General features: G+C 40.1%; 4 protein-coding genes and 3 long non-coding RNA genes across 11 annotated transcripts in view; 3 read left to right on the plus strand and 4 right to left on the minus strand.

The window, feature by feature from the left end:
• Positions 1-1,058, minus strand: part of LOC127534379 (uncharacterized) — a 1,423-nt gene extending 365 nt beyond the window's left edge. Inside the window, exons 1-2 of the long non-coding RNA XR_007942483.1 lie at positions 943-1,058; positions 101-209 (exon numbers count right to left, since the gene is read on the minus strand). This is a non-coding gene — a long non-coding RNA (uncharacterized LOC127534379). The remainder of the gene's footprint in view (positions 1-100; positions 210-942) is intronic.
• A 66,181-nt stretch (positions 1,059-67,239) lies between these two features.
• Positions 67,240-68,459, plus strand: LOC127534373 (uncharacterized). The gene is made up of 2 exons (XR_007942473.1): positions 67,240-67,620; positions 68,349-68,459. It is a non-coding gene; the product is annotated as an uncharacterized LOC127534373 (long non-coding RNA).
• Positions 68,460-78,285: 9,826 nt separating this feature from the next.
• LOC110971370 (paired box protein Pax-7-like) lies at positions 78,286-197,817 on the minus strand. Its single transcript, XM_051949375.1, is given in 10 exon segments — positions 78,286-82,687; positions 105,287-105,551; positions 139,988-140,187; positions 141,948-141,968; positions 141,971-142,112; positions 150,297-150,496; positions 196,024-196,152; positions 196,373-196,517; positions 196,638-196,873; positions 197,438-197,817. Coding segments are annotated over 10 exon segments (1,539 nt in total). The 5' UTR covers positions 197,523-197,817; the 3' UTR covers positions 78,286-82,571.
• LOC127534382 (uncharacterized) lies at positions 131,773-137,836 on the plus strand. The gene is made up of 2 exons (XR_007942493.1): positions 131,773-133,909; positions 136,783-137,836. It is a non-coding gene; the product is annotated as an uncharacterized LOC127534382 (long non-coding RNA).
• A 46,466-nt stretch (positions 197,818-244,283) lies between the features above and the next one.
• Positions 244,284-250,317, plus strand: LOC110970453 (G2/M phase-specific E3 ubiquitin-protein ligase-like). Of its 2 annotated transcripts, XM_051949404.1 has the most exons (12): positions 244,284-245,062; positions 245,148-245,198; positions 245,552-245,768; positions 245,900-245,975; positions 246,390-246,689; positions 246,820-247,097; positions 247,242-247,439; positions 247,512-247,598; positions 247,926-248,179; positions 248,287-248,415; positions 248,862-249,002; positions 249,648-250,317. In XM_051949404.1, exons 6-12 carry the CDS (start codon positions 247,019-247,021, stop codon positions 249,816-249,818), a joined length of 1,059 nt encoding a protein of 352 aa, XP_051805364.1. In that variant the 5' UTR covers positions 244,284-245,062; positions 245,148-245,198; positions 245,552-245,768; positions 245,900-245,975; positions 246,390-246,689; positions 246,820-247,018; the 3' UTR covers positions 249,819-250,317. The 2 variants fall into 2 exon arrangements, with proteins under 2 accessions (XP_051805364.1, XP_051805365.1); XM_051949405.1 differs by lacking the exons at positions 244,284-245,062; positions 245,148-245,198; positions 245,552-245,768; positions 245,900-245,975 and having other exon boundaries at positions 246,237-246,689.
• On the minus strand, positions 250,208-254,420 carry LOC127534365 (uncharacterized). 3 transcript variants are annotated; one of them, XM_051949373.1, is made up of 7 exons: positions 254,256-254,420; positions 252,075-252,748; positions 251,837-251,881; positions 251,654-251,745; positions 251,314-251,424; positions 250,749-251,025; positions 250,208-250,625 (listed from the first exon to the last, which is right to left on the minus strand). In XM_051949373.1, exons 1-6 carry the CDS (start codon positions 254,346-254,348, stop codon positions 250,994-250,996), a joined length of 1,047 nt encoding a protein of 348 aa, XP_051805333.1. In that variant the 5' UTR covers positions 254,349-254,420; the 3' UTR covers positions 250,208-250,625; positions 250,749-250,993. The 3 variants fall into 3 exon arrangements, with proteins under 3 accessions (XP_051805333.1, XP_051805331.1, XP_051805332.1); XM_051949371.1 differs by having other exon boundaries at positions 251,654-251,881; positions 254,256-254,408; XM_051949372.1 differs by lacking the exons at positions 251,654-251,745; positions 251,837-251,881 and having other exon boundaries at positions 254,256-254,408.
• A 12,250-nt stretch (positions 254,421-266,670) lies between these two features.
• mfn2 (mitofusin 2) overlaps positions 266,671-288,358 on the minus strand; it is a 42,137-nt gene continuing 20,449 nt past the window's right edge. For both annotated transcript variants that reach the window (XM_051949360.1, XM_051949359.1), the window contains 12 exons: positions 288,194-288,301; positions 279,107-279,260; positions 278,464-278,531; positions 277,672-277,793; positions 277,211-277,337; positions 274,241-274,345; positions 273,031-273,133; positions 272,502-272,722; positions 271,767-271,922; positions 268,401-268,597; positions 268,088-268,222; positions 266,671-267,100 (listed from right to left, as the gene is read on the minus strand). In XM_051949360.1, coding sequence (XP_051805320.1) covers positions 267,031-267,100; positions 268,088-268,222; positions 268,401-268,597; positions 271,767-271,922; positions 272,502-272,722; positions 273,031-273,133; positions 274,241-274,345; positions 277,211-277,337; positions 277,672-277,793; positions 278,464-278,531; positions 279,107-279,260; positions 288,194-288,301 — 1,566 coding nt within the window. In that variant the 3' untranslated portion in view covers positions 266,671-267,030. The remainder of the gene's footprint in view (positions 267,101-268,087; positions 268,223-268,400; positions 268,598-271,766; positions 271,923-272,501; positions 272,723-273,030; positions 273,134-274,240; positions 274,346-277,210; positions 277,338-277,671; positions 277,794-278,463; positions 278,532-279,106; positions 279,261-288,193; positions 288,302-288,358) is intronic.

The following is a 288,358-nucleotide window of genomic DNA, read 5'->3' on the forward strand; positions in this document are numbered from 1 at the left end:
CAGTTAACTTAAAGTAAATGTTCTATTTTGTGATTTTAGGATGGGTCAAAAGATAACATACTGATCATGTTGATGTCTGCATAGTCTAAACAGATCTTACTTGATTTGGTCTGTAGAGAGGAGGACAGCGTGGAGGAGCTGCAGGACGGAACCAGTAAGCTGCGGACTCGTGCTCCTGGTAAGTGGACCTCATCATCCAAGGCCGACAACTAAATAAAATGAACAAGACATGCTGTTGATAGCATCTGTAATACATATGATTTTATCCATTAACTGATTTATTGCTTTGTCCATACAATGTTAGAAAGTGTTACAAATAATACCTGTAATAATTTCCAACAGTGATAAATGCCTTGTTTTATTTTACAACAAAAAACACCAAAAGCATCTGTGTATAAGAAATCAGTGGCATTGGATTTCCACATCTGCAAAGCTCGAAAATCACACATCAGAATTTTACCTTGAAATTATGAAAATAGCTGCAGATTACCAGTACTCTTTACTTCATTGTGTTAACTTGATCATTTGAATCAGTTTTTTTAGACTTGTATTACTGATACGAAACATAATCAACACATAAATTAAAATGTGTTCGCAAAGAGTTCACTGGTTCTTCAAGGGAAATTTCAATGATAACCATATAGTTCAGTAATATGAATAATGGGTCATTGTGTAACAGCGTGGGAGGTTCTGAATACAGGTCTTGGACTGAAATATTGCTGCTGCTTTCCTCCGGTTTTATAAGGAGTTGTTTTATTAGCTTGTTAGCTTACCAGCGGCTAACTGGCTGGCCAAACAATAGTTTCAAAGCCAACCTCTAATCAGTGATCCGGTGTCCGGACCGCGTTAGCTGGCGGAACGTTCATAATACTGATGTGGGACTGTTGTAGCGAGCGTATTCATAGTAGGATAACAGCAGGATGTTGGAGAAATAAAACTTACCATTATCAGGATCGCTGGTCTGCATGGCAGACTCTTAGCGCATCGCACTGCTTGAATGTCTGTGTATTTCAGGCCGATTTCAAAATAAAACTCAATAAAATTCTCGTCCGGGTCAGTGTCCTTCATTGTCGCTTCGCCATACCGGACATGTCCCTTCCGGGGCTCGGTCGGAAAAAAAGATTTGATATATATATAATGAAAGTTGATATATATATAATGAAAGTCGATTATATATATATAATGAAAGTTGATATATATATAATGAAAGTCGAATATATATATAATGAAAGTTGATATATATATAATGAAAGTTTGATATATATATATATATATATATATATCAATGAAAGTTGATATATATATATATATATCAACTTTCATTATATATATATCAACTTTCATTATATATATATCGACTTCATTATATATATATCAACTTTCATTATATATATATCTAGTTTCATTATATATATATCAACTTTCATTATATATTATATATAATATATATCGACTTTCATTATATATATAATTTCCTAAACAGGCATGCCATATATATATATATATATAATATATAATATATGGCATGCCGTTTAGGAAATTATATATATAATGAAAGTCGATATATATATAATGAAACTTGATATAATATAATGAAAGTCGATATATATATAATGAAACTTGATATATATATAATGAAATTTGATATATATATAATGAAAGTCGATATATATATAATGAACTTGATATATAAATAATGAAAGTCGATATATATAATGAACTTGATATATATATAATGAAAGTCGAATATATATATAATGAAAACTTGATATATATATAATATGAACTTGATATATATATAATGAAAGTCGTATATATATAATGAAACTTGATATATATATATAATGAAAGTTGATATATATATAATGAAAGTTGATATATATATAATGAAACTTGATATATATATATAATGAAAGTCGATATATATATAATGAAGTTGATATATATATATAATGAAAGTTGATATATATATAATGAAAGTCGGAATATAGAATGTTCAGATTTTCATTCCAATCTATTCAAAGTTTCATTCCATATATTCAGACTTTTTCCTACTGAGCCCTGAAGGAACATGGCAAACAAAAACAGGAACCTTATTGGACATTTGCTCTTCAGATGAGCTCTCTGTGATTATCTATCTGTCTTCATGGTTGTCACAAGGGAACGGCGACTACGTTTGAGAAACAGGTAATTTTTAGAGATGTTTTGATTCTGAACACTGAACGTGTTAGCATTAGCTTAGCTACTTAGCTTCGACTACATTTGCATCCCTACATAGCTTAAAGGTTAAACACATGCACCATATGTTTGATGATAATGATAATATCTATGTTTATCTTTTATAGCTGGTCTTAAGGCTAATTACGAGGCAGAGGTCAGCTGCTGCCTGGACACATCCATGATCACGCCACTGGTAGGGACACAATTGCACTGGATTTCAGCTGAAGGCTGCTGTTCTGTCCAAACTGAGACATTTTTATTGTGACATACCCCTCCACTGTTGTTAGCTTTGATTCAATAAATTTTTTTGAGATGAGGAAAATCACTATTTGCATGTTTCTAGTTAAATACCCTACTTTATGATATCTCACTACAGCATGCACTTTTTATATTTTACCATCAATTTCATCCAAAAGTTGAATAACTATTTGTGAGCAGTGTATGTAGACACATAATAGAAGCACATTTCAAGTAATATACCTGCATGCAGTAGTGCACAGTTTATCTTACCTAGATTGGTGTGAACAGGTAAAAAAAACATTGCTACTGATGTTTCTGACTAAAATCTGCTTGAAAAAGCACAACTGCTTATCTGTCAAAATGTGTGGTAACAAAAGTGTGCACTGAACACTGAATAAGAGTCTCTGTAGATTACAGACAAAATTTGCATCTCATCACAATTTCTGTTTATTCACCCAAAGTGCATGGTAAAATACAAAACAGGTGAGTACTAAAAAAGATTTATTTTCTAGAAAAGCATAGTCAACAATGCAGTTAATTCTGGGACAGTTGCTCCAGCACCGACACCATGCGTCCCATCAGTGCAACCAAGGTTTTCACATTCATCTTCTGGATGTTCTGGAGCATGGCAGAGTCACGTCTGGTGTCTCTCGATCTGGTTCCAAGAACCGTTCCTCGACCTCTCCAGATACTGCAGAGGGATCCAAGCAGCTTCCTGGTTCCCTTTTCCTGCATAAAGCACCAAAAAGTACTAGTTGTCAGTAATTATTTTCTATTTCATAAAACACAGTTAACTTAAAGTAAATGTTCTATTTTGTGATTTTAGGATGGGTCAAAAAGATAACATACTGATCATGTTGATGTCTGCATAGTCTAAAACAGATCTTACTTGATTTGGTCTGTTAGAGAGGAGGACGGCGTGGAGGAGCTGCAGGACGGAACCAGTTAAAGCTGCGGACTCGTGCTCCTGGTAACTGGACCCTCATCATCCAAGGCCGACAACTAAATAAAATGAACAAGACATGCTGTTGATAGCATCTGTAATACATATGATTTTATCCATTAACTGATTTATTGCTTTGTCCATACAATGTTAGAAAGTGTTACAAATAATACCTGTAATAATTTCCAACAGTGATAAATGCCTTGTTTTATTTTACAACAAAAAACACCAAAAGCATCTGTGTATAAGAAATCAGTGCATTGGATTTCCACATCTGCAAAGCTAGAAAATCACACATCAGAATTTTACCTTGAAATTAATGAAAATAGCTGCAGATTACCAGGTACTCTTTACTTCATTGTGTTAACTTGATCATTTGAATCAGTTTTTTAGACTTGTATTACTGATACGAAACATAATCAACACATAAATTAAAATGTGTTCGCAAAGAGTTCACTGGTTCTTCAAGGGAAATTTCAATGATAACCATATAGTTCAGTAATATGAATTAATGGGTCATTGTGTAACAGCGTTGGGAGGTTCTGAATACAGGTCTTGGACTGAAATATTGCTGCTGCTTTCCTCCGGTTTTATAAGGAGTGTTTTATAGCTTGTTAGCTTACCAGCGGCTAACTGGCTGCCAAACAATAGTTCAAAGCCAACCTCTAATCAGTGATCCGGTGTCCGGACCGCGTTAGCTGGCGGAACGTTCATAATACTGATGTGGGACTGTTGTAGCGAGCGTATTCCATAGTAGGATAACAGCAGGATGTTGGAGAAATAAAACTTACCATTATCAGGATCGCTGGTCTGCATGGCAGGACTCTTTAGCGCATCGCACTGCTTGAATGTCTGTGTATTTCAGGCCGATTTCAAAATAAAACTCAATAAAATTCTCGTCCGGGTCAGTGTCCTTCATTGTCGCTTCGCCATACGGACATGTCCCTTCCGGGGCTCGGTCGGAAAAAAGATTGATATATATATAATGAAATTGATATATATATAATGGAAAGTCGATATATATATAATGAAGTGATATTATATAATGAAGTCGTTATATATAAGTGATATATATATAATGAAAGTCGATAATATATATTATAATGAAAGTTGATATATATATAATGAAAGTCGATATATATATATATATATATATATATATATATATATATCAAGTTTATATATATATATCAAGTTTCATTATATATATATCAAGTTTCATATATATATATCGACTTTCATTATATATATATATCAAGTTTCATTATATATATATCAAGTTTCATTATATATATATCGACTTTCATTATATATATATCAAGTTTCATTATATATATATCAAGTTTCGTTATATATATATCGACTTTCATTATATATATATCAAGTTTCATTATATATATATCAAGTTTCATTATATATATAATTTCCTAAACGGCATGCCATATATATATATATATATATATATATATATATATATATATAATGTATGTAGATAGAGACAGAGAGAGAGAGAGAGAGAATAGATAGATAGATAGATAGATAGATAGATAGATAGATAGATAGATAGATAGATAGATAGATAGATAGATACAGTGGGTACAGAAAGTATTCAGACCCTTTAAAAATTTTCACTGTCTGTCATTGCAGCCATTTGCCAAAATCAAAAAAGTTCATTTTATTTCTCATTAATGTACACTCAGCACCCCATCTTGACAGAAAAAAAGAAACGTAGAAATTTGCACAAATTTATTAAAAAAGAAAAACTGAAATATCACATGGTCATAAGTATTCAGACCCTTTACAGCGACATTCATATTTAACTCACATGTTCTCCATTTCTTCTGATCCTCCTGGAGATGGTTCTGCTTCTTTATTGGAGTCCAGCTGTGTTTAATTAAACTGATTGGACTTGATTAGGAAAGGCAAACACCTGTCTATATAAGACCTTACAGCTCACAGTGCATGTCAGAGCAAATGAGAATCATGAGGTGGAAAGGAACTGCCCAAGGAGCTCAGTGACAGAATGGTGGCAAGGCACAGATCTGGCCAAGGTTACAAAAGAATTTCTGCAGCACTCAAGGTTCCTAAGAGCGCAGTGGCCTCCATAATCCTCAAATGGAAGAAGTTTGGGACGACCACAACTCTTCCTAGACCTGACCGTCCAGCCAAACTGAGCAATCGTGGGAGAAGAGCCTTGGTGAGAGAGGTAAAGAAGAAGCCAAAGATCACTGTGGCTGAGCTCCAGAGATGCAGTCGGGAGATAGGAGAAAGTTCCACAAAGTCATCAATCACTGCAGCCCTCCACCAGTCGGGGCTTTATGGCAGAGTGGCCCAACGGAAGCCTCTCCTCAGTGCAAGACACATGAAAGCCCGCACAGAGTTTGCCAAAAACACATGAATGACTCCCAGACTATGAGGAATAAGATTCTCTGGTCTGATGAGACCAAGATTGATTTTTTTGGTGTTAATTCTAAGCAGTATGTGTAGAGAAAAACCAGGCACTGCTCATCACCTGCCCAATACAATCCCTACAGCGAAACATGGTGGTGGGAGCATCATGTTGTGGGGGTGTTTTTCAGCTGCAGGGACAGGACGACTGGTTGCAATTGAAGGAAGGATGAATGCGGCCAATACAGAGATATCCTGGAGGAAAACCTCTTCCAGAGTGCTCAGGACCTCAGACTGGGCCGAAGATTCACCTTTCAACAGGACAATGACCCTAAGCACACAGCTAAAATAACAAAGGAGTGGCTTCAGAACAACACTGTGACCGTTCTTGACTGGCCCAGCCGAGCCCTGACCTAAACCCAATTGAGCATCTCTGGAGAGACCTCAAAATGGCTGTCCACCAACGTTCACCATCCAACCTGACAGAACTGGAGAGGATCTGCAAGGAAGAATGGCAGAGGATCCCCAAATCCAGGTGTGAAAAAACTTGTTGCGTCATTCCCAAGAAGACTCATGGCTTGTACTAGCTGAAAAAGGGTGCTTCTACTCAATACTGAGCACAGGGTCTGAATACTTATGACTATGTGATATTTCATCCATCCATCCATCCTCTATACACCGCTGTATCCTCATTAGGGTCGCGGGGGGTGCTGGAGCCCATCCCAGCTGACTCGGGCGAAGGCAGGGACACCCAGGACAGGCCGCCAGTCTGTCACAGGGCTACATACACAGATGAACAATCACACTCACATACACACCTACGGGCAATTTAGAGCACTCAATTAACCTCAGCATGTTTTGGACTGTGGGAGGAAGCCGGAGTGCCCGGAGAAAACCCACGCATGCTCAGGGAGAACATGCAAACTCCATGCAGAAAGATCCCAGGCCCACCCCAGGATTCGAACCAGGGATCTTCTTGCTGCAAGGCGAAAGTGCTAACTACTACGCCACTGAGCAGCCCTGTGATATTTCAGTTTTCTTTTTTAATAAATTTGCAAAAAGTTCTACATTTCTGTTTTTTCTGTCAAGATGGGGTGCTGAGTGTACATTAATGAGAAATAAAATGAACTTTTTGATTTTGCCAAATGGCTGCAATGACAAAAAGAGTGAAAAATTTTAAGGGTTCTGAATACTTTCCGTACCCACTGTATATTAATATTGACATATTAAGACAAAAATAATTAGGTTGACAGTGTTAACCTGGCTTACTTCTGCCTGAAATATAGTATGTCCAGTGCAGCTGTAGTCATTATCTTGCATTTAGGTTGGTTTGATAAGACAGCATCAAAACTTGAAATAATACTTTATAGCTGTAGAATTGATGATTTATAAATTCCATTCTGATCTAAAAAAAAAAAAAAAGTATGTTTTTTTTCATCTTCTTTTTTTTTTATTTTTTTTACTAACTTAACCTATGGTTAGAATATTATTATTTGCATGTGTGGGGTTAGTAAAAAGCAGTGTACATGTCAGCACAGCTTCTTTTGCTCCATTGTGAGGAGTTGTAAAGGCACTACATGGTGCAAACAGTTGACCATGGACAATGCAGTAGGGTAAAACATCTTTTGAAGCTTGCAAATCATAAACAGTTGGGCCTCTTGTGACCTCAATCTGCCAAAGTAGCTGGAGAACATAGGAAACACTGGCATAGAAATGAGAACATTGATAATAGCTCAGTACAGATGATTTGCATACTGAGGAGAGCATAAATTTGCTTGGTGATGTTCATGGTCTTTCTGTCTTAATGCTCATATGCTCACATGTAAATGCTACACTTACCTAATCCAAGGCAGGACACTCTCAGCCCTGATTTCCCCAGATTCTGTTGGCAGAATAAACATGAAAAATAAATTGCAGACCAGTAAGAAAAGGCATTCTATTATGGAGTCACAGGAATGCCAAATCAAAATATAAATAAATAAATAAATAAATGTGGAAATATAAAGAGAAATAAATAAATAAAAAGGAAACATTTGTCTTTGCTTTTACCTTTTCTGTTTTTTCCTTTTATTTATTTATTTATTTCTCTTATATTTCCACATTTATTTATTTACTTATTTATTTCTCTTTATATTTCCACATTTATTTATTTATTTATTTATCTATCTTTATATTTCCTCAGTCCACCAAGAAAAGGAAAAATGCAAATCAGTTTGCTGTGGGCGGGGATTCTGAACACAGGATTCCTGCCTGACACCAGCTCCGAGCACAGCTGAAGTGAAGCCATGTCACTGTTGAGCTTCGGCTTATTCTGCCACTGATAAGAAAATAAACATTAATTTACCGAATTAGCAGCGTCCTTTAAGTGTCTGATGGCAGAATCAGCCGAAGCTCCACGGTGACACGGCTTCACTTCAGCCATGCTCGGAGCTGGCGTCAGGCAAGAAGCCTGTGTGCAGGTACGACTCCCCACCCTGGAAAGGAAGCCCCGCCCAGAGCAAACTGATTTGCATTTTTCCTTTCTTGGTGTCAGTCCACCAAGAAATAAAATAGACCAAGAAATAAAATGGAAATCAGTTTGCTTTCACTTGGTGGACTGAACTGTCAATCAAATGACTCTTGGCGGGGCTTCCTGTCCAGGGTAGATAGTCTTTCCTGATCACAAGCATAGATATGAAGAGTAGATACGACACGCCCCTCTGAGCGGCGTGCCTACGGAGACACTAAGCTAGTGGGGAAAAGTTTCAGTGTTTCCATTGATGTGTACGGTACTAAATTAAAACAAGAAGAATGCCGGCTCATTGTGCGGCATACAGTTGCACACTACGTCGGACGATCAAGACAAGGAAACTTGGAATAACTTTCCACAGGTAAGAATAGTTTTGGCTCGTTTTTCATTATTAAATCTTGTTGAGGGTCTATGAGACCTAACTAGTTAACCATTAGCAAAACACTAACACGAGCTAACAGCTGGACAACCAAACACCAGACGATTAATAGTAGCTGTAGTATAGTTGTACAAGCAGTAGTAGTAATACGAAAAGTACAAGCAGCAGTAGTAGTATAAGTAGCTGTTAGAGTCGTTGACGTAGCATCAGCATGTGTAATAGTATTACAATTCTTTAGGACTGCTTTCAAATAATTGAAATGTTACCAAACAATGTTATACTTATCAAATTAAATAGCTTTGGTCTCCAGCATATTGGCTAAATCAGTTCTTTGTACTTAATTTATTAGCACGATTTCTTTATAAATATGTTGTTGTGTACATACTTATTTACTTCTCTGTCTACTTTTTTCTTTACTCCATGTAGGTTTCCCAAAGACTATGGGTTGAGGAAGAAGTGGGAAACAGCTCTGAGGAGAGAGGGGTTTGCTGCAACTATATAACAGCCTGGAGCGAGAGATGAATAAATAATATTGAATATTAATAATTCTGTTGTTTATTGTAATTGTGGTTGTCTTTACGTTTCTTTTTTCTTTGTTGCATTTATTGAGATAATTTGTCCTTGTTCCTTATTACTGTAGCATTGCTGTAACTACCTATAATTATAAATTTCTATTCATATTTTCACTGTGACTTTTATAGATGGCGAATCGTGATCCATGCAGGAGTGGATGGATTTAGCAGGCTCATATAGGAGCAGCTAAAAACAACAAATCCACCACTGTTCTGGTCAGCTGTTGCTCAGTATGGCTTACCATCTCGTATGAGATCTGATAAGGTAAAGTGAAATATTGCATTAACAACAATACTCCCTCCTGCATTCGATTCAATTCAGTTTTATTTATATAGCGTCAATTACAGTCAAATTGTCTCAAGACGCTTTACAGAACCCATATGCCTGACCCCCAGAGCAAGCCCAAAGGCGACAGTGGCAAGGAAAACACCCTTTTAACAGGGGAAAAAACCTCGAGCAGAACCCGGCTCTATATAGGGGGACCCATCTACCTGCTGGCCAGGCGGGTTGAGAGGGACAGAGGAGGGCATTGAAACAACAAAAGTACTAAAGAACAGAACTTTTGAAAATAGTGTTCCTTTTTTCTTTTGCCTGTTTATATATTAACTTCCTGAAGGGTGGGGAAATGTTGCTGTGGCCCATTACATGGTGAGCCAGAGAGGAACAGGCTGACATTCCCACATCACTGGACGCAGCGTACATAATCAAAGGTGATACATTTTTCCTTTTCTTGGTGGACTGAGGAAATATAAAGAGAAATAAATAAATAAACAAATAAATAAAAGGAAAAACAGAAAAGGTAAAAGCAAAGACAAAATTTTCCTTATTTATTTATTTCTCTTTATATTTCCACATTTATTTATTTATTTATTTCTCTTTATATTTCCACATTTATTTATTTATTTATTTCTCTTTATTTTCCACACTTATTTATTTATTTATATTTTGATTTGGCACTCCTGTGACTCCATATTCTATATCACAATATTAGTATATTTAATTTGGTACATCAACAAAGTGCAATCATTTCATCTTTTGGTTTTCTCAGTAATTGTCTCCGTAGTACTTTGTACTGTCTACTTCCAACCAGCACAATCAAATGCATTTGCAAGTCACTAAGCATATACATTTTTGTACCAATGTCCCATTGCATGCAATATAAGGCTCTGTTCTTTTTACTTTTAAGTTTTGATTTACAATAGCAATTTTTATCCAATTTCACTTTGTTATTAATGTAATCACTTTCAACAATCAAAATAGGATAATGTCAACAATCAGAAACAGGAAAACTAGAAGGGCATGGTCTTTGAGTAATTGTTTTTTAATTTCCTGTTTTATTTGACATTCCCTGTCCTAGTGTCCCTTGCCTTGCCTTGCCTTGCCTTGCCTTGCCTTGCCTGTAGGACAATTTGAAAATGACCATGCAAGCCCATACCGCCACTGATACTGCCGTCGAGTCTCCTTTCTAGCCAACTTGACCTTGCCATGATGTCAGCCCCCAAAGTACGCAAGGTCCCTGACAATGTAGAGACTCTCAGTCACTCTCAATCGCCATATCATCTGGCTGTCTTTCAAGTCTCCTGTCAGTTCTAGGTCCAGAGTTTTCCTGCCACCTGCCTGCTACTTTCCTGCCAGCCCCAAAGCCTCTGTATTGTAAAGTTCCAGTCAATTTTCCAGTGGGTCCACACTATAGCAGTCAGTTTTGTGCCTTGTCCTGCCCCCTAAGATTTCCTGGATCTACCACATAGAAACTCCTCCAGAAGGAAATGAGCCACCCCACTGACTGCAGGCCTGACCACTTCCCAGCTTCTACATCTCAACATTTCACAGTCCTGTTGCTTCATCTGTTTCTGTTCCTCTGAGAGAGCCACCATCCTCATGTTTGGAGTGGGGAAAATGTGACTCAAACTCCAAATTAAAAATTTCAGCTAAAAAGCCTATCCTTCAGGCAAACACACTTTTTCATACACAAAATGTGAGGTTGTCATGTGCTATATCTAACTTACTGAATAGAGCGTCTGCTTCTAGCCCTATATTTTGTTGGTAAGAGGCTCTGAGTTGAAATTCAGGCATAGGCAAAAGACTTGCAACTTCTACAACATTTTATGTCTCACACAGAGATAGATTGTTTGCACTTAATGCGCACCAACACAAAGTTGGCTTCTTACTGATTTCCATTCTGAGTATTATTTCTCACAACCTTAAAATAATTGTACGTTATCTGCATTTCCAAATTTCATGATTGCCAATCAGTAGGTTATATCTTACATGTAGACAAATGCCGTTTTTTATTTGATCAACTTGACAGTTTATTTTGTGTCACTAAAACAGTGGAATAGACCCAACAGATATAATATTGACGCCCAAAATAGTGGTCATCCAGTACCTTCTCTTGGTATTTCAACCACACGAAGACTGGAGAACGCAAAACACGATAAAACATGTTGAGTATCTCTCTGTCATCCAGCCCTGAAGCAGTGAGCCTAATTGCAGAGATTGGAGACACCTGCGGGGATCGGCTCACCAGTGAACAATCACCTTGTTCCTACATAAACTTTCCATTCCATTTCATTCCACCTATGCCAGACCATAGACACTGAAACCCCGTATCCCTGTTGGTAACCAGTCTGTCTCCTGCTTGTGTCTGCACCTGGTTCCCAGAACCCCCAAGCCATCCTCTAATCCAGCGGTTCTCAAATGGAGGTACGAGTACCCCTGGGGGTACTTGAAGGTATGCCAGGGGGTATGTGAGATTAAAAAAAAAAAAAACATTTAAAACTTAGCAACAATTCAAAAATATTTTATAAAATATATTTATTCAATAATTCTTCAACAAAATGCGAATGAAAGTTCATAAACTGAATTTCATATCAAGTAGGCCATTCCATTATTACCATAAACCCAGTTTATGGAAGAGTTTAGACGAAAGAGTTTATTTTTTAACATTCTGTTGAACAACGGTTCAAAAGCAATGTCTGGTTTTCACTGGTTAATTTTCATAGAATTTATTTATTTTTTACTTTTGTCAGATTCAAACTACTTCTGTGACCACTGTGGGTTTTTCTTTCATTAACCGAGGGGTACCAATAATTTTGCCCGCATGTGTAAGAGGACACTTTACGTTTATGATTATTTCTGTGTAGAAATCTTTATTTACGGTTGAATCAATTATTTAGTTTTCAACAAGTTTTTAGTTCTTTTTCTCCAAGTAGTTGAAGAAACACCACTACAAATTAGCATTTTTTTTTGCATTGATATAAAATTTAATATATCAGAAACTGATGACGTAGTGCTGTATTTTATGTCTGTCTCTGTTTCTCAGCCAAAAATGCTTTGCCTTGGTTGGGGGGTACTTGAATGAAAAAAATAAGGGTACGTTACAGAAAAAAGGTTGAGAATCAATGTACTAATCATATGGTTGTAGGTTCAATACCAGGTTCAGCCTTTCTGTATGTAGCAACCACAAGCAAGTTGCACCAGCTTTTAAAAACACAGTACAATTTCTCTAGGAATTGCACATTCTTGTTTGCATCATTGCATCTTGTTGCCATTACTCAGTTATGTTGACGATCGGCGTACGTTTGTCCGTCTGTTTGTCTGTAAGCAACATTACACAAAAATGGACAAACGGGTTTGGATTAAATTTTCAAAGAGGGTCAGAAATGATGCAAGAGCCAAATGATTAGATTCTGGCAGTGATGCAGCTTACAGTCTGGATTCACGGATTTGTTAAGGATTTCTGTATCATTGTGAGATAGCAGCACGGCATCACTGATTGTGACTACAAGTGAACACTACATCAGCTGCCTGCTGACGATCACATGATTGTGATCCTACTATAAGTTGACCGCTGTGGAGTCATCAGGACTTATCCATCAGAAATGATACAAGGAACAATTGTTTAAATTTTTGGGGTGTTTCCGAGTCCCATCAATTTAGTATTCGTACATAATGCATAACACGCCTGTGCTTATCGCAAGGCCATTTTGTTTGTGGGTACATCTATATTAAATGGCCACATTTTATGGTGATGTGATTTCTGCCTTGAATTTTTTCAAGATTTCAGCTGTTGGAAATGATACAACGACTAAGCAGCCCTGGTGGAGTACTGCGCTCTCAGACTGCTTTTCTTGTTTGTTTGTTTGTTTGATTGTTTTTACTGTAAATGCTTCATCACAATCATAGTAGCCTTTGTAGGGTGCAGAGGTTCTGATTTAATTCCCATCTGGGTAACATTGTTTGGATACAGCTTGCACCTTTACACATTTAGCCCAGTGTCACCATACCAACTGTACACTTTATTTTGTGTTTTTATATTCTGTTTGGCATGTTGTTAGTTGACTATTTTGCTGTTTTGAAATTGTGCACATTACTTTTTGGTTAATGTATCCACCAAATTTTCACTATCGCAAAAACTGCCACTTCTAAACTCAGGCCTTCAGTGAATAGTTGTCTTTCACAAAACCAGACAGGTTACAAGAAATCATTCAACCTTAATTTATTTTTTTAAATGTAATGTCCACTGGTTCACTAATTATCTTTAATTGGTTGCTTCTTGATTAAGTGCATCCTACCTGTAAATCATGCCAGTTGAATAAGACGTGCTGTCCCTGAGTGAAACATGGTTCATCCTGAGGAAATCCTCCAGATTTTTGAGCTGAGCAGCTGCTCGAACCTCTCTCAAGCGCTGAAACTCTGCTAACTGTCGATTGCGCTGGTGCCTTTCTTCCTGCTCCAGTGCTTGCTCTGACAAGAAACAGCTTAGGCCACTGTGCACACTCTCACTCATGGATGACAGAGACAGTATCTTGCCTCCAGACCCGCCACTTCCGCTGCTGATACTACTGCTTCGATAAATCCCACTGCCATCTCGACCTCCTGGTGGCACTCCTCCACTGCTCCCAGGTTTAGGCATCTAGAAGTTGATGACAAAATCCTTTTTGGTGTTATAATCACACAGGAGAATGATAGACCTACGATTGTAAATACCAGCTATTCATCTGACATTCTGAATGGGTCAGTCAATCACCGGGGCAATTATAACACTCCCAGTACCAAGTGGATACTAACTTATTTAACAATTGTGATTAACAGTCTCTGCTCTGGGGCTGCACAGTGGATAGTGGTTAGCACTTTCGCCTTGCAGCAAGAAAATCCCCGGTTCAAATCCCGGCGTGGGCTTGGGATCTTTCTGCATGGAGTTTGCATGTTCTCCCTGTGCATGCATGGGTTTTCTCTGGGTATTCCGGCTTCCTCCCACAGTCCAAAAACATGTTGACTCTAAATTGTCCGTAGGTGTGAATGTGAGTGTGATTGTTTGTCTGTATATGTAGCTCTGCGACAGACTGGCGACCTGTCCAGGGTGTCCCCTGCCTTCACCCGAGTCAGCTGGGATAGGCTCCAGCACCCCCTGCGACCCTAGTGAGGATAAAGCGGTGTATAGAGAATGGATGGATGAATGGAGTCTCTGCTCTGTCGTTGCTGTCTGCATTATTGACCTACAAACACTAAATAATTTGTGAGTGAAGCATTTCATCTGAAATACTAATGTGCTTTGCTATTTGTATGAAAAATGCGCTACGTGCACACACATCAGCACCAAGTCTTTACCTTCAAATGCCTCAGGATGGTACAGCAGAATTTGCCACTGACACTAGGATCCTAACGGATGAATTCATGGTGCACATCTCTGTGAAGCCAGCATGGTGATCCTTAAGCCTAATGTAACTCAGTGTAATTGTCAGGTCTCCGCTAACAGTAAGCACAGGTTGAATACAGAGCTACAAAATACTCGTCTCCTTTATATTTTTGGTCTGAATTAATACAAACTATGATTATCCTTGCAATTTTCATGCTTGACTTCAGTGTTTCTGTGTGGTTGCTATGGCTACTTAGACATACAGTATGGTAGTGCTTAACTCTGCCGCTGTTGCATTGTAAATAAAACAACTATTAAATCAGTGTAAATTGTAAATGTAAATTACATATCATTAATTGAAAGCATGCAGTATGCAGTATGATACTATTTCATAGATTTTCTTTCACGCAGCACCTACGACTAACTGACTTCTAGTATCAATGACAATGACATAAAAACCTTTCAACAACAATTTCAATGAAATCCAATCTTCATCAGCCCTTACACATGAAAATAAATTGAGAGCACCATCTATGCTCTCTCTATTTTCCTAACCTACTGTTTTGCCTTTATCCTAAATTCCCCAGTCACTCAATAATTTAAGATTTTCTTTCCACATGTGATGATGATGATAGAACATCATCTGGCTCCTTTCACCGAGACTGAACAGAAGAACAGTGGAGGAGTAAGAAAGAGAAGAAGTAGGTAAAGACATTAGAGAACCTGAGGTCTAACTGTGTAGGGCCACCCTGATCTTGTCATTTTCCCTACATTTCAAAATGTTTCATATTTGAGATATTCTCAACATCTCCATGCAACCTAAATTCTTTTTTATCTCATTATTAATCCATCCTAAACACTATTCGCTACTCACCCGATTGGTTGGAGTTCGGCCGATGTAGGGGTTCTGGACTACACTGCTCATGACTGAGCTTGCTGATGGTAAAGCAATATCTGTATTACTCAGCCTAACGCTAAGCAGAACGGTTTCTGGGTTACTTTAGAAGCAGTTGGTAGAGGAGTAAATATGGCTTTCTGTTCCCTCCTACTTGGTCACAAGGCACACAAAGAGCCCTATCAGCAACACTGTCTGCTCTGCAGAGGGCAAAAAATAATCTCACAAGTAAATTATTTATTGGCACTAAAACTAGCATCTGCACTAAAAGCCTGTGATTGTCTGTAAAAGCAGAGTGCATATGCTAAAGCCACAACATCTTGCTTGTTCTGGTATGTGTTTTTTGTTCTTGTTGTTGTTTTGTTTTTGTTGGTTTTTTTTGAGACAGAAATATCAATAATTTCATCACTGAACATAACTGTCATTCTTGATTTCTGCCTAGCTCTCCTCAAGCATAGCATATTACAAAATGAGATGTAAGGAGTATGGGGTAGTTGGGAGTCAACAGTTGTGCAGCAGGAAGAATGACGAGCCATGAGTCTCAGGGAAATTTCACTATCGAACACTCAGGTATATAAAATCTGTCTCTACGAGAGGCCACTGACAGAATTAGGTTTTCTTTCATTCTCTGCAATTAAATTTTCAGAAAAAAATGGAAAACTGCAAACTTTCACCAACCTCCTGTCTTGTATTAGACTCTTACCCAAAATTCATTGGCTCATGGAAGTATACCAATGGATAAAATTTGGGTGCACAAGTCACAGTAAGGTTTTTTTAATTTATCATTTTGGCCTTTATTATAGAGGACAGTGGAGGGAGAGAGGAAAAATGGGCAGAGGAGCAGGTAAAGGACATGCAGCAAATGGCCATGGGTTGGACTCGAGCCCATAGCTGCTACATCAGAGACTAAAGTCCCTGTTTATGGGTTGCCTGCTCAACCAGTTGAGCTACCCACAATATGGTGTGACAGCAAATGCACAGCAAATGGAGCACTGGCTTCATGATGATGGTGCAGAGAACCACATTGCGAAAACACACTATCAAACATGTTGCCCTTTTAATATGTGATAACTGGAATTACAGTTTGAAATAAATTCAAAGATATGTTTGAGGCTGTTTATCCAATCAATAAATAGCCCAGCAATCCTAACATTTATTCCGTCTTAATTTTATTCTCTTGTGCCAAAAATGGTGTCATCCCAGTCCATCAGTATTTGGGTTATACATGCATTTTAATATGACACACATAGGCCATTCCATCTTAAATAATCCAGGAGATCTGCTTGACCCTATCTGGTTTGCTTTATACTTAAAAAAAAACAAACAGTAAGGTATGGTTATTTAAAATGGTATCTGTAAAATTTTAGCTTGATGTATCAAATATTTTCTGGGATGAAGCTGGAGAACCTGGTGAAAACCCATGCATGTACAGGGAGAACATGCAAACTTCACATAGAAAGACCCTCGTAAACCTAGGACCTTGTACCTGTGAGGTGACACTGTTAGCCACCATGACACCATGCCTCTCCCAAACAAAACATCCATCCATCCATTATCTATGCACTGTGCAATTCCAGTCCCCCTCATTAGGGTTGAGGGGGACTGGAGTCTATCCCAGCTGACTTGGGGGGAGGCAGGAGACACCCTGGACAGGTCACCAGTCTATTTTCTATTCTTTTCATTTTTAAAATTCTTTAATTTACCAGGTAAGATCAGTTGAGAACAATTTCTCATTTACAATGATGACCTGGCAAGACGCCTCAGCAGGAAGGAAGATAAAAAATAAACAATACATATACAAAAAAGACACACAAGTGTTTTAACAGAGATTAACACTAGCAAACCTAAGAGTGGATCAGTTGATACATATCACTATTGAACCCAGAGAAGAGCCACTTGGCATTAATCCCTGGTTTACAGACGCTTTTCTTATGACAAGGAGGCACTAATGTGTGCATTACCACTTGAATCTGGGATTTCAAGTGTTGATCACCAGCCATTATCAGGGACAATGCTCACATTCCTCAGAAATGGTCCTTATTTCAAAATGAATAGACAGTAGCCAGAGCCATCTGGCACAGTTCTGGGAGTAAATAAAAAAAGGCAAAACCTGGGTTTTCTAGTGTTAAAGAGATAAAAGTAGATTAATGCTAGTCATTCAGTGAAAACAGTCAGCATGTGCAACAGTCAGATAGGGTCTGCTGCAGGGCTATCACAGGGGTACACGTAGAGGCAAACAGTCACTCTCATATTCACACCTACAGACAATTTAGAATCACCAATTAACCTCAGTATGCTTTTGGACTGTTGGAGGAAGCCAGAGAACCAGGAGAAAAGTGGAACAGAGGATCTTCTAGGTACAAGGCAATGGCAGAGTCTTTTGTTTTTTTAGATATGTTGTGAATTGGCAACATAAAAAAATTGAATTTTACTACAGTTAGCTTTCTGCATATAGTGGAGTCTGTGTTTAGAACCTCATTGTACTTAGATTAGGCCATTTACCCATACTTTTCTTTTTGTGGTAAACTTGTCATACCAGCTCAATCAGTTTTAAGGGTTCAATACAAATAACTTATATTTTTATTCTTATGGTCAAGTATTTCACACACACACACACACACACACACACACACACACACACACACACACACACACACACACACACACACACACACACACAGAGAGAGAGAGAGAGAGAGAGAGAGAGAGAGAGAGAGAGAGAGAGAGAGAGAGAGAGAGAGAGAGAGAGAGAGAATACACAGGCAGAGAACTATTCTGTTTTTTATACAGACGGACAGATAGATAAAACCCAAACAGAATGAAAAACTTTATTTTTTGCAGATGATAAAATATGGAGTTGAAGGTGCTGATCGATTCTGAAAATTACCATTGCTTAAACTGAGGATTCAAAAAGATTGGACATTTAGAAGTTCTGCTTTTAACAGAGGTATACTAAGAAAGGAAAACACTGTGTAGAGGGGCTGAGAGGTGTAAGAAAAGAGAATTGGAAGTTCTTTTGTGAAAAAATATGAAAAAAAAGATTAATAACACTTCTCTTGTAACCATGCCAATTGCCAGATAGCAGCACAGTTCATTTCACCGACATGCAAAGGAAAATGAGTTAAAAGTTTGTATATTAGTAATTTTAAGACAAACATGGAAAACTTTTATTTGTAATTTCATTAATTACCACGTGGTGGTGCTGCATCCCTTGTATACAGTTGAAGAGTTCAGGGCTTCAGAATTCAAGAGCCGAAGAGTAACAGTTATCAAATGACAAACAGCTAAAAGAGTGAGGCAGGACAACAAATATCAGTTGTGAAAGCAGAACATGTAGACTGCAAAAACATGAAAACATTTGACGATATAAATCTGAACTATTTATACAGAGGGCAGTTTGTCCTGATCACATAAACAATTCGAATTTTGAAGTCAAAAATCTTTCCACTAGAAATTCAGACTTGTTTAACATTTTAAAACTAGAAAAGCACTCAGAGAGTGCAGCCCTCCGCCAAGGATAGAGAGGAAAAAAGGAAACCCATGCAGTAAAGGATCATGAGCTGGAATCAAACCTGCACCTCTGACACAGTTCTGTTTACGAATCACCTTCTTAACCAGTTGAGCTATCTGGACACCTTGTTCCTATTTGTTGGAGGACATACTAACCTATGATGTTTTTGTCATATTTTGGACCACATACTAAAACATACTAAAAAGTTCAAAGTGATCCAGAATCCAGGATCCTTTCTGGATTGCCACCAAAATTAAATCAGCTCTTCCTCTTACCATAGTCTACATCCCCTCAAAATTTCATCTGAATCTGCCCTGGTGTTTTTGAGTTATCTTGCTAACAGACAGACAGACAGACAGACAGACACACAAACGCCGGGTGTCACACAACCTCCTTGGCGGAGGTAATTAGAAACATATTTTTAGGCTTTAGAGAATTTAAAAAAAAAAACCCCGTCTAAACAAATAGGGATGTTTTCACCATCAAATCATGACTATATTGCAAGTATGTAAAAGTTTCATGTATGATTGTAAAATGCTTTGTAGAGACAGTTATAGTCAAAGCAGGCCAACCAAACATGACCACAACCATTATAAAGTGCAAGTCACTGCAGCACAGAAATGAAGCTTCATCAGATACAGAATTTGCAAAATAAAACCACAAGTACTGTCAAACAAACGTTGTCTATTAATAGGCTCAGGAGGGGAACCAAAACCAAATGCTTTGGGATGGTTAAAACTTTCTAGCATTTCATAGTCATTGTTTTTAGCTCTTTAATCTACGTTAAAAATATATGGCAGGAATGGAGATGGAGAGACATGAAATATACCTGCTATGTTTAATTCAAGTGGAGAGCCTAAATGTAAATACACAAGGCTGGCAAATTAAAAGAAATAACTTTAATATAAGTAACTGAATGGTATAGCAAAGACTGGCAGGGCAACAAAAAGGGTTTGTAAATCCTGGAATTATTCAGGCAAAGCCCATGAATGAGGAAAAGAAGTCCAAGGAAATATAACGCAATAAACACAAGAACAGAAGGAGGTGAACAGAAACACAGGTGGCCAACAGGAAGGTAAACAGGCTAACTGACAAGTCATATGGGAGGATGCAGGAACTTACTGTATATATGCAAAGAACTAGTTAGTACACAGGTTAAAAATGAAACTACTGAGGGTGAAGCAAGAAATCCAAAAGGCTGGGAAAATGCAAAATGGGAAAAGATAAAACATTTGATATATACAAGGTAAGCAAGTTCAAAATTAACAAACAGAGGGAAACAAAGACATTGAAGCCCTGACATCAACTATAATAACTTAGAACTGTGAACTAAATGATCTATAAACTCTAATATTACATGCTATCTTCACTTTGCGCTAGTTACAATCATTATAGGGTTAGAGATGTCTGTCAGATTGGAACTCTCTCACTGTTGCTAAAGTTAGGCTTTAATAGTCTTAGAAAAGCTGTAGGAAATATAATTTCTCCTACAGTCACCGTGGTTCCTTCTTTTCTTGATCCATGTCTGTCATGCAGTTTCTGATTTTGTCTTTTTTTGTCTTTTTTTTTTAAACAAACTAAAGAGCCAGCAACTGCACACATTAATCTGTAATGGTTAATAGGGTTCTCACCACTGCACAGTCCATACCATATTTAAATAAGTAACAATGTGCTGAAGTCTGGACACTTGAAAAAGTCTTTCTCAACATGCAAACATTGTGTGGGCATAATGTGCTTAACATAAAAGAGTAATAATGTCTCCTGGATTGGCACCAACCCTAACCTGTATCTGCGTGATACCAGACAAGATGATCTTCTGGATTATGTAGGTTCACATTTTGCATTTTATCCATCACTGCTGATGCTGCCCTTCTTCACAGAGACAGAGTCTACAACATCACGAGTCATCCCTACTGCAATTGATGTTTTCAACAAACTACAGTAAGTACCAAGTACACTAGCTACCCAGTATCAGATTTGGGGGTTAAGACAGGGACAGCAGTATTGTTGACCTCGCTTTGTGATCGTAACTCGTGTTAGATAGGGGTGCTACTCGCTGTACATTTCTGTTTGTTCACAGCAGTATAGTTAGGTTTTGGTTTTGAAGATATTGTTGTTGATTTTAATTTACATCTAGTGTGCATAAACTTCCAGTAAAAGTCCTCCTTCGGTTATATATATTTTATATAAGTAGGACCCTCTGCTCTTCCTTTTGTTCTGGTCAATATTATGTGAAATACCAGTTTTTCAATAAAGCAAACAATGATCACTCTTGTTCAAAAAGCATCTAGCAGCTGTTTTGTTGGCGATACCACATTGTGTGGGTGCACATCGAATGTTGTTTCCAATCGTCAGTAACACTAGGTTTATGAAATAAGAAAGAATCTTTGCAATGGGTATTTTTGATGCATGTCATTAGCAAGGAAATTAACAAGACCTGCATAAAGTAGCCTACACATACTTCACAAAGTATTTAATAAAGTTATAATTAGTGTACATTCACAATACATTCAGCAGTATTTCCTTAAGGCAAAGCTGCAATAAAAAGAAATATGGAAAAGAAAAAAAAAACAAAAACAAAAAAACACTGTCCCATGGTCCAATCAGATTCATTCTGGCTGCCAATTTTTGCAAGTGGCAACCAGTAGTAAAAATCCCCAATGTCTCAAAGAGCATAACAGACATTTATTTAATGTACCCATCAACAAGAATGGTTGGGTTTTATTTTTTCTCTTATAAATTTTTGATCCACAGAGATAACATATTTGTAAAGTGAACAGCAAGATGAGTCTTATTTTAGTCAGGTCATCACAACGTAATGTCTTAGGGCTGAGTGCCTGCAGGGAAATTTGCAATACCTGGAACCTAGGAGCTTGAAATATTTTTGGCTCATATGCCACGGGTCCCATTGTTATTCAAGTCACAAGTTTGGTGTCTATCATTTTTGCTCAGAATTTGCACACACTGTGTGAGAACTTTAATTACTGTTTTGCATGCAGGTTTCTTGTTTTGTACACAAATGTTCATTTCACATAGAACTGTTCAAAGTATTAAGAAACAAAACTAACAGGTTTATCTTTGGGCCTTTTCTAGGAATGAGGAGGTAATAAAAGATGTATAGAATGAACAGCATATTCAACTTCTAAATAATTAAATACATTTAAGTGTTTGGTAACATTGTGGACACTTGCAGTATTAAAAAGCACTGAAATTAAGAAAGATGCAACCAGTTTTCTAATGTGAAAACAGATGTTGAGAGAGAGAGAGAGGGAGAGGGAGAGAGAGAGAGAGAGAGAGAGAGAGAGAGAGAGAGAGAGAGAGAGAGAGAGAGAGAGAGAGAGAGAGCACAGCTGCTGTTCCACTCTCATCATGCTGCTGATGGGAAGCAAAACATCATTGCCCCCCCCCCAACCAATTTTCTCACTACACAATTCACCCAAATTGGCACAACATCACATACATCAACACACACAGTATATATACACACATACAGCTGACTGTGGGAGCACTGAGTGGGTATGGGTGTGGGGTATCTCAGCTGTTGGGCTTGTCAAAAGCCTGGGAAAGTGGTCGTTCCTCACAGGAGCTTTGCCGCCTACCCCCATCCCCTTCTCAATCCGTCCAACATGGATGTTCCCTGTTTCTATTCAGCTGTGACTCAAGTCTATGTGAAACCTGAAGCTCTAATTCTGATCATTTTCAAGAGATGAGTGTGAGCTGGGACAGCAAAGCTGCACTGAAAGATTTACACACGTGGACAAAATTGTTGGTACCCCTCAGTTAAAGAAGGAAAAACCCACAATTCTCACTGAAATCACTTGAAACTCACAAAAGTAACAATAAATAAAAATTTATTGAAAATTAAATAATCAAAATCAGCCATCACTTTTGAATTGTTGATTAACATAATTATTTAAAAAAACAAACTAATGAAATAGGGCTGGACAAAAATGATGGTACCCATAACTTAATATTTTGTTGCACAACGTTTTGAGGTAATCACTGCAATTAAACGATTTCTGTATTTGTCAATGAGCGTTCTGCAGCTGTCAACAGGTATTTTGGCCCACTCCTCATGAGCAAACAGCTCCAGTTGTCTCAGGTTTGATGGGTGTCTTCTCCAAATGGCATGTTTCAGCTCCTTCCACATATGTTCAATGGGATTCAGATCTGGGCTCATAGAAGGCCACTTTAGAATAGTCCAACGCTTTTCTCTCAGCCATTCTTGGGTGTTTTTGGCTGTGTGTTTTGGATCGTTGTCCTGTTGGAAGACCCATGACCTGCGACTGAGACCAACCTTTCTGACACTAGGCAGCACATTTCTCTCCAGAATGCCTTGATAGTCTTCAGATTTCATCGTACCTTGCACACTTTCAAGACACCCTGTGCCAGATGCAGCAAAGCAGCCCCAAAACATTACTGAGCCTCCTCCATGTTTCACCGTAGGGACAGTGTTCTTTTCTTCGTATGCTTGGTTTTTGAGTCTATGAACATAGAGTTGATGTGCCTTACCAAAAAGCTCCAGTTTGGTCTCATCTGTCCAAAGGACATTCTCCCAGAAGCTTTGTGGCTTGTCAACATGCATTTTTGCAAATTCCAGTCTGGCTTTTTTATGAGTTTTTTTCAGCAGTGGTGTCCTCCTTGGTCGTAATAGTTTTCAATCTTTTATAGAGGTACCATCATTTTTGTCCAGGCCTGTTTCATTAGTTTGTTTTTTTAAATAATTATGTTAATCAACAATTCAAAAGTAATGGCTGTTTTTGATTATTTAATTTTCAATAAATTTTTATTTATTGTTACTTTTGTGAGTTTCAAGTGATTTCAGTGAGAATTGTGGGTTTTTCCTTCTTTAACTGAGGGGTACCAACAATTTTGTCCACGTGTGTAAACAATTATTTGGACATAGGAACTAGAATTTCAATTTGCCAGTGATTCATGGCACATGGCTAAACTTCTCTAAAAGTACAATTTATTTGCTGGAATTGTCAAGTAAACAAGAATTTCACACTGTTTTAAATTTACTGCACTGTTTTCATTTTGATTCTAAAAATTGTAATTATAATATAAATTCTGTAAATACAAGCCCCTCCAATCATAATGTGAGGAGCCAAGACCTTGGTCTACCTATAGTGTCTACCTATCTGGGTACACCCCTACCTCTTTCTCATGGTTGCTGCTCAGCCCACAACAACTTCAAACAGCAGAACACGATTGTCTCAGTCAGATTTATTTAATTTTGTTTATCTTCTAAGCATCTCGAAGCTATAGCTGTCACATAATACTGCTTTCTCTTTAAAGCTGCTGTCCGGAGTTTCTGTTTGTTTTCAATTTATGTATCATTTTTTAACAAAGCTTAAATGTGTTAGTCTAGTTCGATACTATAATATAAAGTTAGTATAACGCGATATGAAAATTTATTCCTGAGCTCCGCCTTCCTCTCATAGACCCCCATGTTATTCCAAAAAGCGCCGGTTGCTGCCGACCAATCAAGTTCGAGCTTCAGCTTTGTCATGCTGTCAATCAACGGTTACGCGCACAGCAAGCAAGCCCATGCAGAGCGGGTTGCTACGCACTACGCAACCGCGCACACATTTGTTTTGCTTGTGGAGGAGAGAGCATCAGGGCTCAGCAACTTCCAGAAAAGTTACCAATCCCACGGCTTGTCAGGCCAAGAGACTGCAGGACGTTTTTTGGCTCGGGGTGCTCGCGTCGCTCCCCGACCACGGCCTCCATAGCCCGCCTGACGGCTTCGTTTAGATGCCGTGGTCGGGGTGCTCGCCTCGCTCCCCGACCACGGCCTCCATAGCCCGCCTGACGGCTTCGTTTAGATGCCCGACCTCTGGAGGAAGATGTTGGGGCGTCTGGGACATACTCTTCGTCAGAGGAGTCATGCAATTCTGAACTCCAGATAGAAATAAATAAACAATGTAACACATATACACGCGTAAATGCACTAAGTTTGATAAACAACGTCATCGAGAGGGATACACGAGTGTAATCACATATTGAAACTTTACTAGTTCGTCCTAGCAGATTCATGTTATTTTGGTATTAGGACAAGTTAGACTCAATACAGCATTCTAACGTAATTCCTTTATTATTTACTAAATGTACTAAATGTAGAAGAGGGGAAAACAGCAAAACAGGCAAGATGCTGCAGCACTACGGCACCTCTCTCATGTACTGCGCGCGTGCATAAATAAAGGGGCGAAATCAGAGGGAGGGAGGGTGGGACCACCAGTGTTTTGGGAGACGCTGCGATTCAAACTCCAGACAGCAGCTTTAAGGTTCCTACTTGGGCAGATATCAAAGGATTATCTGCAACTGGAGGTTTGGCTGCTTCCACCTTCTCTTTTTTGGCTTTTTTAGCTGGAGTGTGTGATGTTTCGTGGGATGTGTGCTTTTTCTGACACTTTTCTGTAGAACGTGTTCCTACCATCCTTGCTACCTTCTCCCAGTAACCTGCCACGTGCTTTGGATAGTAGGACGCAGACTCTTGTAGCTTCAGAAGCTCTTCCTCGGTCCACTCATCTTCATCTTGCTCTTGCGGAATAACTCTGCTGCCTTTGATTGCCTTGTGTTTTCTGTCAGATTGTGCAAGCCGAGGCTTTGTGGGTGGCGATGGTTTGGTGTATTTGCTCGGTTTATGTTTTGTTTGTGCCTCAGCGTATTTTTTTTGTTACTCTGGTCATCTTCTTCCTTCCTCTCTCCTCAGAAGACGCCGATGAACTCTTTGACGAAGACACGCGGTTTGGCGGTGACTTCTTCTGAACATTACTGCATTTCTTACTGTACACTCCTTTCCCCTGGGTCCGTCTCACAACGGAAAACTCATCATCAGATGGCATAATCGAGGGAGACTCTGGGGAATTTATGACAGACGGTTTTCTTCCTGATACTCGTACTGAAGGCCTGTCGGTGTTGTGTTTTTGTTTTTTGGACCTCTGTGTTGAACACTTTTCAAGTTCACACTGATTTTGTGGGAAAGTGTCCACATTTAGGTCTCTTCCTTTAGCTGGACCCCTCTGGCTGGACCTTGTTCTACCATGCCACTCTTCAGTACTTATAAGTTTCTCTGCAACAGGCTCAGGTGAAATGGAAGGCTTCTGGTCAGGCTTAATCTTGGCTCTGGTATGATTTGGAAGTTTGACCCTCCTCTGTAGCACTGGTTCACTCTCCTTGTTTCGCTATTAGGTGTGTTTTTCAGAATACAACATATTTGCTTCGTACATGAGCTTATATGGCCCAGAGCCAGCAAACGGTGGTGCTGTAATGAAAGATAAAAAGAAATCCTTGTTTACTAGTAGTTTCTTTAAATGGCCCCAAAAAAATCAGTGCTTGCAAGTTTATATTACATTGATTTTGGTGGAAAGATACTTGTATTTAAATCAAATCTATTTAGATAGGTAAATAATATTGAATCATTCACTTCATTTGTGGACCACGACTTTCTCCTACAGTTCAAAAACAGGCTAAGATTACTCTAAATTGTCCATAGGTGTGAATGTGAGTGTGATTGTCTCTTTTTATCTCTATGTGAAAAAGTGGTGACCTGTCCAGGGTGTACCATGCCTTCACCCCAAGTTAGCTGGGATAATCTGCAGCCCACTCGCATACCTAATGAATATTAAGCGATGAGTACATAATGGATGGATGGACTTTATTTGTGGTCTCCTACAGCCATCTGATGGTTCTGAAAACTTTGGAGAGCGCTCTGTCCTTAGGATCAGGTCAGGTCCTTGGCTTGGGTCTCTGTGGCTTCAGGTCTGAATTATGCGTGGCTATTTTGCTCTTTTATAATTGTTTGCAAATCTAGTGTAGTTTAAACTGTGTTGTTTCCCTCTCAGATATATAGCATGGTGGTTCAACTACTATAATGCACTGTTCACATGTTGTCCACAAAGTGTCCCAAGATAACTCACTCTAATTCACATATTATTAACATTGATAATGACTCTATTTAAATCTAAATGATAATGGCTGACCAAATTGACTCTGACTAGCTTGATCACCTTCTGTTTACAACCTGGTACAAGGAGAAGATGGCAAATGCTCTACACGTATATAGTGCCTCTCTACTCAAGTAGTACTCAAAGCACTTCACACTGTGTTTCCCATTCACATGACAGAACTTCTATGCATAGTGCCTGCCTGCCTGCCATTGGGGCTGGGGATTGAAGTGCTAACCCTACGATCAATGGACAACCCACTCTACCACCCTTCGCCTTTGATTGTTGTAGGCTGACTGTTTCATACCATAAGCTTCAGTCAATTTTCGCCTGAAATTTCTACTGAAGATGTACGGAAAGTAAATTGAATGCTGTTCTTGAACTGTTTGGAGTACATGCATGGTTGTGGTCTCCTTTGAAAGCTGACAACCTGAATTTTCACCCAGTACAGTCAGAATTACTGTAGGTGCTACTGGCACAGAGTATTTTATATTGGAACACACTGAATTAGGATGGATTTTATTTTCGCATAAATTTTTTCCCTAATAAAACACCTGAAAATAAGTGTGGCAGCACTGTGAGAGCTCGAAAACACAAAAAACACAAAAAGGCAACAGCCTAGGGTCTTACATAGTTCAGGTCAAAATTTCAGAGCAATACTACAAGAAATGACTGTTTCACACATGTATTTGTACTGCTATGGCCAGGCGCTGTCAATTTTGGACACCCTCTGTACACCCTCTGCGCACCTTGGGCACAATGGTATATGTCCGTTTTTCAGCCCGTTTTCACGTTATTTTCACTCCAAAAACTCATAAAGAATTCAAAAAATCACTTCAGATAAGCTTCAGTGTGGATCAGTATCACAGACAGAGAGGGACAGAGAGAGGCTGCAGCTGCAGCAGCCCGGAGCGGAGGTGTAAAAAGTCACAGAACCCTGCTCGCAGAGGCTCTATTTATATCCTGCTATTCAGCAGGCTCATTGGCTACAAGCCCTGCCAGTCAAAAGTTTCCTCCGACATGATTTGCTCAGAATTTACTGACGAAATGAGGTCAGTCCAGATCTGTCAGTCTCGGCTACGGTTGGCTGTTTAGGCCTGGGAGGCAGGCCAGAGTCACTTGATTGGCTGAAATGCGGTGTAAACCAAAAGGTTAGAGTACCATATCTAACCCCTAACCCTAACCCTAACCTTAACCTTCACCAAAACAATGCGTAACCCTAAAGAAATGTTTTTGCACTTTTACATTTTTTAGTAACAACAACATGGCCAAGAAAACGCTGTTGCCACCCGAGGGGCCCTCATTTTAGGTCCCCACCGTGAGACGAGTCTCCACCTATATAGCAATAGTCAGGTTGAAGTCCCCACCGAGTCCCCACCGGTAAAGATAAACACGTACACACACACACACACACCCACACACAGACACATGTCTGGTTCTTATATCCCCATGGGGACTTACCATTGACTCCCGTTCATACCTAACCCCTAACCCTTACCCTAACCTTAACCCAGACCAAAACAATGCCTAACCCTAAAGAAACTTTTTTGCTCTTTTACTTTTTTCGATAACAACAACATGGCCTAGAAAACACTGTGTCCCCTGTGGGGACCTCATTTTTGGTCCCCACCGTGACACGAGTCCCCACCTATATAACACATAGTCAGGTTGAAGTCCCCACCGGTATAGATAAACACGTACACACACACACACACACACACACACAAAGAGAGAAACACGACAAGATTAAGAAGTCATTACTGTCTACTATTATTGTCTGTTTACCCGAGGCTTCTCTGCATTCTGAGAGTAAAGCTGTAGGCTTGACACATGAGTCGTCTTATTGGGGTTGTAGAAAATTTAGTTGTGGTGAAAGTATCATATAAATATCCTACTCTTGGTCCCACTGTTGTCATAGTCTGGTTTTGACTGTACTCTAATTATCTAACCGTATGTACAAAATCCTGGTGCATGAGCTTTGCCCTTTCTCCTCAAACATTCACTCTGCATTTCTGAACATTGTTAACCTTTGTTATACCTGAAAAAAAAAAAACACAAATGTGGTTGCATCTTGATGGCTTTATTAATGTACATCCAAATTTCCACAACACTTTGCAATATCAACTGTGCCTTCTACACATGGATGATCCCGAAAGCCACAGCAGGAGGAGGCATTTCTGTCTGTTTCTCTTGTTTGCAACTGCACAGAATGTGACTTTCAAATGAAGTAGTATGACTTCTGTACAGCACAGTGCTATATATATATATATATATATACAATGTATTTTTGCATTTGTTTTGCATTTTCTATAATTTTGTGATCAATTATATTTGTATAAAAAGCGAAAGCATCCTGACAGTCACAGAAGTGACACAAAGCAAGCTGTAACACAAGAGTTTATTTTTATGCCTTCATCTTCCCCTTCTTTCCTCCAACCAACTCACTCCACCCCCACTCCACTCTCTAATCCCCTGACATGATGAACCATGGCAGTGTGCATTAAAAATATAACTTCCAGCACAACCATCACATTCCTTCCAACTCCACCCCCTGGTGTGACTATTATAGGCATAAATCAGCAACATTCAGACACAAAGAAATTAGATTATAATGCTAATCTACTCAATTGCCCATGATTATGGGTCCAGAGATAGCCAAGAATGTACACAAAATATACGCATATCAATGAAGTGACCAAAGAAAGTATGTCACAGTACCAGTTGTATTTTTGTTAGAGTTTGTATTTTAGTTGCATGGTTTGGAGTGGTTATTTTAATTGTTTAGTTTTTATTTTATAGTTGCATGGTTTTGTTTGTAGTGGTTATTTTGTTATGTTTCTATTTTGTAGTTGCATGGGTTTATTTTGGGTGTGCATGTTTACTGGGTGGAGTGATCTTTTTTTTTGTGAGTTGTAATTAGTGAAGACAGCTGGCACTGATTTAGCGGAGACTGCGATTGATTGGACAGAGCTACCTGAGCTGATGAAGAAAAGAGGGACACATGTGCAACAAGGGAGGACTAACAGAGCGCACAAGGGGGAAACCAAGCAGAGGAGTAACAGGGCAGCCGTGAGTAGAACTGGGGACAGACGGGGAACAAAGTGGAGCGACACAAGAGTGGACCGAGCCAAAGAAACTCCACGCTACATGCAGTAAGCAGCGCTGGTTCGAGGGGAGAGGACGGAGGCGGACTGAGTCGGGTCGTGGCTGCACGGAGGCAGGAACGGAGGGCTGAAGTGAGCGACGGATGCCGAGGAGGATTGATACAACGCGGATTCCCAGATAAGTGAAGGGACGCGAACCATCCTACCCAGCAGTGTGTGTGTGGTTGGTTGTTTTTATGGTGTGCCGAAAACTGAGTGACGCTCCCTCTTCCACAGCGCTGCATCACGTCGGACCAGCCGTGAGGAGGACTCGGAGGTACGGAGGCCAAGGAGGAAGTGTGCGGCTCGTCACTCATCGCCCTGCGTCGCCTGTTCCCCAGAGAATATTCCCTTTGAAGGACTATTACACCGGCCAAGATAAGCATAGCCTCAAAAAGACCAGTGTGCTCTGTCTTATTGATCTGATGCCCCAACGGGACTGTTTTTTTTTATAGATTTTAGTAGGATTTTAGTCTATTTTTTTAAGAGATTGTTTTTACCTTGTGTTGTTGGTTTTAAATTGAGGAAATAAATGTCCTTCGTTGCTCATTGCATTTGTGCACATTTTTTAACAGTGGAAAATCAAGTCTTTTGACTGCTGGTAAAAAAGTATCTGAATCTGTGCAGTCCATGTGACAAGTACATAGATATATGTATGATATTCTAAACAAAGTTACCAAGAAATACATGGAAATAAATATGAGCCACTATTATTTATAACAAAGCATTCATTTTCTAGGTGAGAATTGATTAACAAAGAACATTATGTTTTATGCATAATGTAATCTTGCTACTGGAATTTTAGTAACAGTTTTGATAAGAAGAGAGCTGTTCCCTTGCCGTCATTACATGTACTGGCAGCTAACAGGCATACATGAGTTTTAGTTAGCTTGAAAGAGGAGGTTTCATGAAGGAATAATAGACACCATGAAGTCAGGATGGTTCTCTCACTAATATTGAACAATATCTGCTGACCGCTGGTCACTACATGTTAAAATGTACCAATGATATTGTTGGGACAATACACACGTGGACAAAATTGTTGGTACCCCTCAGTTAAAGAAGGAAAAACCCACAATTCTCACTGAAATCACTTGAAACTCACAAAAGTAACAATAAATAAAAATTTATTGAAAATTAAATAATCAAAATCAGCCATCACTTTTGAATTGTTGATTAACATAATTATTTAAAAAAACAAACTAATGAAATAGGGCTGGACAAAAATGATGGTACCCATAACTTAATATTTTGTTGCACAACCTTTTGAGGCAATCACTGCAATTAAACGATTTCTGTATTTGTCAATGAGCGTTCTGCAGCTGTCAACAGGTATTTTGGCCCACTCCTCATGAGCAAACAGCTCCAGTTGTCTCAGGTTTGATGGGTGTCTTCTCCAAATGGCATGTTTCAGCTCCTTCCACATATGTTCAATGGGATTCAGATCTGGGCTCATAGAAGGCCACTTTAGAATAGTCCAACGCTTTTCTCTCAGCCATTCTTGGGTGTTTTTGGCTGTGTGTTTTGGATCGTTGTCCTGTTGGAAGACCCATGACCTGCGACTGAGACCAAGCTTTCTGACACTCGGCAGCACATTTCTCTCCAGAATGCCTTGATAGTCTTCAGATTTCATCGTACCTTGCACACTTTCAAGACACCCTGTGCCAGATGCAGCAAAGCAGCCCCAAAACATTACTGAGCCTCCTCCATGTTTCACCGTAGGGACAGTGTTCTTTTCTTCGTATGCTTGGTTTTTGAGTCTATGAACATAGAGTTGATGTGCCTTACCAAAAAGCTCTAGTTTGGTCTCATCTGTCCAAAGGACATTCTCCCAGAAGCTTTGTGGCTTGTCAACATGCATTTTTGCAAATTCCAGTCTGGCTTTTTTATGAGTTTTTTTCAGCAGTGGTGTCCTCCTTGGTCGTCTCCCATGAAGTCCACTTTGGCTCAAACAACGACGAATGGTGCGATCTGACACTGATGTACCTTGGCCTTGGAGTTCACCTTTAATTTCTTTGGAGGTTGCTCTGGGCTCTTTGGATACAATTCCAACGATCCGTCTCTTCAATTTGTCATCAATTTTCCTCTTGCGGCCACGTCCAGGGAGGTTGGCTACTGTCCCGTGGGTCTTGAACTTCTGAATAATATGAGCCACTGTTGTCACAGGAACTTCAAGCTGTTTAGAGATGGTCTTATAGCCTTTACCTTTAAGATGTTTGTCTATAATTTTTTTCCGGATGTCCTGGGACAATTCTCTCCTTCGCTTTCTGTGGTCCATGTTCAGTGTGGTACACACCTTTTCACCAAACAGCAGGGTGACTACTTGTCTCCCTTTAAATAGGCAGACTGACTGATTATGAGTTTGGAAACACCTGTGATGTCAATTAAATGACACACCTGAGTTAATCATGTCACTCTGGTCAAATAGTTTTCAATCTTTTATAGAGGTACAATCATTTTTGTCCAGGCCTGTTTCATTCGTTTGTTTTTTTAAATAATTATGTTAATCAACAATTCAAAAGTAATGGCTGTTTTTGATTATTTAATTTTCAATAATTTTTTATTTATTGTTACTTTTGTGAGTTTCAAGTGATTTCAGTGAGAATTGTGGGTTTTTCCTTCTTTAACTGAGGGGTACCAACAATTTTGTCCACGTGTGTAGCTGCAGTATGAATCAGCTCTTCATTTTATTTGTTGTCATTTAATGATGGAATTTGGATTTCTAGATGACAGGATTCTGTTTGGAAGCGGCACACTGGTGCATTGGCCAGGGCCAATCGATACTCTGACCTGGGCAAGTTTATACCAGGGTATAAACTGGGCTAACGGGGGGCTGAAATAGCCTAGCCCAGAATATACCCTGCCAGGCCGAAATACATCTAATCTAATATGAGATTACATCAATCAAATAAGTTGTATCTGAATTTAAGCACAGATAAATGAAATTACATGAAACATTTTAGGCAAAAATATTATGAGATATTATGCTGATGTACTGGTTTATTTATGAAGCGCAAATCAATCTTAATTTAAACACAATACAAAGGTAATATAAATAGATATTATACTGAAGTCACAATCAAAATGAACTGATGTTATTATGTTGTAATATTGATCTTCTTTGATAATGATTTGCTTACAGCATAAATTTTGTCTTAGTATTCAATTCAGTTTTTTCTTTGATTTGAACTTTTTTCCATTTCAGTTTGCTTAAGACTATTCAAGTTATATTCTTTCATAATGATTTGCTTGCTGAGAATACCTTTTTGTAAAAAACAAAAACCCTAAATAACTTAACATTTAACAGTTCAACATGCTTAATCTTTATGTGTCACCAGGTATGAATCGGCCTAGACCAGAGTATATCCTAGGGCATATTCTGGTCCAGGCCAGTTTATAGCCGCATATACTTTGGTCAGGGGTTGAATCTGGCACACTGTGTTCTCCGGCCTTCTCCCACAGTCCAAAAACATGCTGAAGTTAACTGGTGATTCTAAATTGTCCATAACTGTGAATGTGATGTGCATGGTTGTCTGTCTCTCTGTGGCTCTGTGATGGACCGGTGACCTGTCCAACTTAGACTCCACACAACCTTATCGAGGACAAAACGGTGCATATATAATAGATGTATGGAAAGGATTATATTTGCCCATACAGAGACAAATGTTTGCATTAAGCCTCAGTTATAAAATTAAATAGAACAGAGATATTGATGTTGTGTTTAGTTTTTGGGCCAAATATCAAGCAAAGGAGCTAATTTTCCAAGTGAGTGTTGAATGGCACAGACTTCCCATGCATTGGTGCATGCAACTGCATGTAAGGAAAAAAGAAAGATTGGAGACAATTTTTTGCAAATTGCTTGACTTTAATGCTGGCTTTAGAGATCTAGTTTCATGATTATGCTGGGAAGATTTTTTGAAATTTGGCAGTATCAGAGCAGTAATAATAGGATCCTGCTTACTAAGCAATTTGAAAAAAAGTGCTTGGTGCCTAACAGAAACAAATGTCATTGTTTTTCTCGCTACAGTATGCACATACATTCGTCTATTCACACACATGTAGTATGTGCTTATCTTTTGACCACACAATCCTGGCAATGAAAAGTAAATCCATTATGTTGTGTTTATTTTTCATACAGTAATGGGATGTAATTTCATGTTGGAAACAATACAGACCACTGTTTTGTTCCATAAAGAAACAACCATTAGGCAAGATTATTTGTATAGCACAATTCAACACAAGATAATTCAAAGTGCTTTACAAAAACATTAAAAACAACAAGATAGTAATAAAATTTTTAAAAGATAAATAAAAACATAAAATACTATAAAATACAAAACAATTAAAAATGTATAAAATCAATTTTTGAAAGAATAAAAAATATATGAAAAGTAAAAGCTACAAAGAACAACATTTGACAGTATCAGTGGAGTGGAGTATAGCAGGTAGGTAGTATTTTAATCTACAAGTATGCTCCAGTGAACAATAGTGTTTTCAACTCTGATTTAAAGGCACTGGCAATTTGAGCAGACCTCAGATCTACAGGAAGTTTGTTCCACAAGTGAGGAGCATAATAACTGAATGCTGCCTCACCTTGCTTGGTTCTTGTTCTTGGGACAAACAACAAAGCAGTTCCAGATGACCTAAAGGGTCTGGATGCTTCATAAGGAACTAGTAGATCAAGCATATATTGTGGTCCAAGACCATTCAGTGCTTTAAAGACCAGCAGTAAGATTTTAAATTCTATCTTTGCCTCACAGGTAGCCAGTGTAGCGTTTTAATGACTGTTGTAATATGGTACAGTTTCCTCGAGTTTGTAAGGACTCTGGCGGCAGCATTCTGGATCAGCTGCAGCTGTCTGATTGATATTTTGGTAAGACCTGTAAAGATGCCATTACAATAATCTAACCTACTGAAAATGAATGCATGAATAGGTTTTTCCATGTCTTGTTTAGACAGAAACCCCTTAATTCTAGCAATGTTTTTCAGATGGTAATAAGCAGAGTTAGCGATAAACTTTAGACGGTTATTGAAGTTCAGGTCTGAGTCAATAATTACACCAAGATTTCTGGCTTGATTTGTAGCTGTCAATGACATTGTCACGCCCTCCTGCTCCAGTGAGCCGGCTCATCAGTTCAATGATGAATTTCCAATCAGCACGGCATATAAGCCCGACTCCCCTCACAACTTACCGTCGGTTCATTGTTCCATCATCCATGCTCCATGCTCCATCATCCACACCATGACGCACTCAGCTAAACCCTGCACACTGTTTCTCATCTCCTGCACGCCGCTTTCTGGACTCAATCTCCCCTTTGGACATATTACCTGTTTCCCTGCCCTCGCCACCTCTTTCCGTCTGCTCCAGCTGTTCCGCCCGCTTCCTCCTTCCCAACCCAGGACTTCCGTGAGTGTCCCTACCCCGTAGTTTGGTTATTGTTTTATGTTTAGTTCTACTCGGCCTTCGGGTCTGCCCTTAGTTTAGTTTTGTTCAGTTTACCTCTCCTCCCGCAGTTTCCCCCCGGCTTCCTTTATTCAGTGTTTTCTGTTCGTATTCATTCTTATTTTTTCATTAAATCTTTATTAATCTCACCCACTTGTCTGTGCCTGCTGCTTGGGTTCACATGTCTGATCATGACAGAATGAACCGGCCAACCCCAGAACCCAGCAGGCTCTAGACTCTTTTCCCTCCTTCCTTTTTTTTCTCTGTTTCCTGAATTCCCCACCGTCTATTTGTATGGCCGATAACCCGAGAGAATCCCCCTTCTGGAGAACTCGATGGGCTGTCAGCTCCACCCCCTTAGGGCGTCGAGGCCACCAAACCAGAGAGGGCTTGCAGCTGTCAGTGGGTGACAATCCCTCAGTACCCGAGATCATGGAGGCGGCTTCCGCCATGACTAGGAGGCTGACGGCAGCCCTACCTCGCCTTATGGAGGGCGAGGCCGCAGTCATACTCCTGGAGATTCTGAAACTAGTTACCTCTGGCATGGAGACGCTCAGGGCAGCCAGTACAACCTACGGGGGGCCACTGGCTGCCACCAGAGATCCTGAGGTGCCCGGAGTCGCCACTTCATGTTTAAAGATCTTAGAAATGGCTGCAGTTTTCCTGGAAGGGTTGGACGTTTCCCCTCCCCAGGTTCAGGGGGAGCCATTGGCTCCCTTCTCCTGTGACTCCCCTGGCTGCCAACCAGTTCCGGACTCCCCATCATCCATAGCGCCCCCTGTGCTGAAACCTGGTCGCCACAGGCGCGGCATCAGAAGACGCCGTAGCTTAGGGTGACCATATTCTGTTTCTCTGAAAAGAGGACACACTTCCAGCTCGCACGCGAAAAATTTTCAGTCCCCCCCCCCCCCCCCATTTTTAGGGGTTTTCCGTGGGTCAGGGGGCTTTCTGTGCTTCAAACTCAGTTAAACAGATATTCTGAATTCCCCAGAAAATAACACATAACTTCTCTCTCAGAGTTTCTCCTAAACAATAGAATCAGTCACATACAAATATTAGGGTGACCATACGTCCTCTTTTGCCCGGACCTGTCCTCTTTTGAGAGGCTGTCCGGCCTGTCCGGCCGGCGTTTATAAAGTCCTTCAAATGTCCGGGTTTTTGATCCTCTAAATTCCACATAACGCGAAATCGCCGCGCCGCGCTCTTGAATTGTACTGCGCAACCCATTCTCTTCTATCAGACAATTTCCACTGCACACGCTGCGGAGCGCCAGCGCCGCGTCTCTGAAGTGCCGGCGCGCCACGGCGCTGGAGATTCGCTTCCTCGCAGGCTGACAGGCAGGTAGGCACACTGCGTATGTGACTGATTATATTGTTTAGGAGAAACTCTGAGAGAGAAGTTATGTGTTATTTTCTGGGGAATTCAGAATATCTGTTTAACTGAGTTTGAAGCACAGAAAGCCCCCTGACCCACGGAAAACCCCTAAAAATGGGGGGGGGACTGAAAATTTTTCGCGTGCGAGCTGGAAGTGTGTCCTCTTTTCAGAGAAACAGAATATGGTCACCCTACAAATATGGCATGCTCTAGTCTTTAATAGTTATTGACTCAAGTTGTGTAGGAACACATGTATTCAGATGTTTAACAAAATAAGAAATAATCATCTCTCTTAAGTCTGACACTTACACCTTAGTTAGGAAAAGTGAGGTAGAGTACCATTCTTCAAAATAACCTCCCAATTATCAATTATGTAAAAATAGAAATAATGCCTAAAATATTAAACAAAAAGAAAAAAGAGAGGTAGCCTATTTTTCAATGTTCAGTTAGGCCATTCTTCAAAATAATGTGTCTAATGGCAAATGAAAAAATATAGAAATAATGCCTCAAGTCAACAGTCCTTTTTCCTTCTTTTTCCTTCTCTTATTAGCTACAGAGACATAAGTTCCAGCTTTGCAGACTGTACATTCTGCCTCCCATTTGACACGACCCGAACGAAAACAGAGGTACTTTTTTCGCATTTCATCAGTGAAATGACATTTGTGTTTCGGCATTTTCTTTCAGTTCGAGTGTTCTCTCGCAGTGTGCCTACCTGCCTGTCAGCCTGCGAGGAAGCGAATCTCCAGCACCGTGGCGCGCGCCGGCGCTTCAGAGACGCGGCGCTGGCGCTCCGCAGCGTGTGCAGTAGCTCTTCTGATAGAAGAGAATGGGTTGCGCAGTACGATTCAAGAGCGCGGCGCGGCGCGGTGCGGCGCAGCAGTTTCACGTTATGTGGAATTTAGGGGATCAAAAACCCGGACATTTGAAGGACTTTATAAACGCCGGCCGGACAGGCCGGACAGCCTCTCAAAAGAGGACATGTCTGGGCAAAAGAGGACGTATGGTCACCCTACCGTAGCTCCCCTATTCTTGCCCTGGAGGAGCCCTGTGTCACCTCCTCTGCTGTGCTGGAGGGGCCCTGTGCCACCTCGCTGGCAGTGTTAGAGGGGCCTTGTGCTGCCTCAGATTCTGAGCGGGTCAACGCCGCCACTATCTCCGAGTGGGTCGACGCTGTCTCAGTCCCGCTGAGGAGAGGCCCCGTGCCGCCTCACTCCCAGCCAAGGAGAGGCCCCGTGCCTTATTTTTTCATTAAATCTTTATTAATCTCACCCACTTGTCTGTGCCTGCTGCTTGGGTTCACATGCCTGATCATGACAGACATAGAGTCAAGGTGAGTGCTGATCTTTGCCCTTTCATTTTTGGGGCCACAAATGATCACCTCTGTCTTTTCAGCGTTTAGCTGGAGAAAAACTTCAAAGATTAATATGGTGTGAATGTGGTTTAAATGCATTTTTGGCAAAAATCACAATATAATCTGCTGAGAAAATATGATGCAGTGTGTGGTGTATAATGGCTGCATACATGCATCTTTCACAGTAATGAAAATAATGTACAGTACGGAGTTAAAGGATACTGACATTTATTGTAACTACCCAGCCTTCGGTAGCTATCAGTAAAACTAAAAAGAAAATGAAAATGAGTTGCTATTCTGCAATAAGCATTTTTAGAAAGGTCAATGTTTGGAGTGTATTTTCAATGGTAAAATTGAATTAATTAACAATTTTGTTTGTGGCTATGGTATTAGCATGTGTGTTTTCTGTGGTTATCATTGCAGCTAGTGAACCATTAGCAACAGCAGAAGGATCAGATGAATTTAGTAAAAATCTTAAATAATCTTAGCATTCTGCCAGTTATGCTGTCATGGTATTCAGAATCTATCTCAACAAGGACTTTTTTGATACTGTTTCCATTTCAGCAAGCAAAACTTTAGAATTCACAACCAAAACTTTTGAACTTACAAACAAAACTTTTGAACTTGCAAGCAAAAAATATTAGTTTTGATTGAAGTTACGTCAATATGTTCTCAAATTATTATATTTTCATTTGCAACCTGTTCTGTTTTGATCTCAAAAATTTTTTGGGGGGGTTGCCACTTAATTTTTTTTGGTCTCAGATCTATTCTATTTGATTGATCTGTCAGGATTCCCTCCTCACCCTCTTCCTCCCCTCCTGACATTCAAGAACCCTCACCCCATCTGTTTTCCCTCTGTTTCTCTTCCTCTCGTGTTCCTTTTTTCCTTCTCCCTCTCTCTCCCATCTCCCCAGCGATGCACTGAGTGAAGCGCGGCCACACGGCTGCCTTCACTCAGGCAATCAGCCAGCACCCTGGAGTCCGGACAGCTGGAGCTCATCACCAATCACAGCCACTGCAATAAGAAAACCGGTTCATTCCTCCACTCTACGCCAGATTGTTAAACTCGACACCCTCGTCAGTTTCTCTCTAGCCACATTAGTGCTTTGATGCTTTGTAAAAGAATCTGCTAACGTTTTTCCTCTGCTCTCCTTTACTCAGAGGAATCAGCTATCCGGACCTCCGTCTTCTGTGCCTCTCTGGAATCTCTCCTCGGATCGTGTCCCCTCTGGAATTCCTCCTGGCTCCCTCCCTCTCCTGGTGTCCCCCGGATTCATCTCCTGCTGCCCAGCATGGCTCGAGGTCCATATCGTCCCGATTCTCCAGTACTCCGACGTTCCCCTCCTTCCTGGCTCCTCGTCCTTCGTCTGCATCAGCCGCCAGGGATCCCCCCTACCATCCGCCGCCACACACTGTTCCTCATCCCGGAACCTACGACGGCCGCCGATCCCCGGCTCAAGCGTTCCACCCGGACCCACTCCACTTCTCCACCAGAACGCATCCCGGCTCTGCTCTCACCACCTCCATCTTCCACCCCCGTAAATAAAGAAACATTCTTACTTCCACCTTGGCCTCGGTAGCGTGGTTCTCTGCTCGAATCCTCTATTAAAACCGTGACGTGATCTTTTATTTTTTGATTGCAACTTTGTTTTTTGGTCTCAACTCTCTTTTTTTGGTTGCAAAACCTTTTTTGATTGATTGAATAATAAAGAAACAAAATTCTCTCCATAGCTTTGATGCCACAGCAGAAGATTTTTTGAAACAGCTCTCAGTAACTTTGAGGTAAGCTTGAGTACATTTATAATTGAGTATATTGTTGCAGTGATGGCTATAACATCATCTCAGTCCATGTTGAAACTCAGTGTATGAAAGTTGATGATTTCTTATGCATAAGATAATTTTTATGTTCAAATTGCATTCTCATTTAAATGCAACTGCATATTGAAACTGTTCAAATACCTCTGCAGTTTGAGGGCTAGGGATTCACTTATGTTATCTACTCTTGTCTTTATTATAGCAAAGCATGAATGGAAATTCCCTTTCAGCTTGTTTGTCCTCTAAAATTTTTCAACTGATATTTGATTTTCATGCAAAACTTTTATTTTTTGACATAGCTGAGAACAGTGTGCATTGTCAGAATATAGACACAAACTTTCTAAACCACCAGCACTAAAATATTCAACATATCTCAGGATCTGCATAAGAAATTAATTCCCCTGACTGTCTTTTTGAATTGTCTTGAGAATAGTGAATATCTTAACTCCAACTAACCTGCCTTTGACGATGAAGACAATTACAGAGGGATTTCATGTAAACCACATCAGGATTACAAAAGCTTTGTATCAGAGATGGTGTGACACCAACCTCCATTGCACTTGCAATGTGGGTATCCAGCCCGATCTCACGAGGATTCGTGAAACTGTCACGTAAGTTTTAGTTTCGGTTTCGTGCGCACCAACACGATTTCGTCATGTTTTTCGTGCCGCTCACCACGAAATGCGCACCAATGTATTTTAAACGGCGGACTTTTCGTGCCACTCAGAACGTATTTCAAAAGAATGTGTATATTATATTTTTAATGTAAAACCGTGGCGAATCCAACGCTATATTTTGCACGACATCGTCCCTAAACATAACCCTAACCATAACCCTAACCATAACCTAACCATAACCTAACCATAAGCCGGTGGTACACTTACTAATTTGCATAGGAATTTCAAGAATGTCCGGCGGCCGGCGGCCGCAAACACGATCACACAAGCAGTATACGCCGATGGACAGCTTAGATCGTCATGAATCCGCCGGTATAAACCACTTTCAGATGTGATTACCACAGCGAAAAACATTTCGTGGTGAGCGGCACGAAAAACATGACGAAATCGTGTTGGTGCGCACGAAACCGAAACTAAAACTTACGTGACAGTTTCACGAATCCCCGTGAGACCGGGTTGGGGTATCACAAACTGGGACCTGCAAGGTGGATTTAATTTTTGGAGATCACAGGCCCGCATGGTAATCACTCCCATTGCAGCAGCTGACTCTGAGAGATTTTTAAGAGACATGATTGCAGGGTTTGGCAACTCAATTTTAAAAAGAGGAATGTTTCATTTTGGGGTTACAATTAGGGCCCGACAGATATGAATTTTTTGAGGCTGACCCTGATTCCAGTATTTGGCAGAAAAAAATTCTGACAACTGATTAATCGGCAAATTAATTTGAAAAATATACAATGAATAAAAAACTTCTTTTTGGTCCCTTAACGTTTACAACAACAAAGATATGAATTACAGGTAGAACATTTTACTGTTTTACAGTATCTTTTCTATGCATGCATGAATATACCAGATTTACTGATGAATTTATCTTTAGATTTAGGCCATAGGTGTATGCTGTATAGAACCAACATAATAAGTAAAATTACTGGCAAAACATTATTTCTGCACCTTCTGATGCCCTTTAACATTAAATCACATTTTCTCTACTCCATTATTTTCTTTGTCCTAAAGTCAGGACTCAAATAAAAACCAAAACAAAACCAGAAATAACCAAAATAAAAAACAGACGGCTTTCTCAGATGTCAAAACATGTCATCTTTGACAGAGTTGTATTTTAAATCATACTTTTTTATTTTTCTATTAATTTAATCAATCAGGGACCAGGCAATTATCACTGGACACATAGAACTGATGCATTACATATAGAGTGTGTAGCATAGAGCTAATTGTAAAAGTGGTCAAAGGAGCCACAACACAAATAAAAACATCACAGACAACATTAAAAACCTATAACCCCCACTCTCCTACCCATGTGCACAAACACACACAATGTGTAACAAACCGCACACAGAGGGTCAGAATGGGAAAAAAACACCTCCTCCACCCTTATTATTAACACCGGTGCCCCTCAAGGGTGTGTTCTGAGCCCTCTGCTCTACACCCTATACACCCATGACTGCTTTGCCTCCTCAGCGACCAATCTCATCGCCAAGTTTGCCGATGACACTACAGTGCTCGGACTCATCTCCAACGACGATGAGACTAACTACAGGAGAGAGGTGCAACATCTGGAGTCATGGTGTCTCAATAATAATCTGGCTCTAAACACCAAAAAGACCAAGGAGATGGTGGTGGACTTCCGTAGGAAAAGACGCATCAACCACCAACCGCTCTTTATAGGCAACGATGTGGTGGAGAGGGTGAGAAGTTTCAAATTCCTGGGAGTAATACTAACTGAGGACCTGTGCTGGAGTGACCACGTTGCCACAGCGGTGGGCAAGGCACAGCAACGCCTCTATTACCTGAGGAAGCTGAGGAGCACTCGCATCCCCAGACCTTCGATGGTGAACTTTTACAACTGTGCCATCAATAGTGTTCTGACATATGGGTTCTTAGTGTGGTTCTCCAGCTGCACTAAGGCTGACCAACAGGCTCTCCAGCGGGTGGTCAATGCTGCGGAGAGAATCATTGGAACTACTCTCCCTGAGATCAACACCATCTTCTCCGCCCGCTGCTTGAGGAGAGTGCGCAACATCATGCGAGACCAGCACCACCCTGCTCACCACCTTTTCCACCTGCTGCCTTCAGGGAGGAGGTACAGGTCCATACAGGCCAAAACTGCAAGACTGGCCAACAGTCTGTATCCACAGGCTGTGAGGCTACTCAATTCTGCCCCTCTCCCCTCTCTGCTCCCCCATTCTCACGGAAAATAACCATATCCACCAATTATAAATCTGATCTGGTTTGCATAGTTGCAGATTGTCACTATTCACCACCCCCCTCTCTCGTGATCCTTCTTCCCCAACGGTTATGTCTTTGTTGCACTGGGTGATTTACGGTATTTAGTATTTATTATTGTGAGTACTGGACTATTTATGATATTTATTACTGTGAGGTCTTTTTTTTTTGCACTTATCAACTGTGTTGTATGGATGCTCTGAGTGTAATTTCGTTGTCCTTGTGACAATGACAATAAATATTCTGATTCTGATTCTGAATGACACAATCACAGACAGTCAGACCTTATAAATTTCATAGGTGGGTACATACATAGAATGTCACAGACAGTCCGATAATGTTATTCCACAGCAACACACACAATGAGTTGTGTTACAGCGTGTGCCACGTTATAGTATTTTCTGACAACATAAATCTAAGAGTGACCTGACATCATGACGGTTGCTGAAGACAGACAGTAATGTTTATCATTTTAATTTTTCGGGCCTGCACTGAATAAATCCCCTCATCCTCTCCATGCATATTGTTCCTCCGTAAATGCACCTCAACACGCAGCTGACGGAGTGATGAACGGTCATTCTCTACTCTCAAGTATTTTGTACAGTTTTGTTATTTCTGCAGTTACTTACTTTTAAGCTGTTAGCTAACGCTATGTTAGGTTGGCATAACTACAGCAATGCTATTGTTAACATCAACAGACAGGGAGTAACTTCAGCTAAGTTAGCACAAGTCTAACAATACAACATAAATGAAAAGTATGACCAATGCCACGAAGCATGTGTCACTCGTCATGACACATGGCAAAGAGAGTTAAACTAAAACAGGGGACATGTTAGTTTCATTGTTAATTTCACAACATTGTAAGAAACTTATTGGCAAGCTCTGCTCAGTCCACTCCTGTAATGCTGCCTGGCTATAGCTTACTCCTGTACGTTACTGAGAAGACAGTGGTGAGAACAGAGGACTGAGCAGAGTCAGAGCTCCATGTATTGGACAAACAGTGCAAGTACATCATTCTGCGCAACTCTGACACTCAACAGCATTTACTGTTTTATGAGAAATTTACATTATATTGGTGTTTAATCAGCAAAATCCCGTCGATTATGATTATTTTGAAAACTGCTACAATCGGGTGATGTAATCAGCCAGCAGACATACAGCGTACTGGAAACTTATATATTTCTATTGCCAATATTTTTCAACGAAAACTTTCCTTCATTGCTGAAACCAGAGAGCCAAATTCTTGAATACTGACATGAATACACTGACTCTACATTATTACATCAGCACACAATGAACAATACTAGCAGTACCTGTTCATACTTCTGTGGTAAAGTATAGTTGGTTAAACACACACATCAGGTATGCAAATTGTAGACAAACCAATCAGGTTTGAGCACTATAAAACCACTGTCATGCCAATATGGGTCCTGACAACACAGGTCACATTCTCGCATTTTTGGACCGATCGCACAACCTTGTCACAGTAATTATCCAAATGCACCAGATGCAACACATTGTCATTTGGGACCAGGCCCGGACTGGCAATCGGGAGAGGCGGGACTTTTCCCGGTGGCCTGCCTCCTTATTGGCCTGCCTGGACAGGCCAGCCACGGACTGGCAGGCCAAAGAAAAAAAAAAGTTAATCAGCTTTATGGCAGACAGGCCAGAGACAGCAGCGCTAGAAGGCTTACAGAGTACACGCCCACCCTCCTGTCACTCAAAGCAATTGCTCTGAGCTCTAAATCAGAAGGATAGGGATTGGTCAAAGTGACATTTTTTTAGAAGAAACATGCCATGATTGGTTAGTTGCTTTATGGCCCGCCCCTTCATAGCGACAACGGGGAAGCATGCACTGCAGAGCGGTGATATGAGAGTGAGACGAGAGAGTGGAAGGAGCGAAGATTATGGAGCACCCTTACTTCAAGTAAGTTTACAAACGGTCGGTTCTTCTCACAAATGCATCATCAGACTTCAAAGGCCAAAATATAATAAGAAATGTCTGGCCCAAATAAGCTCCACAGGTGTCATGTGGGTTGCAGGAAGCCTGAAAACGTTTGAGACCCCCTCTTCAGGTAGGATAGGCAGTTGACTTACAATTTTCATTTATAAAATGAACATTGGTGTTTGCATATACTATTAGCTATGACCAGCTGACATCCAAATCATTTGCTGACAAAATAATATATATATATATTTTAATTCCACATGTTATATAAATAATAGGAAAAGGAAAACATTGGAAAAATTGGTGAGGGTAGTGAAGAGATTACAGAAGAGAAAAGTACTGGACTGTATGGAGCTGTCGTTATGGTTGTGTTTAATAGACTTACTGTCTGTTTAGTAGTGTTGTAATTGCTATAACATAACCGTAAAAGGCATATTTTTAGAAGGAAAAAAACAAAATTTTGGTGCATTATCCCACGTGACACTACCCTTGCGGTGGCGGAAGTGGCCTGACTGATTGGAAATCTCCCGGCCTGAATTTCTTTCCCAGTCCGGCCCTGTCTGGGACAATGGTTCATTCACAGCTCTGCTCTGGTCCTGCACTGGTTTCAACACCATTAACAGTTTAGTACTGTACCTTCCACCATATTCTCCATTTCTGAACCCCATCGAAGAGTTTTTCTCTGCTTGGCAGTGGAAGGTTTATGATCTCTGAGTTTTACTTGCAAGGGGAGACAGACCAGTACGCATAGCTGTTATCGCCTTCCTTCTCCGGCCAGTCTGTTTCGTTCCAAGCGTTTTATTAGTTCAGAAAGTTACACAGTATAGACAGTGTGATATTTCACAAATACAGGTTGACATTATATAAAAAAGGAAAAACCAAAACTACTAGAGTAGGAGAGAACTCTCAGTGGAAATGTACTAGTAGATAAACAGACGTGAGACCTTGTCTTTATTTTACCTCACAGGACAGCTTGTTTTGTCTGCTCTGTTCTCCCACACTAAAACAAGGTTCCACTAGCATGCAGACAAAACCGACATTATGCAGAGAGGCAATTCTTAGAACGTTGTTATTTGCTTTGTTTGCAGTCCCTTTTTTTCCTGTTAGCTTTTCATTTGAGTCCCTGTTTTGTGGAGTTTCTATCTGGATTGTTTTTTTTATTCTACTGCTTTTTTTTTTTTTGGATTATTTGCTTAATTGTGGGTTTTGGTTTGGGATTAGTTTTCTTATGTTGTGAATAATTTGTGTTAATTCTAATATTGATTAATTGTTTGTTTTTGTTGTTTTTTTTATTTTTGGGGTTGTTGTGCTTATTATTTGTGGTGTGAGGGCTGCCCTTTGCATGTTTTAATTGTGTGTGTGTTTTTTTTCCCTGTTGACTGTGCTGAGGGCCCCGGAGCGGCAGCGGTCCCCTGGTGGTGGTCCTTTTATCACTTATGTTGCTGTGTCACGAGTGCTGTGTAGTGTGGATTTCCCCTCCCTCTTTTTTGTTACCGCTGTCATGGTAAGCCTCAGCCCTGTAACTAGTTATTTCTTTTGGCAGCTCCCATACCACATCTTATTTAGTCTGCTTGTTTTAATCTAATTTGTTTAATAAAGTGTTTTAACTTTGCTGTGAAATCACGTCCTCTAGTCTGTGGATTTAATTTCCATCTGTGTGCCTACCCCTATTGTGAGTTGTCTAAATATATCTTGGGGTGCAAGTCCCCAGGTGGCCTTGTCCCTCTATTCTCTCCTAGCCACTTTGCCACATTCACTTAATGATAACTTTAATAAGCACAGATGAATGTAAACATATAATAAGCTTTAATAAGCAGAGATGAATGTAGACCTATAATAATATTTCCAACAGTAAACTACCACCGGTGTTGAACTGGAACTGAAATACACATCGAAGTGTTGCAGGGTGAGCAACATGACCAGTGTCTCCTTCTCAATAGTGGAGCAGTTCAGTTGGTGGTGCTTGAACTTGGCTGAAAAGTAACTCACTGGATGGCACACATCTCCATCACCGTCTTGTAGCAGCACAGCACTGGCTCCAGTGGCACTGGCATCCACTTCTAGTTTGAAAGGCTGGGAAAAGTTAGGAGCATCGAGCACAGGGGCACTGCACAGAAGAGATTTTGCAGCCTGAAAGGCATGTTGACACTCATCATTCCAATGGAACGGCACAACAGGACTGCAAACCTGGTCAGGGGTGCAACAACCACTGAGAAGTTTTTGCAGAAACAACGGTAATACCCCATCATGCCCAGAAAACGTCTCAGTTCACGCCTGGTAGTGGGGACTGGGTAGGACAACACTGCTGCAACTTTTGCATCCACTGGACGGACCTGTCCATGTCCCGCCTGCTTTTCTAAGTAGGTTACTATAGCCTAGTGCTGCACAATTAATCGAATTTTGATCACGATCACGATTTTGGCTGCCACAATTAAATTAACCTGATCGTTGGCGATATTTACATTTAAAATGCGGGCTCTGGTGCATATCTTATCAAGCGCCTTGTCAACCAGTAGTCACCCAACCACCAGGAGGTGAACACATGGTTAAGGCTTCAATAAGCTACCTAAATAACAAGCGAGCACACCCTGCAGTGGCAGCCTCAAATCACTCAGTGGACTGGGCTGATGAGAGCAAGTCATGTCGAGAGAAGAAAGTACAGCAGCAATTGGAGATGAGGAGCATCATGGTGAGGAGCTAGTGCCTCAAAACGGATCAGCATCCATCGTCTGGACTTGTTTCAGATTCAGGGCATGTGACGTTAAACAAGAACAAGTCATATGTAAAGAGTGTAGCAGAGTTGTGTCTGCCCCGCACAGTAACACAACTAATCTGTTTAACCATCTGAAAAAACATCTCAAACGCACATACGAGGAACGCATGAAGGCTAAAGCTAATGTTGATTCACAAAATCCCCGTCCGTGTCCAGCGGCAACCCAGACAACCATTACAGCGACCCTGCATCGGGCAACACCGTATCCAGCTACCTCCCAAATACATACAGAGATAACGGATGCAATATCGTTTTATTTGGCCAAAGACATGTGTCAAATAAATACAGTGAGCAACTAGGGCTTCAGAAAAATAGTCAAAACACAGGAAAATAAATATGTGAACCCCTCGCGCAATTATTTCTCCAAAGTGTAATTGTTTCCATTGAGTTGCACTTTGTGATTGCACTCTGAATAGCACTTTTTTTTTTCAGTTAGCACTTGGTAAATTTTAAATTCTTGGGCAAATTTTATTTTACTATTATTTATCATTTATTCTTATTTAAAGTTTCATTTTGCACTGAAAATGCTTCATATATTGTTCGCTTAAAAGTACGCAATAAAAATACAGATATTTTCTGTAACATGATGAACAACCGTGATTAATAATCGTGATTACAATATTGATCAAAATAATCATGATTATCATTTTGGCCATAATCGTGCAGCCCTACCATAGCTTTACCAAATTCACACTTTGCAAGGTTGAGCGTTAGCGAGGCATCAGGAGGTCGCTGAAACACCACCTTCAGACTAGACACGGCTGGCCCATTCATTCAAGTACCCCACCACATCATCTAGATACACTTTACAGTTTGGCACATCCCCCAACAAAAATCTGCATTAACCATTGGAATGTTGTAGGTGTATGAAAGCAAATCAGACCCATCAGATTCTAAATTTTAAAAGCTGCTGAATTTCTTACTTTGAATTTTTTTTTGCATCAGAATTATGTACAGTATATGAATTTTTTATGCAAGAGTCAGATTTACGATTGTAAGAACTGAAAAAAGCATCTTATTTCACTATTCATCCAACAGCATGCAACTACTGATAATGCTTCATATCCCATCAGCATTCCTCTTTCAATTACACTCACACAGTCAGGTGATTATCAAACCTTTGAGCTCTGGCGTTGGTCTTCCTTCACTTATCACCTTCTGTTTGGACTGGAAATCAAGTTTTGAGAAATGTCTAAATCTTGAAAAACAACCCTCCATAATGCGACGGATCAGGCAGAGCATAAAATAGCCGCTGTTCTTGACCTACTGGCTTTAGCTTGGCGCCGACTTTGGATTGCGATTACATACGCCCCCTTGAGTTGAGGCAGAGTACTGCCTGCCTCACCTAATGACTTTTCTCTGCACTTTATTGTGCGATCAGCAGGAATAGTTCTCTCACACATACATAAAAGACATTACACAGAGTGCAGAAAGTCATGGTGTATAACGAATATTTCTGTAAAGTTCATATTGGCGATATGCTGAGGAACAGAAACAGGCACGCGTCATGCACCCCAGTTTGTATTGGATCATGCAGTCAGATGTGAGGCACAGGTCGCCCCTGCCTCACCCGGGGTTTCTGCCCTGGATTTAATCGGAAAAACTCAAATTCGGCAATTTTTACTCAATAAAATGTCAGAAATGTGTAGTCATACTGCAAATGCATTTTTAACACAGATCATTGGAAAATATTAATATTTATTTATGTACACTTTCTTTTTTTTTTGTCATGACGACAGGTGAGGCCTGCCTCCCCTGACCGCACGTCACTGGATGTTACCCTGTTAACAGTGTTGTTTCTAAATATCCTTTAAATGTTGACCCCCTTTGCACTTTCTTTCATTGTAATGAAGAATCAATTATTCATCTTTTTTGGGAATGTACCTATACACAAATTTTTTGGAAGTATATAAATCTGTTTGTGTTAAGGTTTTGCAAAGGAGCTCAAGTGCAGGAAATAACAGACGGAAGGTAAGATGTTTAAAGGAGATTTCTTCTCAACTCAAAACTGCAAATCCCATGTGGGGAACTACATTCACTATTCGAAGAGGTCTCAAGAAGAAATGCTTCAAAACAAAACAGCACAGACTAGCGGATCGAAGGTCAAATAACTAGTGATGTTACGCTCGAGCCAGTCTGCTCGACACAGTGCCGAGCTTTTGAAGCCAAAGTGTTCCGAGACGGTGTTTCGATCCCTGCTTCAGCACGCCCACAATCACGTGACTATCGAGAACGAGGCCTCGTTACGTCACATCGTGTGTCACGGTGCTTCGCGCGAACTTTGAAGGGGTTGGACATTTCAATCTGTCCAGGTCTTAAAAGGCAAAGGGGTCTGATTCACTCCTCAAATTGTGGGTTTTTGAGAGGAGGAGATCACGCTAGTGCATTTGCCATTTGTCATTTTGAGAGAAGTTAGGGAGAGTATACATTTAGTTAGAATTTAGTTTAGATATATCTAGTTGCATTTCATACATTAAATAACACACAGATACATACGCATAGATTCACTCATACACAACACACATTCATTCATAGAAACACACTACACATATATGCACACAAACATACATATATAACGTTTTAAACCATTTATTGCAAGTACAAAGCAGTGTGAGAGAAGCAGTCCTGAGGCTTTTTTATTTTTTTCCGCAGTTCTGACACAGGACCAGCAGATGTCACTCTTCTGGTTGTGTCAAATGCTTCGAAGCAATGTGTCATTCTGAAACAGATGTGTCAAAGTGGTTCATTGCTTCATGAAGCTTCAATTTCACCATCACTACAAATAACCAGTATGGCTAATTACAAACTCCAAGGTACTCAAAACGGTTCTGATTCTTACGAAGGTCCAAAAAGTCAAACTCTAATTAATCAAACAACAATCTTAGCTTTCAACAACGAACGAATAATTCTAGGTGTCAAAACTCGGATGCTCGGACTGGGTTCCTGCGGTGGAGAGCAGCTCGGCGGCCAAATGGTTGGAACGGCTGGAGAATGCAGCCAAAGGTAAGTTGTACTGATGCCGGCTTCAGGAGCAACACAGTTGAGTATCCTCTAGTTGAAGACAGACAGAGTAGTTTGGTAGTGATCCTCGACGATAAGCAGTTAGAGGCAGCTGGTCCGGGAACTGAGATAGAAGAGCAGAAAATGGAGTTAGTTAAAGCATTACTTTGACGGAGGTGAGAATGGCTGGCTGAGTGTCTTTACAGAGTGGGTTACAATCCAGCACTGAGGAGTGGGAGGAAACTGCTTAAAAGGCCGAGCAGTTCAAATCTGATTGGACGTCACCAGCTGCTTCAGCATCACTTGATCACATTGATGAGATGAGGAACACCTGTTGCCATTCCAGCCTGTCAAGCCAATCCTAGAAAGGAGAAAGATAGAGGGAGAGAAGCACAGAGCAACACTAACACTAACGAGGACCAGCTGTAGCTGGCCTGACAGTAGAGAAGTCTTATTCCGTGCACATGTAGTGCATGCCGCAACGTACTCCTTTGTGTCGGTCTCCATTGTAGGCCACCAAAACTTAGAGCGGAGAACCTCTATCGTTCGGTGGGTACCAGGGTGGCAAGTGACACGCGAGGTGTGTGCCCACTGCAGGACCTGCGAACGAACAGCAGAAGGTACAAACAATCTCCCCGGAGGGCCGTTACCTGGGTCCGGTTCTTGCCCTTGAGCCTGTAGAACCGCCTGTTCCACAGGCCAGGTTAGTGCAGCCACTAGACAAGCTTTAGGCAAGATGGGTTCGGGCTCCTCAGTTTCCTCAATGGCGGAAAACTGGCAAGAAAGGGCATCAGGTTTTATGTTTCTAGACCCAGGGCGATAGGAAAGGGAGAAATTAAAACGTTCAAAAAACAAAGTCCAACGAGCTTGGCGAGAATTCAGCCTTTTGGCCGATTTCACATATTCTAAATTCTTATGATCTGTCCATACAATAAAAGGCTGTTCAGATCCTTCCAACCAGTGTCTCCATTCCTCCAAGGCCAATTTTACGGCCAGCAGTTCTCTGTTCCCAATGTCATAATTCTTTTCTGCCGTCGTGAGACGTCTGGAAAAGAAGGCACAAGGGTGAAGCTTCTGATCCGTTGGAGAGCACTGTGAAAGGACAGCCCCCACCCCCATATCAGAAGCGTCCACCTCCACAATAAATTGGAGAGAAGGATCTGGCTGAGTGAGAACCGGTGCTGTGGTGAAGCGACGCTTCAGCTCTTGAAAAGCCTGTTCGGCTTCAGAGGACCATTGAAACCTCCGGAGGGTGGAAGTTAGGGCTGTAAGTGGGGCTGCAACTTTACTATAATTTCGGATGAAACGTCAGTAAAAATTTGCAAACCCCAGGAAACATTGGAGCTGTTTCCGAGACTCCGGAACAGGCCACTCCTGAACCGCTGACAGCTTCCCCGGTTCCATCTGAATCTGGCCTGGTGAAATAACATAACCTAGAAAGGTAACAGATGTGGCATGAAACTCGCACTTCTCGGCCTTAACATAAAGTCTGTTCTGAAGGAGCCTTTCCAACACCTTGCGTACGTGGATGACATGATCTTCCAGATTCTGAGAGTAAATCAGAATATCGTCTAAGTACACAAAGACAAACCGATTGAGCATATCCCTGAGAATATCATTAATAAGATTTTGGAAAACAGTGGGTGCATTGGTAAGGCCGAACGGCATCACAAGGTACTCAAAGTGTCCAAGCAGGGTGTTAAAAGCAGTTTTCCACTCATCCCCCTCTCTGATTCGAACCAAATGATACGCATTGCGTAAGTCCAACTTAGTAAAAACATTAGCTCCTTGAAAAGGAGTAAAAGCAGAGTCCATAAGGGGAAGTGGGTAAGAGTTCTTTATCGTGATGCTGTTTAACCCCCGAAAATCAATACAGGGCCGAGGGGAGTCATCTTTTTTCTCAACAAAGAAAAAGCCTGCACCTACTGTGGAAGAGAATGGCCTGATTATACCAGCAGCTAAAGAGTCTCTAATATAGGTCTCCATGGCCACTTGTTCTGGTTTGGATAAGCTATATAACCCTGCTTGTGGGTAATGTAGCTCCCTGTAACAGTTCTATTGTGCAATCATATGGCCGATGTGGTGGAAGCGATAAAGCCTTTTCTTTACTAAAGACTGCAGCAAGATCATGATACTGGGAGGGCACGAGTTCTAAATTTATTGGTTCTGGGGGAGATGGAGTGGCTGCGTTAAGTGGTGAAAGAGCTGAAAAAAGACAGCTTTGGTGGCAAGCCAGACTCCAGATGGTAATCTCCCCCTGTCGTCAGTCTATCTGAGGATTGTGAGTGGTAAGCCAAGGGTAACCTAAGACCATGGGAGGTTTAGAATGCGCAAGTACACAGAAGGCTAATTTCTCTCTATGATTACCAGCTATAAGGATTTCAACAGGTACAGTCTTTCGACAAACATTCGCTAAATTTAATCCATTCAAAGAACGAGCAACCAAGGGTCGATTCAGTGGAACAGTTGGATTATTCAATTTGTCTTACCAGATTCTCGTCCAAAAAACATTCCTCAGCCCCTGAGTCGACAAGCGCAAAAACCGGTAAGGACACAGATTCCCAGGAAAGTGTGGTTTTAAGCTGCAGACGGTGAAGGGGAGAGCTGTTAGCTTGGCCCACCAGTAGCTCCCTTTCTACTGATGAGCCTTGTCTTTTGCTGCTAGCCGGGGGCAGGTAGCAAGGAAGTGATCGGGCTCCCAGCAGTACAAGCACAGCTTAGCCGCTCTCCAACGCTCCTTTTCCTTGGCTGTCAGCTTGGCGTGGCCCAACTGCATTGGCTACGACTCCTCAGCCTGCACCTCCGAGGAGCTTGTCTTGCTGGTGGAAGTGTGCTGAACAGCGCCCCTGGAAAAATTGACCCTTCTTCTCACGTCTTCTCTCTCTCCAACGGTTGTCTAGCTTTATGGCTAAAGTGATCCAAGCTTCCAGGGCTACTGGTTCGTCACGGCAAGTCAGTTCATCCTTCATATCCTCATTTAACCCTGTGTAGAAGGTGTGTCTCAAGGCCGACTCATTCCAGTCAACTTCTGCGGCCAAGGTCCGGAATTGACGGGTGTATTCAGCTACACTTTGTTTTCCCTGCTGAATGGCTCCCAGCCGGGTTGCTGCATCTAGGCCGCTCACAGGATGGTCGAAATTTCTTCTCATCTCAGCTACAAAAGCGGAGTAGGAGTCACACAGAGGCCCCTTACACTTCCAAACTGCCGTCCCCCAGTCACGAGCATCACCAGACAAAAGCCCGATCAAATAAGCTACTTTAGCCCTATCAGAGGCATATGACTGAGGTTGTAATTCAAACACTAGGGAAACCTGTGTAAGAAAAGCCTGACAACTTCCAAATTCTCCACTGTAACGTTCTGGGATTGGGGCGTTTGGTTCCTTTGTGGCTACGGAACTTACTGCTGATGCCGCCTGATTGAAGAGATTCATCTTCTGAGTAAGAGCAGAAATCTGTTCAAACATAGCCGCATTACTAGAGGACAGTGAACGCAACGTTTCATCGTGCTTTACTAAAGCCGCGTCAAATCCGGCCAGAGTATTCTGAAGGGATATCTCCGGGTTAGCTTCAACATCTGCAATATCTCCTGCTGAGCTCATGTTGTGGCCGGATTGTACTGTTAAGGTTTTGCAAAGGAGCTCAAGTGCAGGAAATAACAGACGGAAGGTAAGATGTTTAAAGGAAATTTATTCTCAACTCAAAACTCCAAATTCCATGTGGGGAACTACATTCGCTATTCGAAGAGGTCTCAAGAAGAAATGCTTCAAAACAAAACAGCACAGACTAGCGGATCGAAGGTCAAATAACCAGTATGGCTAATTACAAACTCCAAGGTACTCAAAACAGTTCTGATACTTACGAAGGTCCAAAAAGTCAAACTCTAATTAATCAAACAACAGTCTTAGCTTTCAACAACGAACGAATAATTCTAGACATTACATTAGTGCATTACACTTTTTTGCTTTTCAGTACTTTAAAATGGGATACAAGTATTAGTAGTCATTCCAATTGTAGTATTATGTATGTTTTGTTCTTTTTGAAATGTTAGTTGTTAAAGGTGACTACCCTCAAAAAGTGTAATGACATGTTGACACCCATTTGCAATGCATACATGTAATGCATACATGTAATTATAACATACACATACAAATTACATGTACTAACTTGAATTCAGGGAGCTCTGTAGTAGTTTATGGTTGATTAATTTAAAAATAACATCTGGTGAAACCACACGGAATGACCCACTTGACACACCTGTCAGTCCCTCTCTAGCCGCACAGTGTCTCTTTATTGTGTGAAACGTTTGTAACTTGTCTTCTCCTCTGCCTTCACCCAGAACCCGCTGTCCAGACTCCTGCCTGCAGTGCTCCATCTGCTTTCCCCATTGGACCCTCCAGACACCGCGAAACCCTCCGGATCCCCTCCTGGCTTCCTCCCTCCTGGTGCCTTCCTGGATACACTTGGCTCCGCTCAGCCCGACTCGTTCCTCATCCCCGCCCGGATTGTCTGCGTCGCCTTCCCTTCCCCTTCGACGCCAGCCCTCCTGGATTCCCGTCCACAACTGAGCTCTGCCGCCGCCAGGGATCCTCCTACCATCTGCCGCCACACTCGACTCCCCTCACGGAACCGACGACGGCCGCCGATCCCCGGCTCACCTCCTCCGGAACCGGACCAAACCCTCCACCTCCTTCTGAATACACCCCGGACCCACTTCCCCCGCCAATAACACATTTTATCACCAAACCTTCTTCTATCTCCATCTCTGCCTTGGTAGCGTGGTTCCTCTGCTCGAGTCCAGCCTAAATACGTCACACCAAATCCAGAAAGACTTTGAACGGTGGTCTCTGCTTAATTTGTCTTTGATTGCATGTGTCAACTCTGTCAAAATGAATATACTCCGAGACTCTCATACTTGTTTCAGTGTATACCACTCTTCCTTTCTGGGTCTTTTTTCCGTAAACAAGATGGTCTAATATCTGAATTTGTTTGGAATTAGAAGGTTCCTAGGCTGCGCAAACAGTATTTGCAAAGACCAAAGTCACTTGGTGGACTGGCCCTGCCAAATTTCAGATTCTATTATTGGGCCACCAATATTAGAATTCTTAAATACTGTCTCCAATATGAGAGGATTGATCCTCCTCCTTCATGGCTGGTTATGGAGGCAGGTTCAGTTCATCCAGTCTCCCTGAAAGCCTTAGTGCACTCCCCTATCCACTCCTCCACATCTCCTTATTACCTCCCTGCAAACGAAACATCGTTTTCCGGAAGGTATTGTTTTGAGCTGCATGGTCTTGGGTGGTTGGTTGGTTGCTTGTTTGTCTGTAACAATTTGGTTTCCGTGCGATAACTCGATAAAATATTGATGTAGCCTCACCATATTTGGTACACAGGTGTACCATAATAAGACACAGGTCAAGTTCGCATTTGGTGACCTTGGTCTCATTTTCAAGGTCACAGGGGTCATCTTTGTCGCCGGGCGGTTCAAGTTTGGTAAAACTTCTTGTATTAAAAATGTGATTAAGTCCACACTTCGAATCTGGGTTCAGTTTAATCGCTACTTTGGCCTACAGACATTTTCAATTTAGGCACCATTTACAGCTAACCATGCTTTTGCCCCTTTCCTCATAGACAGTGTTTTCTTAAGGTGGACAAAGTTTGATATTTGTAACTCTAAAGATTTATATGTTGATAACATCTTTGCCTCTTTCCAGCAACTTTCAGATAAATTCTCGCTCCCAAAGCATCATTTCTTTAGATATTTACAGGTCCGCAGCTTTGTTCATAATACATTTCCTAGTTTTCCAAGACTTCCCCTCAACTCAGACCTGGACAGCTTCCTGACTCCAATCCCTACTCTTAAAGGCTCTATTTCTTATATTTATAAACAAATTAATCTTTTATGCCCAGAGCCCCTAGGCTTAATAAAATCACTTTGGGATGAGGACTTGGATGTGGCACTGTCTGACAAAGTCTGGGCCTAGATTTTAAGACGGGTACATAAGTCTTCTAGTTGCGCAAGACATTGTCTTATTCAGTTAAAAATTGTACACCGTATATATTATACTAAGGAGCGCTTAGCTAAGATTTATGATGGTGTATCTCCAACCTGTGATAAGTGTCAACAGTCTTCTGCAAACTTAATTCACATGCTCTGGCATTGTCCTTCTTTGTTCATTCTTTAATACTCTGTCAGAGGTAGTTGGAGAAAAAATAAAGCCAAATGCCCTGTGCGCTCTGTTTGGAGTCTCTCCGCCTTACCTCTCTAAGTCCAAAGGGGATGTACTTGACTTTGCTACTTTATTAGCTAGAAGATTAATTCTAATTAACTGGAAATCAACAATACCTCCCCATCACACCCATTGGATTAGAGATACTCTTTATTTTCTTAAACTGGAAAAAATTTGACTCTCTTTAATTGGCTGCTCCTGTAAATTTGGGAAACTATGGGACCCATTTCTTTGACTGGTCAAGAGGACAGATCTTTCACTCACCCCTGACTGACACAGGGGTTGTCTTTGTCTAGGCTACTCCTAGTGTGAGTAGAATTATATGCCACTGCTTGGACTTGCGATGTGCTGTCTATAATTTGCTAATACTTGACTGATGTGATGATGATGTTTTGTTATTGCTTTATTTCTTGCTGTTTTCAGTTGTTGATCCTGTCCTATTGCTACTTTTGTTTATTTATTTAGACATGTTTATTTATTTTATTTCATTTATTGTTACTACAGTTCGAGTATTATAAGAGTTGTTTGGGTTTACATTAATGCTTTGGTAATCACACTCCTTGCAATTTTTCTGATACATTTGTATACTTCTGCAAAATCCAATAAAAAAAGTGGGAAAAAAAGCTCCTCGCGTATATTATAAATCTTGTTCTTTGGAAACATGTCATGTATTACAGGTTACTGACTTTCACAAAAACAAACCACATAGAGGACACATAAAGGATTAAGACACTAACAGAAGCGCCGTCGTTCACACCGGTAGCCATGGTTACCCCGTTCTTGTGAGGTCAACCGTCCGTGTCACATGACCAGAGGGGTGTCACTTGATTGGCTGGGCGTTTGTTCGATTTTGGCCAGGATCGATTGTTTATGTCTAATTCCCCTGGATGTTTAACAGCAAATTTTTTGATGGCGAATTTTGAACACTGAATTTTTTGACAGTGAATTTTGAACACTGAATTTTTTGACGGCGAATTTTGAACACATTGAATTTTTTTGATGGCGAATTTAAAGACATTAAATTTTTAACTGGTTTTTAGAATTTTGATGACCTAAATTCAGGCATAAAAAAATTCACATACATAATTTTGATGCAAAAACAATTCAAAGTAAAAAATTCAGCAGCTTTTAAAATTCAGAATCTGATTTGCTTCCATACTGGTGCATTCCTCATCCCAAATGACATCACTGTATACTGTATGAAGTGGTCAGGTGTAACAAAAGCAGAGATCTCAGAAGCTCTGGGGGTTAGTGGAACCTGCCAATAATCTTTCAGTAGATCTAACTTTGTGATGAATGTCACCAGACCAATGCTATCAATGCAATCTTCCATGCGAGGCAAAGGGAATGAATCAGGCATTGTAACCGCATTAACTTTCCTGAAATCAGAACTACTGGATTTTGATGTCAGTACTGTGAGTAGACCCAAGACCCAAGAGCACAAAATTGCTGGATCTCAAACTCAAAAGGACACGGAATAATTATTTTTTTGTCTGCATTTATTCTCATTGTTTAACTCCACGGAAGGAGTGTCAACACTTTATGAGATTAATGCATATTTTAGTCTTGCAGCCAAATATTTTATTATTTAGTGCATGGGTGTGACCATAACCAGCCTTCCCTGAAAGCTAAGCTGACACTATTTATTACAATTCCCTGTTAAGAGCCAGGGAGGGCAGTGCTACACCTCAGTGGTGACGTGAAGGAAAACAAAGGGTGGACAGGACGAAACAGGACGGACAGGGACAGGGACTAGCAAGCGGTGCTATTGCATCTGCAGAATATGAGGTGCTGTGTTATTCCCGACTATTAATTACCCATCAATAAGGCAAACAAACACACACACACAAAAAAACAGAAAAACCAAACAAACAAAAAAAATAAATAAATGAATAAATAACCAGACAGTACTGAACACCATAGTTGTGGGTGTCATGTCAGTATAGAGTGGAATAGGCCAGAAGAAGATACTAGAGAAAAGGAGAGTGGGTTTAGTGTGAGATTAGACTCTGGAGAGAGTCTCAGCACATTCTGGCGGGTCCCATCACTGCTCAACAGCGGAACTTGACAGGAGCTGGTTGGGACCTGAACAAACATGCACATGCAAGTGTGAAAGACCCCGAAGCCCGGAACAGCCATCACGGCAATGCAGGGCCAAGCCGACAGGGTGCCCCCCCCTCCCCCCCCCCCCCCCTCCCCCCCAGGCCGCAGGAGCCACAAGGCAGCACCCCCAGAGAGCAACCGGGGCCACAGTGTACCACATGGACCTCGAGGACAAGAGGGAGCAGCTACCGACACCCCCAGCATGCCAGAACCGACCCAGGCAGCCCGGGGCAAGAGGACCCAACCCGCCACCCAAGCCCCAACCCCGCCCGCGCCAGCCCCCACCAGAACCCCGCACCCCACCACCCCACCCACCCACACCCCACGGGGGTGGACACGGAATAATTTAATCCCGACATGGCCCAGCAACCCTCTCTCTGAACTTCACAATCTGTATTTTTACTTAACATTTAAAAAATAATACATAAATAAAATAAAACTTACTTCACTTACAAGTGAAAATGGTTTTGAGATGGATTCTCTTCATCACTGGCAAATGTATTTTTACTTCTGTGTTGGAAAATAACTGGAACAATTTACAGACTAGGGGCCTATTTCACGAAGCAGGTTTAGTGAAAACTCTGAGTTTGTTAACCCTGAAATGAGGGAAACTCAGAGTTTTCCGTTTCAGGAAGCGAGGTACCTCTAACCAGGGAATGCAAGGTAACTCGAGCCTGTTTCACAAAGAGGGATAACTTCAACTCTTGGTCCGTTACCGCAGTAACAGACTCTATGACTCTAACCTGCTCGCCAGCAGGTTTATCTGAGAAAACCTCGAGTTTCTCTCCGTCTCCGCCCTCTTTCAGCCACACACGCTGTTTCATTTCCTCATTCATTCAGTCAATAAGCGACCGAGTTTTGGCGTAGAACAGCTTTTATTAACGATCCAGTGGATAAAGGAGCAGCGTTACTGCACAGATAATTAAATATTCGTCGGTAGATTGTTATCAGACCGAGCATAAATATTCTCGCATTTCCGGACAATTATCTGTTTGAGCGGTACCGTTTCGTAATCATTTCAAGTCCATAATCTACATAAACAACCTAATCCGTCCTTACATTTACATTACCAGCCGCAGTCATGCTCTCACATCCAGCAGATATTGTGTGTTGCGCTGCGGTTCTTTTCAAATGAAAGTTTTTATATGATGTCGGAGATGCAGAGCACGACAGTAAGACAACTGTATGCAGGACAGTCAGAAAAGTTTTCTGTGTGATTGGCTGCATAGATGCACATACTTCCCCATCACAGCTCCCTCACATCTTGAATAGGAAGTCCATTCACAGCATAATTGTGCAGGTAGGCTACAGGTAGACTGACTACTGTTTCTAAATGTTGAAGACTGCATCATAGTTCAACATCTGTCATTCTCTGCACTGTCCAGATCATATGTGATGCTGCACACATCATTTCTAATGTGGAGGCCAAGTGGCCTGGGTCTGTTCATGACTCCAGGATTTATGGAGAGTCTAACCTGAGCAACAGACTGCAGCGTGGTCAGCAGCCTAAAGATTTTCACAATAGAATTCTCTTGTCTCCCTCCTTTAATATACTCTGATGTATCCACTATACATTACAGGAGAGTTTGATGGCCTTCTGCTGGGTGACAGGGGTTACCATGCCAACCCAGGCTGATGACCTCATACCCTGACCCTGAACCAGGCCCCCAACAGAACTTTAATCGGGCTCACTGCAGGACCAGAGCCCGGGTGGAGATGACCATAGGCCTGCTGAAAGCCCGTTTCCAGCGCCTACGTCTCCTCAGGGTGACCCCTGAGAGGGCCTGTGATATTACTGTCGCATGTGTTGTTCTTCATAATATTACCACTATTAGAGGAGAGCAACACCCTGCCCTACAAACTGAAGACCCAGATGATGAGCCCATCCACCTGCAGCTATCCAGGACAGCAGAGCAGTCAGAGACACCGTATGCAATAATCACTTTAGAGTTTAAGTCACCATCATCACCACCACAGCAAATAAAGACATGATACACATTTCATTTGCTCTTTTTTATTTCCTACAAATAAAAGAGATAGTTCAGTTCATGTTCCAATAGTTAACATAATTCACCTGTGACCATCACCAACCTCTAACTTGTGCTCCAGTATTTCAATTTCCAGATCTGCCCTCCTAATCTGTTTTTTTTTATTTTTCTCAGCAAATGCAGTTTGTAAATCTGTTATACTGATAACTGGGAATACATAAAGGACATTCAGTTATACAGTTGCACATGAATTCCACAGAATGAACCTCTGGTGTTTCCTGAACATCCATGTCACTGTGTCAGTCTGTGCAGTGGAAGATGAGGGACCATCCTGCTGCTGTCCAGCCATGCTCAGTTAAAAAGGATGAGAATGTGCAACACTTCAGTGTAGGCTAAATGTCACACTCTATATTCCACCCAAAATGTGAATGGGAAGAGAACAATCAGTAACATACCTCTGTATGCCTTTCTGGATCCCCCTCTGTAAAGGCAGCAGACACAGTTTCATCCTCTTCATCCTAGATCAGTGACATGTTTCAGTAAACTTAAACTACCATTTGGATAAATCTTTGGAGTGTTGCCTACTTACAATTACAAGGTGTGTGTGTATATATATATATATATATATATATATATATATGCATCCATGACATTTTATACCACCGTTTTACAGGCATCTGCTTTCTTTCTGTTGGCTGAGCAGAAGTCTATGTTAGTTTAAATAGGCTCAATTATTTAGCAGGACATTATATGGATGCAGACATTTAGGCTATGTGTGGATAAAACAACTGCACAGTCAAACAGCCACTTAATATTTAGGATACTTTACAATGTAAAACATGATCAACATGAAGTACCTCCATGAAATAATGCCGAGGTCTGACCTGTTTGAACAGTGTTTTTATATTTCATCTTAAGCTGCTGCCCCGTCGGGATTTCACCTAAATGAAATAACTTACTAGGCTGCCATTCAGACAGTTATTCCCTGCAATATTATTACGATTACAAAGGACTACATTTAAACTTACGCATTGATCCGGGCAGCAGTGTTCTCTACGCCGTCTCTCTCTCTTTTGCAGCTGCAGCAGTGTTGCACTTCTTTCTAAAAACGTGTTCAAACTCGCCATATGAGCGCGTTAAAAACTTCCAGTTCAAAAACGCAGCCTTTCGCTTCCCCGTTTCCATGGTGACTCGTGGAATCGGGGTTCCATTGATGCTGTCTTTTCAGACTTGCGGTGCACGCGCGTAACTCCGGGTCAAACTACTCCGAGTTGATTAACCCAACTCATATCAGCCGTTGTGAAACCGAAAACTCAGAGTTTTCTATCTCAGAGTAGATCAACTCAGAGTTGTAGAAGAAACTCAGAGTTTGTAAAACCTGCTTCGTGAAATAGGCCCTAGAACTGCAGTCTGTACTGTTAGGTTGAGCCATTTTTTTCATCACGTGGAATTTTATTTAAATAGAAAACAACATGAGATGACATGGGGATGTGATCTAACACATTTTTTTACCATAACAGCCGTGGTACACAAAATTATTTTGAATATGAGCAATGGAGTGACTATGACTATCAAAGAACATTCTGTTGTGTATTGACAGTCCCAACAGCCTAAATCATGCTTGGGTGAAAACAAAAAATAAACAGGATAGTGGAGTCTGTGTCTGCAGTCATGACAAAATGCTCCAGAATATTTTCTCAAGTACTCTTGCATGTCTGTTGATCGCTAGCTTTTTTTCTTTTTCTTTCGAGTTTTGAACAACATTAATAAATGTTTCTTTAACTATTAGTTTTTTCAAGAGCATTTCCGATAACTTGTGCAGAACTTTTCTTCAGTTTCAAGGTGAATATTAATTTTAAACTACATAATGTGATAAAATGTGATGGGCTGTTATCTCAGAGGTTCCACCTTGGTATTTATCTATGCCAGTATTTCTATGCTGGTTAGATTATTGCTACTATTTAAAACCAAACAAAAACTAAGAGCACTAGTGTTTAATAAGTTATGTATTAGGTTGCGTCCTATATTTCAATATTCAATCATAACAGTCACTCACAACATGCTCTGATATTAATCACTTTTGATTTTTCCGCATGATTTTGCTTTGTGGCACTAGCTTGGCATCAGTGACTCATGTTACCTTGGAAAGCCTAGGTTTTTAGAGCTGCTGTCAGCTTAGACATGCTAAAGTTGTTTTCCACAATGAGGCAGATTGAGGGCACGGTGTTGAAGCAGAGAGGTTAGTAAGACACCCGGCTTCCTCCCATCTTAATTTCAAAGTGCTACTGGAGTGAGGAGATTAAAATGGGTGGGGGTCTGCGAATGAGGGGGCAGGGTGCAAGAGCAGGGTGCCGAACAGCGGAGGTTACAGCAGAGCTAAGTAATCATACATAAAATGAACTGCTGCGATAAGACATTAAAGGAATCAGACTTATGAAAAAACCTGACACTAAATATAAAACGAGAAAGGTGATAGCAGCCGTAGCACTTGGGCACGCTGGGGATAAAAGGGTTAAAAAAAGACACCATGTCCTACTTTCTATTGTTGTTCAAGGAAATTAAATCTAAAATGGAATGGTGAGAACAGCAGTGAACAACAATGGTTGGGAGGAGGGATCTAGCAATTTATTTTGCATTTCTTCTTCTGTCTGTTTCACACTGCTTAAGCGCAGTACTTACAAGCTGATATTATTAGCCAATCGTTACAATCTGTCTCCAGTAAGCTGATTGTAAAAGGTGCAATCCCCTTACTGTGGTGATCATACAGCTGGAGTCCAGGTACATAATGTATCCTACAATAATTAGAGGATTTAGGAAGATGTAAGGCTTTGTAAGTGCTCTCATTGTGACAGTACTGTGTGCTTGACGGAGCAGTACTCCTAGTGCACAGTGCTCCAGGGCCTGCTTCAGTGGGGCTGAACTTCTACAGACATGTCCGTTAATCACTGCATGGCAGTTTGTAGTCTCAGAGTGATAATACTAAGGCTGAGCACAAAAAATCATTACTGTCAAAATCTTGCAGCTTTTGTGATCTTTTTACTGAGAACAACTGCTTATATTTTTCAAAAATAATTTTTCACTACTTGAATTGATTTTATTTTAACTAAAGATAAGACTTCTTCCTTGGTTAAATGTCTTTAGGAGTCCTCTTTTTTAGAGGTCACCTTTAAAAATGTATTCTTGTTTTGCTTTATTTTATAAAGACTCATTGCACATAACTTTCTGTATGCTACTTCAGTGGGATTTTTCAGAGTGACAACTGCATTAGACAGATGTGAACCACAAAATTACACAATTTTACAACTTGACACAGTTCACTATTTTTATGTTTACATGTGTGATAATTTGGCTGAGCTACATGTTCTCCCCAACTGTCAGTTTGGTTACCCAGGTTTACGCTGCTGAGCAGCCCCAATTTTACCACATTATCTATATGAATCTTACACTGCTCACAATAAGTTAGGCATATTGTTATTTACATGAGTGCTTTTCCTATTTGGTCTGAATTTGAATGAAATGAGTAATAGTTCCCTTTAATATTACTATTAACGAATGAGAAGAAGCACCATTTTCATTAGTGCAATATTTATCACTAGTGGCGGCTGGTGAATTTTTCTCTTGGGGGACGCACTTAATTTACCAAACCAAATAGCAGAGTCGGCAACACCGGAATACAAGAATTGATGTAAATTATGTTCACAGCCATTTGATGTGCTATTACTATGCACCACTACGAGGGTACACCAAAGCACTACTGCTGAGTCAAATAGAGCTACCAGCTAGTGAATTTGAATTTATCTCCCCAGTGTTTGATAAGATTTGCTCCAGATAAGGTGTAATTGGTACACACAAACCCTTTAAATCTCCTTTTCTATAATTAAACAAATTAAGAATGTATAAATATGCAAATCTATTTTTTTACTTCAAAGTAAAAAAAGAAACAATTCATTTTTCCAGCTTCAAAGAGTGCCAAGTGCTTCTTCTCTCCAGCAAAATCTTTGGAACAACATATTTATATTTATATACTCAAATAAACAAAAACAAATCCATACCTGTGAAACCAACAAACATTGGACATTTTGTTAAAAAAAAAAAAGCCGAACTATAAGGCTTAAAGCAGACAGTGCTTCTGTGAGCTAACTTTTACATTAACAACCTTACATGACAATGAGAAAACAGCAAATCTGCATATTTAAGATCAAAGCAATAACAATTTGTCACTTTGCCTGAAAAAAAAATACTGAAACCATGAGGCATTATACTATGTATAACTGTGCATGTGACAAATAAAACCTATCTTATCTTAGGCTTTGAGCCCAAAGTGCTTCCGTCAACTAACATTAAATATTTAAAATGAAAATAAAGAAAAACAGTAATTCCTCAGATTTCAGAACATATGAAAATCAACAGGCTTTCAGTCTAAGGTGCCACTCGTGTCAACTAGCATTTCTATTTACATTATTAAATGACACAGAAATTAAATCCTCACATTTTAGAGATTAAAGCCAGCACCTCTACATCTGTGTTATTTTTTTGTATGCAAGTTTTGCTCTTCTGTCTTTGAGACACGCAAATTTCTCAATGACTCTATGGTTAAAATCTGGGTTCTCCCTGACAAGTTTCTTTTCCATAGAGAGCATGGCCAGTGCATTAAGACGATCCTGTGACATCGCGTTCCTGAGGAAGGTCTTGATTCTTTTTAGTGTTGAGAAGCACCTCTCAGATTCAGCTGTCGTCATTGGAGTCGTGATGAGGATCTTCAGGAGAGACACAGTCTCTGAGAAGGTGTCCTGAAGATTGTTGCTCATGAAGAGCTGGTACAGAGCCACAGCAGCATTGCAACTCCTGAACTCTGTGTTGCTGAAGATGAGCGACAGTTCAGTTTTCAGCTTGCCCTTGTTCAGCATTGGATAGGCCTCCATAGTGGTCTTGAGCGCTGCTTCAGGGAACTGGCTGTTGTACTCCTGGAATCTGTCTCCTTGCAGTAGTGTAGCATTGATTAGGTGTTTGGTGAAGGCAAACCTCTCTTTTGCATGGCCCAGGATTGTGTCACAAACCTATAAAGAAAGACACACATTATATCACACAGAACCTACATAAAAGTGTTTTGTCCAGTTGTTCACATAACAGCTTACTATGAATATAACACTGTAAAAGACCATACAACACACTCAGGTTATGTCCATATTGTTGAATCTTATTTGGAAAATGTTTACCTACAACAGAATAGCATATACTTTATTGGAAAAATTGGAGATTTGGAAATATGGTTGTGGACACCCTCATGTCCCTCTTTAATTTACCAAGTTTCAAACATGTTACTTTACAGAGGAAAATAACAGACTTCAGCCTTGAATACCAGTGTTAATTCAACACAGATAATCAATTATTGTTGCTGACATATGTGTATGCACTAGCAGCTGTTGTGCAGTTGAATTCTGTGTTTCATAAACGCCCTGCTATCTACATGTGGCAGTTTGTCCAACAGGTTTATCAGCGCTACATGGAGCCATGTTGTTCAGATTGCTAAGGCCAGGAGGAACCGCTGCCAGTTAATATTAGATTTATTTATGAAGCTGTGTGACCTGATGAGTGGTGAGAAAAGTTTTGATTGTTCAGGGGCCTGTTTCACGAAGCAGGTTCAAGAAACTCTGAGTTTCTCTCACAACTCTGAGCTGATCCACTCTGAGATAGAAAACTCTGAGTTTTCGGTTTCACAACGGCTGGTTTGAGTTGGTTTAATTAACTCGGAGTAATTTGACCCGGAGTCAAGCGCGTGCACCGTAACTCTGAAAAGACAGCATCAATAGAACCCCGATTTGACGAGTCACCATGGAAATGGGGATGCGAAAGGCTGCGTTTTTGAACTGGAAGTTTTTAACGCGCTCATATGGCGAGTTTGAACACGTTTTTAGAAAGAACTGCAACACCGCTGCAGCTGCAAAAAAGAGGGAGACGGCGTGGAGAACATTGTTGCCCGGGTCAATGCGGAAGTTTAAATGGAGTCCTTTGTAATCGTAATAATATTGCAGGGAATAACTGTCTGAATGGCAGCCGAGTAAGTTATTTCATTTAGGTGAAATCTCGCCTTCTTTCATTATATATATATCAAATCTTTTTTTCCTACCGAGCCCCGGAAGGGACATGTCCATATGGCGAAGCGACAATGAAGGACACTCACCCGGACGAGAATTTTATTGAGTTTTATTTTGAAATCGGCCTGAAATACACAGACATTCAAGCAGTGCGATGCGCTAAGAGTCTGCCATGCAGACCAGCGATCCTGATAATGGTAAGTTTTATTTCTCCAACATCCTGCTGTTATCCTACTATGAATACGCTAGCTACAACAGTCCCACATCAGTATTATGAACGTTCCGCCAGCTAGCGCGGTCCGGACACCGGATCACTGATTAGAGGTTGGCTTTGAACTATTGTTTGGCAGCCAGTTAGCCGCTGGTAAGCTAACAAGCTATGAAACAACTCCTTATAAAACCGGAGGAAAGCAGCAGCAAAATTTCAGTCCAAGACCTGTATTCAGAACCTCCCACGCTGTTACACAATGATCCATTAATCATATTACTGAACTATATGGTTATCATTGAAATTTTCCTTGAAGAACCAGTGAACTCTTTGCGAACACATTTTAATTTATGTGTTGATTATGTTTCGTATCAGTAATACAAGTCTAAAAAACCGATTCAAATGATCAAGTTAACACAATGAAGTAAAGAGTACTGGTAATCTGCAGCTATTTTCATAATTTCAAGGTAAAATTCTGATGTGTGATTTTCTAGCTTTGCAGATGTGGAAATCCAATGCACTGATTTCTTATACACAGATGCTTTTGGTGTTTTTTGTTGTAAAATAAAACAAGGCATTTGTCACTGTTGGAAATGATTACAGGTATTATTTGTAACACTTTCTAACATTGTATGGACAAAGCAATAAATCAGTTAATGGATAAAATCATTTGTATTACAGATGCTATCAACAGCATGTCTTGTTCATTTTATTTAGTTGTCAGCCTTGGATGATGAGGTCCAGTTACCAGGAGCACTAGTCTGCAGCTTACTGGTTCCGTCCTGCAGCTCCTCCACGCTGTCCTCCTCTCTACAGACCAAATCAAGATCTGTTTAGACTATGCAGACATCAACATGATCAGTATGTTATCTTTTGACCCATCCTAAAATCACAAAATAGAACATTTACTTTAAGTTAACTGTGTTTATGAAAATAGAAAATAATTACTGACAACTAGTACTTTTTGGTGCTTTTATGCAGGAAAAGGGAACCAGGAAGCTGCTGTGGATCCTCTGCAGTATCTGGAGAGGTCAGAGGAACGGTTCTTGGAACAGATCGGAAGACACCAAGACGTGACCTCTGCCATTCTCCAGAACATCCAGAAGATGAATGAAAACCTTGGTTGCACTGATGGGACGCATGGTGTCGGTGCTGGAGCAACTGTCCCAGAATTAAACTGCATTGTTGACTATTGGCTTTTCTAGAAAATAAATCTTTTTTAGTACTTCACCTGTTTTGTATTTTACCCATGCACTTTGGGTGAATAAACAGAAATTTGTGATGAGAGATGCAAATTTTGTCTATAATGTACAGAGACTTTATTCAGTGTTCAGTGCACGCTTTTGTTACACACATTTTGACAGATAAGCAGTTGTGCTTTTCAAGCAGATTTTAGTCAGAAACATCAGTAGCATATGTTTTTTTTTTACTGTTACACCAATCTAGGTAGATAAACTGCACTACTGCAGCAGATATATTATTGAAATGTGCTTCTATTATGTGTCTACATACACTGCTCACAAATAGTTATTCAACTTTTGGGTGAAATTGATGGAAAATATAAAAAGTGCATGCTGTAGTGATATATCATAAAAGTAGGGTATTTAACTAGAAACATGCAATAGTGATTTCCTCATCTCAAAAAAATTTATTGAATCAAAAGCTAACAACAGTGGAGGGTATGTCACAATAAAAATGTCTCAGTTTGGACAGAACAGCAGCCTTCAGCTGAAATCCAGTACAATTGTGTCCCACCAGTGGCGTGATCATGGATGTGTCCAGGCAGCAGCTGACCTCTGCCTCGTAATTTGCCTTAAGACCAGCTATAAAGATAAACATAGATATTATCATTATCATCAACATATGGTGCATGTGTTTAACCTTTAAGCTATGTAGGGATGCAAATGTAGTCGAAGCTAAGTAGCTAAGCTAATGCTAACACGTTCAGTGTTCAGAATCAAAACATCTCTAAAAATTACCTGTTTTCTCAAACGTAGTCGCCGTTCCCTGTGACAACCATGAAGACAGATAGATAATCACAGAAGAGCTCATCTGAAGAGCAAATGTCCAATAAGGTTCCTGTTTTTGTTTGCCATGTCCTTCCAGGGCACAGTAGGAAAAAGTCTGAATATATGGAATGAAACTTTGAATAGATGGAATGAAAATCTGAACATTCTATATTCCGACTTTCATTATATATATATATCGACTTTCATTATATATATATCAACTTTCATTATATATATATATCAAGTTTCATTATATATATATATATCAAGTTTCATTATATATATATATCGACTTTCATTATATATATATCAAGTTTCATTATATATATATCAAGTTTCATTATATATATATATCAACTTTCATTATATATATATCAACTTTCATTATATATATATCAAGTTTCATTATATATATATCGACTTTCATTATATATATATATCAAGTTTCATTATATATATATCGACTTTCATTATATATATATCAAGTTTCATTATATATATATCAAGTTTCATTATATATATATCGACTTTCATTATATATATATCAAGTTTCATTATATATATATCGACTTTCATTATATATATAATTTCCTAAACGGCATGCCATATATATATATATATATATATATATATATATATATATATATATATGATTATTTAGTTGTCTTTTGTGTCTTTTTTTGTCTTTTGGCCCCTTCACACCACAACAGACCTTGTAACTGTAAGTAGGCAACACTCCAAAGATTTATCCAAATGGAAGTTTAAGTTTACTGAAACATGTCACTGATCTAGGATGAAGAGGATGAAACTGTGTCTGCTGCCTTTACAGAGGGGGATCCAGAAAGGCATACAGAGGTATGTTACTGATTGTTCTCTTCCCATTCACATTTTGGGTGGAATATAGAGTGTGACATTTAGCCTACACTGAAGTATTGCACATTCTCATCCTTTTTAACAGAGCATGGCTGGACAGCAGCAGGATGGTCCCTCAACTTCCACTGCACAGACTGTCACAGTGAGATGGATGTTCAGGAAACACCAGAGGTTCATTCTGTGGAATTCATGTGCAACTGTATAATTTAATGTCCTCTATGTATTCCCAGTTATCAGTATAACAGATTTACAAACTGCATTTGCTGAGAAAAATCCAAAGAACAGATTAGGAGGGCAGATCTGGAAATTGAAATACTGGAGCACAAGTTAGAGGTTGGTGATGGTCACAGGTGAATAATGTTAACTACTGGAACATGAACTGAACTATCTCTTTTATTTGTAGGAAATAAAGAAGACCAAATGAAATGTGTATCATGTCTTTATTTGCTGTGGTGGTGATGATGGCGACTTAAACTCTAAAGTGATTATTGCATACGGTGTCTCTGACTGCTCTGCTGTCCTGGATAACTGCAGGTGGATGGAGTCATCATCTGGGTCTTCAGTTTGTAGGGCAGGGTGTTGCTCTCCTCTAATAGTGGTAATATTATGAAGAATAACATATGCCACAGTAATATCACAGGCCCTCTCAGGGGTCACCCTGAGGAGACGTAGGCGCTGGAAACGGGCTTTCAGCAGGCCTATGGCCATCTCCACCTGGGCGCTGGTCCTGCAGTGAGCCTGGTTGAAGTTCTGTTGGGGGCCTGGTTCAGGGTCAGGGTATGAGGTCATCAGCCTGGGTTGGCATGGTAACCCCTGTCACCCAGCAGAAGGCCATCAAACTCTCCTGTAAAGTATAGTGGATACATCAGAGTATATTAAAGGAGAGAGACAAGAGAATTCTATTGTGAAAATCTTTAGGCTGCTGACCATGCTGCAGTCTGTTGCTCAGGTTAGACTCTCCATAAATCCTGGAGTCATGAACAGACCCAGGTAACGTGGCCTCCACATTAGAAATGATGTGTGCAGCATCACATATGATCTGGACAGTGCAGAGAATGACAGATGTTGAACTATGATGCAGTCTTTAACATTTAGAAACAGTAGTCAGTCTACCTGTAGCCTATCTGCACATTTATGCTGTGAATGGACTTCCTATTCAAGATGTGAGGGAGCTGTAATGGGGATGTGTGTGCATCTATGCATCCAATCACACTGGGAAATCCTAAAAGAAATTAAAATGACTAATCCCAGTCTGAGGTTGCAGCACGATGTCATTAACAGAATATGATTTAAAATGAATTTAACAGATCTCTACATCATTCACCTGCAATCCTATGGAACTCCTCCTTGATGCTCTGACAGATTTATGTCCAGGGAATACCACAATGATGGTAAAAGTTGTTTCAGGGCCAGGAACACTTTTCTGAATGTCCTCCATATAGTTGCCTTACTCTGCATCTCTGACATTATATAAAAACTTCCATTTGCAAAGAACCGCAGCGCAACACACAATATCTGCTGGATGTGAGAGCATGACTTCGGCTGGTAATGTAAATGTAAGGACGGATTAGGTTGTTTATGTAGATTATGGACTTGAAACGATTACGAAACGGTACCGCTCAAACCGATAATTGTCCGGAAATGCAAGAATATTTATGCTCGGTCTGATAACAATCTACCGACGAATATTTAATTATCTGTGCAGTACTGCTGCTCCTTTATCCACTGGATCGTTAATAAAAGCTGTTCTACACCAAAACTCGGTTGCTTACTGACTGAATGAATGAGAAAATGAAACCACGTGTGTGGCTGAAAGAGGGCGGAGACAGAGAGAAACTCGAGGTTTTCTCAGATAAACCTGCTGGCGACCAGGTTCAACTCATAGAGTCTGTTACTGCGGTAACTGACCGAGAGTTGAAGTTACCCCTCTTTGTGAAACAGGCTCGAGTTACTAACCTGGCAATAGCCAGATTAATAATTGTGTAGTACTTGATAGTACTCCACAATATCAATCTGGGATTGCTCCATGTAAATCCGTTCGGAGGAAAGAGGCACGGATTTGACAATGCAACAGTATGTCCCGCCTCTGACAGGTTTGTTTTTAGCCAATCGCGGGATCTTCACAACGAGCGGAGCCAATTGGTAGATTAAACTCTTACCAAAACCCGTAGGTAAAAAAGCACAAACATCTTTACCATCCAGAAATGCGCAAAGCACCTCTCATTGTTCTTCCTTTAAAGAAGCGATAGGAGATTCAGCTAAAACTGACTTAATAGCAGCATCTACACGATCGTTGTCCTCCGTTGCCATGTTTGTTTTGATCTACTGGCGCTTGGTGTCGTCTTCACACCCGAATATCCCGCTCCACACACGAATACTGCTGCGTGATTGGCCCGTGCCAACTTGGCTCTGTACAAACAGTGAATGCGGGAGCGGTGCAAGATGGTTTCTTGAGAGATTTGTGAACTCACAAATATCGCAAGAAATCAACTCAACGCAAGGTTATCGAGTTACCCCTGTCTCAGGGTTAAGTTACCTCGCTTCGTGAAACGGAAAACTGAGTTTCCCTCATTTCTGGATTAAGAAACTCAGAGTTTTCAGTGAACCTGCTTCGTGAAACAGGCCCCAGGTCACCAGAGAGACGACGTCCACATATATATATAGAAAGGAATAACAACAGGAAGGACAACAGTCACAGACATATCGTCGGATACTAAGTTACCAGAGCCTCAGCTTTGATCTCACCTCTGTAGCTATCCTCTGTAGTTCATCTGGTCCCAGTGTGCGGCGCTTCTTGGCCAGCTGCTGCTGAGGCACACAGCTGTGATGTTCTTCACTGACAGTAGGGAGGGAGTCTCTGACCAGCCCCTGAAGAGAAAAAAATTAAACTTTAGTTGCCAGGAAACAGAACGAAATTAAGTACATTAACTATCATAAATAATGACTTATTATGGTTAACATTAATCAGAAGTTTTTTTTATTACAGTCATGTGATGCGCACATGACTGAGTGTGAGTTTTTCATTTCACACAAATTATCCACCAATAAATAATGATGGAAACAAAATCATTGTCAAAATCAATCATTGTTACTCATCACTAATACATCCAAGACTGCATTAGTTTTGAATATTTCCTTTAGCATTAAGTGTTTGGGTAAAACTCAGTATATTTTATTTTTTCACAATAAGCAATAGTGATATAATGTAAATGAACTGGGAATTAAAGGTAATAAAGAAAATGTTAATATTCTGAAAATGATCAGTTCAATCAAAACTTTTATTATCTGGACTGATGGTTTAAAAATCTAACTATGTAGGAGGAAAATTATATTATTATATAATAATTTTATTACAGTTTTTTGACTTGGACATTTTTGTCCCATAGTACTGCGTATGACACTTTTTGTGAGAGGATGCATAAGGGTTTAATATGGTTACATACAAATGTATTTACCTGATCATCTGCACGTTGTCAGTGAAATGCTGCGTCACTCTGTGGACAAAGACCGAATCGATTGACCTCTTCTGGAGTTGGCTGTAGAGCATGTCCACATGAGGCATGATGCGGTGGAAAAGCTCCAGGAAGAAGCAGAAGGTAGCATCCTCCAGGAGTCTCACAAAACCTCCAGCTTCACGGACAGTGGTAGGATCAAAGTCACCTGAGTCCCTGATGGTTTCGAAGCACTGAAGGAGGTCGTGTTTGTGCTCAAAGAAAGTGTTGACAGCACGGCTGTGGAAGTTCCACCTTACTGTGCTTGCTCTAGGAAGCCTGTGTCCCACCACTCTGTCAAGTACACTGGTTCTCTTGGGGGATCTTGGAAAAAAATCCTGAGAATCCAGCTAGGTCAGAGAAGAACTGACCAACTTTTGGGATACTGGATGTCAACTGCTGCATGATAATGTTGAGTTGGTGAGCATAGCAGTAGACATAGTGTGCATTCGCATACACATCGCTTACTTTCTTCTGTACACCACCTGTGGCTCCTCTCATGACACTCGCACCATCATAGGCCTGGGAGATGAGCTTGCTCTTCTGGTCATCAGGGAGAATGAGGCTCAGCCTCTCCAAAAGAGCTGTGGCACTGGACTCAGCTGTGGCAGATCGCAGAGGTATAAACTCAAAAAAATCTCTCCTGCACTTCATTCATTTTGTCGATGTAGCGGATCACAAGAACAAGCTGACACTGGGTGGAGATGTCCATTGTTTCATCAGCCTGGATGGATATGAAGTCTACACACTGAATTTCCTCAATAATGGACTCTCTCAAACCTGCCAGCATGCAGTCAAGGAGTTCATTCTGCACTGTTTTGGATATCCCTTTAAACACAGTGGCAGTCTGAAGGTGCTCATGGACAGCTGCATCTTGCTACAAAATCCATCAGCCCTCTGAAAACACCTGGATTTTCTGAGCTTTCACTCTCATCATGGCCTCTCAGGGCGAGCTCAAAGGCACCACAGAACTTAATGCAGTCTATTATTTTAGACAGCACATGCCTATTTTTGTCGACCTATGTTTACGGATGCCTATCCTGTAGCCATCATCAAGCTGAGCTGCTATGTTAGCTCTCCCAAACATGCCCAGACGCTTAGCATTTTCCATGTGGCTCCTAGCTTGCTAATGCCTTCTTACTTTCTCAGAAAAATGCTTTAAATCCACCATACCTGCTCCTTCACTCTCAGTTTCTCCTGCAGTGTTCTCCTCTCGAACGGCATTGTTTTCAGTGACTTCACTGAATTTTCTCTCTCCATGAGTGCGCCCCGGACCACTATTAGTAACTGTAGACAACGTCGGACGTTTCTAATCTGACTTTTTATTACAAATTATACATTTTAGTAACTCTCTACAGGCTCTATTATCCATTTTGCTTGTTAAAAACATTGGATATACATGTAAATGTAATTTTAAAAACGTTTTATTAAAGGAAGGGCTGTAACTCTACATGATGTGAGACAGAGGGGGCGGTGCCCTAGCGCCCTCTATTGACCAGCCGCCCCTGTTTATTACCCCAACAATTTAGACAATAACAAAGATAGCCCCAAATAATCAAAACTGACAAAGTCAGTAGCGGGTGATTCCACAATTTGCCGCAATGACAGCTTTAGCCTTGAGCTAAATCTGGCATATTTACATCGTTGTATGTTCATTAATATGCACTGTCCCATTCAAATAAAATAATAAATGAAATGAATGAAATGAGCTTGACAGCGACATCTCATGCTCCTCATGAGCCTCATGATGTTGTTCTGAGGCAATGCACTCCACTCCTCCACAAGCGCTACACGCAGTTCTGCCAGGTCACGTGGGCGTGGGGTACGAGCAGTGGCGGCTGGTGTGTATACAGACAGACAGTACTCTTCTGTTGAAGATTACTTTGCATGAATATGAAACAGGCCTGGACAAAAATGATGGTACCCTTAACTTAATATTTTGTTGTACAACCTTTTAAACCAGTCACCTCAGTCTGGTGATTTCTGCAACTCTCAGTGAGATTTCTGCACATGTCGACTCCTGGTGAGCAAACTGCTCCAGCTGTCTCAGGTGTGAAGGCTGTCCTTCTCCAGACTGCATGTTTCAGCTGCTTCCACAGATGTTCAGTAGAATTCAGATCAATAGAGGGTGCTCGGGCACCGCCCGAGCACCTGAAGTGGAGGCCACTTCAGAAAAGTTCAGTGCATAACTGTGTGTCACTCTTCATCTGTTACGTGCCCTCCTACTCTCGTGTTTCTTTATTTTCTCGGATAAATGTTTCATATCTCTTACTCCTAAAAGAGTCCATGCCGTGTCTGTCCCAGCCGTTTTATAGAGCAAACACGGGAAGCAATATAAAGCATTTGCATGACTAGATCCGGCTAGCCAAGCCTTCCTCTTGTCACTGTGCCTGTGTCACAGTTATCCACCGCACTCACGCATGCTCACTTGGCTTGGGCAAAATCGATTTTGCCCCTCTGGGCATCAGATTTGATGCTGCTGATTGGATAATTTTCTGTTGCTATGTCGAATCTCTTGTCGGTAATTGGTTGCTCTGCCGCACTTGAGGGGCGATTTCTCTGGCGCCCCAGCAGCTCAGCAGAGATGAGCAGGAAACTATTTTCCCAAAAATTCTATTTAATATTTTGTACATGACATGTAATTGTGAATTTAAACATGTATGGTGCTAAAAATAACTGATTATTGTTTATTTTAAAAAATATTTATTTCAAAAATAAAAAATCAAAAACACCGGGGGGGCGGCGCCCGAGTACCCTCTATTGGCCAGCCGCCACTGGGTACGAGCATCCAGTCGCTGCTTCAGCTGGTCCCAGACATGTTCTGTGGGGTTTAGTCAGGGGACATTGCTGACCATACCATATGAGGCACTCCGACTTTCTGAAGTCGAGCTGTGACAATTCTGGCACCATGTGCTGGAGCATTATCATCCATGAACAGAAAGTTGGGTGTGTGCTGGGGGAATTGGGGGATGATGATGGGTTCTATGATGTCTCTAAGGTAAGAACATGCAGTGACTGAGCTATCTACAATCACCAAATCTGTTTTGCGCTGACTGGTGATGCCTGCCCAGACTGTTGCACCTCCTTCACCAAAGCCAACCCTGGGGACCATGTTGACCTCGGTGTATCGCTAACCTTGCTGTCTGGTGACCATCATTTCTGTACAAGGTGACCCGACACTCATCAGTGAACAGGACGGTAGACCACGGTTGCATTGTCCAGGTCACATGGTCTTGTGTCCACTGCAAACGGTCTCGGCGATGTCTTGGTGTCAGTGGAGTCACCTGGAACGGTCATCTGGCATTCAAGCCAAAGTGGTGGAGTTGGTTGAAAATGGTTTGTCTGGAAACCCTAGTACCCCTCAGTTCTCGTAAACGGACCTGCAACTGTGTGACAGTTGCTTAACGTTGTCTGAGTGCATAGGTCATTATTGCAGTCCATCACTCGTGGGGCTCCACTCCTGGGTCTGTCATCAACACTGCCAGTAGTTCTGTGTCTTGCTGCAAGTCTGCTGCTGACATTTTAAAACACATCAAGTTCACGAGCAACATCTGAGCCACCTTTTGCTGAAACATGATGTTCAGGCGTGCTGATCGTCTGTTAAGTGTGGTTTTGTGTTCATGGCTGCTTGAATGATGAACTGGGAATAACTTACTGACAATAATAGCTTTTTATACCCCCAGAACGTTGAAATTTATGCCACATTGATAAAGGTTGTCTTTTTGTATTTTTTTTGTATTGGTCCCAGTATGTAAGGCACACTGTGAGACCATTACACGGAATACACAAAAGGAGGTGTGTCGAGCACCCTAATACAATTGCCTCCCTATCCACAAAATCACTGAAATCCACTGAAGAAATGCTATTTTTGCATTTTTTGGAGAATGTGGCAGGTCAAAGTAAGTGAGATCTTCTAATGTCAGCCACTACTGTTTACATGACTTTGGCTTACTTAACATCTCCACATCTGGATATTTGTTTGGATAAATGATCACACGTCAATTTAAATCATTTTACACTTGAACAGTTAACAAAACAGCAGAATGAATATTTTCTGTTACAGGTGAATTGTCTTTTTACTAATGTTTGCCTGTTATTGGTAAAGGATGGTGATGATATCCATCCATCCTCAGTACATCCTTCCAATCTGTCAGCCTGAATAAGATGAATTTAATTGTCTCCTGGGGACAAATACAGTTTTCTGAATCTGAATCTATAAACCTTCCTTTTCCATTTCATGGCTTACAAACAACAAAAAATTCAGTCAACACAACCCTGTGGTCTCGGTCCACTTGTAGAGTTTTAATGAACAAACAGATACGCCAGTGTTACACACACCAAGAGGCTGAGGGGAGTAAATGCCATAATAAATTTGTCACCAGTCTAATACTTCATACGGCAGAATAAATTATACTATGATGAGATAAATACATGCCAAACTCAAAACTTAACAAAACAAGCAGAGAAAGGACCAAGAAGTAAACAGGAGGGGTATGAATAAAACATTATCTGTACATTTAATACTGAATGTTCTTGGTTGAGCTTGGTTTGCTATCAGTGAAAAAATATATTTACACAAGATAGAAGGTTAAAACAATTAGTGTCCAATGGGGTTTTCATGGCTCTTGTAGCAGTGCAGATGGGGAAAAATGATGATTGCCATATGAATACATGGGCACCAATATCCAGTGGAATGCAAAGGAACTAATCAAATTCAGACTTCTTAGTTCTGTTTCATGGCATCATCTTAAAATTCACAATAGAATGATTAAACACTGTATGTCTCTCTGGAATGCCATCAAAAGCAGAAAAAATGTAAAAGATAAAATGTAAAACTCTATTTTATTAAAGCGGATGTATTTTAATTGATCGAGGCTTGTTAATGAATGGAATGATTCTGTTGAGTCTCTGTTTGTCCTCCAGCCCATTTGCAAATAAGTGGTTTCCACAAAGAAGCAGTACACAAAGCTCAATATAGTGGCATCCTTTTAGCATAGTTGTTCCGCTCCTGAGCAGTGCAGTAGTTCCTGTGGAGGGCATGAGGCAGTGGAATGATGTGGAGCATAGCCCATGGTTAGTACAGGTAGATTTAAATTCTCTAGCAAACCTCCCTCTTTTTTTCTTCACATTCCAAAAGGAATCCCTGAGGAAACTGGTTTATTTTGAAGTTTGTACTTGTATGACCAATTGCTTTATCATTTTTGAGGTTGTTATTACAGAAATCTGTAATTTCTCAATGGCAAAATGCTAATTCATGTTGATGTAAATGAATACTTTCTTAATGCCAAATTGTTTCAAATCCACATTATGAGTTTTGATTAAGTGGCACAAATTTTTATACCAAATGCTAAACGGAAGCCGTTTTTTTCAAATAACGGTTTCGTAAAAACACTGAGCATTTCTATTCTATTATTATTTAGATAAATACCATTTTCACTCAGTAATTATTTTCTGTAATGGAACTGCACAATAATAATAAAGACTTTTTGCAGATATTTCTAGATGTATAAGAATGACATTAAGCGCCTTACTGTAAGGTTTTAATTTTAAACATGTATGCAAAAAATTTAATTTCATTGATGTAGTGTAATACTGTTAAAATGAACACCAAAAAAGAGAAACATTTACTGGATGTACTGCAGAAATGCACAAGGGGCAACACAGGAGCTTATCAGAATTAAGGATGGATTCTTAAACTACAACCTGATATCGTATACTCAAGAGGAAATTATAGTTCTGTAAAGGTATGTCTGTCCAATATAAGACAATAGTGAGGGCCTAGTTCCTCCTGTAGTTGAGGTTCATAAAATCCATTATTTCAGCATTTATCTTCATTAATTGATACAGTCAACAAGTTATAATAAACTCCGGTTTAACTCTCAACTCACTTTTTTTGCAAATCAGTTGTGAAATGTATTGTGGAATACATTTTAAGATTCCAACATAGACTTGTGAACATTTGTTTGGTTTTTAGTTAACAAGTGTTGTTAACTAGTTCAAATGTAACTGCATATATGACTCAACAAGACCCATTGCAAATCTACCACCTAGTGACTGTGTTTTATAGATAACTGCAAGGAGTAGACATTAAATGAACTAGAATTAAAAGAAATGCAAATGAAGAACAGAGCGCCTGGAGAAATGTTTGGATCCAGCCCGATCTCACGAGGATTCGTGAAACTGTCACGTAAATTTTTGTTTCGGTTTCGTGCGCACCAACACAATTTCGTCATGTTTTTCGTGCCGCTCACCACGAAATGCGCACCAATGTATTTTAAATGGCGGACTTTTCGTGCCACTCAGAACGTATTTCAAACGAATGGGTATATTATATTTTTAATGTAAAACCGTGGCGAATCCAACGCTATATTTTGCATGACATCGTCCCTAACGATAACCCTAACCATAATCTAACCATAACCTAACCATAACCCGGTGGTACACTTACCTTTTTGCATAGGAATTTAAAGAATGTCTGACGGCCGCAAACGCGATCACACAAGCAGTATACGCCGATGGACAGCTTAGATCGTCATGAATCCGCCGGTATAAACCGCTTTCAGATGTGATTACCACAGCGGGTTTCGTTGTGAGCAACACGAAAAACATTTCGTGGTGAGCGGCACGAAAAACATGACGAAATCGTGTTGGTGCGCACGAAACCGAAACAAAAACTTACGTGACAGTTTCACGAATCCCCGTGAGACCGGGTTGTTGGATCCAACCAAGTGGGGAGTGAACATCACACTGAATGTCAACTGCTTTATCAAGAGTTTCATCTACAGCCAAGCTCTTCAGGAGGTCTCATTGTTGGTGGAAGGGACTAAATAACAGAGTAATTTCTTCAGGAATGGCTGAATTAATCCATGTCGCTATGGTACAGAGGTGTTATTCTCTCTTGACATACTGACACACGTGTACTTTGGTCGACCCGTGTTCGCTGCCAGTATTTTGTGCTGATATTTAGCTGACTAGCTAAGTTTAAAAAAAATAAAAAAACTTGGAACAATAAAGTAAGCCAAGACCAATCTGTCTAGCTGAGCTAGTTACTTCATGACAGCAGCTTAGAACATTGTTTTTGCTGAATCCAGTGTTTAAAATTCTGACCACCCATCTATCTGTATGTGGTCAGAAATACAACACATAGATATGAGGTAGCATTCATGATTCAAAACTTGTCTGACAACACAATCAGAAAAGTATGCTAATGAATTATGGAGACTAGGAAGTGACTTGTGTTTGCTTAAGCAAATTCTTAAGCTTAATTTCAGGGAAATGTTTGGTCTGAACAACTGCATTTAATGTCAATTTGCTGAAACAATGGATGCAAACAGGTTTCATTCTGAGTACTATCAATGAAGAAAATGAAATGCATTCATGTCCCTTCCAAAATGTTTCAACTTTGCCCTAAAATGCATTCTGTCATCAGCCACACATATATGTGTGTGTGTGTGTATATATATATATGTATATATATATATATATATATGTATATATATATATATATATATATATATATATATATATATATATATGACAGTGTTATTGTTACTATTGTTCCATTGTGGACATTCTTGCAATGTCAAAGCACTCAGGAGCAGATGATAGATATTTTTACTTAATAATAAACATCTTTTTTGGGTTCTGTGAAATTAATTTTAAGTATAATGTCACAAGTTACACTCAAATTGATTGGCTTAGTAATTGTTGCCTGGCAGTCGTTTATATTACTCATGAATAGCTGTCCAGTAAAGTTAAACACTGTGATGCTGCATATTCAAAAAAAAAAAATCTTTTAAAAGAGATGCTAAAAAACACAGTTTTATTTCTAACACTTGAAATTGTTCTCGTGTTTTTGGTTGGTCCCATGGGGTATGCTTCAAGCTTGGACAGCAACATTTTTCAAACTTTAAACCCTGAATAACCACAAACATAAAATACTAGGGGTGTAATGAAATTTCGTGCCACGAAATTTTGCCAAAAAAAAAAAGACAAAATAAAATTAAAAGACGCACGAAATAAAAGCACGAAATAAAAAACGCAAAGTGACGCTGCGCACCACTGAGACCATAGCAAAACACTCGCTTCAAAATGGAGGAGGACGAGGTTGAGGAATTAGCTGATGCTCCTTCGTCAAATAAATCGGTTGTGTGGACCTATTTTGGCTTCCTATGTAAACAACTAGAGAACGGTGAGAAGATTGCAGATAAAACAAAAACCGTGTGCAAAATATGCCGTTACAGTTCGCCGTATACTGGGACGAGTACAACTCCCATGATGAAAATAAGATTTTTGCATAACTTCCTACTGTTGGAGATTTTCTGTAATCTTTATTTCATATTGTGAGTATTTCGTATCGTGAGCCCTGTTTCGTGTTTCGTGAGTTGACCATTTCGTTACACCCCTATAAAATACAGTTTAAAGAAGCTAAATTTCAGCCCAACATATTGTCAATCTGTGCCAGACACTTACACTATTGCATGCTGTCTGGAAGACCAGCATTGTAGGAAAGATGGGGGTTGTGCTGGTGACCCATTGTCATGCTGCTTAATTATGTTAGGCGAGTGCTAGTAGGCCTGGCCAGTCTCGACTTGCAACAGTCCCAGTACAGCTGAGTGGTCAGCCAGCTTCATCCTGCGCTGACTGGAAAGGCTGACGTTCTTTGCCAGGTAATCCACAGCAGCTGGAGGAGATGGAAGACATGACAGAGAGTTAAAGATGATTTGCTAGAATCCTCTCTCAAAACTGCCAAGGCACTCAACTGTTTGTGTCTACTGTCACAACATATAGCAAATTTTGAAGTTAGCCTGGTTAAAATCAATAATATTTCAAATAAAATTGCATTTAGTCTTCTCATTTTGTGTTCTAACCATTTTCTGTGTATTTCATTTATATAGTGGAACTACATTTTTTTATTAATAAAAGAAAGGGAAAAAGTCTCGGAGAAATATCAGTAATGTTCATCTCAGGCAGCCGGAGGCTTGAGTCCCTGTCTGTCTTTGACAGCAGCCAGCAGGCTATCAGAGTGCTGGTAGGGAGTAGAGACAAAGTTAAGGAATTTGTGCTTTACATTGTTGTCAGAGAGGAGCTCAGCCACCCCAGGAGGTTCCATGACTATGCCCTGATGTGATTCAGGGCATAGATTCAGTTCAGGAAAGATATTTTTCTTGGTCATACTTTTCACTTTGTTCTTCTTTAAAAACTCTTGTGATTCTGTCACTGTGCTTTGGATTGTCATGCTGAAATATTCCTTTTCTGCCAAGCTTCTGACGACTGGGCATCACATTGTCAGACATCCTTGGTGCCTATAAATATAAATCTATAAATGTCATTTCTGCAGCCCTTTTTGTACTCATGCAGCCCCATATCATCACACTCCAACCTACTGCTGGACTCTGATAGTCCTGATTGGGTTCTTGCTACACATGCTGAACCCCACCAGAGTTGAATGCATGTATCTTTTTTCTTTTTTTTTTACCAAAGAACAAGCTTCCAATATTCATCTAGTTTCTTTTCATGTTCTTCTGCAAAATTTCATCTTTCAGTTTTGTGCCTAAGAACATGCAAGGCTTTATTTCTTGGATGCTTTTCATGTAGGCTGGCATTATGCAATGTCTTTCGCACTGTCTGAGCTGTCCCACAAACTCTAATTTACACTGACAACCAGAAATCAAAAGCATCTGCCCCTCTTTGTTTCAGACCTACATTGTGCAAGGTGGCACACTATGCATGGTGTCATTTTAGAGGGATAGCTCTGATTAGTGGTGCTGTAGCTCATTGCATATCTTCTGAGTACTACTACAGCCATGTTTTGCTTCATTTTTTGATGGGCATTGATCTTTCTTTTCCATCCTTGTGAAGTCTGACAATCAGATTTTTGAATTCTTCTGACAGTTGTTTTCCATGTGGAGCCATTATGCAGACATGCAGGTAGACAGAGATCAAGGGTTCAAAACTGAGAAAGTTCCAGTGTTCACAGCTTTTATGATGATGTTCATGTAGTTCAGTGCAAAGAACTGTATTCAAATTAAAATTCTAAATGTGTGCCACAAAGAAAAGTAACAGTAGAACTGCTAATGGAGAAAACAAACAAAGTGGTGCTTGTTGTACTTGTATTATTTTCACTGAACTTGGTGTATAAGTAGTATATTAATATTCAGGCAATTTTTTGTGTTTATAATAAATGAAAAGTGAAAATTGAAGTTGTTAAAATTGTAAATAATTGAATATGCATGGAATCAGTGTAGCCTTTCTAATTCTGTGTCCATGGAAATGACAATGTTGTCATAGAGGTATGTTTCCTTATGCAAAAAGTGCAATGCAGTCTATTTCCTTTCTGATAATTGCATTACTGTATAGCACATAAGTTAAGGCAAACTTAATATTTAGGTATTTGTGATGCTATGTCAATATGCAATTCAAAGATAGTGCTGATGTTTTTTTTGTTTTTCTTTTAAGCTAGTTTGGTGGCTGATTTTTGGATTTGCTACATTTACAATGCACTTGCTGCAGTTTTGCAGGCTGTGGCATAAAGGTACAGAACAGTGACCTTCTTCTATTGCTTCATAGTCCAGTTCTGACACCCATGTGCCCGTTGGCTTAGCTTTGTCAGTGGACACATGGGCTGGATATAAAAGATGGACATAGCTACCATGGCATCACCCATTGGTTTAGGGATTTCTGTTCTGAAGAATCAAGTTTGTTGCAAATTATCTGGCTAGCCGTTAGAAAGAGTGCAGTCTGCACTGTCTTCACTTTTCAGACTTGGAGGCTATTTTTTATATACCATTTACGGATGGACAAGGGTTTGCATGGGCAGTCAGACCAGTCTGCGTATCCTTATACATAGTAAACTGCATTGCAAAGTGTTTTCATCATGCTTTCCATCATGGTAGCATTAAGGGGTTCATTAATTCTTTCCTTGGATTGCTGTGTGTGTGTGTGTGTGTGTGTGTGTGTGTGTGTGTGTGTGTGTGTGTGTGTGTGTGTGTGTGTGTGTGTGTGTGTGTGTCTGTGTCTGTGTCTGTGTGTCTGTGTCTCTGTGTCTCTGTGTGTGTGGTGTGTCCAAAGTTATGAGTGAACACATCCCTCAGTACAACAGCATAGTTTAATGACGTCTTATTAACAGTAACTGTACAACAGTTGAGCTTTCTAGCACACAGGAATGAGACATAACAGGCTTTTATAATGCAAATTGTATGGTGGATATTGTCATGATTGATTACTGATTGGTTACATGACTTATAAAAACATATAGAATCCTACTTTTAAGTTACTTTTGATCCTTTTGAGGTCCTGTGTGTAGAATTTAGGCAGGGCAATTTCCAGAATGAAATATAATAGGCTTTTAAATTAAATTATCTTTATTAGTGTACAATCAATTGCAACTGTAAATTGTTTCTTGTGTTTTTGTTAGCTTAGATTGAGCCCTATATGCCAACATAGAGAGTGGATCTTTCCGCAGGGTCTGCCATGGGTCCTACCCAGGTTCTACAGCAGTTTAAAAATACTGCCTTCATAGAGCTCATTTAATGTTTTTATGTGAAAGTGGCCACCCTAGATTCTCCTACACAACTGGTAAGGGAGGGGTATTCATTTGGTTGTAATCTGCTACCTCATCACCAAATGCCACTTATACCTACACACTGGTTCTTTAGCATGTATTGTATTGTTGCAATTTGTTGTACATCCAATCACACAGACTGACATGAGGACACTGTGTTTGACAGACAGACAAAAGCAGCCAACAGCTTATACAGAAAGAAAGACAGAGAGGCAGGTAGTCACTAATTCTAGTGACTACTGGGGTTCTTGGAAAACTGACGTTAATGCTCAGCATATTTTCTCTCAGAGTTGTGGATGTTGTCCCTCCTTGGTTCAGCTGATGATAACTTCTCTTTTATAAAGGGGAGGGCTGACAGATGTGATGTGACATGATGTGTGTGGGTGTACATGTGTGAGTGTTCTGGCTATTGGGAGGAGATAAGTAAGGCATGTCAGTTAAGAAGCTAGTGTGCATAGAAAGGAAGCTGTCACTCTTGTGCTGAGAAATGAGAGAAAGAAGAGCACCTATGGGTGGGCTGGTCTGTCTGCCAAGATGCCAGTCACCTAGACAACTAGTGGGGGAGCAGTATGTGTGTGTCTGCATGTGTGTGTGCTTGTGTTTCAGAAAGGCTTAGTGAGACCCTCTAAAAGAAGATGTTTTTTTCCTGTCAACCAGGTTTATACCTTAAATCCCTGTTGAGCTGTCACACTTAGAGTTCTCTGCCTCTGAGATAGAGCCTATCTGATAACACATATGCACAAACACAAGTACACACGCATGCACGCATACACACAAACACACGCGCACACACACACACACACACAAACACACGCGCACACACACACACACACACACACACACACACACACACACACACACACACACACACACACACACACACACACACACACACACCAGGCTTTTTTGAGTATGTACTTTAATCTTTCAGGAGCTTCCTGAATTAGAACAAGAGAAGAGTCAAGTGTCTGAAGTAAACTGTTAAATCTGTCTGCAGAAGGTAGAGGTGGGGGTGGCGGGCCTTAGTCAAACCACAATTATCATATCAGACAGTGATCACAAAGAATTTAAAAGGGAAAAAACTACTCAGTAATTACTGCAGTACAATGTTAGCAAAACTGCTAAAAACGATAAACAAAACTAAAACCCCAAATTGCTAACAGAATCACAATCATAAAAACTTTATTAATCCCCATTGAAATTGATTTAGTTGCTCAAGATTGTGGAAGTTGTGAAGTTATTCAAGAATTTAAGGCACAATACAACACAAAAAATACTAGCATTTAGGTGGAGTCTTGCAGAAACTGAATGGATGATGTCACATAAAGTTGCTAGCATAGCACTGAGAGGTGCATTTGGGATTGGGAGTAAACAGCAATCAAGCTGGCATGTGAAAAGCCCCTGGATAAGGAGTATAAATGTAGCCCCACAGCTGGGCTGTAAAAACCTCCCATTGCAATATGACCCGGGTGGCACCATCTGTTAATAAATGCAACAGGTTCTCCACCTTCTTCCTTGCCACTCTTGGATTTATTCCTGTCTGCCTGAACTGTCTGAAACCTGTTGTGAATTAATCTATTAATGTCCTGAAGGATGTGTGGTAGAATCCATGGAATTAGGTCCAGGCTAGTCAATTCTGTACCTTGTGATTTGCAGAACATCCAATGCCAACATTAAGTGGAAAAGCAGGAAAACAAAAACACAAAGTTGGGTTGTGGGGGTTGTGGTGGTTGATGGATTTATTAACCATATTCCACTATGTTTTCCTAACATGACCCATATTGCAGCTCTAATGTGATGAGCTATTGAAGAAAGTGAGAATCTGAGAAATATTGGCATTAGACACTGAATGGCTTGTCATAGACAGTAGTTTGTAAGATGATTCCATATAGATTTATATTAAACATTACCTATCTGGAAGCATTAATGCAGAGATAGGATTTGGTCTGGGTGTGTAGCATGTGTGACTTTTACGTTGGAGGCTGCAATTATGGCAGGCTGTGTTAGGACCAATATTATTTACTTTGTACATTCTATTTAACATACATACTTTGTAATTCTTTTTGTTTAAATTCAGCTAAAACTGAGGTTATTGTATTTGGCCCATAGCACCACAGAAACATACTATCTAACCAGATAGTTATTCTGGATGGCACTGCCTTAGTCTCTAGTTCTACTGTAAAGAACCTTGGAGATATTTTTAGAGGACAGATTTCTTTCATCTGCATAATATTGTAAAAATCAGGAACATCCTGTCTCACAGTGATGCTGAAGAACTAGTCTATGCATTTGTAACTTCTAAGCTAAGCTGTTGTAATGCCTTGTTATTGGCATGTCTCAATAAATCTCTTAACTCCTTGATGCCTGAATTTATTTACAATTAAATTTTTAACAAAGTGTTTTTGCTTTCCAGCTGATGCTGAAGTAAGTGGAGATTGCTAATTTATCTATTAGACATAGAACGGATATAACAGATATATAACAATTAGGTCCCACTCTGACTGGTCCTATGAGAAACCAGTGCTTGCAAAAGGTTCCATGGTACGCATTGAGTATGCACAAGCTGGCATAGGGGGAATGTATATGTCATCTCGGCTGCAGTCTGAACAAAAGTCGTATGTTGCAAATTTGCGGCAATAGGCGTCAAGGGGTTAAAAATCTCCAGCTGATGCAAAATGCAGCAGCCAGAGCTCTAACAGGAACCAGTAAGAAAGATCTTATTTCTCCTTTATTAGTTTCTCTTCTATGGTTCCCTGTAAAATCCAGGATGGAACTTAAAATCCCGCTTCTCCCATATAAAACTCTTAATTACCAATTTATCAACTTAATGTCCAACTTATCTAAATGACCTTACTGTATCACATCATCCCAACAGAGCCCTTAACTCTCAAACTGCAGGTTTACTTGTGGTTCTCAGAGTATCCAGGAGCAGAATGAGAGGAAGAGCTTTCAATTATCAGCCTCTCTGTTGCGAAATCAGCTCCCAGTTTGGGTTCAGGCAACCCAGTCTCACATCAAATTGTGACCTAATCACATTGGTCCACAATGCAAAACGTTACAATCTCACAATTTGGGCCTGAAAACTGTGAGATGCTCACGTTTTTTCCCCCAATTATTTGATTTTGATGACATTTTTAGCGAGAAATATATATAACACTTTCACATTATCCATTCAGTTATTGGAAATGATCTGTGGTTTGGTTTGTTTTTATGCTGAATTTCACGTCACGGCATTAAATTGTGACAGTGTCACATTTTCTACCGTTATGCTGCCACAGATGAAACCAAGTGGTGTGTTTATTTTTGTATTGCTGCATTGTGTAATTTTTTGAATCGTTAAATCATTTATGTAACTCTTGATGATTACTGCTAGTTACTGAGATGTCTTCCCCGGCCGTTCATTAGTTGACGCGCTTCGCTCCCTTGTTTCCTGCTGTCCGCTTCCTGACCGTGGTCGGGAAAACACAGGGGAGAACTGATACGTTTAACTGCTTCTATTTAAATAAAATGTGCGGAGACGGTTGTTCAATCTTTCTTATTTACTGAAGAACGGTGCATTAAATTATTCCACTTATCACAGTTTCTTCTGGCACGGCCTTTACCGAGTAACACAACAACATAACAACGTGCAGCACTTCTGGCACCTTTCTTCTTCGGTGGTGTCTGTGTAAAACAATGTCCAACATGCAAACAGCACACCTAGCGCCATGAAGCACAAAATGCAGGTGTAAATCAATGACATCTTACAATTACAATGTCCTGTCTTTTAACTAATAAAGACACATTGCCCACATATAAAGAACTTCACATCAGTGCATCGGTGTTCATTGTTTGTTTTGTTCACTGACATAGTGCAATAAAGTTTTATTTTTTAAAACCATCCAGTACGGTAATGAATATTGAATGAATATGGCATCTCGTTTACATCACTTATTAAGGAGCGAGAAAATTACTGACGTTGTTTATGATTCAAGACAAACAGAGGACACACTGTGTGCCCCTTTAATGTCCAAAAGGCCAATTAAGGTCAAAATCTCACAGATTCTTTGACCAATTTGAACCAACCTGCACATGCTTGATATTGGGTCCTAAAGCAATACTGGTGTACATTTTCAGACCACCAGGACCTACAATGGCAGAATAGGAGCAAAAAAGACACTGGAACAGGGGCCTTTTAAGATGGAAATGTAAAATGAATGAGAAACAGTGTGAGAACATCAATCAAAGTGCACTAAAGTGCATAAAGTCATAGAACAGGGTGTGCTGAATGCTCTGGGAGCAAGTCTGCAGTGAAAACACCTTTGAAGGGGTCAAGGGTCTCAAAAATGACCGAGCAGGAATTTTTTTTACATGTTTGAAGGCCTCAGGCTTCATCACTACTCGTAGGCCTCACTGCTGAAAAAAGCGGGTTCCCATGGGGCTAGACCCTTGAAAACAGATACAGTGCTTCATGTGACTGCTCTGAATAGTCCCACACAATAACAGACTTGAATTTCACTGGGAATGACTTTTACGATACTTGATATGCTGCAAAAATGTCTCCTTCAATCGAAGTCTTCAGATTTAGTGACCCTTGACCCCTTCAAAGGTGTTTTCACTGCAGACTTGCTCCCAGAGCATTCAGCACACCCTGTTCTATGACTTTATGCACTTTGATTGATGTTCTCACACTGTTTCTCATTCATTTTACATTTCCATCTTAAAAAGGCCCCTGTTCCAGTGTCTTTTTTGCTCCTATTCTGCCATTGTAGGTCCTGGTGGTCTGAAAACGTACACCAGTATTGCTTTAGGACCCAATATCAAGCATGTGCAGGTTGGTTCAAATTGGTCAAAGAATCTGTGAGATTTTGACCTTAATTGGCCTTTTGGACATTAAAGGGGCACACAGTGTGTCCTCTGTTTGTCTTGAATCATAAACAACGTCAGTAATTTTCTCGCTCCTTAATAAGTGATGTAAACGAGATGCCATATTCATTCAATATTCATTACGGTACTGGATGGTTTTAAAAAATAAAACTTTATTGCACTATGTCAGTGAACAAAACAAACAATGAACACCGATGCACTGATGTGAAGTTCTTTATATGTGGGCAATGTGTCTTTATTAGTTAAAAGACAGGACATTGTAATTGTAAGATGTCATTGATTTACACCTGCATTTTGTGCTTCATGGCACTAGGTGTGCTGTTTGCATGTTGGACATTGTTTTACACAGACACCACCGAAGAAGAAAGGTGCCAGAAGTGCTGCACGTTGTTATGTTGTTGTGTTACTCGGTAAAGGCCGTGCCAGAAGAAACTGTGATAAGTGGAATAATTTAATGCACCGTTCTTCAGTAAATAAGAAAGACTGAACAACCGTCTCCGCACATTTTATTTAAATAGAAGCAGTTAAACGTATCAGTTCTCCCCTGTGTTTTCCCGACCACGGTCAGGAAGCGGACAGCAGGAAAGGTTAACAATAGATATCGTCAGTAACTACACAAATATGTTAAGAGCTCAGATAATGACACAATGTAACGAATAAATACAATAACATATACGCCATTTGGTTTAGCCCTTGGACGCTTCCTTAGCAACCACCACAGCAACGGTAGAAAACGTAACAATGTAAAAATTCCATTCCGAGACGTGAAAGATTCATCGTCATAACAAACCAAAGATCATACACAAGAACTGAACGAATATTGTGAAATTAAAATGTATATATTTTTTGGTGTCGCTGTAATGCCTGAGGCTCAGGTAGAAAGACAGGGGGATCTTGTTGTGGTGCTCCGAACCTGGAAGGGAAGAAAGCTTTTAGGTCGCTGTGCGTTGACTGGTGTATGGACGAGCTCAACAAATGATTGCGGTAAAAACACGTTCATGGAAATAAATACGGTTGTTTGCATTGACAACGAGCGACTTGTGGATCATTGAAATGCAACTTGTTAACAAGGGAGCGAAGCGCGTCAACTAATGAAACGCCGGGGAAGACATCTCAGTAACTAGCAGTAATCATCAAGAGTTACATAAATGATTTAACAACCCAAAAAATGACACAATGCAACAATACAAAAATAAACACACCACTTGGTTTCATCTGTGGCAGCGTCCTAATCAACCACCATAACAGTAGAAAATGTGACACTCACAATTTAATGCCGTGACGTGAAATTCAGCATAAAAACAAACCAAACCACAGATCATTTCCAATAACTGAATGGATAATGTGAAAGTGTTTTATATATTTCTCGCTAAAAATGTCATCAAAATGTTTTTTTCTGTCCAAACTATCTTAAAATAATGCATTTTCCACGGAAAATAAAAGGAATAGCCACCATGTTTTTATTTTGAGAAGCCTGCAGCAAGCAGTCACGTGACCCTTCGTCAGACCAATAGAAAAGAATTGGGGGGAAAAACGTGAGCATCTCACAATTTTCAGGCCCAAATTGTGAGATTGTAACGTTTTGCATTGTGGACCGTGATTATGTCACAATTTGATGTGAGACTGGGTTGGTTCATGAGACAGACACCCTCTTTACTTTAAGATTAGGATTAAAACTTACCCTTCCATATAGTCCATGGGCCAGACCAGATATTGGTACCACCTCAGGTGACCAAACCAAAGTGGTTCTAAAATGTACATTGGGTTAATATAAGTACATTAAGATGTGATAGCCTTTCCACACTGGCACCTTAGTCACTTTTTTGTGAAACGGTCACATTTACCATAACTGCTGTATTGCAATCCATTTAAGCCTATGAGACCCACAGCTGCAACATTACAACATTTTTTTAAGGCTGTCCAGCTGTACCTATTTCTGCCTGAATGTAGACAAACACTACATATCCCAGCACCCCACAGTCTGAACTGCAAAATTGCAACATTTTTGGAATGTATTTTAGGAAAATCTTAATACTGTGAGACATAACACATTCCAAGTTCAAACAACATGTCTTTCACTGATACCCCAGCTCTCTCTTTAGGAACAATTTCAATAATTTTCCAAGCAAGTATTTGATCTGTAATTTTTTTTTCTACATATAGAAATACAGATACAGATTTTTAGTGATAAACAGCTCAAAATATTTTTTAAAAAGTATAATACAGTTTATGACAAAATTATTAGCCACGCCATGAAATTTAAGTTTTTTGAAAAAAAAACCCAAGTGCTGTTAAACACATCAAGGAATTTATATCTCAGCTTTCCCAAACATCCTAGTTTTATTTTCGAAACTTACTTTATTTTATTTTGCACACAGAAACAAAATTATTCAACAAAAACCAAAAAACTACCAGCGTCAAAATTATTGGCCCCCTTAAGAATTTACCTTTTTATTGAGTCAAACCACAAACCGCTGTTGTGCAATCATGTGTTTTAACTTTGTAATGCTCACAGCTTGTAATCAGTCAATCAATCAATCAATCAATCAATCAATCAATCAAGTTAAAACTGGGGTTGTCCTACACTTTACACACAGTATAAAAACTTAAGGATTTGAGCTATTACTTGAGAAAGCATCATGCCAAAAACAAAAAGAGAAAAAGAATTATTGATGCTTACAAAGCAGAAGAAGGGTCTACAAAGTTATCACAGCGTTTCCAAGTGTCCAGCAGTGGAGTGAGAAGTCTCAACAAGAAATTCAGAGAGCCACACAGCACAGAACAAGTCTGGCAGAGGGAGGAAAACAAAGATTTCAAAGACTCTGGAAAGAAAACGTGTGAGAGATGTGTCTACAGATGCTAGAACAACCACCAAAACACTGGTTAATGACTTAGAGAAGTCAGGAATTGTAGCGTCAAAGAAGACGGTCACTAGAGCCCTACACAGAAATGGACTAAACCCGAACCCTCCACTTCCACAGAAGAGAAACCTTCAAGCCAGACTGAAGTGTGCTAAGGACAACCTGGAGAAAGATTATGAAGACTGGAAGCGTGTCCTTCAGATGAGACCAAACTAGAGGTCTTTGGTCGTAGAGACGTTGCTTCTGTTTGGAGAAACATGGGAGAGGCGTAGAACCCGAAGAACTCTGCCCCCACAGTTAAACACGGCGGTGGCAGTATCATGATGTTAGATGCTTCAGTGCGTCTGGAACTGGGAATCTGGTCAAGGTTTAAGGAATCATGAAGAAAGAAGGATATATGAAGATTTAGAAAGAAAACCTCCAGCAGTCAGCTGCTAAACTGGGTCTGGGTCTTCCAACATGACAACAACCCAAAACTTACATTGCTCCTGGTGAAGACCTACCTCCAGAAGACCAAAGTGAACATTATTGACTGACCTGCACAAAGCCCTGACTGGGATCCCACTGAAAATCTGTGGGGTCAACTGAAGGCCAAGGTCCATGCCAGAAGACCATCAAATCTGGAGGAGCTGAGAGGTTTGTCAAAGAAGAACAGGTTGGGATTCCTCAGGAGATGTCAGAGACTCGTTACAAACAGCAATAAATGACTGGAAGCTGTTATCCAGCAAAAAGGAAACACAACTGACTATTAGCATCTAGGGGACTAATAATGACCCTGGTAGTTTTTGGTTTTAGTTAAATAATCTTGTTTCTGTGTCCAAAATAAAATATTGTAAGCTCCAAAATAAAACTAGTAGCATAGCTCAGTGGATAGAGTGACTGTCTTGCAACCGAAGAGTTGCCGGTTCGATTCCCCGGCCTGTCGTGCTCATGTCGAGGTGTCCCTGAGCAAGACACCGAATCCCTAATTGCTCCTGGTGGGTTGTGGTTAGCACCTTGCATGACAGCTTCCGCCATCAGTGTGTGAATGGGTGAATGTGATGTATATTGTAAAGTGCTTTGGGTACCTTGCAGGTATAGTAAAGCTCTATATAAATACAGACCATTTAACTAGGACCATCAACTAGCTGTGTATAACAGCGCTTGAGGTTTTTTTTGAAAAAACAACAACAAACCAAATCTTAAATTTCATAGTGGGCCTAATAATTTTGTCTTCAACTCTACTTGTGATTTTCAGGGATTTCTTTCAATGGTGCAAAAATGCAACACTGGGCTTTAATGGATGCTGCTTGTTTATACCGACGGCCCTATACCCTGGGTCAGGAGTAAATTAATCAATTGTACCATTTATATAATATACAGTATCTGTACTGTATACTATAGCCTATGGGGTTAAGCTTAAAAGTTTACCCAATGAATTTAATATAGGATTAACAGTATATTAGCAGGTACACACATCAACTGCAGTATGGTGCTCGTTTGTGCTTCATAGTTCAAAAAAACTGCTGCCTTCAGTTTCACATGTAAGGAGACACAAAGGAGAATGAAATCCACCAGTTAAGAGTCCTCAGACACCAGAAATCATTATCATGTTCAAGCAATTCCTATATGTAAATATAAACTAATAGTGGAGGACTGATTTAATACAATTCCACTTTTGCAAGTTCAAAAAATAAAATAAAGTTGTAATAAGATAATTTTCTTACAGATTTTCTGTTGTGTGGCGGTGTATTCTAACAGGGATTGCAATTAGAGTTTTGACTTGTTAAATTAGTTTGCATTTTATTGTGCCATATTCAACAATTTCATATCAATACAATTCATTTCAAGATACATATTTTGATACTATTGAATTATCAATGCCGAATCATCTGTGGATTTTGTTAAAAATTAAGTTGGAATATTTGCATGCATTTAGTGTGGCTATTGCAATTTTATAACGTTTTCACAAAATCCTGAAAAATTGAAACAATGATAAAGTCTCATTATTTTCTTGATTAGAGGCTAAAAACAGTTTAAAAAGAAAAAATGACATTAATATCATCAATGGGTTTCAGCGGGTTAAATCTTGCAGTATGCAAAGATCACATTTAACATAACTCAATAATCAAATAAAACTGTGAGAAATATATTGTACATATAATATATTATAATAATTAAACATCAGACCCAAATGAATGCATCTTTTTCTGCTTATTTGATAGTGTATTTGCCTTCACGTGTTTTTTCCTATAGGAGTTATTGTGGGTAGGTGTATGTTTGTTTTCAGGTCCTTTGAAGAAGCTGCTGAGATGTCTAGTTATGCAAGTTGCCTTTTACAGTTCTAATTAAGGTTAATTAAGCTGAATTAAATCAATTAACTGTGGTAATATCCTTTCCTTTTTTAGGATTAACTTTGAATTAACTTGAATGACTGCCTTTATTTTATATGATATTGGTACGTGTAAGAAATGACTCCTACCTCCTACCTTATAACTCTGTACTGTTCTCAGAGAATTACCGCACAGCACAACAGGATGAAAATTCATTCATTTGAAAATTTAGCTTCGTAATGGAAATAGTCTTTGCAATAGTGTTTTGACATATGATGAATTCTGGTAGCAGTCTGTTATAATTGGGTTACATTTGAACTTGTCATCACAATTTTGACAGTTTTGATACCATTTAAAAGGTATTTTGTATGTTTAACTGGAAATTATAGTCTGCTGTCTCACACTGACCACAAATCACAAGACATGGTTTGTCTTATTTTTAAAAAATATTCAATAGAATTTAACTTTGAAATTGTTTATCAAATTTTCACTATTTTATTGTCCCGTCCTGCTTACAGAAAATCTTGTTACCATAGCAACGAAATCTTTCTCAGTCTCATGTTTGTTATAGTATTGTTCTGAGCTGTAAAGTTATTATGCAGGTCATGTATAGCATGTGGTGTTTCATATTTTTTTTCGCAATGAAGAAAAATCCCATCAAATTGTCCTGTCATGTTGATAGGACTTTTGGCTCAGACTCCATGCATTTCATTGTGGGTCATGTCCATTAAACGAGTGATAACATATATTTAGCTGTGAGTATGCAAGGGCTATCATATCAAAATGCAAACTAGAGACATATAGCAAGTTAAAAATACCAAAAAGAATTGGTCACCTCGGGTGGTACTGGTATCTGAAATTTTGGGTCCTGGCCCAAGGACTAATAAAGTTTAAAGTTAGAGCTGCTCAGGATCACCTGAGCTGTCCCTTAGTTTTGCTGCTACAGGTTCAGACTGCTGCTGGACTCCCATGATGCACGGGGCTCTTCTTCTCTTGTCTCTTATTTTTCATACAGTAATAAATCGCCCCTACATATCACTAACTCTGTTTTTCCCTGAGGCTCTGTGTTTGTTCTCCCTGCAGTTGTCTCTGGATCTGGAACTATACGTCTCTGATCTGCAATTTCTGCCCTCATCAACCTCCAAAATGTTTATTGTTCTGTTTGTATTGTCTGTTCTCCATCTACTATTCTGCTATCCCCACCCCAATCATCCCCACTCTCACCCCAACCAAGCAAGGCAGATGGCCACCTTCCCTGAGCCTGGTTCTGTCAGAGGTTTTTTTCCCCCTCTCAGTATTTAGGAAGGGTTGGTTTTTGGCTTCTCTCCACTATAGCCAACCACGTGCTCAGAGGTAATCCAAAGGCAACTTTGTACTGTTGGGTTCTCTGATCTCAATTTAAAAATTGTGAAGTTTGTACCTTAAGATATTAAGCACTGTGAGATGACATATGTTGTGAATTTGTTCTATATATATATAATTGAATTGAATTGAATTACCATTTTACAACAGTTTTACCCAATCCTTGTTATTGTATTTGAGATTCCATGTTGAATAGTTCTTATGTAAATTATGCTCTTTTACAATCTGGATTTTATTGTGGTAGCTTTAGGCAATACAACACTACTGTCATCTTTAAACCTATTTTGAGTTTTGTGTACTATAAAGTCCAGTCTGGGTTTGACCGGCTAACTTGGCATTAGTATATATTTTATATTGCTTCTCTCAATGACACTGTAAGTCAATTATGTAAGGTGTCCTGAGATTATTGTGTTATGATTCAGGGCTAGATACGTAAAATATAAACTGTGTTAATAACTTGTGACTATACAAATAGCAACTGCATAAATAAACAAAAGCCGTACATCCTCAGTTTAAACATCTGCATGACTTTTGCATTTTGTTTCACATGTTACTCCAGGTCTGGACCCCCAGTTAAAAAACAAAACAAAACAGTGATGTTCATACAACACAGTTAGCACCTACATTCAGTTAAGCAATACAAATTGTAACAGCTATGTCCTGTACTTAGCACTATTGGTTATGGATGGTGGCTGTATGAGAGTTTTGACGTGCACTCAACTAAAAATAAACAAACAGATTCTTCATAAGAGTCGGAATAATCCCAGTTCTTTATTTTTGTTTTTTACTCGTTACTTAAACTTGGTCATAAAGAAAATAGTAAAACGCAAATAACACCGAGCACAATCGAAAACTGTGTGCCTCCGCCTGTTTCTATTCAACAACACCTGAACCCAATCATATAATCAGCTAAATACCTTCAGATGACCCCAGGCCGTCAAGCTCCAGGAAAAGAATTAAACCTTCCTTGGATCTGGGGTGGGAAATTACAAAACCAAGAACAAAATGAAATATGGCTCCTACACAAATCATACTGTTCACAACCACACTTTAATTTATTGATCTTCAGATATGTATTGTCACCACATAGTGACAGAATCATATCTCACTCATCACACCTGATGTTGTTGTTATGTTATATTGTTAACCCTGTGTTCTTCAAGTAAGTGGTTTTGACGGTTGGGCCTCTAATATCTCTCTGTGGATTTCTATCAAGATTTTGTGGAGTACTGTTACGGCCACCAGTGTTGGTGTGCCATCTGGTTTCTGGGGGTGATGTCCTGTTGGGCCTTTGTATGGGGGAGAATTACACGTGTGGGTTCAGCTGTGGTTGTTTCAGAGTCTCTGGAACCCCAGCTGCCAGCCATTCCAGCTGATGACACCAGAGCTGAGTCTGCATTGCAGACTGCACTGCAATCCGGTTCTCCCCACCCTCCAACCTTCCTGATTGGGCCACCCTCCAGCTCCCCTCCACCTCTGACCAACCAGATGCAGCCAGCACCACACCTGCAGGCTATATACCTGCCACCGTGTCATTAGTCTGGGTGGCTGGTAGCTGTGACCAGTCCACCTTGGTACCTCTTTCTGTGTGAAAATTTGTTTGTATTTTCGATGTGTTTCGGTCTGTAGGTACTTGTGGTGGGTTGGTGGGTTACACAGACACTTCGGTCGGCAGATACTCGTGGTGGGTTCTGCCGACACTTTGGGTTTCTGTTGGCGGCTGCTACCTTGGTGTGAAGCCTACTGTCTCAAGTGGAGACTGAGGCTCCAATTAGCAGCCTGCCACCTTAGTGAAGAAGCCACTCTGTGTTTAGAGTCTTTGTGAACTGTGTAATCAGTGAGTGTGAGGCACCAGTTTTGTTGAGTTCATTTTGTGCACACTTTGTATTAGTTTTTGTTCCTGGTGGTGGGTGTTGCTGTTGTATTTAAGTTTGGCTTAGGAGTTTAGTTGTTTTGGGTTTAGATAATTTGGGAACTCTGTTAGACTTTGTTTTGTTTTATTCCTTTCTTTGATTTGGCAACACTCACCAGTCTTGTGTTTATTGTCACTTTTATGTTCCCCTTTTGCCAATAAGCAATAAATCCCTTTACCTAAATCAACAACACCTGGTTATTCTGTTGCGTCCAGCCAACCCCTAGAGGTTGGATTGTAACAAGTACATATCCAATCATATTGATCTTTTTATGGAAACTAATCAAACCCCTGAGACAAGTAAAAGCTGTCTATGGGAAACACTAAAAGACTCTCTGAGGGGGATGATAATATCTTATACTGCTAGTGCTAACAAAGAGCGTGCAAAACGTCTCTCAGAAACAGAGGCCAGGATGCATACAATTGATCAGGAATATTCATCAACACCCTCTGAAAATCTCTACAGGGAAAGAACCTCACTACAAACTGAATATGACATAATGACTGACCATGCTGAAGATTTGTGTCGTAAGTTAACCCATTATGAATCTGGAGAACACTCTAGCAAACTCTTGAGTCATCAGCTTAGACAGTCTGCTGCAACAAGCTTCATTACTGAAATTGAATTGGGTAATGGTAGTAGCACCACAGAGCAAAAGAGTATAAATAAACAATTTCAAGAATTTTACCAAAATGTATATAAATCAGAGGCAGGTGATGACACTCTAATCACAGAGTTTTTCAATAATTTAAAGATACCATCCCTGGGCCAGGACAATGTCAGTACACTAGAGAAACCTTTAACACTGGCTGAAATTAAAAAAACCATAAAACCATCTAAATCTGGGAAGTCGCCTGGTCCAGATGGCTACTCCATTGAATTTTATAAAGCCTTTTCTGCAAAATTGGTGCCACTTTTACGTGAAGTATATGAAGAAGCCTTACAGAAGGAAACTCTGCCAATGACACAGGCAACTATATCTGTGCTTCTCAAGAAGGATAAAGATCCGCTAAAATGTGACTCTTACAGACCGATCAGTTTGCTTTGCTGCGATTATAAAATTTTAACAAAGACCCTTGCCGCGAGACTTGAACCAATTATACACAAAATAATCCACAGAGATCAGACAGGCTTTATGACTGGCAGGCGACTCACTGACAATTTATGTCGTGTGCTTAACATATTATATACACCAAACCCCATTCACATAGAGGAGGTATTGATATCGTTAGATGCTCATAAAGCCTTTGACAGGGTGGAGTACAATTATTTACTTGCAGCTTTCATACAGTTTGGTTTTTGTCACGGACTAGGTGGTGTGAACCCATGAAAGCAGGCAAAACAGGCAGGCGGGTGAATTAAAAAGGAAGGTTTTTAATATAAATAACAGAAAATAACCACTCGGGAGGCACAGGGAAAAGGAACTAAACAGGAGCTAAACTAAACTAAGAGCGACGGACCTGATGGCCGTGGTGGGGGACTTTAACTAAACTAAACAGAGGAGAGATGACTCACAAATGTCCAGGGTATCAGAAGACGAGGTGGGGGACAGAGCTGAGGGAGCCGGCGGCGGAGACGTGGAGAGGACCGAGGAGCAGACAAATCAGGAGCAGGCGAAGGGAGGTGCAGAGCGGGGCAGGGGTGACGAGCAGATGAGGTAATGCTTAGATCCAGAGAACGGTGTGCTCGCGGCGGAGTGCGGCGTGTAGCATGAGGCAATGATCCAGCATGGAGCTGAGGGAAGAGCCAGGCTTTATACAGAGCTGATTGCTCATTGCGCTCAGCTGCGCTCTTCCACAGCCGCTCCTAATTAGATGAACCAGAGCACAGGAGCAGGAGGGGGCGTGACAGTACCCCCCCTCGAGGTGCGCCTCCTGGTGCACACTGGACCAGTCGGGGTGCCGGCGGAATGTTCTCGGGACCCACAGCGTCCAGCCGGAGGGACTGCTCCGGGGGGCAGCCCAAGGGACGGACGGACGGGCTGGGCTGGAGGCCGGACTGGGGACTGGCGGCAGCAGGCCCCTTCTGGGGGCCGGATCGGTGGCCGGACTGGGGACCTGCAGCGGCGGAACCCCTCCGGGGGCCGGATCGGTGGCCGGACTGGGGACCGGCGGCGGCGGGACCTCCCTGGGGGCCGCACTGGATCCGGGGCCGGGAAGCTCCCTGGAAGCGGGACTGGAGCTGGGGCTGAGGACCTCACAGGGGACAGGGCAGGAGCTGGGGATTCCTCCAAGGGCATCACTGAAGCCAGGGGCTCCTCCGGGGTCTGAACTGGGCCCGGGGCCGGGGTTCCTTCCGTGGGAGGAGCCGGAGCTGAGGGTTCCTCCGGGGGCTGTGTCAGAGCCGGGGACCCCCTCGGAGGCAGAGCTGAAGCCGGTGGATCCCCCGGGGGCAGAGCCGGAACCGGTGGGTCCTCCGGGGGCAGAGCCGGAGCCGGTGGATCCCCTGGGGAAAGAACGGGATCTGGGCACCCCTCTGGGGGCAGAACAGCATCCGAGGCCAGGGGCCCCTCCGGGGGCTGAACTGGTTCCAGGGGCCCCTCCAGGGCAGAACAGGATCCGGGGACCCCTCTAGGGGTAGAACAAGACCCGGGGCCAAGGGAGCTGGAGCCAGGACAGGGGACCTCTCTGGGGATGAAACTGAGGCCCGGACTGGGGACCCCTCCGGAGGTGAAACTGGAGCCAGGACAGGGGACCCCTCGGGGGGATGGACTAGCGGCAGGACTGGACTTGGAACTGGGCACCCCTCGGGGGGCAGAGCTGGCCGTGGTGGGGGACTTTAACTAAACTAAACAGAGGAGAGATGACTCAAATGTCCGGGGTATCAGAAGGTGAGGTGGGGGACAGAGCTGAGGGGACCAAGGAGCAGACAGATCAGGAGCAGGCGAAGGGAGGTCCAGAGCGGGGCAGGGGTGATGAGCAGACGAGGTAATCCATAAAGTCCAGGGAAAGGTGTGCTCATGACGGAGTGCAGAATGCAGAGTGCAGCAGAGGCAATGATCCAGCATGGAGCTAAGGGAAGAGCCAGGCTTTATACAGAGCTGATTGCTCAGCTGCGCTCTTCCACATCTGCTCCTAATTAGACAGGACAGGCCAGGGCTGGACAGGCTGGAGCCGGACAGGCTGAAGGAACTGCTCCGGAGGACGGCCCGGGGGCTGGACATGCCGGGCCCGGACAGGCTGAAGGGACCGCCGAGGCAGGACAGGGGGCGTGACAATTTTGGACAGAAATTTTGTAATTGGGTGAGTCTATTGTACTCTAATCCACAGGCGTCTGCACACACTAATAGTCTTATATCAGAATATTTTCCTATTTTCAGGGGCACAAGACAGGGATGCCCCTTGTCACCCCTGTTATTCAATATTGCCGCTGAACCTCTTGCTGTGTCCTTGAGGAAAAATTCTGGCTTATTGGGCATAAACCGTTGTGGCTTCAGCCATAAACTCTCATTATACTGTGATGATCTGCTTTTGTACCTTTCTCAGCCAGACACATCCATACCTGTCGCATTAGATCTGATCACTAAATTTGGGGTAATTACCGGTTACAAACTCAACTTCTCGAAAAGCCTGCTTTTCCCCATAAGTACATCTGCAAAGAAGAGGTCTTATGACATGTTCCCTTTTAAGGTTACACACTACACTTTTAAATACCTAGGAGTCCATGTCACTAAGAGATTTAAGAACATATTTAAAAATAATTTCAGGTTGGCACTGGAGAGATCTAAACAGGATTTGACGAGATGGTCGTCCCTTCCACTATCTTTAGCAGGAAGAATTAATTCCATTAAAATGACTATATTGCCAAGATTCTTGTTTCTTTTTCAGACAATCCCTACATTCATTCCTAAAGCATAGTTTACAGAACTTAACAAATACCTATCCAATTTTATATGGAACATAACTGTACCATGAATCAGGAAGGCATTTTTAGAGAGGCCGAGAGAGAACGGAGGTTTAGCGTTACCAAATCTGATGCATTATTACTGGGCAGCTAACCTTCACGCCCTTGCATATTGGACATCTGACATCCCGGAATATGAGGCACCAGTGTGGTTACTCATGGAACAACATTTAAGCTCACCTAACTCACTTGCTGCTTTGGCATGTGCTCCAATGCCGATAAGTAAACGATATCATACAAATAATCCAGTAGTTGGGAACTCTCTCAGAATTTGGTCACAACTTAGAGTACATTTTGGACACAAGAAACCAATTTTATCAAGTCCTATTCAAGCTAATCCCTTCTTTCCTCCCTCTCTCATAGACCCAGCGTTTAAACTGTGGTAAAGTAGAGGTCTCAGATGTGTAAAGGATTTGTTTAAAGATGGCCTTTTCATTTCATTTGACTTTCTTAAGATGCAGTATAACATTCCAAACACTCACCTTTTCAGGTATCTGCAGAATCGAAATTATATTAAGACATGCTTTTCACCTTCTTTAGTAGCCATAGAGGAAGACTGGATTCATGACTGCATTAAGAGAGATCCACAAACAAAAGGCTTTGTTTCATTTGTTTATGACACAATTCAAACTGTAGCTTGTCCTTCTCTTCAACATATAAAGATCAAATGGGAAAGGGATCACAACTTGCAAATGTCAGATGTGACCCTGCAATTAGCAGTGAGTAGAGTGAACACTTCCTCCATTTGTATCCGACATAATCTAGTTTAGTTAAAGGTATTACACAGACTTCACCTTTCCTGGAGCAGACCAGCTAAACCATATCCAAATATTGATGCAAAATGTGAAAGATGTCACCAGACTAAGGCCACCCTCAGCCACATGTTTTGGTCATGCTCAAGGTTGAGCTCCTTCTGGCTATCCATCTTTGACACTATTTCCTATGTTTGTAAGAAAAGGTCAGCCCTAACCCAATTATGGCAATATTTGGTACCTCACCTGAAGGGTTTATACTTTCAACAAAACAAGCAAATCTGGTTGCTTTTGTCACACTCCTTGCCAGGAGATTAATTCTTGTTAACTGGAGGAGCCCTAAGGCTCCATCACATAGATGCTGGCTTGAGAAAGTACTGTCACATTTAAAGCTAGAGAAATTGAGGTACTCAATTCAAGGCTGTACTAAAATATTCTATAGTACTTGGCAGCCATTTATGGACTATTTCAACAAGGATCCTTCTATGCTTGCACAAGATAACCTTGACTCTCCAAATCCTTGGATCCGGAATATAATCTGCATCACTGTCAAAATCTAATGCATCTAATTCATCCAAATCCATTATTCCACTTTTGAGTGATGTTGTGCACAGACAGACAGATTCACCAATTAACAGACAAATGTACACCAATCGTCACAGAACTTTGCCACATTCCTTGGCGGAGTTAAAAGAAAAAAATAACATACTGCCTACCACAGCTTCATCCAGTGAAACAAAAAAAAATATGGTGTGGTTCCAAAAGACATCAACTGACAGATTTATTCATGATAGTATTAAAATAGTATTTAATATTGTACGCATGTATGCTGAAATTTTTCATTTAAAAATATATGAGTTCAACACACTTTTACTATTACAGCCCTCTGATGGTGTCAGCACATGTGGACGACAAGTGAAGGAAACTTCATGGATGCAATTAAGCAGTGGAATTTCTATGAGATCACTAAGGTTAAAAAAAAGAGCATAATGAACTTATAGTATCATTAGCTTGGCCCTGTTCCTGTTGCTTTTTTTTGTTTGTTTTTTCTGTTTCTGAAATTCCCTTTTTTTTGTTTGTCTCCATTTGTCTTTTCTATGTTTGTGAGTGTATGTCTGTGCCTGGGCATGGCCACTATTCCCCTCTGTGGAAAATTGTCTGACTTCTGTTAGACTCACCCCCTGCTGCAATACTTAAACCCTGGCTTGTCACACCACTCCTTGTCAAATTGTTCTGTCTGCTCCCGTGGTAGTATTGTTAGCCAACTCTCTTAGTAGTACCTGCTTATTTGTCTTATTGGTTGTCCAACCAGCAACCGCTTTGAGCCTCAAGTCCTAGTCTCCTCTGGTTGTCTACTCAACAGTGGACTCCTCTTGCCAAACCTCTGCTTGCAAATGACCATGTTGAGCATCTTGAATAGCTCATTTGTCTCCAGAAATGGTTAATCAGCTACTTACCAAGCACTTTTATTCTATACTTCAAGTCATCAACCTTCAGATGACGCACACAAGATTAATGTCCCAGTCATTTACCAGCAACAGCTCCTCATCTCTGGATTCCCCCTTACACTGTGCATTGTATTTGCATTCTACACTGGCTTCAGTAAACTCTTAACACTCTTGAGAATCTATTCTAAACTTTCAATCTATAAATGATGTAATTGTGCTATATGGGTTAGTTGCAGTAAATAGTAAAACAGATGATATGTTGGTATCAAAATAACTTGTTAGTCTGAAAAATTAGGACTCACTCTGGCCATACTGACTGTACTGGTAACCGGCAGCTGCCACAGCTGGGTCCATGCTGTAGCTGGTAGTGCTGTATGTGGAGGGGCAGTAAGACTGGGATGAGGGAATGCTGTCCACTGTTTTAATAGAAGTCTCAGTTGAACGCTGAGTGCAGTTGGCTGAGATACTGTTGGATGAAGAGTCCAACGTGCTGTGGAGTGGTGAGATGGAGAAGTCGTGTTGTGGCTGTGATGAAACACTGCTGGGGTTACTCAGGATGCTCATAACCTGCAAACAAAGTGGAGAGGATGCTTTAGAATTTTCAACATGTCTCTACTTCATACCACTTTGGTATAGCAAAAACAAAAAAAAATCAAATAGAAAGAAAATCACATACAACAAAAGCTTTAATTTTTGAAGAAAACATACTTTTTCCAGCACAGTGGATAGGACATCTGCCATTAAGACTCCCTTTAAGGATGTGTAACCCAGTAGATAATTTGATCGCACTATGTTATTGTATTTCTGTATTATTATCTGTACATGACAGTGAGAATGCCTGTTGCATTCAGCTCTTCTGGGCTACCTTAAGGAATGCAGACATGTGATTGGCTAGAGGAGGATAAGTCCCGTGTCCTTCACGGAAGAGTTCGGTGGACCGAGCCGAGTGTGTGCTGCGGTGCAGAAATTAGAGATTCCAGAATCAATTGTTGTTGTTTTTTTTTATTAGTCCTGAGTTAACTTGAACAAACCATGAACTGAGTGAACGACGTGATTCACAGACCCGTGCGCCAGGAGTTTGTTATTTTTGGCGGAGTCTTGGCTAGGTTTCTTAAATCTTTGGAAACCTTAGATTTTGGAATTGGATTCTCTTTCACGAAGGAGATGGCGAGCCCCAGTCAGTGAGATACTTTCTTAATCCAAGGAGAGGATCAAGATTTTAATTTTATTTAGCCTTTATTTAAACAGGTAGTCTCATTGAGACACTAAGTTTCATTCCCAAGAGAGACCTGTCCTCTTAATTTTCATCATTGACATGCTGTGTGGTAGAATCACCCACATTTGACCACATCTGACTATTCGACTTCAGACAGATTTACTGAACCTAAGAGCACCTTGAAACTACACTAAACTGAACAAACCTGGAACTTAAAGGAACAATTACAAGAACATGTGAAGGAACATTGAAAGAGGATACCAACTTAGATTGAAACTTTTATTTTATTTTCAACTAATTATTTGGGGTTGACTTTTATGTTTTGTGTCAAAAAAAAACTGAACATTGTGACCAAGCAATTTATGCACAAATGTACATTCATTTATTATTTTTTTCATATAAAACCCTATGGAGCTCAAGTCTAACCATCTTGTGACTCCATTTATTCATTGTGCTGAATTTTCCTTTCTTGTAAACCCTTTTCACCCAGAACCTAGTTCTGGTCCTTGTCATTTACCCTCGTGGGTTACAGATGCAAGATAATCTGAGTCCAAGACCCATCTTTCATCTTTGACAAGACTGTGGCTTTTAAAGGAGTGTGGTCTTTGTGCTTACTGAGTGCCCAAACAGTGGGTGCTTTCTAATATCCATACTATCATGCTATAAAAGATTTAGTATGTTCAAATAAATAGTATATCAATTTAAATAAGCTTGGATGTGCTACCAATTCCTGCCTCATTTTTCAGTATGCCAGCTAGCATGCCTTACTCGCCCTTCTGACCCACAATTCTCCTTGCAGTGGAATATGTCACATACATCACGGGTGTTTCGCTTGAGCACACAAACAGGTGACTACACAGTCAAATTTTAATGTGCAATATTATGACATGCTAGTTTGTTGTAATTGTTGTCATCCTTCATGCTATTGTATATACCCTATAAGTGCAGCAGTGACATATACTGAAAGGGTGAATGAAGCATATTTGGAATAAATGCAGAAAATAAATGCATTCCCTAATACAGAGAATAAATGCATTCCCTGTATTAGTGCAGATGTTTTCTGTCTTTCTAAATTTAACAATTGTCTACCTTGTTACCAGGATTGTACAAGTCAATGATGTTGTTTATTTCATTGACTTGTTATCTGTGTCCCTACAGCAGTGGACTAGACTTTAAATTAAAGCACAGAAATGACATGAACAATAATGAGGAAGAGAATTATGAGGAGGAAGAAGAGGAGGCAGAGGAGGACACAGCTGGTCGGGACAAGGGAACCAATCGGAGGGCAGAAATGTAGGACGGGCGTGAACATTGACCAGTCGCAGTGCCTTTTTTTGGCTGCCTGTAGAGCCAGTCAGGTCTTTCTTTCTCTTGATTCCCAAAGGAATAAAACCAGCCATCCGTTCAGAATTCCAGTTAGGAAAATCGGGATATCATGCTTGGAAGATGGGGATGCTATTCCAAACACTGTGGGGTTGGAACAGATCAGCTTACACTGTGGAAAAGGACACGACTTGCGGGGCAAAAAGGGGATATATTCTGTATATTTTTTTCTCCTCTATTAAATTTTAATTTTACTTTTTGGTCTCATTGAGGGCTGCACAGTGGCATAGTGGTTAGCACTTTTGCCTTGCAGTGAGAAGATCACTGGTTCACATCCCGGGTTTCCCAGAATCTTTCTGCCTGGAGTTTGCATGTTCTCCCTGTGCGTGTGTGAGTTTTCTCCAGCTTCCTCAGTTCAAAAATATGCTGAGGTTAATTGATTATTCTAAATAGCCCGTAGGTGTGAATGCGAGTGTGATTATTTGTCTGTATATGTAGCCTTGCGACAGACTGGCGACCTGTCCAAGGTGTCCCCTGCCTTCGCCCAGGTCACCTGAGATAGGCTCGAGCCCCTCCGCGACCCTAATGAGGATAAATCGGTATATAGAGAATGGCTGGATGGTCTCATTGGGCATAATTTCTGTACTAATCTTTCAGCATGCTCTAATTAAAGAGGTCCGACAGGCTTTATAATATGTAGCTCATTTGCGATCTTTGTGCACCATCCATCTGTAACTCAATTAACCACAAGAAAGTCCATAAGGAACAAGCAAAACATGATGAAAGATGACAAATATCTAGTGGTGGCTGTGGTTCAACCTATTTACAGAGATGAGAGTTTCATCACAAGCTCATCCTATCTACGTGCCAAAGTGTCCAAGCTACTACAACTGCAAAACCTTTCAGCAATCGCACACTGCAGTCTCTCCAGGTATTACACATTTTCGTTATCCTCTCTCTTTGTTTGTATTTTTGTCTTCCATATGTTTTCTAGGGCACTACTAGTTCTACACATTTAGTGACTTCAAACCGTTTCACCTTTAAAATTTTGTTCTCTGATATACATCAGCCATAAACTCAATTAAAGCTTTAGATAGTTAACACGTGTCATCGATTGAGCTTTCAATGTATTTTTCTGCATTCTGAAACCCTTATTTATTGCCATAGAAAAACTTCTTAAACTTGCAATGGAGACAAAATCTTTAGTTGAAGTTCAGGAGCAGGACCACACTTTAATCTCTCCTTTCTTGTTGTACGTCTACACATACCACTCTACCCTTCCCACTTGTTCGTTTTCACTTTTCGTGTATAGAGCAACACATCCCATTGCTCAGCCCTGTTGCCAATCTGAAAGTTTTTGAAAAATCTAATTTACCACTAACCACTAATCTATCAGCTCCACGAGGAAAAATTCATCCCGACTCCAGATCTCCTCAACGCTTATCAGCCTATTCCACAATGAGGCCCATGAGACAAGGGGATAGGTGTTGCTCCAGAAACGCCATCAAACAAGTTTGCCCTTCCCAAAGAGACCACTCCATTCAGAATTCTTCTCTCCATTCTCCAGGTGCATCAGACACTTTTCATCCAATCACTCACCCTCACTGAGCAGCTACAACGAAGGAGGCTCTTCTTACGGAACACCAAAATGTAATTTCTTCTTCCTCAGTGCTGCTCCAGCATTAATGCCCAAAGCAAGTCTTCAGAAAGCACTAAGAGAAAGGCTTTACCTGCCACCACTCTGACAACAAAGTGAAACTGTTTCAACTTCTGACAAACTCCTGCAGCTTAGATCCCATGATAAACCACAACAATCCTCCATCCAGCAGACACAGCATCGCCCAGTGAAAAAAAATAAAACCAAAATCAAAAAATCCGCGTTGATGTCTGAAGCAGACAAGCCTCCAGGAAAGCTGACTCTTTCTCTCTATGCACCCAGAAGCACTCATTGCACTCCCCTATTCCAGACAATGCTAATGACAATGTCCCTACACATATAACCTCCTAATCAGATTTCTGTGGGTCTTCAGAGAGCTGAAGGGAAAGTCCTCACCTGCCACTTCGCTGACAGCAAAGTTGAACTATATCAACTTCTGACAAACTTTCAAAGCTTTCAACCGTAATAAACCACAACAGTACTCTCCCCGGCAGACACCTTGCTCTCCGTAGCTTCGCCTGGGTTTCTGGGTGTGATTGATCCTATCCAGGTTGTCAGCGCCTCTTCTCCATCCCCCATTACCAACAACAACTCACCTTTTCACTGACTACTGGTCTGCCAGCACAAAGGTTCGACAACAACGTGACTCAAGCTCTCAATATAGCAATCCATCTTGGAGACACAGGCATCCATCATTCTTACTGTGAGCTTGCCTGTAAACACAGCAGCTCACCTTCAACAATTCATTTAAGACTCCCACTTGGAGTGCCACTACTGGGAGCTTCACTGTTGCACCTTTTCAGAACATTCATCTTTAACATATCACAAACGTGGATCATTGAGTTACCCAGCAACCACATGTACTGTCCACAATTCATTGTCTTACGTCTCAGTCGCCAACAAGCACCTTTGCAGTACCACAGGGAGAGAGTTTCCATTTTCGTTCAGAGATGGCACTTTTTTATTGACATATATAAATGCACAGATTTTAGGTTGAACACTGTTGCAGCATTATATATTTGGTTGGAATAGAATAGTACACATAGTGCACTACGGACGCTTCTGTGCACACATTCAGTACCGGGACACAATTATTTGTCATTTTTTGTTGTATATAATCTGAAGAAACACTCTCTGCTATGCAAATAGCCGAGAGTATGTATGTGTATATATATATATATATATATATATATAAAATTCTTGTCATTGTTTTATATATATATTTTATATAGTTCCTTTACATTTTTCAATTTTGATATTGTAATTGCTGCACAGTGTGTGCCTTTCCACCAGTTATGCCTTTGTGTTTTAATAGGTGTGTGTTCTGAATATCTTTCTTGTTGAGCTTTATCTCATAGGTCAGGAGTGTCAAACTCAGTTCCTGGAGGGCCACTATCCTGCATGTTTTAGATGTTTCCCTCTTTCCAACACACCTGATTCAAATAATCAGCTTATCATCAAGCTCAGCAGAAGCCCTCGATAACGAGCCTGATCATTTTGAATCAGCTGTGTTGGAAGAGGGAAACATCTAAAACATGCAGGATAGTGGCCCTCCAGGAACGGATCTTGACACCCCTGTCATAGGTGCATTTTAAGTTTTTTTTTTTTTTTTTTTTTTTTTTTAATGTTCTGGAGCTATGCACGGTGCTCCGTGGTAACTGTTTTTTTTTTCTCTTAGGGGCCGTTTATACGAGGACCATCCTAACAGAAAACGCAAAAGTGGCGTCTTGTCATTTCACGTTTAGACGAGCGGTTTTGAAGGAAATCTGCGTATATACGGTGACTCTATAGTGTGTGGAATTCGATTGGATATGCATGCCAGGCAGCTGGGTGGCGCTGTGATAAAACTCTGCCATGTCTACGCGCATGCTTACTATCTCCCTTTTCGGATCTCCGCCGCGGTAAATGTTCATGAATGGAATCTGTACAGATTCTGTACGTTTGTTGGTAAGACTCCTGTAGTGTACATAGAGCTGCCAGAGTTGCTTGAAGGTAGGAAGGATGGAAATAATCACACATCTTTGTTTACGTCCTTGTACCGGCCGGCAAACCAAAGCACGTATGTGACGTAATCGCGTACGCGACGTGGTCAGATCTCCGCAAAGTTTTGCGTTTTGCTGTTTAGACAGAAACGTAACAGCGGAGCGTTTTCTACTTTTCCACTCTGGAGGCCGGTTTCAAATTTTTGCGTTTTCAAGTCCTCGTATAAACGGTAGGGTGTTTTGTTGAAATATTTTGCCGTTTCACCTGCAAGCATCCTCATGTAAACGGCCCCTTAGTGTGGAGTTTGGCTTGCTCTGTTGCCCGGCAGCCTCCTTGTTAGCCTGTGGGTTGTCCCGCTTAAGTTTTAGAGTGGGTATTTCTTTGTAGATTTTATGTGTTTTTATTTTTTTTTTTTTGTATTGGGTCTTTGTAGATTTTATGTGTTTTTTTGTCTTTGTTTTTTTTGTCATTTGATGTTCTGCCAGTCTTTTGTACCCAGCATGTCTTTCATAACTCTTCGCCTCTTTACATAGACATATCATACATATATTTAGGTCAGTGATGAGTCATATAACTTTTACTACCTGGAACTGTAGGTATGGGTAAAGCTCTCAAACATGGTAAAATATTTTCACATTTAAAGTCCCTGTCCTCTGATATTATCTTTTTACAGGAGACCCATATCCACCCTTCTGAGCAGAGGCGTTTAAGATCTGTATGGAGTTGCCATTCTTGTGCATAGGTCCATTCCTTTTGTATTTAAAACTCTGATTACTGATCCCGGTGGGAGGTACATTTTGGTTACGGGTTTGGTCAATTCAGTACCTTTAGATCTCTTAAATATTTATGCCCCCAATTTTGATAGCCCTGATTTTTTTCTGTAAAATATTCAGCCTTGTCATGAATTATGATAATCATAATATGATTATTGGTGGTGATTTTAACTATTTTGACCCGCTTTTGGATAGGTCCTCCTCGTCCGTTGCCTCGCTGTTGAAATCTGTTCCTGTTCTTAATGATCTTACTAAATCCCTAGACTTGGTTGATATTTGGAGGCTTCTGCACCCCTTAGAGAGACAATACTCCCCCCCCCCCCGCCCCCCGTGCATGGCACTTTCACTAGGATTGATCACCTGCTAGTTGACTCTAGACTTATTTCAAGTGTGATAAGCTCGACTTATCATAGCATCTTGGTTTCGTATCACACACCTCTCACATTAGTTATTGATTTTAATCTTCATGTTCTCCAGTACAGTTGAAAATTTAATCCTTCTTTATATTTAGATGACACTTTTTGTGATTACATATCAGTCAAGATTGCAGATTTTCTCCTCACTAACGATAATGGTGCTGTCTCAGATTCTATTCTATGGGAGTCCTTTAAAGTAGTTATAAGAGGACATATCATCTTGTCTTGTAAAAGGGCTAGGCGTTCGCATCTCATTGATATGGAGATGAAACTAGCTAAATTGGAAGAGGAATATCGAAACTCAGGATCTGAGGATACTCTTAGTGCTATTCTGAAAGTGAAGCATGATTACAACCATATTCTTGGCGAACAGGTTGCGAATTATATCTGTAAATTAAAATAGAAGCATTTTGAACTGAGTGAGAAGGCAGATAAGTTGCTTGCTAGGCAACTTAAGGGCATCCAAGCTGATAGGACAATACATAAGATTTTTTCACCCAGGTCAACTATTAACTGATCATAAGCTAATTAATGACACATTTTTTAATTTTTATAGACAGTTATACACCTCTAGATCTAATGCTACCGATACTGACTTTGCCAATTTTTTTAGACACTTTAGACATTCCTGTCCTTTCTGAGACTGCGAGGCTGGCTCTGGACTCTGACTTCACACTACTTCTTTTCCCAGCGGTAAAACATGTGGTCCAGACGGTTTTGGGACAGAATTTTATAAGACTCATATTTATAGTATCGCACCCCTTTTGCTTCGGATGATCAATTGTTCAGTGAAAAATGGTACCTTCCCTTATTCCCTTTACGATGCCCATATCTGTGTCCTTTTGAAACAGGACAGAGATGAAACAAGGGTTTCATCGTATTGCCCCCTTAGTCTTCTTAATTCAGACCAAAAAATTAAAGCAAAAGCCCTGGCCAATCGCTTAAGCGAATTTATTGGTACTTTAATACATCCTGATCAGTCAGGTTTTATTCCTGACAGATTTTCCTTTTCAAATACAAGATGTTTGCTAAACCTGATGTACACAACACATCTACCTTACTCTACTGTTATTTCACTAGATGCCCAGCAGGCCTTTGACCAGGTACAGTGGGTACGGAAAGTATTCAGACCCCTTAAAATTTTTCACTCTCTGTGTCATTGCAGCCATTTGTCAAAATCAAAAAACTTCATTTTTTTTCACATTACTGTACATTCAGCACCCCATCTTGACAGGAAAAAACAGAAATGTAGAATTTTTTGCAAATTTATTAAAAAAGAAAAACTGAAATATCACATGGTCATAAGTATTCAGACCCGATGCTCAGTATTGAGTGGAAGCACCTTTTTCAGCTAGTACAGCCATGAGTCTTCTTGGGAATGACGCAACAAGTTTTTCACACCTGGATTTGGGGATCCTTTGCCATTCTTCCTTGCAGATCCTCTCCAGTTCTGTCAGGTTGGATGGTGAACGTTGGTGGACAGCCATTTTGAGGTCTCTCCAGAGATGCTCAATTGGGTTTAGGTCAGGGCTCTGGCTGGGCCAGTCAAGAACGGTCACAGAGTTGTTCTGAAGCAACTCCTTTGTTATTTTAGCTGTGTGCTTAGGGTCATTGTCCTGTTGAAAGGTGAACCTTCGGCCCAGTCTGAGGTCCTGAGCACTCTGGAAGAGGTTTTCCTCCAGGATATCTCTGTACTTGGCCGCATTCATCCTTCCTTCAATTGCAACCAGTCGTCCTGTCCCTGCAGCTGAAAAACACCCCCACAACATGATGCTCCCACCACCATGTTTCCCCATAATGACTGTATTGGGCAGGTGATGAGCAGTGCCTGGTTTTCTCCACACATACCGCTTAGAATTAACACCAAAAAGTTCAATCTTGGTCTCATCAGACCAGAGAATCTTATTTCTCATAGTCTGGGAGTCATTCATGTGTTTTTGGCAAACTCTATGCGGGCTTTCATGTGTCTTACACTGAGGAGAGGCTTCCGTCGGGCCACTCTGCCATAAAGCCCTGACTGGTGGAGGGCTGCAGTGATAGTTGACTTTGTGGAACTTTCTCCCATCTCGCGACTGCATATCTGGAGCTCAGCCACAGTGATCTTTGGGTTCTTTCTTTACCTCTCTCACCAAGGCTCTTCTCCCACGATTGCTCAGTTTGGCTGGACGGCCAGGTCTAGGAAGAGTTGTGGTTGTCCCAAACGTCTTCCATTTGAGGATTATGGAGGCCACTGTGCTCTTAGGAACCTTGAGTGCTGCAGAAATTTTTTTTGTAACCTTGGCCAGATCTGTGCCTTGCCACAATTCTGTCTCTGAGCTCCTTGGGCAGTTCCTTCGACCTCATGATTCTCATTTGCTCTGACATGCACTGTGAGCTGTAAGGTCTTATATAGACAGGTGTGTGCCTTTCCTAATCAAGTTCAATCAGTTTAATTAAACACAGCTGGACTCCAATAAAGAAGCAGAACCATCTCGAGGAGGATCAGAAGAAATGGACAGCAAGTGAGTTAAATATGAATGTCACTGCACAGGGTCTGAATATTTTTGACCATGTGATATTTCAGTTTTTCTTTTTTAATAAATTTGCAAAAATTTCTACATTTCTGTTTTTTTCTGTCAAGATGGGGTGCTGAGTGTACATTAATGAGAAATAAAATGAACTTTTTTGATTTTGGCAAATGGCTGCAATGACACAGAGTGAAAAATTTCAAGGGGTCTGAATACTTTCTGTACCCACTGTATAATGGAGGTACATGTTTGCTGCGTTCGATAAATTTGGTTTTGGGTCGAAATTTATGAATATATTAAAGATGCTTTATGCCAATCCCCGATCCTCTGTGCTAACTAATCATGACAGGTCCCCTCCATTCCTGTTGCACCGTGGCACTAGGCAGGGCTGCTGTCTCTCCCCTATGCTTTTCGCATTAGCTCTTGAACTTCTGGCCATAGCCATCAGAGCTAACCCCCAGATCGCTGGCATTAGATGTGGCACTTCCGAATGCACCATCGGTCTGTATGCAGATGATGTCATATTGCTTTTTCAGATGTAAAGACTTCTCTTGCACCCCTTCTTAATCTGATAAATGGTTTTGGGCAACTCTCTGGGTTTACTATAAATTGGAAGAAATCTGTGTTTATGCCTTTAGCTGATGGCCTTGACCCAGTTTTCTTTTAAATTTGCCTTTTAGAGTTGCTCATGATCAATTTTCTTATTTGGGGATTATTGTCCCCAGAAACCCTAAATTTGTTTTTAAAATGAACTATCTGGACTTGATCGGTAAGCTCAAGCGTTTGATAGACAAATGGAAACTTCTCCCCCTCTCATTGATTGGACGTGTTAACATTATCAAAATGGTCGTGCTCCCTAAATTCGCATATCTTTTTCAGCATGTGCCCATCTTCCTTACTTCCTCCTTTTTTAAGATGTTGGACTCTATTATCATGTCCTTTATCTGGGCCTCCAAGCCCCCTCGTATATCAAGGGCCCACTTACAGAAGTCGACATAGGAGGGTGGCCTGGGTCTTCCTGTCTTTCGACATTAGTATTGGGCCTGTAACGCCAGAGCTTGGCTTTTCTGGAATCAATCCTCAATTGTGGGGGGAGAGGTGTGCAGGCCTGGCCCTAGATGGCCTGAGATTGAGCTTAGTAATGCTTTATCACTTACAGGTGACTCACTGTCAGCTGTTCTATTTTCATCACCCGATTTCAAAATGAAATCCCTTCGCAACAATTTTGTGCTCTACAACTCAATCAAGATTTTGAAATAAATTAAGGGAATCTTGAGGCTCCCAATAATTTCTATATGCTCCCATATATCAGAACCCTTGTTTTAAGCCAGGATTGATGGATGCAGTTTTCAAGCAGTGGTCAAATGTTGGTTTAATTTCTTTCAGGGATCTGTACATTGATAATCATCTAGCCTCTTTGCCTGAACTTCAGGAAAAGTTCAGAGTCCCTGCTAGTCAATTTTTTCATTATTTGCGAATTAGGAATTTTGTTAAGCAATCATTTCCCTGCTTAGAGGTGGCTCCAATACAACATGTTTTTTATGACCCTATGACCAAACCTCCCACCTCTAAACATTTGATCTCTCAATTGGTCAACCTCTTTTCTGTGGCAACCCCCTCTCTCCATAGAAAGGAGGCATGGACTGAAGACACCGGGGAAGTAATCTCTAATGATCTTTGGGCAAAAGTGTTATAGCATAAAAACTGTTCTAATGTCTCTCTGACTTTTCCTTCTGCTTTACAACAAGCAGTCATGTTTGACATGGTTGTTGCGAAATGGGTCATTTTGAGGGAATGGAAGTTTCCTTCCCCTCTCTGCTGAATGGCATGGTCTCCTGTTTACACCTTGAAGAAGTTTGGTTCTCTATGTCTAATTCCCTAGATAAATTTAAAAAGATTTGGGGCCCTTTTATAGAATATATTAGGAGGGTGAGACCACAATCTGATGCCTGAATGCTTTGCACCCTTTTTGACCTTGCTTTACTGTTTACCTTTACATATCCATTTATTGAGACTTTGTCATTCCCTCATGATTAGGCCTTCCAGACTCAATCTCTGGCCTTTTCCCTATGCTTTGGGCATTCTTGGACCTTGTGTTGACATGTATTGTATATTTTTTTCATTTTTCTTTTCATTTATTAATGGTTAAACACTGGCTGTAGTGGTTTTTTCTCTCCTCCCTTGTTTCTCTTGTGGTTTCCTTTCTTTTTGTGTATTTTATGTGTTTGAAAAAAATTAAAAAATTCTTTGCATGAATAAAATTTTCAAAAAAAAGAGATTGATTCAGAATGCAGAGTTTTTAACAAGACATGGAATTCTAAGTATTTCTTTATTGAAGTCAGAGGTGAAGCTGTGTGTCTAGTTTGTGGCAAACAGATCGCAATGCTCAAGGATCATAATCTGAATTGACATTACGAAACCAAGCATGTGGAGAAGGAGAAGTACAAACATTTGACTGATCCAGAGCAGACACGAATATCTAAAGGTTTGCTAGCTAAGATGCAAAAGCAGCACAGATTTTTCACAAAAGCTGACACATCAGGGATGCAGCAGTCAATATGAGATTTCCAATGTGCTACAAAATTGCCCAAAACAGTAAGCTATTCTCTGATGGGGAGTTTGTCAAAGATTGCTTAGTGGACTCTGCAGTACTTATATGCCCAGAAAAAAATAAGCATTCGTAAATGTGATTCTTTCCAGGTGAACTGTAAAGAGGAGGGTGGAGAGCATTGTCAAAAATCTGTAGCTTCAGCTGCAAAACAAAGTGCACAATTTTGAGACTTTCTCCTTGGTTCTGGACGACATCTGTGATGTCCGTGACACAACCCAGTTACTCATCTTTGTACGTGGATTAACAAAAAACTTTGAGATGATGGAGGAGCTGGCTGCTATGCAGCCAATGAAAGGGACTATGACAGGGAGTGATTTGTTCACAGAGGTAAATAGATGTATGAACAAGCTGGGACTAAAATGGCAGAATTTGGTTGGTGTTACAACTGATGGCTGTCCAAATTTGACAGGGAAAAATGTTGGACTAGCAGATGCAAGCAGTGTTGCCAACTCCTCAGTAAGGAAAGTAGCTGTTGGCTGTCCTAAAAGTCGCTAAATGACGTCATCGCCTAATTTGCATATTTCCCAGTTTCCATGTAATTGTAATCAACATTGTAGGAGAGAGGAATAACGTTGTGGAAGAGACCAAAAAGTGAGTATAAAACACCCAAAATATGTTTTTGTACTAGAGGCTAAATGCTGTGGTTTATTTTAGTATGACAGTGAAGAAACACTTTCATTTATATCCCGCTCCGTAAGTCTGGATGGGATCTGTAATGACTTTACGCATGTGCGATTCACCTGCCGTCTGGCCACGGAGTGATGTGTTCATATGGATGTGTCCTCTAATCAGACACTGGGACTGCTGCGGGGTTACTGGACTGACAGCCTGTGCTTTGGGACGGGGAGGAGCTCACAGCAGCACCTTCTGCTCGTTGAAAACAGTAACTGCCGAATGATCCGAGTTTTCCTGTCAGAGTCTCCAAAACGACAAAGTTGGCAACACTGGATGCAAGATAAGGTGGCTGAAATAAACCCATAACAGAAATTTATATTTTTGCATGGTATTATACATCAAGAGGTGTTGTGTAAGTCAGTGATAAAATATAGCCATGTGACTGATGTTGTAGATGAAGTGGTTAACTTCATCAGGGCAAGAGCATTGAATCACAGACAATTTGTTGTCTTTTTGGAGGAACTTGAGAGTGAACATGGGGACCTCAGTTGCCCAATAACTATTAGATGTCTCAGACTGGACAAGGTTCTTAAAATAGTATGGGATCTGAGAGCAGAGATTCAAGAGTTTTAGGAGAAGAAAGGCAGGGGCATCATCAAGCTCTCAGATGCAGACTAGATGGCAGACCTTGCTTTTGCTGAACTAAATATCAAGCTGCAAGACAAGGACTTCTGCACATGAAATATATAGCCTGGTGACAGCTTTTATGAGAAAACTGAAGTTTCTCTCAAGGCAGGTAGAGGGCAACATTCTTACCCACATGCCCACGCTGAAAAAAGTCACAACATCAGCTGATCACTTCTGCAGCTATACTCATCCATATTGGGGGCACTGCCTGCTGAATTTTCAAGATGATTTGAAGACTTCAAAACATTTGAGAGTGAAATGGACATGATTTACTCTCTATTCAGCTTCAGTGTAAATAGTGCACCCAGTAGTGTCCAACTTGAACTCACTGACCTGCAGTCTGACAAACTACTGTCAGAGCACAGTCACTCGGTTGTACGTCGACCAAATCAATGTCAATATGGAAATGAGAATCACTCCCCTAAACTCCCTCAACTCTGGTGCGGATCCTTTTTTGTCATTTTCCCCCAAACAAACATATTTTATACAAGTGAGTCAGTATCACTGCTGACTTTTTGTTCTTCTCTCAAAGAGGTGAGCTTTTCAAACTTAAGAAGGCATGCTCAGAAGATGTTGGTTCTCTTTGGATCCATTTACATATGTAAACAAACATTCTCAGTGATGAAGTTCAACAAATCCTGATACAGATCCTCTCTAAGTGATGATCACTTGTGTGCTATTCTTCGCATATCCAGCACAGATATTCAACCTGACTTTAGTGCACTTGTTCAAGCCTAAAACAGAGTAGATTTCTCTCACTGAACAACAGTAAACAAAGTAACTTGAGGTATGCAAGCAAACAAAGCCAAATGCAATTATTGCTTTTCATTTAAAGTTAATGTGTGCTGGGTTTTGCATATTTTCATAATGTTTTGGGGAATATTTCATATAAATAGTTCTAATTCTATGCTCTGCATTTCACTGTATTTATTGGTATGTTTTCTTTTACTATTTTGTAGAGATATAACACTACCATTCAAAAGTTTGGTACACACTTCCTCATTGAATGTTTTTTCTTTTATTTCCGTGACTATTTAGATGTAGATTCTCACTGAAGGCATCAAAAACTTTGAATAACACAAATGGAATTATGTAGTAAACAAATAATGTGAAATAAGTCAAAACATATTTTATATTTTAGATTGTTCTAAATAGCCACCTTTCTCTTTGATTACTGTTTTGCACATTCATGGCATTCACTCATTGAGCCTCATGAGGTAGTTACCTGAAATGGTTTTCAACTTCACAAGTGTGCTTTGTCGAGCCCTAAGCTGATATTCTTTATTAGAATTCCTATTATTGATATTCTTTAATTAGAATTAAGAGCCAGGGAGGGCAGTGCTACACCTCAGTAATGTACAGGGGAAACAAAGGGTGGACAGGACGAAACAGGACGGACAGGGATAGGAACTAGTAAGCAGTGGTATTACAATAGAAGAGTGTAGTGCTGTGTTATTCCCGACTACTAATTACCATCAATAAAACAAAACAACAAAAAAGCAACAAATAAATAGATTAAAAAACAGTATTGAACACCATAATTACCTCCGCCAGGAGGTTATGTAATCACCGGAGTTTGTTTGTCTGTCTGTTTGTTTGCCTGTTAACAGCATAACTCAAAAAGTCATGGACGGATTTTCACCAAATTTTTACAGGATGTCCGGAAGAGCAAAAGTAACAATCGATTAGATTTTGGAGGTGATCCGGATCACCGTCTGGATCCAGGATTTTTTTGAAGGTCTCTGTACAATTGAGAGATGGCCGCATGACTTTTTGAGTTATGCTGTTAACAGACAAACAGACAGACAGACAGACAGACAGACCAAACAGATGGCATGGCGGAGGTCTGCGCTCTCCGAGTGCTTCTGTAGTTGTGGATGTCTTGACAGTATAGAATAGAATAGGGCCAGAAGAAGATACTAGAGAAAGAGAGAATGAGTTTAGTATAGAAACTCTGGAGGGAGTCTCAGCACATTCTGGCCCCATCCCTGCTCAACAATGGGACTCGACATGAGCTGTGAGACCTGATCAAACATGCAAGTGTGAAGGACCCCGAAGCCCAGAACAGCCACCGTGTACCACACGGACCCCGAGAACAAGAGGAGCAGCTACCAACACCCCCAGTGCGCCAAGACTGACCCAGGCTGCCGGGGCACGAGGACCCACCCGCCACCCAAGCCCAACCCCGCACAGCCAGGAAGCCAGACACAGGGGCTGAGCGCCCCACCAAAGGGATGACCACCAGCCCACCACTGAGCAAGGCGCTAATGGAGGCTGGCCAGAGGGAACCAGAGCCAGGTCCTGATGCGAGTCCAGAGAGCAAAAATGGAACAGAGTGGTAAGGGCCCAGCGACGCCAATGGGGAGCAGAGGTGGGTAGAGTAGCCAAAAATTGTACTCAAGTAAGAGTAACATTACTTCAAAAGTCAAGTCAAAGTCTGCTTTATTGTCAGTTCTGCTACATGTTACACATACAGAGAACTGAAATTGCATTTTCTCTCTAACCCTAAAACGTGAAGTACTATCAACACAAGAGAAAAAGCTGAAGACAACAACATCCTAATCTACATAAGGCATAGAAGACAACACGAGTGCAAAAAATTGCCAGAGGATTGCAAATTTGGCAATAAAGCAACTAGTGTCAACAGTCTATGTGCTGTTACAGTGCAGATCAGAGGTTTATTGACCAGAGTTTGTGGATGCAGGGGAAGGGGGTGGTAGAGAGGGCAGAAATGGGAGCGAGTTCAGCTTCCTGACAGTCCGGTGGATGAAGCTGTTGTTCACTCGGCTGGTCCTGGCCCTCAGGCTCTTCAGTCTCCTCCCTGATGGCAGCAGGCTGAAGAGGTTGTGGGAGTAGAAGTAAAAAGTAGTCATCCAAAAAATTACTCGAGTAAGAGTAAAACAGTACTTGGTAAAAAGACTAAAGTACTGAGTAACTGTTTGATTGTAATGTCCGATTTATTTTTTAGAAATTACGTGATCAGACAGACAAAAATGTGAAATAATGTGTAAATTCTGCTATTTCCAAATAGTAATATAAAAAATCTAAAAAATAAATAACGTCTTCACGAGATGACAAGTTAAGGCACAACAAATTTCCAAATCTAACTGCTTCACAACATAAAGCTTTTTAAACAAATACCTGTAGTAAGGAAACGTTTATGTTTGAACAGTGCAAAACTACGGTACTTCCACTGACAAGATATACTGTATTTCACTTCCCTCCAAATGGCACAGGCTCAGTAGATAGAAAATAACATTACAACTCGGACTGACCCGAATATCCGAATATTAGGCGTCCGACCACCCCAACCTCACCCGCGCGTGCGCTGTATCACGCGGACCTACCAAGTCTGACGTCACGCTTCACTTTGGCCGTTGTTAGCAAACAGAAGACAAAAGCCGAAGACGGAGATATCCATGCTAATGCTATGCTAATGTTGTCAAAGTCCAAAGCAAGATAAAACATCTCAAAAATGCCCCCGTTTTTTTCATTCCCTGTCTGCTGCCTGTGTAGAGTTTGTGTCGCTATGCCGCTACAGTTCGTATGTGGTCATGTGACTGCAAGGCGATGTCTGGTGAAACTGAGTCACGTGATAGATCCACTGGAGAATCTCTCTGGCAAAATAAAGCGTATCTAATGTGGTGAATAAAAAAGTAATGAGTCCAATGTAGTCCAGTGTAACGGAGTAAGAGTAGCGTTTCTTCTTCACAGATCTACTCAAATAAAAGTAAAAAGTATGGCCGAGTAAAACTACTCTCAGAAGTGCATTGTTTTCAAAAAGTTGCTTAAGTAAATGTAACGGAGTAAATGTAACTCATTACTACCCACCGCAGACAGGAGGCACCCCACATACTTCCCCACACTAGGCCCCAGGCGAGCACAGCGGGCCCAAGGCCCCCACACCCCGCGACACGCCCCAACAACCCACCAGGACAAAGCCACCACACGCCACCAGCCTGCACCTCAGCCACCGCGCCCTCCCAGCCCACGAAGAACCACACCAGCCGGGACCCATGGGGCACGCAGGAGAACCCCACAGCCACAACCCCCGGCCCCAGGGAACCCCCAGCCACAGCAACACGGATGATGGTTAACCCCGCCGCCCCATAGCCATAAGGGAGCCGGGTCCTACCAGCGAAGCCATACCTGTGAAACCCCCTCATTACCTCCCATTAATATGTTTCCCGATCCCTGACGGGAAACATTATCCCTGCACCATGATAAGTGTAAGCCTGAGTGTCATGTGACGCATTAAAAGTGGGGAGGCTGGGCGAGGCATCAGCCATCCCAGACCTACCCCCAAGGTGAGTGTGTGTGGTGCATTAAAAAAAATTGGAGAGCAGGGGAGGCAAGTAAGAGGGTGATGGAGAAGAGACAGGGCCGTAGAGCCCTGCTGTCCGCCCCACCACAAAGCCCATTGATCGCGCCCACAACCGCCCTCGGGGCCCTAACTGTTGTGTCCCTATACGTGCCTAAGAGTTGCTATATACAGTGAGGTGTGAAGTATGTGAAATGCACAGTAAGAGGCAGTCTGGTGTGGATCCAGCCCAAGAGGACAGAGCAGAGGGGGAGACAGAAACTACGACCACCGGTACTGATGCAGAGGGCCCCCAGAGCCAAAAGGCAAGGGGCCAGGGAGGGCCCACACGAACTGGCCCAGCCAGCACCACAACCCCCAGGAGCCGCAGCGCCAGAGCAGCGCCCCGGGAGACGCCATAGCCCCAGCACGGGCCAGCCGCATGCAGCACCCTGCCCCAGAGGGTGGAACAGGTTGCGCCACAAGGAAGCAAGGGGCACGAGCCTCCATGCCCAGATGAGCCAGAGACATCCACCCAGAGAGACCACCCGGCCCCCCAGGCAGTGGAGGGCCCAGGCCCCCCCAAGGGAGGGATTTGCACAATATCGAATGTAGTTCACCTGCAGAGCAGACCTCCCTATCAGCTACTGTTTATTGGTGCTGGCATTGAAAATGCTACCTATTTTAAATGGATCTGGCCATTCACCTTCAGTTAATCGGTACTTGCAAAGATTTGAAAGTTTCTGTAGATTCAGAAGTAAATGTAGAGACTTTACAGGCAGGATAAAGATGTGCCATACACTATGAGAGAGAGAGAGAGAGAGAGAGAGAGACAGAGAGAGAGAGAGAGAGAGAGACTGTTTCAGTGTGAGGAGTCTTTAATAGATGGATAGATGTGAAAACAGAGGTGTGCAGATTTCATGTGGCTATCTCACAGTACTATCTCCTGCATTCAGGTCTGTTTATCGGCCTTTTTTTTTTTACAAGATATTGAGATGCTATTCCCTTTATCATCTTGTTATTTATTTATTTAGCATTTAACTCAGTCCTTAGCTGAAAGTAGTCTGCTGAAAGATAATTTAGGCATTTTCAGACATTATACCCAAAGTAAAATGTGTATGTGAAAGGATAAAATTGACAGTATGTGTCATGATAAAGCATACAAATACAGTGTTTGAATTGTAATTAATATGTTGCAGATTTTGTAGCATGTCAAAAGAGCTATGCCCACTTTACATGGTTTTTGGTAATGTGTGTGAAGGCCTTGAAGTAGGCAGGGATTTAGCTTCCTGCTCACCATCCTTTTTTCTGTCTTTACATTTATTTGAATCATTTTCATATATATCTACTGTAGAAACAAGTGTAACAATATCGATATCCTAAAGGAAAAGCTGAAAGCATGATTTCTTATTCATGTAATACACTGCATTTTGCCTCCTTTAATTGTTAGCAGGCTTTTGGCCTGAATCTGGTTGTTCATAAATGTCAGATGAGACAAAACAATAAATGTCAGTGCAGGAACAAAATATTATAAATATGCATTCATAGTTTGCTCATCAAAGACCATTGACAAGAAGATTTTTACTCTGTATTCATCACTAACTAGTTTAAGTTTTAGTATATAGAGTATATATGATCACTAGCCCAGGCTGTCCCTTGTGACTGGGGCAGGATCAAAAAAGCAGTGTGTGACAATCAAGGATTCCTTCTGGATGTTAGCTTTCATTAAGCCATATAACTGCAGCTATTGTATTTGCATCTAAAGTTAATGTAGTAGCACACGTTACTTTACGATGATGTACCTCACAGTGTCAGGCTGAGCATCTGTTGTTGGTGGATTCAGCAACTGGGATTAAAGATGATGTTAAGATGTCGCTTGTGTCCGACACCATCTATCATTATTTTCCTTGAAATTGTAGATCAAACAGTAACTGCATTTTAATAATGTCAATAAGAATACTGAATAACTGATGCAATCAGGGGTAATTATGCAATCATGTTATGCTATTTTACGATATGTCGATGTGTTTTTGTCAGATGCCATAATCCCAAAAAATCCCAACTCCCCCGTAAGTGATGAAAACAGAAATCAAATTTATTGTCATGGAGACATATTTTTTGGAAAAGTCCAAGACATTCAGAGCTTGACTGAGCTGAAGGACAAACATATTAAATGATTTGCTTATATCTGTGTTAACTGTACTTCATTTCATGTAGGCTTATGCTGTGGACAGGCCATTGCTTTATGTTAGTAACTATTCCTGTTTTATTATATTTTTAAAGAAATGACTGGAAAATAGGTGAAAATGAAGAGAGTAATTTTGTTAACAAGAGAAACTCAGAGGAACATACTGGAGATTTTATTTCACATTGACTGATATACAGTGCCTTGTGAAAGTATTCGGCCCCCTTGAACTTTTCAACCTTTCGCCACATTTCAGGCTTCAAACAAAGATATAAAATTCTAATTTTTTTGTCAAGAATCAACAACAAGTGGGACACAATCGTGAAGTGGAACAGAATTTATTGGATATTTTATACTTTTTAACAAATAAAAACCTGAAAAGTGGGGCGTGCAATATTATTCGGCCCCCTTGCATTAATGCTTTGTAGCGCCACCTTTTGCTGCAATTACAGCTGCAAGTCGCTTGGGGTATGTCTCTATCAGTTTTGCACATCGAGAGACTGAAATTCTTGCCCATTCTTCCTTGCAAAACAGCTTGAGATCAGTGAGGTTGGATGGAGAGCGTTTGTGAACAGCAGTCTTCAGCTCTGCCCACAGATTCTCCATTGGATTCAGGTCTGGACTTTGACTTGGCCATTCTAACACCCGGATACGTTTATTTGTGAACCATTCCATTGTAGATTTGGCTTTATGTTTTGGATCATTGTCCTGTTGGAAGATAAATCTCCGTCCCAGTGTCAGGTCTTTTGCAGACTCCAACAGGTTTTCTTCCAGAATGCTCCTGTATTTGGCTCCATTCATCTTCCCATCAATTTTAACCATCTTCCCTGTCCCTGCTGAAGAAAAGCAGGCCCAAACCATGAGGCTGCCACCACCATGTTTGACAGTGGGATGGTGTGTTCAGGGTGATGAGCTGTGTTGCTTTTACACCAAACATATCGTTTTGCATTGTGGCCAAAAAGTTCCATTTTGGTTTCATCTGACCAGAGCACCTTCTTCCACGTTTGGTGTGTCTCCCAGGTGGCTTGTGGCAAACTTCAAACGAGACTTTTATGGATATCTTTGAGAAATGGCTTTCTTCTTGCCACTCTTCCATAAAGGCCAGATTTGTGCAGTGTACGAATGATTGTTGTCCTATGGACAGACTCTCCCACCTCAGCTGTAGATCTCTGCAGTTCATCCAGAGTGATCATGGGCCTCTTGGCTGCATCTCTGATCAGTCTTCTCGTTGTTCGAGGTGAAAGTTTAGAGGGACGGCCGGGTCTTGGTAGATTTGCAGTGGTCTGATACTCCTTCCATTTCAATATGATTGCTTGCACAGAGCTCCTTGAGATGTTTAAAGCTTGGGAAATTTTTGTGTATCCAAATCCGGCTTTAAACTTCTCCACAACAGTATCTCGGACCTGCCTGGTGTGTTCCTTGGTCTTCATGATGCTCTCTGCACTTTAAACAGAACCCTGAGACTATCACAGAGCAGGTGCATTTATACAGAGACTTGATTACACACAGGTGGATTCTATTTATCATCATCAGTCATTTAGGACAACATTGGATCATTCAGAGATCCTCACTGAACTTCTGGAGTGAGTTTGCTGCACTGAAAGTAAAGGGACCGAATAATATTGCACACCCCACTTTTCAGTTTTTTATTTGTTAAAAAAGTTTAAAATATCCAATAAATTTCATTCCACTTCATGATTGTGTCTCAGTTGTTGTTGATTCTTGACAAAAAATTAAAATTTATATCTTTATGTTTGAAGCCTGAAATGTGGCGAAAGGTTGAAAAGTTCAAGGGGCCGAATACTTTCACAAGGCACTGTATCAGCCAAGTTAAAAAAAATACATAATATGATCATCAATTAAACTTAAACTTATGTTATACATTTTAAAATTGAACTAAAAACCAAGAAGCAAAGAAGTTTAATGATATTACAAAGTTCAACCCACAGAGCACTAGGTAGCGAGGCTGTTTCCAAAACAATTAGAATTACCACCCTGCAGTTGTATGCATCTACCAGTCAGTCAAATTGCAGTTTACATCCACGTCTGTCCAGACCTAAATGGTTTACATAGTGAATACTTTTAAATGTGTGTCAGTTTGACATAAATATGTGATTTTGACATTTTTCCTGTACTTCTTGAATTGAGCTCCTGAGAAATACCCCTTTCCTTATCTGATCACAACCTAAGATCTTAAAATGTTTTCTTCTTCTCTCTATCTGTGCTAACCAGCTCTAAAGATAGTAGTAGAAATATCCATTTACAACTTGCAGGTCTGTCCCACTGCTGCTTCTACCTCTACACGATGCAATAAATTATTTTCAGAACAGGACACTGATGTGCAGAAATTGACATGGACAGAATCAAACACTGCTGAAACGGAGATGGATGTCATTAAGTGTCCATTCACATATTCCAGATTTGGCTGTTTCTTTATCTGAACAGTTAGCAGCTAAACATTCTCAAGTCCTTACCTAAGCTTAAACTTTTCTCTTGCTCTTCAACACCACCCACAGTGTTATCTGTCTGTACCTCCTCTGTTCTTCTTTCACTTTAATAAGTTCAGGTCAAGAACCTCTTTATCAGAGGATAGAAGCGGATAGGAGGTGTTTGCTCAAACATTGACAGGTTAGCTTATGAAAAGATATCAGGTCAAATAGCAGTTGACAGTGTTAAAACTGGCTCTTCTTTACCAGATTGATATGTAAATATGCAGAGATAGCTCTCAGTTAGAAGCGACAGGCTGAGTGCTGCTGCCAACAAGGTCCTGAAAGTGGCGCATAAAGATGGACAGATAGTTAGATAGTGCAGTAGGAATATCTCTTTGTTGTGGAGGGAATTCATTGCTCCAGTTTTTAGCTTGCAACAGCCATAATGAGTGGCAAGGTCTGCTACAACGGTCTTTTTGTCTTATTTGTTCTCTTTTAGGCATTGTGGTCCTGAATCTGCACCGGGTACAGTGCCACTCAGAGTGCCAGCTTTGTTCAGCAGTGTTCATTTTGACACCAATTGTTAACTGAGTTTTAATTTTCCTTTCGATAAAAATATGGTGTATTTTTAGGCAAATTTGTGCCTTATGATATTTCTAGATTTAGTTCTCAAAAATTACGTACAACTAATTATGTTTTTTTAATTATTATTCTCATTAATTTATTACATACTTTATTATTACTTATTAAGTATTTTTGTGGTTACCTTTGTTGCCACAGTTACAGGAAATTATTCTCATTTATTGCGACGTTAATGTAAAAGACTCTCAGTCCTTCTTCCTCTGTGCTGCAGTGATACAACTTCCAGAATGTAATTGTTTGAACAGAGTCAAACACTCTCTGTTCATTCTACTCATCTAGAATTAGGATTAACACAAATACCTGTTCTAATGAAGAGCAGGAACTTTTTCAGAAGGTGATTCTTTCACTTGTTTACTTAAAAGCTCTTCACTGTGAGGCTTTAGCATGATAAAAAGCAAAGATATATAAAATTGCTGGATATCAGTCATACTTGGACATTTATTGAAGAACATCTAGGGGACATTTTGGATTTTGGATGGATACCCATTCCTTCGAACAAACACTTAACAGATTTGAGTTTGTGCGCACAGTAGGTGAGATGCAATCCACACTGGAGATTTCTTCAGAATGACAGAAACGACATCTGGATTTTTAAATTTTTTACTGTTTTTTGACACACTGCCGATTTTACTTTTTTGTATATTGCATACTACAGTCTACATTATGGTCAAAACTATACTTAAAGCTAGTATAGTAGATGGTTTTGAACACGGCCCTCATCATTGGTTGCCCTTGTGGTGCTATTCATGTCTGCCAGCGTGTCCTCTGAGATGTGAAAATAAGAGATCATGGTGCGAGTATTTGTAAAAATTGATCACATATATAAAATAGCAGATGTGAGTAAGAGGTTGTAGTTCTTCGTGCAATGAAGCCAGTGAACTCCTACATTTCATCCAAACCACAGGAACTAGAGGGGCTTAACACTTTTCTACCCACTCAATCAGTCAGACAGCACCCTGGGCTCTGTTTGGTTTCCATTAGGGAGGAGGAGAGGAGAATACTCTAAGTGACGAATAAAGAAAAATATTTCATACAAACATTCCATCAGTTGGTCTGAATTAAATTCCTCTGCTTTTTGGCAGCTTTCTTGAGTAGGTCTCATCTTTTATGTGTTTATTTGGTTTAAAGCTCCTTGCTTTGGTTCTTGCCAAACTGAAACAGCATCTGTTTTTCAGGCGATTTCTAATTAACCCCCCACCCCGCACCCAGCCGCCTCAACTCTAGTCCTTATTATGGGAAAGATGTAAATATATGTGCTCATCCTGTTTGATTTGTTGACACAAGAGCATGCCAGTTGACAGCATGCCCAGTCAAAGGGCTTAGTACAGCAAATTTTAATAGCAACTGAGACTAATATTAGGCACTACTCTCATTGGCATTCAGGTGCACACAGTCGTGTCTACACAATATGAACTGGGGGCTGTAGGAGGATGAGCATTGAGTGCTTTTATTTGTATTTTTTTAGTTGGGGGAAGCCTAACACAGAACACATTTCCTCACAGATTTAAAAAAATATATATTGTTAAGTTGAAATGGTGTGTGTGTGTGTGTGTGTGTGTGTGTGTGTGTGTGTGTGTGTGTGTGTGTGTGTGTGTGTGTGTGTGTGTGTCTGTGTCTGTCTGTCTGTCTGTCTGTCTGTTGGGGGTGGTGGGGCAGAGGAGGCCCCCCCACATCTCCCACCCCACCTCCTTATCTCAGGCCGACAGTTGTCGGGAATCACGAGCAGAGGCCTGAGTTACTGAGGCAGGCCTGGGGATATGGATCAAAGAGACAGAGCTGGAGAACCAAAGCAGCTCTGATCCCCACACACTGAAACCCACTCTATTCCATCCTTACTCACTCGCTCTCTCTCTCTATCTCTCACCCCGACATCAAATAGCGAGCCAGAGAGCTCCACCATTCCACCATTCCAAAGCAGGCAAAATCTTCCTCTCACAACAACAGGCAGAGAAATGAGGGCATGAGACAAGAAATATGTTCTTTTTTACTCGTGTGATGTGTTGGGGTCACTGTGGGAAGCAATAGTTTCATCTTCAGTGGCAGGTCACTAAGTTGTCTGACCTGACAAAAAAAGGATTAGTAGCCCAGCATCACTGAAGAAAAAAATCCTCACCACTTCGAGGTCTGTAATGTAAAAATAGATTTGTAGGAATTTGTCCCAAAAAAAAAATGTAGTTAAAAAAACACTTTATATTTGCAGGATTTTTCAGAGGGGGGTTGTAACAGCTAACGCTGTGAAAGGGTTTCTATTTACACATTCAGTGCCATCACAGGAATGGCATACTGCTCATATTGTTATTTTGTCTTTCTGTCAATAAGACTTGCAATAGTCTACACACTCCATCTCAACATGAAAGTCAACCTCTAATTCTTTCCCATTCAATTTGAGAAGAGGAGGCGCAGAAATGGCTTGTGTGAATTACATTCCAAATGCAATATAGCTGTTTCAAATTGAATTATTGGCTGTCAGAAGTACCGCATATGGTCTTCCTGCAATTTTAAAATGGGATCTTAGGAAATGCACCCAACATTGTTATCTCATGTAAATGCATGGGAACATGATGAAAGGGTCAATGTCAGTGAACCCATAATGGAAAAGCTTCAGCTGGGACTGAGAATAGACTGAGAGCACAATAAACACACTATGCTTGTAGCATTCACTGCAGACACATTTCATGTCAGGAGTGAATACTAGTTCAATCAAGTTAATTGGTAACACTTTACAATAACCATCATTTGTAAGTTTATAAATGATTATTAAGCATTAATAAACTATCTGTTAATCATTTATAAACAGTCTCTTTACCATTTTAAAATGATGGTTATTGTAAAGTGTTACCAATTAATTTGCTGGAGCTGTTTTGATTTGATGAGATTTATTCCACAGTCAGCTGATATGTTGGTGCTCTGTCCTAACATATAACTGTGGATGGTAAAAGCAGTCCTGCCCTATATTAATACATTTTCATATATTGATAGGAAAGGATGATGTTGATATTTTGAAATTCCAAATTTATTAAATGTAACATCAAACAATTAAAAAATTACATCAAATGAAGAATTCATTCAATAATTAATTCTGTCTATTCATCACAATCAGCACACACCATCAGCTATGGTGGCATTTTAATATCTTTGCAGCTGATTTTCAATACAGTAGCATACAAATATTGTTGTCTATAACAATAAGCACAATTTGAAGCAGAAAAATAGCCATGTGATTAGGGTGTATTGGTGCAAATGCCATGAGTTTGATTGTTGATTGCTATCATTCCTCTACTCTGTATAATAACAGCTGACTTTATAGTACAAAGGCAACCTTATGGCTCTCTGTATTTATACAAGTTTTTTTTGTTGTACTGACAAAACAATTAAAACAAAAATAAATGTTATACTAATTGTTCTGCTCATCGCCATGATTTTCTATACTAATATATGGTAAAGAGGGCTGCACAGTGCACTTTTTCCTTGCAGCAAGAAGATCCATGGTTCGCGTCTTGGCACTCCCGGGATCTTTCTGTATGGAGTTTGCATGTTCTCCCTGTGCATGCGTGTGTTTTCTTCAGGCACTCCGGCTTCCTCCCACAGTCCAAAAATATGGTGAGATTAATTGATTACTTTAATTTGCCTGTAGGTGTGATTGTTTGCCTGTATATGTAGCCCTGCAACAGACTGGTGACCTGTCCAGGGTGTCCCCTGCCTTCGCCCGAGTCAGCTGGGATAGACTCCAGCTCCCCCGCAACCCTAGTGAGGATAAAGCAGTGTATAGAGAATGGATGAATGGATGGATATATGGTAAAGATTTGCACTTGTAGTGCCATATTTTGGGTATGATATGCTAAAATTAAAAGATGATGTAATCGTGGTAAAAGCTATTAAACTGAAGAGTAGAGTTAAAATATATATGACATACATAATGATGAATATTCTAGTAATCATTGATGTTTTGATGGTATTTTGTGAGCGTGTGTGTGTGTGTGTGTGTGTGGTCAGGTGCTGGCTATACTTGTGGGGGCCAAATGTCCCCACAACTGTAGGAAAACCAAAAACAACAGTGTTTTCTTGGCCATGTTGTTGTTACAGAAAAAAGTAAAAGTCCAAAAACGTTTCTTTAGGGTTAGGCATTGTTTTGGTCTGGGTTAGGGTTAGGGTAAGGGTTAGGGGTTAGATATGAATGGGAGTCAGTGGTATGTGCCCACAATGATAGACAAACATAGTGTGTGTGTGTGTGTGTGTGTGTGTGTGTGTGTGTGTGTGTGTGTGTGTGTGTGTGTGTGTGTGTGTGTGTGTGTGTTGTGAAGCATGGAGATATGAGATCCCAGAATCAGCCACAAAGGGGAGACTCTGACAGAACAACAGCTAAATTAGGGAACATTGTGATATTATAACTGTCATTTAGGATCAAATTATGCCATAACCTAATGAATGAGTTTGAACTAACCAAGTGTCTATTCTTACGTTCTTTAATGTTGAAACAGTGTAAAAATCAGAAGCGTGACTCACTGTAAAAAGTGAGGATTTGATTATTTTTGAAAGGTTGTCTTGATAATCTTTGTTTAAAAAGTAACCAGGTCAGAACAGCAGCTCACTGTGAAAAGTGATGTTTTTGGTTACCATAGGAAACTGATGTTTTTGATAGATTTGACTAAAAAGAGGAACTTATGCTTTATGAAATGGGAATGCTTTTAAGAGTTTTGATTACTATTAAACTGAGATGTTTTAGAAAGAGGTTTGACTACTGTTAAAATAAGAGGTTTTAACCTGGTAATGAGGTGAGAAGTCAGGAGCTAAGTGAACTAGGGTCAAATGATTCACCGTAAAGATTAAACTCAGAATAGATTGGGGATTTTTAGCAGTCTGTAAACATTGTCCAAAAGATTGCACAATGGGATGCCAGCGACAGTTAGAGGCTGACATCTGTTTTTCCATTTCCTGATCAGGAGCCTGTGCTGAGCTGCAGACAGGACAGATCAGGGGGGGCAAGATGGGCTGTCTGGACAGTCCGAAACAGATAGTTTCAGTTCCTTAAAAGTGGAGGTGTCCATGCGGTCGGTGCATGGTACAAGTGTGTGAGTTGGGAGGGGGTAGAGATGAAGTTATTGCTCAAATTAATTTAGTATGACATCATTGCTATGTTAAAGATGGAGTCATTGCATATGCATAAGGTTCAGTAAACTATAAATTACATCTGATCGAGACACAAGTTGGGAGTCATTGGGGGGTAGTCGCTTGATGCAAACCAGGCTAGAAATGCCCTGAGCTAAGGGGATGTTATCACGCAACTCGGACGGGGAATTCAACATGATCTGCAAAGGAATAACTGTTCTATTGGAATTATGGACCAAAGTACTGCGTTTTCTGCAGTGTTGGAGGATTACAGAACTGTGATCTGGAAATAATGCTGTCTGAAGGAACATTACTGAACTCTATTTTCCATGTGAGGAATAACACCTGAATGGATTAACAAAATTTTTACTGGCCCAAACAACAAAAATGGATATATGCAGATCTAAATCTGGTCCAGACCCCTGTCCACTTCCCCCTGGGCCCCGGCGGGTCTCAAACACTTGTCGGGTTTCAGGTGAGCAGTCGACTACGGCTAAGCCGGCTGCTCTCTCCCTCTAAGTTATGTAATCTGGCTCAGTGGGAAGAGTGGCTGTCTTGTAACTCAAAGGTTGCCGGTTCGATCCTCAGCCCATCGTGCTCATGTCGAGGTGTCCCTGAGTAAGACACCTAACCCCTAATTGCTCCTGATGGGTTGTGGTTAGCACCTTGCATGGCAGCTTCCGCCATCAGTGTGTGAATGGGTAAATGTGACATATCATGTAAAAGCGCTATATAAATACAACCATTTACCATTTCTCTTTTATGAAAGCATAGTTCCACTTATGAGTCGTGTTAAACAATTGAAAGAATATTGATGTTTGATTAATTATCTGATGATTAAGAGCTATTGCTATGCCCTTGCTAAAATATAATAAAAATTGTTCCTGCAATTAAAGTTAACAGATTGGAAATTTACTTTATCCCTATCACAGTCACTAATTATGAATATTTTCCCTGGTGGTAGAAAGTCAGGTTATTGTGTGCATTACATCTAAAAAGGTTCTGAAAGATTACTAGTCTTTGGGGCCATGGGTGGCCTATTATAAACATATCCTTGAGGTTTTTTCCTAACCTCTAAACTTTAACCTAGCAACTTACCAAGTGCCAAAACCCGTGAAAGGAAACAGACGTGACTGGCAGTTAATTTAACCATTCAAAAGTGGCTACTCAGTTAAATTAATTATCAGAGGAAGCAGGACAGGCGTCTGGATGAAGGCAGTGAGAGGCTAGGCGAATTTTCCTCGAATTACCAGCTTAACAGTTCTTTAGAACCCATCTGGGTTAGACCCCAATGGGCTGGAGAACCGGACCCGTTAGACGGAGAGCTGAGGAGGGGGGTAGGGAGTCCAGTGATCCTCTGAAGATTCAATTATTAATTTAGTTGGGTCGAGGGGGATTTACAGGGTTCCCCTCCTCCCTCTACCCTTTGGGTTTTTCTCAGTGTGTGTGTGTGTGTGTGTGTGTGTGTGTGTGTGTGTGTGTGTGTGTGTGTGTGTGTGTGTGTGTGTGTGTGTGTGTGTGTGTGTGTGTGTGTGTGTGTGTGTGTAGCAAAAATACCTTGCAGCAGAGTATGTGTCTAGGAATGCAGGTGAAAGATCATAAAGTAAAATGTGTTTTTGGTGTGAAGACAAATGTTATACTTTTTAGAAAAATGAAATATGGTGTATTCAAAACATAATAGTGTAAACTTCAGGCAATATAACTTTTAAAAAGGTGTATCAGAAACATTACAATACATAATAGTGTAAAATGCTTGAAGAGTGTCAAAAAATTTTTGAAGCATGAGTGTGAAGTGAGACCAGAACAAAGTCTGATAATGTCTGGCCATGTTCTCTACATTACATGGCCTAAAGATAACCTAATGCACATGTTATCTGTAGGGTGTGATCTAGTGGTGAAATATGATAACTTGATGTCAAGATCTGAGCAATAGATTTAGAAAAGTATAATGATGTCAAAACAGAAAAAGTATACTTCCTATAGGTGTTCAAAACATGACCAACTCTGACAGCCTAAAAGATGATACACAAATACACGATACACTGGCACTGCAAGAAATACTGAAGATACTGGTGCCAGTCGCTGCTAAGAACTACTCCTGGATTTTCTGTCGACAACAAATCCTGCTGCCTCTGAAAGCTGACTTCTCCTTTTGATTATTTGAACATCTTTAAAAAAGCTTTTTGGACATTTGAACATGGTCAAGTCTTAGACTTTGGCCGTCGACTTGGGATTTAGTTTCTACATCAGAATGTGGTTATGGTTTGTGTTAGGATATGAGTTCATTACTGCTGCAAGAAAGTCAGGGTGCTACATGTCCATACTCCATTTCAGTTTTCCTAAATTCACTTTGCATTTTGCAACATAAAAAAGACAGTATTCTGCTATGGCACCAAATGTTGGCTTTGAACAAACATCTTGAGATATAGAATCATCCAATAAGGACGTAATTCCTGGCCTCTGGGCTACAAAAACAATAAGTAAATTTGTTTGGTTCTGTCTGCATCCTGCTTCTGTAATTGGAATTCCCTGACTAACAATGAAGTATTGGTCTTTGACATCCTCCTTCAGTACTTCCAACTTACAGAGACATCTTGAGATGCAAACTAGGGATCTTCTAGCTGCAAGGCGAAAGTACTAACCACCAAGCCACAGTGCAGCCCCAAAATGAAAACTGATTTACACAAAGTAATAAACCTTTAAATTTCTATTTAAAAAAAAAAAAAGTTGCACAAAGACCTTAAAGATAGGAATGTTCAAGTCAAAAAACAATGCCAAAAATGTTATATGTTGATATTACAGTATATTCCACTTCAATGTCATAACATCTGTCTGGATTCCACCAAATAGTAACTCATTTTCAAGAAATTATAGTCTGTTCACATCATGACATTTTACAATGAAAAAAAATCCAATTATTTCTCTATAGTCAGTGCTAAGTAGAAAATTATTTTCTGATTATGTCATACCCTCCACCTCCAGTGCTGCTTAGTAGCAGCCTTCCCTTTCCTCTCTTTTTCACTCTTGTAGGCGTCAGTGAGGTGTGTGTGTGTGTGTGTGTGTGTGTGTGTGTGTGTGTGTGTGTGTGTGTGTGTGTGTGTGTGTGTGTGTGTGTGTGTGTGTGTGTGTGTGTGTGTGCATTCAGGTGCAGCCATTGGATAATCATCTGAGTGAACACACCTGCACAGGGGAGTTGTCCACATGTAACTCATCATACTTCACCACAGAAGCCTGGCTCAGACTACGACTCGATGCCAGACCATTGAACAATCTCTGTTATACAACCCAGACCTTTGTTCTGTTCTAGCTCTATTTCATTGTGTTTACCAGTGTTTCTTCTTGTTTCAGTTGTGTGACCCTCCCTACCCGCTGTCTGCTCTCTGCCTCAGCTTCAGTTGCTGCCTGATCTCCTGGATCCTCCGCCTGGCTTCTGAACCTGCCGAAACGGTATTCCTGCTTCCCCATGCACCTCCTCCTCCCTGATTCCCTCATCCGCTCTCTGGGGTATTTAGATTACCTTTGTGCTTGTGTGTACTGTTGAATGTTTAGTTACCACTCCATTTTGTTTCGCAGTGTTCAGCGTATTGTTAATGTTAATCATGTTACACGTCAATATGCTGCCTCTGACTTTCTAGTTGATTGCATCAAGTCTTGGATAGCCAATCTTGTAAGTAGATTCTGTTTGTATAAGATTGAATCTGTTAGTAGTGTTATAATTTGTATCTCAGAATTCTGTCCTACTCCATTGTTTCCAATAGTACTTTTTAGTTGAATTCCCCTCCAGTGCTATAGTTGTCTCCCTTGGGAGAAGTCAGCCTTGTGTACCCTGTTACATGAATTGATTTTTTCCCTTTGCCCTTCTTGTAAATTACTGTAAATATTTGTGTGTGAACAGAGATTATTGTTGTGACATTTAATGACTGGCACAAACACTAATTTGGATGAAGTATGTAATTTTCCGTATACAGTGGTCTGAAAACCACTGAAAAACTGTGAGCAACTTTTCTCTATGAAAAAGATGAACAAAACATCATACAGGAGTCACCTCACTGATATCTTCACCTGAGAATCACCACAGATTAAAAACTGATTCCAAACATTGAACTTGCAGTCAAGAAAAATTCCCAAGCATCTGGCCTCTATGTTTTCATTTTGTAATTTTCTATTCAAGTTACATGATTCCAGACCATTAGTAGCTATATGTTTGAAATATATATGCATTTCAACAGATTGATCAAAAATAAACTCATTGTGTTTGTTGATATTAATAAAAGAAACAGAGTGGTTTAAGATTTTCATTGAAGAACATTTTATTTAGGCAGTTTTGGCTGCCTGCAAGAAAACGTTTTCATTAAAAATGACAGGAATACAAAAAAAATTAAATCCACAAATGTGTCTTTCATTTGATCGTTTTTATTTATTATCTAAGCTTGGTTTGTTCTGAATTATGTAAGACATCTTGGAAGAATCTTATATTTCTGTACAATTAATTTGTCAAAATATGTCTGAAAAATATGATCTGTGTTTCAAGAAATATTGACCCAGTTTGGCTCTCGACTTGGACCCAGTTTTTAATTTTGGTAAGATAAGATAAGATAATCCTTTATTACTCCCTGTGTCCGGGGAAATTTCCTATGTTACTATCCGTGATTGAGTTTGACTCCCCTGTACTACATGCTGAGAGGAACTTTATTGTGCATCATCACAGGCTGGGGTATATCATTTATCAACAAGGACATTGATTTTGTCATTGAGTCCTTCTTGTTGTCAGCAGCCACACAGTTAAAACTATCCAAAAAGTCTAAAATGAAAAGGAGAAAAATATACACATGGGAGCATGATGGCTGACTAACAGTGTAAAACCTATAAGTATACATCCTCCTGAAGTCAGTGCTTAGTGATTGTTCCTTTGAATGTGTAGATATGTCTCCATTAGCCTTGCACATCTGGACACAATTTTACCCATTCGTATTTGCAAAATGACTAATGCTCAGTCAAGTTACACAGGGATTATGAAAAAATACACTTTTCAAGTCCAGCCACAAACTCTCATTTAGACTAAGCTCCAGGCACTGATTTGGCTACTCCATAACATTCACCTTGATGTCTTAAAAGACTGTGTAGCTTTGTCTATATGCTTTGGGTAACTCTCTTGCTGGAAAACAGATCTTCTTAAAAGTCACTGTTCTCTTGCAGACTGCATTAGTCTGTCCTCTGGGATTTCCCTATACTTTGTTGCATTCATCTGACCCTCTACCTTTTAAGACCTAAAGGCCCTGCTGCTGAGAAGCATCCTCACATAATGATGCTGCCACTGCTATGCTTCACAATGGGGATTGGTGTGTTTGTGATGATGTGCAGTGGTATGAATATGGACAGTGTCTGCCAAACGTAGTGTTTAGTCTGATTGATAAAAGACTCAATTTTGGTCTCATCAGACCAAAGAACCTTCTTCTTTTTGACTTCAGAGTCTTCCACATACATTCTGGTGTACTCTATTTAAGATGTAGTATGATCTCTTTTTTTTTTTCAACAGCAACTTTCTCTTTGCCACTCTCCCATAAAACTATGATTGGTGAATAATATGGGCAACAGTTGTTGTATATGTAGATAAGCCCCTCCTTCTCAGAAGCTAAAGCTTGTAACTTAGTCTTAGGTGTTTTTTGGCTTCCCTTACTAGTCACTCTCTTGCACAGTAACTCAGTTTTTGAGGCTGACCTGCTCTAGGTAAATTTACATGTGCCATATTCCTTTCATTTTCTAATGATGGATTTAACTGTACTCCTGGGAATATTCAGTGACATATTCAGTTGAAAATTTCCTTGTATTCATTGCCTCACTTATGCTTTTTTAATAACCCTTTCGGAATTGCTTGGAATGTTTCCTTGTCTTAATGGTGTGGTTTTATACAGGAGAACTGATTTGCTTGTGACTGGACTGTCCAGATACAGGTGTCTTTATGCTGAAATTGCTTTGAGACAAATTCACCGACCTCAGAAAATCTTTATTTGAGTAATTGTGTGACTTCTAGCACCAACGGCCTACACCTGTGTTGAATTAGGTGAGTCACTTTAAAGTAGGTGAATACATTTGCAATTCCTTACTTTACATTTTCACTTTTAATTGATTGACCATAATTCAGTGTCAAAAGGGGAAATTTTTGATGGAGGCTGAATACTTTTTATAGGCACTGTAAGCATGGAGGATTCTCTGAGCATTTTTGCTGCAAGCTTATCAAGGGTAACATGCAAAGAAGTCAGTAACTTCCTGGTCAGATAAATTCAAAATCAAACTTGCTCTCAGGCCCCTTTTTCATTTCCTATTAGCAGATAAATGTGGGGAGAAATACAAGACTATCTTATCTAAATAAATTAATGACAATTCTTTTTAATGTACTGATTTAGGATGTTCAGTTGACTTGACATGAGTAAATAACACAGATATTTAGGTTTCAGATTAGTTCTATCTATTTTACTTGATTCATGACTCAGTCTAGGTTGACATGAGTACACATCACAAAGCACGAATGTCATAGCAGTCCAGCAGGCCTTACCTGTGGGGAAATTCCATTGCTGACAGGGTTGACATGGTTGCTAGGTGCTGCAGAGCTCATGAAGGTGTCAGAGTAGCTGGAGAAGCCATGGCGATTGGTGGTCAGACCATAGGCAGAGCTGTTGTCAGGGCTGGACAGACCACTCTGGTGCATGGTGGATGGAGGTAAAGGCTGGGGTCGGTGAACTGTACCACCACCGTCTGAATATAACACAACACCACATGGTTGAGAAGCTAAAAATATTCTCTTAAAAAAAACAAAAAACAAAAACATTCCTTCTTGTTTGTAAATAGGGCAATGGCTAAACAGTTTCCCTCTCCTACCAGTCAAAACAAAACAAAACAAAACAAAACTTATCATGGATGTATCTGTGAAAAGTCGTAGCATTGGCAACTGTATATATGCTACCGGTCACAAGTTTGGACACACCTTCTCATTCAGTGGTTTTTATTTGATTGTTTTATACATTGTAGAATAATCCTGAAGACATCAAAACTACAAAAGAACACATTAGGAATTATGTTGGGAAAAAGTGTTAATCTCAGTATAAATCTACAATGTAGAAAATAATGCAAATAAATAAAAAATAAAATAAAAAAGTTTTAAAGGGGGGGGGGGGGGGGGTAAGCAATTATTTTGCAACTTGATGGCATCACCTTTGACCAATCGCACATGAAGCACTTTTGCACTTACTACAGGTTTTTTCCTTGTGTCTGAATTCTTGCTTGTGTTGTACGTTGCTATGGACAAAAGCGTCTGCTAAATGAAATTGTGGAATTGTAGAAAGTCAAGATGTCAGTGAGTACAGTTATCTTCACCATCAAAAGGCACTCTGGGGCAAACTCTGACAGGAAGAGGTCTGGAAGACCTCTGGGTCATGAAACACCACCAATGGACTACTGAAGGCTGGAAGGAGGTATTATGGACTGATCAGTCAAAATTCAAATCTTTAGTTTGTCATGCAGGACTTTTGTATGCTGCTGAGTCGGCGGAGGGATGGTTCCTCAGTGTGTGACATCAACTGTTAAACACGGTGGAGAAGCGTGATGATCTTGGGATGTTTTGCTGGATCCAGGGTCGGTGACTTATACAGAGTGAGAGGTACCCTGAATCAAAACAGCTACCACAGCATTTTTGCAATGCCATGCAGTACCTTCTGGTATGTTCCTAGTTGGTCAGGGGTTCATTCTACAGCAAGATAATGCACAAAACATAAATCCAAGCTATGCCAGAACTACCTTAGGAATAAAGACAAGATGGTAAGCTTGAAAACATGGAGTGGGCAGCACAGTCTTAAGACTTAAACCATATGGAGCTGCTTTGGGATGAACTGGACAGAAGAGTGAAAGCAAAGCAATCTACATGTAACCACATATTTATGGGAACTTCTTCAACAGAGTTGGGAAGACTTTCTGAAGAATATTTGATTTCATTGTGGAAAGAATGCCACGAGTGTGTTGAACTGCTATATCTGCCAAACGTGGCTACTTTGATGAGAAAAAAGTTAGAATACATTTTTTTTTTTTTTTTTTTTGCTGTTTCATTTGTTTATGTGTTCCATGCTTTCATTTCAGAGTACAGCGAGACATTAACATGCATATTTCCGATAAAAACTGGAAAAATTGAGGCTCACTGCAGGATAAACAATCCAATACATCATACTGTGCACCAGCATGATGATATACCTGATGTATTTTGCAGGGGAAGACTAAATCATGTTGGTGTACTGCGACTTGATTCCAATTGGATTTGATCACATGGTTCACTTTATGTGTGTGGCTAGAAAAAACTCAGGCTTTAGGTATTTAGGACATTTTCGTTTCAGGTTGTGTGGTCAAACAGAATTACAGGTTACTTTATGGGGAAGAGGAGGACCAAATCAACCTCGAGTATCAAGTATGTGTCGGCAACTAGATGCAACATTTGGACATAATCAATAAAAAGGTGATACCTGCCTTACCTTGAGAGAGAGAGTTGCTTGGTAGCTGGACTCTGGCAGCTGGTACGTAGGAAGTGTTGGCATTCCTGTCGGAGGAAATCCTCCTGGCAGAAGGTGGTTGAATGCTGCTAGCTGACTGGCTCCAGCTTGTTTTCGCCACCTGGCCCTTCGATTACTGAACCACACCTTAAAAAGCAAACAAACAACAAACACATCAGCTTGTTAACCACTAAACTTTTTTTAAAGTAAAATTTTAAGAAGCTGGAGATTAAAAGAACACTTGTTCCTCATTTGGCCTAAACAGGGTGAAGCAAGAGCGAGACGCTGAGATTTTGCAGTCAGTGTATATAAATTATGTTATAATCTATTCATATTTCTTGATTCTCCAGTAATACTTCAGTTTCAGTTCAGATGAAGAAGTTATGTTAACATATTAACAGAAATAAAGAAAATTACCTTTTTGTTACAGTTCACATTAAGAAATATTAGTAAAAACTACATGTATGTCTTTTAAGCAGACAATAAAACCAATTAACATAATGTTTCCCTGCCTACTTTGTCATCCATCTATCCATGCCATCTGTGTCATCTGATTTACAAAGAGAGGGGGTTCGTCTACAAAGTGACTTTTGGGGGAACTCATCGATAGTATCAGGGAAAAACCCTCAGTGCAGGCTAAACCTATAGCATCATAACTAAGTGATAGCTTAGGGCTAACCGAATCAGCCGTAACTACAAACCTCATCCAAAAGGAAGATTTTAAACCTAAACATAAAATGAAGAGAGGGAGAGAGTCTGCCTTCTGAACAAAAATTCGAGTTGGTTCCATAGGAAAGGTTGCAAACAACCCCAGGAAACCAATGGAGTTCGTCCCTTTAGTAATTACAGAGTACAGTCACCAAGAATCCTAAAGTACCGCACACGGCCTTTGTTTCAGGGCAGGAGCCTCATATGATTCTTCAATCTAAAGTATTGCTATTTAAAAGCATTCCACTATGAAAAACCCAAACATTTCAAATCCCACTGCAGACAGTACACTCAAGAGTTGGACAGATATAATGATCAAAATAGTTGGGAACTATATTTTGTAATTTTTTATTTTACTGTAGTGCCATTTTACTTTATATTGCTTTTGTTTACTTTATGTTTTGTTTTCCTTAATTTAAGAATTTTGTTGTTTAATATAAAGTGCAATGAACCAAACCAAAAAAAAGGGATTCTTGGAGGTGGGGATGTAGCTTACTTTTGAGGTTTTTTTTCCTTAGAAAGACAAAAAGTGTGCACTGTACACTTTAGTCGTCTTTTTGAGGGCAACAGGTTTTTATCCTCCCATTCCTTTGTTTGTATTTTATTTTTATTAAATATTGTTAACAAAAATGTTTTTTTTTCTGCAGTCCTTTTACTTGTGAAAATCATTAAAATGAATTAAAACCTTTCAATTAATACAATTCTATGACACTGTGGTAGCCTCTGCTTTCCTCTACGCTGTCGTCTGCTGGGCCCCGGGTAGCACAGAGCGGGACATGAAGAGACTGAACAAGCTGACCAAGAGGGCCAGCTCTGTCTTGGGCCCACTGGACTCTGTGATGGATGTGGGTGAGAGGAGGATGTTGACCAAGCTCTCATCCATCATGGACAACAGCTCCCACCCACTGCACCGGACTGTAGTGGAGCTGAGCAGCTCCTTTAGCACGAGACTCAGACACCCTCAGTGCAGGAAGGAGCGCTACCGCAGGTCCTTCATCCCCACTGCCATCAGACTGCATAACACTACTGTGTAGTTGTTATTATGTGCAATATTTATTCTTGTTCTTGCACTTTCGTGACTTTTGCACTCCTCTGTTTTTTGTTTCTAAGAGCCCTGTAACACTAAATTTCTCCTTTGTGAGATGAATAAAGTCTATCTTATCTTATCTTATACAACTATATCTCATATAATTAGAATATGGTGAAAAGTTTTCACATTTTTCATCAAACATTGTTTTAAGAGAAAATTGCACATTTTCTAGAGTCATGACATGTAAATTGAAATATTTAAAGCTATTATTTCCTTTAACTTTAATGATTACGGCTTACAGTTCATAAAACCCACAAAAAATCAGAGATTAGGTTTTTGAGCTGCAAGCTATTATCATCAAATGTGTAATGAATGTGAATAATTTTCCCTTTGAGCAATGTCCACCATATTCTAAAAATATGAGATGCACCTGTACATTTGATAAGGCACACAAAAATTTTGAAATGTGTTCACAAAGACTTCCTTTTCTGCCAAAATATCCAATCTCACTGTACAACATCCAATTGTAGACACTGTTTAACTCTTTTCTTTTTGTTCTTTTCAGACATTAGCAGCACTTTGTTAAGTTTAGGGAAGGATTGTAGTCTGCTTTAAGAGAGATTGTGAAATGACAAAGGGTTGTGTATTGCCAAAAGCTAAACTGTCCTCTTTCAACTCAGCAGGGCGCTAATTTCCAAGTTCTTAATTAAATCCAACTAAAATATAGAAGCTCAGAGCAAATATCAGGTTGTTAGTCGGCAGGAACCACACTGACAGAGTTTGGATTTGTCTGTGTTCCACCAGCTGTCCCCACATCGGGACACAAAATAACTGCATTTTTACCATTTATGTCATTTGAATCAAACAGTATCACTTGCATGTATTTATACATGTGTATACAGCACACACACACACACACCACATATCAAGGAGCTGTAGCAGGAAACTATGTATTGCCTCCAGCTTTCCACCCACCCACTTTCTCCAGGAATCCTCCTTTTTCATTTGGAGCAAATTAAAGCATGCCTTTCAAGTGGAGAACATCATTTGGACTTCTATTTCTGTGGAGGAGACTCAAATAATTAAAACAGGTGTTGTCGCCCCAGGTACTTCTACAAGAGAAGCAGAAGAAGTATCAACTCAACAGTCCCACTGCCTCTGCAGAACAAAGACTGTGGATGAAAGAGACCGTGAAAAGTAGTAGAATATGAACTATACTACAGGCACATCCTCCTGACCACAGCTACAGAAAATATTGAACAAAATATTTCACTAGTTCATTTTATTGTTGCAGTTGTTTAATTTGTTGTTTTAGAATGCATTAAACAAAGAATATCCATTGAAAATGAAAAAGAAAAAATCTACTGAAAAAGGCTTTGACTCACTGAATTTAATCAAACTAACCCAAACCCTATATTTGATACTCCACACTGGATTTGTGTGTTAAGGAAGACTTGACTGAAGTTGATTTGTTAGAAAAATAATTCAAAACTGAATGAAATTTTAAAAAATCTGGCAGTAAAACACATTTCTTGGCCTGCCTCTGGCAACCAAATGACACTCTTGGAAGTTACTGCTCCTAGCCAAAAAATAATTGCACATAGCCCTGTTTTTGGACAGATTGGACACACAATATGTACCCAGTTAATATGTCAGCTTTAGAACGGTTGGTGGGAGGATTTTATTACAACTGGATTGAGCCAGGCTAGCTCTGTCTACTGCAATGTCACAGTGAGAGATATTATCCATAAATGGAGAAAACATGGAACAGTGGTGAACCTTCCCAGGATTGGCCAGTGTACCAACATTTCTCCAAGGGCCTGTTTCACGAAGCAGGTTCACTGAAAACTCTGAGTTTCTTAACCCTGAAATGAGGGAAACTCAGAGTTTTCCGTTTCACGAAGCGAGGTAACTTAACCCTGAGACAGAGGGGTAACTCGAGCGTGTTTCACAAAGAGGGGTAACTTAAACTCACGGTCCGTTACCGCAGTAACAGACTCTATGAGTTGAACCTGGTTGCCAGCAGGTTTATCTGAGAAAACCTCGAGTTTCTCTCCGTCTCCACCCTCTTTCAGCCACACACACTGTTTCATTTCCTCATTCATTCAGTCAGTAAGCGAGCGAATTTTGGCGTAGAACAGCTCTTATTAACGATCCAGTGGATAAAGGAGCAGCAGTACTGCACAGATAATTAATATTCGTCGGTAGATTGTTATCAGACCGCACATAAATGTTCTCGCATTTCCGGACAATTATCTGTTTGAGAGGTACCGTTTCGTAATCATTTCAAGTCCATAATCTACATAAACAACCTAATCCGTCCTTACATTTACATTACCAGCGGCAGTCATGCTCTCACATCCAGCAGATATTGTGTGTTGCGCTGCGGTTCTTTGCAAATGGAAGTTTTTATATAATGTCAGAGATGCAGAGTAAGGCTACTGTATGGAGGACATTCAGAAATGTGTTCCTGATCCTGAAACAACTTTTACCATCATTGTGGTATTCCCTGGACATAAATCTGTCAGAGCATCAAGGAGGAGTTCCATAGGATTGCAGGTGAATGATGTAGAGATCTGTTAAATTCATTTTAAATCATATCCTGTTCATGACATCGTGCTGCAACCTCAGACTGGGATTAGTCATTTTAATTTCTTTTAGGATTTCCCAGTGTGATTGGCTGCATAGATGCACACACATCTCCATCACAGCTCCCTCACATTTTGAATAGGAAGTCCATTTACAGCATAAATGTGCAGGTAGGCTACAGGTAGACTGACTACTGTTTCTAAATGTTAAAGACTGCATCATAGTTCAACATCTGTCATTCTCTGCACTGTCCAGATCATATGTGATGCTGCATACATCATTTCTAATGTGGAGGGCAAGTGGTCTGGGTCTGTTCATGACTCCAGGATTTATGGAGAGTCTAACCTGAGCAACAGACTGCAGCATGGTCAGCAGCCTAAAGATTTTCACAATATAATTCTCTTGTCTCCCTCCTTTAATATGCTCTGATGTATCCACTATACATTACAGGAGAGTTTGATGGGTGACAGGGGTTACCATGCCAACCCAGGCTGATGACCTCATACCCTGACCCTGAACCAGGCCCCCAACAGAACTTCAACCGGACTCACTGCAGGACCAGAGCCCGGGTGGAGATGACCATAGGCCTGCTGAAAGCCCGTTTCCAGTGCCTACGTCTCCTCAGGGTGACCCCTGAGAGGGCCTGTGATATTACTGTGGCATGTGTTGTTCTTCATGATATTACCACTATTAGAGGAGAGCAACACCCTGCCCTACAAACTGAAGACCCAGATGATGAGCCCATCCACCTGCAGCTATCCGGGACAGCAGAGCAGTCAGAGACACCGTATGCAATAATCACTTTAGAGTTTAAGTCACCATCATCACCACCACAGCAAATAAAGACATGATACACATTTCATTTGGTCTTCTTTATTTCCTACAAATAAAAGAGATAGTTCAGTTCATGTTCCAATAGTTATCATAATTCACCTGTGACCATCACCAACCTCTAACTTGTGCTCCAGTATTTCAATGTCTAGATCTGCCCTCCTAATCTGTTCTTTGGATTTTTCTCAGCAAATGCAGTTTGTAAATCTGTTTTACTGATAACTGGGAATACATAGAGGACATTAAATTATACAGTTGCACATGAATTCCACAGAATGAACCTCTGGTGTTTCCTGAACATCCATCTCACTGTGTCAGTCTGTGCAGTGGAAGTTGAGGGGCCATCCTGCTGCTGTCCAGCCATGCTCTGTTAAAAAGGATGAGAATGTGCAATACTTCAGTGTAGGCTAAATGTCACACTCTATATTCCATCCAAAATGTGAATGGGAAGAGAACAATCAGTAACATACCTCTGTATGCCTTTCTGGATCCCCTTCTGTAAAGGCAGCAGACACAGTTTCATCCTCTTCATCCTAGATCAGTGACATGTTTCAGTACATTTAAACTTCCATTTGGATAAATTTTTGGAGTGTTGCCTACTTACAGTTACAAGGTCTGTTGTGGTGTGAAGGGGCCAAAAGACAAAAAAGACACAAAAGAGAACTAAATAATATATTTTATATATATATATATATATGTGTGTGTGTGTGTGTGTGTGTATACATATATATACACACACACACACACACACACACACATATATATATATATATATATATATATATATATGCATCCATGACCTTTTATTCCACCCGTTTTACAGGCATCTGCTTTCTTTCTGTTGGCTGAGCAGAAGACTGTGTTAGTTTAAATAGGCTTAATTATTTAACAGAACATGATATGGATGCAGACATGTAGGCTATGTGTGAATAAAACAACTGCACAGTCAAACAGCCACTTAATATTTAGGATACTTTACAATGTAAAACATGATCAACATGAAGTACCTCCATGAGATAATGCTGAGGTCTGACCTGTTTGAACAATGTTTTATATTTCATCTTAAGCTGCTGCCCCGTGCGCTTCTCCCCTGCGAGATTTCACCTAAATGAAATAACTTACTAGGCTGCCATTCAGACAGTTTTTCCCTGTAATATTATTACGATTACAAAGGACTACATTTAAACTTACGCATTGATCCGGGCAGCAGTGTTCTCCACGCCGTCTCTCTCTCTTTTGCAGCTGCAGCGGCGTTGCACTTCTTTCTAAAAACGTGTTGAAACTCGCCATATGAGCGCGTTGAAAACTTCCAGTTCAAAAATGCAACCTTTCGCTTCCCCGTTTCCATGGTGGTTCGTCGAATCGGGGTTCTATTGATGCTGTCTTTTCAGAGTTGGGGTGCACGCGCTTGACTCCGGGTCAAATTACTCCGAGTTAATTAAACCAATTCAAACCAGTCATTGTGAAACCGAAAACTCAGAGTTTTCTATCTTAGAGTAGATCAACTCAGAGTTGCAGAAGAAACTCAGAGTTTCTTGAACCTGCTTCGTGAAACAGGCCCCAAGAGCATATCAACATCTAATCCAGGAGGTCACAAAAGAAAACAACAACCCTGCTTTTGTCAGAAGTCACATCATCAATAAATATAAGAGAAATACTTCCATTTTGGCAAACTGTAATCTGGCCTTCCTGTTTTTGAGGCTCACCAATGGTTTACACCTTGTGGTGAACCCTCTGTGTTCACTCTAGTGAAGTCTTCTCGTAATTATTGACTTTGATACAGGTACACCTAACTCCTGGAGAGCGTTTTTGATCTGGTCATCTGTTGTGAAGAGGTTTTTCTTGACCAGGGAAAGGATTCTTCTGTCATCCACCACAATATAGTTTTTATGTTTTTTCTATAGTTTTCTGGGCCTTAGGTATTGTTGAGCTCACCAGTGCATTCTTTCTTACTGAGAATGTATCAAACAGTTAATTTGGCCATACTTAATGTTTCTGCTATCTCTGATGGGTTTATTTAGATTTTTCAGCCCAATGATGGCTTGCTTCAGTGATAGGACTTCATATTGAGAGTTGACCTCACCAAATGCCAAACTCAAATACCACAGGTGAAATGAACTCTAGAACTTTTATCTGCTCCTTGTAAAAGAAATAATGAGGGAATAGCACACACCTGGCCATGGAGCAGCTGAGCACTCATTTGTCCAATTACTTTTGGTCTCTTTAAAAGGTGGAGGGCACATCTAAAATGTGGTGTTATTTCTACACTGCTCACCTGATTTGGACATAAATACCCTCAAATTAAAGCTGAAGATCTGCGCTTAAAGCACATCCTGATTGTTTCATGTAAAATCCATTGTGGTGGTATACAGAGCCAAAATGTGGAAAATTGTGTCAACCTCGGGTGAAATATTTATGAACCTAACTGTATATGAGATTAGTGACAGGGGGTGGATGAGTTATCATGCCATGTTCTCATGACATGAAACCAGTTTTCATCATCTTGGTTCTCTGGGTCTTGAAAAATCTACATTGCTGTTGTCACTTAAAGCTACCATAAAAGCACAGACTACTGTGATCTACTGTGAATTTCACAAACAGTAGAGTGTTTCAAAGTGGTGGGAAAACAGATTTCAGCCAAGAAATTGGAGAGTGAGACATGCACAAAGAATGCAGGCCCTTCCCCACTGCTGAGCACCTAACAGCTGTTGGTCGAGCTTTACGGTATTTTTTCAGCACAACTGGCATGAAGCTGTCAAAACTTAACACAGACCAAGGGCAGGTTCCTAAAATGAGATTTGGCCAGCTGACAGAACATCTCCAGCATTATACTGTTAGTACTGTGTGAGTTAGAGGGACACAGAAATTATTTAATTCCTTGTTTCAATTATGGTGTGGTAAACAACTGGCATATTGAATCCACCAGAGACAGAAGACGGAAAAAAATATTTTCTGGTCTAAGATTTTAATTAAAGGCATGATAGTCTCATTGAAACAAAAGAAAGATCTTTTCAAGAAGCATTAATGTCATTCTCTGCAAGACCTCTATTCCAGTGCCCAGTTTCAATAGGTAAAATGAGGACATGTTCCTTCGTGTGAGCGATAGGAGAGGAAACTGAAACAATAAAAGGAAGCTTAATGAATGAACAGACAGTTGGATGTCAATGTATTACCTGGACCCTAGCCTCAGTGAGTTTCGTCCTCTGTGCCAGCTCCTCCCTGGTGTAAATGTCGGGGTAATGTGTTCTTTCAAAAGCTTTCTCCAGCTCCTCCAGCTGCTCTGCTGTGAATGTAGTTCGACTCCGTCGCTGCTTCCTCTTCAGGGGGAGGTCAGGCTCAGATTCCACATCTGACACTTCATCCATCCGACTGCCTGGACAAGCGCATCAAGGACAGACATCCTCATCATTAGCATGTTTTTCCAAAAACATGTTTTTATCTAAGGGGAAAAAAAACCCTTTAAGATATAAATAATACTTTGCCCAAATGAGCGCCATGGTTGGTTGGACATGGAATACTAACAATTACTTGTTGCTTCTAAGCTCACAATTAGTAACATTTTATTTCTTTCATTAGGACATACTATTTCCAATAAAGTCGCTCTCCATCTGTTACTTTACTTAATGAAAAATCTGTTCCTAAAAATGAAACCTCAATAATTAACTGATGACTATTGGGAATGATATGTCAGTAGCAGATATGCTGTAATGTAAGATGTTGACACAAATCATTTACTTATTGTCTCCAAACTAGGGATTCATTTATTAAACAATTTTCTTAATCCGTAGTCAGCAGCATTATCAATTGATTAGACATTAAAGCTTATTAAGCACAGTTTTCTATATACTGAAAATTCTTAACCACAGACTTGTGAGATATGCTGCGGAAGTGATTAAGATATATGGGACACACAGCTGCAGAGATGGAGAATGCACTGTCTACAGCTCCAATCTTTAACCACTACAGAGATCATATGGGACTATTGCTAGCTCTACAATGGTCTCTTTTGCCGACACCAATAAACTTGCAGTCTAAGCAATTGCATGCTTCGTTCGCTACAGTGTAAATGACAGTATACAAGTTGCAGTCTTCCATCTCATTAAATAGTCAGAGGGTTATGGTGGTGCAACCACGGTATTATGATACAATTTCTGACATGCACATCCTTCATCCTCTGCCTTATCGTTTAAAATGTACTTTTACCCTGTTTAACTAAAACAGCAGTGATTAATTAATAATATGATCTATCACTAACATCCCTAACGTTAAAACTTTATATATAATGTGCAGTTATTTGCAGGACAGCAACGTAATATTCAGCTATAGTCAGGAGAAGAAGAAACATATCCATAAGATTTTAAACCTATAGTTTTTATGTCCAAACCGAAATGAATGTCCATAGCAACCAAAATTTCAGGATACCAGATATGCAGAATAGCACATTTTGAATTCTTGAAAGCCTCAGCATTTCTGTGTTGTACCCTCAACCTTAAATTGAGGCTGTTTTGCCTCAACCTAAGGTGTATTTCCTTGTTTTGGGGTTCTCAACTATATCAGAGAGTTAATAAAATCATGGCATTAATTACAATGTCACTAAAACATATTTGACAAAGTATGAAAGACATTTTGTTTGGGGCAGCATTGGTAAATTCTATATCACTAACAGAAGGACCAATGTTCTTTATGACCATAGTTCTTCAAGAATTCTCCACCACATCTAAGAATCAAAACTCCATCACAATTGGTCAAATGTGAATTCTGACATCGAAGCTAAGCTAATGTCACCTCTCAAGATCTGTGTCACATCTGCATGTTTTCAGATACTATGCTGTTTTACATCACATTGCGTGGAAGTAAAAAAGATGCAATGCAGCAATAGGCATGTGTACAATTTCCTACAAACAGAAGGAGGCAGAGGGTACAGGGACAGATGATGATTCAAATAGCATGGCTTTCAATAGTTTCTCTGACAAAAGAATTTTCTTGTGCTTGATAAGTACAGTTCTTTATCAAAATCCGCATATTCCAGCATCCCCTGAGGCATATTGCTAAGAGTTGGGCTAGAATAAGGGGTGCTAATCTTTTCGACCACCTTGGTGATATCTGTAGCACCATTCTTTAACTGTGGGCCCCAGGGCATCCCAGATGCACTGGAAGGCTGAAAATAGCTCCAAAAGGTTTTTTTTTTTTTTTTTAGCTGGTTTCACTCACATACAATGTATCCATGTCTAAGAGGGTATAGGTTGTTGAAGTTAGCCAAAATTGATTTATCAAATTATTCAATATTCTTATAATTTGCAAGTGAATTGTTTTGTTTGTTATTAGAAATGTCTTCAAGAAATAGTTTAATAAACTCTTTGTGTCCATGCAAGGTTTCATTTCTTTGTTTTGTTGGTATAACTGTATGTGGTCAGTGGTGTTAACTGTAATGACCTGAAGTCATCAATTCACCACTTTGACTTCTAAAAGACCATGTGTTTATAATTGTATAATTTATAATAAATGGCGTGGATGTTCTGTTTAAGTTGTTTTTCTGCATTCCTGTGGTTTGGTCAAGTAATGATAGCTGATGCAGCAGTTCGCTGCTGTGTCTTATTCGCTATTTAAGGCACAGCGCAGTTAATGCAAAATGGCAACTGCTTCAGTGTGTTTATATATTGCTATTGTCCTATGATAGATAGGCGACCTGTCCAGGTGAACCCTGCCTTCATCGTAAGTCAGCTGGGACAGACTCCAGCGCCTAAAAATAAATCTATCTAATGGGCTATTCTGTTACTTGACTATGTTGTCAGTGTAAATTCATATTTAAAAGGAATATAGTTTATCTAATTTTACAAGTGTCCATCTACAAAAAAATACATTTTTATATAGATCACTAGGAGGCATAGTCTGTATTATCCAGAGGTATGCAAAAGTGATGTGATGAGCAATGTAGAAGCCTTTATATAGGGTTGTTATGCACCTTTGCATACAAATTTTGAAAAAAGACTTATGGCAGTTTGTGATAAAACAAGATGTTGCACACTTTCATCATAAAAAACACAGAAACCAAAAAAATATAATTTGTTCAACACAATCATAATGTAAGAGCTGTTAAAAACGTGAGACACCCTTTTGGTTGCTGATGATCTCAGCAGCTACGTGTTTCACAATCACCACCAACCACATTCATATGTTTATTTAGCAGCAATACTATGCTAAGAAATAAAGACATGAAACCACCAAGAACTTGGTTAATAATCTGTTCAGACTGCTGAGGCTGGACCAGAAAGAAAGGGTTTACATGCTGCCATTCACTGGGAGCCAAAAACGATTCTGATGCATGCAGAGACTTATTTCAAATGGGGCTGTCTACAGTGGCATTGGAAAATATTAATAATGAAATATAAAGCACCTCTGTATGGTAGTGTGAACTATACTAAGACATCATAGAAAACATCACAGAATGGATAATGTGTTGGTAGCATTTTTTTAAATAAGCATCACTTTTCAAACATGACTATTTTGAGTAAAATCTCCGTATAAATGCACCTGCTCTGTGATAGTCTCAGGATTCTGTTTAAAGTGCAGAGAGCATCATGAAGACCAAGGAACACACCAGGCAGGTCCGAGATACTGTTGTGGAGAAGTTTAAAGCTGGATTTGGATACAAAAAGATTTCCCAAGCTTTAAACATCTCAAGGAGCTCTGTGCAAGCAATCATATTGAAATGGAAGGAGTATCAGACCACTGCAAATCTACCAAGACCCGGCCGTCCCTCTAAACTTTCACCTCGAACGAGGACAAGACTGATCAGAGATGCAGCCAAGAGGCCCATGATCACTCTGGATGAACTGCAGAGATCTACAGCTGAGGTGGGAGAGTCTGTCCATAGGACAACAATCATTCGTACACTGCACAAATCTGGCCTTTATGGAAGAGTGGCAAGAAGAAAGCCATTTCTCAAATATATCCATAAAAAGTCTCGTTTGAAGTTTGCCACAAGCCACCTGGGAGACACACTAAACATGTGGAAGAAGGTGCTCTGGTCAGATGAAACCAAAATCCAACTTTTTGGCCACAATGCAAAACGATATGTTTGGCTTAAAAGCAACACAGCTCATCACCCTGAACACACCATCCCCACTGTCAGACATGGTGGTGGCAACCTCATGGTTTGGGCCTGCTTTTCTTCAGCAGGGACAGGGAAGATGGTTAAAATTGATGGGAAGATGAATGGAGCCAAATACAGGAGCATTCTGGAAGAAAACCTGTTGGAGTCTGCAAAAGACCTGAGACTGGGACGGAGATTTATCTTCCAACAGGACAATGATCCAAAACATAAAGCCAAATCTACAATGGAATGGTTCACAAATAAACGTATCCAGGTGTTAGAATGGCCAAGTCAAAGTCCAGACCTGAATCCAATCCAGAATCTGTGGGCAGAGCTGAAGACTGCTGTTCACAAACGCTCTCCATCCAACCTCACTGAGCCCCAGCTGTTTTGCAAGGAAGAATGGGCAAGAATTTCAGTCTCTCGATGTGCAAAACTGATAGAGACATACCCCAAGTGACTTGTAGATGTAATTGCAGCAAAAGGTGGCGCTACAAAGTATTAATGCAAGGGGGCCGAATAATATTGCACGCCCCACTTTTCAGGTTTTTATTTGTTAAAAAAGCTTAAAATATCCAATAAATTTCGTTCCACTTCACGATTGTGTCCCACTTGTTGTTGATTCTTGACAAAAAATTAAAATTTTATATCTTTATGTTTGAAGCCTGAAATGTGGCGAAAGGTTGAAAAGTTCAAGGAGGCCGAATACTTTCACAAGACACTGTATATATATATGCATACATGTATGTGTGTGTGTGTGTGTGTGTGTGTGTGTGTGTGTGTGTGTGTATATATATATATATACAACCCGGTCTCACGGGGATTCGTGAAACTGTCATGTAAATTTTTGTTTCGGTTTCGTGCGCACCAACACGATTTCGTCATGTTTTTCGTGCCGCTCACCACGAAATGTTTTTCGTGTTGCTCACAACGAAACCCGCTGTGGTAATCACATCTGAAAGTGGTTTATACCGGCGGATTCATGGCGATCTAAGCTGTCCATCGGCGTATACTGCTTGTGTGATCGCGTTTGCGGCCATCGGACATTCTTTAAATTCCTATGCAAATTGGTAAGTGTACCACCGGGTTATGGTTAGGGTTATGGTTAGGTTATGGTTAGGTTATGGTTAGGGTTATGGTTAGGGTTTTGGTTAGGGACGATGTCATGCAAAATATAGCGTTGGATTCGCCACGGTTTTACATTAAAAATATAATATACCCATTCGTTTGAAATACGTTCTGAGTGGCACGAAAAGTCCGCCGTTTAAAATACATTGGTGCGCATTTCGTGGTGAGCGGCACGAAAAACATGACGAAATCGTGTTGGTGCGCACGAAACCGAAACAAAAATTTATGTGACAGTTTCACGAATCCTCGTGAGATCGGGCTGATATATATATATATATATATATATATATATATATATATATATATATATATATATATATATATAGTGCCTTGCAAAAATATTCACCTCCCTTGGCCTTTTTCATGTTTTGTCGCCTCCCAATCTGGAATTAAAATGGATTGTTTGAAGCAGTGGCGGCTGGTGAATTTTTCTCTTGGGGGGGGCGCACTTAATTTACCAAACCAAATAGCAGAGTTGGCAACACCAGAATACAAGAATTGATGTAAATTATGTTCACAGCCATTTGATGAGCTATTACTATGCACCACTACGAGGGTACACCTAAGCACTACTGCTGAGTCAAATAGACAATTAAATGCATGTAAATGTTACCAGCTAGTGAATTTGAATTTATCTCCCCAGTGTTTGATATGATTTGCTCCAGATAAGGTGTCATTGGTACACACAAACCCTTAAAATCTCCTTTTCTATAATTAAACAAATTAAGAATGTATAAATATGCAAATCTATTTTTTTACTTCAAAAGTAAAAAAAAAATAAAAAAAAAGAAACAATTAATTAAATTACTGAAACCATTAGGCATTATACTATAACTGTGCATGTGACAAATAAAACCTATCTTATCTTATCTTAGGCGTTGAGCCCAAAGTGCTTCTGTCAACTAACATTAAATATTTACAATGAAAATAAAGAAAAACAGTAATTCCTCAGATTTCAGAACATATGAAAATCAACAGGCTTTCAGACTAAAGTGCCACTGGTGTCACCTAACATTTCTATTTACATTATTAAATGACAAAAAAGTAAATCCTCACACTTTAGAGATTAAAGCCAGCACCTCTACATCTGTGTTATTTTTTGAATGCAAGATTTAATTAAAGGCAAGCGGATGAACAAACTGCTCGCTTCTGCTGCCACCCCATGGCCGGTGGTGTGTAAAGCGATCAGAGGGAGACAGGCTGTCTCCCTCTGATTGCTCTGATAGTTCAGCAGGGCGCTGTCAGCCTGCGCCCCGCGGTCTCCTGTCTCTTGTATTGAAGAGGAACGAACTGTGCATGTCAAAGTTATAACGAGAGTCAATGGGGAAAGATCAGTGTGCCCCGGCCGGATATGACATTTATAATCTGACATTTTGTTTATAAATTATACATCTTAGTAACTCTCTACAGGCTCTATTATCCATTTTGCTTGTTAAAAACATAGGATATATATGTAAATGTAATTTTAGAAACGTTTTATTAAAGGAAGGGCTGTAACTCTACATTATGTGAGACAGAGGGGGTGGCGCCCTAGCGCCCTCTATTGACCAGCCGCCCCTGGTTTGAAGGTTTGCATCATTTAATTTAGAGAACATGCCTACAAATTAGAAGATGTGATTTTTTTTGTGGTGCAAACAAAAAATAGGACAAAATAACAGAAAACATCAATGTGCATAACTATTCACCCCCCTAATACTTTGTAGAACCACCTTTTGCGGCAATCACGGCTACAAATGCCTACAAATTAGAAGATGTGATTTTTTTTGTGGTGCAAACAAAAAATAGGACAAAATAACAGAAAACATCAATGTGCATAACTATTCACCCCCCTAATACTTTGTAGAACCACCTTTTGCGGCAATCACGGCTACAAATCATCTTTAATAAGTCTCTATGAACTTGCCACTGGAATTTTTGCCCATTCCTCATGGGAAAACTGCTCCAGCTCCTTCAGGTTTGATGGTTTGTGCTTGTGAACAGCAGTCTTTAAGTCTGACCACAGATTCTCAATCAGATTGAGGTCTGGGCTTTGACTAGGCCAATCCAACACATTTATTCATTTCTCCTTAAATCACTCAAGTGTTGCTTCAGCAGTATGCTTGGGGTCATTGTCCTGTTGGAAGGTGAATCTCCGTCCTCGTCTCAAATCTCTTACAGACTGGTACAGGTTTTGCTCAAGAATATCCCTGTATTTAGCACCATCCATCTTTCCCTCGACTCGGACCAGTTTCCCAGTCCCTGCTGCTGAAAAATATCCCCACAGCATGATGCTGCCACCACCATGTTTCACTGTGGGGATGGTGTTCTTGGTGTGATGAGATGTCTTGGGTGCGCACCAGACATAGCGTTTTCCTTGATGACCAAAAAGTTCAACTTTAGTCTCATCTGACCAGAGCACCTTCCTCCATACATTTTGGGAGTGCCCCACGTGCCATTTTGTAAACTCAGAATGTGCTTTTTATTTTTAGCTGAAAGTAATGGCTTTCTTCTGGCCACTCTTCCATAAAGCCCAGCTCTATAGAGCGTACGGCTTATTGTGGTCCTGCGGATAGATACTGCAGCCTCTGCTGTGGAACTCTGCAGTTCCTCCAGGGTTACCTTTGGTCTTTGTGCTGCCTCTCTGGTTAATGCTCTCCTCGCTCGTTCCATGAGTTTTGGTGGGCGGCCCTCTCTTGGCAAGTTTGTTGTGGTGCCATGTGCTTTCCATTTGATTATAATGGATTTGATGGTGCTCCTACGGATCATCAAAGATTTGGACATTTTCTTATAACCCAACCCTGACTTGTACTTCTCTACAACTTCGTCCCTGACTTGTTTGGATAGTTCGTTGGTCTTCATGGTGGTATTTGTTTAGTGGTGCCTCTTACTTCAGTGTTTCAGCCTCTGGGGCCTTTCAGAGAAGGTGTGTATATACTGACAGATCATATGACACGCAGGTGGACTTCATTTCACTAATTAAGTGACTTCTGAAGGCAATTGGTTGCACCAGAGCTTTTTAGGGTCTTCATAACAAAGGGGATGAATACATATGCACATGCCAATTTTCATTTTTTATATATATAAATTTCTCATTTCACTTCAAAACCAACTATTTTGTGCAGACTCATCAAATAAAGTTCAGATTTGTAAAAAATTATTTAAATTAGATTTTGTAATGTTACAAAATAGGTTAAAAGCTAATGGGGGGGAATAATTTTGCAAGGCACTGTATGTATATGTCAGGGTAGAGACTGTGATTTTGTAGAGTTGGAGTTTCTACCTGTAGAGATTGCAATTGGAGTCTCTACCAGTAGAGATTGCGATTGGAGTCTCGACCAGTAGAGATTGCGATTGTAATCTCTACCAGTAGAAACTCCAGTCCTACCAGTAGAGATTGCGATTGGAGTCTCTACCAGTAGAAACTCCAATTCAGTTCAAGTTACATTGCCTACTGGTGCAGCTCTGAACTGAAGTCACACTTCAGTTTGAAACCAAAAATATCAATATTTAATGGCACTTCTGGTTTGCGTCCACTTGATTCTAGTATAATTGTTCTTGGTTATTGATAAGATAAATAGCATAATAGCACTATATGCAGGTGTCAGATGTTTCCTTTCAAACTGTTGTGGTGACATTATTCCATGAATGGCTTTTACTTATGATGTCTAAACATCCTCACTTTTAACTAGGTGAGCTGCTCAAGAATTATACAGTGAGACCACGCCTATTGGAAATAACATATAGTGCTATTATGCTATTGAACTGAATTGGAGTTTCTACTGATAGAGATTACAATCGCAATCTCTACTGGTAGAGACTCCAACTCTACCAAATCGCAGTCTCTACCCTGACATATATATATATATATATATATATATATATATATATATATATATACATAATGGAAGAAAAACCCACAATGGTCACTGAAATCATTCGAATTTGACAAAAGTAATAATAGATAAAAATTGTATAAAAAATTAACCAATAAAAATCAGACATTGCTTTTGAACTGTGATTTAATGGAATTATTTTTTTAAATAAACTCATGAAACAGGCCTGGACAAAAATGATGGTACTCCTAGAAAAGACTGAAAATAATGTGACCATAGGGACATGTTCAATCAAGGTGTGTCCTCTAATTAGCATCATAGGTGTCTATAAACTTGTAATCAGTCAGTCGGCCTATTTAGAGGGTTACAATATATACATATACCTGGTGTAAGATGTAAGATGTTTGCCAAAGCTACTCTAAATTAACAGCACTGATGATTACCAAAATATTTTTTATGTTTCTATATTAGTCAATCCACCAGTATGTGCAAGCTCTTTACTAAAAATTAAAATTTAATGCTAAAATATAATTATAATTATTGTTGTTACCCATGAATTTTCAAATGTGCTGTTTTACAAGAAAACGCAGAAAAAATAGTAAAGCACATGATTATATTGATTGAGATGCCAAATTACAGTTATTTACTTGCATTCCTGAATAGGAAATTTTATTTTAGTGGTTGTATGTTATTCTCAATTAATTTCTGAGAGAATTCCAAAGTGCTGGCTCAAATTTGGGTATTAAAAAAATGAATTCAGTTTGAAATTCCGCACTCTTGTTCAAAATGGTAAGGAGTAGGGAACTCACTGAGAAAGATAGAGTCTGAAGCACTTCATGATGCTGGATTGTCTTTAAGACAACTAAGACAAGACATGAAGTGTTCTCACAGTGTGGTCAAGAATGCCTTGGACACTATTGCAGAGACTTGTACTTACAAAATGCACCAAGGATGAGGACAAAAAACAATAGCTAACTGAAGCAGATGTCAGGCATCTGAAGTCAGGCATCTCAAGATTTGAAGTACTAGAGACAGACGGAAGACCACTGCTGATCTTCAGGCAGATATTAATGCTTCCAGATCAGAAATCAGAATCTGAGAAAGTCTCCAGAATGACCATAAGCAGATGACTGAAGGAACAAGGCTTAAAGGGAAGAATAGCTGCTAAGATGCCATTATTGAGGTACTGCAAACATCCAAAAACCTAAATAAAAATTTGTAAGGGAATACAAACACTTGACTGTAGATGAATAGAAGAAGGTCCAAGTTTGAACTCTTTGGTCAACATCGTCATATTTATGTCCACAGAAAAGCTGGACATCATTTTCATGCTGAATACATAGCACTCACAGTGAAGCACAGTGGAGATTCTATTTTGTGTGTGTGTGTGTGTGTGTGTGTGTGTGTGTGTGTGTTGCTATCATTGTGGGGACATACCATTGACTCCCATTCATATCTAACCCCTAACCCTAACCCTAACCTTAACCAAACCCTAACCCTAACCAAAACAATGCCTAACCCTAAAGAAATGTTTTTGCACTTTTACTTTTTTCAGTAACAACAACATGGCCAAGAAAACACTGTTTAAACTTGTGGGGACCGAAATGAGGTCCCCACAAGTGACATAGTTTTCGGTTTTCCTACAGTTGTGGGGACACTTGGTCCCCACAATATAGCAAAAACATGGGCACACACACATGTATGTGTGTGTGTTTGTGTATGGCGTCAAATCGAATTCTATTCAATCAAAGCAACTCGCAGCAACGTGTGTGTACATGCATGATTATTATGTTACGCGTGCGTGCGTGCGTGCGTGCGTGCATGCGTGCGTGCGTATGGCGTCAGAATCGTGTCAAAAAGCGTGCGCAGCTATCAACTGAACGTGTCACACGCGCGCGTACTTTGACGCCTGTGAGCCTGACGCGTAATGCAGTTTCCCCATTGACTTATAATGGCCTCCCGTTCACGCGTGCGTTCACGTGTGATCATTACTGCGCACCGGCAATCACACTACGCGGAGCGGTCACGCGTAAAATTTGTGCGTTTTTTTTACAAACGCACGCATTAACGCTCACATGAAGATAATAGAACATTTCGGTCACGCGCTCACACGTACGTGGAAATGACGTGCGCGAACTCTGTCACGCGTAACAAGAAGCTGCGTGTATATGAAGCTGCGTGTACACGCCTGTCTGTCACTGTTTGACAAATACTTTTACGCGCTCACACACGCGTGCGGTCGCAATTTCTGATTGTACACAATAGTTGTTGATCTGCACCGTGCGCAGCATAACGCGTAACATGAGCGCGTCGTGTAGTTGTTCGGTTCCAGCTGATGGCGCTATTGTTCCAAAACACGGGGATAAACTTACCCAGTTTTTATTATTATTATTATTTAAATTAGGTTCTCAGGCTTCACAGCCCCGAGCCACTAGGCTGCAGTTCTTCTGACGTTTATTATTATTCCATAATTCGTTTAGCTTAGCTACTTAGCCTCAAATACGCTTGCAGCCATTAAATAGCGGTTAAACTTCTTTTCCTTTCGGCTTTTCCCTTCAGGGGTCGCCACAGCAAATCAATTGCCTCCATCTAACCCTGTCTGCTGCATCTTCTTCTCTCACACCAACTACCTTCATGTCCTCTTTAACCACATCCATAAACCTCCTCTTTGGTCTTCCTCTAGGCCTCCTGCCTGGCAGTGGGAAACTCAGCATCCTTCTACCAATATATTCACTCTCTCTCCTCTGGACATGTCCGAACCATCTCAGTCTGGCCTCTCTGACTTTATCTCCAAAGCCTCTAACATGTGCTGTCCCTCTGATGTACTCATTCCTGATCCTATCCATCCTGGTCACTCCCAAAGAGAACCTCAGCATCTTCAGTTCTGCTACCTCCAGCTCTGCCTCCTGTCTTTTCCTCAGGGACACTGTCTCCAGACCAAACAACATGGCTGGTCTCACCACAGTTTTGTAAACCTTTCCTTTCATTTTAGCTGAAACTCTTCTATCACACCTGACACTTTTCTCCAGCCGTTCCAGCCTGCACGTACACGCTTCTTCACCTCTTTTCCACACTCTCCATTGCTCTGGACTGTTGACCCGAAGTACTTAAAATCTTCCACCTTCTTGATCTCTTCTCCCTGTAACCTCACTCTTCCACTTGGGTCCCTCTCATTCACACACAGATACTCCGTCTTGCTGCGGCTAACCTACATAGCGGTTAAACAAACGCAATAAATTGATGATAGTATCTATATTTACCTTTATAGATGATCTTAATTACGAGACAGAGGTCAGCTGTTGTCTGGGAACATCTGTGATCACGCTACTGGTGGGACACAACTGTACCGGATTTCAGCTGAAGGCTGCTGTTCTGTGCAAACTGTCATGAGACATTTTTATTGTGATATACCCTTCACTGCTGTTAGCTTTTGTTTTAATAAGTTGTTTGAGATGAGGAAATCACGATTGCATGTTTCTACTTCAATGCCCTACTTTCATGATTTAATATCACCATAGCATTAATTTTTACAATTTCCATAAATGTCACCTGAAAGTTGAGTAACTTTTTGTGAGTAGTGTATGTAGACATGTAATGTAAGCACACTTCAATAATATATCTGCTGCAGTAGTGTAGTTTATCTAGCTTGGTGTGACATATGTTGTAAGAAACGACATACTGGTATGTTGCTGATATGTTTCAGATTGAAATCTGCTTGAAAAGCACAACTGATTATCTGTCAAAATGTGTGTACGTAGAAGTGTGCACTTAACACTGAATAAAATCTCTGTAGATTATAGACAAAACACGCATCTTTCATCACAAATATATTTGTATTCACCCAAAGTGCAAGAGTAAAATACCAGTGTACTTAAATAGCTAAGAAGGAAAAGAATTTATAAAAAATATGATTACTTTTTCTAAAAAAGGCAGGAATAGTGGACAATGCAGTTTATTTCTATGACAGTCGCTCCAGCACCGACACCATGCGTCCCATCAGTCCAGCAAAGGTGTTTGAATTTTCATCCGTCCTCTGGATGTTCTGGAGCAGGGCAGTGGTCAGGTCACGGTGTCTTCAGATCTGTTCCAAGAACCATTCCTCTGACGTCTCCAGATACTGCAGCAGATCCACAGTAGCATCCTGCTTCCTTTATCCTGCATAAAAGCACCCAAGCAGCATTAGTTGTCAGTAATTATTTTCTATATTCATGAACACAGTTAACTTATTACCTCCGCCAGGAGGTTATGTAATCATCGGAGTTTGTTTGTCTGTTTGTCTGTTAACAGCATAACTCAAAAAGTTATGGACAGATTTTGGCGGCCATGTCTCAATTGTACAGAGTCCTTCAAAAAAATCCTGGATCCAGACGGTGATCCAGGTCACCTCCAAAATCTAATCGATTGTTACTTTTGCTCTTCCGGACATTCTGTAAAAATTTGGTGAAAATCTGTCCATAACTTTTTGAGTTATGCTGTTAACAAACAGACAGACAGACAGATGACCTGGCAGAAGTCTGCGCTCTCTGCGTGCTTTTCTAGTTATTTCTGTTGTAGAAGTGTGTGTGTGTGTGTGCGTGCGTGGCTGTATGACTGTCTGCGTGTGTATGTGTGTGTGTTGATAGGGAGTATGATGGGAGTTGAGTTGGGAGGGATGTGGGGCATTGTCTTTTTATTGTTTGTTTTTAACTTGTTAAGCACTTAGTGCTACTTTATGTAAGAAAAGTGATATAGAAATAAACTTTGATTGATTGATTGATTAAAATAAATGTTGTACTTTGTGATTTTAGGATGGGCCAAAAGATAACATATTGATCATGTTGATGTCTGCACAGTCTAAACAAATCTTACTTGATTTTTTTTTATTGTAAATGTATGGTGTTTATTAATTAAATCAAAATCTTACTTGATTTGGTCTGTAGCGAGGAGGACAGCATGAAGGAGCTGCAGGATGGAACCAGTAAGCTGCAGAGTAGTGATCCTGGTAACTGGACCTCATCATCCTAGGTCGACAACTAAATAAAATTAACAAGAAATGTTGTTGATAGCATCTGTAATTTAAAACCATTTTCTCCATTAATTATTAATTTGTCCGTATGTTAGAAAATGTTACAAAAAATGCCTGTAATAATTTCCAGCAGTGCTAAATGCCTTGATATATTTGAGCAACAACTAAAAACCATCAAAGAAATCTGTGTATAAGTAATGAATGCATTGAATTTCCACATCTGCAAAGCTAGAAAATCACAGAACAATCAGCATTTTACCTTGAAATTATAAAAAATAGCTGCGCATTACCAGTATTCCTCACTTCATTGTGTTAATTTGATCTTTTGAATAAGTTTTAGACTCGTATTAATAATGTTAAACAGTTTATTGGTTCTTCAAGGGAAATTTCAATGATTATCATATACCGGTAGTTCAGCAATATGATTAATGGGCCATTGTGTAACAACGTGGGAGGTTCTGAATACAGGTCTGGTAATGAAATATTGCTGCTGCTTTTCTCAGGTTTTGTAAGACGGTTTTCATAGCTTGCTAGCTTAGCAGTGGCTAACTGGTTAGCAAATAGTCGACCTCTGATCCTGTGTCCGGACCACGTTCGCTGGCGTAACGTTCATAATATTGATGTGGATCTGTTGTAGCTGGCGTATTCATAGTCGGCTAACAGCAGGGTGTTTAAGAAATAAAACTTACCTATCAGGATCGGTACTGCCGCCTGAATCAACTCCTGCTCAGCTGTTGCGTTCAAGGACCCGGTTGGACTCACGGAATGCAGCCGGAAAAAATTGGGGCTCTTTTTGGTCAAAAACTGCTGCATCCCGGCTGCCTTTTCTGGTTCTTGTAGTCATTTCTGAACTTTTTAGTCGTTGAGGAGTTAGTCAGGCGCCGTTCGTACAGCTGTAGCCATCTCCCACTGGATTGTTTCGAACACTGGTGTGGTCCAAGAGGCTCCCTCTAACTTCCACTGAATTTCATATGAAGACCACAGTTCCAGGAAGCTTTGGGTCTCCTCCTCAGACCGTTGTTGCTTGGATTTTGCTTCTATATTTACCGGTTTTTAAAACACAAACACTGAACATTACTGCTGCTCGCTCGGCTGTTTAAAAACGGCGCTTCTGTGTTTCCACTGTTGACAGTCGGACTGTAACCCCAGCCCCTGACGTACTGGGCTCTCACTTCGGGCCACCTGTGGCCCAGCAACGAGTTGGGGCCGGTGCGAGTCCCAGTTTTTGGAGCCCGGAGGCGGCCCACCGCCTGTCGAAAAACAAAAAACCGGAGCCGAATCGGCCACCGACTCCAACCTCGAACCGGAACTGCCTCGGTCGAAAAGGGGAGACTCTTCTTCGTCTTCTTCTTTTCCGCCAGTATGGCTCACTGCTGCCTCCCCTGGCTGACTAAAATGAAAAGGCCAATTACACGACACGCTCATGTGAGGCGGACTGGTACGCACGGTGCACATAGACTGTATATATAGTGGACGTAGCATCTGGCTCCAGAATTGAAGCCAATCTGGAAGTGTCAAAAACTTGCAATATCCCGCCGTCCGCTAGGGTTGGCTCCAAAAAGCTTTTGCTCCATAGACCCCAATTCATTTTTGGAAAAAAATAAAATTTGATAGACTGATTTTCTACAGCTCAGGATTTTTTTCCTGTTAGTTTTCATGGTCAAAATGAGAGATCAGGTGGCCGATCTTAAAATAAATCAATACTGAATTTTAAAACGTGGGCGGGATAAGAGAGTTCTCAGCCAATCCTGCCCCTAGTTGCTCTCCGGTCCAGTCTGTTTGATGACGCTTTTTACGTCACTGGCTCCAAAAAATCCAAAACGGCGACCAGGATGTAGCAAAATCCGGGCTTCATTTTCTCGGCGTTGAAACCAACGGGTGACGTCACGGTTAGTTTACGCCTGACGGTGCAGAAACGTTCTATTGTGTATGGCGACCGCACGCGTGTGTGAACGCGTAATAGTATTTGTCAAACAGTGACAGACAGGCGTGTACGCGCTGCTTCATACGCACGCAGCTTCTTGTTACGCGTGAAATACAATCTGCACACGACAACGCACGCACGCGTAAGAAAATAATCATGCGTGTACAGACACGTTGCTGCGAGTTGCTTTGATTGTTTTGACACGATTCTGACGTCATAGCGTGCGTGCGGGCGTTGTAACGTGCAGATTGTATTTCACGCTTAACAAAAAGCTGCATACCTATGAAGCAGCGCGTGCATGCCTGTCTGTCACTGTTTGGCAAATACTGTTACGCGCCATAGTGTGTGTGTGTGTGTGTGTGTGTGTGTGTGTGGCATCAGAATCGTTTCAAAAAGTGTGCGCAGCTATCAACTGAACGTGTCACACACGCGTGCTTTGACGCCTGTGCAGCAATGTAGTTTCCCCATTGACTTATAATGGTCTCCCGTTCACGTGTGATCATTGCTGCACACCGGCAATCACACGATGCGGAGCGGCCATGCGTAACATTTATATATATATATTTTTTTACAAACTCACGCATTAATGCTCACATGAAGATAATAGAGCATTTCGGTCACGCGCTCACACGTACGCGGAAATGACGTGCACGAACTCTGTCACACATAACAAGAAGCTGTGTGCATATGAAGCGGCGCCTGCACGCCTGTCTGTCACTGTTTGACAAATACTGTTACGTGCTCACACGCGTGCGGTCGCAATTTCTGATTGTACACAATAGAAAGTTGATCTGCACCGTGCGCAGCACTCCGCATAACATGAGCGCGTCGTGTAGTTGTTCGGTGTTCCATTTTCATCCAGCTGATGGCGCTATTGTTCCAAAACACGGGGATAAACTTACCCTGTTTTTATTATTATTATTATTATTATTATTATTATTATTATTTGAATTAGGTTCTCAGGCTTCACAGCCCTAAGCCACGAGGCTGCAGTTCTTCTGATGTTTATTATTATTCCATAATTCATTTATTTATTTTTTAGTTGTGCAGACTTTAGTTGTGTAGACTCAGGTGACTTTTAACAATGTGGCCTTTAAATGATTTGTGCCTCACTGCCCAGTCCCTCCAGAGGTGGAATTGTAACAGGTGGGTGGAGCTGATGCAGGAGTTGTGGTCCTGCAGTGAGCTCCATCTTGTGATTGATCAACTGTATCCTTTAATTAAAAAATATATATATATCCTAATGGGAATGCTTTCTTCCAGCTGACCCAATCCACAATGGAATGGGGTGTAACTGATGGCTGATAATTGTATAACAATGACTGAAGTTATAATTTATATTCTCTAGCCTTCAGGGTGACTGTAAAAGACTGAAGGTGGCTGGGGTTAGAGATTAGCCTCTACACCGGCACATCTGTCAAGATGCGAGGACCACAGAGAGCCATTTAACCATTTATTTCTTCTGCTTTGAATCTGATTGTCTCATAGATGATGATGGTGCAAAGGACACATGTAATAAATGGAAACAATAATTAACAAAAATAGGTGTTATCAAACACATCAAAACACATACAGTTAGTGAAGAGTCCACCTTAACTCACTCAAAAATGCATCTCAAATACAAAGCAGCAGGAAGTCAGCAGGCAGCATGCTGTGGCAGACAAAAGGCAGAGCAGAGCAGAGCTGAGGCTTCTATCACCTCAGGTGACTCCTGTTTGGCCAATGAAAGCAAGTACAGGTGACAGTGTTTTCTACAGTGACTGTTGGAAAAAACAATGGTAGTTGTTTTGCACACGTTTGACACTCGACAAGAATGTCCACCATTTTTAAAATAAAAACTGAAGGAATATCTTTTGATATAAATGTCTCAATTTATTAATATTAACAATATTCACGGTCAAACTGTGTGTATGTTACTGTGCAACTTTGTGTCTGTGTGTTTCAATTAACCTAAATCTGTGTTTCAATTATCCTAATTCTAATAATAAAACTGCATAACATGTCTATATAGACCCCAGCTAGCAAAAGTGAAGTGAGTAATTTAAAACGTGTTTTGATTTTAGAGCAAGCTCTGAAGAGCAACTAGCTGTTTAAAACCAAGAAAGTGCTTGGACAGTGTGAAGGGCATATTAAACAATATTTATTGACAGAAATGATAGAATGGGGCCTGTGGGGGAAGAAAGTCGGTTTGTGGTGGTTGGCAACACTGATCCTCCACGACAGCACTGGTCTTCCACTTGGACACTGTCCTCTGTCAGGCACAAGCTGTGAGGGAAACAGTCACTGCACTTTTAGAATAATATTACTATTATTACTATACTATTATTAATAATATTACTCACACAATGAGGCAGAGTATCAATGCAGCCTGTGTTCACAGTCACCTTGGGCCAACACCAGTCCCACCACTGCTGTCACACTGTCTTCAGGCGCCGGCCTCAGAAGCTGTCGTGGGGGGGGTGTAACTTTCCATGACCAGGGATCACAACTCGCATTCCTCTTCCTCTGTCTGCTTGCTGCAGGTGTAACTGCTGTGTTCTGGTGTAGAATCAGACACTGGCAACTCTTGTCGAACCCTGTTTTAGCACTGTCTCAACAACACATCTGACATGAAAAAGGACAAACTTTGTGTATAAAAAATGGTGAAAACCAGACACGTTACAGGCAACACTATTTTTTTCAGCTCTCAAAACTTAGTTCTACAGGTACATCACATAAAAACTTGCTTATCTGACTGAGAATTGATGTTAATCCTGATTAGCAGCACTATCAATAAACTCACCTGTTCCACTCTGCAGAGCCTCTGCTATGGAGTAAGATTACTGTCAAAAGTATTCATCCACGATTCTAACCATTCGTATTCGTAATGCTAAACATTTGTATGTTAATAAAAAATGTGTACACAAAATTCTGCTGTCATATGCATGAGTTTGATAAATTAAGGGTTAGGATTGTTTTTACGAGTATGAACCTAAAAGTTGTGAGTGCAACTCTAATTTCTACGACTACGAAGTCTTCCCTGTGAGGACGAATTCAAGTTTATGGGTACGAGTAGAAAAATACTGGAATGACGTCACATAGGTCACAGGGGAAGGTAATCGAACACCGATTGCTTCAAACGCGCATGCGCCATTTATAAAGAGTAGATGCCGGGTGGACCCGGTGGACCGACCGGGGCAGGTGACGCCTCACAGGTCAAGTAAATAACACATCCAACTTCTTGTAATTTATTTATTTCATGAAACTGTACTGTTTTAATTGATATACAGTTTATGGACGAAAGACGGTACTGCTTAGCTTGCACGCTAACGAGCTGGGCCGGTGACACATTAGCCTTCTAATGCAAGGAGGCTAAGGAGGAGGCTAAGGAGGCTTAATAACAAAACAAACATAATTTGAGATTATGAATCGTGGCAATTGGCATATGAATCAGCCCATTGTACAGCCTAAATTGCTGTAAATTAAGTCCAGTTTTAGTTCTTTGCAAACTCAGACACGTGCATTAGTTTAGTTTACAATGAATCTGGCGGAGTTCGGTAAAGTTGGAAAGATATTCACAGACTTCCGACATCAATAACTCATGAGATATATGTTGTCAAAACATGAACGATGCCTCTTTCAAATCGTTGTAAGGTAGACAATGTGCGACAAGGCCAATTTTATCAAAAGTCGCTGTATTTCAAGCTACAGAAATAACATTGGCGTCTATGAGCAGCCGGCGGTGCAACGAGTGAACAGGGACCGTCTGCAAATAGCAAAACCGCTGCAACAGCGAAAAGAGACAGTGCACATATATTCAATAACTTCACTGTAGAGCCACCAAAATCACTGGAGCCATGAATGGGCTCTTGCTGGTCAAACTACAACTCTTGCTTTGGCGCTAAATTAAAAATCTGAATTTTAAGGAATTTTTATGTTTTGTATGATTGTTTTATGAGTATTAAAATGGCACTTTTCTTCATGTATGTGGTATATTTTATATAACACACAGGAAAAATGGCATAAGGGCATAGTGTACTTGCTGTGACCTGTGCTGGTCAGACCGTCAGGTTTATTACCTCCAAGTATTGTCTGTACAGTCCTTAACTAGAAAAATATTACTCTCAATTTAACATTATGGTATAAATGAATCAATTGACACTGAAACTTTGCAATAAAGTGTCTTATCGTCTTTCTTCTCAATCATCAGTACTTGAGGTGACAGTCTAAACAGTTTGTTTGGTATATTGGTGTTATCTGATACTCTCTTTGGTAAGGATTGTAAATTCCATTACTATACAGAATTATGTGTTTGGACAAACAAGTACATTATGCCCTTATGCCATTTTTCCTGTGTGTTATATAAAATATACCACATACATGAAGAAAAGTGCCATTTTAATACTCATAAAATAATCATACAAAACATAAAAATTCCTTAAAATTCAGATTTTTCATTTAGCGCCAAAGCAAGAGTTGTAGTATGACCAGCAGGAGACAATTGGTGGCTCCAGTGATTTTGGTGACTGTACAGTGTGTAAGAGTGAAGTTACTGAATTTTAATACTCATAAAATAATCATAAAAAATCCTTAAAATTCAATTTTTCACTTAGCACCAAACAAAGAGTTGTAGTATGACCAGCCGCAGCCGATTCATGGCTCCAGTGATTTTAGTGGCTCTACAGGGTACAAGAGTAAAGTTACTGAATAAATGTGCACTGTCTCTTTTCGCTGTTGCAGCGGTTTTGCTATTTGCAGACGGTCCCTGTTCACTCGTTGCACCGCCGGCTGCTCATAGACGCCAATGTTATTTCTGTAGCTTGAAATACAGCGACTTTTGATAAAATTGGCCTTGTAGCACATTGTCTACCTTACAACGATTTGAAAGAGGCATCGTTCATGTTTTGACAACATATATCTCATGAGTTATTGATGCCGGAAGTCTGTGAATATCTTTCCAACTTTACCGAACTCCGCCAGATTCATTGTAAACTAAACTAATGCACGTGTCTGAGTTTGCAAAGAACTAAAACTGGACTTAATTTACAGCAATTTAGGCTGTACAATGGGCTGATTCATACGCCAATTGCCACGATTCATAATCTCAAATTATGTTTGTTTTGTTATTAAGCCTCCTTAGCCTCCTCCTTAGCCTCCTTGCATTAGAAGGCTAATGTGTCACCGGCCCGGCTCGTTAGCGTGCAAGCTAAGCAGTACCGTCTTTCGTCCATAAACTGTATATCAATTAAAACAGAACAGTTTCATGAAATAAATTACAAGAAGTTGGATGTGTTATTTACTTGACCTGTGAGGCGTCACCTGCCCCGGTCGGTCCACCGGGTCCACCCGGCGTCTACTCTTTATAAATGGCGCATGCGCGTTTGAAGCAATCGGTGTTCGATTACCTTCCCCTGTGACCTATGTGACGTCATTCCAGTATTTTTCTACTCGTACCCATAAACTTGAATTCGTCCTCACAGGGAAGACTTCGTAGTCGTAGAAATTAGAGTTGCACTCACAACTTTTAGGTTCATACTCGTAAAAACAATCCTAACCCTTAATTTATCAAACTCATGCATATGACAGCAGAATTTTGTGTACACATTTTTTATTAACATACAAATGTTTAGCATTACGAATACGAATGGTTAGAATCATGGATGAATACTTTTGACAGTAATCTTATTCCATACTCTGCAGAGAAAGAAAAGAAAATTCAAACAACTTCACATAGGGTGCAGTATATAAAATAATATTTATCATGAAATTAACATTTAACCGTTAGTTTTTAATCAAATACTCTGGTTTAACCTCTTGAAATCCTACACAAAACACACAAATACATTTTACTACATTATCAGAGGGGTGTACTACGAAGCGAGATTACTGTCTTAGCTCTGATGAGTCTAAAGGTGTTCAAGATTAACTGGTGTTCCGATCAACTGGTGATAGCAGGGTTTCTGAGACAGATTATTTTGTAGGCGTGGCTTTTCAGGACCCCTTACGTACTGGCCAGGAAATAAACAATGGGACAACTTCATCTATAAAATGAGATTTCTGCTGATCTATACATTTCGGTCTTGACAAAATAACTGGAAATAAGAGGTGTTCTCATTTTAAAAGTCATGTGCTGTCAGGCTACATGAAAGAAAAACTACGTCACCGCGGTTGGAACATAGACTGTGAAACCAGTGGAGCTGCGATCTCTGTTTACTGTTAAAACCTGTTAAAGCAGCAGACAGGAGACCAGTACACGGTGTACACGTTATTCAACAAGAAGTTCACCAAGCCGGGTGATAACAGAATGCCGAAGTGTTGCAGTATAACATTAATATATTGATACAGTATTCGCAGGTTTAGATCACATTGTAGCTACACTGTCTTATTTAAATAACACAAACGTAAAAATTTGACCAAAACACATATTTCTATATAAAACAATAGATAGAAGTTATATATCAGAGAAAATGAATATATATAAATCATAGATGGAGTATCAACATCATTCACATATAGGCTATAATAGATAAAAGTTATATTTTAGAGAAAATCATACTACATATATAAATCATGTATGGAGTATCAATATATCAGAAAACTGACTGTGTTCATTAGTCAGTATTTTGTTTATATATGTATATATAGCGTAATCATATATTGTCTCTTCAAATTATTAAAATAATTGACTTTACTGCCATTATCTGCCTCTCTAACACATATTAGTGTGTGTGTGTGTTTACACTGTTTGCAAAATACCTGTCTACAGTCGAGCTTAATATCAGAATATTCTATTACCATCCATCCTCCATCCACTATACACCGCTTTATCCTCACTAGGGTCGCGGGGGGGTGCTGGAGCCTATCCCAGCTGACTCAGGCGAAGGCAGGGGACACCCTGGACAGGTCGCCAGTCTGTCGCAGGGCTACATATACAGACGAACAATCACACTCGCATTCTATTCTATTACCTATTATTATCTATTATTCCCGCTATGAATAATAAAATACGCCAAACCATTTGTCCTGTATCATAGCTACATGTATGACGCTTGCAGCAACAAAATAAAATTAAAAAATGCGTGAAAATCAGTTTAATATTCAGAGTTAAGATGGATTAAATGCGCTGTCAAACAGCGCTGAGTGGAGTGGGTGACCGGACCAAGATGGCGGCCGTATTTCTCACTGCGCAGCACCCCAAGCAGCGTCTACTCTTTATTATGTCTATTGTTGCCGTTGTAACAGCTGCCTCGCTCACTGAATATCACCAGTTGATCGGAACACCAGTTAATCTTGAACACCCGGAGCCGAAAGCCTGCATATGTTGAGCCCGCTTCGTAGTATTGTCCTAGCTGTCTGTTTTGCCTCCAGTTGAACACGGGAGCTAATCGTGACTGACCAGCTAATACTAATTAGCGCTCACGCTAGCTGGAAACAGCCGTTCAACATCACATGAAAGGCAACAGAAACAAACCTTGTGCCCACATCAGCCAGGTACCCATGACACAACAGTAACACATTTCCTTCTATTTAGCAGACACACACTCTTACCTGTGTTTCCACTGCCGATAACAGTCCGACTCCGGAAGCTTTTCTTCTTATTCTTTTCCGCCACGCAAAGTATGGCTCACTGCAGCCTAAAGTGACTGCTGACTAAAATGAAAAGGTCAACTACACGACGCGGTCATGTTACACGGAGTGCTGCGCACGGTGCAGATCAACTTTCTATTGTGTACAATCAGAAATTGCGACCGCACGCATGTGTGAGCGCGTAACGGTATTTGTCAAACAGTGACAGACAGGCGTGCATGCGCTGCTTCATAGGTACGCAGCTTCTTGTTACGCGTGAAATACAATCTGCACGTTACAACGCACGCACGCACACGTAACATAATAATCATGCATGTACACACACGTTGCTGCGAGTTGCTTTGATTGTTTTGAATCGATTCTGACGCCATAGTGTGTGTGTGTGTGTGTGTGTGTGTGTGTGTGTGTGTGTGTGTGTGTGTGTGTGTGTGTGTGTTCTTGTACTTGCTACATGGTGAGTACCATTTTCTGCATTTAACTATCAAAGTGAGGACATTTTTACAAAGTGAGGACATTCTGGCCGGTCCTCACTTTGAAACAGCCATGTTTGAGGGAGAAGACTTGTTTTTAGAGAACAGGTATGAATTGAGGTTTGGTTAGGGTTAGGGTAAGGATTAAGTTTAGGCAATCAGTTGTGATGGTTAAGGTTAGGGTAAGGCTCTAGGAAATGCATTACGCCTATGGATGTCCTCACTAAGATAGAAGTACAAACGTGTGTGTGTGTGTGTGTGTGTGTGTGTGTATGTTAGTAAAGTACCAGCAGTTTCATGTTGTGGCAAATTTGCCAAAATGCAAAATGTAAGTAAAGTTCTAAAATGTTGTGTATAACCAATATAAGTCTGAGTATCCACACTGCCAGTGTTGGAGTTACCTGTAGCTTTGAATTTAATGAAAAAAAAGTGTTTCATAAAGAAGCAGGTAATAGAAATACATTAAGTCCCCATGCTGTTAAAAAAAAAAGTGATGGCCTTGTGCAACATCAAAAGAAAATCTTTCAGACTGCTCTTCAGACTGTGATGCTGTGTCTAAGCCCAAGGGATAGCAAGAGCAACCATATTTACGGGCATAGAGCATCAGAAAAAGGCTAGTAGCCACGTAGTCTTTGTGGACAGCTGGATCTGTTCTGTCAGAAGGGCATGAAATGGACAACTGCTCTGGAGACTCTAAGAGACCACCACATCTAACATAATGTGACATACAAAGAACCTGCAAGATTTCTGTCATCACAATGAACATAGAGGCTTGTGCTTGCAATATTTATCGTGTATTGCGGTTTACTGAAATTTGAAATTTTCTCACAGGTTATTGCTTGAACTGAACTGATCTAAGTGTGCAGAAATTGGTCATGTGCTGGTGAGGTAAGAAACAAAAGGCCGATCAAACTGGCTTAGACAACTACAGGGTCAGCTCTGTAGTTTAATTAAACAAGGAATTATGGGATTAGTGTGAGGCTCCCATTGCAGGCCACTGGAAGAGTCTCAGGGAGAATATCTTTTTGTATTCCCCTAGCTAACCCCCTTGAAAGCTCCCACTAGAGAATTCTCAACGGATTACATGTGGCTGCAGGACATGCTGCTGCATTAATTAAATCAATTCTTTCAACATTTAGTCCCTGTAAAGATTAGTTTTTCTAAAAACCAAGGTTAAAAACACATATTTTTACCCACGCATAACTTTTTAGAAAGCCCCAGCCTACAATATGCTTCTTGTTTGTTGTTGGATGGTTGGTGGAAGGATGGGGTGGGGGGATTGCTGCAAAGCAATTTGGCACTAACTCAGCATGACAACACTTGAGGCTGCTGCAGTGGGCTGGGATCACTTTCCAAAGGCACCTCACAGTCCTCGGGGTGCTGCTGTGACAGGATGGACTCTATTTGTTTTCCCTCCACATGCTGCTGGATTTAGGACAGGAGTGGGGCAGAGGTGGGAATGAGGGAGGGATGTGAGCAAAATGAAGCTTCCTTGCCTCACAATATTTTCTATCTTTGGCATTTCTATTCTTTGTCTGAGTTCACACTGCATGAATTTGGCCTCTGTGTGAGAGGAAGGGCCATAGGGCTTGTTTTTGTTGTTGTTGTTGTTGATGGGGTTTTTTGCTTGCCTATTTTTTCTTCTTTTAAATCTCCTTAGTACTAAAACACTCACCTTATTTTTTCTTCCAGCATTTCGATATACTCAACATATTCTCAATCCTGACACAGAGAGTAGAAGGTGTGTACATCCCACAAAAATCTGGAACAGTTGCAGAATTTTACAAGCCCTCAGGTAAATATTGATACAATATTTCTTCTAACACCAAAGTTCACATCAAAATAGTGTATTCAGAAATTAAACATCAAAAACATTTAATCTAATTAATCTGGATGATTATCTACTCTTGGTTTATTTTAGTTTTTGTCAACGCTGAGGGTTGAGAGACTTGCCCACACTCAAACTGATGATGCACAAACATGGTTTGTCACTCACAAAATGCACACACGCCGTGTATGGTTTGTGTCAGGAAGAAATCTGCTCAGAAGTTTGTCTATAATTGACAGCATCTGGCTATTCACTGTTGTGGGTATTCAATTATATGTTTGTAGGGTTCCATTTTCAGAAAAACATCTGCTAGGATTTACAAATGTTCATTGTTCTCCTGACTTTTGGTCATTTACTAAAATATTTAAACACTGTAATGTCACAGAGGCTGACAGCATTGTTAATAAATATTGGAGTTGTGGTTGTCTTACATTTTTCTTTTTCTTTAAAATGATGTTTTGTTTTTGCAAGAAACATGTGCTTCTATGATGGTGTTTTCTAGTCATGCTTTTTACACCATTCCTCATGAACTCAAACATTCAAGCTCTACAGCTGCGATTGAGACTGTGAGGCTCTAGTGATTAGGTGATTAGGTCTTATGTTGGAGACTGGGATTGGGACATGTAGTCTTTTGCAGGATAGTACAGTCAAAGTCTTCTTCACTCCCCCTGGAATTAATGACACCTTGCTACTGTAATAAACTGTGATGTGGAAATCTTTGTTTTGCTAAACGTGAGTGAAGTCTATCCAAACCAAATCCATATGTGTATATTTAAAAAAAAAAAAATATATATATATATATATATATATATATATATATACATATATATATATATATATATATATATATATATATATATATACTAAATAACTAAAAACTAAAGTAACCACTTTAATTTGAACATCAATAATATCCGTTTTGCCTTTAGGTTGTCCTCCCAGAGAGCAGACTTCATAAAAATTGGGTCACTTGAGAGTGGATTTGTAAAGGAGAGCTCAAAATGAATTTAATAATGATTAATGCATGTCATGACAGTGTGGCAGTGTCTGGACAGTCACAGTCAAAACCTGAACAGCACTGGAGGTTTGATTGATATCACTTGCTAGCAGTAGCCCCATGCTCACTTTGGAAGACAGCACAAAAAGGATCCCCAGAATGAAAGAGAATAAAGTTTGACAGGCCAGTGGATCAGGAGGGTCAGCTCCTCTCTCCAGCTGATAATGGAAAGCAGAGATTATGGTAATGAGACAGACGCCTAGAGCTGATAGAGGGGCTAAACCTGGACTTCATCTTTGTCTCCACCAGATCCCTCGATTGGCATGCTATGTCTTATCAGGAAAATAGGACCATGATGCAGCGCCCCCCCCCCCCCCCCCCACACACACACACACACACACACACACACACACACATACACACACACACACTTTCACTCACAGAATTTTCAAATGTATAAGTAGCTAACTGTACACTTTGGTTGCACACAACAGCCTGTTTATGTGACAGAGTGAATACAGTTAGTATAGAGAGACATCCAGGCATTAGCATTTTATCAGAATATTGAGATTGTGTGTAGCAATTACATACACATGCAGACAAACACACATACACACAGAATTACACACACTATTTTCCTCCACAAAAACAAATCTAATTAAACAATTACCGCCCAATTCCAGCCAAAGCCAGTAATTCATTATTGCAGTAAAATGAGCCATTCTGATTAGTTAATAATGATAGTTGTAATTCCATTTCCCTGTGCTACAGAGAGAGATTTATCACCAAATTAATATCCACTTATGGTTTTCACAATGTGCACTAAGATTGCAGTATGAGTTGTGCCCTACTGGATCTACAGCTTTCAAATTTCACTCATATTTGACTTTTCCTGCACTGAAGAATCAGCCTGAAATAGAATCAACTTCAACCAAGTGGTTTGCTGTGCTTGTGATGAAAAAAAATCTGGATATAAATGTTGGAAACTGTGCAGGATTGCTGGTAGATTCAAGTAATATACATGAATCAGTAATTCTCTGATAAAGACAACTCTTTGGCAGACAAATATTTACTAGATTCGTTAAATGCCCCCAGTGTAAGGCCCTAACGCCAAGAAACATTGAACAGACAGTAGAAAGCTAGCTTTGCTTGTTGTTGTTGTTGTTATTATTATTATTATTATTATTTTATAATGGATTTTATTTGATTGGTTAGTTATTAATTTGCTGTAAAAATGCTTTATATTATTATATTCTTGCATATTTTACTTCCAACCATTAGGATGTAAATGCTGCATCAAAGCTGTCTACATACTAACTGGAATCCAGTTCTGGTGGACAAACACTGGATCCTATTGTTTTTATGTTTGTTTATTTTGGGCATAAAACTGTAATAAAATCTATGAAGTAATTATACACATGCGCAGCACTGTTTTTTGTGAAAATTTCGAGCATGAATTGCTTTTTTAAGGTCATGCCACAGCATTTCAATTGAATTCAAGTCTGGACTTTGACTAGGCCAATTCAAATCCTTCATTTTGTTTTTATAAGTCATTCAGAAGTCGACTTGCTTTGGATTGTTGTCCTTCTGCAGAACCCAAGTGCGCTTAAGCTTGAGGTCACGAACTGATGGCCGAACATTCTCCTTCAGGATTTTCTGGTAGAGAACAGAATTCATGGTTCCATCAATCACAACAAGTTCTCTAGGTCCTGAAGCATCAACGTAGCCCCAGACAATCACACTACCACCACCATGTTTGACTGTTGGCATGATGTTCTTTTTCTGAAATGCTATTACCTTTATGCCAGATGTAACGAGACACACATCTTCCAAAAACTTCAACTTTCGTCTCATCAGTCCATATATAGTCAAATATTCTCCCAAAAGTCTTGGGGATCATTCAGATGTTTGTTTGCAAAAGTAAGGTGAGCCTTTATATTCTTTTTGGTCAGCAGTTGTTTTTGCTTTGGATGCCATTTTTGTCCAGTCGCTTTCTTATTGTTGAGTCATGAACATTGACCTGAGGCAAGGGAGACCTGCAGTTCTTTAGATGTTATCCTGGGTTCTTTTGTGACCTCCTGGATGAGTCGTTGCTGTGCTCTTGGGGTAGTTTTGGTCGACCGGCCATTTCTGGGAAGGTTCATCACCCACACTCAAACTGTTTTCTCCATTCCTGGATGCTGGCTCTCACCGTGGTTCGCTGGAGTCCTAAAGCTTTAGAAATGGCTTTGTAACACATTCCAGACTGGTAGATGTCAGTTACTTTATTTCTCATCTGTTCGTGAATTTCTTTGGATTGTGAAATTTTGTTCCAGCTTTTTGAGATCTTTTGGCCAACTTCATTTTGTCAGACAGGTTCTATTTAGGCGATTTCTTAATTTAACAGGTCTGGAGGCATTGGGTGTGGTCAGTGAAATTTACCTCGCTTTCCAAAAAATGTGATTAGCCACAGTTAATTCATGATTTAACAAGGGGGGCAATTACTTTTTCACATAGGGCCAGGTAGGTTTGGATAGCTTTTATCCTTAAAAGTAATATCATGGAGAAGACTTGGAGCGTTGTCCAGAAGACAAACATCAATGCCCTCCACAAGGGGCCACAGAAGATCACTCCTGAAAAGACTGGCCGTTGGCAGAGTGCTATATCAATGCATATTAATGGAAAATTGACTGAAATTAAAAAGTGTGGTAGGGAAAGGTGCACAAGCAACAGGGGTGATTGCAGACTTGAAAGAATTGCCAAGAAAGGTGATTCAAGAACTTGGAGGAGCTTCACAAGGACTGAGGCTGGTGTCAGTGCATTAAAAGACACCAAGCAAAGATGTCTACGGGAAAGAAGAACTGTCACATTCCTAGTATCAAAACACCCCTCAACCAGAGGGAATGTCAGAAGCATCTTACCTGGTCCAAAGAGAGAAAGAACTAGACTCTCCTAAGACCAAGTAAGTGGGTCCTTCAAAAACCCCTAAGCAGTATCACAAGCTGATCAGCTCCAGGCCACAACATGTTGATGCAGTAATTCTTGGTAAGGAAGCCCCAACCAAGTACAGCATAAGCCAGTTCTATTCAGGGCACTTCACACTGCAGAGTGAAGACCTTAAAATATTACGCTAAAGAGACAATTCCAATAAATCTAACTTTTCCAATTGAGTAGACATTTAGTGATAGTATGAAGAAAGTACTCCCCTTTAACAGGAAGAAGCTAGGCTCAGGGTGCGTAGCCATCTGCCACTGATTTGGTAGAGAAGAAAGTGCAGAGAAAGTAAGAAGAAAGTAGCAACCCTGTCTTCTGGTAGTAGTTTTAAATAGACAAAACATTTAGTTATCAGTTGTCAAAAAGACATTTTGGAGCAAATATAACTTTCATTATATTGCCGTATTTATTGTAGTCCAGAAAGCTTTGTACTTTTGGAGAACACAGAGATTGTGGGGGGGATGTCTGGGCATGTGGTTTGCTTATAGTTAACTATAGTTAACTTTATCGACATCTTCTTAAATGTTTCTAAATGTTCCTAAATTTTTATATAAATCGTAACTGTAAAAAGCAAAGCAAAGCAACTGTAAAAAAAAAAGTAAGTCAGTAATTTAAAATTGTGTGTCTCACCTTGGAGATATTATTTTAAGCTGTTGACTCAGAAGTAAAGTAAGGTATACACTACAGTAATACTGGTATGTACACTCTTCCATTAATTTTTACTGTACAGGAGTTGGTGCATAAATCTCAGACTCAAAAACTTCACAAGCTGTTTAAGTAAAATCATATGCTATCTGAATGCACAAATATGTTAACGGAATTAATATATTATAAGTAAGTTCTCTCCAACATATCTATGTCCCAGATAAAATTTAACGGGCTAAGTAAATAGAGAGGGTTCAGACTCCTTGCCCTATAATCACATCGACTTCTGGACATCCCGTCCTTAGCAGCTGAAGAGCTTTGGAGGGTTTTATGTGAATAAATGAGGATAGAGTCAAGTGGAAAGGTACTGGCTGTGGCCCTTTTAGTCATCTGATCTCAGCTCTTCAGAGGCCTCTTTCTGGTCAGCTGCCTACATGTTGCAAAGTGGGCTCATCTTAAACAACAGAAGCCTAGAGCCTCACAGTGCCTTTGAAGGCCAATAGAAGCAGCACCTCAGGGGGCTGCTGGCCATGAAAGACCATGAGCAGCCCTGTCACACTCTGCAAGACTTCAGTTAACACTACTAGACTGAGTCACTAAAGCCGAGCAGCCAGGCAAAGTGCTGTCTGCATATTTAAGAATTAAAGAGGTCAAATGGTACTGAGGCATGACATGAAACCCATAGATGGGGGAGGCTGACAAAGCGTACACAACATTTTTTTTAAAGTATTGCTGCATTTTTATTTAAGAGAGTTTTCATCAGCAAAATTGAAATACTGTTTATTTTCACCTAGTGAAAACTGTGAAACTGTGAAAACATATTTATATCTACTCTACAAAATGTTTCTATGCATGGACAGCTTTCAAATGGTAGGTTTTTATTTAATAAATATGTATTTCGAAACACAGTTTATTGTAATACCAGCCACAGGTTCATTTAATTTTTATGCCTGTACCAACAATACAAAGCCTTGAATTGAAGGTCTAAATGCTCAACTAATTGAGGCCAAAGCCAAAGTTTTAACAATTATTCAAAAATACAAAAGAAAACTAAAATCTGCCAGTTGGCACCAAGAGCTGCTCTTGCAACAAAGGCCTGAAATACATGTCCAAATGGGCAAAACAGTGCTGAGGCAGAGACCAGCACTGCGATGATGCCGCTGCCTCTGCACACGTTCCTATTCACACAGTGCAGTATTGTTCCTGCCTTTGTTTCATTACAGCTCCAACACAATGGTATTTAGTCACAACAAATGCTTCAAAAGTGTATAGTAAGCAGTTTGAGTGGAGTGCGTGCAAAGCAAGCAGTTTTAAAGTGGTGAGTAAAATATTTGCCAAAAGATTTAGAAACTCTTCAAATACTCTTTGCTAAAAACAAAACAAAAAAGATGAACTGAAAAATCCCCATTTTAGTTGTTTCAATTTGAAAAAATACTTGAATGAATCTACAAATATATAGTCTCCCAGAAAGCTATGGCAGCTGTTACAGGCAAGCTACGTGCTCTCAGTAAATGCTACACAGAACTGGAACTGAACTCAATCCAGCCCACACAAAAATGCTGGCTTTATCAGGGCATTATGTCTTAGCAAACTGCTATTAATGCAAAGTCTTTATCTTCTTTCCTCCCCAGGCACTGGCACGCATGTGTCTTTATTTAGTAGATAAAAAAGTAGCCATAAACAAAAATTGCAGACTGTCAGTATAAATACTGATAGAGATTAGAGCTTGGAGCAAATATAATAATAAGAGGCACTCTTAAGATATACTCGACACAGCAAAGCCCTCAGTGGACAGCTGCAGGCTTAAAGAAAGCAATTGCAGAAAGTTTTTAAGAGCAATAGAATAATCTTATTTTGGAAGAAAGTAGATTAACAATCAGAGCAGTCCCAAGAAAATGAAGTGATTTGTGCTTGTTGACCATCTTAAAAAATTCTGGTTTAAAAAGCTTTGAAATGCAAGATGGGGGAATAGGTGGGCATTTCGTTTGCTGTTTGTCACTCCTAAGGGAAAAATATTCCTCTGCTGATATTATTTGGCCAGACCAAGCCTTTTGGGGCCTCTCATATGTCATACGTTTGCATTATATAGGCAAACCCTGCCTTTTTTCAAATGATTTTAGCTGTCAGTTAAATCTATCCATACGTTAGCAGCTAAAACACATTGAAAAGCCCAAGTAGGAAATCTGCCTGAGATTTTTTTTAAAGCATATCTGTCCACATTTAGTTGTGACTGTTTAGTCTGTGAAACCCTGGTGCCCCACAGATTAATAATACAACCAAGTTCTTTTTTAAACTACAAACAATACAGCTACATGCTCAATTTCACTTTTTCCAGCAGTTTTCATCAGCAAAATTGAAATACTGTTTATTTTCACCTAGTGACAACTGTTCTTGAATGAAGTATGAGTATTTAATACTTATTTAATACTTAAGAAAACATATAATTATAGGGTTTTGTTACTGTTAAACAAAATCAGAAGATGAAGATTCTAGATTCTTTAAAAACTTTACGGACATTTAAAACATTTCGAAAACAATATCACTAGCTATTGTGGTATTAGATTCATTCTTTTCAGCAACTCCAACTGTCACAATTCAATCTAATAATAATGGAATGTTTTAAAGGATAGTGCTGACTGTCATTCTGTATTCTTCTTACGGACAACAAATTTTATGTGAAGGGTCAATCCTGTTCATCTCTCACTTCCCTACCTTGTTTGTGGCCTTCATGCCCAAGCCTACTATTATTAAACGCAAGATGCATAACATACAATTTTAATTTTGAAAAGGCAGTTTCACATAACAGACAGTCACTGCAGGTTTTAGCAAAAATTACTCCAACAGGAGAACATTTTCTGGAGACCGTTGCTCATATTTAGCATTCTAGTGAATATTTGGGGCAGCAGAACAATATGTGTGGCAAATAATCAAAATAAACCACATTGTAACTGTAATGAAAAGTATGTGTTTTAGTAGTTCTGAAACAACAGTGGGGGTCTGTGGAACAGTGGAATAATATCTATACAGCATTTTTAGTTAGTGCAATACATTCATTGTTGTTTGGTTCTGCAAATAGGGTTTATTTGGAAGTTGAAAAAACTACAATACTCAAAGACTTGTCCTTTAAAATGTGGCTTGCTGGCCAATTCAGTCACAAATGCTTGCATTTTCAGTAACAGTAGAAGCTTTGTAATGTCTTGTACTATGAAATAACAGTGAAGACAACATTTTACATTTTTTCTCAGTTTTGAAATATTACTTTTTCCAATCTATGTATGCAGTGAAAAACCAGCTTGTCAAATCTTTTCTTTGATTGTGTGAATCAGTGTAGTAGTAGTTTCCAGTGTAAGACAGACCTTGCTGGTTGGAGCTAAGTGCTCCCTCTTGCAGCTGGGTATCCCAAAATGGCTGCACTCAGAACTGACCATCACTGTCACAGCTGGTGGAGAGGAGAGCAAATTTCTGATTTGCAACACTCTGAGGACATGTTTATAGCCTTTGTGCACAAGAACGAAACTTATTTCTCTTTATCTTTATTTTCTCTTCTTCATCTATTGTGATAACTACTAATTAGACGTGGGCATCACATCCATATAATGACATAGACTCTGTCCAAAATTAAGGATGTTCATTCTCTTAAAAATTGTAGTTTCATGTAAACATTATATATATATATATATATATATATATATATATATATATATATATATATATATAGATAGATAGATATATAGATATATAGATATATAGATATATATATGTGTGAACTTTTTAAAAATAATCACAACACAACAAGTAAATGGTGGTGTGGAATTCTCCAAACAGGGCTGCACAGTGGTATAGTGGATAGCACTTTTGCCTTGCAGCAAGAAAATCCCCAGTTCAAATCCCGGCCTGGGCCTAGGATCTTTCTGCGTGGAATTTGCATGTTCTCCCTGTGCATGCGTGGGTTTTCTCTGGGTACTCCGGCTTCCTCCCACAGTCCAAAAACATGCTGAGGTTAATGGATTACTCTAAATTGCCCGTAGGTGTGAATGTGAGAGTGATAGTTTGTCAAATATCAGGGAAATGTTTGTCTTTATTCATAATATACAGCATAACATAAGAAGCAGTGATTTGAGGAAGTCACGGTTTCTGGAAAAATAACAATCTGGCACATAACGCTGTTTAATCTAAACGTGTTTTTACTTATGATTATTGTACACTGACAGTCAATAGAATCTTTGAGACCATATTTTTCAACATAATTTTTATTTTGAAGCCCGAAACTGGATTTTCTTCATATGAATCATTTGTTTATCATATTGGCATACAGAAACAAAAATCTAAATTTTCAAGAATGATTTCAAAATAAAGAATTTCACAAAAGAAAACGGCACCTGCCAAACACAAAGTCACAACAGTCAATACCGAGTATGGCCTCCATTTGCTTCGATGCAGGCAGCAATCCGTCGGCGCATGCTTTGGACCAGGCTTCTGATTGTGGGTTGGGAACAGCCCATACGCCTGGCTACATCACTGTAGCTCAAACCGTCCTCCACCATACCCAGTGCCCGAATGAATCATGACAAAATGACAACTCATCATTATCTCAACTACCAGGGCACTAGATCATCAGTAAATCCACAATGAATGATTACAACCCGCCTACAAGTAGAATTCTGCGTACATTTCTACCACAAAGTTTTCTATTGACTGTCAGTATACAAACTAAAGAGCAAAATGTGTGTTAATAATCAAGCTTCATGGGTTCTGGGAAGCAAGAATGGAATTATTTAAAAAAAAAGGGAAATGGAGATGAATGCAATAAAAAAAATACCATGCATGACAGATATGTAAAATGAATCAACTGTTAAATTAATATTGACTTACAACAGTATATATGTATATATATATATATATATGTGTGTGTGTGTGCATGTGTGTGTGCGTGTACTTGTTTCTGTTATACCGGTGGGGACTTTGACGTGACTCTGTGCTATATAGGTGGGCACTCGTCTTACGGTGGGGACCTAAAATGAGGTCCCCACGGGTGGCAACATGTGGCCATGTTGTTGTTACTAAAAAATGTAAAAGAGCAAAAACGTTTCTTTAGGGTTAGGCATTGTTTTGGTGTTGGTTAAGGTTAGAGTTAGGGTAAGGGTTAGGGGTTAGATAAGAATGGGAGTCAATGGTATGTCCCCACCGGTATAGATAAACAAACATGTGTGTGTGTGTGTGTCTGTACACAATATTCCATCTGGTGTACAGAATGAATGATTTCTAGTCAGTTGTATTGTATTCTTTGTTTTATGTATTTTTGTTTTCTTGTTACTGATATTTTACAGTCAGTGTTAAGATCACATAGCCTAGCCATGCTACACCCATGTTTCTGACGGCACAAGGGTCTAGGGAAGCTCGACAGGGAGGGAGGCGGGCTAAAAGGTTGTCTATCAAATCCCTCTGCAGCAATTGCATAGGTATACAACCAATCAACGCAACGAATAGGCTGACGTAGTTCCGAGAGCACCGGCGGATGGCTAAGTCCCATTAGCTTCCCAACCAGCAGAGCCGTGGAGCCGCGGAGCCAACTGGTATATTAAGGATTTGCCATATCCCGTCGGCATAAGTCCAAATACGTCTTTCTTCTCAATGAAACACTTCAGTGCCGTCCTTTGTTTATCTTTCAAGTTGAATTTTAGCTTCAAATCTTTAAGGGCTGTGGCCAAAGCCGAGTCGAAAGATAACTGTTTATTGTGCGCCGGTTGTTTCTGTCAGAATCGTCACGCCTCTGTCGTCACTTAGTTACGCCCACCTTCTAACTCTACACTTCATGGTGATTGGTCCGGCCAGTTTTAGGAGAATCCAGCCTCGAGCCTTATGGAGGGTAACTTGACCCACCCTGGCAGAGAATTAAATTCATTGCCGTGGGTTGTCTAGCGCGGCTAGGCTAAAGATCACATACATTTGTCCATAATGCAGAACACTCAAGTACATTCAAGTATCATTTTGTGAAAATAGCTTCTTAATTTAAAGTCCACCACTGCTCTCAACAATTCAGCTGTTGTCTTAGTGAGTTTTCTGTTTCCTTAACATTGTTTGTTTTCCACTCAATGAAACCATGCCACCACTAGGTATTTAAGCTGTTAATGTATATTATGTATGAGGTAGTATCAAGACACCTGCTGCTTGGAGTGGCTGTCGGAAGCACAAGGTTTTTGATTCTACAATGACGGCAGTAAAAAAAAAAAAAGTGTAAAGTGGACCAAAGCAATCCCTCCCACTGCAATTGCATATTCATTCAAAGCAGGAGCATTAGAAATGCCGATCAGCTCAGCAGCGCAGAGGAGAAGCTTTCCTTTCAGCATTTTGCTGTTGTCTAGCTCAATCGTGTCACTTTGAGGGAGTCTATTCAGAGGTATTCATGCATCTGCCTTCGGGATACAATGGCCGCCACTTTATAAACTGTCAGCCTGCTTGCCTCAAGCCTGTGGTACATATTGTTTCCTTTCTTTAATAAACTTGGAGGAGTTCATCAGCTCCTTCAACAAAAAATGCAGGCACAAAATAACAGACAGGCCTCCTAGCTCATTGTACATTTTTTCTCTTCTTTTCTTGTTAGTAACTGTTCGTGTATTAGCAGACAACATCAGAAAGCAGACATTCGAGCTGTTTTCTGTTCACATGCTTGTCCTCTATCGCTACTTGCACAGAGGAAAAAATGCAAAACCAAAATGACTTTCAGGCCAACATTTGTGAAAAGGCTACATTTTAGGCTACAAGTCTTATTATCAGATTCTAAATATAATTCTTTCATTGATTGCTGCTAAAATCAGACCGTATGATCGCATCACCCATCTTGAAGAAAGACATTCCTCTCTTCCAGAGACATCTATGCTTCATATGACAGTCAAGATACATGTAGCTCTACCAAACAATATAAGACAAAATATACTTTTCTGCACAATTTTGAAGCTAAGCATATCCACAGTCACACAAACTGTTTAGATAAACTAGATGAATTTTAAGGTGTTTTGAGTCCGTCACATATAGCCCCATCTTACTGAGGATGAGTAACCAGATTTATATCAGAAACACAGGTGCAATATGGATTGTGTGGTTCCTTAAATACAAGGTACACACAATCCTCATTAGTTTAGCTATTTGAGCAAATATGCTTACTTTATTTATCTGTGTGAAGGATGTTAAGAACAATATCCAATTTCTCAAAGACATTTTAGATTTAGATCGAGTCCTTCTCAATGGTTTTCACCGTTGCTCATAATGAATGCAATCACATATAAAATTATGACACCATTTCTCCAACACTGAAAAGATACAAAATGATAAACTCATAATAAAAAATGCATTAAAGCTACAAACATATCAACTGCACAGGTTGGCAGAAGATCACAGGGCCAACTCAAAGAGACAGATATGCTTATCCTCTATAGCTATTTGCACATAAAAAAAATTCTCATGTTCACACTGATGTCCATTTTAGAACTACCAATTAACCTAAGCATGTCTTTGGACTGGGAGGAAGCCAGAAGACCTCAGACCAAGATTTAAACCCCGGACATCCTTACATGGTGCAGCTGTAGGGCGACAGCTGCACCATGCACCGTATCACACACTGTGATACGATGCTAGTCATATAAAGCTTGATATTAAAGCTCTGAAAAAGATTGCAATGTTTAGCTTATTAGATTGTCAATAAAGTAAACCATATAAATTACTGATTGCATGATTAATGGTTTTCTTTGTCAAAATATGCAACATTGCAAACAACATTATACTAAGATATGTGTTACTGATTCATATTCAATTTATACGTTTCTCTCTGAAAGAAGTTTAGAAATAAAAAAAATATTTCAAATGTGACAAGAGCAAAAAGCTACAACATTCTGTAAGATCAGCTCACTAATCCAAGGTAGCTAGTGTAACAGAGTGTGGTCCCTGATCTTTTTAAATGAGGTTGCAGTTTGAACAATGCTCAGTTCCCACCATGACCAGAGAGTGTGGTAAATATGTGGCTCAATTTTTTTTTAATGCAGTGAAGGAGAAATGGCCATTAATCCACTTTCATACCTTTCAGCAGCGTGAACATTTACTCTGCCCCCCAAAAAATGCTGAGTCTTTATGCACCAGTAATCTCTGTATATTTAAGATAATTTTCTAGCCAATTACACTGGATGGATGTATTTAGTGAATGTGATTTTCTCTATAGATTGGGGGAGAAAACCATGAATAAGCCATCTAATAAATCCAAGGACCACAACCCTGTACGGAAATGTTCAAACAGGATTTTAGAGATACATTTAGACACTCTGTAAAATAATTCCTTCAGCCATTTCCCAAACACTCTAACATTACATTCACTGCTAATATGAATAATCAGCTACACACACATCTGACCATTTTCACGCTATCTCTGGAGTTATTTTTACTTATTTTTCATCTTTGTCATAAAGTCTCCTTTAAAAATGACCACTATCAGTAATAGGACTTTAAACAATATCATTTATAGGAAAAAGAAAAGTATGAAAATTATATTACTATAATAATTAATGTAATTTTAGCTTATTTCTTCTTGTAAATAATTTCTTGTCATGATTAATTTTATTTGTATTTATTAAGTCTAGGTGCACACTGTAACACTCAGTTCACGTTCTGTGGATTTTATTCTGGATTTTTGCTGATTTCACATTTTTTGATACTTAATATTTTTGCATTACAAGAAAGCATGGGAATAAGACACATGGACTCAGTATTTCTACAGTCCAGCATCCTGCCATGATATGTAGGCTACTTATATTTTTTCTCCAAATCATGAACAGGCTTTTTTAATTTTTTTTAATTCTGAATGTCATTTCTTTTCTTTTAATAATCAAAAGGTATATTGTGTTGTCTTATCGAAAAGCAAGTCACAACAAGATAATGCAAATCAACATGAAATTTAATGTAAATGTTACAAATATACAGATGATCTTATGCAGTGTTTTATTTTTAAATGATATTTTTGTGCCTTGTGTAAAAATACATTTATTCAAGCATAAATCGAGAATACATTGTCTTATAAAGAAGAAGAGTATTTTTGGACAGAAGGATTTTGTCAGAGGGCTATATCTTAAAAGACAGCAGTGTTTGATCCAGCAGCAGGCTGTGTGAGAGCCGAGGTGGAGAAAGAAAGCTCCCTGAATGAGTTATTTGTATATTGCCGGCTCTTGAGCCATGTTTGTTGGGAAGCCAAATGAGTTGGATTAAAGCAGATATTTCTCTTTTAAATCCTAACAGTGAGGCAGCCTGTAAAGCAATTACGTACAAGATATCAAGTTAACCTCTTAAATCCATTTCTCCTCAAAAATGTTCTTGCACTTTTTGTAATTAAAAATCAAGAAGTGAAATTATCAGGCCTGAGGATTTTTTTTTAATTATTGTAATATTTTCCTCAAATTCACAATGTGTTACATTGAGAAAATGTAAAAATAAAGTTCAATATGTTTGAGTCCAGCTTCACCAATAAATATACTTTTACAAACTTCTGTCTATAATCCATCCATCCATTCTCTATACACCGCTTTATCCTCACTAGGGTCGCGGGAGGTGCTGGAGCCTATCTCAGCTGACTTGGGCGAAGGCAGGGGACACCCTGGACAGGTCGCCAGTCTGTCGCAGGGCCTTCTGTCTATAATGCCTAATGTAATTTGAGTGATGCACATTCAGCATCAAACTGAAACTGCACCGTTGCAGTGCATTAACTCTCCACCCTAGAGGGATCATCAAGGGCTCATTTAAAGACCAACCAAAGCATTAACATTATATTTGTTGTTACTACATTGTTTGAGCTGTTGTTGTAATTTCTAAGTTTGCCATTGTCCTGTTTGTATCTTTTATAAATGGGATGTTAATGAGATACCAGAGGCTTCTGACTGCCCTCAACCCCATTTTGCTTGTTTGGTCTTTGTGCACCATTCCTCTTTTGTTGGCTGATCAGCTTCCTATTGGGTCGCTAGACAATATTCTTGGCATTTGTCGGCAAAATGAAAGAAGGATTAAAGGATGACTACTGAACACTCCATGGCAAAGAAGTGGGCTGCTATTCTCCTTTTCAAAGCCCTCTCCCAGTTCAGCAGCTCCCCTTTATATATATTTGTTTTTTCAAAGACACCATTGTGAAGTCCCAAGTGCTACAAGAAATAAAGGAAAGTCAACAAGTAGGCCAGACTGACAAAAACACTGATAAATGTTAAAAAAGGAAAATACAATTAACTTCATTCTGAGTTCTAATTAAAAGCATTAGAAGTGTGATGTGTTCATGATGTAAAGCTTTGCAACACTGCTTCATATGGAGTTGCAATTAAAGATTATTTAATTGGCTCAATGTATCAACTACTTAACTCACTGATCTTTAAAATGTCAAACACAAGGCCCATTAATGCAACGCTGTCACATGAATTAATATGTCTTTTTGATTAGCCAGAAGAAATTGACAAAACAGCCATTACTCGTATCTGGAAATTCGAAAATGATGAATGAGACTTGATTATGAAAACTGGCTTATTCATTTTTGATGTATGTTTCAAAGAACAAGTGGATGTTTTCACTGTTGGGTGGAAGTCACTTTCCTCTGCATTTGATTGCTCCACTTCATGATGATCACCACCATCACCGTTCTTAGAGCTTAATAATAAGTCATTACTATTAACTATCTTCCAGCATACATCCATGTGTTTCTGTTGTCCAAATTAATAATTTAGTACAACCTTTGAGAACCATTAGTTATGGACAAATTGCTGAACCATGTGAAGAATTTAATCTCATGTTATGCCCGATATTAGTTTGCTTTTCTTATGTGTAACTTTGAATTATTTTTGCCAAATTCTGCTGCATCTCATTGTTGTAAAATATTCTTGTAAATTATTGTTACATGTATATTTTATTGTGTGTCTAAACAAGCAACACAATGCCAAATACTATGTGTGATATTTGTATGCATGAAATGGTCCTTTTAATTGCAACTGAAAATGACGGTCTGGTTTTCATGCGTCTTACTGTTTTTTTAATTACATTTTCAAATGTGAAGCAGTTGTGGAAAAGTGTAATGTGTCATGTGTTCCATGAAATGCTCATGGGTGCGTTCTTTGCAATGGAAAATGAATCCTACTTTTAGCGTTGTTTTTTTTTTTTAACATTTATAGATTAGTTGGTTTATGTACTATTTTGTGGAATTCCTTATTAATTACGCAATAATTCAGTTTTTGATGTTTTCCCTTTAAAATTTGGATAAAATTCATTTTAATAAGCATAATACTAAATTAAACATTTGTATTTTCTAGTGTTGTTCTTAATGTTTTGGTCTGGTGTTGCTTTGCTTTATCATGTTCCTCTGTGCTGCTACAGTGACCCAGTTTCCCCAAAGGGATCTATTCCTGCCCGTCTCCACATCCCAGTGCAAATACTAGTCCCTTTATTTTGCTAAAGGAGAGAGAGACCTTCATATGGAGGAAGGCTAGCCTAAAGTGAAGACAATTTTAAAACAAACTGGGCTGAATTATAAACATGTCTCTGTTGATTTGACTGACAGGATGTCAGACATGACAATTTGTATGATGATATATCTATCAGCATTGTTATTTTTTAAGATATGTAAAAATTTGACCTCATTAGTCTCAGACTGAGCAAAATTATTTCACTCTGATGAAACATAGAATTGGTGTTGGGGGCACAGAGGGCCAGCAGATCCTCTCTCCTGCTGCAGATGGGCTTTAATTAATAGACAGGAAAGCCTGAAAGCAGTGCTGGCACTAGCTAATATGATGAACTCTCATTGCGGCAGCATCACTGAAAATGTTTCTGATAAGCAAAAAGCAGCAGAGGATTAAAGCCTCTAAGTTCCTAACTTTGGTCCAGCAGCTTTCTTCTTTCCTCATCTACTTTTTCTTTCTCTGCTCTTAAATTCTCAGACACAGTGAATGAATGTTGCCTCAGGTCAACACAGGAAAGGTAACAATGTCAGTGTTCATCCTGCTCATTACATCTAGACTACTGGCAGCATTTACCAGGGCAAGGACCTCACTGTGTAAATATCCTTCTTGATATATTTACACAATATTTGTAGGGGAGCAACATTTTTACTGTGTCTGCTAAGAAGTCATTTCTTATGGCTCATGCTCCCAAAGGAAAAAAATCCTTTGGCTTAACCTAAATCTCTGTATCCACAATCACAGACCACCAGGACAAGACTCGCTGATATCCAGCACACCTTGATGACTTATGTGTGACAAAATCCTAAATCCCAGTGGATAATATAGTGTAAATATTTTGTGGGCACAGTCTTTATGATGTAATTCAAATGAAAGACCTGACTACAAAGAATGTTTTGCCGGAAGTATCACTTGCCATAAAAGATGATCGATATACTGTAGATTATGAGATAAGTACATTTAGGGAAGGGTTCCATTATGGTATTCATAACATGTGATGATGACTGATGGTTGGATGTCATTATGTCACTAGTTGCAAATTAGTGGTGGACAAATTCATTGCTATATTGTTTTTTTGTTTAGTTTTTTGTAGTTGTTGTTTTTAAGCATTTGCAAAGGTACCTTTAGTAGCTAATTATTAGTACCAGATTAGTCACCTTTGTTAAACAGTTGTTAAAAATATTGCAAGATAAAATTACAAAACATATTTAATCATATAGATTAAGAATTTTTATCCCACATGCAGTGTTTCTCAACAGTTTCCAAATGAATTTGATAATGCTGTGGTATAAGTAAAATACATCTGTAAGCTCCTCTTAAAATTTAGGAATTGCAGCTTGATGGCTGTTTTTATTGCAGTTTAGAAATCTTCTACAAATAAATACTGCACATACTTTTTTTAAAAATAGGTTAATCGTATTTATTTCAATAATTTGTTAGGTCATAATTACTGTCAAGTTGAGACAAACACCAATCTGCAGTTTTCTGTGTGATGACTTCAAACTGCTCATTTTGCTTAGTCATTTCAAAGAGAAAAAAGTAGCCAATGCTTAGATTGTTAAAAAAAACAAAAACAAAACTGAAACAATGTTTTGTCATCATAGGAAATGAGTACAGTTCAACACACTGACTATCAGGATGATTAAGATTGTTATCATTATTACTTTTGATACATTTCTGTTAATATGTGTCCTCGGTGTTACACATTGACTTCCAGTCCCCTTGGTTTTTTAATATATACCTCAAAATTGTGAATTTTTTGGTGCAAGGCAGTGAGAGAGACAGGGGAGGTTAATCCCAGTTTAATACACTGATGCACGGCCCAGGACAAGGCTGTGATGATTGTGTTATCTCCAGCCAACATTTGGGTCTCCCTCAATTTCAATCCGGCAAAATAGCTGGGAGAAAGTAAAGATGGAGTGGAGTAAGTGCAGATGCCCGGGGAAAATTGTTATTAATAGCTGCAACTTCCCACAGCCTGTGCTCTCTATAAAGCTGCTTTCTTGTCACCTCCACTGGATTTGTTTGAAGTTCTCTCTCTATTCTTACAGTCCACCTTTTTTTCTTTCAGCCAGGCTGGACTCCTGAATTGATGGTGTTTTTTCCTAGGTTGCTTAAGCATATCAACACGTTGATTAAATGGTGATTAAAAGTGGGAGCATAATATATTTACAAGCATTTTATTATATGCCACTTATTCTAGAAATTATTATACGGGGTGACAGTAATTTACGTAAATATGATGATCACTTTTTAGCATTTGACATCTATGTTTTCAAATATTAGCAACAATCTTACCTGAATACAATGAAAATGTGATCACTAGTATTTTTTTCTGATTGCTTGTTGAAGACATATGGTAATTTTTTATATAGGTGTGTAGTGCAGACTATATGTGTATGTAAAGTAATTTCTTATATGTGAATGTCCCCAGTGTAAGAAAATGCAGAATGAAGAGGAGAGAAGCATGAGCTTGTGATCTTGCACTGAACCTGAAATCATACAGACATATTTTGTGACTAGTTTAAATGGTTATACCAAAAAAAATAGCTTAACTTGTATGTAGTATACACCCTATCCCCCACTGTATGCCACTATATCATGAGGAAAAACTCATCTGATGGAAAGTCACAGTAAATAGTGCTTTTCGGTATACTTGTCTCATTGACAGTATCTCACACAGTCACACCTCTTTCATTCAGCCTAAAATGCACTCTGGTTCTGCCTAAGACACTTACAAAATGCCACAAAAATCCCATAAAAACAAATGACATGTATGTGGAAAAAAAATACAATCTAAACAACGGGAGAGAAAACCTTAAAATCTCTGGAATTTATGCCACAGGCTTCACACCATGAAGTGAGCCACCGAAAGATGAAAGTGAAAAGAAATAAAGGGCTCAATTTAATCTGCTTTAAAGCCCTTCAACAGAATGCATGTGCCTGGAACTGTGAGAGAAGGGCTGATAGGGGATAAATATATTTCTTTCCATGCCTTCGAGCTATTACACCCCTCTCCAACACAGACGCCTATTCAACAGACACCGGTTTCATTACCAGCTGTAATAGGCTAAGTCTTCAAATTATTAAATGCCATTCCCGGATGACAGAGCGACACTCGGCTGATCTTTTGAAAAACGACAAAAAGAGGACAGTTGATACTCTTTGAAATTTTTTTTCTTCAAAATTTCTCCAGTAGAGCAGTGGTCAGAAAAATTTGGGATGTTCTGAGTCTAATTTACAGAATTTACAAAATGATCCAGTCACAAAGTCCAGGACAAACAATAATATGGAGGTTATTTCACAGCTCAGCTCAGTGACTGAAGCTGGAAAAACAATTCAAATTGAGAAACAGATCTCACTCTCCTTAAGGAGCAAGTAAATTATTTCAATTTTGCAAATTTCATTAAATTAAACCATAATGACTATTAAAGTTCAAAACAAGATTTTTAAAGAAGCAGATCAATTGTTTAAAGATTCGACATTTACTGATGTTTTTTTTTCTTCTAGTTCTATAAAATTATTAAACTCTAATATTAACTCAACTCAGATTTGGAAAGACATTCTTAATTGTTTTGGGGGGTTTTGTTGTTGTTGTTGCTGTTGTTTTATTACTATTATTTATTCAACTGTTATGATATAGTTCGAAATCTAAGTGCATTCAAAAGACAGTCAGAGATGAACTCTCCTGAACGCAATGCTGTGACTGAGGCCGCCTGTAATTGATATGGACTGGCACATCTCCGCCAGCATCGCTTTCAACGGAGCGTTTACACAGCGCCACGGGAGCCCGATCCACCCCAGCGCTCCACTGCATAAATAATTAAACGGCCCTGTGTCTGCTGGGGGAACAGCTTCAAGGAGGTAAATCCAAAGCGACAAAACGCCCATTTAGAGCCAATTTGTAGACAATTCATCTCTTCGACAGCAGTCCAAGCAGCAGCTGTCCACACGCTGCCACTGCTCGGGCCTGGCTGTGTGTCCTCTGGCCTACCTTTGTCGCCGAGGATGCCGTCGATGCTGTGCTTCGTTTTCTTTTCTCCGTCTTCATCCTTTTTATCACATTCGTCCTCGTCGTCCTTTTTTCCAAATCGTGCTCGAAGTACACGACTGATCGAGCTCACTACGAAAATTAGGGCAACTTCAGTACAATAATAACAAATAATAATAATAATAATAATAATAATAATAATAATAATAATAATAATTCGTTTCCCTGCCATGTCTCTCTGTCAAAATTACCTTGACAATAACTTTCAACAGTTTTTCTGTTCATTTAATTAAAAAAAATACAAAAAAATACAAAAATAAATTGCAGAGAGCTTGAATTAAATTCGGCTTACCAGAGGAGGCCTCACCTGAAGGGACTGTGCTTCTGTCACAAACGCCGTCTTTCAGCAGCTTATCCCGGATCTCCCAGCTGAACATACCAGGGTTGTCCCGCTTGTACTCCTCTACCCTCTTCTCCACGTCGGGCGTCGCTACCTGCTGCAGAGGGACAGAAAGACACACGGGCCTCTGCGTGGTTCATTCAACTTTCTCCTACAAGATATTTTAGGCTAACAGAGTCTCGTCACAATGTATTGATCTGATTCCTTGGATCCTCACCCTGGGCTTGCTGCCGCCTATCGCTCCGGGTCGGATGGAGCCCGTCTCCTGGTAGCGACACAGGATCTTTGACACGCAGCCGTGGGAGACCCGCAGCTGCCTGGAGATGACACAGGGCCGGATCCCGTGATGGGCCATCTCCACGATCTTGTGTCGGATGTGGTTGGGCAGCGGCCGGCCGTTGATGAAGACGCCCCCGAGCTGGTTGACCCGTCCCTGGCCCAGAGGAGTGGACACTGTGGAGACACAAGCTCAGCTCAGACAGACATTCACTGGGATGCCACAGCTGGAGGAGAGCAGTCCGGAACGAACAGAGCTACTGGGCCTGGAATTCCATCAATTATTCCCTCCGACTCAGTTGTAGAAAACATGATTAACACTCCACAGCTCCATCAGACACTGCAGATAAGTGAATGGCCCCTTCTGTCCGTCTACATTATTCACCATCACGATGTCCAAATATGGAAGTAATCTCCCGCTTTTACATTTAATCTGAACATCCAGGCTGAGGACACTTGACGAATTTATTTCAGTTATTGACACCGTGAAGGTTTTAAACTTATAGGAAAAATTGTCTCTGGATTATTTAATGCACCTCTGCCTAATATTTATGAGGAGAAGCTAATTTTAGAGTCTTCTATTTCTATTTCTACAAACTTCAAATTAATTTAGCAAAATAAAAAGTTGCTAAATGTGTCTCGGTCCTTCGTGTTTAGCATGACATTTTTTAAGTTTCACACTGAGCTTTAAAGTTTTCGGCCTCGTCTGAGGCCGAGCAGGCTGCTGCAGCTGCTGCCTACCTTCCAGAGGGAATCCGGAGCGGGAATAGTTTTGTCCGGGGGTCGGGCGCATCATACGCGGAACAGTTCCTGGCAATGACGACATTGTACCATTAAAAGCCAAAAATATATATAATTTTTTTTAAAAAAAGAAAGAAGCGAAAATCAAAAAATACAGTCAGCTTTTAGATGTCCAGATCAAGTGCTGACTTGTTGTTGGTCACACTGAAAACGCGTGGCAGGTCCGCTGAGTGGCGGAGGAGAGGAAAGAGCTGGAGAGATGCTGGGACTAACCCTCACACTGCTGATGTGTTCACGGTACAGAATTGATGTATCTCTGACAGGGGCTTATTAACCGGTGTGAAGGCTGGAAAAGTATGACTGTCTCCAGGACCAGTGCGGACCAGGCGGGCTCCAGAAAGGGGGACGGGTCTTGAGCACTGATAGGTTGGAGCTTTCTCTTATTCGAGAGGGGAAAGCTCCAACAAGTTTTAGCAGCCAATGAGAACTAAGGGATCATGATGAACACACACAGCCTAGTGAAACACTGACAGGCTACATGGTAGGCCTAAACCGAGCCTCTGCACATCTGAATGCACATTACACCGAGGGGTGAACACAATCCACCTGTCCACCGTGATGCTGTACATAGGTGGCATTCATTGGCGCTGCTGGATCCTGCAGCATAAAGAGATATGCAGTCTACTAATTCGAAAATGACCCAAAAAGCTCCATGTGTCTACATCAGCACTTTGAATCCAACTGCTACCGCTTCTGGTGCGACAAACTCTGAACCAAGCATGAGATGTGTGCGCCCTGTCCTTTACATGGTGTCTGTGGACGTGGACTGATCAGAGTAGCGAAGACCGTTCCTTTTACAAGTTGCAGCGGAATTTTCTAAGTTTTAGTTTTAAATGCTAAAACCTAAAACTGAATTCAATTTCCCTCTGTTGTGATGGTGATATTTCAGAGTCAGATGTCTAAAATGTAACTGCCTAAATACCCAGAAAATTCAAATTTCATTTCTATATGTCGTGTACCTTTTGGTAATTAGGATCAAACGAGATGTTAGATGAATTTGAAGAGAAATATTTACCTGAAGCTCAGTGAAGTATCAAAGGACATTACAACATCCCAATTAAATGCGGTGACATTTCATTATTAGCAGCTGCATCGGATTGAAGGTTTAGGACCCACTGACATTCCTGCCATAAGTGAAAACAGACATATATTTGCATTAATTAACCCCACAATTAACAGTCACTTATAGACTGCGTTTATTCAGTTGCGTTTTCAAAGGCTGACTGTCTGTTGCCGTATTTTTATTTAGGACTTAGTTCAGTCTATTACATATGATAATAATACTACTGCAAATAAGCAGCAACATGGAAAACTCTGTAATGATCCGCTCTATCCGCTGGGGGGGAAATCTAGAGGGAGAATATTTGCTGAAAATGAAACTGTATGGACAGATGTGGTGGCTCTGACCCATCCTGGTCTCCATCAAATGATTCCATTGTAGAAATGGAATCTGCGCTGCAGCCCTGCTGTTTGCTTGGATGGAATCATGTAGGTCAGTACTGTTTGCGATCACAATGACACGTGTAAAGATTGAAATCACCCTGCAGTCACCTGCTGTGTTACGTGCGTAACCTGCGCACAGACACACAGTTTGGAGCAGATGCTGCTGCTGAGGGCTTCATTTGCGAGTTCAGCGTGACACGGAGTTTGAGAGCCGCTTTCACCACCTGGATGTGGGTTTCTGATCGTGTGACACTGAAGAAGACGGAGCTGAACACCGGCCGATAGACGTGAGGGGCTCAGAAGAACCTTAACAGAGTCGCTAACGACCAGGTTGGAATAGCTTGAGGTTTCTAAGTGTCACATCACTGCGTTCTGCGTTCGATTTCTCACTAACACAGTGAGAGTCCCTAGCCTGCAGCGCTGCGCGTTGAAGAAGCTTCTAATGCTGTAAATGAGGCTACTGCACTTTCATTAGTATGTATAGACGCACCTCACATCATCCGAATGTCCTGCAGCATTTTCTTTTTTGCATTTTAATTGTAACAGGTACACATCTATACATTCTGTAATCAATACATGTAATGTGAACATTTTCAAGCCGTTTTTTATGATTATGGCTTATAGTTAATAAAAATCTTGAATATAAGTTGTAAAATATTTCCTAAAATCAACAACAACAACAACAAAAAGATTTTCAATACAGTAATGTCCAACTTCTGAAAAGTATGTTCATTTGTACACTCAGTACTTGATCTGGATTCCTTGAGTTGCTGCATCAGTGTGTTGTGGCGTGGAGCTGATCAGACTGTGAAACTGCTGAGATGTTTTTGAAGGTTGCTGTAATAGAGGCCTTGAGCTCTTCTGTAGTTTAAGGTCAGGTGTTTGTCATCATTCTCTTGATAATACCTCATATGGGGTTCTCAAGGGTTCAGGTCAGTAGTTTCGGCTCTATGGGCAGATGCTATGTCCTGCAGGAAAAGGAAATTAACATTTCAATAAAGTTTGACAGCAATGTAAATTTACTTTCATCTGAGAAGAAGACTTTGGACCACTGTAAGTAAGACATTTCTGACATTGCCTCTGGTTCAGGAGTGTCTAGATTTTAGGAATGTGACAGTTGTAGCTTCTTTACTGCAGATGTCTTTGCTTGGTGGTTCTTGATGCACTGACACCTCCAAGTTCTTGAAGCAACTTTTCTTGACAATCCCATCAAGGCTGCAATCATCCCTGTTGCTTGTACATCTATTCCTACCATACTTTTCCCTTACGGTCAACTATCTATTAATATGCTTCGAGACAGCAGTCTGCCAACAGCCAGTGATCTTCTGTGGCTCCTTGTAGAGAGTGTTGATGTTTATCTTTTGGACAACTTTTAAGTCATTATTGTAGTGGCTGATGTACCCAACTAGACTGAGAGACACACGGAATTTATTCTGCTTGAAAAGTAGTTTACGCACACTCAAGAAAGATATTCTATATTTTAAATAATATAGATGTAAACAAAAAGGCTTGACATATTTCACTTTACATGTAATGAATATAGAATATCTTGAAGTCTTCCTTCTGATTTAAAATTGTATATGTGTGTGTGTGTGTGTGTGTGTGTGTGTGTGTGTGTGTGTGTGTGTATTCATTCAACAAAAATATAAACTCAACACTTTTGTTTTTGCTCCCATTTTTTATGAGATGAACTCAGATCTAAAACTTTTTCCACATACACAATATCACTATTTCTCTCAAATATTGTTCACAAATCTGTCTAAATCTGTGATAGTGAGCACTTCTCCTTTGCTGAGATAATCCATCCCACCTCACAGGTGTGCCACATCAAGAGGCTGATTAGACACCATGATTAGTGCACAGGTGTGCCTTTGACTGCCCACAATAAAAGGCCACTCTGAAATGTGCAGTTTTATCACACAGCACAATGCCACAGATGTGGCAAGATTTGAGGGGGCCTGCAATTGGCAGGCTGAAAGCAGGAATGTCAACCAGAGCTGTTGCTCGTGCATTGAATGTTCATTTCTCAACTATAAGCCATCTCCAAAGGCATTTCAGAGAATTTGGCAGTACATCCAACCAGCCTCATAACCACAGACCACGTGTAACCAGACCAGCCCAGGACCTCCACATCCAGCATGTTCACCTCCAAGATCGTCTGAGACCAGCCACTCGAACAGCTGCTGAAACAATCGGTTTGCATAACCAAAGGATTTCTTCACGGATGAATCCCGGTTTACACTGTTCAGGGCAGATGACAGACAGCGTGTGTGGCATCGTGTGGGTGAGCAGTTTTCTGATGTCAACGTTGTGGATGGAGTGGCCCATGGTGGTGGTGGGGTTATGGTATGGGCAGGCATCTGTTATGGACGAAGAACACAGGTGCATTTTATTGATGGCATTTTGAATGCACAGACATACCGTGACGAGATCCTGAGGCCCATTATTGTGCCATACATCCAAGAACATCACCTCATGTTGCAGCAGGATAATGCACGGCTGCATGTTGCATGGATCTGTACACAGTTCTTGGAAGCTGAAAACGTCCTAGTTCTTGCATGGCCAGCATACTCGCCGGACATGTCACCTATTGAACATCTTTCTACCCAGTTGAACACAACAGAGCACCAAATGAGGGAATACAGTTCAGGGACATGGCTGTGAGGTGGTGGCCCAACACCTTACGCCCACTGAGACGCATAGTTTTCTGCTTTACTTTGTCAGCTGTGGACAGATTCTTGCATTGCAGCTCTGTCACCACTGCTGTGTGTGTGTGTGTGTGTGTGTGTGTGTGTGTGTGTGTGTGTGTGTGTGTGTGTGTGTGTGTGTGTGTGTGTGTGTGTGTGGTCAGGTGCTGGCTATACTTGTGGGGACCAAATGTCCCCACAACTGTAGGACATTGTTTCGGTCCACACAAGTTTAAACAGTGTTTTCTTGGCCATGTTGTTGTTGCTGAAAAAAGTAAAAGTGCAAAAACGTTTCTTTAGGGTTAGGCATTGTTTTGGCTGGGTTAAGGTTAGGGTAAGGGTTAGGGGTTAGATATGAATGGGAGTCAATGGTATGTCCCCACAATGATAGAAAAACACAGTGTGTGTGTGTGTGTGTGTGTGTGTGTGTGTGTGTGGATGTGTGAATGTGTCAATATGAATTGCACACTATTTTTTTATTTGAACACAATTCACAAAGCACTGCACACTTATGTCAAAAGCGCACTTTATTGTCAAAATCTGAACTTTGTTTTCAAAATTAAGACACACTAGGATACTGAATTGCTAAATACAAAACTCCTCTCTCACTGTTTCACATGAAGTATAAAAAAAATGATACTGTCTTCAAAAATGACAACTTAAACACAAATGTAGCCTATAAATAAATCAGAATGGGCCACTGCAGTGCTTGACTGTGCATTTCAAAATAAAAATAATGTTAGACAAAAAAAAGTACAGCACTGTGTTGTACACAGTACAGTATGCAAATATTTACACCACGTCTCACAGACAGCCACAGCGATGAAGTCATTCATTAATGCAGAAAAAGTCCACATATGTTGCTTCACCGTTAAATCAAACATCAAATCAAAAAGCGAGATCCCTCAACATGTGTAAAACCATTAAGAACAATTTCTTCCCAAAATCGTCCAGCATCTTCACATAACCATTTACGTGTTATGGTTTTCTTTGCACCCGCCAGTAGTATTGACAGTAAATATTGGTCCGACTTTCTTAGTTCTTGAGGAAGATTGCCCAAATAGACAGTCATAAAATCACATAGCACTTCAAATCCCATTATTTTTTAAATTTCTGTTACTACATTAGCCCAATAGGATGTAATCTTAACACATTGCCAAAAAATGTGTAAGTGTCCGGCAACCAAGTTTCCACATCCTCGCCACCAATGAGCTTTATCTGGGTCTTTATGATGTTTACTCTTAATATATGGTGTTATAAAGAAACGTACAATATTTTTCCATGTAAATTCCCTCCAAAGATCGGAAGAGGAGGTAGTCATGGTTGTCTTACAAATATTCAACCAGTCATCGATAGAAATTTGAACACCAGCTTCTTTCTCCCATGCTTTTTTAATATATGTAGTTGAAAAATTTCTTATGGTTTGAAGACATTTATATATTTTTGATATCGGCTTCTTTGAAACATTACCTTTGCAAGAATCTAATAAAAGCTTTACCAACCCGGTTTCTTCTTCCTTTAGAAGTTTTATGTTATGGTCAAAGTAATGCCATAGCTGGAAATATCTAAACAGATCATGTTTTTCTAAATTGTGCGTATCTGAAATCTGTAAGAAACTTTTCAGAACTTTAGTATTTGAAATAGTCCAATATCCTGTAATGCCCTTTGTGACCACTGAATAAATCCTCCATCAGTCTTTGAAGGTAAAAATTCAGAGTCATAAGCAGGCCATCGTAAGTATCTGGCACTCCTCTCATGTCGCTGTTTTTTAGCCTTACAGACTTCAGTTGGGACCGAAATCCAGGATGGTAGCTCATGTGAATTTAAGTCGTGTTTGAGAAGGGTTTTGTCCCCGAGCAAAGACTGAAGGGGAGTGTCGAAAAAAGACTGATCAATTTTTTTCCACTTAGCATCACATTTTGGGTCACACCAGGCCATTAATACCCTCATCTGTGCTGCTTTATAATAATTTTCGAAGCACGGTAAGGCAAGGCCACCTTCTTCTTTTTGTAATTGTAAGGTTTGGAATTTTATTCTTGGTTTTGTTTTCCCCCATATAAAATTTGAGATCATTCTATTCCAAGTCGCAGAATTGCTTGGAGGGTATGTGAATTGACAATGCTTGAAACAGATAAAGAAGTCGGGGTAATAAATTCATTTTTACTATGTCGATCTTATGATGCATACTTATTGTAAAAGAGACCATCGCTGTATATCAGCTTTAATATTTGAAGTCAGTGCCGTGCAGTTTTCTTCAAACAATCGAGATAAGTCTTTAGGGATTTGAATTCCTAAATATTTAATCATATTATTCTTCCAGTTAAATTTGGACAATTTCTGAATTTCTACAGAAGATTCATAGTTGAATGAAATAATTTGTGTTTCTGCAGATTTAGTTTGTATCCTGAGAGGCAAGGTTATTATCGTTAACGAAAACTAACAAAAAACGAAAACTAAAATTGAAAAAACATTTTCGTTAACGAAACTAAATAAAACTAAAAAGCAAACAAAAACGATAACTAACTAAAACTGTTTTGTGAGTTTACAAAACTAACTAAAATGAACTGAAATTATAGACAAAATGCCCTTCGTTTTCGTTTTTCTGAATATGTTGTGCATAAGCCTTTTGGGTTTAAAAATGAGTTTAATTCATTTCCCCGTCGAGTTTTACGACAGTTGGCAGTCACATCGTACGGCACCATGGTGCGCCGCCAGACGTAAACAGTTTACATGCAGTGATCTGTCTGCAATGGTCTGCACCTGCACGCTACAATGGCTATGGCTACACAGGTGAAAGTTGGGAGAAAGCGACACAGTCCGATATGGGATGCATTCCAATATGACAGCGAGAAAGACAGAAGCAAATGCTTAATAGTTGAGACGGGCGACAAAATATGCGGAGCCTTTCTCAAGGAAAAAACCCAACTAACCTGAAAGTCCACCTGAAAAGCGTCCATAAGAGGCATACAGGGAGTACCTTGAAAGTACAGCTGCTCTGAGCACCGCAGAAGAACAAACAAATGCCACTACCTCGCGAGTTAGCACGAAGACGAACAGAACCATAATGGATTGCTTTAATCGGCCACAGAGTAACTGTTGGCTCGTGAACTCACAGGAACATCACAAGCGTGAGGACGTATTGGTGAACATGTTTATTGACACTGCCTTCAAAAGGTTCACCATTTCACTTGAGCCAAAATTCAAACACCTGGAGCTGCAAGAATTAATAACCTCATTGGTGCCAAGATGGAAAAGGCAAAACAGAAATTAAAAGAGATAATTGCAGAGGCAAGGAAGTTGACCCTCTGTGTAGATGGTTGGAGCAAACGAGGCTTAACAGCCGCTTCATGGGCATCTCAGCTTGTTTTTATCATCCACCTGGACGCCAGGTTTACCATGCTCTGCTTAACTTACACCGAATGGAGCACCCACACACTGGAGAGTCCATTGCTCGCTGCATTGACGAGACATTAGATGCATGGGGAATAGGAGAAGACAAGGCGCTGATCATTGTGACGGATAATGGTTCCAACATCGTTAAAGCTGTGTGGCTGCTTGGGGAGAGACGTCGAGAACAATCAGAGGAGTCCACAGACGGTTCACAGGCTCAGCCAGGTGGAGAAGATGGCTGGATGTATTGTTGATCGAATCAGAGGCTGAGCTGGAAGTGTCAGACGAGGAGGATGAGGAAGAGTGAAACAGGAGACCTTGGTGAGTATGATATGTGATGACACATAATTTGATTATTATAAATGATCTTATTGTTTGTCTTGCTCTGTTCTTTCTTTGCTTTGCTAAGAGCTTGACCTGCCAGATGATGCAGAGAACAACAAGTTCCAGAGAATGCCTTGCCTGGCACACACCCTGCAGCTCACACTGAAGGATGGCATGAAGCATCCAAATGCTGAATCCCTCATAAGTAGAGCAAGGACGCTGGTCAATGCTGTCAGGGAAATCATCAAAAGCGAATGAAGCAATGGTCAGAATGTGTGGCAAAACTCTGATCAGAGACTGCAGCACACGCTGAAACAGCACCTTTAACATGCTGAGGAGACTGCTGGAGGTCAGAGTTGAACTCAATCAAGTGCTTGAGGACTTAGAGATGGACACACTTCTTACAAGTGACTGGGCAAGAATGGAGAACCTGGTGAAGGTGCTTGAGCCGTTTGCCATTCACACAGACCAGCTGCAGAGTGACAGCCAGTCACTGTCACATGCAGTGCCCATGCCTGCTAAATCTTGAGGCACACCTGCTGACCACTACTTATTGCAAGCAATTAGCTCAAGTACTGCTGAAGTCCTCAAGAGAAACATTTGCTGTCATTCTTAGCCCCCAGTCCAGTGAGTCCACACACTTTGATGCGACACCGGCAGCAGCCTGCCTGTTGGACCCGAGTGTTTCAGTAGTTCTTCAAACACCGGAGATGGAGCCTCTGAGGAGGGCAGCAGAGTCTTTTGTGTGAACCTGGCCAGCTCAGTATAACTCAGCTGCAGCTTCTCAGGATGATTGCCATTGCCAGCAAGCTGCGCACACTCGGCTCATACTGTCCTCAGAAATACCGCTTCCTTCCATCCCGTATGGAGGTCAGTGTATCTGATGGGAGTGGAACAACAGCCCTGTTGACCGAAATGACAAAGTATGCTGAAGACGTCAAACGGGGAGTGGACTGAGACCACCATTGCAGTTCTGGAGCTCAAGAGAAGAAACTGTCTATCCAAAACTTGCGCCTGTGGCACTGGATCTTGTTAGTGCCCCTGCCTCACAAGCCTTTGTTGAGCTCATTCTCTCTGTGTGTGGACTGTTGTCAACTGGCTTGGAGAACAGAACAACCACTTCTCTGGAGCAGCGTGTTTTCCTAAAGATCAACAAGAAACTGTTGCCTGACTGGAAGTACACCCCTTTTCTCTTTCTCAACCCCAACTGAACACACACACACACACACAGATACACACACAGATTCCTTCTTAATGCAAGGATTTCTCTTCTTTTGTTTACATGTTGGACAGTTTACGTTTATCATAGAAAAGCTAAGCACATCAGCATCCGCTGAGTTTGACTTTATCAGCTTGTCTGACTGTTTCTACGTAATGCATGTGCACTTTAAATGTCCAAAAAGTTCACTGTCTTCAACTTTATTTTGTCAAATACAGCAGATACTGTATTGATGCTACTTAACTGCACTGAACTGCCAAAAAGCTGTGCCTGCATCAGTGCTGGGCAGTCTAGTTAATTCCTTTATTTACATTTGCACAGTGTTAATTTTGATCAACCTGCAAGTTTGTGTTTTTTAGTTTGTTCATGTCTTTTGCAGTTTGAGCGCCCTTTGATTTGTACTTTTTGATTTGTACCAGGCAAAGTTTTGCACTAAAGGCTGCTATCTTTTGGAAGGTTATAGTTCTGTGGATCATTGGATGGTTGATGTCCATCAGTAATTGAATATATAAATATTTAAAACAGTATCTTTTGTTGAGTTTTTATGACACAATATTTACCCTGACCTTTTTTTAAATCCTGCACCTGAAAAAAACTAAAACTAATAAAAACTAAACTAAAACTAAATGTTTTCTCAAAAATAAAAACTAATAAAAACTAGAAACCGCTTTAAAAACTAACTAAACTACTAAATTAGGGGGAAAAAGTCAAACTAACTAAAACTAAACTAAAATGAAAAATCCAAAACTATTATAACCTTGCTGAGAGGGTGCGAAATTTTTAAGTAGAGACAAAAGGTTGGGCAGACTCACATTAGGTTAGATAGTGTTAGAAGAACATCATCAGCGTATAAACAGGCCTTATGTTCTTGGTCTCCTATTGAAATTCCTGAGATGTCTTTTTGTTCTCTGATTGCTTGAGCCAAAGGCTCTATAAACAGGGCAAAAAATGTTGCGCTGAGAGGGCAGCCCTGGCGACAGCCTCTTTCGAGATGCACTGTGTCTAGAGATCACCATTGATTTTAATTCTGGCAGATGGTGAATCATACAACTGTCTTATACATGTTATTATTTCAGCGTAAATCCAATCCATCCAAAACTAAATACAGATACTCCAGCAGACAGAATCGAAGCTTTTTCAGCATCGAGACGAAGAGCTATTGATTCAATGTTTTTAATTTTGTCAAAAAGGTGAATGGCCCGTCTTACATTATCATGAGTTTGTCTGTTACGAACAATCTGGATTGGTCTGTGTCTGTAAGTTCAGGAACTATTGATCAAGACGTTTAGCTAATATGTGGTAAAATTTCGATAATCAATATTTAGAACAGATATGGCCTATAAGAGCCGCATTCAGTTTATCTTTACCTGGTTTGGTGAATGACAGAGATTATGGCCCGTTTCCAGATGGGTGGTGTTTCACCTCCTGACAAGACGTAGCAAATATCGAATAAGTTTGTACTTTCTGCTGAGACCGCCTACCTACATTTGTTTGTTTTTAATTTAGATATACTTATTATTTCTTCTCTGTTTAGGTTTATTTAACCTTTCATTTTGTTCAGTTCCATTGAGTAGTCAATAGGGATAAGAAGTTATTTATGATTCTTGATCTACTGACTGTGGTTGAGTATATAGTTGTGAAATAGTATACAAAAGATTTCTGTATGTCTTTTAGATTGTAGCAATTATTTATCAAGGGGATTTCACTTTATGTATAATCTGTCAGATTGTTGTTTACGTATCCTCCAGCAAGAAGTTTCTTAGCTCGTGATCCATTTTCATAATAATTTTGCTTCACAAATTTAGTTTCTTTTCTATTTGATTTTCATATGTTCTGTTCAGGGTTTGCTTTATTCTGTGATTTTTGTTAGTGAGTCACTGTCATTAGTTTGCATATGTTCTTTTTCAAGGGATTTCAATTCTAAGATTAAGTTGTTGATATATTTGTCTTCTCCTTTTCTTTAACGTAGAACACATGATCAGTGGCAGAAACTGATCACTGCCTTTAAGGCATCCCATAAATACTTGGAGAAGTATCATTTCTGTTATTAAGGTCTGTGTAATCTTTAATTTCTTTTTCAACAAAATTTTGAAATTCACCATCTTTTAAAAAGCCAGTATTAAGCCGCCATAATATTTCCTTACGTTCATTATCTAAATGTAGAGTTAAACATACAGATGCATGATCGGATATATCTTTTGGTCCAATTTCACAATTTATAATACGGTGTCTGTCAGATTTGACATAAAGAAATAGTCTAACCTTGAATGTACTTGATGAGAATGTGAGAAAAAATTGTACGCTTTGTCTGATGGGTGTAAGTTTCTCCAGACGTCAATCATCCCAAGTTCCCAAAGCATTTTTTTAACAAATGTTGTTTCTGTTTGAGTTTTTTAATTTTGCTTGAGGAGTCTATGGAAGTGTTAGACACACGTTCCAATCACCTCCACAGATAAGTACCCCAGACATTTCTGTTGCAATGAGATCAAAAATTTTCTCAATAAGGCTGTTATCTTTCCAGGTTGTCTGTACACATTAACAATGTCACTTCTCTATGATCTATGTATCCTCTAACCAATATGAACGCCCGTCTTTGTCACTATTTGAGAAATAAACTGAAAATTTACTCTATTGGAATTAATATAGCAACTCCTCTTGAGTTACCTTTTGTGTATGAGGAGTAATATGTATGTTTAAAGCCCATTTTGCGTATCTTTCATGTTCTGCATCGGAAACATGCGTTTCTTGCCAGAAAATAATGTCGTATTTTTCACGTTTCATTTTCGCTAGGGCCTTACTCCCTTTAATGGGGTTATGTAATCCATTTATGTTGAGTGTAACTACCTTATACACACGTGGACAAATTGTTGGTACCCCTCAGTTAAAGAAGGAAAAACCCACAATTCTCACTGAAATCACTTGAAACTCACAAAAGTAACAATAAATAAAATTTATTGAAATTAATAATCAAAAACAGCCATTACTTTTCAATTGTTGATTAACATAATTATTAAAAAAAAACAAACTAATGAAACAGGCCTGGACAAAAATTATGGTACCTCTATAAAAGATTGAAAACTATTTGACCAGAGTGACATGATTAACTCAGGTGTGTCATTTAATTGACATCACAGGTGTTTCCAAACTCATAATCAGTCAGTCTGCCTATTTAAAGGGAGACAATAGTCACCCTGCTGTTTGGTGAAAAGGTGTGTACCACACTGAACATGGACAACAGAAAGCAAAGGAGAGAATTGTCCCAGGACATCCGAAAAAAAATGATAGACAAACATCTTAAAGGTAAAGGCTATAAGACCATCTCTAAACAGCTTGAAGTTCCTGTGACAACAGTGGCTCATATTATTCAGAAGTTCAAGACCCACGGGACAGTAGCCAACCTCCCTGGACGTGGCCGCAAGAGGAAATTGATGACAAATTGAAGAGACGGATCGTTGGAATTGTATCCAAAGAGCCCAGAAGCAACCTCCAAAGAAATTAAAGATGAACTCCAAGGCCAAGGTACATCAGTGTCAGATCGCACCATTCGTCGTTGTTTGAGCCAAAGTGGACTTCATGGGAGACGACCAAGGAGGACACCACTGCTGAAAAAAACTCATAAAAAAGCCAGACTGGAATTTGCAAAAATGCATGTTGACAAGCCACAAAGCTTCTGGAGAATGTCCTTTGGACAGATGAGACCAACTGGAGCTTTTTGGTAAGGCACATCAACTCTATGTTCATAGACTCAAAACCAAGCATACGAAGAAAAGAACACTGTCCCTACGGTGAAACATGGAGGAGGCTCAGTAATGTTTTGGGGCTGCTTTGCTGCATCTGGCACAGGGTGTCTTGAAAGTGTGCAAGGTACGATGAATCTGAAGACTATCAAGGCATTCTGGAGAGAAATGTGCTGCCTAGTGTCAGAAGCTTGGTCTCAGTCGCAGGTCATGGGTCTTCCAACAGGACAACGATCCAAACACACAGCCAAAAACACCCAAGAATGGCTGAGAGAAAGCGTTGGACTATTCTAAAGTGGCCTTCTATGAGCCCAGATCTGAATCCCATTGAACATATGTGGAAGGAGCTGAAACATGCCATTTGGAGAAGACACCCATCAAACCTGAGACAACTGGAGCTGTTTGCTCATGAGGAGTGGGCCAAATACCTGTTGACAGCTGCAGAACGCTCATTGACAAATACAGAAATCGTTTAATTGCAGTGATTGCCTCAAAAGGTTGTGCAACAAAATATTAAGTTATGGGTACCATCATTTTTGTCCAGCCCTATTCATTAGTTTGTTTGTTTAAATAATTATGTTTAATCAACAATTCAAAAGTGATGGCTGATTTGATTATTTAATTTTCAATAAAGCTGGACTCCAATAAAGAAGCAGAACCGTCTCAAGGAGGATCAGAAGAAATGGACAGCATGTGACTTAAATATGAATGTCGCCGCAAAGGATCTGAATACTTATGACCAGTGATGGGAATAACGGTGTTAAAATAAATGCCGTAACTAACGGCGTTACTTTTTTCAGTAACGGGTAATCTAACTGATTACTTTCTCTACCGTTACAACGCCGTTACTGTTACCAACACGCCGTTTATGCGGTACTTTATTGAAGCTTTCATCCGACTCATCTTTTTTTAATCCTTTGGTGATGGTGGAAGGGAGAGCGGCGATAACTGCCTTTGTAATGATGATTGGCTAAGGTAGAGTAAGATTTCATGTTCAGCCAACCAGAGACATCAGGTGGGCGGGTGCTGCTTTACACACAAACCCAGCAGCACATAGCAGCACACATACACACACAAACTATGATGAGATGGCGAGTCCGGAGTTGAGAAGAAAGATGGCGTTTTCAAGATGGAAATACAGACACTACTTCAACCTCATCGAGGTAAAAGGCAAAAATGTTACATGTTGAAAGTGTTATGCTCATCCCCAGAGTAAAGAGTTTGTCAATCGTCCCTATAAGTTAACTCAGATTTAATGAAGGCACCTCTCGACTGCACATGCTTCTACTACGCCAGTGGCTAAAAATACCGTTGACCCCACTAATGATGGCAAACCAGGTGCTGTTAACGTGAGCTCCGCCAATGAAGGACATGGAGCCACGCCGTCCAAGCAGCCAAAGCTGGATTTTTCTGCCCCAGCTCCACAGAAACTTGTGACACAGATGGAACTTAACGAACTGATAGGCCGTTATGTTGTTGAAAACATGCTGCCAATGTCAACAGTTGATTCAGACTCCTTCAGAGCCCTCATACGAAAAATACCAAGGACAGGAGGGGCAGATCCGCCGTGCAGAAAGACATTTTCTAAATACATTGATGAAGAGTATGTTAAAATGAACATCGAGCTCAAAAAAGGATTTGAACAGTTGGAATATGTCTCTACTACTGCAGACATCTGGACTGCACATAATAAAAGCTATCTCAGCGTTACTGCACATTGGATACATCCAGACAGCATGGAAAGGAGGAAGGCTGCCCTGGCATGCAGACGATTCAAGGGCCGTCACACCCATGACAGTATTGCCACTGAGCTTGTTAATATTCACTCATCCTATGGCATTTCTCACAAAATAACATCAACTGTCACGGATAATGGCTCTAATTTCATCAAGGCTTTCAGAAAGTATCAGCCAGTCGAGGAGGATGACTCTGAGGATGAGGAGGATGAGGTGACTTTTATGAACATTTATAATGTCTTGGTCTGGAAAACACTGTTGGTGATGCCAACGATGATGATGATGTTGGGTAGTGTCTACAGATACGGACCCGTACCCGTACCCGTAGCCTGTGGGCTACGGATAAGGCACTTTCCATTTGCCAGACAGATACAGACCCGTACGCGAATCTCGCGAGTCAAGAAGCTGCTAACCACTGCAAACTGTTGAAAGGTAAGCAAAGGTTAAGGTTAGGGTTAGTGTTAGGGTCAGATTAGGGTCCGTACCTGTAGTACTGATGCTACGGGTCCGTACCGCTAGCGTCTACCGGGAGTCATGTGACAAGATCTCGCGTATCTGATTGGCAAATGGCAAGTGCCGTATCTGTAGTCCACAGGCTACGGGTACGGGTCCGTACCTCTAGCAACAACCATGATGTTGTGATTGCTTTGCCACCACATCAGAGATGTACATCTCATACATTAAACCTTGTTTCATGTACTGATGTTGAGAAGTGGATTCTGTCAAGACCAGAAACAAAAGCAGTATACAGAAGTGCTACGACAAAACAACCCGGTCTCACAAGGATTCGTGAAACTATCACGTAAATTAATCTATGGTTACGTGCGCACCAACACGATTTCTCATATTTTACGTGTTGCTCACAACGAAATTCAAACCAATGTATTTCAAGCGGAGGACTTTTCATGCCACTCAGAACGTATTTCAAACGAATATTTTTAATGTAAAAGCGTTGCGAATCAAAGCGGAGGACTTTTCATGCCACTCAGAACGTATTTCAAACGAATATTTCAATGTAAAAGCGTTGCGAATCCAACGTTATATTTTGCATTACATCATCCCATACATATAATGTGATGCCTTTATTTTTGCTGCAGGATTTGGGTATTTGAGATTAAAAAAGTTAGTGTTTGTTTGTTTGCAAACGGGTTTGATTTTGTTTTCATGTCTGAGTCTTAATCACACCTGAATAGAACGTTTAATTAATCAAATATTCCTTGTGTGTCATGTTTCTCCTCGGTCAGATTTAAGCGAGTTACGTAGGGCATTTTGAATCGGTATATTATATTTTAATGTAAAAGCATTGCGAATCCAACGCTATATTTTGCATTCGCAGGGGCCGGCAATTAGATGTGGCTTCGGGCCAAAATTTGTGTAAACATTATTCGGCCGTTTGACCGACGGGCCGGTGCGCTAGTATTTATTAAATAATTTTGATGAGTGGGTATCCGATGCCTGTATAGTTCAGCACGTTAAGCAGGTGACTCATGCACAAGAGCTGGTCTCGGACGAGGGTTCAATTCCGGTCTGCTTTATTATATTTTGGAAGTTTTTCATACACAAATGCAGATTTCTAAACAGACTGCTGTAAAACTTTTTAACATGATTGAAGATATCAAACTCATGGACAACTCCTAACCCATTGGACATTCATGCGGACAGACTCCTGTTTCAATTTAAAAAAAAACCAAAACAAAACAAAACAAAACGTGCAGCACTTCGGCACCTTTCTTCTTCGGTGGTGTCAGTGTAAAACAATGTCCAACATGCAAACAGCACACCTAGCGCCATGAAGCACAAAATGCAGGTGTAAATCAATGGGGTGCTGAACATAGTAATATTCATAGCGGGAATAATAGATAATAATAATAATGATAGGTAATAGAATATTCTGAAATCAAGCTCAACTGTAGACAGGTATTTTGCAAACACTGTGAACACACACACACACTAATATATGTTAGAGAAGCAGATAATGGCAGTAAAGTCAATTATTTCAATAATTTGAAGAGACAATATATGATTACGCTATATATACATATATAAACAAAATACTGACTAATGAACACATATTTCTATATAAAACTATATATATATATAATATCATTTTCTGACATATCTTTTTTAATATATATGTATGAATTATATTGATAGTCTATATGTGATTTATATAATAATTTTCTCTGATATATAACTTCTATCTATTGTTTTATATAAAAATATGTGTTCATTAGTCAGTATTTTGTTTATATATGTGTATATAGCGTAATCATATATTGTCTCTTCAAATTATTAAAATAATTGACTTTGCTGCCATTATCTGCTTCTCTAACATATATTAGTGTGTGTGTGTTTACAGTGTTTGCAAAATACCTGTCTACAGTCCAGCTTAATATCAGAATATTCTATTACTGTTCTATTACTACTATGAATATTAAAATACGCCGAACCATTTGTCCTGTATCATAGCTACATGTATGACGTTTGCAGCAAAAAAATTAAAAAACGCGTGAAAATCAGTTTAATATTCAGAGTTAAGATGGATTAAATACGCTGTCAAACAGCGCTGAGTGGAGCGGATGACCGGACCAAGATGGCGGCCCCGCCGCTCGTCAGCCCCAATAGGCAGTAGCGGTCAATGCGGCGTCTACTCTTTATTATGTCTACGGTGCTGAATGCTCTGGGAGCAAGTCTGCAGTGAAAACACTTTTGAAGGGGTCAAGGGTCACTAAATCAAGGTTCAAAGGTTCAAAGGTTCACTTTATTGTCGTATCATTCCACATTTGCACATGAAACAATATGAAATTTGACCCTGGTCCCAGTTTCAGCCATCAAAAAAATATAAAAACACTCTCATAAAGACAATATAAGTATAAAGAGACACACTAATATATACAAATCTGCAACATAGATATATGTGCAGTGAACCAACAGTTTGTGCAATATTTAGTAGGTAAATGAATAAAGAGCCTAGTCCAGTAGTGCAGTGTGTGTATGAATGTGTGTATGCTTGTGTGTGTATGTGGGGATGCGTGCATGCATGTGTATTTGCGGGGGAGAGGTGGTGATGATATGAAAACAGAGTCTACAGAGACCTGTTCAGTAGCCCGACAGCTTCGCGGAAGAAGACTTCAAATGAAGGAGACATTTTGTGCAACAAGTATCATAAAAGTCATTCCCAGTGGAATTCAAGTCTGATATTGTGTGGGACTATTCAGAGCAGTCACATGAAGCACTGTATCTGTTTTCAAGGGTCTAGCCCCACGGGAACCTGCGTTTTTCAGCAGTGAGGCCTAGTACTAGTGGAGAAGCCTGAGGCCTTCAGACATGTAAAAAAAAATTCCTGCTCGGTCATTTTTGGGTCTAGTGACACCAAATCGTACACGCTCCTAGTAGACCACCTCCTGACCTTGCATATTTTTTTTCAGAGAGTTTACTCAAAAGGGGCTCGATCATGGCCCTGTTTCTTACTCTACGGTTAACCTTTTAATGTCCAAATGCTTCAAAATGGGCTAAAAAGGTCAAAATCTCGCACAATCCTAAACCAATTTGGACCAAACGGCACAGGTTCTATATACAGAGGCTAATGTGAACGCTCATGCACGTTTCAGACCTCCAGGAGCCCTGAAGAAGGAATGAGGGCCAAAAAAAAAACCCACGTTTTTTCATAAATGTCCCTCTTTTGCTCTCATTTCTCTTCTGTAACACTCAGAGAGCTGAAACCTGGGATCTGGTACCTCTGAAACATCTAAAATCTAATTCCACTGGAACTGTTTTGCTAGCCCCTCCCAAACCGGAAGTAGCTCCAGGAACGACCTAGAGACTTGTGCTTCAAATCAATTGTTCACCAAGGTCACCTGAATCACCCCTAAAAGTTTCAACTCATTTGATGCAAAAATGACCGATTTGTGGGGCTTCAGAGTCCAAAAATGTCAAACTTTGACCCTGCGCCAGGGGTCACAGGAAGGTCACAGAGACACCAAACCAGCACAGTTCAGCTCCAAATATAGCCTAGTATAACATACTAAAAGATCAGCCCCAGGGTCCCAGTAGAAAAATCTGACCAAGTGTTCATGTTTGAAAATCAGGTCTTGTCAGACTTTTAAACCCTGAGAGCCTTCTGCCAGTGGAATGAGACCCTCACCCTCATTTTTTACCCAAACGGGACGAAATCTTAACCACAAGTACTAGGGCCCCCGGTGAGTTGGTATGTACAATTTCAGCCTCCTAGGTCAACAGGGGACCAGATGGTACCTAATATTTGACTGAGTAGGTGTGTTCTCCATTCTCCAAACTTCAACATGTTTTTTTTTGGCCCTCATTCCTTCTTCAGGGCTCCTGGAGGTCTGAAACGTGCATGAGCGTTCACATTAGCCTCTGTATATAGAACCTGTGTAGTTTGGTCCAAATTAGTTTAGGATTGTGCGAGATTTTGACCTTTTTAGCCCATTTTGAAGCATTTGGACATTAAAGGGCTAACCGTAGAGTAAGAAACAGGGCCATGATCGAGCCCCTTTTGAGTAAACTCTCTGAAAAAAAATATGCAAGGTCAGGAGGTGGTCTACTAGGAGCGTGTACGATTTGGTGTCACTGGACCCAAAAATGACCGAGCAGGAATTTTTTTTACATGTCTGAAGGCCTCAGGCTTCTCCACTAGTACTAGGCCTCACTGCTGAAAAACGCGGGTTCCCGTGGGGCTAGACCCTTGAAAACAGATACAGTGCTTCATGTGACTGCTCTGAATAGTCCCACACAATATCAGACTTGAATTCCACCGGGAATGACTTTTATGATACTTGTTGCACAAAATGTCTCCTTCATTTGAAGTCTTCTTCCGCGAAGCTGTCGGGCTACTGAACAGGTCTCTGTAGACTCTGTTTTCATATCATCACCACCTCTCCCCCGCAAATACACATGCATGCACGCATCCCCACATACACACACAAGCATACACACATTCATACACACACTGCACTACTGGACTAGGCTCTTTATTCATTTACCTACTAAATATTGCACAAACTGTTGGTTCACTGCACATATATCTATGTTGCAGATTTGTATATATTAGTGTGTCTCTTTATACTTATATTGTCTTTATGAGAGAGTTTTTATATTTTTTTGATGGCTGAAACTGGGACCAGGGCCAAATTTCATATTGTTTCATGTGCAAATGTGGAATGATACGACAATAAAGTGAACCTTTGAACCTTTGAACCTTGATTTAGTGACCCTTGACCCCTTCAAAAGTGTTTTCACTGCAGACTTGCTCCCAGAGCATTCAGCACCGTAGACATAATAAAGAGTAGACGCCGCATCGACCGCTACTGCCTATTGGGGCTGACGAGCGGCGGGGCCGCCATCTTGGTCCGGTCATCCGCTCCACTCAGCGCTGTTTGACAGCGTATTTAATCCATCTTAACTCTGAATATTAAACTGATTTTCACGCGTTTTTTAATTTTTTTGCTGCAAACGTCATACATGTAGCTATGATACAGGACAAATGGTTCGGCGTATTTTAATATTCATAGTAGTAATAGAACAGTAATAGAATATTCTGATATTAAGCTGGACTGTAGACAGGTATTTTGCAAACACTGTAAACACACACACACTAATATATGTTAGAGAAGCAGATAATGGCAGCAAAGTCAATTATTTTAATAATTTGAAGAGACAATATATGATTACGCTATATACACATATATAAACAAAATACTGACTAATGAACACATATTTTTTATATAAAACAATAGATAGAAGTTATATATCAGAGAAAATTATTATATAAATCACATATAGACTATCAATATAATTCATACATATATATTAAAAAAGATATGTCAGAAAATGATATTATATATATATATAGTTTTATATAGAAATATGTGTTCATTAGTCAGTATTTTGTTTATATATGTATATATAGCGTAATCATATATTGTCTCTTCAGATTATTAAAATAATTGACTTTACTGCCATTATCTGCTTCTCTAACATATATTAGTGTGTGTGTGTGTGTTCACAGTGTTTGCAAAATACCTGTCTACAGTCGAGCTTAATTTCAGAATATTCTATTACCTATCATTATTATTATTATCTATTATTCTCGCTATGAATATTACTATGTTCAGCACCCTATTGATTTACACCTGCATTTTGTGCTTCATGGCGCTAGGTGTGCTGTTTGCATGTTGGACATTGTTTTACACAGACACCACCGAAGAAGAAAGGTGCCGAAGTGCTGCACGTTTTGTTTTGTTTTGTTTTTGTTTTTTTTAAATTGAAACAGGAGTCTGTCGGCATGAATGTCCAATGGGTTAGGAGTTGTCCATGAGTTTGATATCTTCAATCATGTTAAAAAGTTTTACAGCAGTCCGTTTAGAAATCTGCATTTGTGTATGAAAAACTTCCAAAATATTATAATAAAGCAGACCGGAATTGAACCCGCGTCCGATACCAGCTCTTGTGCATGAGTCACCTGCTTAACGTGCTGAGCTATACAGGCATCGGATACCCACTCATCAAAATTATTTAATAAATACTAGCGCACCGGCCCGTCGGTCAAACGGCCGAATAATCCATCCATCCTCTATACACCGCTTTATCCTCATTAGGGTCGCGGGGGGAGCTGGAGCCTATCCCAGCTGACTCGGGCGAAGGCAGGGGACACCCAGGACAGGTCGCCAGTCTGTCGCAGGGCTACATACACAGACGAACACTCACACTCACATTCACACCTACGGACAATTTAGAGTAACCAATTAACCTCAGCATGTTTTTGGACTGTGGGAGGAAGCCGGAGTACCCGGAGAAAACCCACACATGCTCAGGGAGAACATGCAAACTCCCGGCCGAATAATGTTTACACAAATATTGGCCCGAAGCCACATCTAATTGCCGGCCCCTGCGAATGCAAAATATAGCGTTGGATTCGCAATGCTTTTACATTAAAAATATAATATACCGATTCAAAATGCCCTACGTAACTCGCTTAAATCTGACCGAGGAGAAACATGACACACGAGGAATATTTGATTAATTAAACGTTCTATTCAGGTGTGATTAAGACTCAGATATGAAAACAAAATCAAACCCGTTTGCAAACAAACAAACACTAACGTTTTTTAATCTCAAATACCCAAATCCTGCAGCAAAAATAAAGGCATCACATTATATGTATGGGACGATGTAATGCAAAATATAGCGTTGGATTCGCAACGCTTTTACATTGAAAATATTCGTTTGAAATACGTTCTGAGTGGCATGAAAAGTCCTCCGCTTTGATTCGCAACGCTTTTACATTAAAAATATTCGTTTGAAATACGTTCTGAGTGGCATGAAAAGTCCTCCGCTTGAAATACATTGGTTTGAATTTCGTTGTGAGCAACACGTAAAATATGAGAAATCGTGTTGGTGCGCACGTAACCATAGATTAATTTACGTGATAGTTTCACGAATCCTTGTGAGACCGGGTTGGACAAAATGCACAGCCTTATGGAACAAGGCTAGCCGTTCAACAGTCGCTGCAGAGACTGTGGATGATGTCATTGAAAGGAAGTTGCTCGTCCCTTGCTCTACAAGATGGAACTTTTTACGATGCCCTTGCTCGAATCTGTGAGGTCCCTATAGTTGAGCTGAACACCATATCCTCCAAGTTTGGCTTGAAAGCCATCACAGAAAGAGAGTATCAGTTCCTCACTGTCTAGCAATGAAGCCACTAACAGTAGCCCTAGATATTCTTCAGGGAGAGGACAACTGTTTCTACGGCACTCTCTTACCCACACTGGAGACACTGATGTTCAAGACCCTGGAGCTGAAGAGTGGCCTGCAAATCCTCATTGACCTTCCAGAGGCAATTGTTACGGTAAGAACTAGTATTTATTTTTTAAATGCAATAAATACATCCATACATTATGGAAAAAATGTAATGTAAATTTTTTTTTCATAAAGCCCATAATGCGTAATGCTGTATGCATGTATGTGTTTGTAAATAGTCAGTATAATATGTTCTTTGCATAATATGTCATTTCAGGCGATAAAAACAAGATTTGCAGAGGTGCTGGAAAGCGAGAGCGCTATGTTGGCTGCTGTGACTCTACCCAGGTTCAAACTCCGTTGGCTGCGGCCACAGAACAGGAAGGACAAGGCCAAGGCAAATCTGCTGGTAGAATGCCGTAAAATTGCTGGAGGCGAAGACCAGCAAACAGGTACCACCAGCACACCAACATGTACCGACTCAACAACAGAGGATGAGTTCTTTGCCTTTGGTGATGAGGACGACGCTTCTACTACTGCAGAAAGTCAAATCGCGGATTACTTCAAATCAGGAGCACAAGGGATGGACTCTCTTCATGCATTTCCACTCATAAAGAAAATATCACTAAAATACAATGCAGCCACTCCATCCAGTGCTCCCGTAGAGAGACTGTTTAGCCTAGGCAAGCTCATCTTCACTCCAAAGAGGAACAGGCTTTCTGACCTAAAGTTTGAAAAGCTTCTACTTTTAAGATACAATCACTGGTTTAATGGCTAAGATGGTGACTGGGTTATCTGGGGGGATGAATGAATGCCTGCAAGGACAGATGAGTGTTAGGATGGAGTGTATGGATGGATAGATAAATGAAGGAATGTTTAGGAAGTAAAGTTGGATTTGTTCAAGAAATTCATATACATTTCTGTACTATTTTAAAGGCACTTCTGCTATACTGTTTACTTTTCTTTTGAAGAAAATACTTGGAGCTTTGTGTGCCCAACAGTTGTTTTAAGTTATTTCAGGTTTATTTATTTAATTTACACTAGAGAGTTTAAAGCACTTTGTTCAAAAAAGCACAAGAGAAACTCCACGGACCTCTTTTTTTTTAGGATTTCAAACCTTCGGATCAGAACTCAATTTCCATTCATGGCATTTGTTTTCACCTTGATATTTTACTATCTGAATCTATTTCAGTTTTTTTCAGTTGTGAAAGTTTGATTTATTTAATTTACACCACAGCAAGTTAAAAGAACTTCACATTTAAAGTGTTAACTTTTCTGATAATACTTGAAGAAAAATGCTTGTAGAAAACACTTTAATTACAGTTGTATTGTGGTCTGTTGAGGTGCAATTAACATTAAAACCTCTGTGCAGGTACCTGTTTTTGCTGTTCCATTCTGTACACCTGGCTTATGAAACCCGCTCTGGGGGGGGTACAAATTCTTTGTTTTTAAACTTAAAAGAAAAAAAAGTAACGTAATACTTACTTTCCCTGGTAACTAGTTACTTTCATAGTGGAGTAACTCAATTACTAAGTTACTTTTTTGGAGAAGTAACGAGCAACTATAACTAATTACTTTTTTAAAGTAACGTGCCCAACACTGCTTATGACCATGTGATATTTCAGTTTTTCTTTTTTAATAAATTTGAAAAAAAATTCTACATCTCTGTTTTTTTCTGTCAAGATGGGGTGCTGAGTGTACATTAATGAAAAATAAAATGAACTTTTTTGATTTTGGCAAATGGCTGCAATGACACAGAGAGTGAAACATTTCAAGGGGTCTGAATACTTTCCGTACCCACTGTATGACACCACTGACAAGTACTGACAGCAAAATATTTAACATCTATCTGTTCACCTAATGTCGGAGCAAAAGAAGCAGAAACCATAAGTACTGACAGAGTTCAAGTTATGCCTTGTAATGGACACATTTTGTTATTTTTGCAGGGGGACATTTAGTCATATGTAACAAAGGCAGAAGGAGAGTTACAATACTACTACTACTACTACTACTACTACTACTACTATGACTGCATGTGCATTGGAAATACATAGGTCATCAGCTTACAGGTTACTAAGATACCTACTGACAACAACCCCAAGATGATCCATCTGATCCACAGCAGGACAGAAAGGAAATTTTCTATGACTTCCATCTGTTCAACATGTTCTCTGCTGACATGCACAGTCTTGCAGTCTCAGTATCATGTGATAGGCCGCTTGCTTATTTTTGTATTAATCAATTAGATCAGGCTCGTCTTTATAAATACCAAAAAGAAAGGACTCTGTGTGAGCTACACGAAAGTGGCAGCCAACATTACCATGCAGTGTGTCAATTGGTTTCACTTAATCGATCTTTGTGACCAAGCCATGAAAAGTGATGCGCCTGCCCCACAATGGCCCAGTTCACCAAACAGCAAAAGTTTCAGGCCTGTCTGCTCCAGACAACATGATTTCCACCTCCTTACTAGACCAATAGCAACAATTAGTGTTGAAATACATCACTTTTTCTATTAGATCTTAAGGATCTGATTCTGTGCATGTCATTAAAACGGAAAGCGCACATATACAGCTGTTTATTTGCAGGGACCTGATACCACTCAGAGTCATGAAATGTTGGTTTTTAGCAGCCCTGGCTCTTACTTAAAAGACTTTTTTTCATCTTTATGCCTACATTTAAAAATAGCAGGATCTGCGGGAAATCGAGTTCAGCAACAAAGGTCACACTTGTCCAGATTAACCTGATGGGTGAGCTGGTGGGCCCCTTTTAACTTTGCATTCCTTTCCTTTCCTCTATGTGCAGTGTGCATGGTATTCTTCTTTCCCCAGATCTGCTGTGTGATCATTTGATTGAAACAACAGACCCAGTGTTGCTTCATTTAGGAACATATTGGAGCAAAACTGGCTAAAACTGAAATTTGACCAGTTTTGAGTGAAGACATGAAGAGGAAAAATTCAGTGTGTAATACATTTCAAATGCATATTCAGTTAATTATATAGCTAAAACTAGTTAGCACTCTGCAAAACCACAAAAAGCATTTTCGTGTCTTACTTCATTCATCTCAACAAACGTCCCATACTCAAACAGAATTATGCTACAAGATTTACTACTATCCCTCTCACCCCATATCAGAAGCATGGAGGTCTCACTAAACAAGTGAAACACAAATGTTATCCCAAACGCTAATCAAATTTCAAATGGAGAGAGTTATTCCCATACAGTTCCAGCATCCATTTTTAAGATGTGAGGAGCCACTGACCAAACCTCAGTAATCAAGATTATAAGTGGGCATTTGATACAGAGACATGGTGTGTAAGCTATTGGTTGGGTTTCAGTGTTCCACATCAGTGTGCCAAACAACCCTGATATGAAGCTGTCATCAACTGAAATTTAACCTTCAGCTGATACATTTGGAGTTCACATATGAGAACAGGACTCATTGCCCTGAAGGCCCTTGACAGCCTGAACATACACAGACCACAGTACCGGATAATTTTGCTGGTGAACACTGAGGTAGTACTGAAGTAATCAGGAATGGAAGAAAGGAGATGAATTGTAAATATATTCTGTGATTTCTGCACTGAACAGTTAAAGTAGATACACCTCATTTCGTGTCATATTTTAAGAAAAAAGATCTAAGTTGGTTGTACTGAGAGTACTGCGAAACCCAAGAATAAAGTCAGAATTTCCAAAAGTTAAAGTTGGCACTGGAAAAATTGCTAATTTCGTATGGTTCGGGTTTTTTTTTTCCTGTTCCTGGCTCTGTCAAAAGCATTGCTAACTTGTTTTTCACAGGCAATTACAGTGAGAACAAGACTGGCTCACAGGCCAACAGAGCATGGGACCTTCATGAGGCTGAGAGCCACCTCAGAGATCAATGTTGCCATTTTGTTAATCAAGCAACACAGATCCACCATGCAAGATGCATTTCATTTGCTAAGTAGCTGTCTGAAGCGTATATTCATTGAGCAATTTTTCACAGGATTAAAAGTGGATAACATGATGACGATAAATGGTTGAATAGCATCTTCAGTCTGCATGAGATACATTTGGTGCATTTGGTACAATGTTTTTATTATATGACTTAAGGCTGAACTTCAAGGTTTTAAATTTCTTTGTGACTAAGTTGAACTGATGGAGCTAGGCTTTAAACTGGTGAAGAAAAAATGTAGAATTCACATTCATTGGGTTACAAACTGCTATGGCTAACGGCTAACACAGAAAGATAAGGGACAACAACAATAATAATGAAAATAGTAACCTTTATTCATAGAGAATTTTTTTAAAAAAATAACTCATCAGGTTTTAAACATCCAATGTGACACAATGAGATATCTTATCTCTAGATTTTTTTAAATTTAGCTTAGTTACCTAGTACACGGCTGAGCTAGTGTGAGTTGACACAAGACTTCATTTGACATTTCTCCAACTGAGAGCAACCAGTTCTTCTTGTTAAGTTCAATGCATCAGTTCTACATCTTTCAAACCACACATCAAAATTTTATCGGATCTGAACTACACAATGGATTTTATATAATAAATAATTCTTTATAACTGTGCATGACTTTAAAAAAATCAGTAATTAAAAAAAATCCATTGCTAAATATACTGTAGTTGTAAAACTGTAAACAATTACATATGTTTTGTGTCTAGGTGTAATTTTTATTAACTGCAACTTTAGAACTGTAAAGAATGTAGGAACGGTTGCATCAATCACAAATGTCATACAGTTTGTTATTAGTGTACTGTGCCGATTTCAGCCCTGCGACAGACTGGCGACCTGTCCAGGGTGTCCCCTGCCTACGCCCGAGTCAGCTGAGATAGACTCCAGCACCCCCCGCGACCCTAGTGAGGATAAAGCGGTGTATAGAGAATGGATGGATGGATGGATGTGCCAATTTCACAATTTTATGTTTAAGATTATAAAATAATAGAATTTAATTATTATTACATTTACATTTAAGAACGCAATATAATTCTAAAAAGGACCAGCATCAAATAATCTGATTGAAAATGAAAAATAAAGGAAAATGTATTGCCATTATTATCCAGAGCTTCAAACCACCCAAATATAAGTGCAATTGTATACAGTGCCTTGTGAAAGTATTCGGCCCCCTTGAACTTTTCAACCTTTCGCCACATTTCAGGCTTCAAACATAAAGATACAAAATTTTAATTTTTTGTCAAGAATCAACAAGTGGGACACAATCGTGAAGTGGAACGAAATTTATTGGATATTTTATACTTTTTTAACAAATAAAAAACTGAAAAGTGGGGTGTTCAATATTATTCGGCCCCTTTACTTTCAGTGCAGCAAACTCACTCCAGAAGTTCAGTGAGGATCTCTGAATGATCCAATGTTGTCCTAAATGACTGATGATGATAAATAGAATCCACCTGTGTGTAATCAAGTCTCTGTAAAAGTTCAAGGGGGCCGAATACTTTCGCATGGCAGTGTACTTCACAAAAGTAAGCTGGGTGTAGTTGAGGTCTTGCAAATATAAAAACTTCTATAGATTCAAAATTCATTGTAGTAAGAATAAAATCTGACCCTGTCTTCAGTTAAAGGTGTCCTGTCAACAGTTTTACAAATGCAGTCTTTTTTCTTACATGGGATTGTAATTTTCGCAATTTTTAGTGAGTGAGCACTGGAAAAAATGAAGGCAGCCAGGCTGAGTGGCAACATCTGCCTTCACCAGTCAGGGTGAGAGTGGGGATGAGCAGGGCGAGAATAGCAAGATAGTACACTGCATGCCAAATTACAGTGGGTACAGAAAGTATTCAAGACCCCTTGAATTTTTTCACTCTCTGTGTCATTGCAGCCATTCGCCAAAATCAAAAAAGTTCATTTTATTTCTCATTCATGTACACTCAGCACCCCATCTTGACAGAGAAAAAAAAGAAATGTAGAAATTTTTCAAATTTATTAAAAAAGAAAAACTGAAATATCACAAGGGTATTCAGACCCTTTGCAGCAACATTCATATTTAACTCACATGCTGTCCATTTCTTCTGATCCTCCTTGAGACGGTTCTGCTTCTTTATTGGAGTCCAGCTGTGTTTAATTAAACTGATTGGACTTGATTAGGAAAGGCAAACACCTGTCTATATAAGACCTTACAGCTCACAGTGCATGTCAGAGCAAATGAGAATCATGAGGTCGAAGGAACTGCCCAAGGAGCTCAGAGACAGAATTGTGGCAAGGCACAGATCTGGCCAAGGTTACAAAAGAATTTCTGCAACACTCAAGGTTCCTAAGAGCGCAGTGGCCTCCATAATCCTCAAATGGAAGAAGTTTGGGACGACAACAACTCTTCCTAGACCTGGCCATCCAGCCAAACTGAGCAATCGTGGGAGAAGAGCCTTGGTGAGAGAGGTAAAGAAGAACCCAAAGATCACTGTGGCTGAGCTCCAGAGATGCAGTCGGGAGATGGGAGAAAGTTCCACAAAGTCAACTATCACTGCAGCCCTCCACCAGTCGGGCTTTATGGCCCGACTGGTGGAGTGGCCCGACGGAAGCCTCTCCTCAGTGCAAGACACATGAAAGCCCGCATAGAGTTTGCCAAAAAACACATGAAGGACTCCCAGACTATGAGAAATAAGATTCTCTGGTCTGATGAGACCAAGATTGAACTTTTTGGTGTTAATTCTAAGCGGTATGTGTGGAGAAAACCAGGCACTGTTCATCACCTGTCCAATACAATCCCTACAGTGAAACATGGTGGTGGGAGCATCATGTTGTGGGGTGTTTTTCAGCTGCAGGGACAGGACGACTGGTTGCAATTGAAGGAAGGATGAATGCGGCCAAGTACAGAGATATCCTGGAGGAAAGCCTCTTCCGGAGTGCTCAGGCCCTCAGACTGGGCCGAAGGTTCACCTTTCAACAGGACAATGACCCAAAGCACACAGCTAAAATAACAAAGGAGTTGCTTCAGAACAACTCTGTGACCGTTCTTGACTGGCCCAGCCAGAGCCCTGGCCTAAACCCAATTGAGCATCTCTGGAGAGACCTCAAAATGGCTGTCCACCAACGTTCACCATCCAACCTGACAGAACTGGAGAGGATCTGCAAGGAAGAATGGCAAAGGATCCCCAAATCCAGGTGTGAAAAACGTGTTGAATCATTCCGAAGAAGACTCATGGCTGTACTAGCTGAAAAGGGTGCTTCTACTCAATACTGAGCACAGGGTCTGAATACTTATGACTATGTGATATTTCAGTTTTTTTTAATAAATTTGCAAAAATTTCTACATTTCACTGGACCACTGTTCGCTGAGCTGATGACGGTTAAATACTAACAGGGTTGAACGGGACAGCATTTGAAGCTCATAGAACTTTGTGTTGTGATGTGAAAGCTCTTTTTTAAGATTCACACCGTGCCTCCTCCGAGTGTACATTAATGAGAAATAAAATGAACTTTTTTGATTTTGGCAAATGGCTGCAATGACACAGAGAGTGAAAAATTTCAAGAGGTCTGAATACTTTCCATACCCACTGTATTATGCAAGTGGCATTTTTGTGGATATTTTAAAAACTAAGTTAACAGTCATCTTCAAATTTGTCAAGAAGTGAAACAGTGAATATATTTCTTCATATGCATGGTTAACATTATGCTGTGTTGTAGGTTTTATTTTCAAATTAATGCAAAATCTGCAGACAAGAGTGTGCCAGATTATGATGCAAATTGGTGATTAGAGCATTTAATTTATGAAAAATAAAATGTAGGCATCTTTTAAGCGTTTTATTGATTGAAAACAATAAAATTTTCTACAATTTTATTCAAACTTAAACAAAAACAACAGTTCCTTTAAAATTGTATACAAAAATCAAACTTTTACTTTCTTTGAAATGTTTCAAATATAAAGTGCTTCTCTAATGTCCAACATAACCATCCTTCCTTTCAGTGAGGGTCAGAAGTTGCCGGTCAACCGATTTAGTTAGGTTTTTAATGACTTCTCTGCTGACACCGTGTGCTGCACCTTGTATGGCTTTCCAAAGCTGGTCTTTTGAGCTGTATTGCTTGCCCTCACTTTAAATAATTGTCTTTATTATTGACCACAAGTTCTCAATCGGGCTGAGATTGGGGGAACAGGCAGGCCAGTTCATGAGGCGGTCATCTTTAAAGCCCTGAGATGCCAACCAGTCTTGGGAGTAACGTGAGGCATGTGAAGGTGCATTGTCATGCATGAACGCTAGAGTCTTCTTCACTTCAGTTGATAGTTTTTTCCACCACGGAATGAAATTTGTCTTGAGGAAAGTGCAGTACCCCTCAGAATTCAATTTTACACCATCATGAACCCGGAAAGGACCAACAAGTTCATCATCAACAACGGCAGCCCAGAACATAACACCTCCACCACCTTGTTGACGTCGCAATCGAGTTGGAGCTGCATGGCCACTTGAAATCCAACCAGATGCCCACCCATCTGGTCCATCTAGGGTTGCCCGGCACTCATCAGTGAATATGACTTTGGAGAAGTCAGCTTTCATGTATTGTACTTGACTGTTTTGGACATATCTTTATACAGTTCGGTGATCACGCTGTAATTTCTTGGCTATATCATTTGTAGATTCCCCCTTGCTCATACTCTTGACAATTCGACTCTTTTCCTCTTTGATCAGGTAATTTTTCTTGCCCATGGTCGAAGGTGAATTGGACTTGCAAAACAATGTGGCACACTTATATAGGCATGATCCATGATAAAGGATATTAGAAAGCTTTGTACATTCAAACTACAAGGGTTTTGTTAAAGCACAAGGCCTTAAATACATCATACTAAAACTCTGTTTTTTTTCTAAACAGCAGCCTTCTCGATTTTGAAGAAAAGATCATTTGCATAATAATTCGGAATGCAGTGTAAATTAAGAACTGACAAACAATACAAACAGAACAATGACCATTTTGGAGGTTGTTGAGAGAACACAGGGCCCCAGGGGAAACACAGGCTGAATCCCAAACCGCCCCCTACACACTATCCCTACACACTACCCCTCCATTTGCGCGTTCCCGCGGAGGGTCCTCCATATTAAGGGCTGTCCCAAACTGCGTAGTGCGGAGGGGGAGTGGACTGTTCAGCCCTTAAATAGTGAGTCTGCATCGATGCTTACTCTCGACAACTTTTTCAGGAAGTGCAACGTTGAAACGGAGGAGGAAACAAACATATGGATGTGAGTTCCACATGCGTCCATTATTTCTCCCACGCCTTTTTCACACTGACAGAACATCACAAAAAGAGTGGTGAAATAAGATAAAACAAAAGAAACAAATCTTCTTCTCTGCTGACGTTTGATTTAATTGTGCACCCCCTGACACCTTAAAATTTGAACACAACTGACAGAATTCATTTATTCATTCATTTGTTGGATTTGAAATGCCAGATAATAGGATTGGAAAACATGTGGGATGACTTCAAATTATTTGAAGCAGAATGTAGCCCCTACATCATTGCCTGCAACCTGTGCCACAGCGTTACAGCCATGCACAGTATGCGTCTTTGTGTTACCATGGCGATGACGTCTTCCGTTTTTCCGGTGAGGCGACAGGGTGTCCCATTCCTGATGATCGTATTTATACCCTCCCCCTTCAATTAAAGTGCCCTCCACAGCTGCGAGTGTGACTTCTTTTGGAGTGACACTCGGTAGTGTAGGGGGCGGTTTGGGATTCAGCCAGAGAGTTAGGAAGTGGTGACGTATAGTCGAGGAGAGGAGCCCAGTGCATCATGGGAGTCCCCCTGCAGTCTAAACCTGTAGCAGCATAACTAAGGGACAGCTCAGGTGATCCTGAGGAGCTGTAACTATAAATTTTATCAAAGAGGAAAATTTTAAGCCTAATCTTAAAGTAGAGAAGCTGTCTGTCTCCTGAACCCAAACTGGAAGCTGATTCCATAGCAGAGGCAATAGTATACGTCTGCAGACTTGGACTCACAGGGCTGCACTGAGAGGGCTGCACACTTCTGCTACAGCCACATATATAGAACATTTTTTAAAGACAGCTACTACAATAGATGATCCCTTAAGTGCACAATTTAGGATTTGAATGCACAACTTAGAGTTTTAAAGGATGACTTCACTCAAAATATACTTAGAATGCAAAAGGTTTATTCAAGTAGTATTCCACTTTTATTTGGGCTCCAGGAAGGTTGTCTACAGAGCTGGAGGCTGCACTTTCAGGATCACACTGAGTATTACACATAAAGTACGATTTCACATCCTTCCTAAGATTTAAAGATTTTATTCACCCAAATAGTACTTATTACAATATAAAAACTTGGTTGATAAGACTTGCATTTGAACAAATTGTGTAATTATTAGGGCTGGACCCGAATATCCGAATATTTGTTCGCTACGGCGGTATCTGGATATTAATTCTGGTATCCGAATATTCGCCCGGGTGGGACATTACCGGGCGGAACGAATATTCGGCGTTACTGTCTTCCCTCCACCTTCGGCCCACATCAGCTCATCCCATCGTGCGATCACATAAACATATACACATATGTCTATGTGATCACCCCCTCCTCCCCCTAGACGAAAATAGGAATATTCTGAGCTCGTCTCCTCCCTTCGCCTTCGGCCCACTTCGGCTCATCCCGCCGTGTTCGGCTTATCCATTTGTGTTTGTTACCACCACCCGAATGGCTGGGTGGCTGTCGACTCTGACGTCACGGTTCACTTCGTTGCATAAACACAAGACAAGATGCTGAAGACCTCCGCTGTTTGGGAATTATTCAGTTTAACTGAAGACAAAACGAAGGCAGTGTGCAAAATTTGCGTCTGGGACACCAGACGAATGGATCCGAATATTTGGGCCGAAACACAAGGACAACTCTGGAAGTAGATATGTTTATTTTATAAAATAACATTAAATAAAAATAAAAGCTAAACACACAAACACCCAAAATAAATTAGCTCTATGACTCCTGCAGCAAAATCTCTGATCTCATTTCCTCCTGAGAGAGACACATAGAGACAGATATAAATATGCATAAGTAGATATAGCACTGATATATCCGATAAACTGCACATATTTCACTGTTTTACCTTGGTAAAATGTTGTTTAAATTTAGCATTTTATGCCACTCTATTTCTTTCTGAAGTGAGCGCCACCTCCCGACTGACTTGTCTGCCTTCTTTCTTCAACTCTTTTCCAGCCCTTTACAAAATTCCTCCACTTCACTGAAACAGTAGACAGACAACATTATTAATCTTTACGGACCTCATTAACAACAGCAGCAGCTCTAAGAGGAATCTGACATTAATACACCTCTGATTAAAAAATGGGACCACTTTCAATCTGAATTTCGCTCACATAGGGTGACCTATAAGAGTGGAGGTAGGAGCACACAGGTAGACTACATCTTGTGTAGACAGTGTAATCTAAAGGAGATCAGTAACTGCAAAGTAGTGGTAGGTGAGAGTGTAGCCAGACAGCATAGGATGGTGGTGTGTATGTTACACGGCAGTGGGGATGGGTTTCATTGTTTGTTTAGATATTTATTTTTGCATGTGTTGCATGTTTTTGTAGTTTGAAGTGTTGGTATTTTCAGTTGCATTGCATGTCTTGATTATTTGTGTTTTGAGTTTTTCTATGACTTTTGTGTGTCCCACTGCCCGTGAACGCCTCTGACGAGGCAATAGATTGCACCAGAGCCCTAGAGATAGTAAGAGTTGCGACACTCATGCTCTCGCAGCGGGGCGGTCACGTGGTTCATGTAAGCCTGAATAGTTCCAAACAGGCAGCGCTGTCATTTCCTTCTATGGCACTGAGAGCGGTGATTTCACGGTAAAAAAGGAATAAAATCACACCTCCAAATACTTGTTTGATTATTAATTCATTGGAGTATGTATGTAAATGTCAGTTTTACATTTTGAGCTGTAAGGTGACATATTAAAGACACTTTTGGGGTTTTGGAGGGAATGTTTCACATTCGTGTTAGCATGGAAAATCGACTTTTACACAGAAATGTAAGATGATTGAAAATGTTAATTTTTGCCCAGCTGGATTATTGTATTTCCAGACAATGTCTATATTTCTCTGATTCACTTACCCGTAGTCTGGGAGTTATTGAAAAGCAGAGTAACAACAGTCCATTCAGCAGATAGTGTCCAGCCACTTCTGATGAGGCAGGAGTTGACTCACTATAACCATTTTAAGACATACACAAAATATATATTCAAGAATAACAACTCATTATGCTTTGATGAATGAAATAGTATGTTTTATTGACAATGGGAGAAACAATGAGGGTCTTCGTGTCTTCAGTGAGGGTTCTCGGGATACTGGTGGATAGATAGATACGATAGATATTAATAAATATATTTGTTAAATACTTACAAGTATAAGTTTATGTATTATAAAGGGTCTCATATAAAGGACGTAGTCTTGACAATTAAAAAAGAGGTAGCGATGTAGCTAGGTAGCTTTCAAAGAACAGCTAACAAGCACATGGCAATGCCTGAAAGTCGGTCATCTGCTAATATTCACAAATACAGATAAATGTATGCACCACAAAGGGCTTCTGATATAATATAAAGACGTTAAAATTAAAAAGAGGTAGCAACTCATCAACAATTAATCCGTCAATATATCCCTGGAGATAACTTCACAGCTAACAGCAGAGTCGAGCTAAAAAAAAGTAGCAGAAATTCGGTCGTCTACCAAGATAAAATATATATATAATTACGCTGCGCAAATACAAATAAAGCTCAGCATATGCATCATAAAGAGCCTCTGATAAAATATAGGCAGTTGACAATTCAAAAGAGGTAGGCATTTCATCAACTTACCTCCACATATACTGAACGACCTGCAGCGCAAATGAACGCTGGCTATCACTGTCGAAGCGGTGCTTGGAACTAAACAAGCCTCCACAACCCGGAAGTAGACCGAAAGAAAGCGTACAACGGCACCCTATGGGAGTGTCGCAACTCTTACTATCTCTAAGGCTCTGGATTGCACCTGCCAGGTTCTCCCTTCCTCCCTACAGGAGCCAATGGGCGGCAAGGATAGAGGCTTCGAGGCGGTGGAGAGAACTATATATGAGCTGCGGAGGACAACAACAGAGACCGTCTGGCGGGAGAGCACGTCCAGAAGGAGAGAGGCGCCTGGAACGAGAGCCGGAATGGTGTGAGTTTGGAAGGAAACTTGGAAGGGGTGGACAAGTGGACGGAGCACGAGTTTGAAGACGGAGGCAGTGGGTAACGCCGAGACGAAGCCGAGAGGAAACCAGAATATTACGACGTGACATACTCGCAGCGGCAGGGTGGTTAGCTCTGCCTCGGGTGTGAGTATCCCTTTGGGGCTTTCCAGTAACGTTCTGGTGTGGCTATATCCCCTGGAGTGGGTTGATGTTAAGAGGCTTCCATACTGGCAGTGGGTCTGTGTCTTGCAGGTGGTTTCCCCCGGACACGAGCCAGGCTGAGGACGATGAGGGCTGAACCCCGGGACTGCTGAACCGTGTGCTCCGTATCCTACCACCCCTGGAACGACCTTAAAGGGTGGATTTTAACAGGGATTTTAGCTTTTAGCGGATTTTAATGAGACCCTGAGTTGTACTGGTCTGCTTCCCTGCTGGCTGCAGGCCCGAGGAGTGTAACGTAGGAGTCTGAACTGTACTGTATGAGAAGAATTCATCTTGTGATTAAATGATTGTTTGCCACCGGCATCTGGTTTTCTCGCCCTCTGTGTATTACCGTTGCTGACAAGGTGCTCCACCCGATCGTTAAAGAACCTAGTACAAAACTCTTGCAATATTATTAATCTGGTCATTTTCTCCTTTTTAAATCTAAAAAACCCACTCGGCGGGTGACAGATTTTGGCGTTGTCAGCAGGATCGGGTTTTCAGAGCACCTGCAGTGACTGAACAGAGGCCAGAATGATGATGCCGGTGTATCCTGGGGCCCCTTGGTTGCCAAGGTTTAAAGGGTCCGGTGATGAGGTGAAATACAGTGAGTGGAAGGAGCAAATTCAGGGTTTACTGGGCACACAGGAACTAGTTGAAGCTAGGAAGGTTGAGATTGTTTTAGGAGCATTAGCCGGGGAAGCTAAATGCCAGATTAGTGTTTTAGATCGTAATGAGAGAGATCACACTCGTAAAATCTTTTTGTATTTGGACACGCTATATGGGATAGAACCCCGGCGTTGGTGCTAAGGTCTCAATTCTTCAGCTGTGTACAGAAACAAGATGAAACGGTGCCTTCTTGTATATTAAGGTTGAGAGAGCTACATTGCAGGCTGCAGCGGCACGATCCTGATAGCGCCCCCTCTGACGCCACCCTGAGGGATCAACTGTTATTAGGGTTACAGGATGGAACTTCGGCCCAAGCACTTAAAGTGTATGTTCGTCGTAACCCGGATGAAACTTTTGCCACCATTCGTCAGGAGGCACTCCTGCTCGACTCAGAGTGTGGGAATCCTAAGCCTGAGGTAACCTGTGCATCTGTGAATAAACCCTGTGTGTCTGCTTTAACTCAGGATACTAATTGGAAGGAGACTTTGAAGCAAGAAATAATGGACGATGTGAGAGCGCAGGTGTTTTAATTTACCCGAGAGTTGTTGAGAGACCTCCAGTGAAATACAGAGACTCGTGATGTTGCAGGGACTGGCAACATTAAAGTGTGGGAGAATGTTACACGGCAGTGGGGATGGGTTTCATTGTTTGTTTAGATATTTATTTTTGCATGTGTTGCATGTTTTTGTAGTTTGAAGCGTTGGTATTTTCAGTTGTATTGCATGTCTTGATTATTTGTGTTTTGAGTTTTTCTATGATTTTTTGAGTGTCCCACTGCCCGTGAACGTCTCTGACGAGGCAATAGATTGCACCTGCCAGGTTCTCCCTTCCTCCCTACAGGAGCCAATGGGCGGCAAGGATAGAGGCTTCGAGGCGGTGGAGAGAACTATATATGAGCTGCGGAGGACAACAACAGAGCGTCCGGAAGGAGAGAGGCGCCTGGAACGAGAGCCGGAATGGTGTGAGTTAACAATGTGAGTTTGGAAGGAAACTTGGAAGAGGTGGACAAGTGGACGAAGCACGAGTTTGAAGACGGAGGCAGTGGGTAACGCCGAGAGGAAACCAGAATATTACGACGCGACATACTCGCAGCGGCATGGTGGTTAGCTCTGCCTCGGGTGTGAGTATCCCTTTGGGGCTTTCCAGTAACGTTCTGGTGTGGCTATATCCCCTGGAGTGGGTTGATGTTAAGAGGCTTCCATACTGGCAGTGGGTCTGTGTCTTGCAGGTGGTTTCCCCCGGACACGAGCCAGGCTGAGGATGATGAGGGCTGAACCCCGGGACTGCTGAACCGTGTGCTCCGTATCCTACCACCCCTGGAACGACCTTAAAGGGTGGATTTTAACAGGGATTTTAGCTTTTAGCGGATTTTAATGAGACCCTGAGTTGTACTGGTCTGCTTCCCTGCTGGCTGCAGGCCCGAGGAGTGTAACGTAGGAGTCTGAACTGTACTGTATGAGAAGAATTCATCTTGTGATTAAATGATTGTTTGCCACCGGCATCTGGTTTTCTCGCCCTCTGTGTATTACCGTTGCTGACAAGGTGCTCCACCCGATCGTTAAAGAACCTAGTACAAAACTCATGCAATATTATTAATCTGGTCATTTTCCCTTTTAAATCCAAAAAAAACCCACTCGGCGGGTGACATGTAGGATGATCCTGGTGGTGAAGAAGATGAAGAGGGCAGAGCAGAGGACCAAATGGTGGAAGCTGAAAAAGGAAGAGTGTTGTATGACTTTCAGGAAAGAGTTGAGGCAGGCTTTGGATGGTCAGGATGACTGGACAACTACAGCAAATGTGATCAGGGAGTACTTGGTGTGCCATCTGGAAGGAAAGGAGATAAGGAGACTTGGTGGTGGAATGAGGAGGTGCAGGAGTGGATCCAGAGAAAGAGGTTAGCTAAGAAGAAGTGGGACACTGAGACGACTGAAGAGAGTAGACAGGAGTACAGGGAGATGCAGCATAAGGTGAAAGTAGAGGTGGCAAAGGCCAAGCAAGGGGCTTACGATGACTTGTATACCAGGTTGGACAGTAAGGAGGGAGAGACTGATCTGTACAGGTTGGCAAGGCAGAGAGACAGAGATGGGAAGGACGTGCAGCAGGTTAGGGTGATTAAGGATGGAAGTGTGTTGACAGGTGCCAGTACTGTGATGGGAAGATGGAAAGAGTACTTTGAAGAGTTGATGAATGAGGAAAATGAGAGAGAACGAAGAGTAGAAGAGGTGACTGTTGTGGACCAGGAAGTAGCAAAGATTAGTAAGGATGAAGTGAGGAGGGCACTGAAGAGGATGAAGAGTGGAAAGGCACTTGGTCCTGATGATATACCTGTGGAGGTATGGAAGTGTCTTGGAGATGTAGCAGTAGAGTTTCTGACTGCGTTGTTCAACAGGATCTTAGATAGTGAGAAGACGCCTGAGGAATGGAGAAGTGTGCTGGTGCCCATCTTTAAGAATAAGGGAGATGTGCAGAGTTGTGGCAACTACAGAGGAATAAAGCTGATGAGCCACACGAAACAATGGGAAAGAGTAGTTGAAGCTAGGCTAAGGGCAGAGGTGAACATCTGTGAGCAGTAGTATGGTTTCATGCCAAGAAAGAGTACAACAGATGCAATATTTGCTTTGAGGATGTTGATAGAGAAGTACAGAGAAGGTCAGAAGGAGCTGCATTGTGTCTTTGTAGATCTGGAGAAAGCATATGACAGGGTGCCCAGAGAGGAACTGTGGTTTTGTATGAGGAAGTCTGGAGTGGCAGAGAAGTATGCTGGAGTGGTGCAGGACATCTATGAGGACTGTAAGACAGTGGTGAGGTGTACTGTAGGAGTAACAGAGGAGTTCAAGGTGGAGGTGGGACAACATCAGGGATCAGCTCTGAGCCCCTTCTTGTTTGCTATGGTGATGGACAGGATGACAGATGAGGTTAGACAGGAGTCTCCATGGACTATGATGTTTGCAGATGACATTGTGATCTGTAGTGAGAGCAGGGAACAGGCGGAGGAGAAGTTAGAGGCGTGGAGGTTTGCCCTGGAAAGGAGAGGAATGAAGGTTAGCCGCAGCAAGACGGAGTATCTGTGTGTGAATGAGAGGGACCCAAGTGGAAGAGTGAGGTTACAGGGAGAAGAAATCAAGAAGGTGGAGGATTTTAAGTACTTAGGGTCAACAGTACAGAGCAATGGAGAGTGTGGAAAAGAGGTGAAGAAGCGTGTACAGGCAGGCTGGAACGGCTGGAGAAAAGTGTCAGGTGTGATGTGTGATAGAAGAGTTTCAGCTAAAATGAAAGGAAAGGTTTACAAAACTGTGGTGAGACCAGCCATGTTGTTTGGTCTGGAGACAGTGTCCCTGAGGAAAAAATGGGAGGCGGAGCTGGAGGTAGCAGAACTGAAGATGCCGAGGTTCTCTTTGGGAGTGACCAGGATGGATAGGATCACACACCTTCTCATTTAATAGTTTTTCTTTATTTTTGTGACAATTTACATTGTAGATTCTCATTGACGAAAGCACAAAATGATTAATGAAGACATATGGAATTATGTAGTGAACAAAAAGTCTGAATTAAATCAAAATATGTTTTGATTTCAGATTCTTCTTCAAAATAGCCATGCTTTGCTTTGATTACTGCTTTGCACACTTGGCATTCTCTGGATGAGCTTCATGAGGTACTCATCTGAAATGGTTTTCCAGCAGTCTTGAAAGAGTTCCCAGAGACACCAGGCACTTGTTAACTCTTTTGCCTTCACTCTGCAGTCCATCTCATCCCAAACCAGAACTCTGTGACTCTCCTTCTTGGTCAAATAGCCCTTACACAGCCTGGAGGTGTGTTTGGGGTCATTGTCCTGATGAAAAATAAATGATGGTCCAACTAAACACAAACCGGATGCGGTGTATGTCACTGCAAAATGCTGTGGTAGTCATACTGGTTCAGTGTGCCTTCAATTTTGAATAAATCCCCAACAGTGTCACCAGCAAAGCATCCCCCACCCCCCACGCTTCATGGTGGGAACCATGCATGTAGTGACCATAAGTTCACCTTTGTTGTGTCGCACAAAGACATGGCGGGTGGAACCAAAGATTTCCACTGGTCTAATGTCCATTCCTTGTGTTTCTGTTTCTTTCCCAAATAAATCCCTTCTACTTATGGCTTTTCCTTAGCAGTGGTTTCTCAGCAGCTATTTGACCATAAAGGCCTGATTTTCACAGTATCCTTTGAACAGTTGATGTAGAGATGTATATATGTCGATATTTCTGAGGCTGGTGACTTTGATGAACTTATCCTCAGCAGCAGAGCAGAGCAGACTCTTGGTCTTCCTTTCCTGAGGCAGTCCTCATGTGAATCAGTTTCACCATAGCACTTGATGATTTTTGTGACTGCACTTTGGGATATATTCAAAGTTTTTGCAATTTTTCAGACTGACTGAACTTCAGTTTGTAAAGTAATGATGGACTGTCATTTCTCTTTGCTGAGCTGATTGGTTCTTACAATAATATGCATTTTAACAGTTGTCAAATAGTTATCCAAAGTAGTTTAAATAAATCCACTGGACTATAAGAAAGTTCCTCGAAGACGTTTCACCTCTCATCCAAGAGGCTTCTTCAGTTCTGGTGGTGGTTGGTGTTGCCTCAGCTTTTTAACCTCTGTGAGGTGTGTCCAGGGCTATTATTCCAACGACCAATATCAAAACTCATCTGACTACTCAACGATGCTCGTTTTAAGTATCGGTGGGGGTCGTTGAAATGCACAGATGTCACTGAGCCCTCGTGTGCTAATGGTGGTCATTAGCATACTCAGCAGACTCATGCTACACCAACCAACACCAGAACTGAAGAAGCCTCTTGGATGAGAGGTGAAACGTCTTCAAGGAACTTTCTTAAAGTCCAGTGGATTTATTTAAACTAGTTTGGATAACCATGACCCGGATGAATGAGAACCTACACAGACAGTTGTCAAATAGGGCTGTCAACTGTGTACCAACCTCACTTATGCACAACACAACTGATGGTCACATTAAGAAGGCAAAAAATTCCACAAATTAACCTTGACAAGGCTCACCTGTGAAGTGAAAACCATTTCAGGTGACTACCTCATGAACCTCATCCAGAGAATGCCAAGAGTGTGCAAAGCTGTCATTAAAGCAAAAGGTGGCTATTCGAAGAATTTAAAATATAAAACATGGGTTCCGGTTCCGGTCTCGAGCCTGATGGCAGCTTAAGAATCGCGCTCCTCCTATTAGATTTTATAAATACCCCATAAGGTATAGAAATATCTAGGAATGACTTGACTACACATCACGAACGGGGTAAGATGATGGAAACACGAGAGAGAAGTAAAAGAATTGCCGCTGATGTGCTCGACGCCGAGGACGAGCCACAAGCCACCGGCAGCTATGCTAACGCTAAAGATGGCGCCGGAAAATCAAAAGGCATTGATAAATCCAAAGTTAACTTGGAAATGATTCTCCAAGAAATACAGGAATTCAGACACGAAAACAAAGAGCATCTGGATGTCATCAGAGAGGATATTAACAATGCAAACCGAAGACTTGGAGAGGCAGAAGATCGCATAGGGGCAGCGGAAGCTAAGCTAGAGAAGATGGAGCTAGTCATGAGAAATATGCTAAAAGCTCAGACTGAAAACGAACAAAAGCTTATCGACCAAGAAGCAAGAGGGCGGAGGAAAAATTTGCGGATCTTTATGTACTGGAAAATGAAGAACAAGGCGCATCAATGATTCTTTTTGTAGAAAAGCTCCTTAGAGAAAAACTAAAAATCCCTGACTCCCTTGAACTCAACATTGAGAGAGCGCATCGTACGTTAGCGCCGAAGCCGGCAAGCGGTCAAAAGCCCAGGTCTATTGTGGCTCAGTTTTTAAAATACCGAACCAAGGAAGAAATTTTGAGAAAGGCATGGGAAAAGAAGGAAATCTATGTGAACAACCAGAGGATCTACTTCGATCACGACTACCCGACTGCTATTCTGACTTGCCGCAAGGAATACAACGAGGCGAAAAGGGTGTTAAAAGAGAAAAAGATCCGTTTGCAGACCCCATACCCGTCCAATACTTCGTGTCTTTTACGAGGACGACACACGTCTGTACCAGACAGCGCATGATGCCACCAAGGATATGCGTGATCAAGGCTTCCCGGTACGCCTGGTGCCTGCCCGACAAGATCCAAAGGAGCTGCTGGATACGGATCCGTGGCACGTCGTAGAAAAGAGAAGATCCGCTCCCCCAGAGACATCCGCAGGACCAACTGACAGCATCTCCAGGCTTCAGGTTTTCAGAAGGCAGCCTCCACAATGAAGAAAGATGGTGACATTGTGCGTTTCTTCTCTCTCTGCTTTCCTGTGATAACATATCTGTGCGGAGGGCAAAGACAACTTTTATATGGACATTCATCCCGCTAGGCTGTCTTGGAGGGCCCTTTTTTTGACACAAACTAAACGGGACATCCCTCCTAATTTTGGCCACATCATTGGTCAGGTAAAGGAATATTCATATACCTTTACAGTGGAACCCAAAGGTTTGCAGTATATAAAGGTTCTTAATCAATACTGTTATTGTTCTAATGTTGTAGTTTGTTTGACCAGAGAGTTGGTTTTGCAGTTGCGTGCAAGTAAATGTTATCTGAAAAGTTAAAGGTAGCATCGTTTAATGTGAACGGCATACTAAGTCCAATAAAACGAACAAAGATACTAACAAAAATGAGAAGGGAAAAAGTAGACATTATTTACCTACAAGAAACACACTTAAATGATTTAGAACATCAAAAGCTGACAAAATATGGATATACTAAATTATACTATTCTTCCTTTAAGGGTAAGCACAAAAGAGGGGTGGCCTTGTTGATGTCAAATAAAGTGATTTTTGAACAGAGGTATGAACACAAAGATAAAGAAGGACGTTTTATACTGGTTAAAGGCACTATTAATGGAAATATGTACACGTTTCTCAATGTGTACGCCCCACCAGGAAGCGACATTTCGCTTTTTATTAATATTGTGAATTTGATTGTAAATCACTCTGAGGGAACCCTCATCTGTGGCAGGGATTTCAATCTCCACCTGCTCCCCAATCTTGATACCTCAAACCATAAAAGTCATAATAAATCAATAAATATTAAATTTCGCAAACTAATAAACAATATAGGTTTAACAGATATTTGGAGGGAAATGTATCCAAATGCCAGGCAATATACCCACTTCTCTAAAGCCCATTTGGTGTATACTAGGATAGACTATTTTTTTATCTTTAATAAGGACAGGTCAAAAGTTGCCAAGGTGGATATAGGTACAGTGGACCTCAGTGATCATGCTCCTGTGTATATGGAAATAGAATTGGGTGAAAAACAAAGGAATGCACTATGGAGATTTAATGCGACCCTCCTAAATGACCCGCAATTTAAAAAGAGAATATCAGATGATGTTTTGAGCTATGTTAAAGAAAACGATAATGGAGAAACATCTCCACCGATCCTCTGGGATGCAGCCAAGGCAGTTCTAAGGGGAAAAATAATTGCCGTAGCTTCTGCAAAAAAGAAACAAAGACAAAAAAAATTTCAAGAATTACAGGATAATTTAAAACTATTAGAAAACCAACATTCTCAGAATAAAAATGCACAAATTTTACAAGAAATCAAGAGAATAAGAAAAGAAATTAATGACTTGACCTCACAAGAAGTAATGAAAAAAATGCTCTATACAAAACAAAGATATTATGAGAATGGTTCCAAATTTAATAAATTATTAGCTTGGAAGCTTAAAAAGCAACAAGCAGATAGAGTAATTCTCAAAATTCGAGACAATCAAAATAATACAGTTGTTACTAAACAAGACAAAATACAATCAGTTTTTGAATCTTTCTATAGAAAATTATTCTCTAAAACAACAGAAGATAAAGAAGATGAAATTAACTCTTTTCTAGATACATTAAAACTTCCGGCAATAACTAAGGAGCAAAATAACAAATTAGGAGCTGAAATAACCATAACAGAAATAAAAAATGCAATCAAGAGGCTAAAAAACAACTAATCACCGGGAAGCGACGGGTTTACTTCGGAGTGGTACAAGGCCTTTAGAGAGGTACTTTCCCCTATACTCTTAACAACTTTTAACTGGGCACTGAAAAAAACTCAAACTCCCCCAAGCTGGAAAGAAGCGATCATATCATTAATACCTAAAGAAAGAAAAGATAGACTTGAATGTGGATCATATAGGCCCATCTCAATACTCAATGTAGACTACCGTATTTATACTTCAATTATGTCTAAAAGAATGGAAAATATCCTCCCCAATCTGATAAATAATGACCAAACAGGATTTATTAGTAAAAGACAAACTCAAGATAACATTAGACGCACTTTGCATATAATGAACCATATTCAAAAATATAAAGAAAAGGCAATGATTATTAGTTTAGACGCTGAAAAGGCATTTGATTCGGTTAATTGGTTTTACTTGTTTAAAGTGTTAAAAAAAATTCAACTAAGTGACTTAATAATAAACAATATTAAGGCCCTTTATGACAATCCCATATCAAGAATAAGAATAAATGGGTATGTGACAGACCCACTAACATTAGAAAGAGGGGTAAGGCAGGGCTGTGCCTGGTCTCCCCTCCTCTTCAGTTTGTATCTAGAACCCTTAGCTCAACATATTAGACAAACAAAAACAATAAGTGGTATAACAATTAACAAAGAGGAACATAAAATAGCCTGCTATGCAGATGATATAATATTGTTTTTAACCAAACCTGAAACCTCTGTACCGGAATTGATGCACTTTTTACAAGATGTCGGCAAAATGTCTGGTTACAAACTAAATATTGAAAAAACAGAAATTCTCTCTTATTGGAATCCTCCTGAAAATTTCAAAAAGAACTATCCCTTCAAATGGCAATCAGATTCTCTCAGATATTTAGGTGTAATCCTCCATAAAGACCTATCAAAGATTTTTGAAGAAAATTACAGCCCCCTTTATTCAAATGTGAAAAAAGATCTTGAAAAGTGGAATCTCATCCCTTACCTTAGCATGACAGCAAGAATTGAAACCATAAAGATGAATGTTCTCCCAAGGTACCTCTACTTATTCCAAACCTTGCCAATTTCCATACCAAATTATCTATTTGTAGAATGGGATAAGACTCTCTCTAGGTTTATATGGCAAGGTAGGAAACTTCGTATTCGTTTTAAGACCTTACAACTGCCAAAAGAGAAAGGAGGGTGGGGTCTCCCATGTCTAAAAAACTACCGGTACTTTATTTCAGCTCAAGTTCGAACATTGCTTTACTGGTGTGATCCAAAATATGAAGCTAAATGGAAGGATATAGAATGCAAAGGGACTACTGACATCCCCCTACAAGCAATGATAGCAGACTATAAACAACTTGAATCCTCTGATAATTTGGAGAATCCATGGATAAAATCTGTATTTACAACTTGGAAAGAATTAATTAAAACGTGTAAACTAGACAAGGATGTAAAAATGCTCAGTTGGCTCGCATACGATCAAAATTTTATCCCAAACAGCTATGACTCCAGATTTAAGACCTGGATCACAAAAGGCATTAAAGTCATCTTTCAGATTGTAAAGGAAAATCAATTAGAAAGTTTTGATACACTACAGAATAAATTCCACTTAGAGAAAGTAGACTTTTACAGGTACTTGCAAATTAAGAACTATTATGATAAAGAAATCAAGGAAAACATTAAATATAATCCACTAATTGACCTTTTTATAAAAACACATAAATCGGAACTTACAAGAGCAATAATTTCCCAACTGTACAAAGCTATTAATAATCTCAACAGTCTCTCAACAAATTATATTAAGGGAAGATGGGAAAAGGAAGCCAACCTAGTTATAACAGATGATGAGTGGGAAAATATATGTGTAATGCAATGGAAAAGCTCAAGCTCTCACATTTGGAAAGAATTCTGTTGGAAAAGTGTAACTCGCTATTTTATAACACCATGTCAAAGTGCACATTTCTCACAAGGAAACAGTCAGTGTTGGAGAAAATGTGGTTACCAGAGAGCGCATCATTACCATGTGTTTTGGGACTGTCAGATTCTACAAAAATATTGGTTGGAAATTAACAGTGCTTTAAAACATATTTTTCAAATGACTCTACCTTTCAACTTTAAAACTATGTTTTTAGGTTGTAAAACTAAAACAATGCAAAGGATTGATGGATATCTTTGTATGGAAGTAAATATGTGCCATCAGAGTTTGAATTTGAATTTCTGAAGATTAATTTTTTATTTTGAAAATCAGACTTTGAATTTTTTAAACCATTGAATTTCTAGCATGCATTTTTTATTTCTGTCACTTATTTTTTTCAGTGGCAAAATTAATTCAGTGTCAAAAAATTCCATGTCTCAAAATATTCAGTGTCAAAAAATTCAATGCATAAAAAAATTCAACATCAAAAAATTCAGCGTCAAAAATTCAACGTCAAAAAATTCAGTGTCAGAAAATTCAACGTCAAAAATTCAGTGTCAGAAAATTCAACGTTTAAAAATTCAATGTAAAAAGAGACCATGACAACATCTGGGTTACCAAGGAGAAGCAATCGATCCCTGTCTCGTGTAACCAACGTACGACCAATCAACACTTGCTCCATTGGTCATGTGACGCAGACCCCGGAAGATTCAAAAAAAAAAAAAAGATGTCCAGCAACAGGAACGATGCGTCGGTGAGTGAGTTTACTTTACTATCTGTATTTTTGTGTTCGTGAGATTCAGCAATAGATATTACGTGACATACCCGTTCACCAACTGCATTTGTTGAACAGTATCAAAAATTTTAATGACGCGACGTTCGTGCAAATTGCGTTAGTCGCATTAGGGAGTATCTAGCTAATCCAGCTAACGTGTACGAGCGTGCTTTACTTACTGTACGCGAACCCGAGGCAGTGAGGATGATGACTGACAGTACATTAAACTATAATAGTGTTACCATGATAGCAGCAATGCGTGTCTGCCATAAGTTCGTCATGACACCTGTTGAACAACCTCTACCAGCAACAAACATACAGAGGAAGCATGCTTTGAGTGTGTTCTTTTTTCTTCAAAGTATGGTCACACTAATTAAGGTCCAGTAACATGTAGCCATTTATCTTCATGCTTTTGGTTTGTAATATAATTATTTTCTTGTTTTGTCTGTGATGGCAGGGGACCGGCGGTCATGTAGATGACATTTTGAGGTCAGCTCGTCACTTAATACAGCTACTCAACCCATCTGATAGAGAAAGCGGAAATCAGAACTTGAGGTTTAGTATTAAACTTTGATTCGTCCATATTTTACCTATGCATTGCAGATGTATTTATGACATTTTCTTGGATAACATCTTGCAGAGAACAGAGACAGACAGAAAACAGACCATCTCTCCAGATGGAACTGACCAGGTGAGGCGAAGCTTGGTATTGTGAATAAAGCCTTATTGCATGTACAGATTTTGACATGTTGTTGATCTGCAAAAACAAACAAAAAAAGCCTTTTACTTCTGCAATTCGTACATTTCCTAATAATATTGCAGTAAGTAATTGCATATTGCAGTTAGTAAACCCTGTAAGAAATCATCTGATGTTTTGTGTCTATTTGGTAAATGTGTGTTTATTGTGTGTGTAAACACTTGTTTCAAGGCTAATGTTGAATTTTGTTGAAGTGGAAACAAAAAACCTAATTGGTTTTCCTCATATGTCATTACAAAAAAGTGGATGACATTGTTGTTTATGTTTTATTAATTTATTTCATATAGGTCCTTTCCTGGTATTTTTACCAGGGGAAGAGGAAAGAGGCGCTTTCCTGCAGCAAGCCCTGTTCCTGCCAAGAAGCCGAAACCTTTTGATCTTGGTTTCTATTTGTTGCCAAAACGATACGACAAAAGCCCAAAAGAGCAGGAGCAAGTAGTCCATCTGCAGGCAGGACTGGGTCGTAGGACTGCTCATCTAGATGAGAGCATGACACATGAAGAGGTAATAACATGCAATTAATTATTGCATATTGTAATAGTTTTCGGTATTTCATTCAGGATGTGTTGTCTGATTTGAATGATGAATCTTGTCACTCTTTTTGAAGATTACACTTCTGTTCATTTTCCGTATAGTTATGTGATGCCCTCAAAGTTTTATTCCCAAAACTGGAGACAGTTGCTGGTGGGTGGCTGCTATACAAAGCTTCAGGTAAGCCAACACAAGTGTGTTAATGTTGCACTGTCATTAAAAAAGTACATATGCTGCAGCAGACTTCACATTATGCAGTGCACATTGTTTATTTATGGTAGCTAAATACAAGTATAGAAGAATTCCTCAAAGTCACCTCTGTACATTTATTATTAAGCCTATCTATGTTAAATTTGGTTTGTTTTACTCGGTCATGCCTACCTGCAAACCAGCCACTGCAAACTAATATTTTAAAATTCAAGTAAATAAACAACATAAAAAACAAGACTTGACCTGTTGACTGAATTGACCTCTTAAAGTAACTTCTTAAGCCCGGCCTGCTGTCTTACAAGAAGACTTAACTTCTAGATATAATCTATATCTAATACATTTTTGAATGTTTACAGTCTCGTTTTCCTCTCCTGTTTTCTGTAGCTGGATGGGGTAGTCGCCAGCTGTCTCTTGTGGCTCCTGATGATACAGGTGATACAGGCTATACAGGTGTAATGTTGAAGTCTGTCACTCGTGGAGTAAAATGTCTGTTCATAGCCCCAATTCAAGAAGAACTGAGTACAAATCCCCTACCACTAACTGATGAAGCATTCAGTAAGATGCCAAAAGCCACATGTCAGAAGTGTGGAGTAGCAATTCCTCTTCCGCTCCTGACAGAACACATCAAGACATGTAATGTTATTGATGTTGACAGTGACGATACTGTGGCTAATGTGGATACCGGTGAGTCTTGAAAGAGTAAATGCAAGAATTAATTTAATATAATCTTCAGGTTTTGAGAATAATTACATACAGTATTAAACAACAGAATGTATTGTGAAAATAACAATTCTTACTTGTAATATCTCAACAGCAGATATGCAGGAATGTCCCATCTGCACAAATGCGTTTTGTGCTGACGTCATTGAAGTACATGCTTCCTCATTTGTGGCAAGGTATCCATTTCCTTTTTATTGTTAATGTTTTTTTCTATAATCAGCAATGGTCTTTTTTTAGATGCTGTGCAGTTGTAACACAAATAATTTTATGAGGGTAGTGCAGGGAAAGAAGTGATGCCTGAAAGCATTGTAACTCAGGAAGAGCAAGAAGCAGTGCTTGGACCATCCAGAACTATTGCACCTGTTCCAGATGGTAGGTGCTTAGCAATTGCAAAGTAGTGCCAAGTTAAGGACAACACACTGTTTTCTTTGAATATGATTTTTTTCTGTCATGACAGTCAAGCCTAAATAATGAAACAATCATGTTTTTTTCTTTCTTGTTTTTGTTTAATTCTAGGCTGGTTAACTGTCACTGACCCGACCAAGGCCATATCTGAGTGTGCTGACAGTTTTCTACGTGTTCATGAAATGGAGAGTCCCTTACTGCTCAGCATGGACATCAGAAAAAGCCTTGCTGAACAGGACATGGCACTTATCTCCTTCTACAAGCGACCTAACTTGGAATGGGGACGACCCCTGAATTGCCAACTTGAAGGTACAAGTTGTCCAAAACTAACTTAAGCATTTACCATCTTATTATTTGTGTTTACCTTCCATTGTGTTACAGGAGATCCTGCTATTGGACATGGTGTGAATCATTTTTTTTTCTCAACATGCATGGAGAAGCTGAGGTCAGGGTTTTGCATCAATTTTGGTATGTATGTAATAGCATCTGTTCAATGGCAATGATTATTTTAAGGTGTTTAATCATATTTGTAATAATCTGGCCATAGAAGCTTATAGTATTTAACAGTTTTGCTTACCCTTAAAGTTCAAAGAGTTCTCCTAAATGTATAACGCCTGTATTGATATTGGGTTACCAGTCCATCACAAATTAAAATGCATTTTCTGGCAACCATTCCTTCTCACATTCATACCTGGTGGAAAGTAAGAACAATGTTAACCTGCATGTCTTTGTACTCTGGAAGGAGGAGTATTACTTTTTTCCCCTTAATAATTCATATCTTGAATGTCTTGACAGCAAATTCAAACCATACACGACTTTTTGATGGAGAGCCCGGCCATCTAGTCCCCTCAGCCTCTCACTTTCTTGTTGAAAGTGATATGTTCATGGTGGCAGGGAGAATGATAGGCCACTCTTTCCTCCATGGAGGACCATGCCTGCAGGGACTCAGCCGTGCTGTCGTTCATGTCCTGATGGGTGGAAGTCCTGAAACGGCGACCGTCACACTGGAGGACTGTCCGGACCTGGACATTAGAGGCACCATCAGTCTTGTATGTTTGATTAAAAAGGGTTTGTTCTTTCAGTAATATAGGTTGTCCTTTCATTGTGTATCCATTGTCCTTGTTGAGTGATGTTTTTATGGCTTATTGTCTTGAAGCTTGAAGGGGGATCCATGCTGTCAGAAAAGGATAAACAAAGTGTCCAGGAACTGGCTTATGCTTGGGACCTCCCTCCCCTCACCGAAAACAACAGGCGGTGGCTTTTTGACAAGCTGCTGATCCACGCTGTGAGTGAAACTTTGAGGAATGGCTGTCCAAACATAAGTCTCAATAAACATTTGAGGAGTGATGCTTTGGTTGTAAATTGCTTATAATTGCTATTGCCATTACCATTGCTAAGATTCTAAAAGAACATCTGATAAAATTAAAATGCTGCACCTTTTCCTGATTAATTTGTGCCCACATTTAAAAAAAAAAACAGAAATGAAAAAAGCTTCTGGTAAATTGCATCACTTCCCATGTGCCAATTTTTCTCAAAGCATAAAATACAATGGGTGGTCTATAATACTGTTAGTCTGCAGGACAACAGTGTGATTATTTATTTACTCATTCACCAGTGGAATGCAGCACAGTAAATGTATTTAAATTGAATTAGTTTTTTCCTTTTCAAACTTGCTTTTAGCTATAGCAATATTATTGGTTCTCTGCGCTCTTGTCTTTTTACCATTTACAGGTAATAGGACGTGTCATGAGGCAAATCAAGCAACTGAGACGAGGGCTTAAGGAAACCCCACTGTGGACACTAGCGACCCAAAGACCTGACACGGTGGCCTTGCTCTTTCCTCAAGAGACAACAGGGAATATCAGCACTGAGGTTAACTTTAATTACTCTGGTCTTCAAGTGTTGCATCTGTAGTAAATATTATGGCTTATACATACAGGGTGACCCAAAAGTTTGGAAACAAATGAAAAGTCTGTAATCCAAATAATATAATGTTATTTCAATGAATCAGTACCACAGATATTAGTGTAAAACAAACATATTTCGACATGTTCATGTTTGTTTCTTATACAAAGTTGTGAACGTTTCCACAACCTGGTTACACCGGTATCTTCTGGAATGTATCTTCATTCATGCTTATGAAGGTTCCTCAAACTGGCCAGTAAATGTTGCCTCATAGTACTTTTGGATGTTTAAAAAAATTAAAACTGTCAGATACTTTACCATCAAGAGTTTTGAAATCTGACACTGATGGCCTACATTTTGAAGTTATGCTCCAGCATGGCTGGACCTTATGCTTCTATTCATTTTCTTCCGAGTTATTGCACTCAGCAAATACTATGCTTTTAAGTTATTTTATTATGCTATAACAAAAATGGGTAAAATAAAAGTGAATTCATGCACCCCCAACTCAAATAGACACTGCAGTTAAACTTTGTTTCCAAACTTTTGGGTCACCCTGTAAACATCTATTACTGTCTCTAATAGAATAAAAAAGTGCTCTTTTTTTTAATGCAGGTGCTTCTTCAGCGTATAACATGGCCTTGTGAGGAAGACAGTGATGACGATGACTGCTCTGTGGAAACCAGATGCCGCGTGTCAAGCTATTTAAGGCAGTTCATCACCAATAGATTTACTTGTGTAAAGGGTTTGATCTTCTATTACGATCACTACTATCATAGTGATTAACCATCATGCATTTGAATCTATTCTACAGCAAAACCAACTGAACTGACCAGCCTGGTCAAATTCTGGACTGGATGGGAGGTTCTCCCTCCAAGTCTCTCTGTACAAGTAATCAACAGCAGACATCCCACAGCTTCAACCTGCTTCGAGACCATTCGCATCCCAGGGCATTACAAGGATTACACATCCTTTAAAAATGACATCTTGTCCTGTATTTGCACTTGCCAAACAGGATTTGGTCTTGTGTAAGTGACATCTGGGCCTGTGTTTACACTCGTACTTCAGTAAAATGTAACAACGTGACATTGACAATGTTACGAAGTTCCTGTTGTTGAAAAATAGTCCAAGTTGTGAAAAGATGGGCTTACACTTGTCTTATTGTACACTTGATGTATTGTACGGTTGTTTTATTGTACAGTTTGGCAGTTGAAGGTACAGTCGGTTTTGGCAGTTTCCTCCAAAAAAAACGTTCTGCCTTCAAATAAAGTATCCTTAAAATGGACTGTACTTTATTGTTGATAATAATGAATGGACTGAAAGTCTTTAAAAACATGAACTCAAACGCTGAGTCTGATTAATCGACTCTGCTTAATTGTCTCAGAGATCCACAAACTGCTCACAAAATTGAACAGTGGCGATGTAAATATCAATGCCAAAGGACTGGGATGCAGCTCTTGGGTTCACGGCATTTTTTAAAGCCGCCATTTGTCTTTCAGTCAGTGGGCATGCTGTGTGTGGAACACCAACGCTGTTGTGGTCATCAGAAGGAAGTCCACTGCTTTCCCAGTCAATGTCAGGAATATCCATGCCCTACAAATAGAGTACATATTTAATTGCATGCAGTAACAGGAACCCTTTTAAAATTACTATGTGCTCTTAGCTTCTATTCGGTACCTCAAAACATGATTCATTCCAGTTACATATTTGATGTACCTCTGTGTTATCTGGAGCTGGAACTGGGTAATGTGTGCAACTCAACTCCCATAGCTGGTTTGGGGTCATGTGGTCCTCTGTACACAGTGGATGGTTGTCCCAGCCACTGCAAAACGTGTCCAGGTCATCCTGCAAGCGTGGGAGGAACACAAAGTGGCAGCAGAAAATGTGCGTATCATTGGCGATGCTGAGGTAGCCCTCTTCTTCAAGGTAGTGGAGAACATCATAATAGATGGATGTTACAGCTACCCACAGGTCTCTCCACAGCCGTTCGATCCTTGAAAAAATCCACAATGAGTGCACAACAAATTTTAAATATCCAAATTATTTAACAGTTAAAATGAAAACTTATTGTTCAGTGCCTCTGAATTTCTACTATACTTTGTTTTTGCATAACCCAATGTATTTACAAATAGATCTTGATTCATACATACTGCATGTCACTACACCATATGCAAATAATAGACCGTAATATTATTTATACTTGCAGTTGTATGCTAACATACAACCACAAAATGTTATCAGTGAGGTGGCAGGTTTCAGCAGTCTAATCAACTGAACAAACCTTTGGTTGTGAACACTCTTCCCAGATATAAAGCTGTTCCTTCCAGTGCCACGGACTGTAAACATGAAGCGTGCAACATCCACGTTTTCAACTCCTTGATCTCCACGTACTCTGAAGGAGACACAAAATGCATTCAGTAGTGTTGTTCTAAATTCACTAAGACCTATCTGAATGTAAGTCTAAGAGATTAAGAGGAAGAAAAGCTAAAATTTTAATTCTTAGTTTTGTTGTTGTATTAACATACATCGTAATGACTCACTGAGGGGGATGTTGTAAGTACAGTAATTGAATAAATATCACCTTTGTGTTAAAATCTCCTGGTTTAAAAATATTAATTCACCTGACAGGGCAACCAAACTTCTCAACAGATTTTTGGAAGAATGCCAGGGTTGTTGATGCAAGGTTGTTAGAGGCTGCACCAAGATACATGATCTGGAATCCAAACGCAATTACACCTCTATGAGGCACATAATATTTAGCAAAAACAGAGAGATGTGCACTTTGTCCAAACAATTGTGCTAACCTTACGGGAAAACCATCAATGCCTCCAAAGACAATAATGTTGTAGCTGAAAAAAAAGTATAAAAATGTATCAACTACACAACACATACTGTACACAAGAAAAACTGTTCAACACACAGCTGCAAAAGAAGGTATGTGCCATTTTAAGATGTTCGTATAAAATGTGTCATGGTTTCTTCACATACTGAAAAAACACAAGTCATACACTTTGTCACAAAGATTGATTGAAATGAATTTACCGAATCAATTTATGGTTTGTATCGATGTGCATCAAAGACTGGGGTCCTGGAACTGAGTAGGTCCGTCGAGCAATACATCCTACATGGAGCATTCGGCTTATGACACCAGTGGTGTCAACACGGTGCATGGAGGCTCTGACACGGTCATACTGCACCCTCAGTCCTCTGGCTTGCAGTAGGGCCTTCATCATTCGATATCCAGAGTTAGGCTGCCTGGATTTAATCTCTCTCACACACTGATCTAACTCTTCATCTGTCATAGAGCTGTAGAGTGCCCGTACCGAGAGATCAGATTCAGCCATGCGTCGGTATACTGTACGTCTGGACATCCCCAAGAGTCTTGCTATACATGGAACAGACAAATTAAGTTCCAGAAGTTTGCTCAGGTAGTCTGGGGATATGACCATCCGTAGTCGCCCAGATGGTCCTTGCTCAAACTGCACAACTGCATTGTGTTGCTCTCTTCTGTCTTTTTCCAAATTGATGAGACGGTGGAGCTCTGTCAGTGCATCCAAAATAGCTGGGCAAACCGTTGCTTGACTGGATACAGCATTTAAAAATACAAGTTCCTGTGTACAAGTGAATTCTAAGAAGTCCAGGTCCAGGGGCATGCGTCCCAGAATATGTTCCAAGCGAGCGCGAAGTCTCTCTAAAAGATGACTGAGCAGTTGTTCCTAGGAGAGAAAAAAAAACAAACATAAAATGACCAATAGAAAAGCAAGAGCTGGTATTTGGAAAGTGCTATTTGTAATAATAATTCATCACATATTTTAATAGTTGACACTAACTGCCTCTAACACTAACTCCTATGTCACAGTGTGAATATGTCGGATGACAGTCAAGCAGAAGAGCAGGCGCTTCATCTTCTTCAGGAGTTGAGGTGATTGTTTTGAAGCAACACAAAGAATGAATAATTCAATGGATTCAGTGATGCAGAAAGAGATTGTGGACTTTATTAACTGTTAACCGATTACGGCCATATATTTAGTCTATGTTCTTCAGGCTGCTGTATAACTGAACCGTCTTTCCAGATCAAACGTGGGGTTTTGGTGCTTGTTAAAACCCGTTAAGCTTCAGTGTCCCGCCGGCGGTACACTTACTAATTTGCATAGGAATTTAAAGAATGTCCGAAGGCTGCAAACGCGATTATACAAACACTATATGCCGATGGAAAGCTTAGATTCTCATGAATCCGCCGGTATAAACCACTTTCAGATGTGATTACCACAGCAGGTGAGAAAAACACATTTGTCTGACAAACAACGAATATCCATCCATCCGTTCTCTATACACGGCTTCAACGTACACAGCGCGACTCGCATTTCCGGGTTCATTATTCCACAAAAAATGGCCATAACCCAACCTTAGACATCCAGATGACACAAGCCAGTAAACTATTTTGTCCAAAACATGTCCTGAAGTCGGTATAAAATCCACGAATCGGTCGTTTTCAAGGAAATGCACCTCGCGATGCGCGTCCAATATTCCCTGTACTTCTCGTCATATTTTTTATTTACAAATAGAATATCAGCGATTTTTTTGGCCTGAAAATGGCTGGAATTGGCTGCAGCTTAAATAAATGTCTAGAAATGAAAATACTTACTAAAGAGGAAAACGGACATGAGGAAGTGAAAACATTCTGATGAGAAACGACCACAGACAAGAAAACAGCTTACAGCATGAAGTATGGAAAATGGGATACATTTAAGTCAAAGAGAAGCTGATGAATGCAGCTTCTGGTGGGCAGGGTGGGCCATATACAGGTAAAGTCGGGAGAGCTTTCCAGGGGGTAGCTACTGGTAGGGTAAGCCTGTTTAGTTTCATATATCTCCACATACATTTCATACAAGCAGCTATGGAAGTTGTTCAACAGGTGTCATGACTAACTTATGGCAAACACGCATTGCTGCTATCATGGTAACACTATTATAGTTTAATGTACTGTCAGTCATCATCCTCACTGCCTCGCGTTCGCGTACAGTAAGTAAAGCACGCTCGTACACGTTAGCTAGCTTAGCAAGATACTCCCTAACGCGACTAACGCAATGTGCATGAACGTCGCGTCATTAAAATTGTAGATACTGTTCAACAAATGCAGTTGGTGAACGGGTATGTCACGTAATATCTATTGCTGAATCTCACGAACACAAAAAATGCAGATAGTAAAGTAAACTCACTCACCGAAGCATCGTTCCTGTTGGTGGACATCTTTTTTTTTTGGAATCTTCCTGGGTCTGTGTCACATGACCAATGGAGCAACTGTTGATTGGTCATACGTTGGTTACATGAGACAGGGATCGATTGCTTCTCCTTGGTAACCCGGATGTTGTCATGGTCTCTTTTTACATTGAATTTTTTGACGTTGAATTTTTTGACGTTGAATTTTTTGACGCTGAATTTTTTGACGCTGAATTTTTTGACACTGAATATTTTGACAGAATTTTTTGATGTTGAATTGAATTTTTTAATGTTGAATTTTTTTATGCATTGAATTTTTTGACACTGAATATTTTGAGACATGGAATTTTTTGACACTGAATTAATTTTGCTACTGAAAAAAATAAATGACAGAAATAAAAAATGCATGCTAGAAATTCAATGGTTTAAAAAATTAATCTTCAGAAATTCAAATTCAAACTCTGATGGCACACATTTACTTCCATATCTTTGGAATATATCACTAGCAGCAGGAAAAAGGGCCATAACAAAGAAATGGATGGAACAGAGACCCCCAACGATCCAGGACTGGGCCCAAGTAATGACTGACATTTACAAAATGGAAAAGATCACCTCTGCAGTCAATTTAAAGATGGACTTCTTTCATGCACATTGGGAAAAATGGGAGAAATATGCAAAACAATACATGCCTGAGATTATATAGAGAAGGTTCTTTCAACTTGGGACAATATAATGTAACTCTCTGGAATTTCATTTGTTCTATGGTTCGTAATCAAAATATATATACATAAAAATAAGGGGGTAGAGACAGAAGAAGTTGTATAATCATACCTGCTTCTTGTTTTGTTTCTGTTTTTTTTTTATTGTCAATATTGAAACAACTCTGTAACTGGAGGAATGTCAAATAAGCATTGTTAATGTCTCATATCCTCCAATAAAAACCTAAATAAAAAAAAAAATATATAAAACATATTTTGATTTATTTCACACGTTTTTGTTCACTACATAATTCCATACGTGTTCATTCATAATTTTGATGCCTTCAGTGAGAATCTACAATGTAAGTAGTCATGAAAATAAAGAAAAAACATTAAATGAGAAGGTGGGTCCAAGCTTTTGACTGGTAGTATATATTCATTGAAATAACACTGAAACAACTGCTAGGTGCAATCTGGACATCTACTAAACTTTAACTTTAGAAATGATTATAATCCAGTTTTAGCAGAGGCAACTGTATGCCACTTAGACATCTTTAGACAGTGGTATGTCTCTTGGTCTAGATGTACAACGTATCTTAAACATCATTAGACATAATTAAATAATTCAAGTGTCATTGTGTCCCCTAAATGACCTCAAACTTCAGCAAATATATACATCAATAAAATATCTTTGATTATATTGGATAATGGTCTGGCTGTTGTATCATTTTAAGTTGAATCATGGGCTCCAAAAAAAATGTTAACATGTTACTTGATTCAAACATATTTTATATCACCTCCTCAGAGGTACATTAAACCCAAATATTTTTATTTCCCTAGATGTTTCAATAACATGGCCAAATAAAAGTGTTCAGAGCAGCCATCTGCATCTCATGTCTTCAGTTGGCATCTATGGTAATCAACTACAGCCTACTGAGTAAATAAAGTGAAACTTTAATGAAAATCAGAAACATAGGTTAACAAATGGTTATGCGTATTTCCAGTGAATTCTGCAGTAAAGTGAGTCACTCAAGCTGAAGATGTCCCTTCTGTTGTTTCATCTGACCTTAGAAACTCAGATGGTACATAATGGTTTTCCACTGCATTGGAGCACAGAATTGTATGCTTTTCTGAAGAAATTCCCTTAAAATCTCTGATTACATCCAAAAACCTTTCTACAAACTTGGTGGGAAAATTGCCCTGAAATCCTGTCTGTCCGCTGCTCACCTCTGTTTTAACCGTTAGCTCGTCCTGTTGTTTTTATTAGTGTCGGTTAGCCGAGTCTTTTATTTATGTTTTTTAGTAGCACACAAGCTAGCAGATGAGTGCTACAGATGAGCTCTATATGTGTGATCAGTGATATACTGCCATCTACTGGCCAAAAATCATTAGAAATGCTGAACATTTTGGGAAATGCCACTTCTTGTGTAATAAACTATACGTGACCACTGTACCATATCTAAGAACATTCTTCTGAGTACATGTAATTTTACTTTGTTCTCTTTTGAAGCCAAGTATTGTACTCTTCATCCAAAATATTTCAGCTTTTATTACCAGTTGCTTTGAAGACAGATAATTTTAAATATATACATATACACATAGGGCTGCATAGTGGGGTAGTGGTTAGTAGTTTCGCCTTGCAGCAAGAAGATCCCCGGTTCAAATCCCGGCCTGAGCCTTGGATCTTTCTGCATGGAGTTTGCATGTTCTCCCTGTGCATGCATGAGTTTTCTCTGGGCACTCCGGCTTCCTCCCACAGTTCAAAAATATGCTGAGGTTAATCGATAACTCTAAATTGCCCGTAGGTGTGAATGTGAGAGTGATTGTTTGTCTGTATATGTAGCCCCATGACAGACTGGCGACCTGTCCAGGGTGTCCCCTTCCTTCGCCCGAGTCAGCACCCCCCTGCGACCCTAGTGAGGATAAAGCGGTGTTACGGCCATCAGTATTGATGTGCCGTTTGTTTTGAGGTGGTGTGTTGTAGGGCCTTTGTGTGGGCTCAGCTGCGTTTGTTGCAGAGTCTTTGGAACCTCAGCTGCCGGCCATTTCAGCTGATGACGCCGGAGCTGACGACCTGCACTGCAGTCTGGTTTTCCCCGCCCTTCGACCTTTCTGATTGGGCCATCTTCCAGCTCTCCTCCTCCTTGGACCAACCAGAGGCAGCCAGGCACCACACCTGCAAGCTATATAGCTGCTACCATGCCATTAGTCTTGGTGGCTGGTGCTTTGACCAGTCCACCCTGGTGCCTCTTTGTGTGTGTGGAACTTTGTGTTTCGGTCTGCAGGTACGGTGGTGGGTTGTCGGGTACCACAGACACTTCGGTCGTTAGATACTCGTGGTGGGTTCTGCCGACACTCTGGGTTTCTCTTGGCGACTGCTATCTTGGTGTGGAGCTTGCTGTCGAGCGGAGACTGAGGCTCAAATTAGCAGGCTGCCACTTTAGGAAGAAGCCATTCTGTGTTTAGAGTCTTGTGAACTGTGTAATCAGTGAGTGTGAGGCACCAGTTTTGTTTAGTTTGTTTGTACACACAGTTGTATTAGTTTTTGTTCCTGGTGGTGGGTGTTGCTTCTGTAGTTCGGTTTGGCTAGGGACTTTAGTTGTTTTCTTTGTGTTTAGCTTGGTTACAAACTCTGTTAGCCTTCGTGATGTTTTATTCCGTTCTTTGTTTTGGCAACACCCACCAGTTTTGTATGCTGTTGTCACTTTTACGTTCCTTTTGCTACTAAGCAATAAATCCCTTAACCTAAACCAATACCATCTGGTTATTTTGTTGCATCCAGCCAACCCCTAGAGGTTGGATCGTAACAAGCGGTGTATAGAGAATGGATGGATGGACATATACACGTTAAATGACTGGTTAAATCTACCTCATGTTATGGAAAGCAGGGTTACACGGTGTCATTGGGCATGTGAATTTACACAAGTGGAAAAAAGCTAAATTGTAAAATCCAAGTGCCCAAACACTCACCTCACAATGGCTCATTTGCAGGGAAGAATACGTATAGCCACAGCAGACTTGCAAGTCCATAAAGTTTGTCAGATTGTCATTTATGGAGGAATTTTTAAAAAAAAGTGACCATAAACGCTTTCAGTGTGATATCCCAACTGGCACTGAACTTTACAATTATTTGCCATCATTGCACGTCATTAATTTTGTGTCTTTTCTGTCCTGTACCTGATGTTTTGTCTTTTCTGCAGGTATCTCCAGCTACTTAACTACACATCTTTGATCTGCAGTTACTGGCCTCAACAGTGTTTGTTCTCTTAGGAGTTGTCTCTTTCTCAGGCTCAGCGGTCATCTGTCTAAACCGGTTGGAGTGACAGGAAAGATAAGATCTTTCCTGCTCCAACCGGTTTAGACAGATGACCGCTGAACCTGGGTCTGCCAGAGATATTTTCTTCCCACTGTCACAAAGTTCTGCTCAAGGTTCCTTGATTTGATGAACATTAAATTGAACTTTTTTTTTTTTTCATTCCAACAAGGCTGAAAGAGGACATTTTACAGAAGCAAAATAATTTCAAAATCAATTGGTACATTAAAAAAAAAAAAAATCTCAAACATCTTTCTTTAAAAGAGGGCCTCTTAAAGCTTGAGTATGTAGGAGATAGTAAACTTTTTCCAAAGATTGATGAAATACCAACAGAAGATGCTAATTTACCACTATATCAATAAAGTCCTTCTATTCTACATAACAAAAACTATATTGAAGGTTCACCAGGACCTGAGTGGTTACATCACATTGCCTTGATTAAAGGATTCCGAGGATTAACCAGGAACTGATTAATTTTGGTGGTAGCAGTTGGAAATTCTGATTTGTACAGAGATCATTTCCAGAGGATCCATAAGTTACACTGTAATCATTTCAACCCCACTTTTGTTAGAATATTAAATAATGCACCAATTATTATAACCCAGTAATACATTTTTCTAAATGGTAAATGGCCAGCATAACTTTTATACCTTAGTGGTACTAAGAGAGCTTAACAATATATTTCTCACTCACACAAAGGTAGAGCAGCCATGCAAGATGCTTGCCCTTCATCAGGAACAAGTTTAGGTTCAGTGTCTGGACACTTTGACATGCAGAGGGGCAGTACATTAACAGACAATATCGCGATAGTCGAAATTTCTTATACTTTTACTTGTGGTACTTCAAGTATATTTTGATGACTATTTTTTTTTTTAACTTTTCAGTTGAATTGTTAAAACTAAAGACTAGATGGTTACTAAGTCCACACATGCTACAGTGGGATGGATAATGGATGGCACGTGCTAACAAATCAGTGTTTGTTGAAAGTTAAAAATCATTCAACAATTAAATATTCAAAGAACAAAATGTTTTTCAGCAGTGTATAACCTTTATTTTTACATACATTTAAACATTTTCAGAGGACAACACACTACAACAGTCAGTGCATGCAGGTACTTTCAACTTTGTGAAGCCCAAAAAAAAAAAAAAAAAAAAAAAAATTGTTTTACATTTGTTTGTGAAGGGAAAAAAAAACAACCCGCAAATGAGTAAAATTCATGATTTCACTCTGAAATATGTACAGCACCCATCAATGCTCATTTGGCAACACAGTATTTGTACATGCGTATGGCTTTATTTTCTAGCATGGCCAAATCAACCATGACTCTTATACAGTGGGCAAATTCAGGCACATTCACTTTGACTCACTTTCAGCATTTTCCCCAGTGTTTCCAACTGAAAAAATAATTTTTAAAATGACATGTATACAAATTTGTGTGTAAGACACTGATGTATGCAACATGGCTGGACCACGCTTGTGGGTCAGAATGTTTAAAAAAAAAAAAAAAGCATGCTGAAGTGCATACTGCAAAATCCAATCAGACGTACTTTCGGGACATTCGGGTATTTTTTGATTAATGCATTTGACATTGGGACTAAATCTTTTTCTGGCATACTATACAGCATGGGTTCCAAGTGTGATACTGACAAAGCTAGGAAGAGCAGATAGTCCTCTGCAGTAACAAGCTGGCCCACTCTGCATTCTGTGGAAACAAACGTGTTACTCCCCAAACAAATGCTCTGAGAAGTGATGACGCAAGTAGTATTCACCTCAGATGTAAAACATTGTACAGAAGATAGTTAGCGCCGCAAAAGATATTCTGAGGTCTGACACAATTTTGGGATTTATGATTCTGAGTTTAATTTGAAAACAAAGCTGCACAGCCTCATTTTACTTCAGTGTAGGGAACACACCAAATTTGTGGGCTTTATACTGACATTTGAAAGAAAAAAAATAGTGACAAATCAGCTCAATCTGAGCCATTGCTTACATAAAAACTTACCACTGACATTATTGAAAAAAAAAAAACAAATTTGGTAATTGGAGACATGTGACCAGGATATGTGCTGACAGAGACATTTTACCATGTGGACACTTGCTCTATGGTGTGCAAACTAACACGGATGACACCGTTTCTAAATGACCCCAATATATGCTTGGCAATGACCTAAACTGTAGAACAATTTACATGCGAGTAGAAAAGACCAGGCCAGAATCAGTCGTTTGACTTGTTCTTGTCAAGAAAGTTCAAAAAGAACAAAACTAACAACTGTCTGCTAACAAACACTGTGTGTCTCCAAAGCCTAGAATATCTTACTAATTGACAAAGACTGCAGTGACTACCTGTTTAGGAAATTACTGATCCTTTCAAAAACTGAACTACAAATGTGTAAAGGTGTACATCTTCCACTGGGTTGGTTCATACCAGTTCACACAGTCTGACATGTAGTTTGTTTGGGTCTAAAATGATTTGTTAACAAGAAAAACAGCATGGAATAAAGCCAGGATTGCCTTCAGTTTTAACGTACAGGAATCCAAATATTTTCTGCTTTGCTGTTCAAAAAGTAAAATCCATTCAGTCACTTCACTTGCCCAGACAAGATAGCCTTGCAAAAATTAAGATGTATGCTGAGATGGAACAATGAAAGAAATGCATATGAAAGCTATATGACACATCAGCCAAACAGGCAGTTTCTACTTTGGAGGCTATTAAAGTGAACTTTTTCTTTGGGCTCCTACCATCCAAGATAGCAGCATGTCTTGTCTCTGTTAGGTGTCCATTTGCATTTTTGAACATTTTTCACCTAAGGTGTTTTTGTGAATAAATGGACAACTCTTGAAGGTCTGTGGATTGTTCATGTTTTTCTATACTGGAAGGCTGCTCTGCCTCGTACACTCCAGCCTGCTCCTTCTGCTTGTGGACTGATTTACTGGCTGCTGCCTGTTTGGAACTTCTTGGAATTGTGAGCCTGAAGCCTGTGGCCTACTTCATCCACCCTACACTGCTCCTTGAGGCCTACTCCATCCACTCTGCTCTGCAGTCTGAGGCCTGCTTCAACCATCCTCCAGCAAAGCCAATAGTTTTTACTTTTTTTCTCTCTACAACGTGACTAATTATTGTATTTTGCTTTATCTACTTGTGTAGACCAGATGGGTGGTGGCACCACATGTGTGGGATTCCTCCTCCTATAACAATAGGAGGATGTAGTAGTTTGGGTGAGCCACAAATCTACCCATAAAAATGTAACTTTTCCTCCACTCTAACAACTTCACATAAGCAAAGGGTAGTGGTGTCTTTGACCATATCTAAGTGGTTGCCTAAATCTGATGTGACTCTTCAGTTCTGCTGTCTCCTTGTTTTGAGTGAGCATTTTTGTAGATCTACAACCTCCTCTACTGCTAATGTTTACTTCTCCAGTCAAGTGTCTGATATAAAAGGTTGTAGAATCAGGCTTAAACGTTTAGGTATAATATTGCTATTGCTTTCAGGGAATGTTGAGACTAATCCAGGCCCTGATACACTGGTACATCGTTATACCACAGCACATTTTAAATCTAGAACTGGTTTTGGATTAATTCATATTAAATGCAAGGAGTCTTCTAAACAAGATGGACTTGATAAAGGTCTGGAAAAACTCAAATGCTGATGTTATTGTTCTGAAACCTGGCTCCTAAAATCTGTGCATGATAAGGATATCTGTATTAATGATTACAATGTTTAGCGTGCTGATCATCCAAGAAAAGGGGGCGGAGTTGCAATTTACATCAGGAGCCATTTCAATGTTGATTTAGTGCTAAAAGAGTCAGTAATTAAATAGTTTGAGCTGCTTGCTCTTGTAATAGAATTATCAAAAAATCATGGTATTGTGCTGGTGGGATGCTATAGACCATCTGCTCCCAAAAGTGCAATGTCCTACCTTGTGAAGTTTTTAATCACAGTTGAAATACAACAAACTACTTTTGGTGGGTGATTTAAACTGGGAGTGGCTGATGCCGGTGTCCGACAATCTGAAAGCACAGTGCGATTCTCGAAATCTCACAATTAATTCTCCTGCTAGACCAAACCCCAAAGATTCTCAGAAAGCGACAGAGTTAGTTTTAACCAACATGCCTTCCAAATATGTGACATCAGGTTTCTTTCCAAATGATGTGAGTGATCACTGTGTGATAGCGATCATGAGAGACAAAAGGCTTCCTAAAAGTAAGTCACGATTTGTAGAGAAATGCAATATGAAAATGTTTGTTGAACAGGCTTTCTTGCATGATCTTTATCATTCTGATTGGGATAGGATTGCTTTTTTATGATGTTGAATTGGCCTGGAGTTACTTTTATGAAAGTGTCAGTCATGCTATTAATAAACATGCCCACCTGTGCAAATTCAGAGTTAAATGTTTACAGCTGAACTACAAGTTTTGCATGAATGAAATTCTGCATGGGCTGGAGCACGTAAATCAGGTTTAGAAACTGATTGGCTTTACTTTAGACAATTAAGAAATAAATTTATCTCTCTTGCCGAAATAGAAAGGCTGAGTTTTACTTGTCCATGACTACCGAATGTTTGAAAAATCCAAAGAAATTTTGTCTTCCACCTCTAATCTCCCTCCCAGTATGCTGAGTGATGGTACCAGAGTTTTGACATTTTATTTCTTCTAGGTTCTTGTTTAAATCTTAAAAAAACCCTCTAATCAACCCTCATCTAGTGAAAAGACTTCTAATGACCCTCCACTGGTGGACAGGGCCCCTGTTCAGGCTTTTAATTTCACCCCTTTTGCTACAGCAGAGGTCACTAAAGCTCTGAAAGACTATGATCCTTAAAAAAATAAATAAATTTAAAAAAATGCCAGGACCAAATAATTTGGAGTCTCGCTTTTTAAATCTGGCATCTCAAATTTTAGCTGTTCCACTGTGTCACATTTTAATCTTAGTTTTTTGATCAATGTAATTCCCAAAGTCTGGAAATGTGTGTTTGTTATCCACCTCCTGAATTTGAGCTCCACCCATTCTAGGCCTAATTCTGAACTGTTTGTTCTGGTTAAGGTACTTAAATTCCTTGTTATTGAACAAGTTAAGAAATATTTGGCCAATACTTCTATCCTATCGATTTCCCAGTCAGGATTTCGCAAAAAAACATAGTACTACCACTGCAGCCTTGAAGGTTAGAAATGATATCACAGACCCTTTAGATTTTTTAAGGCCTTTGATACCGTGGACCATGACACTGTGATCGAACGTCTTACAGCAGTTGGCTTTTCTGCATATGCAGTATGATGGTTTGCAAACCATCATAAAAGACAGAACCCTGGCTGTTCAGTTAGGTGTTCTTCTGAGGTTCAGTTTGTCCACAAGGGAGTACCACAGGGTTCAGTACTAGGCCCCCCTTTTTTTTTTTTACCTTGTATATAAACAATATTGGAGTGAATATCCCAAATGCAGCTTTTCATTTTATACTGATGACAGTCATTTATTGCTTTGCACCCACGCCTGCAGAAGTGTTTGCACACCTGCAGACTGCATTTCATAGAGTGCAAGAACAACTGACAATTGTAACTCGTTCTAAATGCTGATAAAACAAAATTTATATTTTCATTAATTCAAAATCAGCAAGGTCAATTCAGTCTGATATTGTTACCAGTAATGGTCAACAAATAGAACTTGTATCGACTTATAAATATCTGAGATTCTTGATTGATAACCACCTGTCTTTTAAGGTACATATTCAGCATATTGTAAAGAAGCTGAAGCTTTTACTTGGATTTTATTTTGTGAAATAAGTCTTGCTTTTCTTCTAGGGTGAAACTTTAGGAGTCAACTTCTCTTCCAATTATTGATTATGGTGATGTGTTATGTATGAATGCCTCTGCTCAATGCCTTCACATCCTAGATAGTGTGTATCATGGTGCTTTGATGTTTATTACAAACTGTGGAGCTTTAATACATCACTGCATCTTTTATTCCAAAGTAAGTTGGCCCTTTTTACATGTCTGCAGACTCAAACATTGGTATGTCTTGATTTATAAGGCTATTCTTGAGATGATCCCATCTTATTCATCATCACTTTTAATCAGGAATAATAGGGCCTACAGTCTCCACTCACGGGACATTCTGCATTTCACTGTTCCTAAGGTCAGAACAGAAATGGGGAAGAATGCGTTTAGATTTGCTGCCCTAACTGGAACATGGAACATTTTGCCGTTGGAGCTCAATTCCAAAGCCTGGTATCTCTGAATGCATTTAAGGCTATGATCAATCCAGTCACATCCAGGCTTTTGGAGTGCAAATGTTTTAATTGAGAGCAAACATCTTAACTAATCTTGTAAAATTAATTATTTGTGTTTTTTTAGGTCTCTGTTTAAATGTGATTGTGTGTTAAAACTGTATGTACTGCCATTCTTGGCCAGACGTCTCTTGTGAAAGAGATCTTGGATCTCAATGGGACAAACTTTGTTAAATAAAGGTAATAAACTTAACTGTTTGAATAAATCCATCAGTGCAGGTACTGTACTCCAGTCTCAACAAAAACCTTCTGAAAGAATACACACGTGGACAAAATTGTTGGTACCCCTCAGTTAAAGAAGGAAAAACCCACAATTCTCACTGAAATCACTTGAAACTCACAAAAGTAACAATAAATAAAAATTTATTGAAAATTGAATAATCAAAAACAGCCATTACTTTTGAATTGTTGATTAACATAATTATTTAAAAAAACAAACTAATGAAACAGGCCTGGACAAAAATGATGGTACCTCTATAAAAGATTGAAAACTATTTGACCAGAGTGACATGATTAACTCAGGTGTGTCATTTAATTGACATCACAGGTGTTTCCAAACTCATAATCAGTCAGTCTGCCTATTTAAAGGGAGACAAGTAGTCACCCTGCTGTTTGGTGAAAAGGTGTGTACCACACTGAACATGGACAACAGAAAGCGAAGGAGAGAATTGTCCCAGGACATCCGAAAAAAAATTATAGACAAACATCTTAAAGGTAAAGGCTATAAGACCATCTCTAAACAGCCTGAAGTTCCTGTGACAACAGTGGCTCATATTATTCAGAAGTTCAAGACCCACGGGACAGTAGCCAACCTCCCTGGACGTGGCCACAAGAGGAAAATTGATGACAAATTGAAGAGACGGATCGTTGGAATTGTATCCAAAGAGCCCAGAGCAACCTCCAAAGAAATTAAAGGTGAACTCCAAGGCCAAGGTACATCAGTGTCAGATCGCACCATTCGTCGTTGTTTGAGCCAAAGTGGACTTCATGGGAGACGACCAAGGAGGACACCACTGCTGAAAAAAACTCATAAAAAAGCCAGACTGGAATTTGCAAAAATGCATGTTGACAAGCCACAAAGCTTCTGGGAGAATGTCCTTTGGACAGATGAGACCAAACTGGAGCTTTTTGGTAAGGCACATCAACTCTATGTTCATAGACTCAAAAACCAAGCATACGAAGAAAAGAACACTGTCCCTACGGTGAAACATGGAGGAGGCTCAGTAATGTTTTGGGGCTGCTTTGCTGCATCTGGCACAGGGTGTCTTGAAAGTGTGCAAGGTACGATGAAATCTGAAGACTATCAAGGCATTCTGGAGAGAAATGTGCTGCCTAGTGTCAGAAAGCTTGGTCTCAGTCGCAAGTCATGGGTCTTCCAACAGGACAACGATCCAAAACACACAGCCAAAAACACCCAAGAATGGCTGAGAGAAAAGCGTTGGACTATTCTAAAGTGGCCTTCTATGAGCCCAGATCTGAATCCCATTGAACATATGTGGAAGGAGCTGAAACATGCCATTTGGAGAAGACACCCATCAAACCTGAGACAACTGGAGCTGTTTGCTCATGAGGAGTGGGCCAAAATACCTGTTGACAGCTGCAGAACGCTCATTGACAAATACAGAAATCGTTTAATTGCAGTGATTGCCTCAAAAGGTTGTGCAACAAAATATTAAGTTATGGGTACCATCATTTTTGTCCAGCCCTATTTCATTAGTTTGTTTTTTTAAATAATTATGTTAATCAACAATTCAAAAGTGATGGCTGATTTTGATTATTTAATTTTCAATACATTTTTATTGTTACTTTTGTGAGTTTCAAGTGATTTCAGTGAGAATTGTGGGTTTTTCCTTCTTTAACTGAGGGGTACCAACAATTTTGTCCACATGTGTAGGTCAGCTCTAAGTACTGCTCACAGGACTATGATTTAAGAGTGAAAGTAGTTTCTATTTCTATTTGTAAATGCAATTTGAAATATCCCTGGGAAAGAAACCTTTGTAAATGCAATTGTTTCTTTCCCAGGGATATTACAAACAAGCACCAACTCAAGCAAAGTCCTTTGTGAAAACTTAATCCTTAGGAGAGAAAAAAAGCTTAATTTTATTAATTTTAAAAAATATACTACAGCATATAGAAATAAATATTATTTAATGTCTTCAGTTCATATTCTACTTACATAAGCCAAAATTTTTCCTTTCCCTCATGTGTACTGTCTTCCTTCAGCATGACACTTGTCCAGTGTTCAAAGTATGTATACAAAATCAAATTTACATAACTTTAAAGTGGCACAGGTAAGTGGAACTCAGAGTGATCAGCAGACAAATACACAACCACATCAAAACTCCTTCCACTCATGTAAGACCAACAAACGATCCCTTTGATTTGTCTTCTTTTGAATATTGTTAAATATTTCCTCATATTAACTTCAAAATACAGAAGTGTGCAGCTGTACCAAACATTCCTCCTGTGATGTTTAGTCTGTTTGTCTGCTTTATGTGCTGTGCTGCAGGTACTGCTGGGTGAACATGTTGAGCTCGCTGTCCAGCCATCCCGCCTTGTTCCTGACAAACATACAAACATCCTTGTCTCATTATCTTTGAATTCTCTTAACCTTGACCATCACAAGAGAACGTGTCACCATAACTCTATTCTTAACCCAATTTGAACCCTAAAAACAAATCTTAATCCCCACTTAATTTGGTTTGGTTCCCACTAAGTAGTCAAATCCCACAACTCTAGAAACACATACCCAAAAACATTTTAAGAGCAACTCAACCAAGAGTAAAAGATGTGAATTTAGACACAAAGTGCCTATATTGGGCTTTAGTCAACCACTACAGCACCCCCCCTTTTAAAAAAAAACAAAAAAAACAAAACAAAACCCTTTAGAAGTTCTTTGGGAATATGGCAGATGGATGTCTCAAAGAAAACTGAAAACACTACGAATTAAGGCAGACAAGTTCACGGTCATGATGGACCTGCAGAAGTCTGATTTACAGTCTACAGTACATTGTGGGTCAAGTCTTCTGACAGCTTAATCAGAGAGTTAGAACAAAAAAACACAGCAAAGTAAAGTTTTTTTTAAATCCCACTCTAAGATATGACAGACTTTCTTCATCTAGCTTCAGTACATAATTTAAACATTTCTGTTGGACTTCCATGCATAATGACAAATAAAATACCATTTCATTCTTCCGTTTTTAGGGCACAAATTGAACGTCCCAAACTGCGCTTTTGTTTTTACCGCTGCAGTGAGGGAGGACGCCATCAGTCTGTTTATAAGCTTGGAAGGGCCCCCAGCTTCAAAGGGAGGGGCACACACAGGAGGAGTGTGTGTTTATTTTCTATTAAGTCCACCATTATTCCCCAACATGTTCACATAGCAGATCTTATTTAATGTATATCCACCACAGCCTCTTAAATTTCAACAGGTTGGGTTTTTTTTTTTTTTACAAGGTTGACTATGCCCCCTACTGCTTTACTGTAGCATCAAGCACAACTGTCCTCCTGTCCGGCTGTTTATCCACCAAGTTTGGTGTGGTACTTACCGCAGCAGTTTAGCCTTGCTCTGCAAGCTATCGAGCTGCTCGATCTTGTTGTTCATATGAGAGATCTCATCCTCAAGGTTTTGACGGGTGATGTCTACCTGCTGGCAAAGCTGAGCAAATACACCTGCCAACTCCCTGTTCAGCACAAAAACACAAACTGGGTTACAAAACATTACAAGAACAGTTTGATAAAAATAATAATAACAATTTGTATTTAATATTTTATTACAAAGTCATGTTAGGTTCTAAACAGTTTTTTGAGGTGCATGGTAATAACTGTCTAACAGAATGTGTGGTTGTTTGACATGCTCACTGCTGGACTTGGTGGCTGCAATTGGATCCAGTGTAGCTGACAATGAGTTGCAGTTTCTCACTGGCGTAGTCCACAAACTGTCTCTTGAACACTCTCTCTTTGGCCTTGGTGGTCCAGGTGAGCCGTTCATAGACGTAGAGAAGCCCATACAGACCCACTGACAAGGCAATCAGACGCCAGCCCACTGCCTTCCAGATCTGTACAAAAACAGTTTACAGTTTGGCTGAACCCTCCTCCTTTAGTGTCTAAATACACCAAGAAGCAGATTTTCATTACATTCACATATCTATTTGTCCAACTCTATAACAGATATGCTTCAACTACCTTTGCTTCATCTGGACACAAAGAAAACAGTGTAATCTACAAACCAGAGAAAATTCATCAAGTGGTACATAATATCGCCGACAAAAAAAGTGAAAAGTAATGAGCTATTCCATACAAAATCAGCTAAATCTGAATTAAGTTCTCATCTGGCCTTCTCAGAGTGAGTCTTTTGTGCATGTGTGTACACACAATATCTTTTCTATATTGAACGAACTCAAGAAAAGTTTACTTTCATACTATGAATATTTTTAGAGTTACAGGTGCTTAGATACATGGAGGTGGATTAGAAATTTGCATTTTCTAATTTGCATTATTTTCAATAAATTTTTAACCCTCATTTATTGAATTTCCCCACAAGGATTAAAAAAAGTATCCATTTATCTATCTCCACGTTTTCAAAACAGGCGACAGTAACGTTACATTTTCAGGGCAGAAAAACCAGAGCTCTGTTAAAAACTGCATCCAAATCAATTTCACATCCACTCCAGGTGACCTTGACCAGCATATTTTTTTCGATCCCCAAATAAAATTAAAACAACCCCAGGTTTCTTTTCAGTACTGTAGCCAGGCTGACAAAGAGTCACAGCACTGGGGAGCCTTATATTCCTTTAACTGTCAGTTGAGTAGATTTCATGACCTTCACAAATTAAGTTCTGAATATTAGACATAACAATCCTAAACATGTCTTTATGTGCAGAAGCTCTGGAAGCATACATAGAACCAGACTTGGACTGCTTACATCAATACAGTCCCTGACAAAAGTCTTGTCGCTTCTCTTAAGTTGTAGGAACAACAAATAACAACTGGACTTGTAGTTGATCAATTGGTATCAGAAATGGCTCATATGAATGACAAAGCCCTTTAGATGATATTTATTATGCCAAATAAAATTTTGCATCATTCATTGAGTTTTATCATTTAATTAGGACAGAAAGGTCCGATTTTGCTTGGACAAAAGGCTTGTCGCATACAAATATAATGTTGAAATTATACATATAATTTATTCTGAATACACAAATATGTTATAAAAACATCAAAACATTAAGTCATGGTGTCTTGCAAAAAATAATTAATATTGAGTATGACTTCCAGAGCTTAGAGGACTGCATCCATACGTCTCATCAATGACTCAAATAACTTATTGATAAAGTCATCTTAAATAGCAAAGAAAACAGTCTTGCAGGGCCCCCAGAGTACATCAAGATTCTTCGGTTTCACCTTCCAAGCCTTCTCCTTCATTTTACCCCAGACATGCTCAATAATGTTCATGTCTGGTGACTGAGCTGGCCAATCCTGGAGCTCCTGGACCTTCTTTGCTTTCAGGAACTTTGATGTGGAGGCTGAAGTATGAGAAGGAATGCCATTCTGCTGCAGAATCTGCCCTCTCTTATAGTTTGGGATGTAATGGGCAGCAATCTTCTGCCACTTTCCATTGTCCATCCTTCCTGCAAGCTGTGAACCTTGACAAATGCAACACATTTTTTTTGTTGTCTTCTGTTTAATGCTGGTTTCTATGCACTAATTTGACTATGGAGAACACTGCGCGAGAGAATTTGACAAACTGTTCTTGTAAATACAGGGATTTCTGGCGACCAGTTCACGTGTAACTCTGTTGCAGTTGAAAAAGGGCTGACCCTGGACTGTCGAAGCAACAAATGCTCTTCTCCAACAGGTGTCTGCCTGACCTGGGTTTGTCATAAACGTCACCAGTTTCTTCAGATCTTTTTGTTATCCTCTCTACTTGACATTTAGATACATTAAAGCCGTCTACCACCTCAGCAGCAGACTTGGTCTTCAGGGTCTTGCTGATCAGCACTTTAGTCTGTGGTTGGATCTTTGGCATGCTGTCGGGGTCAGGTTGGGCTTCACATGAAGGTCTTGTGTCCCTTTTTATACACACCTGAGAATGTTACAGTTACAGTATTTGTCACAGGTGAACTTCTAATCTGTGATTGGTTGAATCATTTAAAGACATGACAAGACTTTTGTCCTTGCAAAAACAGATGTCATGGGCTTTACCAAGACGTGAACATCAGGACACTTTATGACGGGGTCAATTTGCACCAAGTTATTAATGTGAAAGACCTTGACATTAAAATGAACCATTTTTTGTGAGAACTGATTGATTAGAAATAAAGTTATATGCCATTTAAGGTTACTATATCCTTATGCGACAAGACTTGTCAGGGACTGTAGTCAATTCTTCTAAACCAGCAACATGTTTGTTTAGACCCCATCCCCACTAGATTGTTCAAGGACATCTTTCCATTAATTAACACTGCAGGAATTAATGTAATCAACTTCTCTTTATCAACAGGCTACATACTGCGAGCTTTTAAAGTTGCTCGCAAAAAATAAACTTTTCACTAAGAAAACGATTACAAATATAAAATTTAGAAAAAAACAAAAAACAAACAAACAAAAAAACAAAAAAACAACAATATTCAAAAAGCCTGCTCTGGTGTTCTAGCCAACTACAGATCCATTTCCAACCTCCCTTTTATTTCTAAAATTCTTGAAAATGTTTTTTCAAGCCAATTGTGATTATCTGTACAGAAACAGATTGTTTGAAGAGTTTCAGTCAGGATGTAGAATGAAGCAAAATGCGAAAATGGGTTGAAAAAAACACTTTGGCAGCTGTTAATATACAGTATACAATAAAAGTGAATATGCTCCTGTGCAATATCACTTTAATGCAAACCGATTCAAAATTTGTATCACCTTAAATTAATTGCATTAATTCTAAGTTGAACTGAAGGCTACTTGCTCCTGTGTAAAATTAACAGGCCCTGGTGAAACATTTGCTAAACTAAAAATATAGGCCCCCACAGTCGAAACTCAATTCAACAAAAGTCAGCCATTAGATCAGCAAATACCTAAACTAAACCATAATTCTAGGTCCACTTACTAGCTACCGTCAAAGCTGTTAAATCTCACCTTTTGCCCTTTTACTCATCGACTTTGACCATAAGACCTTCAGATGTCAATGAAATGTTAATAATTAAGACTTGTCTGGTGTGCAGTTTGTGTTTGTATGCTCACCACACCACCAACCACAAGGACGCCCATGGAAGTGCGGGAGGTAAGTGAAGCAAGACCTGTCACCATGGACACCATAAGCTCTTCCTGGGTCATGGAGCTTTGTGGAAATGGAGGCATGCTCGTGCTGACTGGAGTCAAGGCCATGGGCCGAGGAACCTGTGGGGAGACAACAGCTAATAATAGTGCAGAGTGCAAAGCCTGGTTCAGAGGGTTACAGACAGTCTAAATTTAAACAAGCAATTTAAAAATATGCTTGATCAATTAGAAAAGTATGTTGAATCAACTTAAAAATGATATTGTACAAACCTCACAGAAACACAGTTTAACAGAAAAATGATTATGTTCATGCATAAACCCCACAAAGTTTTGAATCTATTTTGTATGTCATGTCCCAAATAACCTCACAAGGGAATGAGTCTGACCCTCTATAAAGTCAAATTAAATGCTTGATTATCACGATGTCAAGGAACACTGATCTTTGACCAGCAGGTTCTCCACAAGATCTAAAGACTGCATAAACCACTACCTTTACTTTGACACCGTTCCGAAGCCACAGCACCTCAGCTACAACAGGAGTAAAAGTCCTTTGTTTCCTTTTCAAATTTGCCTACTACTGTTCAATTTGCACATAGAATTTGAGCCTTTGGAGCAAATATGCTCTCTAAATATTTCACTGACTCAAAACTGATGAACTGACAGGTCTGGAAGGAGACTATACATTTTTGGAGGCGTTACCTGGTCATTGTAGCCCATGAGGGCCCGCCGCGAGTTCTTGGGCCCCAGGAAGCGGTTGACCAGCATGGTCCAGCCCAGAGAGAAATGGAAGCTGATGTCCTCCTGAAAGTCACTGCAAAGTTTGTCACAGGCCAAGTCATAGCTAAGGCTGAAGCACTGACGAGGAACAAGTTTGTCCACCTGCTCTCTGACCGGGCTGGGCAATAGAGGTTTCAGACCATCTGCACACACACATGGACAGCAAAGACTTCAGTATGTCTTTGTGGATGAAGATAATATATTCAGTGAGACTTCAGCATAGATGTCATTGATATAAAATGCTGTTACACAGGAGTTTTCACTAAGAAAAGGATTACATATAAAAAGTAAAGTAAAAGTCTTAAGTCACAAATCTACATGCTACAGTCAACCTTGATAGTGAAGCCTGTGGCATTATTCCCATAGCACTTTAAAATGGACAGGAGCCTGTGCAGTGAGAACAGTGGACAGGTAGATTTTTGTGGGAGGTTGTAAACAACACAAGTGTTACCAATCATGTCGGTCTGTGTGGCTTGCAGGGCATTAGTGATAGAGGTAGAGCACCTCTCTGACATGTTCTTTCCCAGACCCTCCTCTATGTGCCGATGGAGTTCCTAGAACGAACAACAAAAAAGTTAAAGTATTGGAGTTTCCTTACATGTATGGCCACAAAACTGCTGAGTTGAAATTACTAAATAACTAAACCATAACTAACATAGGATATCCATCACAAACCGCAAAAAAAACAAAAACAACACACACCTAAAGCATTAAAAGACTCTAAACTGCAATAATGTATGCAGAGACTGAGCAGTTATACAGCCAATATAAACTGTTACACATTGGTTTATGCCAGTAAGGTGGACAGAGTGTGATGTATATGTCTACTCAAAGCAAAATCCCTCCGTCTCATTTGTACTACTGCTATCACATTTCCTCTGTGGTTTGAATGTCCACTGGATCTTGTATCTGGTTGTGTCATAAGGCCTCTTTGTATTCTTGTATGTTTATTTTTTGGGCAACTTGTTGACTGTCAAGGACTGTTATTCAGCAGTTAAGTCGGTGTTTATGGGTTTTTATCTTTGTACTTGTATCCATTTATTTGTTTTAAGGGCTCAAAAAAGAAAGCTTTATAAAGCACAGGCAACTTAAATAAGACACACAAGAGTATAATTATGTGTGTATTAATAGGTTAAACAGATTGTGTTTGTCTATTTGGTGAACATTGTCACATTTTACAGTCAATTATAATAAAGTAAAAATCAAGGCAATTAGAAATCCTTGTAAGAACATTTTTTGCTACTGTAATTATTTTCATATAAAAACTTAAAATATGTCTTTTGTAGATGGCAACTTTAAGAAATGAATACTGTATATGTGTTAACCATCGGAGTAGGGCTGCTGGAGTGTAGTGAAACAATGCTCTGCCACGTTTTTTCAGGATGTTTAACTGCCCATAGAGTAACTGCCCACATGGGACACTGAAAGAGATAAAGAGAGCAGTCCTGCAAGGAGACTGATGATTTAATGAATCAACATCATGGCTGGCATTCTCATTGGTTGGGGAATTTTGACAGGGGTACCCGAAGTGGCAGATAGAAAAAGGCAGGAAACTTTGCATGCTTCCCTGAGGTTCACAGAGTGTATCCTTGCATGTATTTTGGCCTGTCCAATTAAACTTAAATTAACAATTTTGTTGAATATATAAAGGTTCAACTCACATTCTTGTAAACCTTGAGCACCACTAGTGATGGATGAAAGTCCATGTGGAAATCATCCACCAGTACATGGAGCTTTCTGATCTCTTCTGCCATGGCATTAGACACCTGGACATGAGCAAAGAGCATTAGCGTCTGTTACACTTCTTTTGTGACACATGCTGAACTTGAAAATAATCTTAAAATATTTGGGTTGTTATTTGACATGCCTTTTTTAGGTTTCATTTGTAAGAGGATAAGTCATTACATTTCACCAGTCTGTTGCTTCATAAATCACCACTGATTTAAGAAAGAACAGCTGCAGCTGAGAAGGCAAGTTCAGTAGAACTGGTGCAACAAGCCAGATTAAACCCCTGGCCAAAGTATATGGATGTTGTTAATTTCAATTGTTACTGTATAACTGATTTCAGTACAATATCTATTTATATTACCTTTGTATTGTAGCCTAGCCACGCTAGACCCAGGTCTGAAGACGCAAGGGTCTAGGAACTCTCGACAGGGAGGGAGGTGGGCTAAAAGGTTGTCTTTCAAATCACTCTGCAGCAATTGGGTAGGTATACAACCAATCAGCGCAACGAATAGGCTGACGTAGTTTCTAGAGTGCCGGAAATCAGAGGATGCAGGAGTTCAGTGAAGCCTTATTTACACACGTGGACAAAATTGTTGGTACCCCTCAGTTAAAGAAGGAAAAACCCACAATTCTCACTGAAATCACTTGAAACTCACAAAAGTAACAATAAATAAAAATTTATTGAAAATTAAATAATCAAAATCAGCCATTACTTTTGAATTGTTGATTAACATAATTATTAAAAAAAACAAACTAATGAAAGAGGGCTGGACAAAAATGATGGTACCCATAACTTAATATTTTGTTGCACAACCTTTTGAGGCAATCACTGCAATTAAACGATTTCTGTATTTGTCAATGAGCGTTCTGCAGCTGTCAACAGGTATTTTGGCCCACTCCTCATGAGCAAACAGCTCCAGTTGTCTCAGGTTTGATGGGTGTCTTCTCCAAATGGCATGTTTCAGCTCCTTCCACATATGTTCAATGGGATTCAGATCTGGGCTCATAGAAGGCCACTTTAGAATAGTCCAACACTTTTCTCTCAGCCATTCTTGGGTGTTTTTGGCTGTGTGTTTTGGATCGTTGTCCTGTTGGAAGACCCATGACCTGCGACTGAGACCAAGCTTTCTGACACTAGCCAGCACATTTCTCTCCAGAATGCCTTGATAGTCTTCAGATTTCATCGTACCTTGCACACTTTCAAGACACCCTGTGCCAGATGCAGCAAAGCAGCCCCAAAACATTACTGAGCCTCCTCCATGTTTCACCGTAGGGACAGTGTTCTTTTCTTCGTATGCTTGGTTTTTGAGTCTATGAACATAGAGTTGATGTGCCTTACCAAAAAGCTCCAGTTTGGTCTCATCTGTCCAAAGGACATTCTCCCAGAAGCTTTGTGGCTTGTCAACATGCATTTTTGCAAATTCCAGTCTGGCTTTTTTATGAGTTTTTTTCAGCAGTGGTGTCCTCCTTGGTCGTCTCCCATGAAGTCCACTTTGGCTCAAACAACGACGAATGGTGCGATCTGACACTGATGTACCTTGGCCTTGGAGTTCACCTTTAATTTCTTTGGAGGTTGCTCTGGGCTCTTTGGATACAATTCGAAGGATCCGTCTCTTCAATTTGTCATCAATTTTCCTCTTGCGGCCACGTCCAGGGAGGTTGGCTACTGTCCCGTGGGTCTTGAACTTCTGAATAATATGAGCCACTGTTGTCACAGGAACTTCAAGCTGTTTAGAGATGGTCTTATAGCCTTTACCTTTAAGATGTTTGTCTATCATTTTTTTTTCGGATGTCCTGGGACAATTCTCTCCTTCGCTTTCTGTTGTCCATGTTCAGTGTGGTACACACCTTTTCACCAAACAGCAGGGTGACTACTTGTCTCCCTTTAAATAGGCAGACTGACTGATTATGAGTTTGGAAACACCTGTGATGTCAATTAAATGACACACCTGAGTTAATCATGTCACTCTGGTCAAATAGTTTTCAATCTTTTATAGAGGTACCATCATTTTTGTCCAGGCCTGTTTCATTAGTTTGTTTTTTTAAATAATTATGTTAATCAACAATTCAAAAGTAATGGCTGTTTTTGATTATTCAATTTTCAATAAATTTTTATTTATTGTTACTTTTGTGAGTTTCAAGTGATTTCAGTGAGAATTGTGGGTTTTTCCTTCTTTAACTGAGGGGTACCAACAATTTTGTCCACGTGTGTATACAGTCAATGGGTGAAGCTCAAGTATATTACAGACATGATAACAGAAAGATTATTCAGAGTCGGTGCTAATGGAGCTCAACGACTGTTGTCGTTTTTGTTGTCGACCCTGGCAGAGAATTAAATTTGTTGCTGTGGGTTGTCTAGCGCGGCTAGGCTAGTTGTTTCCGGTTGTTTCTGTCAGAATCGTCGTGCCTCTGTCGTCACTTAGTTACGCCCGCCTTCTGACTCTACACTTCATGGTGATTCGTCGGCCAGTTTTAGGAGCACCCAACCTCGAGGCTTACCGAGGGTAACTAGACCGACCCTGGCAGAGAATTAAATTTGTAGCCGTGGGTTGTCTAGCGTGGCTAGGCTATTCGTATTGTGCTTAAATTTAGAATGGCTTGATTTGCGTTTCATAAATAAACCAGTACATCAGCATAATATCTCAGTATTTTGTCTAAAATGTTTGATTTAATTTAATTGATTTGTGCTTAAATTAAGATAAAATTAATTTGATTGATGTAGTCTCACATTACATGGGATGCATTTCAGCCACGAAGGGCATATTCTGGGCTAGGCTGTTTTAGCCCCCTCGAGGTATAAACTGACCTAAGCCAAAGTATACCCGGGTACAAACTGGGGTATACGGCTACTGTTTAATCTGGCCTGTTACACCGATATGTTGTGATGCTACACTGGCGTTTACCTGTCTCTCCACTTCCTCAGTAATCTTCTTAATTTTAGCCTTACAGTCCATGGTTAACAGGTCCAACTGCTTGTCTATAAACTCCAATCGGTCTTGACGGTCCTCTTTGGTCTCAAGGCAGTAGACTCTGTGCGCGCACACACACACACACACCCACCATTAAATTGGAGAATTTAGTAGTGGTATATGCTGATCTATTGTTGGTGTACTGGAGTATACCACACAAAACCAGCACCATTTCAATGCAAAATGCAGAAAGTGGCTTTATCACAATGAAAATTAATTATGAATTATTTTTCCAGGCATCCCATCACTGAATGTGGATAGAGATAGATGCACATACATACCCATACAAAAAGTCATGAGGCAAAAGAAAAATTCCACAATTCTGGACTAGGTCTACATATTTGAAAAAGACCGAGAAGAAGTAAAACTCTTAACGCTTTTAATGTCAGACTCACCTCTGCTCTTGAGCAGCAATGTGCACAGAGTCCATGATGCGGCGCAAGGCTTCAGAGATCTGCTTGGCCCTGACTGTGTGTTGCTCAAATTTTGTCTTCACGGCTGATTGTGAGATACACTCCTAAATGTGGCAACCACATAGCAGATAATCCAAACATCAACTCATGAAAAAGAGGGGATATATACATTCCTACTGAAATAATTTGGTATCTCAATCATCTAATTACTTTACACAATAAATAATATATAAAAGGTTACTTAAAAGTTAGGGCTAGAAGGGTATTTTCTTAAAGTCTGAATCCAACTATGTAAAGTGTACTGAAATGCCTTAACTTATGAATTTGCCATTAAACAATTAGAACTGTACAGAACTGAAAATAAATTGAAATAAAAGTCAAATCAGGCCTAAATTACACAAGTTGATATTCATTTTTTAGAAAAAGACTAGAAGTTGTCGGGAAATATGTTTGTTTGCCATCTTAGTCAAGTCATCTGTGTCACTTGTGTCCAGATCGGTGGAGCATTCCCAGAATATGTTAAGCAAAGCTATTTATGAATACACTGAAGCAGGGGAAAAATGCTCACCTGCAATCAGTGTTGAAGTCTAAGAAATGACTGAGGTGCATAAGTCAGATGTAAAGTATTATTGTAGTCACAGCGACAAATAGCATGACCATAAAAGTAAGCTCAACTGATAAATGCATTTAAAAATGTTTGTGTATTTGAATTTAGCAACTTGCAAAGATCATTTAAAATTTTATTCCTAGTTGTTGCACATATGACGACCTTACCTCAAACCGCCTCTCAAAATTCTGGAATTCAAACATTCTGGCTTGAAATCCCTCTGCCAGAGCACCACCTGAAACGAGATGTCATCAAGATAAACTATTGCTAGTGGCTTAACAAGCTTTAAGTTGCAGGAAGTGATATGGATTTACTATGTGAATTAATGACAAAAAAGCTAAATCCAATATTGTCTAATCCAACACCACACAACAAGAGAGCCTGTCCCAGCATAATATGCACCCACATTTCAAATACTGCTCAGAAACAACTTGAGGTTTTCTAAAAAGAGCTTAAGGAGTTGATCTGGCCTCCCCAGATCCCAATCTGATCTAGTATCAAGTCAGGATCAGCAAAAACAAGGCCAATCCACAGAGGCGCCAATCAACAACATACAAGACCTAAAGGATCTACTGCTCAAGTCCCAGTGTCAGACTTCCTAGGACACCCACCCAGGTGCCATGTCCATGACTCGACAAGTCAGTGCTGTTCTGGCAGCACAAGAAGAATGTTTTAGCTGATTAGTGTACATCTTAACCCTTTTTCAAAAACATTTTAAAATTTTTTGTGGTTTTACATTTTAAAACCAGTTTCATGATTATTCCAGACCATAGGAGTTCTGTCAAACTCTACACTGATCCCCATCTGTACCTGCTTCTGGCATTCCTTGAGCCTTTTGCATTCGAGCCTGGAGTACTTCCTTGGCAGATACAAAGAAGATGCGGTCACTGGCCTGGGCTCGGTCAACCAAACCCAACTCATCCACCAGAAAATTGGTGCAGCGATCCTTATGCTGCCTGCGGACCTGAGAGAACAAGAAAGCACTTCAATGAAAATTAATTGCAAAGATCTATGCAGTTGGGTGGGTGGGTGGGGGGGGGGGGGGGGGGGAGAATCACCTCCTCTCTTGATACAAGTGTCAGCAATGGATGTGAGCAAAGGACACAGTGCCTCAGTCTGGTATAATTCAGTATTTTAGCTGATCACTATCATTTAGCATATAAATTAAGAGCAGCAGAGAAAACTGAAATGATTAATTTCGCTTCGATTCATAACGTCAGACGCCGTAAGTAAACTGAGGACGAACCCGAACATTCGGCTCGGTTCTTAACATCCGAGTGGGGGGGTGGGCGGTCCGCACGAGATGAGGGGAATATTAACCCTTTAAGCTTCAGTCAATTCCAGCCGTTTTCAGTACAAAAAAAAAAAAAAAAAAAAAATCGCTAATATTCTATTTTTAAATAAAAAAATTACGAAAAATACGGGGAATATTGGACGCGCATCGGGAGGTGCATTTCCTTGAAAACGACCGATTCGGGGATTTTATACCGACTTCAGGACATGTTTTGGACAAAATAGTTTACTGGCTTGTGTCATCTGGATGCAAAAGGTTGGATTATGGCCGTTTTTTGTGGAATCTTTTTTTGTGTGTGTAATAATAAACCCGGAAATGTGAGTCGCGCTGTGTGCGTTGAAGCCGTGTATAGAGAACGGATGGATGAATATTTGTTTTTGTCGGACAAATGTGTTTTTCTCACCCGCTGTGGTAATCGCATCTGAAAGTGGTTTATACCGGCGGATTCATGAGAATCTAAGCTTTCCATCGGCGTATAGTGTTTGTATAATCGCGTTTGCACCCGTCGGACATTCTTGAAATTCCTATGCAAATTAGTAGGTGTACCGCCGGCGGTACACTGAAGCTTAAGGGGTTAAGGGAGGACACGTCGGCGAGACAAATACTGTTCGCGTGACATCATCGGGGCTGGGGGGGTATCTCAAAATTAATATCCGGATACCACCGTCACGACCAAATATTCGGACCCAGCCCTACATTATCATTATACCACTTTCCTAAGCCCTTCACTGACTTCTCCCTAATGATAGGAATTTCCTTACCATATATGGAAAACTTATCACTTACTTTCCCTCTGCTCTGTGTATCGAAATACTCTTCGATTTCCTAGGATTGATCCTCATACTGGCCCATTTGAGGTACCTATTTATTCTATCTAACAACCTCTTTGTACATGATACTGTTGTAGTTATCATATGATCCATATAAGCTCTAACTGGCAAAAGAGGCATTCCATTCTGCCATCTCTCTCCACCTCCGACCCACTTGGAAGCCCTGATAATTAACTCCATTGCCATTTATTCATGGTACAGCTGTGGAGATTGTAAGCCAGTACAAGTATTTGGGTACCATCTTGGATGACAAACTGACTCTTGAGGTCAACATGGATTATATCTGCATAAAAGCCAACCAGAGACCGATTTTTTTTTAAGGAAGCTGAGAGATTTCAATGTTGACAGTTCACTTTTAAAAATGTTTTATTCATCTTTTATTGAGTCAGTTCTAAATTTTGCAGTGATTTGCTGGTATGGGAACCTTAGCATCACTAATAAAAATTGGCTGGGAAGCATTGTCAAACTTTGCTCAGGGAAGAAAAAGAAAAAAATAAATAAATCACTGGCACTAGCTTGCAGTAGCTTGACAATGTTTATCAAGTAAGAGCCATTCAGAAGGCAAGGGTCATTTTAACTGACCCACATCACCCTCTGTATGCTGAGTTTCGACTTTTGCCATCTAGGGGAGCCACAACAGAGGGCTGAAAGAGCCGCATGCGGCTCCGGAGCCGCAGGTTGCCGACCTCTGGTCTAGAGCTACAAAATTTGGGAGGCATATGCAGCACATCAGGAAACACAAAAAAGCCAATTACAGCCATGCTCTAAACCCAACAGGAAGTGCGCCATCATGCATTAACTGTAAAAAAATAAAAAAATAAAAAAAATAATAAAAAAAAAACTGTGATAAACTCCTCCTAGGGGGTATGTCTAACAGACCTGAAATTTGGCCAGTACATACATGAGGCCTTCCTGAGCAAAAGTTATTAAAATCTTCCTCCATAGTCAAAGGGTGTGGTCGTGGCAGCCTGTAGAAATTTGATCCTTTGCCATGAAACAGGAAATGCTGTCTAACTCTCATGAACATGCTCCAATCTGAATGAAACTTTACATGTATGATCAGAGACCTGCCCTGATGACATCCACATAGCAACATTTATTCAGTCACAGCGCCACCTTGTGGTATCAAGAATTTGACATTTTTTTACACTTTCATGTACTATTCTTAGCCTGTTGCTCAGATTCACCTCAGATGTGGTGACATAAGCCTGAACACATTGATGATGAATCACAGAAAAAATAGTGACGTCATAAAAAGGCATCTGTGGCGGCACGGCAAAGTTTGATTTTTCGCCATGAAAATTGAAGTGCTCATATCTCAGCTGCAAAAGATCTTATCTGCACCAAACTTCATGTGCTGGACACCAGGACCAGTCTGAAGACATCCACACTCAAATTTGGAAATAGTCATAGCGCCACCAATTGGTAACAGGACATTTAGGCATTACATTTACACATCCCATTGCCCAAAACTGTTATATAATTCTGAAAATTGGTCCACTGAGTCGTCATGCCATGACCGTGCCACAGTGAGATAATTTTTGTTTCATACAACACTGTTGCCGTGGCAACCCATTGTTGATCTGATAAACAAAGTGCTTTTTGACAGGTTACAATACTTACAACCTCACCAAAATCACCACACACATCACAGTTGGTCAAAGAAAAGACACCGCATGCATCTCAGCACTGCAAGTGCTATAGTACCCCCTACAGTATTTTTAACAAACAGCCCCCAAAGTATGTTTCACCTTCTTCTTCTTTTCCTTTCGGCTTTTCCCTTCAGGGGTCGCCACAGCGAATCAGTTGCCTCCATCTAACCCTGTCTGCTGCATCTTCTTCTCTCACACCAACTACCTTCATGTCCTCCTTAACCACATCCATAAACCTCCTCTTTGGTCTTCCTCCAGGCCTCCTGCCTGGCAGTGGGAAACTCAACATCCTTCTGCCAATATATTCACTCTCTCTCCTCTGGACATGTCCAAACCATCTCAGTCTGGCCTCTCTGACTTTATCTCCAAAGCCTCTAACATGTGCTGTCCCTCTGATGTACTCATTCCTGATCCTATCCATCCTGGTCACTCCCAAAGAGAACCTCGGCATCTTCAGTTCTGCTACCTCCAGCTCCACCTCCCATCTTTTCCTAAGGGACACTGTCTCCAGACCAAACAACATGGCTGGTCTCACCACAGTTTTGTAAACCTATCCTTTCATTTTAGCTGAAACTCTTCTATCAGACCTGACGCTTTTCTCCAGCCGTTCCAGCCTGCCTGTACATGCTTCTTCACCTCTTTTCCACACTCTCCATTCCTCTGAACTGTTGACCCTAAGTACTCCTCCACCTTCTTGATCTCTTCTCCCTGTAACCTCACTCTTCCACTTGGGTGCCTCTCATTCACACACAGATACTCCGTCTTGCTGCGGCTAACCTTCATTCCTCTCCTTTCCAGGGCAAACCTCCACGCCTCTAGCTTCTCCTCCACCTGTTCCCTGCTCTCACTACAGATCACAATGTCATCTGCAAACATCATAGTCCATGGAGACTCCCGTCTAACCTCGTCTATCATCCTGTTCATCACCATAGCAAACAAGAAGGGGCTCAGAGCTGATCCCTGATGTTGTCCCATCTACACCTTGAACTCCTGTCACACCTACAGCACACCTCACCACTGTCTTACAGCATTCTCCAGATCTACAAAGACACAATGCAGCTCCTTCTGACCTTCTCTGTACTTCTCTATCAACATCCTCAAAGCAAATATTGCATCTGTTGTACTCTTTCTTGGCATGAAACCATACTGCTACTCACCTCTGCCCTTAGCCTAGCTTCAACTACACTTTCCCATAGCTTCATCGTGTGGCTCATCAGCTTTATTCCTCTGTAGTTGCCACAACTCTGCACATCTCCCTTGTTCTTAAAGATGGGCACCAGCACACTTCTCCTCCATTCCTCGGGCATCTTCTCACTGTCCAAGATCCTGTTGAACAACCCAGTCAGAAACTCTACTGCTACCTCTCCAAGACACTTCCATACCTCCACAGGTACAGTGCCATGCACTATTCGGCCCCCTTGAACTTTTCAACCTTTTGCCACATTTCAGGCTTCAAACAAAGATATAAAATTTTAATTTTTTGTCAAGAATCAACAACAATTGGGACACAATCCTGAAGTGGAATGAAATTTATTGGATATTTTATACTTTAACAAGTAAAAAACTGAAAAGTGGGGTGTGCAATATTATTCGGCCCCTTTACTTTCAGTGCAGCAAACTCACTCCAGAAGTTCAGTGAGGATCTCTGAATGAGCCAATGTTATCCTAAATGACTGATGATGATAAATAGAATCCACCTGTGTGTAATCAAGTCTCCGTATAAATGCACCTGCTCTGTGATAGTATCAGGGTTCTGTTTAAAGTGCAGAGAGCATCATGAAGACCAAGGAACACACCAGGCAGGTCCGAGATACTGTTGTGGAGAAGTTTAAAGCCGGATTTGGATACAAAAAGATTTCCCAAGCTTTAAACATCTCAAGGAGCTCTGTGCAAGCAATCATATTGAAATGGAAGGAGTATCAGACCACTGCAAATCTACCAAGACCCGGCCGTCCCTCTAAACTTTCACCTCAAACAAGGAGAAGACTGATCAGAGATGCAGCCAAGAGGCCCATGATCACTCTGGATGAACTGCAGAGATCTACAGCTGAGGTGGGAGAGTCTGTCCATAGGACAACAATCATTCGTACACTGCACAAATCTGGCCTTTATGGAAGAGTGGCAAGAAGAAAGCCATTTCTCAAAGATATCCATAAAAAGTCTCGTTTGAAGTTTGCCACAAGCCACTTGAGAGACACACCAAACATATGGAAGAAGGTGCTCTGGTCAGATGAAACCAAAATTGAACTTTTTGGCCACAATGCAAAACGATATGTTTGGCGTAAAAGCAACACAGCTCATCACCCTGAACACACCATCCCCACTGTCAAACATGGTGGTGGCAGCCTCATGGTTTGGGCCTGCTTTTCTTCAGCAGGGACAGGGAAGATGGTTAAAATTGATGGGAAGATGAATGGAGCCAAATACAGGAGCATTCTGGAAGAAAACCTGTTGGAGTCTGCAAAAGACCTGAGACTGGGACGGAGATTTATCTTCCAACAGGACAATGATCCAAAACATAAAGCCAAATCTACAATGGAATGGTTCACAAATAAACGTATCCAGGTGTTAGAATGGCCAAGTCAATGTCCAGACCTGAATCCAATGGAGAATCTGTGGGCAGAGCTGAAGACTGCTGTTCACAAACGCTCTCCATCCAACCTCACTGAGCTCGAGCTGTTTTGCAAGGAAGAATGGGCAAGAATTTCAGTCTCTCGATGTGCAAAACTGATAGAGACATACCCCAAGCGACTTGCAGCTGTAATTGCAGCAAAAGGTGGCGCTACAAAGTATTAATGCAAGGGGGCCAAATAATATTGCACGCCCCACTTTTCAGGTTTTTATTTGTTAAAAAAGTTTAAAATATCCAATAAATTCCGTTCCACTTCAAGATTGTGTCCCACTTGTTGTTGATTCTTGAGAAAAAATTAAAATTTTATATCTTTATGTTTGAAGCCTGAAATGTGGCAAAAGGTTGAAAAGTTCAAGGGGGCCGAATACTTTCACAAGGCACTGTATATCATCAGGACCAAGTGCCTTTCCACTCTTCATCCTCTTCAATGCCCTCCTCACTTCATCCTTACTAATCTTTGCTACTTCCTGGTCCACAACAGTCACCTCTTCTACTCTTCATTCTCTCTCATTTTCCTCATTCATCAACTCTTCAAAGTACTTCCTATGACTTCCTGTCACAGTTCCAACATTCAAAGTCCCTACTCTCAGTCCTAGACTCTTGGTGTCCACAGTATGTTTCACTTACGTGGACAAAATTGTTGTTACCCCTCAGTTAAAGAAGGAAAAACCCACAATTCTCACTGAAATCACTTGAAACTCACAAAAGTAGCAATAAATAAAAATTTATTGAAAATTAAATAATCAAAAACAGCCATTACTTTTGAATTGTTGATTAACATAATTATTTAAAAAAACAAACTAATGAAATAGGGCTGGACAAAAATGATGGTACCCATAACTTAATATTTTGTTGCACAACCTTTTGAGGCAATCACTGCAATTAAACGATTTCTGTATTTGTCAATGAGCGTTCTGCAGCTGTCAACAGGTATTTTGGCCCACTCCTCATGAGCAAACAGCTCCAGTTGTCTCAGGTTTGATGGGTGTCTTCTCCAAATGGCATGTTTCAGCTCCTTCCACATATGTTCAATGGGATTCAGATCTGGGCTCATAGAAGGCCACTTTAGAATAGTCCAACGCTTTTCTCTCAGCCATTCTTGGGTGTTTTTGGCTGTGTGTTTTGGATCGTTGTCCTGTTGGAAGACCCATGACCTGCGACTGAGACCAAGCTTTCTGACACTAGGCAGCACATTTCTCTCCAGAATGCCTTGATAGTCTTCAGATTTCATCGTACCTTGCACACTTTCAAGACACCCTGTGCCAGATGCAGCAAAGCAGCCCCAAAACATTACTGAGCCTCCTCCATGTTTCACCGTAGGGACAGTGTTCTTTTCTTCGTATGCTTGGTTTTTGAGTCTATGAACATAGAGTTGATGTGCCTTACCAAAAAGCTCCAGTTTGGTCTCATCTGTCCAAAGGACATTCTCCCAGAAGCTTTGTGGCTTGTCAACATGCATTTTTGCAAATTCCAGTCTGGCTTTTTTATGAGTTTTTTTCAGCAGTGGTGTCCTCCTTGGTCGTCTCCCATGAAGTCCACTTTGGCTCAAACAACGACGAATGGTGCGATCTGACACTGATGTACCTTGGCCTTGGAGTTCACCTTTAATTTCTTTGGAGGTTGCTCTGGGCTCTTTGGATACAATTCGAATGATCCGTCTCTTCAATTTGTCATCAATTTTCCTCTTGCGGCCACGTCCAGGGAGGTTGGCTACTGTCCCGTGGGTCTTGAACTTCTGAATAATATGAGCCACTGTTGTCACAGGAACTTCAAGCTGTTTAGAGATGGTCTTATAGCCTTTACCTTTAAGATGTTTGTCTATAGTTTTTTTCCGGATGTCCTGGGACAATTCTCTCCTTCGCTTTCTGTTGTCCATGTTCAGTGTGGTACACACCTTTTCACCAAACAGCAGGGTGACTACTTGTCTCCCTTTAAATAGGCAGACTGACTGATTATGAGTTTGGAAACACCTGTGATGTCAATTAAATGACACACCTGAGTTAATCATGTCACTCTGGTCAAATAGTTTTCAATCTTTTATAGAGGTACCATCATTTTTGTCCAGGCCTGTTTCATTAGTTTGTTTTTTTAAATAATTATGTTAATCAACAATTCAAAAGTAATGGCTGTTTTTGATTATTTAATTTTCAATACATTTTTATTTATTGTTACTTTTGTGAGTTTCAAGTGATTTCAGTGAGAATTGTGGGTTTTTCCTTCTTTAACTGAGGGGTACCAACAATTTTGTCCACGTGTGTAGGTCCACAAAATTGTGGAGGCATATAGAGCACATCAGGACACACAAAAAAAGCCTCTTGGAGCTATGCCCTAAATCTAACAGGAAGTCCGCCATTTTGAATTAATTGGAAAGATTTTGCAGTTTTTTTATACTTTTTCAGAACAAACTCCTCCTCGGGCACTGCTCCTACAGAGCTCAAATTTGATGAGTATATACAACACAACATCATGATCAAATGTTATTAAAAGTGACCACACAAGTCAAAGGGCGTGGACATGGCGGCCTCCAGAATTTTGATCCTTCGCCATGAAACATCAACTGCTGTGTAACTATCCTCTACATGCTCCAATATGCCTCAAACTTTCCATGTGATCACAGTCCAATCCTGATCACATCCATAGGCCAACATACAGTCGCAGCACCACCAGTTGGATGGACAGGAAATGCTGTATAACTAGTCTCTACATGTTCAAATCAGCCTGAAACTTTACATGTGTGATCAAGAGTCCAACCCTCATCACATCCACTGATTGAAATACACTCAGTCGCAGCACCACCTGTTGGATGGACAGGAAATGTTGTATAACTATCCTTTACAAGCTTTAAACTGTTTGAAACTTTACATGTGTAATCAGAGTCCAACCCTCATCACATCCATTAACTGAAAGATACTCTCGGTCGCAGCACCGCCTGTTGGACATGCTTGGATTTGCCGACCAGCAAGAGTGCGAGGACTCGTTCAACGCCGCTTGCAGCTTTAATTTTTATTGTACTTTCACATCTGAATAAACAGAGCACTTTTCACTTTCCTATTGTGCTAAATATCTGCTCACATAGAGATCTTTGAATCAAATTTAGACTGAAAATGACCAGAATTTAGTGCACCTCCTAGAGGTAAAACATAAAACTGCACCGAAATGCCTCATTTAATGAAAACTTGCTTATCTACAGATAATACCGCATTTTTGAATCAAAGCTGCCAAGTGGTATGCGTAGTCAAGATTTCCATCGACCACCACAAAACTTTGAGGCCTGCCATTGGCAAGGACATTCAAAACATAAATGCAACACCCAGCAGCTAAGAGGAAGCTTTTGGTGCTTGGAAAACAATAAATTAAGATAAAACACAAACAAAACTTCAGACATCCCTGCAACAATGGCTAAATAGCCATATAACAGGGGTTTATACATACATCATACAAACAAATGTTTACAGGTGTAGATGTTTTGCCAACGTGAAACTGACTAACCTCTTCCATATATTCAGGCTCTGAGGCAGATGCATCCCAGCGGTTGTTGAGAATGAAAATGTTGGGACTGGAGAGGCGCTCATTGACTTTGTGAAAAAATGACTTCTCCTGCAGAAATAATTTGCAACCATTTAAAAAGGTATTAGTTGAATGCAAGGCAAATTT

Source organism: Acanthochromis polyacanthus, chromosome 6 (genome assembly GCF_021347895.1).
Source record: "Acanthochromis polyacanthus isolate Apoly-LR-REF ecotype Palm Island chromosome 6, KAUST_Apoly_ChrSc, whole genome shotgun sequence".
Taxonomy (NCBI): domain Eukaryota; kingdom Metazoa; phylum Chordata; class Actinopteri; family Pomacentridae; genus Acanthochromis; species Acanthochromis polyacanthus.

What these genes read in the sequence shown, in the direction of transcription:
- LOC110970453 (XM_051949404.1), top strand. Translation starts at nt 247,019, where the DNA reads ATGCCTGAAAGCATTGTAACTCAGGAAGAGCAAGAAGCAGTGCTTGGA. An exon ending in TATTGCACCTGTTCCAGATG is followed by an intron (nt 247,098 to 247,241) that starts GTAGGTGCTTAG and finishes GTTTAATTCTAG; the next exon opens with GCTGGTTAACTGTCACTGAC. An exon ending in TTAGAGGCACCATCAGTCTT is followed by an intron (nt 248,180 to 248,286) that starts GTATGTTTGATT and finishes ATTGTCTTGAAG; the next exon opens with CTTGAAGGGGGATCCATGCT.
- LOC127534365 (XM_051949371.1), bottom strand. Translation starts at nt 254,348, where the DNA reads ATGACCAATCAACAGTTGCTCCATTGGTCATGTGACACAGACCCAGGA. An exon ending in CCAACAGGAACGATGCTTCG is followed by an intron (nt 252,749 to 254,255) that starts GTGAGTGAGTTT and finishes TTTCTCTCCTAG; the next exon opens with GAACAACTGCTCAGTCATCT. An exon ending in ACAAACCATAAATTGATTCG is followed by an intron (nt 251,882 to 252,074) that starts GTAAATTCATTT and finishes CTTTTTTTTCAG; the next exon opens with CTACAACATTATTGTCTTTG.